The sequence below is a fragment of the Sebastes umbrosus genome, chromosome 12 (genome assembly GCF_015220745.1).
Source record: "Sebastes umbrosus isolate fSebUmb1 chromosome 12, fSebUmb1.pri, whole genome shotgun sequence".
Lineage (NCBI taxonomy): Eukaryota > Metazoa > Chordata > Actinopteri > Perciformes > Sebastidae > Sebastes > Sebastes umbrosus.
This window is the reverse complement of record NC_051280.1, coordinates 18,304,379-18,559,924: the sequence shown is the minus strand read 5'-3', so window position 1 is coordinate 18,559,924 and position 255,546 is coordinate 18,304,379. Positions and strand designations below refer to the sequence as shown.

Genomic DNA, 255,546 nt, shown 5'->3' with positions numbered 1-255,546 from the left:
TTGGTCAGCCCGTTCTCACTCCCAGGGCGTCACAGCCATCTGCGTTTGATTGCGTCGCACAAGGCACCCTTTAACCCTGGTAAACGCACTAGGCGTTCCATTAACTGCAATGTAAACCCTCCGTGGCAACAGTAAGCTCTCCAAGAAAATGTGTGTGACGTAGTTTTAAGAGCAAAAGGCGCAGGTGGGCTTTCATCCACGAGACTGCTATTCAGCCATGTTCACAACGTTCAATGTCATTTTCACTTTACAAATGTAGTAGTTTTAAGCCCAACCATGTAGTTCTTTCCTAAACCTAACTAAGTGGTTTTGTTGCCTAGTTCAAGGGTAGCTATAGTGGTTTTGATGCCGAAAATAAAGTTACGCCGAGGGGCGTGACAAAGCAGCGGTATGTCTGTGACAAGATGGGATGAGAACATGTTAGCTTCGCACATGGGAGAATTTTCAGTTGGTTGCAATCTGCAACCTCACCTCTAGATGATGCCAGATCCTACACACTGCACCTTTAGCATACTAAAAAGAAAAGTCACATGAAAAGGCATGATAAACTGTGAACAGAAGAAAGGAGCCAAATCAGCAGCTGCAGCATAGAAGAAGCTGCTGGTGTGTCCGTGTCCGCAGGAGGGCAGAGCTCCAGAGAGGTGACACTCTGCACAACAGTGCAATTAAATTAAGGACGGTGTCATTATGGGGTTAAGGTTAGCAATATTGCACCTTGGCATGGTTCAAAAATGTTGCATCTACCTTAATTAATCACTGGTTTAATGCACTACAGGTGAGCATGCTAAGTGACACAGGTCAAACACACCCACAGGTGCATCATGCACCAAAATGTTAACATCACAGTGGATCCTCCAGCATCTTCTGGGTTAACTGAGGAACTTTTATTTTTTCAGTGAGGTGTGAGGCCTTCCTGCTGTTTGTGACTTTATCCCTGATGTGACTGCAGAGCCTTATTCAGCGCAGTGGGACAGAGAGGCCGGGTGGACTGGTTATATTCTGCTCTGAGAAAGAACGAGCTGAGAAGCTGAACCTGGAGCGGACTTTGGAGGACTTTGTGGTGCTCAAGACTGGTGACAGGTGAGTACAACAACAAACCCATTGACTGCGTTGCTTAGGAACATAGCATTGTGTGTGTGTGTGCTACTTTGCAGATTTAATTCTTGCTGCTAACTATTGCTTGTTGCACCCGCCGCGGTGTCCTTCGATTTTTTATTTATCGTCAGTCATTTTTGTTTAATTCTCTAAGTCCTCTTTTCTGGTTAATTCTTCAGTCGTGAGTCTATACAAAGAAAGGTGGTTGTATATTCATGACTGTTAATCAGTTGTATGCACAGACTGCAAAGTGCCATCTATAGAAATTGAATTAGCTGTTGGTTTTTTTTACTTCAGGGCTCAGTGGTGTGATGCTGTCACACCACTGAGTGTGTATATTGACATTTAATGCAATTTATTTTGTAACCTAAAGGTGTTCTTCTTTAATTTAACAGTAGACAGGCTTTTACTTGAGTATAATATTCTTTCCATCCCTGCAAGTAGCACATCTTCAGGCAGCCTATGTAATACCTAAGCAGACATATTTTAGGCATCAGATGCACTTCTTACCAAATTGTGCTCTTACAGCAAATGTCAAGAGCCACAGCTGGCTGGCCATGCTTGGTTTGTATTCTAGTCAACTGGCTGGGTGATTTGAATGTGGCTACTTACATGTACTTGTCATGCTCAGTCACAAATGTGCCAATGGGGATACTAGTCGATGTCAGCTGCACGGCGAGGGGGTGAGCACTCGACAATGGTCGAGAACCACTCAACTGAAATTGTTAAAAATGCTGTCACCACAATGATTGTTGTTTACAATTTACCACACCTTGGCTAAGCACATCAGTGATAAAAAAAAAGGATTTGTCAGGGAGTTGGATACACCTCCTGATCGAATGCGAGATGCGACGGTAAAAAGATGAAAAGTCGTGAAAGATAATTTTCACACCTTCAGGCCTTAAAGAATGTAATAAACAAACGTGTTGTTTACACTGAGATTTAAGTTATGCTAATACTTTGAAAAATATCTCACGCAGGTTAAGAATGTGGATCCGTGAGCCGCAACAAATCTCCCAAAGTACATGTCTGAGCTTTAGCATTGTGAAAGATGAATTGCTCCTCAAGCCAAACTGATTACTTGCATCAAAGATTGCTCCGTTACGGCCATCAAAGCGATGATGAAAATTACATGTTCATGAGGATCACTAGAGGCAGAAGTGCTTATTAACTGCATTGCCTGTGAAGCTTTCAGTTTTGTTTATTTACACAGTTTATACCATAAGAAACCTTCATCCACTGCTTTTATCTACTTATTTTCCATAACTCACTGCAGGAAAAGTGGATGTAGTGTAATAGGAACATTTTTAGGCAGATGTCTTGCTGTATGCGAATACACCCACCACAAACAAATGTGGCTCTTTGTTGTTGTTTTTTTTCTCATATTTCATAGTCAGTCACAGTTCCTGTGGTCTCAAAAAGCACAGTGTGTTAACAGTCTGCAAAAATGACCAGGAGCTTTATTCCCGTATGCTCAAAATAAACGCATTGGCTGTATTAATCTTCCTTTTTTGTGAGCTTAGTGTCTGAGTCTTAACAGCCACGTTGAATGAAGAGGCCTGTTCAATACAGTATATGACATGTTCACACACAAAGATAATGACTTTATGTCCAAACTCAAAGGCTCTGTTAACTTCATTTTACATCAGAAACAGAAAGATGAGATTCCACAAAGCTACAAAAATACTTTATTTTTCTTCCTGTCATCTTCCGCATTGTGCAGTCCTTTATCATTGTATCTCTATATGTCAGGATAAATTATGCATGCAGAGCTACCAACAAAGCCCAGCCAGGCACATAATAAAAAAGAAAGAATTACCATGGCATTTTTTTCAACTGTGGAACAACAGAAAACACGTCTTAAATATACAATGTCATGCTTAATTGGATGGGATCAAAAAAAAAAAAGTGGTGATATATAAAACTATCGAGGACGGCAGATTTGCTGTTCAAACAGATGACAAATCCTCTCAGTCCGTTCCCTCTGATCAAAAGCAAAACATATACAAAACATATATATTTCATATCCCCTACTTCTTGTTTCCTGCAACTGATTTACATATTTTCTATAATATGATCTGTTCAAAGTGAGAGAAGTCAAAACACAGCAGGGCGCTACATCATAAATACTGCCTAACAGGTGTTAAGAGAAAATCATGGACGGTGTCAACATGTTAACAGCAAACAAAGTCATCTTATTAATGCAACCAACACCTCAGCAGAATAAACATTTATAGAACAGGGCTGTAAGAACACCCACAATACGGTATGATGGATTGGAAAACTGATAATGAGTATCACTCGTGGTCAGTTGGTAATTGACTGCAGCAGGGGGGCAACTGAGATGTGATGAATTAAAAAAATATTAGTCCTCATGTCTGAATAAATGAATGTGTTTAGTAGAAATAGAACAACATCATTTTCTGGCACATAATCCCTGTAAAAACGGAAAATTTTAATTTTTGCTCTTGAAGGTACAGTGTGTAGGATGTGGCGGCATCTAGTGGTGTGGTTGCAGATTGCAACCAACTGAGTACCCTTCCTCTCACTCCTCCCTTATCGAGTGCAAAACCGTGGTAACACCGTTTGCCATAATAACACTACTTTAGGAGCAACGGAAGTCATACGGCGGCTGGCGGTACCACGGTTTTGCACTCTGCAGCTCACGTTATCGCAGTTTCACAAGCGTATCAGAGAACTATGGCGAAGAGTATAGTAGCAAAGAGATGAAACTCCAGTGTTTTTTTTACAACAGCCGCTGCCACCATTTTGGACTGAAAACGCTTATTATATTTATATTATTTTATTGTTCAACACAGGCTATTTTGGTAGACTATGACCCTAGAATAGAAATCATTTTGTTTTACTTTTGTACGGCACTTCCGGTAGTCGCTTTCAGTCCAAAATGGCGGTAGCCTAGCTTTGTTGCTGAGCGCTGGCATTGCAATGGAGCACTTCTTGGCCATATACGTTCTTTGATTACGGTGGCCTTCAGATAACGTAAAAACACTAAAGGCTCTCTCTAGAGCCAGTGTTTGGTTTGTCCATTCTGGGCTACTGTAGAAGCATGGCTGAGCAACATAGCAGACTCTGTGACGAGGACCTGCTCCCTACGTAGATATGAAGGGCTCATTCTAAGATAAGAAAAACAACAATTCTTCGTTTCAGGTGATTATACACTAATTGTACTTATGAATATTATATTCTATTTCTGCTAATAGATCCCCTGAAATGTTACACACTGTTCCTTTAAGTTTTTCTACAGATTAAACAAACAACATATAACATGTTAATTATTAATTATTATTTTTGCTTTGGACAGAGCAAGGCTAGCTGTTTCCCCCTGTTTCCAGTCTTTGTGCTAAGCTAAGCTAACAGCTACATATTTACCATACAGATATGAGAGGGGTATTAAGCTTCTCATCTGACACTCAGCAAGAAAGCATATATAGAGTATTTCCCAATCTTACCTTTCTTTTATCTGCTTCCTATTTCTATCATTATCTTAACGAAAGCCACAGTCTGTAACAATGACTAGAAACTCTGTAAACGGACGCATACAAACCACAGTGACACGTTCAGACAACCCCTGAACATGTCGATGAGTCATTTCTTGGCCAGTGTGGTCGATAGCACCTATTAGTGATCATGCATTGCTACAGAGGGTTTTATTTTGCAGGGCAAGCTTTCAAATTAAGCTCAACGAGTACTGTTTCTCTCTCTGAACATGAAGCAGAAGAGACAAACCCAAATTTCCACATGGGAACGAATCCGTCTGAGCAGTAATGAAATGAGTTGGGGCCTGTTTTCCCAGCAGCATTTGAGCAAGAAGATCAACTGAGTGTCTGTGTAAGCTAATGCCCGAACATGATGATACTGCTGAGATGCTGCTGCTTAAATGGGCTTTGAGATACATACACTTAAAAATAAAATAAAAAAAATTGAGCCTTCAGGCGCAATCCACTTGAAGCCCAAATCATTTGATTATTTCAGAGGGTTTCTCTTCTCTCAATAGTTTGAATATAAGTTCAGAACTTTCTTTGAATACTCTTAAAACATGTTTTTTTGGACCACATAACTTAATAGTTTGACTTAGAGATTGAGGTCATTGTGTTTGTTTCTCAAAAGACGTGATGACGTTGATGTTATTAAATGAAGCTGAATGTAATTTAAGATAAAAAAAAAAAATCAAAGACAAGGATCTGTTGCACTGCTTATTCTTTGTTTAAAAAAAGTTTTTACATTTTACTCAGTGATATGTTTTTCTACAAAAAAAAACATAATTTAAATTTTCATCTTTAATATCTCTATTAACAATTAACATGTGAAATTAACAACTCAACAGCAATCTTATGTTATGGGATGAAATAATAGGAAATGTACATCAGACAATTTAGGACCACACTGACATGCACACAATGAAGATAAAGATCTCTTAAAGGGACTATATGTAACTTTTAGAAAGTCCTTGTTATTAATGACACCGTTGGCCGTTAAGTGAACTGCAGTCAGCATCCTGTTGCTCGCTCTCGCACTCTGTAGGAGCGAGCGATCATCCTGGGCATCGGCCAAAACAGTGACGTGATATTACATTACAATACAATCATATATCACCGTTAATGTCCGATCTCCATGATACTTGACATTTGCAAATTACTTCATCAGCTAACGTTACGAAGCAAAACCGTCCTGAGTCCTTTACATAGAAATCAGTCCACAGGCAACCGAGAAAATCAGGGAAGGTCTCAGTTTTTAAGTTACTTTACAATCTGTCCACACAATTTCAATACAAAGCAATTAATACATGTAAATTGTTACATATAGTACCTTTAAATTTAAGAGGATTTGTAAGCATTTTTTAGCTTTTACTCTTAAAGGAACAGTGTGTAACATTTAGGGGGATCTATTGGCTGATATGGAATATAATAATAAAACCTGAAAATAAGAATCGTTGTGATTTTGTTACCTTAGAATGAGCCGTTTATATCTACATATGGAGCGGGTCCTCTTCACGGAGGCGGCTGCCATGTTTCTACAGTAGCCCAGAACAGACAAACCAAACACTGGCTCTAGAGAGGGTTATTCATGTTTTCACGTTGGCCACCATAGTCGTCCTACATGCTCGGCAAACTGAAAAAGGAAAATGTTTAAATTGGTTGCAATCTGCAACCTCACCGCTAGATGCTGCCAGATCCCACACACTGCACCTTTAAGTTTTCTAACAGAAGCCCAGAAAACATTACTGACTATGGTTGTTGTCTTGTGTTTAATCAGTGTAATAAAAGATCTGTCAATCATTTTGGGTAGAAAAGCAGATTACAATTTTATTTTTTTACTTTTTGGTGTTTTTCCTTACATAATGAATTGTGCCTTTAAGGCTCACTTGACCTGAATACTGCGACATTCAAATACCGAAACTAGGAGAAGTGTCTCTCCTGTGGCCTACACTGTATCATATAAGAAAATAAAGTAAGAAAGGAGGAAAGAAATCAAAGTTGTAGTTTTCTTCTAAACTTCTTGGACATCAGTGTTTTTTTTTTTTTTTAGAAAGTGAGAGTCTATCATGAGTCTAGATTGCAGCCTGAGAAGTAATAGGCAGCATTACAGCCATCTGAACGCTGGGCAGACCTTAAATTGGCTCTCTCTCCCAATACAGACGCATTGAATTTCGCATGGGAGCTCTAAGAACAAAGTGCTCTCAATAACACCGTACTTCTCTTTCTCTCTCTTTCTCTCTCACAAACACACACACATACACACACACACACACACGCACACACACGCACACACACACACACTTGCAGGTATGTATATGCCTCCGCATATTTCTTCCTTTATGTACCACACACTAAAAAGCTCATACAAAATGTTGTAAACGTTCTCCACAAGACATTATATGAATACAAAATGCTAAGAATCTATACATTGTTTACATATCTCAACCAAATCTGTGCCCATTAAAATGTGAGGTCCTTCCCATTAAGATGGACATACACTCTACGATTTTAGCCCGTTTCTGGCCTGAATTTTGAGCCGTACAACTTTGCCTTGCAGTGTACAGGGGGGGATCGAGGACTGATTAACCGGCCGTCGGACAGTCGGATGAATTTCTGACACAATTTTGGTCGGCCGTCCACAGGCTCTCGCACAGTTGAAGTAGAGCCACGAGCCGATTCCCCAACGTCAGTGCCTTTTTTCTGCATTTTTTTTTTTTACAGTAATCAGAGCGTAGCTATCAAGATAACAATGTACATTAGATATAGTAAAACGTAGCTAGCTTACCCCCAATTGTCTCTGCAAAATGGCCTGGCCATACTGTCCACATCTTCCTCGCCACCTGCGAGTCCATACTGTATATGCCGTCTTTTTTTTAGACGTTTCAGCCGACAGAATGGCACAGATGATCAGCTAATTAGCCTTATTGTGACCCGTACAGGCCTCTGCTTGCAAACAAACTTTACCTGCCTCGGAGCTTTCAAACAAATCTTTATTGACAACTGTCAACAGCCAGAACGGCCCTCAGGGACCGACTGCCGTGTTTTTTTTCTATTTCACCCGTACAGTGTGAGCTCATAAGTCGTGAGCTTTGGCTTTACTTCGCAAACAATTTACTCGTACAGCAGGAGTAAGAATTACACAACAGCATTTCTAAAACCGTACAGTGTATGCCCAGCTTTAGTTTGAACAATGTCTTTTGAAGCTGGATTGAGTTCTACACTTTTGAGACGCTCCATCAGCTCCGCTGCACCAACTGGCCCTGGATCAGAAATCTCAAAATAAAATAAAAAATGGATTCCTACACCATGGCCAGGGCGACCCTGTCAGGCGTCATCGGCCCCGTCTTGACAGAGATCCACAAGTCTTCGGTCGAATTCTTTCTCTTCTTCGTTTCTGACCTTGCGGTTGCCATGGAGCCTCTGAAGCCGCAGCAGCAACAGCAGCTGTTGGCATGGCGACAGCAGCAGCAGTGGCAGCACACCACCAACGTGGTGAGGAGCACCAGCAGGGGAAGAGTTAGGAGGACCACCAGGCAGACGGTGTTGTAGACCCCCTGGTTGTGTTTCTCTGTAGCAAAGCTCCATAGTTGGTTGAAAAAATCCTGGATGCTGTCTGTTCTCCCATCCATGGCTTCCAGATACGGAGCTGTGACTCCTTTTAATTGAGTCTGTCTGGCAGTTGTAAAGTTTTAATAAATCCTTTAGAGGGTTGTGAAGTTTGCAAGTCAGTTAATGTGCATATTAGGCAGCTGGAGACACACGGATAATTAAGATGTGGTGTTAATTTAAGATGAAGGTTCTTTCTACGTAATCTGGTTCCAGCTTTAAAGTAAGATATGAAGTTTTACTCTCAATAAAACCTCAGACATCCACCGACCCCACAGCTGTCAAGTCAGATACTTTTGATGACTTGAACTTTGCTCCTGTTTTCTACGTCTAAAGATCAGAGTTTACAGCTCTATCTGATGAGGCTTGTGTCTGCGCTCAGGCTTGTGTTGTTTACGTTAAATGGAAACACTGGAAGCATGAAGGGTGACTTCATGTATGCCTCCTTCCTTGAAGTGCCCCTGTGAGGTGGTCACAAAGCCAAAGCATTCTTTAAACAGATCCAAAAGACCAAAAGCTCATTTGTTTATAACAAGGTTTTCTTTGAAATCGCCCAGTTGAGATGATCTCGATGCAAGATGAAAAAGCCAAAATCCGCACTTAAGCCAAGTTTGTTTATGCTGCTTGGCATTCCACAAACTGTTTTCGTTCTCTTTGTCTTCTAGAGCCTCCTCTTGTCCTTTTGCCCTTTTGGCTTTCAGTTTAGTTTTGTAGAGACGTGGTTCAATTTGGGCGTGTCTGTGGAACAAAAGAAAGAGAAAGTGAACATGGACAGAAATTTGGTTTCCAGCAGACAGCTCTTCCTCCCTCTCTCTCCTTTCCCTACCTCCAATCCATCTTTCTGTCTCTGTCTTTAACGTCTCAACTCCTGCTCTCCCCCCTCTCTCTTGTCAGTGTCAGCTTCAGATTTTCAGCTTTCCCCTCATTAATAGTGCAGAGGAGTCATTCAGGATTCAGGGCATATCTCTCTAAGAGTCCCACTGAGGAAGACAGGGGCTAAGAGAGAGAGAGAGAGAGAGAGAAGATGAGGATGAGGAGGAGAGGGAGAGAAGGCCAGACAGAGATAGAGGCAACCAATCTTTCTAAGAGTCCCGCTGAGACGGAGAGTGTCAGAAAAAAAAAAAGAGAAGGGAGAGAGGTAGGCTAGAGAGAGACCTGCTGCAGGAGATTCATCTGAATATACCCGGCTAATGGCTCCCATTGGAGGAGATAGATGGGGTCTGGCTTAAGTTTTCATAATGTCTGATTGTAACATTTTCCTCTGGCCTCGGATGAAATCTCCTCTCTCCTGGAGGAGGAATCACGAGGCTAAGTGCTTCAATGGGTGAAGAGGGTCTGCAGAAGAAAAGTCAGTCTCATACAGAAACAACAGTAATATTGTTCCCTTTTTCTCTGAGACGGTTTGATTAAGTCTGAGGCCTGGAGGCGACGTCTTTATTTAAACGTTGTTAAACAACTATAGTTTTTCAAATGATTTCAAACACCACTTGACTCAAGTTTGTCCCCCAGATTCTCTATAGCTCTCGGCTAGAGAGCTTCTTTGTATTCTAGATGCAGGAGGGAGAAAAGATTTTCATCTCACATTTGGCTGCTTCTTAGGCAGAGAGAGCGAGAGAGAGAGAGAGAGAGAGAGAGAGAGAGAGACAGAGAGAGAGAGAGAGAGAGGGAGAGAGGAAGATGCACCTGCAAGTGGAGAGCAAATAGATTTGGCGTGGCTGTCGCCGTGCGTTGCGTCTCATGTGTGAAATTGGTTCACCCGCAGAGCGCCTGCCAACTTCCCTCCTGTTCATTTGCTCAACAGGAAGCTGAGCGCTTAAAGCTAAGTAGCAAGAGTCATCTGAAATGTCAAAGTGAGAGTTCAGAATGAGCACTCAGTCTCACTGATCTAAAATAAATCACCACATTTGAAGATGTGCGTGTTTCTATTTGTATGTTTGGTTACTTTTACTTATTTTTGCATTGAAGTTTGAAACAAGTACATGCACAACTGTGCCATTTGTGTTATTTTAGGCCAAGCCTGAGCTTCATGAAGTTTAAAAGTACATGTTTGTTTCTGGATTTTAGGTGCAAGCTAGTTATCTTTTTTAATTCTTACATCATGTACTCGCAAGCAGCAAGATAAACATGAGAGATCATGAGATGAGGATAGGAAAGTAGAAACACATATTTAAAAAAAACTTTAAAATAAAACATTAGCTGTGTCCCAATTCCATACTACATACTCACTGCATACAGTTTATCCTATATACTAATTTGCAAAGATTGGGTCAGGACCCGCAGGTGGGTCGCAGGAGATTTTATTAGGGTCACCTAATAATTTAGTAGAATTTCTTCCGTAGTCTTTTAACATTTATATCTGCAGTACACCTTTGAGCCACATGAGGGAGCCTGAATGTTCGTATTATTCTGATAATTGTAGCCGACGTATAACAATTAATCTAATATGAAAGGCTAGCATATATTCTGTTTGTTTTACTGATGAGAGGAAAAAAACGAGAGCTTGGTAACTCCACCTAAATGCATTTATTTGGTCTCCTAAAGTATTAACATGTATAAATGTTTTCAATAACACATGCTTAAAACAAAGTTGCGATTTATCAACGTATACCTCAACGTATATCTCTTCGAAATGGCTGGTTTACCTATTCAAGATAATATGCGGTGATGCTGAAAAGGCAGTAAAAATGATCAGAGATGTTCATTTACAAACAAATTCGCTCTTCTCGCGATTTATAGATATGAGGCCTATTGCGAATTGGGTCGCAATGGTTTGTCATTTTTAAAAAGTGAGTCCCCAGAAAAAAAGTTTGGGAAAAACTGCTTTATAGTATACTGTTTTGGCGCTTACACAAGAAACCAACATACTTCGTTGTTTTATATGGACAGGAAATTATGCAATACTTGCGCTTTGCAAAGGAAATCAAACTGCGATTTTAGAATGGCAATCAAACTTTACAAAAACACAGCAAAGATGCTAAGTTTTCTGATGTCTTCCTGGAGATGCTCCTCCATTTCCTTTGTGCATTGCATTATGGGAGAATAGTCTACATCAACAGCACACAGATTTTTTTAATAACTGCTTTGAGTATACTTTATTTTGGTATTTTTTTGAAAGGACCGGTGTGTAACAATTAGGGGGATTTATTGGCAGAAATGGAATATAATATTAATAAGTATAAGAATTATTGTGTTTTCGTTACCTTAGAATGAGCCGTTTATATCTACATAGGCAGCGGGTCCTCTTCACGGAGTACCCCATGTTGCACCACCATGTTCTACGGTAGCCCAGAACGGACAAACTAAACACTGTTAACTTTTCCTGCTTGGGCTGTAGTCTATAACATTACTCGCTCCCGTCGCCGCCGCTCTCTCTCTCTTGCTTCACCACTCACTTCCGACATACACACACACTCTACGCACTGGCTCTGCTCCAACTGGCTCTAGAGAGGGACATTTGCATTTGTGCGTCCTCCACTGTAGCTCTCCAACACACTTGGCACACGGGAGAGGCTTCAGTTGGTTGCAATCTCCTCACCTCACTGCTAGATATCGCGAGACCCTAAACACTGCTCCTTTAAGTGTGAACAAAACTAGTATGCAAGTATGGATTTGGGTTCAGAGTTACTCTTTGGTTGAACTGTTCACAACCAGTAGACAAATGTGATCAGTGGCGAAGGTTTGCAAGTAAACATATTTATTATGATCGTATTGTGAGCCATGATGTCACCGCTCCATTATTCTTGGTCATTTCCTTTGCTGTTGGGACATCTTGTTGTGATGAGCTTGGCTGAACAGCAGCACCTTTGTGTACACTCTGATCTGCCTCACATTATGAAAACACTGTCAACACGACGAGCCGGAGTCACTGAACAATAAGTCTGTAAGAGAGAGACAAAGGCCGGGGGCTGCACAGAGGTGTGATCTAGCTATATAACAGAGATGACTAACAATGCTTCAGTGGTAAAGTCATTAAATGGAATGGATAAGTCACCTCAGTGTTATGATAAGTATAGCCTCTGGCCAGGAAGAATCATCATTGTGAGTTATGACTCTTCAGTGTTCAGAGAAAATGTAAAAAAAAGGATCTTAGATCATCGATGTTGTAATTTCATTTTGCTCACATACAAAGACTAAAAAAAAAATAGTTATTTATTGTATTAAAATATGATATTTTCCAGCTTAGGTAGTTTCACACTTGAATGTTCAACCCTTTCTTGGGGTAAACACTTTGATTGCCAGTATTATTCTGCCAAGAGTCTCTTTCTCAGCAGGCCATTTACAGTACTGCGAGAGTAACAGAGGGTGTTGCTCACACTGTAAATGTTGATGGCGCATGTCTGAACTGAGGTTAGTTTGAGGTTTGGCGAAGGCACAGGACAGAAGAGGTCATTTATAAAGAGAATTTAGCCATGTTCATATAAAAAAAATACTCTAGATATGTTTGAAATGAGGCCACAGGCTTTAAATATTTCCCTAGTATCTCAATGAGATTCTGAAATTCTGACCACGTACTTCACTTTCTCATGACATTGTGCTCTCCTGGAGCCATTCATATACAGGAAAAGGCCACCTCTGGGGCACACAAAGCCAGGAAGGGGCTGAGAAAAAATGTTATGATTGCTCCCAGTTAGCCCCTGCTGCTTTTTAAGGAACATGTGCGACCTAAAAGACAAAGTTGTGACAGAAGGCAAGGCAGGAATCTTTAATGACTTGCCCCGAGCACACGGTCAGAGCAGATCCCAGTCATCAGTCAGTATTAAATTAATACGCAGCACTTGGATAGTGTGACTTGAGTCAGCCGTAAACAAACTGTTAAAGCCACACTCATTTGTTTTTTTTGCAGAAAACATGAGCTACAGTATCTTGGATCACTAAGTGCAGCTGTTTCGCTCGGGTAGCTACAGGCCTGCGGACAGTCTGGAGGAGTGCAGCAAGAGCAAGTGCACAAGCCTATTACAGTTCAGACTTGTGTCAACTCGATTCATGACCGAGGTGAGGACATTCTTTACAGTGATAGCAGGAGTAGGAAACTAAAACCAGCATCAGTGAATGTGAAAAAAAGATCCATTGAACTGAGCAACGAAAAGTTATTGATGCAGCAGATTGTAGAGATTATAACAAATGACAAACTTTTTCATTTCATAAACTGAAATTTGAAATGGTTTATTTTAAAAGTCAAGAAAATAACTAGAAGAGTATAGTGACATTCAAAGGCAGGAAGAAACTTCATCAGCTTATCTTAACTTGTCAAACATCCTGTCAAATCTAACCACTGCCAAAACAACACTTTTTTTAATTGGAGTCTGGCACAGCAGCAGCAGCAGCAAGTTCGCCTCTAATTTTCCACAACAAAAAGCATCAACAGCTTATATAAACCACTCAGAACAATTTCAAAGTATTTCAAGTTGCTGGCACTCAAGATGTCTTTGAAAGCGGCACCTTACCCCCGTAGGCACATGTGAAGTGGCAGGTCAGCTCGCCCCTCCTGTCTAATCCAGTCAGCTGCTCAAACTTCTGTTGTTTCTGTTTTTGGCATCTGGCTTCTGCTCTGTTCTGGTCCCACTCACCCAGACATCTTGACAAGTCTTCACTTTCTGTTCCTGTTTCCCTCTCTGCCCTTGTTTCCCCTCCTCCTCCTCTCTCTTTGAGTGAGTGTGTGTTTTGGTCACCACGTCACTGCACCCTGCCCACTTTGTGTAAGAATGGGCCCTCTGTCTGTGCGTATGTGTTTCCTGCATGGGAAACTGGATTCTTGTGGTTTGCCGTACTTTACTCACACTGAGTGATGTCAGACGGCGAGGGAAAGTTAGGTAAACTTCGTATGAAATGTGCCTCAAAACAAACTCCCAGTGTTAGGATATTAAAAGAAAGGCTCCTCTACATGCACTTATCTGAAAACCCTGCAACACCAGTCTCAGGCAAGATTGCAGCGTTTTACATAATAACACAAAATTACAGCAACAATCACTCCACCCATCTCAGAGTCCCGAAATGGCAATAAAATGGGGAAACGAAAGCTGTTAAAGTGTGTGTGTCGTGAGTACCACCAGGTGTCGAGAGTCAGATGCAATTGAGATATGACAGAGTGAGGTCATGTGAACTGCACAAACACACACACACATACACTGCTATGCCCGTGGCTTTGTGGTCATTCATTGCCCTTTTAGTTCAGTCAAGCAAGAGAGGATTGTTATTCAAGTAAGAGAAAAAGAAAAAAGTCTATTTATTCTCCTGTCCTGAAAGGGGAAGTTGAGAGTTAAAGTGCACTGACTCGAATAATGTACTCCCAAACAATATGATGTGTGTGCGTGTGAACATACAGTTACTCACAAAGTGGTTAATGTGTTCCTGTATAGTCAGGTCACGTAACCACTACCAATTTTAAAAATGTTTAATTATGGTGAATCTATAGTATTTCCATACTTGTAGTGTATTGTGGTTTAACGATATAGAAAGCTGTATATTTTAATTATACTGTACATGTAAAAGCCCAACTAGGGACGAGCCAGGAAAATTAGCAAAAGCTTTAAAGTGCTCCAGGGATGACGTACAGTATGGCCAACCAGGAAGTTAGCACCGACCTGGGTTCCCTCGACAAAAAAGGATTTTTCCATTGGGTTTTGGACTATTGTAGAAAATAAGATCAGTGGCAAACAAACGTTTGTGATACTTACACGTTTTGTTCAGCAAGATAATCTCCACAAATGAACACCACTTTTATGATTTTTCAAGTGTGACTGCAATTACCAGAAGTAAAAAGCTAAAGTTAGGCTATAAACAAACTACACAACGGTCTCATGAGCGCGAGTAAACACAACGAGGCTGTAACGGCGGACGAGTCAGCGTGATGACGTTTAGTAGTCTCATTTAGCCACTTGTTAGCAACCGCCTTTTTTAAGACACATCGACGCTTCAAAATTCACAAGTGGGATATTTATTGACATATTTTATACTGTAGCAAAAAATTTTAAAATCTTTTAAGCTTGTGTTAACCACAGATCTTATTTAGATTTGGACTTTGAGACGAGGGAACTACTGTATAAGTGCTAAAATGCTAACTCATTACCGGGTTTTTAGGACTCATTCCTGTAGCACTCTATAAACTCTCTTGTGCAGCACATCAGTTTCATGCCCTATATTGGAATATGTTAAATTGTATCGTCCCTATCAAATAACATCAAAATCAAATCAATAATATTGATACTTAAAAGCAAAAAATGGATGTGTCCTTCACCTGAAATATGATCAGATCACCACTTCCACTTTATATGCAGCTACGTTTTATCTGACAATCTTGAAAAAACCCCAGTACCTGTCTATCTGACTGGGCTGAACATGCGGTGTGTCTTTTCATTGCTACGGGGCATGGTTACATGAAAATTGATGAGACAAGCCTCGCCATGTCTGCAGGTGTGTCTGAGCCATCTTAGACAAATAGCAACCACCCGCCCACACACACACACACACACACACACACACACATGGCAAGCACAGAGGGTGCAGTCTGACTGGCAGGGCGTGTATTGCTACGCGGTGAAGCTATATCACAGCTGCTGTTGAGGCACTACAGTGTCCAGTCACCTCGAGCAAGTGTTGATTAATGACCTCAGTGTAGCGACACTTCCCTTGATGGAAATGCTTCTTCACAGTAGCTTATATGAAAATGATTTTACTTTATATTCCAATTGCTGCTTTTGATGCCGACATAACCGCATGTATACATGTGTAGGGATCATTTGAAATTCTTAGATTTGATCCGCTTTTCGTGATCTGAAAAAGCTGTTGGATCTTACGCAACAATTTGCCTTTTCAGGTCTGACTTTATTTCGTTCTTATATTCCCTTACGAAAAAGTAGTATACTTCAAGTTTATTTTATGAAGTATACTTAAGTAAAGTTCAAGCCTATGTTTTTCCCAAGAATACTTTATGTATTAAGTATACTAATATAGATGTAGTATACTTGTAAGAGTACTACTTTAATACTTCTTGGGAATAAATTGGCCCACTTTTTAGTTTATAAAAGTATACTTTCAAGTATGCTTTAAGTGTCCATAATCTTACTATACTGATAGTTTACTAGTTTTATACTTGTAGCCCACATTTTAGTTTATGAAAGTACACTTTAAAGTATACTCAGTAAACTAGTTCAATAGTTTTTATACTGCAAGTATACTTGTATGTACTTGTAGCCCACTTTATAGTTTATGAAAGCAGACTTTACAGTATACTCTCAGTAAACCACTAGTTTAATAGTTTTTATACTGCAAGTATATTTGTATATATTTGTAGCCCACTTTTTCGCAGAGATGGGGACTTGAGTCTGCGACCTGGACTCGAGTTGCAGACTAATTATACTTTTCTTAAGTATATTTTGATCAAAAAATTAAGTACAAGGAGGCCTATAAGCCAAATATACTTAGACCTTTCTGTATATGTCAGTATACGCCAAGTATACTAAGGTATACTTTTGTTGAGTATATCTCTGATAAGTACATAAAAGAATAAATACTCTTTATTAACTTAAAATAAGAGAGTGTACTTTCAGTTCAGTACTAAAAAAAAAGTACTGAACTGAAAGTACACTCTCTTATTTTAAGTTTTAAAGAAGTATACTAATAGCACACTTGAATAAAACTTCTTTTTGGTACGGGTTATAAGAACCCTATTATACCTTCCCTTTCCTGTAAGTATACCTTATGTTCAAATTACACTGCAGTGACCCTCGTATGCGTCCCATTTCCTCCATGGAGACCTTCCTCTCAATACATACTTCGTTGTACTATAATGGGCGTCGCTCCCTTCTGGTTCATAGGAACCTTATTCTCAGTCGAGCTCACCTATGAGGGAAAGCTCAAACAATATATCCCTTTATCCAACTGTAGCCGAACAAATTGCAGGAAAGACCAGTGAGCTCACACTGGATCACTGACCATGCAATTATGATAGCGAAAAAGTGACTGTGACATTACCAGTAGCATTAAGGAAAAGCCTTGTGGAATTACTGGGCTGTGCAAAAGGGCAGTACAAATCACTACGACCTACTGGTTCTGCCAACACACACTGAAATATGAGTGAACCTAACGCGTTGCACTCTGTGATTTCTTGAATGTGAGCGCTAATGAAAAGTGACTAAAGGGTTGCTGTAGTGCAGTCTGACAAGTGTCCAGAAATAGTCTGCTAATAAAACCAGCTCTCCTCCGGGGGCAAACCTTAGCTGTGATTCAGTACTGTAAAATGTTTGGGCCCAGTGCTGTGAAAACAGGCAGAGAGCAAAACGGGCAAAGACATGATTAGTCTATATAAGGAATTGCTCTCAAGAAAAGCCATCATTGAAGTGCTATTGGTTGGCATGTAAACTAAAGGCTTTTAAAAGGGCACCTAATTGCACATTCCAGCTGTGAGGTCAGTCTGAGCTATTTCAACATTTAATTACATAATAATCTCAGCATAGTTATCATATGACGCAGTCTGTATTCCGGGACATTATGTTAAACATTTCTTTTTAGGCTTGTGAAGAACAGATCTTTAGTCTATTCTGCTGAGTAAATAAATAAAGGGCAACATTGTAAGCTTACAGTCAAGGAGGTATTTTCCAAAGTGCTTAAATTTAACCAACAGGGACTTTCTCAGTTCCCCTTTTACTCCCAGTACTTCCTAATACAGAAGAAGCAAAATGAGACACTGTGGGAATAAAAAAGTCACTCACGCTAGCCAACATTTTTCGGTTGCCATGGTGATTTGAGTTTAAGGTAGCTAGAAAAAACACAGGACGACGGATGACTCATAAAGAAAATGCAAAAAGCAGCTGATAGATTGCTGAGTCCAAACAGGACATGGACAGTTGAGTGTTAAGGCAGATTAATGGTACATAATAACCTCTGTGTCATTATCTTTTACAGACAGACTTCAACTGGTGTTTCCAAACGACACAAATGTCATAGTCTTACGACACAGCCATGGCTATGACCTTATGTGGTCACGGGGTAACCAAGAAGTACAAAAGTGCTTTTTTGTTGTTGCGAGTGTCTGAAACGACTGGTATGAAGCGTCACAGCCGTTTAAGTAAAACATTATAACAAAAATGATTCAGTCTGAAGCAGATTCTTAATTTCAAATTTGTAGCTACAGGAACATTTTGACCCAGCGAGCAAGTTCAAATAGAAATATTCACCCTGCAGTGAGGAAAAAAAAGAAAACAACTTCAACAAAAAACTCTGCTCAACCTCAATTCATATCAACATGACAGTAATTGAATCTTTTGCTTGCAATAATCTCCTCTCTGTCACATTTTCTCATCTCGTTATTATCTCAGTATAAAGTCCCCTCACCCAGCTAATCACTGCTGATCAATGTCACCTGTTAACAAAACAGTCTGGTGCCTGACTTCACCCACAGCACCTTAAAGGGATAGTTCAGGTGTTTTTCAGTGGGGTTGTATGAGGTACTTATCCATAGTCAGTGTGTTACCTACAGTAGATGACGGTCGGCACGCCCCCAGTTTGGAGAAGCAGACAGGAGTTAATGCACGGAAGCAAAGCAATGTACTGCTGTGGACGGGGCCGGCAGCAAAACATATTTTAGCCACCTAAAAGAAAGGTTCAATATAATTTAACTGTACGCTATACTGTATTTAGAATAATTTTGCTGCTTAACCTTGCCGTCAGACAGACGATGGGGAACTGAACCCGTTCTATCCATCTATGCTCTCGCCAAAGCCACCAGACTCCATTGAAACAAGACTCGGTCAAAACCGAGTATATGGCTGGACCGTGTATGATCAGTCTGTGAATTTGTGGCTAAATTGTGATACAAATAGTAAGTAAAAAACAACATAGCGGCCTGCTCGTAAACTTTCTGTTATTCTGTTATCTAATTCTGAAAACATTTTAAGCGAGAAATAGGCGATACCACTGCTGAATCTAGTTTCATTTTAGTACTAGATCACCTATAGTTTGAGAGCTTGGTTCAAGTTTCGTGAGCCGGATGCATCGTGCTGGACGGGTTCATTTGCATTACGGACTGTTCCCCGCCTTTTCATTTTGAAAAAGCAACAACCAATGAGGAAACTCCAACACTCGGCCAATCAATCATGTAACTTCATCACTCAGTCAGTCACTCAGTGACAGACTTTTGTGTTTGTAGGGCTGGCCCTCTGCAGTCCAGACAAAAACCTGTATTTTCCCCTCGCAGAACATGGGGGTTGCTGGTCTACTGCTGGAGTCTGGTGGCTTTGGCGAGAGCACAGATAACAGCTCCAGTTCCCCGTCGGAAACATAGACTGTATAGCTGTCTCATGGCAAGGTAAACTGGCAAAAATATTCTAAATATAGCGTACACTTGAACTGATATTGATATTTTTAGGTGTACCTTTCTTTTAGGTGCTAAAATACATCTTGCTGTTGGCCCCGTCCATAGCAGTACATTGCTTTGGTTCTGTGCAGTAACTCCCGTCGGTCCTTGAGGAAGAAATTTCTCAACACAAACCATGTGACACTTTAACTTGCATAAGGCTCCCATGATTAGGCACACGTGTGTAACCACGGATTTTTTGCAGTTTGTGTAACTGAAGTTAGTGATGAAATAAACGTTTTTTTGTGAGGGACACTCCTTGTTTATTCCTGGTCTTTCATGACACATGTTGACCAAAAACAAATATGGTGACAGTCTTATTCACACGCCATTACAGCACGATTTCCATTCAGTTACCATGCCTATGTATGTGTGCATTGAATCAACGCTAAAATGCACTCTCAAATATGTGATCTTACTCTCTCACAGAGGCACACACACACACACACACACACACACTCCTGCGCTGTGCCTTCTGCAAAAATATCCTTATCCAAAGTCTTGAGGATGTAACATGTGATGTGATAAAGTACAGACGCTCTGCAGAGCTCGTCCCTCAGGTCACTGCAGCCCTGAGAGACCCTTTCATATGTGTGTCAGCTCTCATATCTGAATGGCTCCTGAGGACTTCTGTGTAGTTCAGTTGATGCAGAGGGGGGAGGGGGGGCATTAAGGAGCGCTGCTGGCACACTGCAAACATAAAACTCCATTTCCTATTTGGCCTCAAATCATGAATAGAAAATGGAAAAGCATTTCTTTGGAGCAGGAAAAACAAATTGGAAAACAACTTCCAACAAACTGACAACAAAGTCCAGAAAGTGAACACAACAAAAAGGCTATAAAAAGAGGAGATAGTTTGACATTATGTAAATCACTGAAGATGGAGGGTACTTCTGCAGTAACATGAGAATACACGGAAAGATTGTGGAGGAGCTCAGCTAACTTGAAAAAATAGAAATTTTGACTGTTAACATTTGACCACATATTTGTGTTTTGGAGGAAAGTGAAAACATAAATAGGATTACAAATGTATTCACAATAACGTTTCAACTATGGAAGTCTGACTGCACAAGACACACTTCAGTTTTCCACTAAAATGAGTCAGTGGTAAGCTGATTGAAGAAGCCTGAAGACTAGTTAGAGAAAAGACAACACAAAGTTAAAAATTGTAGATACTGTAAATTGTTGAAATGTCCAGTTTCTGCCACTCTAAATGGTAGTAGTCACAGGAGTGACATAAAAAAAGAATAAATCTGTAAAACAATGAGAAAATAAACATGAAAATATAAATTGAAATAAGTAAAATAAAAAATAAATGTGGAAATATAAAGACAAATAAAAAATATAGAAGAACAATTATAAACATTTATTCTTTCATTTGGCCTAGCTTATTTCTCTTTATATTTCCACTTTTATTTTATTATTCTTTTACAAATGTATTATTTTTTTAAGGCAGTCCTATGACTCCATAAAAGAAAAATGAGACCAAACCTCACCAACAATACCAGGATAGCTACAGTATGTTTAACCATGTGGATTCACATACAGAGCTTCCTCTGTGGGGAAATACTACAGTATAAAACTATTCTATGAAACCATCCCGTAGATCAAAGGGTAATATACTTGGGCCAATTAGAGAGGACATGGGGGTATGTTGGACAAAAAAGCTTCGGCAGCCACTGTTGTAAATTATTTATCAAATATAACAACATTACAAATGTAACAAGATGGTGTTAACAGAATGAATAAAGCCACAACTAGGCTCAGCTTCTAAAATCAGCTGAAAATAGCAGTATATTAACGGTATAACCAGTTTGCTCTCTTCATCGTTTGTTCTTGGTTCACTGTTGATTAATTCTTCCCCTGGAGCCCAGCTGTCAGTCTGGCTGATTTTCTAGTCATAACCTCACTGTCTGAACCATGTCAACTCACATCTACATTTACAGGCCGGCCCATTCAGGTAGGTAGAGGCATGAGTGTGATGCATTTAGTGGATGGGTAGCTATGTGGATGGATAAAGCCTGAGCAGCTGCAGAGAGTAAGGAGTTATTTAGAGGGAGATTAAATCTAAAATATATGTAAGTGTAGGCACTCAGGCCCATCCAATCAGAAGGCTTCATTTTTTACTGGATCTTCCAATGAATAGCAGTCAATTATCTGACTACGACCATAAAAGTCTTGTTTAGGGTTCCTGATAGGTCAGATAAATATTGAATGATTAATCCAACAGGTTGTTTTATATATTCGGTGTAGTTGGATATTACACTATGAATGTATACATAGCAGGTACCTGTAATATCACCTCTGATGTCTAAGGCTTGTATGATTAAACTGTGGTGTATTGAGGCAAGCATTGTTGTAATTAGAGGTTGACCGATGGTGGATTTTTAAAGGTCGATATGAGGATAGTTTGGAGCAGTAAATAACCGATAGATATTGTCTTTACTTCTGAAGCAGCCTGGCAGCTACTTTTGCATATGCCGTTTTTAATAAATTTGAATTTTTGTCACTCCGAATTTAATAATTCATAAGAGAATATACTAAAGTGTGATTTGGTGGATTACATCGTTGGAAAATGTTCTATTTATTTGTAATGGCCGATGCGCTGATCTGTAGTTTACAGACTGGCCAGGATTACTTCTGTTGCACTTCTTTCACATTTTAAAATGCCAGTCTCACAAACTATGAAGGTTTGTGCATATTCCCATGGTTAAGGACGATCCTTAAATGTGTGATTTCATTTAATGAATGGATGGTCACATGGCTGGATTATTTGGAAGAAAGAACACCACATTGGTACAGTAATGCAAGTTAAAGTAGCAGTGAATGTTTTCATTTCCTCCCTGTCTTCCTATCTTGTATCTGGGACAAAGAGCTGATAGTGTTGCGTTGTATAATCGAAACATAACTTTTTTCTCCCTCTCTAACTTGACTTTGTGTATGGAGCCTCCATGCAAAACGGTGATGTACATCCCCATGTGACTGGTGGAGGCTGTGCAGCCATCGGCCACTATTAGAGCCCAGTTCCGCCGATAACGATAGTTTGTAAAACGTCCTATCAGCGCCGATTAATCGGCCAAACCGATTAATTGGTATACCTCTAGTTGTAAAGGCCTATTTCTGTTAACATAAGCTTTTCAGAACCTATTAAGAAGATGTTTGGTCCTGGACAGGCTAGGCCCACCTGATTTTCTCTGTGCCCATGAACCACACTGTGATTTCTGCCTACGCCACTATGCATTCATTCATTAATTACAAGTGTTCAAAAGTCTGGAAACCTTAACGAATGGTTGGATAGATCATTACAATTATAGCCGTTGTTCTTTTTTATCACCTTCTAATTAGAACAAACATAAAAAAGAACTGCTTCACTTGTAGAATATGATGACCAGCACATCTTACCTCAAATTCGACTCCGCCGAGGTTGTGAATAGTTAAATCTTCATGCTTCTGTGATCTATGAGGCCTGCAGGCTCCCCCACTCCAACTCATGAAGCACTGAGCATCAATAAATGGCGGATGGAAATCAAGCTGCTCACCGGCCGGTGTCCCAATTAAGCCCTGGTGTTTACAACCCTATCACAGAGAAGCTCTAACTGGGAGATCTGGGTTGCACCTCCCTCGTATTCAGATGCCTGCCAGGGCCTGTTAACTTTCTGGGTTCAGTGAGATGTAAAGAGGCTCTAGGAGCGCATGGGAAGCTGGGGATGGCTCACAACGCCGCTTTTCATCAGCTTCCCCCCGTCACCAGCTCTGTGCTCAATCCTGTAGAGAGATGTGGAGGCATTACTGGATGGATGAGGTTGCTGAGAGGAGGAGAAAGAGTAGACAGACATTTATGCTGCTCAACTGTGTTTTATAGCTGCACAGAAAACACATTTTCTGACATTTGTGCAGCATTTTCGTCTTTTCATTACTGTGTGAGCAGAGGGGAAACATGAATAATGAAATTGAATTTCTATGTCTCAACTTGATTTTTTTTATTCAGCCATCAACTCACAGCTAGATTGAGCCTTAAAGTGGAAATGGATAAACTGGAGTGTGTAGTTTTGGATGTACCATGGTCACAATAAAAGATAGTCTAATAATTTGTTCCTAATTTGCTCATAAAAATGCTACAATTAGGGAATATTCAATGTTGCTGTAAGCTGTGTGCAGAATGATGATATACATATATCATCAAAACGATATAAAAATGTCTATAAACATCTATAGGCAATAGAAATTTTTATATCGTTTTGATATGTATATGCGTGTGTGTGTATATATATCTATATATGTGTGTGTGTGTGTGTATGTATAGTGTATATATAGATTATTTATTTACTGAATTACCAGAAAACATGCTAGATCGTGATATATATCGTTATCGAGATATGAAACGACCTATTTTGATAGAAGATTTTCGCCATGTCACCCATTCCTAATTCAACGTGTAGGTTTTACAGCTTTGCAGACTCATTAAAAGTCTTCACAAAAGTTCACAACAGAGCCCTCGAGCACTTTTGGAGAGGTGATTCTGTCGATTTTGCAGAGAAACCACCATAAGCCCCGACGGACTTAAATCCCTGAAGCAGAGAAAGAAGACACTGAGATTTAGCAGAGTTAGAAAGTTGACTTACTGGAGTCAACAAATCATCTTATGTTTGGGACACTGACTGGATGGATGATCAGTCAATCAGAAACTCTGGGTCCTCTGGAGTCCAGAAAGAGGCTGCAACAATGTCCTGCTACCTAACAAGTAGTTTTAAATAGAGTGACATGTAAATTGTTAATTTAAACCTGCAGTAGGCAGAATGTTTTTGGCATCATTGGGCAAAAAAATTCATAATAACCAGTCAGCATATTTTAATTCAAGTGTTCTGAGAGATGACTAGACTTCTGCAACTCCTCATGGCTTTAAAAAATCTAGACCGTGACAGAAGACTTTGGCCAATCACAGGTCAGTTCAGAGAGAGAGCATTCCCAATGGCTGTTCATTCAACGGAGGCAGCTGTCAATCACTCGCGAACTTCGATCAAACGGTCAAACTAGGGAGCGCTGATCAAATATGAATTAATGCTCTCCTACTGTAATGCATATTTGACAGCTGCTCAGAGACGGCAAGGCTCCAGCTCGGCTCTGATTGGTTGTTTTCCTCCGGTCTGTGAAATCTTGCAGATACCATTAGGAGCACCGAAGGACACAGAGGCACATGATTTTTTTTCAGATTATCTGTCTCATGCACTACTGTCAGGATATAGTGATAAAAATAACTTTGTTTAATCACATTTACTCCATTTCTACCTATGCTGCTTCTCTAAATAATATCAGATGTGAATATTTAAAATTAACAGAATGAAAACACAGTATACACTTTTAGTTTCAACTCTTCGTTTTATTGGTCAGTGAGTGACAGCTGTTGTGATTGACAGTAGGTGAGGAAGAGACACACTTGAACTTGATATGGCGTCACCGCTCAGCCTTGCTTCCCATTTTTTTCCAGTGGCCACTTGCGGCATTGCAACAAAAAAATCCGCTCAGCTCCTTCAGCTCTACTGTCACTACTGCTTGCATTTGCTAATCCTTCTTTTTCTAGCAACCATTCATCATCACTGCCACTAGCATCATCCTCACTTTACTCTGATGGTATCTGCTCCACTATCCTGTAGGTCTTTCTATCCCATACTACACTGTAGCTCTACATAATATAAAGACGCTAACTGTGACTCACATGATGGAACTAACATGCACAAAATATTGTTTTTGTGACAAAAACTGCACGTTACATTCTAATAACATAAATTAACTATTTGTTATGAATTGCTTGACCGTTCTCTCTTGATTGAAAAACTTGAATGCCATGCTATGGTTTGAATTCACCTGCTTTGAGGTGGATGCAGAGTTATCCATCCTCTAGATCACAGCAGGTGTTTCTGAATGGCAGCCTATCTAGCAGCAGGAGTCGAATGTCGAAAAATTACATGAAAAAAAAGTCATAGAATAGTATTTCGAAAAATTTCATGAAAAAAAGTAATATTTTAATATGTCAAAAAAATTCATGAAAAAAAGCCATCGTATAGTTTGTTGAAAAATTTCTTAAATAAAAAGTCATAGTTTAATATGTCAAAAAAGTTCATGAAAAAAGTCATAGTATAGTATGTTGAAATATTTCACCAAAAAAGTCACAGTATAGTATGTCAAAAAACTTCATGAAAAAAGTCATAGTATAGTATGTCTAAAATTTCATGAAAAAAAAAGTCATGGTATAGTATATCGAAATGTTTCTGGAAAAACAAGCAGTCGTAAAATTTCACAAAAAAAAGTCATAGTAAATTATGTCGAAAAATGTCATGAAAAAAAGTCAAGCATAGTATGTTGAAAAATCTTATGAAAAAAAGTCATGGTATAGCATGTCCAAAACATTTCAAGAAAAAAAGTCATAGTATGGTATGTTGTGAAATTTCATGAAAAAAAAGTCATAGTTTAATATGTCGAAAAATTTCCTGAAAAAAATCATAGCATAGTATGTTGAAAAATTTCATGAAAAAAAATCATAGTATTCTATGTCGAAAAATGTCATGAAACAAAGTCATAGTATAGTATTTTGAAAAATTTCATGAAAAAAAGTCATAGTATAGTATGTCGGAAAATTTCATGAAAACAAGTCATAGTATAGTATTTTAAAAAATTTCCTGAAAAAAATCATATCATAGTATTTTGAAAAATTTTATGAAAAAAAAATTATAGCATTCTATGTCGAAAAAGTTCATGAAAAAAAGTCATAGTATAGTATATCGAAAAATTTCATGAAAAAAATCAGTCGTAAAATTTCACCAAAAAAGTCATAGTAAATTATGTTGTAAAATTTCACCAAAAAAAGTCATAGTATATTATGTCGGAAAAATGTCATGAAAAAAAGTCATAATATAGTATGTCGAAAAAAAAATCATGGTATAGTATGTTGAAAAAATAAAAAAAGTCATAGTATGGTATGTCGGAAAAAAAAGGCATAGTATTATTTCTCGGAAAAAAAGTCCCAGTATAGTCTGTTGAAAAAAACTCCTAGTACAATATGGCAAAAAAAAAAGCTGTAGTACATTCTGTTGAAAAAAGAGTCATAAAAAAGTCAGTTTAGTTTGTCGAAAAAAAAAATCATAGTATAGTATGTTGAACAAAAGTCATAGTATAGTAAGTCAGAAAAAAAGTCATTGTTTAGTCCGTTGCAAAAGTCAGTGTAGTATGTTGAAAAAAAAACATAGTATACTATTTCCAAAAAAAGTCAGAATATTGTATGTTCTAAAAAGTTGTAGTATAATATGTCGAAAAAAATGTTAGTTTGTCGACAAAAAAGTTAATGTATACTGTAAAAAAAGTCATGGTATAGTATGTAGAAAAAAATCATAGATTAGTACGTCAAAAAAAAAGGCATAATACATTATGACAAAAAAGTCATAGTATAGTGTGGAGAAACATTTTTAAAGGACGAGTTAGGCACATTATGCACTTGTGACTAGTAGAACGTGGAATAAATGATTAAAAAGTTTTATAAAATTGCTGGGAAAGATGAAAACAAATATCACCTGATAGGGTAAAGCAGGGACAAGTTGCCGTAGTAAGACAGGCTACTGATTACTGAAGGTAATTAGTAGTTTCTGTTCAATAAAAGCTACACTCATACTTGACGGACAGAGAACCTCATCAAACTGTGAACATCGTTTTCACGATAGAACTGTTCATGGGAAGTGTTTTGTTTTGATAAAGTCTGAACATGAGCTTATCTCTCTGACCTTTACTACACTGCTAGTGCTGTGTTGCTCATTTATTTTTCTGACTTTAATATATTCACAAACTTCATACAGGCTCATTATTTACCAAGTTGTTTCTGCTGACCAAACATTTGAATGGATAATTAATAGATAATTAGAACATGCAGTAATTAAACAATGAATCTCAAAACTGCTGAACTGAGGGTTTTGTGAGTATCTGTTTTTGCCATCAATTCTGTAGCTGCCATAATACATGTGTGTGTGGTTGTTCAGTTTTCATGCATGAGTAAAGATGCTCCAACTGGCTGTGTTTGAAAATTCACACCAGCCTTCAATGCTATTTTAAGGCTAATTTTAATAATATAATATTATCATAATATTATAATTATTCAAGCTTGACTAACAGTCGGTAGTCAACTTTAAACTGGTGCACTCTCAACAGTCTCAAATTCATTAAACTTTCTACATTTACAGACCCTGTGACTGACCTGTTCATCTTTCTAGTTTATTCTGCCAAAGACAGTTGGCTTCACTTTGAAGTCACTTCTTTCTGGACATTACTAAAAAATGAATTGACAATATGCAGTGAGTGTATTATTAGTATCAAATTAATAAACTTATTTAGAGACATTTCTTCTTGCTGAAACAGACACTTGTGTTCAGACCCACGACACCCCACAGGCCGACGCTGGAGATGAAGTAAATAAAAAGCAAAGAAGATGAATCACCAACACGAGACGAGAAGTCCTGAACAGCACGAAATTAATGCCAGATTCCAACATCATTACACAAGAAAGCTGAAATAAACCACCAACTGAGATGCATTTTTATGTTCACATATCAGGGCAGTGAATGCAACACATGTAGACCATCAGAAGCAGAATCACAGTTTCACGGCAATGCCAGGAGCTTGCTAACAAAAACATACTTATCAACTTTTTCATTATATTACTATAGCAACCCCTTCTGGTACAGTTCCAAAGCAGTTACAGTTTAACTTCAATTGGGGTCGTGTTTATTATGTTCACAAGAAGAGTCCATCTGAACGCCCCCCTCTTGTGGTATTCATGACGTCGTAAGTGTAAAGTTTATGAAAGCTCGGAGTTCACGAGTTGCGACGTGTTTGTTGGCGTTGTCAGAAATGGCGGAGTTAATCAAGTAAATTTTTTGGTACATAATAAATGAATATATTGTAATTTTAGTCGTATATTGTTTTTCTTCCTAATTTTATAATATGTCTGAGGAAAATGTTGATATTCCCAAATGCCTAATATTTTTTCTCCGTCATTATGCCGTTGCATTTCCTGCATTATGTCACCCACTTGCTAGCTTGCTAAATTGTCAGCCTCTGTGGCTTCTAGACGCCGACAGTACCGTTAATATTGCGGTTGCTTAGCAGCGGTGTTCCCACGATTTAACCACATGAACGCCAAACATATTGTCTACACCACTTTCCATGCTGTAAACACGAGCTCACAAGTTTCATTTGAAGGCACCAATTGTTACGTTCATCATTTTGTCACATCTGTGACCAGGCATCTTCTCCTCAGATGCCCTTACTGGAGCCTTATCTGAATGTTTTGTAATGTTTATTTGTGATTTATTAATTTTGTTTTCCTGTTATCAGTTATGCTAACTAAGCTAGGCATTATACCAGCAGTCTGCGGTAGGGCTGTCACAATCATGAATTTTAGTTGACGATTAATTGTCAGTTGTCAGTAATCGATTGACAGCCCTACTAATTAAAAAAGCTGGATGGAAGCACCAACTCCAGCGTAACATAATATTTTTCTTTTTCTCTTTTGTTACTTCCTATGTAGGGGGATTTCAAGCAATAGTTTGATATTTTGGGAAATATACTTGTTCGCTTTCTTGGTGCGAGTTAGATGAAAAGCTCAATACCACAGTCATGTCTGTAATATAAATGTGACGCTACCGCCAGCCTCTAATTGTTGAACTATTCCTTTAAACTTAAGGTGCTTCCTTACCTGTCCTTCAGCCAATTTATGTTATTTTCATAATTTAAAATTTTGCTTTTTTTGTAATTCTGACAGTCTAATTGACTTTAAATTTGGCTCTTGCCAAGAGACCGTTCTCTACAATCGCCTCTTTGAAGATGAAAATGTAAACGTACGTAGAATTCATGCTTAGCCAATATGATGTCTTCAGAAGTGTTTCCATGTCCGTGTAGGTCTGCTATATCTCTGCATATGAGCATAAATTGCAGATCCTGGATCCACACTAGCAGACCTTTATCACTGCACTTTCACTGTTCACTTGTAACTACTGCCGGCCTGACTTCAGTTTTTAATAACCTCCAATTAGAGGTGAATATACTTTGAAAAGTTCATGGCATGGAGTCAGTTGGCTCTAGGTAGTTCATTATTTCATAGGAGTTAAAAGGGGGATTAGCTGCAGTAACCATATCGACATAAATCTGGACTCCAAAATGTATGGTGAACAAACTGAACCAAGGCTTTGTTCAAGCAAAGATGTTGTACAAGGATGTTAAAGTTCACCATACATTTTGCATATAACAACATGTAATCAACACACACAACAACAACAAAAGAAACACAATACACCAAATCAGACTATTTGAATATTTTATTAATATGTAGAAAATGTATTAAAAAAGGAACTATATAGTACATGTTTAAGTCAAACTAGAGCTAAATTTGACAGTAATATCCAAGGTTATCCAACAATAAATCCTTAGTTTCAGCATATATGAGCTTCTCAAACAGTCAAGATCAAATTTTGTCACCATTTACATTTCATGGCAAGATTTCAAATCAATGCAGTTTCAGTTTCTGGCTTATATAACAAATCACCAAACATGGTGGTTGTATCCGTTAATTCACTTGTAAACGTAAACCCATGAAATAAAGCATTTCCTTTTTTGATATCATCGAGGACCATGTGTCATTATTAACTGTAATTTTGCTTACATTTTTGCTTACATTTTTTACAATTTTACTATGTCGCATACGTCAGAGTAATTGGAAAATAAATAAAAGTGGAATAAATAAGATGTACAAGTTTCCCTGTAAGAAGCTCAGTAGAAACAAATAGTAATACAGTGTGAGTGTATTCCAGTGACAGACTGAGATTAAGTTTAAATAATGGAGGAGATTTTCTTTTCAAAACTTCCCTCCAAAAAAAGATTTAAAACAAATACTTAGTTGGCTTTCAATAAGATAAAAACAAATTACTTGATCTTACTTGTTAGATGGACTGGCATCATAATATCAAAAAATAATTCAGATGCCTGTACTACGAAGCGAGTTCAACATACCCATCATCTTCTCGTTATGTGGCTTAACTAATCCTAACGAAGGAGATCCCGCTAAACGGTCTTACGACGGTGTTTATCAACTCGGTAAATCGACCCAGGGTTTCTCTCTCTGGCTGTGAGCGTGTTCACATGAAAGGGGCGGTGTTTGGCAGATACGTTTTCCTGATAATAAGAAGTATTATATTAAGAATATTTGAGCCGAATAAAAATGATTGGACGGGCTTATTACAGTCCTGCGACAGCTACTTTTTTCTATTTTTTTGTCAGAGCATTTGATTTATTGATTGCTCTTGGGATGTAATGAGAATTTCGACAAATATAACAAAAATGTTTCTGAAGAAGATTACCAAATCTAGCTTTAAGGTTACAAAATATAGTCTTAACAAATTGAAAGCATTCTGAATAGATTTCAAAAGTGGCAGACAAAAAAATTTAGTGCCCGGTAGAAATTTTCAGTGACCTGCCACAGCGGCAGGTGAGGAGAAAACTTATAGCATATGACCAATCACAAACATCGACAAGTCTACTGTCAGCAGAACGGCATATTATACAAACAAAGAGCAAACTATAATATTAGACGAATACAAAGAAGTTAAACACATAATTAAGGCTAAAATTAACACAGTTGAAGCTGCCAAATGCAGGAAGGACAGCTGGCAAAAACAAATTACAGATGTGTGAATGCGTAAATCAACAGATTTATTAATTTCACGGAACACTCAAGTCAGATATCGTCGGCTAAATGGGACAGTGATATTATAAATAGCTTTCAGAATACGATGGATGAATAGATTACACTTCATTATGCTCTTTGACAAAGATGTGGCATGTTTGACTATTTCAGCCTTCTCTCAGCTGCGTCCCCGACTCCGGCGGTGTGAAACGGATTTGAGATCAAATAAGAAAATAAATATAAAAACGTAATTCAAAGCGGTAAGCACCCACAGCATAGAGCCAGCTGTCCTTCCTGCATTTGTCAGTTTAAACTGTGTTGTTTTAGCCTGGATTATGACTGTAACTTCTTCATATTTGTGTAATATTATTTTACGATCCGCACACCAAGCTTTAATTGGTCAGTAGGCGGTGCTTTAATACGAGTTGATCTCTTATCTGGAACATAACCTGGAGCAGGTTAGGTGTTCAGCATAGGTTACCATGGCGATCTACCCCGGTAAGAAGTGATACGACGTCGTAGGACAGAAAACCGAGGGTTAACCCTGAAGTTACCTCACTAACTCCAAAATCTGCTTCGTAGTACAGGCCTCTGGCTCCTTGTCAATGTAATTTCAGGCATGTTGTTTCCATGACAAGATAGTTACATTTGCTCAATTTCAAATTATTTGTTTTCCTGAATTTTTTTTTTGAAAACAAATGGAAAAAAAATTTAAATATATTATTAACCTGAAATGAAACCGCAGGACAGAGGCTTTTTCACAGCAAGACAACTTGACTCAGACAATTTCCTTTTGTGGTTTTCTCATTGATTGACAGAAAAAGCTTTAATTGATGAATGATGATTGGAAAAAAATATGTTAAAATAATAAATATCAGCTTTCCTCTTGAAAGATTTAAGAGCACCTTATAGTTTGCCATGAGAAAAAATCCCTCACAATACAAATAACATTCTGTTCCCTTTCCGCAAAGCTTCATGACCTTTGTTCCTTGTACAAAAATGCACCGAGGCAAACTTCATCTAAGAATTTAATGAAATAAGTACATGGAGAATTCCCTACGCTACTATAAATCACTGTGGGAGATGGATTGCATGAGAGACTCTGAAACAGTCACTTTGACACTGAAACATAAATCAGACCTGGGAAAGGTCACGTGTTGAAACAGTTTGTTATGAATTATATTTTAGGTTATGTTGGTTTTATTTTGCTCTTGTGGGCATTTTTACTGTTTCCACAACAGCTTGAAGGCCTGATAAATCTATATTATCTACATCGTCTATACAAACTATTTCAAGAGCACCTTTTACCCAGATCAACAAAGAAATATGTCACTACAAAACATATTCTTATGACATTTTGTTATTTACTATCAGACTCTTGATTGAAATTTAGTCAACATGCAGTAGGTTCCATCCACCCTTTAACACAACAATGGTTAAAAATACAGCTGTTAAAAGGGGAAATATTTCAGAGGGTTTTTCTGAATTAGTTTGCATCTAAAGGGGGAACACATCAAAAGAATCACATCATCTTCAACTCTATATCTACATGAGTATATTAGTAATTTATAGAGGGGAGAGTCACCATTGTTTTCAAGTCTAAAAGGGACAAAAATCACAAATGAAAAATATACACAGTCGTATGATACAAGCCAGAGTTTCTGGTTTGCTTCAATCAGATAACTGAAATGAAGAAACTGAGATTTCCAGCTGTTAATATTTGGATTATTGAATATATATGAGACCAAATGTTGCTTGCAGCGATGGTGAAATTGATTTCCAAGGATTGTATTGGACAACACATTGTTTTTTGTGATTGATAGTATGAAACCAGAGGGGAGATTTAGCCAGTATGTGAGTTGTCTTAAAACTCTACAGATATAATTTTCCTCAAACAGAGGAGGCAGGAAACTAAAACAAAACTGTTTCCAGAAAACTGCAGTCAACTAAATGCACTGGCACTGAACGCTTTGTGCGACAGTGTGAACACTGAATGAAACAAAATGCTTGGTGGGCATGCTGCAGATTACGCCCGCCCTACTAAAAGAATACATTCTCTGCCATGTTTGCTGATTTAGTTGTTTCACTGGGGAGCTTAAATAGCGAAGCAAGTAGAAGAATGGCACAGAAGAAAGACTTGGCCCCACTCCACGTCCTGCTTTCTTTGTTCAGTTCATTTCAGCTAGCAGTGGGGGAGAGGCCAGGCTAAAATCCGCACTATGCCCACCCTGACTTTCTTTTGCATAGAATTTAGTGTTCACATTGCATAAAATAATGCCAAGGGACATGATTACCATAAAAGTCCCTGAAAAGTGAGAATCTATTAATACAGGAAAAAGCTGCTTCAGTGACTTTGGTGACAGAACAGACTGGCATCTTTCCAAACAGCAGGCCGAATCTTTATTATGCAGATCTTTGGTTAAAGCTGCAGGTAGGCAGTTTATTTTTGGCATCTTTGGGCAAAAATTGCATAATAACCTTTCAACTTATTGTAATTCAAGCACCTTGAGTGAAAATTAGACTTCTGCACATCCTCATGGCTCTGTTTTCAGGCTTTAAAAATTCTAACCCGTCACGGGAGACTTTGGCCAATCACAGGTCATTTCAGAGGGAAAGCGTTCCTATTGGCTGTTCTACAAATGCAGGTGCATGTCCCGCCTGATTCAAAGGCAGAATATCCTTCAGAAAAAGTTGCTCTTCCAGCATTGGCAACAACTGCCTATACAGCAAAGCAACCCAAAAAAGGAATTCTGACGACTTATCAAAAAGAGAGTCTGACAATATCAGGGAAGCGTTTCAGAGGTGGAGAGAAAATGTTGCCGATAGTTTAGCCTTCTGCTCATGGCAAAAGAACGTATATTGCCAAGAAGTGAAAGTCAATTGGTCGTTCCATTGCAACATCAGCGCCCAGCAGAAAAGCTACGCTGCGCCATTTTGGACTGAAAGCAACTACCAGATGGCAGTAGTAACACGTCTGTCTAAAAAGTGTAAAAAGTGCCGCACAAAAGTAAAACAAAAGTATTTCTATTCTACCGAAAGGGCCAGTGTTGAACAATAATTTATAAATATAATAAGCGTTTTCAGTCCAAAATGGCGACAGCTACTGATGCAAAACCACGGTGCTTCAAAAAAGCACCAGAGTTCTGTCTCATTGCTTCTATACTCTATCACCACTGTGGCTACGACTATAGTTACCAGAAAGCTAAACTATTTGCAATATTTTCTCTCCATCTCTGAAACACTTCGCCAATATTTTAGCTTGCTATAGCCTCAAATCATAGTATGTGTATGTCGTGTAGTATGTCATCTCAAAGGGCTTTACAGGCCCACATGTTTGCAAAGAAAACAGGACGGTAATTCGTATAGAGTTGCCGCTATATAACGTCTTAGGGCAGAGAAGGAAGAGCTGCAGGATGAGGGCTGTATTTTTAATTTTTTGTTGCCTTTTCCATAAAACTGCCTACCCCGGGTTACCACTTGAATTGCAGTATGCTGAAAGGTTATTGTGGAATTTTTGCCCAATAATACCAAAAATAAACTGCCTCCTTCAGCTTTAAAAATTACATCTATCAGCACCATCTCTGCAAGCAATCACAGCATCCACAACAGGGGTGACACAGATATTAAGCGTTTGTAATTTGCTTGAAAATAAAGTCCAGGAAGTAATATTTAAATGCCCATGAACGACTACAGAAATAACTTAATTGAATGAACAAGAATAGCTTTGCTGTGTTCCCACTCGTAGTGCAAATACTGTCTCAGTGTGTGCTACCAATAATAATAAAGTTCAATATTGATGATTTTCATTCTGCTTTAATAATTAACACAGAGGAGACTGTAATCAACAGAAACACAGACACAGAGAGAAATAAAATAAATAACTAGATGGTAACTAGATGGTAATGAAGGTGTTGCTGGTGCACTGCTTTGTGAATGATGATTCTGGTTGTTCAGTTTTGCTTTTTGATATTAATTTTTATCTCGTGTGTCCAGTATTTGTCATCATGTTTTACGATTACATTAACTTAATATAGGCTCAAAAACCAAGGCATCAAATCATATTAAATAGATGGACTTTTGTCACAATATCAGTTATAAAAATATATATATCTTACAGTTAAGGGTTTTAAGGGCATATACAGTATATTTTTCGTTAAAAGTGTTATTGTTTCGTAACGGTTAAAATAACGTTAGCTCTCGCAGTCTTGAGGGCATTTCTGAGCACATTTCCTCGCATCCCAGGGAAAGGCAAATCACAGACTTAAAGAAAAAAAAAGCTTCTTGGTTTGCCTTTCCGTTTTTTTTTACAGCAAATAGAACCATTGTCATTCAAAGTATTTAATAAATTACATACAGTGTCCTCTATCGTCTGGGTAGAAGTACAGCAGGGAAAGACAGCTAAAGCTGGGCAGGAGCAGAGATAAACAGAGTTCGGACATTGTTTCACCCTCTCTGCTATTTAATGATGTCATAGTTATAACCGTTTCTGTGTGTTGGTAGTATGTTAATAATAATGGGTTTTATTACTTTACAACTGAATATTAATAAAATATTAGTAGCTTTTTGTCATAACCCCCCCTTTTTTTTCTTTGCGGCCACACTAAAATGCATTAAAGAGCACATCAGTGAGGCACACATATAGCAGAAACTCATCAGTAAACATCGTCCGAACTCTATTTATCCATGACTCTGGGCTGGGAGGAGGCGGTTTGTTTATACAGGGGCAGACCGCCTCCTCTTGCTGCTGATGCTACGGAAGTTGAATGGCCTCATCTTCATCTCAACGAAAGGAATAGAGAACTCGTGGCCTTTCCAGTGGTACCAGTTAATACCCTGTAAGAGTGAAAAGCTGCTTGAATCAACAGGGCTTTGTAGCAAAGGCAAGGACATTTGAGAAAAAGACAGGAAAATGTCAAATAAAAGGATAGTCTGAAGATGGAAATGTTATATATTCAGTAAAGTGTATTTTAATATCAACTGAAGGAAGCATTCAAAGCAGGAGGGCAAAAATCCTGTCTTAAGAGCTAGCAATCATGAATTTAGTGTAATTATAGTCTCACTCTATCCCCGCTAATCCCCGTCACCACAAAACCTTCCCATTTGCAGCTTTACACTGAGAGGCAATTTCTCTCTGCGTGTCTTTATGCCTGTCCATCTCTGCTCCCACCTGGTCTCATTTCATGTCGTCAAACAACAAAGACGAAGGTACAGAGCACACAGAGAAAGAAGCAGTGAGGCTCCAAAGCCTTTGTAGTTCAGCCTAATCACAGCTTCACACACAACACCTCACTCTCTTTGTCGAGCCATTACGGCATCAAGCTGAGCTACATCACACACTCAGTCAAAAGAACCGGACGAGCCTCCGACATTCTCTCCCACCTCGCATGTAGTGAGCAAAAAAAAACACCTGTCAGTGTGAGAATGGGACACCAGTATTATTTTGAATCAAACACGTGTGCATGGTTGTTTCATGTTTTTTGTCGCAAGCCTTTTCCTTCCACGTTTCTATAATTTGAATATGAACTCACTGGTATGAGTGTTTGGATAAGAGTGTCATTCCCGACTGATGTTGCAGGCACTTTTGATCAATCAAGATTAAGATGCATCATCTCTCCAAGTTTGATCGAAATTGGACAAGTGATGTAGCAGTGACTGTCCTTTTTTTTTACCTTTCTTTACAACTCCTCCATCAGGATTTTTGTAGCAAGTTTTATGTGATTTAATGTACAAATGATTAGTCTTTCAAACAAATTTCAACCTTTAATCACACTGCCATAATCAAGCCAGTTTGTGGGAATTTGGTAAATACCAAAATCTCAACTTGATCAAGCAGCATCATTGAGTTAAAGGTTACACCCAAATGATAGTTAGTTTTGGTGGTATGTGCTGAGCTTTTGAGACATCTGTGTTTCCTGCTTTTTGAAACAGACACTTTCTTTGGGACCGGACCACAAGCTCAGGTCATAAGCTCACCCACCTTAAGGCCCTTATCATGTCAGTTGATATTATGCTACATATTCCCAGACAAAATTTCAATCTAATTAGCACAAATGAGTTTACACACACTAAATCTGGAGCTTTTTGGGTCCTGGGGCAGTTGTCTACTTTACCATGTTGATAATCCATACCCCTCTTTTATCCATCCCAGATACAGTACCAGTAAGTAGGAGTGGTCTTTTGTAATTTGGATAAACAAAGCCTTAATTTTTCATGCCTGAACATTATTTTTACGGGTTGTTCGACCATCCCATTCTCGTGAACACGATATCTCAGGAACGTCTTGATTTCCTAGAATTTGGCACAAACTTCCACTTGGACTCAAGGATGAACTGATTTGATTTTGGTAATAAAAGGTCACTGTGACCTCACAAAACACGTTAACAGGATAAAATGATGAAGTGAAGACATTTTGGACAGACATGGATGTAAACTGTAACTTGACTGGTTGGCGGAGGCATACAATCGCGAGGCGGCAATTCTCGTTTCTAGTTTGGCTTTATGATCAGTAGATTAACTATTTTATTTGTCACATTCACTCTTTGATCAAGTAGTGTATTTATTGTATGACGTACCTGACTGTGTCTGGACTCGCCGTATTTGCCGTTGAGGTTTGCCCGGTGGCAGTTCTTGTACCACCATGCTCCTTTGTAAGACAAGGCACAGTTAGTGACAGCGATGTCGTTGTCTCTATCTTTTGTAGAGAAGGGCCGGCCCTGGTGGTAGCTCAGAGAGTCACCTGGGATCAGAGGAGAGAGAGAGATGCAGAACCTTAGACATCAGTGTATGCCGGGCAACATTTACATATGGCTGCGGTGAATAACGTGATGAGGGGACATTAACGACCAGGCAGGCAGGAGGGGAATGGGAAAAAGACATGAGAGGGAGGGAGAGGAAATCGGTCCTGCTACAGGCTCTCAGGAAAAAGTATAATTATAAACATGAGGGGATGATGGGTAATTCTGGCATATGGTCATGTTGACAGACTGAGAGATACATGGAGAGCGAGGACAAAAGTGGAAATGTGGAGGAGTGCTGAGGCGGGTTTTAGACATCGAGGAGAAGAAAAAATGGAGGGGAAAGATGGCAGATGGCAGATTAGAGATGGGAAAGCACACACTTTGCGATATTAAAGTATATAGTGTAGTTATTCGGCAAAAATATTCATATCGCAAAAAGTTTTCAATGTTGATGTCCTCACTGGCCATTTCAATACTATAGAAAGTTGGTTGATCACATGGCTATCATTCACAGAGCCAATAATGAAGTATGTTAACTTAAACAAAATAATATTATAATCAATGTAATGTATTCAGCACGTACCAGCGGTGCCATTGTACTCTCCTATCCTGAGCTTGTAGAGGTTTCTCGCATCTCCAATGGAGAATTTGTCATAATTGGCGTAGACCGACTCCTGTCCGTCCTTCATGTCAATTCTCAGCTCATAACGGCCCTGAGCAGCAATCCTCTGGACGTTGTCTAGACCTGCGGAGAAACAACACATTATATTGTATTATATTTAATAACCAAAGAAAGATCTAGGTTTTAATCACACTGGCGTTACAGCTTCAAAAAACAGATTTAAAAAGTTATACTGATATGGAGGTCATTACGCTCATATTGTGATTGAAGAACACTCCACTGGCCCAAGAAAGGTTACAAAAATGTATATAGGCCAAAATTACAAGTCACAAATGTTCCTCTTATGACAGATGAGGCAAAACTCCATTCAAATAGGCCCTTAATGGGGAATAAAGGAAGAGACCTCAAGAAGAGCAACAGAGGGATCCCTCTTCCAGTACGTAAAACCATTACACAAAGAATTTAATATCGATTTTTGTGACCTAGTGACATTCTACCACCCGTACGTACACATAGATAGACAGTTTGTTCTCACTGCAGCTTTGTAGGTTAAAGGTTTGAATCCCGATAAGCACTATGTCGGACGTCTTTGTCAGCTTGTTGTATGGATGTGCATGATTGACATTGTCGAGAGCGGTGGACACCATCACCACCAGCCCCCCTGCAAATGCCACATGTCGCAACTTCCTGAGATATGCGGCTTTGCTCTCTATCTCCAAGGTAGCAGATGTGGGGGCTCGTTTGAACCCTCGACAGGCGATAAGACCCCACACCAACCTGAGAGATTGGAACTGCCTTCACTATCAGATTACAGCAAGCACCCATTTGGAAAAGAGTCTCTTTCCCTGCTTAACCCTCCGACGGAAGCATCACATGTACAAAATCCGAAGAAAAAAATAAAAATCTTCAAGCCTACGCTGATAAGGAGTAGGAAGTAGAAATCGGAGAGAGCAGGGAGTCTGCTGTAATACGTCAATGGAAAGCAGATCAAATCTACGGTACAACCCAAAGGCACTTAAGGTGACAGGGGAAAAGCAATTGTTGTAATAAAATTGTGTTTAACACTCAGTCATCTCTAATTTCCATTGTATAATATCACTGTATTATCAGCAATTAATCTCGCACCCATAATATTTTACTGTTTTTTCCTCCAGCAGTTTTATGGGATCAGACTGCTCTATTCCAAACTGCAGCGATTAAAAATGCATTTTAACACACTATTGCACTCTTGTCCTATTATACTACCAATATTACCATCTCGTCACATTTTATTACCAGCCTTTCTCTCTCACTTACTCAGAAGCAAAGGGGGTAAATTAAAAAAAGAAAGAGAATGGGATAATGATCACATATTCGCGCACAGCCACCCTGGTTTCTCTCTGTTATTACTGACATTGTGTTCGGTACGAAAACTGGCCGAGGTCGGTGAGTAGGGAGAATAGATTGCCCTAGAGCAGCAATAAAAACGGCCGTTTTCAAACTGTAACACATAATAATGAAAGCTTAATTTCCATATTCTTTACTGCTGACCAGTCAAGTGCCTCTTCTTTTCAGTTTGAGTGGATTTAATATCGATGTTTATGGTTCCACACTGTCCAATATATTGCTGTTATGTGTGTAGTGGCGGTGATTAGCTAAATGTTCACTATAATAGCTCTCTAAGGGCTATGACAGCAACCTAATCTGTAGAAAGATAAGTGAAGGACGAATGGTTTCAAACTGCAGTGACCATCTGTATGATCATGCCATTTACTTTCTATAAGGATAATACATTTTAAAGGACACTTCTTACACTGCAAATGCTTAAAATGCACATATAATATGGTCAATTTCCCAAATGTAAGCAAATACAGGCTAAAAAACGGAGCTCAGAATAATAGGAGTGACAAAATCCATTATAATATTGTATTAACTTTTTTCATGGTGCACTATTTATATTTTTTTGACAGTACTAAGGCTCATAATGTCCCACAAACATGGTTCTCCCTTTATATATAAATGCATACAGAAAACGGGTTGGGTGGGCAGTCGTCTCAAATGTTTCTGAGGAAAGGCCCACAGTGTCAGATTTTGGAAACCCTTGACCTGGATTACTGGGCAGCTTTCTCTGTCCAAAAACTTGCCATTACAAGCTGTGTTGACAGTGCTGACTTTTGACGAAATGGCAAAAGAACTGAAGTGTTAAAAATGAGGGAAGTTATTGTGTTAGCTGTGTAGCACAACCTTTTCCCCATGACCTTCCTTCACCTCTTTTCGAATACAACCCGCAGGATGTCCCTACGTGAAAAACCTCTTAACACAATTAAATTTCCCTCTCTGCTATGTTCTGGTGAGATCAGGCATTTAGTAAGATAATGCTAAGGCTCTACGGTTATGGCCAAAATGATAATCACGATTATTGTGATCAATATTGAGATCATGATTACTATCAAGATTATTCATAGATTTTACGGACAAAATATTTGTATTGCAAATTCACATTTAAATAATCAGAGCGCTGCTTTTTCTACCATGTTCTGCTTCATTATAACCATCAACAATTCTGAATATTATTGTTTTACTTTGTTATCGTCATCTATTGTGGCTATTTATATAAAAACACAAAATTAAAATAATTAGGAAATGAAAGATGGTACTTTTATTTAAATATTTGCTTCGATTAAATTAATCTGGGCATTAGTAGTTCTAATTATATATTGTAAGCTGCTTATAGCTACTAGTGTTAGGAAGTTGAACAGATCATAATTCCTTCTCTAATGTCTATTTTATAATTTCTTGTGAAAACATCTCCTTCAAACAACTGAATTTATTCAAGTTTCTTGCCAAAAACTACATTTTACAAGATTACATTTGAACTCATCATGATAGCGTCATAATTTACCATTGCCTAATACTCATGTTTACTGAGCAAAGCTTGAACGCACCATGATGTGCTCCGTGCTGTCGGCAGACGAGTTGGTCACTGTGATTACTCTGAGCAGCATCACGAGAATCAATTACAATATAATAAGTGTCTGATTAAGTTAGTTGCTCGAAATGTTTTTAAGGTTGTTTCTCCACGGCTTATTTTGGACCTGCAGTTGTGACAAATTGCCGCTTTATGTCTTCTTCACTCATGCTGAAGAACTTCCACACCATCGACATGCTCTGTTTGTGTGTGACGCTACTGACTCTGCTGCTGTGTGCCAACGTAAAACCTTCATGTGCTGGCTGCACGTGTGTGTGAGACTACTGAAAACTGTCCAGCTTCAGTTGGCAGATGATTGATGCTGCATCTCTAGCTGTTAGTTTAGGAAGCGCTTCATTTATGCAGCAGAGTTTTTTATGAGCGGAGCACGCATTTTAATATCGCAGTCGATCATCTTCATTTAATTGTGGGAAGCCTAAATCGGGATTGTGATTAATATTCCATTAATTGTACAGCTATAGATAATTCCCCAATAAACCTTTTTTTCAAATAAGACATTTTGACATGTCACAGTAGAAAAAGCACTGGTGTAAATAATAAAATGAATGATGGCTGAATTCCATTTTTAGCTTAAGGGTCTATTGTGCATGCTGGGATACTTAATTATTAATGTTATTAGTAACACCTGTGCTTTTACTACTATGTGAACAAAAAGCCTGTAGTGCCATGCTCACAACCACTAGATCAACAGTCAGGTCAGCTTCATACAGCAGGCTCAACATTTTGTCCCGTACTCTGAGGCTGCCGTGTTCCCTGCTGGCATGTTATCTGTAATCTGGCATCATGGGGAGAAGCTTTCATGGGAGCAAAGAGCAGCCTGTGATGCTCCACACCCTGAGGTTACATTAAGCTGCTTTTATGCGCTGAGAGGACAGAGTACTGTAAAGGATAGAAGAAAGATGGAGAGACTAAAAAAGTAAAGCAAGACCCTAGAGATAGAAGGAGGTGCCCTCGACTAGTCCCGAAGTGGTGAGAGGGCAGATTATTGCTGATTCAGCTGAAGTGGAAACGGGTCAGATGAAATGTTGTACTCACTGAACCAGATATGCCTCGGTGTCTTTAGATTTTATTATACAGTACAGCGACCAAGCCAATATAAATCTGCTAGATATGAGGCGAATCTGTGCCAGGATGCAGCTACAGGATGCCTTCAGCTAAAACACTGCTGTCACTTTATAGCTCACAATCTATACTTTATACTGTGTAGTGTGCACGGAGGAGGGATTTCTCTCCTGTATGGTGTGTGTAGTGTTATCGTACAATAACAGATGTTTGTCCAACATTCTTTATCACGTCTCCTGTGCTTCAGCGAGTAATCCTCCACTCATACAAGAGCAAATTATTAATTTATACCAGCAGACAGCAATCCAACTTTTCCTGTTGTGATGAAATGTTAAGAGCTACCTTTGAACACCCTCCCTGTTGTGGTGTACTAAAAGTAACAGGACCAGCTGACATTCTTATTCAAGTCAACTCGACATCACCTCAAACATACAACTTTAAAAATAACCAGTAAAGCAACGAATCTGACAGACTCAACGAGAATTGCTTTTGTGCCAGATTCCATTATATTGCCAGCTCCTGTTCATGAGGGGTTGGATCTAAAATGTCTTTATGCTTTCACCTATTACAGTGTGCTTAGTCACTAATAGACTAGAGCGTGCCACCGCTATCTTGTGTTATGATCCAATGTGTGTCAGCTGCAGAGTAACAGCCTTCCCTCTGTGATAATGTGGTGATAATGCAATGCCATAAAATGTCCCCCCAGTGTTGTTATTTAATTTCTCTAATCAAAAAGTTCAAAAAACATTCTTCTCAAGGTTCCTGATTCACTTAATGAAATATGCATGTAATATTTTTCCCTTTAATCATCTGCACCAAAACAATAACACAAAGAAACTGGCCCATGAAGAAACATGACTCATTAGCACATTTTCTAATGAATATAATTATTGTTTCATAATGAGATTTTGGGGGAGGGAAAAAAAAGATTTTCAGCAGTCCATCAAAACATTGAGGATGTTCTGTTGTTTTGTCTTTGAATCAGCGACGCTAAAAACAATTACCAAGTCATTTCAGGGAGAGATGAGCTTTCAGGGAATCCAGTAATGAATCGGGTAGACTTTGTGAAGTCAAGTGCTGAAAGATGAGACGAGCAAAAAAAAAAAAAAAGGCTAGCAGCATGGTTCTCCATCTTCATACAGAGTGAAAAATCTTACAAGAAAGGCTATACTGCCTGTAAAGGATATTGGAAACATCTTTCCTCTCCATAAAATAGATGTGTCAATTGAACCCAAGTGAAAGCTAGGACCCTCTATTGATTGCACCTATTAAATCCACTTCAGTCATGGAGACAGCGTGTAGATAAAGGGGGTAATACAACCCTCACAAAATTGAACAAAATGGGTAGCAGGTTGCAGATTAATATCAGCCTGAAGCCCATACTATGCAGTTGAAAAATATATTGGGCAGGGTGACAGGAAGTTGAAATAAAACGTCAGCAAACCTGTTACCTGTGAATTTTCTAATACACCTACCTGTCAATCAGCATCATTTTAGGCTTATCAAAACATGTAGAGCAACTACTCTCCAGTTCCTAACTTCATTTGATTGGAGGACAGATGTTTATCTTATCCTGTTACACCTATAGAAGCAGACATCAAACACTGGGCATGATGGTGGACTTGGGTAAATCCCTGTATTTGAAAATACACTCTACATATTTTTACCTCTAGATTAATTATCTCAGGTTAAGAGTCTTACCGAGCCAGAATTCATCCTCCAGGTTTCCAAAGCCGACCCGATAGTCACTCCACTTCCTGGAAAAGTCTGTCAGGCCATTCTGACGACGCTGAAATACCTGAACACCAAAATATGAAAATGGGACAATATCAGAAAGATACAACTCGGTTGTCAAAAGGACATTCAGTACTGTATGTGGTCCAAAAAAAATTCCAATTCTCTCCCCTACTCTTCGTCTCTTCTCTTAACCTAACTGACAGACTTTCTTACATTTGCATATTATGACAAAAGTGCTATTAAAAGAAAGCATTATCTTCACAGTGACTTACGATCCAGCCTCCTTCATCAGTAGTCATGTCGCAGTACACCTGCACACCCTGGCTGGGGTCTCTGTTGATGTAAATGGTGTATGCGCCGCTCAGCGTCTCTCCATTCAGCAGGTGTTGGGCACAATTCTGAGGTGTTGCAAACAGACGACTCCCTGGAGAGAAGCAGAGGACGTATGAGGACAAGTTATGATTTGCTTGAGTTTGTCCATATTTTGACTTAAATAATTCAGTTTGTGGAGATTTCTGTAGACTGAATGCAATTACAAAAAACAATGTAATTGCAATTATTTCGACTGATCATTATTTTCATTTTCATTGAAAAACATTAAGATGATTATGGTGTGATTTTTGCAAGGATCTGTACTAAACAAAGATGTTTTCTTTGGTGTGAAATATGATGTGTAGGCTGGGACATCAGCAAGACAATATTTCATTTTAAATGGTGTTTTGACACACATTTCGCCAAATATTGCGCCTCCTGCGATATTGCGATTTATTTTTGGCGACATTCAGGAATCAGGAATTGATATTTTTATATTAAGATACCTTTTTATATCAAGATGCCAAGATGTGTAATGTAAAATGAGATGCCTGCAGAGATGGACCCCCAGATAATTATTTGCTTTTATAAGTCCTGCTTCAGTCACAGCAGACAGCTGTTTTAAGTGAAAAAGCTTTGATAAGCTGACTGTACACTACCTGCCAAGCACCAAATGGCAGACAGACTCAAGTTAGGTGGTAAACATAGTGTCGCATTAAAGAGCAGATATTCCCTCAGGGGTTGGTGGAGACCAAAAAAGAGCTAAAGGCAGAGTGAATATTGACCTTACAATCATCAGGTAGCCAGAAACACAACTTAAAATGAATGCTAATGTTGCTCCATGTTTAAATAGGCAACAATTTAGTATATAAACTTTAGATGATGACATTCCAACTTGTTCTGCTGCATCCAAGTGGCCAAAAATACCAATTAAAACTGATTTAGATGAAAGTAAAACTGACAACCTGCAAAGCTTTCATCACACACACATCCTACTGCTATGTCCACTGCTGGGTGGAAATGATGGATATTGATATTTACTTTTGGCATGTTCACATAAATTCCAGGTGATTAGCAACTTCATGATGCTTCCTTGTTTGAATGACATATCCATCACTTAATGACACACTGGGCACATTGAAGATTAGAGGGCCGGCCACCCTGCAGATGCACCCTAATGGGAAGTCTTCCTCACTATGCTTCAGGGAAGGAAGATAAAAACGGTGTCTGACTATGGGGACCCATTATTGTGCACCTTTGTTATAGAGACAGTAATGTGATACGCTGTGAAAAAGCAGGAAGGCCAAGAAAACTCACCCCGTTAGAATCTCTTTCCATCTTAAATCAAAGAGTACAAATACATTATGTGTATGTATGTGTGTGTACTGTACCTGTAGTGAAGGTAGTGGAGACTACAGCGCTGGTGTCAAGTCCTCTTGCAGCCTGGAGATTGACAGTGTACTCTGTGGTCTCAGCCAGTCCCTCCAGTCGAATCCATGTGTCCTCTGCATCCAGGATCAGCTCCTAGTACATACACACAAACACACAGGACCAAATTCACTCACACAGAACTTAAAAGATATTAGATAAAGAAATTAAATTAGAATCCCCACAAGTCACTGATAAAATATTGTTTTCAAAAGACCTATGACAACAAAGAAACCTTCAAGCTATTTTTGTTCAGGAAACGCACAGCAGCTTGCTTTGTATTTCAGTCACACGATGTTATATCAAACATAAATATAAATAGGTGATTATTTAGAAGGATTGAAATAAGATTATTAGGTCAATTTAAATACTGTATTGGTGAAGTAGTAAAGTACAAGTTGGCTGTTCACATATGAAACATTTAAATGAGATGAAGCACAACAATATTTAACCATTTTATCTTGTAGCAGTTCTCTTTAGTGTTTAGTTAATTTGGATTTTACCACATAAATCTGTTATTTGAAAGCATAAAGAAGAACTTTACGATTATGTTGTAACCAGTGGGAAACCTCCGGGGTCTGAAAAGTGAAGCCTTAAAAAGGAAGTGCCTTAAACTTGCATTCTTTCTAATGGCCAGCAGGGGGCGACTCCTCTGGTTGCAAAATGAAGTCAGATTGTATAGAAGTCTATGAAGAAATGGCCCTACTTCTCACTTGAGTTATTACCTCAGTAAACATTGTAAACATGAGTTTATGGTCTCAATCACTAGTTTCAAGTCTTCTTCAATACAGCATGATGTTCATTTAGTAAATTATGGTCCCATTTAAAGTCAAATAGACCATAAAGCAGGGGATGCTTTAGGGCGTGGCTACCTTGTGATTGACAGGTCGCTACCATGGCGTTGTCCGGTCTGGGAGTGTTTTCGTCTTACAACTTTAAGCCTTTCACAGTGTTTTCAGTTCATGAAAGTTAATTGTAACATTTTGGTGGCTTAAAAATACCTTATTTAGGGTTTGGTTGTACTTAGCTCCACCCTCTTGTATCACTTCTGGTGGCAAAAAACAAGATAGCAACGGCCAAAATGCCAAACAGCGGTCAACAAACTAATGTGTGACGTCACGGTGACTACATCCACCTCTTATACTGTATACAGTCTATGGTTGTAACTTTTGTTTTGTAAAACAGTGGTGTCTTGTACTCCCGTGTAAGATAGACTGGATGTTTGGCACGACATAGAAATACAAATTACCTAAGTGGTAAGAGTTACTCTTCCACTGTCTGTGCAGAACAAGTCTGGTTGCCTGTGTTTTCACATGTGATAAGTGACTGAGCTATCAAATAGAGAAAGGGAGGACAAGGGGGCAACTAGATGGAGAGAACAAGATAAAAGACTCTTATTGGACAGCCAAGCTGAGCAGCGTCTAAGCAATCAGGAAACAAACATTTCTATTTTTGGTAAAGAAGTCACGACGGTGCAGTACAGTTACTTCCCTTTGTTTTTGACAAATCTTTCATTGAGCCCGTCTTAAAGAGCCAAGGCGTTTGACCAAGTATTTTATGTGACATCGTGTTTCTTAGATCAGACAGAAAATCCACCAGCAGAACGCTCAATTGATGAACAGAAACTTGACCTTGTCTATGTATTTGTGTGCATGTGTGTTACAGTTTGCCCTGGATACACATTAAATATGAACAAGTAAAAATGAAATATTCAGCCAGTTTGGAAAATAAATCACACATTTCCAGGCAATGTGTCTATGTGAATAATGCAGGGAAGCAGCTGGTAAATGGTGTCTCTCCGTCTCCGAGGATCTGACATATTCCCACCAGGTTTTCAGGGTCAAGATTAGATTTATATTGCAAGCAAAACGGCCTCGTTTTATAATACATACCTTTATAAACTCGCTATCAAAAGTGTATGTATGTGAGGTTGAATGGTTGGATGTGTATTTATCCTTGTGGGTATTTGAATTGTGAGATCTTTATTACTCCAGGCACGAACATAACCAACAGCGATACATGCATTTACAAACCGGTAAGTAAATGTTAATCAGATAAGAAATTAATCTCTGCTACAGCTACTGTGTGTAAATTACAGAAGTCCATTATCTCTGTGAGAGGGGAAGCTGGCTGAACAGCTGTAAGGCACCAATATGTGGTTAGGTTTTCAGCCGAGGTAACGCTGCCTCATATTTTTTCAGCCAAGCCAGACCTCAAGTAGAGACAACCGCAGGAAAGTCTTACAATGAGTACTTCAATCTCCCGTCGCAGCAATCATTTTTGCTATGTGCATTAATGAGTGATGTGACTCATTTCTTGTTGAACGATATGAATTCTTAATGTGGCACTCGTTGAGGCAGCTCACTGTGATGAACGGAGATTTGAATAAAATCGAAAAGAACACCATCAAAGGTGGCGAGAAGAACGAAAAATGAAATTGCTTTTTAAATTCTAACTGGGTTTACAAGATCTTCCAGATGTTTGCCTTTCTTTCTAAGACAATCTCTATTTAATGCATGAATTTATTAGGAAACTACTGTATTAATTGACACTGAAAAAACGTCACATAAGCAGTGAACTGAAATTACGATCAGTTTTGCCATAAAAAATGTCAACGTAAAGAAAGAAATGTGCTGGGCAAGGAACCATTAACAAAAGGAGAGGGCGGTTGTAAAGAAAATGTACGATATGGAGAAACTGACCTTTTTGTCTCAGACTTTGTATCAATAAACTTTATGTGTTGGTCCAAATGATTAATACATATGGATATCACATAGAAAGAAAGGAATACAGTGGAAACTGCTTATAGTGATCAACAGCTTGTATGAATACAAAAGGTTTGGGACAGAATCATTTCTATTCAAATGCTGTTTAAATAATTTGCTTATAGTAATCAAGTAGTCCGCTTACAAAGTTCATTTTGGGTCTTTTCATACATGACAACAGATCAAAAAACATTTTAAAAGTATGTTAGACTAACATTAGTTGAATTTTTGTTTTGTTTTTTACTTTACTCTCTTGATACTAGGCCTCGCAGAACGTCTGCTTTCCGCCTGGATAGGCTGATGCTGCGTGCACTTTGATGTCATAACAGGAAAAGGAAAGTAATTTTCTCTCAATAAAAACCGAACGCGCACGAGGAAAGCACCCTCGTCAAGTGGATTGATAATGTCTGGTCATGTAATGCTCCCAAAGTGAAACTCTGGTGATCAACTCCTCAGCACTGGCAGCTCATGCAGACCGCTCTGCATGCACGCTCGCGCCGCAGAGCCGGCCAAAAAACGGTGAATCCTCACCCTAGGTGAGGGAAAAGGCAGAAGAATCGGCAGCAAGCAGGTTAATAGCGAAGCGGTCCGTTTCATTACGTTGTATTCATGTAATAAATATACAAATTAGATGGTAATCTGCATTAGAAATGATGCAAAACAACTACTATTTGGTTGTAATAATCATCCGCTTATAGTGATCAATTTGACCCGGACAGACGTGATCACGATCAGCAGTTTCCACTGTACTTGATATTGTGTTTTCCGTGGTTTACTAGTATTATCACAATAATAATTATATCACAATAATACTTATATCCTAATATAAATGTTATAAGTATTGGTCACTAGGTTTGTATGTGCATTTGCTGGATAAATGTAATAAGACAAAATCCTTCTAAATCCTATGAGGACTAGATGGTCTGAGACTGATATGGACTTGGGGTGATCCTTACTCGATGCCCTGTCGGTGTTTTCTTGTTAAAGTAATTTCAAAACGTATTAATATTTTCTTATCATAAAAAAAAGAAAAAATGATCCTTTTGGATCCTCCAAAGACATATCAAACATGTTCCTTTGCCTCTGAAGGACCGTGTCGGTGTTTGAGAGACAACTTGAACAAACTTGGACTGGAAATTGTTGCTTACTAGCTATGGGCCAACAGTGTTTTTGTTTACAGTGGTAGTGAACAGTAAGTACAACGCCAACATCTAAACAGACCATTTGCAGTTAACTTTTTAAGCTGTTTAATGTGCTGCAGCTGAGCAGCTAATTAGCTATCTACTGATGTTAGCAGTGCACATTTACATCATTCAGCAACCCAAAGTGCAACACAAGACGTGTCGTTGTTTGTTAGTTAGTTAGACTGTTAAGCTAAATTTATTTGTAAGTTGGATATGAAGGATACAAGTGTTGTGTTGTTATTCAAAGTCTGTTTCTCTTGTTTTGTGTTGCAGGCTGCTGTCTGGTTGTTAGTCAGAATGACCATCTGCTTTTGATAGAACAGTGAACTTGCTGCGTTATGCAAATATGGTTTCAAATGAAACTATTTGATTAGTTGAAAACAACAATTTTCCATTAATGCTAGAATAGGGAGCGCCATAATGAAACCAAACAGTATTGAATATCAATTTCTCCCTGTTGGGTACTGATTTGTATGCTGTATGAGTATGTATTATGTAGATATGCATGTGGCTGTAGGAGAAACATAATTGTGAAAAATGTAATTTCTGTTTGGCTTAACATGCAAATGTATGCATAGTCCTGGAAATGTCATATTAAATGTTGATTTAATATTACTCATATGTAAATGCCATAATGTTTCAAGACAAATGTTTCCTTAGAAACAAACCATAGTTTTGGAAAAAGGATGAAAAGACAGAACACGGGATCAACATCAAGAAAGTGATCATCATTTAAGAACGATGTTGATAGAAGTCTGTTTGCACCGGAAACAAGTGAAATCTAAAAAAATGGGATAATCTGAATTGTTACCGTTGCATTCTTTGTGCATGAGTGACACCCGATGGTCAACCACACAGCAGTACCACACATTCAAGGTGTGTGTGTGTGTGTGTGTGTGTGTGAGAGACTTGTGGACCATCATCACTGCATCAATATGGATGTGTCACGATCTACGCTGGGCATTGACGGGGAGAGTCTGTGTGCATCTGGTTACATGTGTGTACTTGTGTGTAATTGCCAATAAAAGGGAGTCTCTTGCAGAGCATCATGGGAAATGGTTCTAGTCAATTCGTTAACAGGCGTGGTGCGTTCCACACGGCTCCGACTAATGTTCTTTATTACCATTACTCAGCCACATCAAAAAGTTTAATCAAAATAAACAATGTCTCTACTGAGACACATTAAAGTAATATCTCTATTAGACAGGCAATTTCACTGCGCAGTGTGTGTATGTGTGTGTGTGTGTGAGAGAATCTGTGGGTTTGTGTGTCCCCAAACACTTGCGCGCTCCACATGAAGGGATTACATGACTGAAAGATAAAATTTCGATTTTTAAGTGCTTTTCATAAAGTTGTGATTCTGCATTCATTTTCTTTTCCTCAACATTGCTCTACTCTGTTATAGTAAGTTGATTAAATTGGGGACATTTTCTACTTTGCAGAAATCCAAGAAGAGTTTTTTTTCAATATGTCTTTCAATATCTGCAGAATTAAATTTCTATTTTCAGGTGTGTGGATTAACAAAAGTACAGCTTATCTCCTTGACACATGTTTGCGACTGTAGCACGAATACTCAACAGGATTTGAGTAGATGGAGAGTAGATAAGGAAACACATTTTGGATGCATATAAAATGTTACCATACAATTACAGTATATATGATATCAGCAGTATGTGTGTAAGAGACAGAGTTGAGACTCAAGAGTTCAGCTATGTGTGCTACATACTTTGCGGCTGCCGTCGGTCGACTTGTAGGTGAGCATATAGTTGTCAATTTCTGCGATTGGCGGTTGCCAGGAGATGAGAGCGCTGCGGTGATTCACCTCACTCGCTGTCAGGTTCAGGGGCGCGTCCATGGCTGCCAAAGGAGAGAGAAAAATATAATGTTTTCAGGATGTTTTCTACATCTACAGCGTACTGTAGTTCAAATAATGACTGAGGTGTTCATTCACTTTTGCACATTTATATCATATATACTCATTGCGTTTCAGCTTTTTATAGGTGCTCAGGTGTCAGGGTGGAGTGATGTGAATGCCTGGTGCTTGAAAGAAAATGTTACACTTACCATTCAGTGAGTTACAGTATAGTACATGTGAATTTGCCCTGTACCATCCCTAGTCTTGAGTAACTTGTACAAAACTGTCTGGTGCAGGTGGGCAAAGAAAGTATCTTTGGATAGAAGAATATATATTTCTCTTTACATGAGTACTATTGCTCATACAGTATTCTCATTCCTGCCCTCTGAAAAGCGATTACCAGTTTAATAATACACAGGAACACGTGCATACTGTACGCTACACCTGCATCATGTAACAACGATTTGCATGCATTATGCACAGCACAAAGAGAATCAGCTGTGTAAATAATTTATGGTATTGCTGCATTTTATTCCATTTTTAAGGTCGTTGTAGTATTTTATTGTATTATTTATCGTCTTCCAAGTTAAGAACATGCAGGGCACTAGTATTTTATTGAATAAATTATCTTTTATGTATGGCAACATTTTGAACTCAAGGTCTAGTATCCTGCAGGCGTTTTGATCATTCTGTTATTGAAGACAAGCAGTGGCTGACTCACTACCAGGAGAGAAGTACCAGGCAATGCATCAGCAGCCAGAAAAATTGGGTCTTAAAAATATAAAAATGAACAACCTAGAAATTAAACCAATAACTGACACACAGATAATCTGCAGGGTGGTAAATTGATCTGTTTTTGCAAACTCACAATGTCAATGCACACCTGTAACTGGCCAGACCATAACAGAGCAACCTAACAGCATTGGACCTTTTTCTGTTCAGGTTGACTGGTCTGCTGTGCTGCCTTGGCCAGGTTTTCTCTCTATGGACAGCAATAGATGTTACAAAGTGGCAGTGACCCAACCTCTTAACAAAGCCTCAGTAGCTGAGATTAAATAAACTAGACAAATGTTGTTATGCCAGTACTGCTGAAGGTCATCTTGAAAGGATCTCTTTTAGTTCGATTTTTCTGCCACTTGAACCACAAGTGGGATGCTGCCAGTCTGAATCAAGATTCAACTGATAAAGTCAATGTCATTATATATTTTTCTTACTGTTAATTAATAAATCTGATGAAGAGAGCATGTGAACTACTTGCAAAATTATGCGTTAGCCCGCATCTCAATATTTCTTTAATGTAATTTTTGCCTTTATTTGATAGTGTGACAACATAGAGAGTAGGATTGGACGATTATATCGGCTATCGGCTGAGTACGTTGCTGGTTGGTTTGTTTTGGGCGATTTTTTGAGGGGGGGGGTTGGAAAACTCCAACCCTGATAGAGAGCAATAGGAAATACAGGCATTCTTTCTGACTTCCCCACCACTATAGTGTATAGATGTAGATCTGTAAAAACTGTACACAAATTAATAGTTTGACATGTTAGACAGTAAATGCTCTAACAAATGGGCAATGTATTCTTTTACAGTAGCAAAGGTCGCTCAAACTGGAATAAATTGTTTATTTGTTGTGGACTATTTTACACATTGCGGCTCTAATACACATTTGGTGCAGTAGTGAGTACTTATCGCTGTGGGGTGGTGTATGTTGGATTTGACTCTAAATAAAATACATTGCCCACGTTAATAGTAATGAAGGAATATAGTTTTGAATTTTCATTTAGTTTTTATTTCATTTTAGTTTATTTTTAGTTAGTTTTCAGAGTACATTTGCTAGTTTTAGTTTAGTTTCAGTTTTTCACAAAAGGTTTAGTTTTTATATATTTAGTTTTACAGTAGTTTTAGTTGGTTTTTCTTAGGGCCAGGTATAATGTCTCACAAGTATGTAGTTACACATACATTCGAAAATCATGGTTGGAGAACTGTGTAGGAATGGCCATAATGTTTAATGTTTCATCTTTGAGCTACTTTAGTGAAGCAATTACGACAAAGCGTCATCTCCTGGAATGTCAATCCGTTAAAGTTCATGAGAGTTGACGGATATTCATGCTGTCTCCTTTTTTCCGGTAGTCATATGAAATGAATTTAGGTTCATTTTATTTTTATTAGTTTTTTTATCCTGGCAATATAGTTTCAGTTTTGTTTTAGTTTTCCTTAAAGGATGTATTTTTTTATTTAATTTCAGTTTACTAAAAATATTTGTCACTGCTTATATTCGTTTTAGTTTACTTTAATAACCCTATACAATTAGTGAACTATATTAGGTTTTGCAAAACACATGCAAAACTTATCAGTAGAATAAACAGATTTGTAGGTTTTGGTCTTTTCATATGATTTGTTGATAATGAGAAAAATATTGCCAGACTTATCCTTTAGGCCTGAAAACCAATGATGCGTGAGGTAATTTGATCCTCAATAAAGGATGACAAGTGGAAAGAAATTCTAATTCTAAATATTGCGATGAGAAGAGAGTTTATCATCTGTACTTTTTAAGCAATTAAAAGAAAAGAAAGGAAAGGGACAGCACAGGTAAATCAGAACAGATTTAGTATGGGACATTCTTGCACACATACTGTAAATGTATTTCCACGAGGTGGGTAAAAATCTCCACGTCAGTAATCCTAAATCCCCACCGGACTGAGTGAGAAGAGCAGCGAGACACTTCTCCATGTTTAGTCACAGTGTGTCACAGCCTCAAAAGCATTCAAGTCCTTGATCATCAAGCCCACCCAAGTTTTACCGCGCGTTACATCACACCAGCCAACTATATTCTTGGTTCCTGCACAGCTTTAAACAAGGCTTGATTATAGTGCCTGCCTTGATACCTTAACCACATCACAAGGAGGCTCACCTCAATTTCCCCACCTTACATCAGCCTTTTCGAGTCAATATCTGATCTTCCGACATGGCAGCAGAAGCATTGACATGCTGTAACCTCATTTTAGTGCATGATAGAAAATAGATGACCTTCTATTCGGTAAATCTGTTTCCTGGAGTTACATCATGACTCTGGGGCACATCATCAGAGAGTCACCCTCTGAGTAAGGGAGGCTGGGGCGCTCGAACAAATGAAGTGCTGCACTTTTTGTGTGCTGTGCAATCTGACGTCACCACTGTGAATATGAGATGAAGACATCTACATGGCTGTCTCTGTCTGTGATTCCCTCTGTTCTAACTCTGGCTCTTCTCTCTTGTTTTCTTTGCTCTGTAGTGAAACAAACAAGAGCTTTTGTAAACCGCCTTAACTTCTCCTGAGGACTTCTCCTTAACTTTTAGCCACATCTGACCCCAAATTGAACCCAGACCTCACACAAGTCTGCACACACAAAGCAAATCCACAAACACACACACGCTCGTCTCGTTTAAATCCTTGTCTGTGTGCACATATGGAAAGATCAATGACAGCTCGGTAATTAACAGCATGTTCCCGCCTTGATAACCTCCTGAAAGAGGCGGGGTGCCTTCTCTTGGAGACAGTGATAGGCAGATCCACATTGTGTGACAGGGGGGGATTTAGAAAGAAGGACAGATAGAGAGAGAGCAGGAGGGAAAATGAGGGAACAAAGAGTTTCTAAGAGCGAGAGGCTGAGTAGTGCGCTTTGAGGTGAACGCCACACATTGCAGATTGTGCTAAAGCTTGCGATGACGTGCCAATCTCCTCCTCTCCTGCACCTTCACGTCTTTATTGACCCCGTCTGAATCCCATTTCTGCTTTTCCTCCTCCTCCTCTTTTGTCTGTTCCCCCTTATTCCCACATCAAGCAGGGGTCTTCCTCTCATTCACTCGCCTCCTTATCTCCATTTGTGCTTGTGTTTCTCTCTCTCTCTGCTCCTCTTGCCTACCCATCCTTTGTCCACCTCCTCCTTTCCCTGCTTATCTGACAGGCTGCCATTCTAACTCAACGTGCCAGAGAGTGAACGGAGTTTATCTTTTTGTTCTTGTCCTCCCCTTGATGAACACTGTTGCTGCATTATGTGCACGGGGGGGGATGGATGAGAGAGGGAAGAGGGCGGGAGGGGCGTTTCGTAGATACGGACGGCCTGCAACCACCCTCATTTTGCCTGTCATTATTCTGTCTTTCACCAATTAAATCTGTCTCCTTGTCCTGTTCTCTCTCACGCTCTCCCTCCAATTAAACCTTTGCATGGAGTGTGCCCAAGCAGGTGAGCAGGTGTCGTCTGAGTTCCTGGCAGCTCTCAAGCTCCATCTTCAGATGCTGAGGTTTGAACAATGGGATTGAGATGAATGGGTTTGGCTTCATCTAATGTCTCGTTAACACGCAGCGTAAACAATACAAAAGGGAAAAAAAAATAATACACACAGAGAAGCAGATGGGAAGGGGCAGCATGGGCGGCAGTAATTTGTGGTAGGAAGACAAGAGAGAGGAAGTTATTCTTTTCACATCTCACATATGCCGATTTGCAAGTGAATGATTCTGCCTGAAAGACGAATCTCACAGATGGTATTATGATGTTACACCTTGTTATTATCTTTAGGAACAGTCAAGAGCCATAGTCATTAGCATCATGGACAATACCAAAGAGCCAAAAGGAGCCAGACAAACTACCATTAATGATGATTACGTAGCTTTAAAAGTTCTCTATACGATATCCAGAGCATTAATATAGCAGCAAACAACTTTTGTTATACATCAGACCGGCAATACGTCATCCAATCCAGAGTAGCTCTCATCACCACGCCCCCTTTTAGTGTGAAAACAATACTGTGGCCCACACAGCGTTAACAGAGGAAGTTGAAACATGTCTCAAAAGTTCTAACCGGTTTCAATTAATAACACTTGGGCTTGTCGCTGTAGTCTGTGTTTCCGGTGTTATACGGTGGTCAGGCACACACCGATTACATTACGTACCCACCGTCATTTTGCTTTTTTTATAGAAATAAAACCCATTTAATTCATTTTGGCGTATCAGCGGCGTGTTATCAATAGATAGTCGGACGACGGACGCTTCAAACTGAAAGTGAATGTATCTGCTCCATACTGTGTCTCAGCTAAATGAGAAAAGCAAACTTGTTATTTGGTAATATTTCCGATTTAAACCCAATGCAATAAGGGAAACATAATGTTAATGAGGCGATCACCGCGAGGAGGACGGAGCGGTCACAGCCGGTGTGCACGGCGGAGCAGCGCCAGGTAGACCCCCTGCGGCCCCGCAGCAAAAGCTGGACCGGAGAGGCCAGACACACAGCCACACACCACACTGTTAGCTCTGTCAGCACTGTTGCTGTTGTTAGCACTGTTAGCTGTGAGCCGCCGGCACAGCTGTCGCCATATAGAAAGCCGTGTTGAGACAATATACTCTGAATTTCAAATTTATCACCTTTAAACTTCTGCATACAGTTCTGCATTGGAGAGCACTTCACCTCACGAGGTTCAGACAAGAACTTTGTTGAATTTTTTTCAACTGACCTAAAGTAGTAAATTTTTTCATTCATGGTTAGACCACGCCTCAATGTCATAACATTTCCTGCGCCTATCTACAGTATGTCTAACCCCCTTCACTCCTGTGTGTCCTTTTCTGAATTCTTTCCTGCTACTCTCTCACCACATGGGGGGTTGATGAAGCGAAGATGCCTGATCCAGATGTTGCCTCCACCCCTGGCATCCCTCAGCAACATCACTACCGCTGCTAGGTAAGGATTGGTCCATTTCTTATTACCGTATTTTAGTAAAGTGACTTTTCTGAACCTGCTGTTTAAATATTATATGAAGACAGTAAGCTTCTGGCTTTCAGCACAACTCAATAATTCTTCTTTTCTTTTATACTGTTTACAACCAAAACTTCTAAATCCACTTTTAAATTACAGGTTACATTGATTGATTGACATTAATTGACAAGCTATTATTATCTGGTTAGTGTGCTACATTTTTAGACTTTTAGATTAACACACACACATCTAGAATTAGGAACATTTAGATGCTGAATTCAACGTCATCTCACAAATATTTTTGCTTGATCCATTCTCCACAAGATCAACTCTGGAATGTCTTACGATGAATGCCATATCAGATAATTCACATTTAATGCCCATGTTTGCTTGTTTTTTTGACTGACTGAGAGTTTAATCCAAAGGACGACCCTACTGTATTTAGCCAAGATACCAACAATATCTATAATAATAAATTCTTATGATTAGACTGAGAGGAAATCACACCTCTTTAACACCATGGCTCATGTCAAAATATTGTTTTACTTCTGATAAAAAAAAATGTACAGCTTTGGTAGAAAATGACACAATTCTATATACTTTATACTATAAATACTAAGTTCAATAGAGTATAGTGAACATTTTAAATATAGTAGAACAATTGCAAAGCATTTTACCGTAAAATAATTAGGCAAGTTCTTGAAAGTACATTAAACTGTCAAAAATGTCTCATTTTCCTGAAGAATCAAGATAATGTCTCTGTAACTGCAACACTCTCAGTACTTGGTGTACAACTATCAGCCAGAGCTCAGTGAAGCCGCCCGCAGCAAGGATCTCTGCTGCTTCAAAAACTTGCCAAGCACTCCTCAGCTAGTGGGCTCAGACACATCTGAGGGGAAAAAGTCCCGGTGCTGCAGCCTTCAGGCTTATTGAGACACCCGCAGCAAAATCCCTTATTTTCCAGCCTTATAGCTTAAATATCAGCCGATGGGGAGCCGAGCTGTCTTACTGTTGTTGAACTCTTGAGGCATGGAGGCCAGACAACAAAACAACTCTCAGCTGTGGTTAAGAGGCTTGGGAATCTACAAAGAAACTCCACCCTAAAAAAACAAACCTGAATGGCTGAGGCAGTCGTGGCCACATTTTGATATGAGCCAGACTCATTGCTTTTTCCTCTCTCCTCTCTCTTTGTGCAGCGCACATGTGGAGAGACCATCCTGATAGCAAGCATATGGCAAGCCCTTTTAACATTAAATCACTAGTGCTTACTACGAGTATATCATTTTTGCTAGTTACAGTTGTATTTCAAATATCTGAAGTCACACTCTTATTATTTACAATTCCAAGCCGACAAATATGAATAATTTAATTTTAACTTGTCAGAATTTAACTTTAGATATCTGGAAACCATTTATGATATCTGTAATGTACAAACAATTGTATATATCTACAATGAACATTGCCCCTAGTGAGAATTGAATTGTTGATATCAATAATTATTACACGGCTTTGTTGAATACTCGATTCTGATTGGTCAATCACGGCGTTCTACGGTCTGTTATTTCTTTATAGCAGACCGTTGCTATGTATTATTATTGATTTCTTAAGCCCACCAGCCGGAGCCAACTCATTGTACAGCTAAACAGCACACTACAAGATGTTTCTGAAAACATTTGAGGCGAGAAATAGGCATTACAGTAACAGAATATTATTTCATATTTGATAAGCGCTGCTTAGTTTGACCGTTTGATCGGAGTTTGCGAGTGATTGACAGCTGCCTCCGTTGAATGAACAGCCAATAGGAACACGCTCTCTCTCTGAAATGACCTGTGATTGGCCAAAGTCTCCCGTCATGAGCTAGATTTTTTAAAGCATTCTCTATGCAAACCACAGAACGTGTATGATCTTTGTATACGACCATGTATATTCCGCTATAAGACAAATCCTTGTGTGTCTTTTACTACTGTGTTTGAGACCCCTTTATTATTAATACGACTATATGATTGCTTTAAATCTTAATATGTAATTATATTCAAAATTTATCTGCAAAGCACTTGCTATTTTATGTGCTCTATAAATGAATAGATAGATGTTCATTTTCAGGTTCATACTTGATATTTGTTTTTCTACAAGAACATGTTTACATGCTTGAATGTTCAAAAATCACATTTCCTCATCATGTCTGTCTGAATATGACCTACGCTGATGAACTCGCTTTGCTATTTCACACTCGACAACAGATGCAGGAGAAGACAGGAGTACTGGCAGACACCTCATCACAAGTAGGCCTCAACATCCATAAAGGGAATACTAAAGTTCTCAAGGTCAACACAAGCCATGAGGACGCAGTGATCCTTGAGGGAACAGCACTTGAGGAAGTAGAAGCCTTCACTCAGTGTCATTGACTAGCAGGGCGGCACGGATGCAGACGTTAGACGCACAATCGGCAGGGAAGGGCTTCATTCATTCAGCTGAAGAACATTTGGAGCTCCAAAGAAATCAGCCAGCGCACAAAGCTCAGATGCTTCAGCTCTAACATTGTATACTATTCTATGTATACATGAAGGACAACCAAGACAACAATGACTAAAGTACAAAACATTCAGCAACAACTGCCTGAGGCAGATCTTGAGCATCCGCTGGCCAGATACCATCAGCAACAACAATCTCTTGCAGAGAACAGGCCAACAACCTGTGGAAGAGGAGGTCGAGGGCAGGTAATGAGGATGGATCGGCCTCACACTCAACCCAATGCTAGCATCACCAGGCAGGCCCTTAGATGGAACCCCCAAGGCACAAGAAAGAGAGGTCGACCCAAGAACACCTGGCGGAGGGACCTGGAGACTGACATCACGCACAGTGGACTGGAAACAGCTGGAAAGGAAAGCCCAGGACAGGAGACTCTGGCGAACTGTGGTCAACGGCCTGTGCTCCATGAAAAGGAGTAATACGCGCAATGGAAAAATATGGTCCACCTTTAGCAAAAGTAGTTCTCAAGCCAGGGATGGAGATACTCAGATGGGGGGTGATATATTCTAATGAGCCTGCTTGTGACATAGGAAAGGGAGCCAAATCTGAATGGCATGTTGAATCACATGTTTTCTCATCTACACAGCTCACGAAAAACGGGCCGGGTCGTCCTATTTCACAGTTTGTGGGTTGGTAGTCACTCCAGATATCCAAAGGTATGCGCACAAGCACTTTTTGATGATATGTCCCCTTTAACTATCAGTCAGGATGGAAACACTTTTTTCAGCCACTGTCACTGGCTGCTCTCTTTTCCCTTTAAAGGCCGTCCAAGCCAGTAATTCTTAACTCTGTGGCTCAGTAGACAATACTGAGACTCAAAGAGTGAGAGGCCGATGGAAGCAGACAAGCAGACATGGGGAGACGATGACAGAGCCGTAACTGGGCTTGTTGACCAAACCAATCAATGGTCTCATCTTCTCTCCCAGCCCGATCACAATGTGACATTTTCCACTGGAGCGGAACAGCCTGAGAAAACAAGCTGTGTGAGCGAAACCGAAAACAGGTTTTAAGATTTCAATTAGGAAGTTGAATTAACAACACTAGAAGTTCCCTGTGAAGATGGAGTTGACTAAGGCGCCCCCTGGTGAGACATGTCATCATCATTCCTACATATGGGGGACGACTCTATTGGTGTGTGTGTTAGTGTGTGCACATATAGCAGCACACAGATGTCTGTTCTCTGTTCCTTTAAACATGAATGTGAACTAGAAGGCTGATACTTTTAATACAAACAGTGTTAATATATATTTGATATTTGCCTAAGAGGAGCGCTTGATTAAGCTTGGGGATTATCCCTCATTGTTCCTTTATTGAATTTTAGGTCTTTAGTGAAATGACATAAAAGAGCAATATTGAATTGAATTATAAATTATGAATGTTATCCTTCTTGAAGGCCTTATTCGAGGACAACATCAAAATATATAGTTGAAAATAAAAATACTGTAAATACCAGTGTTGATTGAAAAATGTATTGCATGTTCTGCTATGTCAGTATGTATAAAACATTTTACATTTAACGTTCGTTCTGTGACTGCAGGATATATTGTGATAATTTTGGTTTGATTCTGAAATCAAATGTCGAGCTGAGGGTGTAAGAAAATATTGAAAATATTGAGTATCGCGATGTCATGTCTTGTGATACTGCATCGATTCTCAAAAACACTATATTGATTTTTAATTAATAGTTTACATGCAAAGATTAACTCAGTCAACACTTTATTTCATTTGCAAAGAGATGAACCCTTTCATTGTATGTGCTCTCTCAAAGTAGTGCTATGATGTTGGATGTTACAGGGACTGCAAATGCAGATCCCACTGTTCTAATTGCATTAAAAAGTCAATTTATTTACTTATATCGCCTTGCTTACCGTATCAGAATATATCACAAAATCACAAAGTATTGAATCGTAACTCCTGTATCATTATACATATCGTATAGCCAGATTCTTACTAATACACGGCCCTACATCGAGCTCCTGCAGATGTTCCTCCTCTTGTGTGGAAGAATTTGATCTACTTGTGTCTTTTCTACCTAATCACATTTCCTCCAAAATGAAGTGGCAGGAATAAATTTAGTCTATTTCACTCGGGGTTGGAGAGCAACAAAGTCAAGCACCCAACCGTTTGCCTGACTCAATAAGACGTGGTATATTCAAAACAAAACAAAATCCTTGTCCTCTGTGCTCGCTCCATGGTGCTTCCTACATCACAGCAATTTTTCGAAATTCTTTTATATGCGAGAGTCTAACCGGGGTAGAAGTGTGTGTTGTTTTTGTTCTCTGGAGAAGCTGAGGTACATGACGTACTAGGCAAAGCATCTGTTTCCAAATTAGACTCACCTTAAACTGTCAAGAACATTTGTTTATGTATGAGTTACTATATGCATGTACAGCATTGACATGGTTGTTGGTACACCCAACTTCCCTCAGTCCCATTTATGTTTTGAAGTCTCTGCAGCCCTGCTCTCATATGTTGTCTGAGTTTGTTTCTGTTTCGAGCCGTTCGTCTCTGCTGCAGTGCAGGACAGGTAGCTCTGGTACTCCTTGGGGGATATGAACTCCTCTGCTGACTGAAAAGTTTTTTTCTTTTTTTTTTCTCTGCAAAAAAACAAAGTTTACAGAGCTGCAACTCAGCTAAACTGGAACAATTCCTTCACCCCTAACTTTGCTCTCGATGGAGCAGCGGATAAAGGTGAATATAATTGGAGAGGTGGGTCACCTGGAGGTGAAGCAGGCAAAAGTCCAGACTGACTTGACCCGTGTGACATATGCGACTCTGCAATTTCTGTTACACAGAGATAAAGTACCAAAGACTTCTAAGAGCACACTGTGTACGAAAAGCTCAAATCTACTTAAGTCGTACTGTAAAACGACCCAGAATAATAAAAAATACTTTAACTCCTTTTGAATTTTGTTCTTGTATCTTTTCTGATGCAAACATCCATCTAGGGCTGGGTAATATAAACGTCATAAACACACTGATGCCGATCAATTTCCTTGATAAGAACATTACAAACTTCAATAAACTTGATGAATTACATTGTTCAACAACCAATTACACCACAGATATGACACTATTTCTAAGCCACATATCTTTTATGCCTTCTTCCCAACAAGGCTGGTTGAGTTAGCAGAATAAACCACATGTTGTGGTATCAAGTTGGATAGTTAGACGGGAGACTTTACCATGTTGGCACAGTGACAGCCCAACAGTTACAACAACCTTAAACATAAAAAGCTAATGTGGATAAACGTGGTAACAAGATATGGGTAGTGTGAATACGTGAAGCCTTGTGAAGTGGATGAAACATTCTCAAACAGGCAACAAGCTACTTACTGTAAAGTTGGACACAAAACCATGTACATGTATGTACAATATACTGTTGATTATGTCGCAAACCTGTGGTATCAAAGATGGGAAACACCCCAAACATCGCCATCCAGTAAAGCATGCAGACAACGAGTGCATATAGTCTCAAACAGTAACAATTAGACCCATCGTCTGGAATGAGCAGCGGCGCTCTCAGATAAACACCCGCACCTCTGAAGCTACTGTTAGGGAATTTCAAAATGAAGGTGATTTAATCAACAGAAATAGTAACTTAATTTCTATTGTGATATTGTCACGGCACAGGTATTGTATTACTGGAGAAATGATTTGTTGGTATGTGTAGGGGAATTAATTACCACGTCGACAACCGTGCACTGACTGTTTCAGTTAATTTAGGTTTTATTATAGCTGCAGACACAAACTAAACCAAATCACCACAGGGAAGAAGGTTATTATTAATTGTTATTCTGCAGCACATCAGTTTTAATTGCTACTTTTCTAGGGTAGTCGTGGTGGTGATTAACTGGTATAGTACATAAACACTGGTTATATTTTTTCTTTGTCTGACATAGTTCTGTTGTTTGTATTGCACTTCATTAACCCCCTGAGAGAAATGCATCTGCTGCATTTGACTGATCCTAACTACTCTAGAAGCAGTGTGTAGCCGTTGCAGGAGAATTCCTAATTAACATATTTTTTTGGCGTGAATGAAACAGAGCACCCGGAAGAAACCCACGCGAGCACAGCAAGAACATTTAAATTCCACACAAAGTCTCCAGCCGGGGCCTGGAGGAGCGTCCTGCTGGGAAGACGACAGCGCTAACCACCAGTGAATCACGCGCCGCCCACTGTGCGGAGACCAGCTGAATAAAATGAGCACATACGTGTTTGGAGGTTGGTGATGACGGTGCCGCTGGTGAGGGGTCCTTTGCTGGCGTAGAGGGCTACGGAGTAGGTGGTGCTTGGCTTAAGGTTGGACAGCTGGTGCTCCTGCTTGTTGCCATCCACAAGGAAAGTATCAGCAGTCACTGGAAAACACACAAGGTTTATATGTTTACAATACATCTTCTGTTCTCAGTTTTGTCTGAATAGACTACAATAACTTAAAACTCTTTGAAAAAAGCTCCTAAGCATGGGGGAAAAAATGTCTGGTCTGAATCTCAAAGCCAGCACTGTTTGGCCACCTTTGGGGTCCTCTTTCAATTCAAAGAATTTCTGCACTAACTAGGAAATGCATTTCCTGTAGAAAATGTGTGTGAACGCTGAGAGCTGAAATTAATTGCATCTTAAAATGCAAATGCACTGCACTCCTCAAAAACTGAATTGTGGAACTGGCAGAATTGAAAACTGCATTACTCCAAAAAAGCTAAGAGCTGAAATACATTTCTAAAAAAGCAGGAAGCTAAACTGTAATACTGTCAAAGATAGAAGTTTAAATTAATTAACTCGTTAGACAGAAAATAGTATTTGGCTGGAATAAACCTTTAAAAGTATAAGTGCTTGGACAGAAAATAGTATTTGGGTGGAATAAACCTTTAAAACTTACTCTGCCAAAATGAGGCACACTATAAATGTCTTTTGCTCTAAAATATGTCTGAATACTCTGTAATGTACTTACATGAAATGCAAGACTGAGAAAAAAATAATTCATCACTGATATTATCTTATTGCATATTCCAAGAATCAATTTAAGGTATTTTCATGACTTAATATATCCGATTAACCAAATTAAAGGGGGTGAATACGAATACATTACCATTCAGTTACCAAACTGCATCTTCAGTCTCTGAATTGACTGTGAAAAATTGCTGATTAAGAAATGAACTGTGTAACACAGGCAAGACTTTAAACTGACTAGAAATGTAATTTAATGTAGCTGCTGTGGTGTCAGTGGAGTTGTAATTTATAGATTAATGATGAGAGCTGAATCGATTGGCCAATATTCCTCTTACACAGGATTGTCTGACCTGTCAGTAAGTGACATGTGTAAACGTCACAGTGACAGTGATGCTGGTGAACAAACCATATTATGTCCGTGCAACACTATTAATCTATTTTATATGAAGTTTGACTGACTGACACAATGATAGTCTGGATTTTTTACGTGGGTGTTCCTGGTTGCCAATAAAAATCTATTTTGTAACGCAGGACTTGATGAAATATGAGATTTATTGACCTTGATTTAATACACTGACACTCAAGGGAATTTGTCCACAACTTTACTTCTCTGAACTCTGGCTGGGGCTGCTTTCCCAATATGTGTTCAGCATATAGATACCGTCTGTGTATCTGATCTGGCTGCAGTCCAGTCAGTCAGGGTGTAACGTACACATTGACTCCGAGAGCTGAGTGATACTGATTCCTCTGGATAACTCCAGGCATGGCTTAGTCAGTGGGGTCATGTGCAAATGAAAAATATGCTTCACCATAACTTTTTCTCCAGCCGGTTTATAAAAGTCAGGAGAGAAAATAATAGTTGAGTTCAAGTGTCGTTAAACATTTGACTGCTGAGTTTAAAAACGATCTTTGCAAAGGCTAATGACTAACAACGCGGGGTGATGTTAGTTTAAAAATATAATTCCTTTGAAACTTATACCCTTTCATATTTCATCGCTCTCGCTGTGTATGTGAAGTAGCCTTATCTGTGTGGCTGGCCTGCCGACTGTAACTTGGCAGTCGTCCACATGGTTCAGGGAGCAAATTATAAACTGACTCTGAGGGGCCGAGCAATATGGCTATCTGGATGTGGCTCTCAGACCGTGAATGCATGGGTTGCATCAGAAACATATGCCGTGTAAAAACTGCAATGTTTGTGTCAAGGCTTAGTAGTTCAACTGAGCATAATGAACCGCTCTGAAAGCAAGACAAACGGATCCACATTGCCTCGTAGGATCGCTGATCTCACTTGTTATTGGTGAAACCTTGATGGTACCCGACACATAACCAAACGGTGCACCTGAATGACCTACAACAAATCTGCTCATTATGCTCCGACTCTGCAGGATGATCTTACTGCAGTCAGTGCTATGACTCAATAAGAATTCAATCATCATGCGCAGAGAGCTGCACTCAAAAACAAGTCTATAAGTAAATATTTACTTTTACAGTGCCTGCCATAACCAAGGTTACAAACTGCTTCATGAAACACAAACATGACACATACAGACGGCAGCATCAATAAAAAAGGCTGACGTGTAAAAATGTGATTGACAGTCCTGTTAAATTAAGTGGTAGCCAATGTAAGCAGCACCGCTATAGTGGTGATGTGAGACGGGGAGATTATAAACAGAATTTTTCACTAGTTGTGCAGTCATTTGGCATCCCAGAAATCGAGGCATCAAAAAAAGAAAAGGGTGTTGTTGATGATTTTATCCAAATGCTTTAATTGGTCTAATTCTTGTCCGTTGGTGGTGGTTAACCAATCAAGTTCATTCATTGTCTGATAAACAGCAAATGCCTCTAAATGAATAAATGTTTGGGTAACTCACCCTTGTTGTGTGTGAGGGTCAGCACGTAGTTGTCGACAATGGAAACAGGTGGGTTCCACCTCAGCAGGGCTCCTTGTGGAGTGATGTTGAGAGCTGTCAACTCGGATGGCATGTCCATGGCTAGGATTACAAACACAGCAGAAATATGAGCACAATGTGTTGACAAAAACAGCATCAATAACAGGCTCTTTCCATCAGTTTTAAGGACATTTCTGAGAAGCGTTCAGTGACACTCGTCTAATATGACAGCGATGGATCAACTACAAAGACCCACATACTGCAGGACATACAGTGTACTAAGTCAACAGGTTGATTATACATTAGGTAAAGGTGCTTTTACAAGCCATAGTCCGTTTGACTAGTCTGAATCAAGACTGAAATTCAGACTTTTGGTTTGTTTTCTATTTAGTCTGGTTCGGTTTCACAGTGCACAAATTGAAATGGACCAAATAAAAAAAAAATAATATTAAGTTACTGAGGGTCGTGTTCGAAGGAGCAAATTCATCTTTTTCGTCTCAAGAGCTGCCACTTCTATGCAGGAAATTGCAGACTTTGATATATTGCTGTCAAAGTTTTTTCATTTCGACTTGGCACTGATCTACTGTATTATAAATGTCACTATTTTATGGACTTTATTTATCATATTCTGTATGTTCTCTTCGGCCCAGATGTCAAGCAAACATCAGACTTCTGCAGAAGTCCAGGTCAGTCTTCTCCCACTCATGTAAACCTGTCATTTACTTGTGTCCATCTCAACAAATGCTCGCGCAGGCAGCCTGCGTTTTGGTTCACTCGGAAACGGTCCCTGACCACCTCTCGCAAGCGGCCTTGAACCGGTTGTTTTGGTCCGCACCGAGTACGAGTACGATTACTGTGTTCACAACTTCCCAAACAAACCGCACCAGTGTTCCATTAAAATGGACTAAATGTTGGCTTGTGAAAGCGCCCTGAGTCAACATGTTGGCTATACATTAGTAAAAAATACTATTAATGTTTTTTTTTATAAAATGACAGAAAATTTAAAATTTAAAGTCTTAAAATTTTCAAACTTTAGAGGCTGGAACTACAGAAGGTGTGGCATTTTTGCTTGAAAATGTGTGAAACGATATATCAAATATCAAAATAGTTAATTTTGTGGTGATGGACTAATTGATTGATCAACTAATTACTTCAGGTTTACTAGTACTAATAATAAAAGTGGGTAAAGTTCACTACAGTGAACATAGTTCACTACTACTATAAGTTCATTACAGAGCTCTTAACCTGCCCTTAGCAACTTGGTGCTGCAGGATTTCTCATTCAATTAGTTCCCACAAAAGCAAACACAAAAAAAAGTTCCAGGAAAAAACACAATTTGTCTGAACTTTTTCTGTCATTTCCCAGGTATCTACCATTCATTTGTACACAAACTATGGAGCTGTGTCATAGTTGCTTTCATATGCAAAGAGGTTATCGTTTTGTACACAGTGTGGTACAATTGCACACAGACATAACATATCAATTACACCAATTTTGAATGGAGTACAATTTGAAATGGAAAACCATTCTTCAATCCACATCTTAGTTGTAATTATAGAAGCCCAGACACAGAAGAGCTTTGCATTCACACTGATTAATAATGACTCTCTTTGCCATTTTGATCACTGTTTCCTCAATTCAAACACACATCAAAGAGAAATTATGCAGTCAGAAAGGCTGTAGAAAGTTTCAGATATTCTCCTGAGCCCACTGTTTCCCCACCCTCTTCCTAATTTCATTCTCAGACTGCTGGACATGCCAAAATTGAGTTTGAATTTAATTATACCTTTAACCTCAGTGTTTCAACCCCAATTTCTCCTCAGGCGTGTTATTTCAGCGCGGTAGAGAGCGTGGCGGGAGAACACAGAACACCGCATGTGCTCCAAAGCTCTGCCCAGATGAGGTAATTAATATTGCCCTGCCCTCATCCGCATAAAAAAAGAACCGTGCTCATTAGCACAACGAAGTCTTTCTTATCTCCACGATAGATGGACAAACCTGATTAAAATCATTACTTTAATTGCAAGAAGGTTTAAGTGAATTTAATGGAGGCTTGCCAAGTCAATTAGATTGGTGATGAAGATGAAGTAGAGATGGCCAATTAAGAAAAAAATAAACAGGTCATCCACCTTCATCAGTCCCAGTGATAATCCAATCATCGCTCTCCATCTCCTGATTGCACCGGTGACTCGCACATTGAGCCAACTACATTACGCCCGCACTCGTATCTGTAGCTGAAAGTCAAGCCCCGGTGCTTAAGATTCAGGACAAGAGAAAAGGTTTGGAAAAGAAACAAAACACTGCTCTGGGACTATAGGATGGGGCTGTGGTGCAGTCACAAGCTGATGGGAAGCTCAATTAAACCCTGAGTGCCAGTTGCCACTTACTGTACATGCTATATTGCCAAAACCTATCCAGGAATACAGGAAAGTCAGGACATTGAGATAATGATCATGTGAATTTGGAAGGTCTCTTCCAGTAAAAACAATATAGTAACACACAAACCAGACGTCAATAACACAATAAAAAACGTACAAACAGTGGTATGATCCTTCATTGTTATAAAAGCTGTAACGATCAACATGAGGAAACAATGAATTCATTGTTCTATTGTGCTTCTAAGCTAATTGCAGTGTACTGTACACCAGGTGAATGCTATTAATTCATATTTAAGTGGCATGAGACTGGATATTAGACACAATATTTTAGGTTTAGGGATTAGGGACATATATATTTACACATATAACTTTGTTTTGTGTTTGATTGCTCTCAATAAAAGAGACTTTTTGAGTAATCATTAAATCATATGGATCAAAAATAGAGTGATCAAGTACACCCCTTTGCTACACCAGTATTTAACTGTACCACTGTTAATCAGAATTTGTTTTGAAGTCACTTTGATCTCACATAGGTTTCCACAGTCATGTGACACGGGCCAGCTACAGTCGGTTTTGGCACAGACATTAGGCTATATTGCAAATGTTTGGAAGTGATGCAGCCACGTTTTGTTCATTTTATTATTTATATTATTTAAAAGGAATCGATACCAAATGAGTAGCTTGTGAGTATCGATGTATGGATACCACAGTATCGATCCGCCCATCCCTAGTTGATTCTGACCTTGATTTTGTGGGAGAAAATTGGAGAAGATTGTACTTTATGTATTAAGTTCGACATAAAATAACAGTCAATTGGTGTACAATTAAATGTCTGAATCAAACGTCAGAAAAACTTCAGGAAAATGTTTCAAACTGAGTTATTTGTACAAGGAACACCTCAGCTGTGACGCTTGACCATGAGGTCAGTCTGCTGTGTGCTGTGTCCATTATGTAGACCACACTGCAGCGGACAGTACAGTTAGTGAGACACATTGGGCCATTTTACTCCCCAGTCTATCTCTGCATCCCCTCTCATTACTGGGGAAGCTGCGCTGCATCACTGTACAAAAAAAAAAGCAGGTTATCAGTGTGAGTGCATTCTCCCCATTTGCCCCATAGCTACACTGGATGTGTCTGTGGCACAATACTAATACTCATACGGGGCAGCCACAGCCATGCAAACAGTATACCTGCTGCTTTTATGCTGTGTGGGAACTGTCCTGAACTTTCCCATGCTGATTTTAGATTGTGACTGTACTGAATGTGTAGGCAAAACACGTTTACTTGAAAAATGAGACATGACCAATCATTGCACCCAATCAGTAGGTAATGATTATTGGTGTTATTGGTGGTCATTAGCACCTGAACCTGAAAAGATTCATTAAGTAAATGGTCATTAGGTAGAAAGAATGAGACAAGCAGGGACTTTAATGGTCTGTCTCCGAACTTAAGTTTTGGGACAAGTAATAATTTACTAGGGGTCCTGACACTTTGCTAATGAGCAGCGTTATTAGCCCTCCATCTTCACATAGTCCATTTAGTGTCAACCCTCCAAAATTCATCTTAGATTAGAGGTACCTGCTTTCTTAGCCAGGTGAAATATGGCCCCATGCTTTTTCATCCCCTCTGACAATAATTGATTATGGGAGTGAAGTAAGTAGCAGTAGCAGCGTTATTCAAGTCATTACATACTTGGCCAGGCAATGCAGGATTACTCTTCCAAATCCCCTGTTTATGTATTGTTGTTGAAAGCGGCATTAAAAAGTCCCTGGTTGGGCATTGTGCGATGTGAGGAAAATGTTATTTACCATTTCTAACAAGCTTGACTTTGGAGTTATGTTCTTTTCAGGCTATTACAGCCCCAACGGCTCTGCTCATTGTGAGTACACTGGGATTGTTAAAAAGGAGGCTGGCGATAAAGAATTGGAGGGGAAGAGCAAGACACATGAGAAAGGGAGAGAAAGAGACTCTTTTGCTTCTTTTTTTTTCTCACTGGATTCCCAGTGAATCAGGTCTCATTGGCATGCAAACACACCTCCTGCTCTCCTCTTCCCTCTATCCTGGGCTCTCCTTAGCTTTCTCTCTCGCACACTGAAGATTATGCACACAGCACCGGGAGAGTGTGTTAATCTTAGGTTCGTGGAAGAATGCTGTCCCATATGTACAAGCATGCGCTGTGCAAGTGAGGTTAGCTGCTAAGTTAAGAGTCTGAAAGCGAGAGAGCTTTAGAGTTCTTACCTATAAGGACGCATTTGGAAGAAATAGCAGGAGGGAGACACCGAAAGAGAAGATTAAAGAAGGGAAGGGATGAAGCAGAGAGGAAATGGAAAGAGGAGACAGAAAGATGGAGGACAGAGGAAAGAAAGAGAGAGGCGTAATAACACAGAAGGATAGAGGTGAGGAAAAAGTATAAAGAGATAGGAAAGGGAGGGAAGCAGAGAGAGAGATGGAGTTGGGAGTAGGTTACCAATTACTGGGTCATGGAGTGGACAGTTTCATCTATTGCAGCAGCAAAGACTGCACCTCCTGCAATGTCAGCTGTACCCTTAGATTTCCTCTGACGTCTGTATCTGTGTGAGTTGCTCTTTTTAGCACATACAGTAACTCCCAACGCGCAGCTGTTATTGTTGTGGGAAGAACAATTGGTTTGAGAGTTTAGCAGAGAAAAAGAGGAATTCTTCATTCAGTTTACACGGCAAATATTACATCCCTGTGGCGCTCCCTCTCACAGCGTGACGTTTATCAAACAGCTGTAGACGAAGGGATTGAGGAATGAGGTTTTAATGCAAATGGATTTCCTACTGTACGAGAGCAGAACATTACGAAAGCACATCGAAAGAAGATCACAGCGTTTAGCCGGGAAATATACACACCAGTTGCCGGTTCATTAGGTACACCTTGCCAAAACTAAAGCAGTCTAATGCAACAGTCCTGCAATAAGTTGGACCTTTGCGAAGGTTATATTGGTCAGTTTTCTTTTCTAAAACTGTTGCTGGGCACCTCACGTTTTTCCGCTCTACGCGTCTTGTGTTTTTTACAGGAGAGCCCTGAATGCCTCGAGGTGAAAAACATTCAAACTCAGAGCGGAAAAGCACCCGATGTAATTAGCGTTCTTTCTTTTGTTGGATGATCTGAACAGAAAACTAGTGCGGTACCTGAGATTTCGGGTAAGTACAGTTCATGGTTTGTGTTAAGCTAACATTAGAACTCATTTGGTGGCTGCTTAGCAACAATTAAAAAACAAACTGCAAAACGCACTCTGTCTGATCAGGGCCTTAGTGATGTGTCGATTCAACTTTATGGCCCTTATGGAGGATGTAGTTTATGATGATGTTGTATTGTCTTATTATCTTATTTTGTCCATCCCATTTATATCAACAAGGGTCAGCTAAGTAACAGAAACACCTCTCTGTCTACAGTGGACATGATTTTAACAAGCAATTAAACCAAGAAACCCCGAGAAGTAGGCAGCCTCCCCAAACAACCTGCTGCAAAATACAACATTTCTAATCAAAGCATGTTCTCCTCTAACCGGCTACCTCCTCCATCGCTGTGTTACTGACAAAGGGCCCAAGGAGAGAGCCGAGACAGGATCTTGTTTTTCTGTCCCAGCACTGAGGTGGCCTGGTCCTGACCTCAAAAATTGCCAACCACATCTCTGATTTGTTCAGCAATTCATTCATTCATGGCCAAAAGTGTGAGTGACATGAACACAGCTGCATGGGTTGTTGTTAGTCGACATACAGATATATTAACCATTAACTTTGGTATTTTTCAACCTGGACCCTATTTTCCCATGTGTTTGTGTTTAAGTGACTAATGGGGACTATTTTTTAAATTGGTCCAGTATTGAGGAAGAACGCTGTAACCAGCAGCTATGAAACGAGCTTCAAGGGCAAGTGAGCAACATCAATATAACCTAACGTCCACTGAAAGTGCTTATATTCGCCACTGACAGGCTCAAATTGTTATTATAAGTGTCTGACAACATTGTGAAGGACTCTACAGAGATATAAAATGTTTTTCTTACCTTTCGCTTGATCCAGTCCGTTTGTTATTGTGTCCAAGTCTCACTCAAGGAGAAGTCTTGTTGTGATATCTGAATATCCGTATATTCTGGCTTTAACAAATACGTGTAGCCATCGAATTCAAAGACCTCATCCACATTGTGGAAATCATCAAAATATTCAGCCGTGACATTGAAAATCTTTTAGATAACACTAAACTACGCTTTCTGTACTCCAACACAACAAACTCTGTGGTTCCCACCACAGATGTATTTCACTATTCCACCGTTGTCTTCCGGCAACACGTCATCTCGCCAGATGTCACAACGAGACTTCTCCTTGAGCGAGACTCTTTCCATAATGTCAGACACTTATAATAATGATCAGAGTCCGTCATGCCAAAAACACTTTTAGTGGACGTAAATGACGGTGCCTTCTTGCCCCAATGGCACTATATTGCAGCCTCTGAGCGGCTGCTGTCTACAGCGCTCTCCCTCAATACTGGAACAAATTCAGAAATTGTTGTCGCTGAGACACAAACAAACATATGGGAAAATAGGTGCCAGCTTGAAAAATACCAGAGTTACTCTTTTATTTAAATTAGCACCTCTTCCATCTTTGTGAAAATCAAAAAGTTAAGTGCATCTGAAGCTTTCATGTTGACTGAAAATGATGTCAGCAGAATGGGACAAAAAAAAATAACCTCCCCACCTTTCCATCGAGAAATCAAAATAGCAATTACGTCTCATTATCAGGCTAAAGCAGGCAGGTTTGTCAGGTTTCATGGCTGTTCTATTCTCTTCTGTTCTAACTCCTACCTGTGAAGACAGAGGTGCTGACCACTTTGCTCTCCTGACTCCCTCTGACAGCGTTGATGCTGATCTCGTATTCTGTAGCAGGAAACAGGCTGGACAAGGTGTAGTTGGTAACATCGCTGTCAATCACCACGCTGTCCACTCGACCTGCAGGAGACATCACAACTGCTGCCGTCACTCTGATCTTTCTTCAGGTACAGGGTTTACAGTGCTGCTTAGCCAACTGGTGTGCGTTTTGCATCACGGAGTAAATATTTAAACAATACAGAATTTTAATTAAAAATTCAATTAAAATTTCACTGATAAAATGTTATCAATTAATTAGGTACAGCAGTGTGTGTAACAGGGTTCCTCGCTACAAGATATCTTACATCAGAGAGACCTGCTACAACAAATGCCGTGTTCATTTAACTGTAACATGAAAACGCAGCGTGCCGGCGCGCATGCTGATATATAGAAAACCATGTTATTATAAAGCGATGAAGACAGGCGTTACAGGATGTAAGGAATATGCTACCTCTGGCTGATTGGTAGGACAGCTTATAGTATTCAAATGGAGCCAGTGGTTTGATCCAAGAGATAGTCACTGAGTCTTCAGTAACATCTGACACCATCACCTCTTTTGGTGGGTCCATGCCTGGAAGGGAGATGATGTGTGTTAGCAATGAATCAAAATGGTCCACAATGGATAACATGGGAGAATTTATTCTGATCCCAGAGGTACGATAGGAGCGCATTACGAAGCAAGTTCAGGAATTTACAAAAAAAAATCCAAAAGATGCAGTGCCCTTGAAAACCCAAGTATTTCCGTAATCCTTGCTTTGTGCATTTTTAATCTCCTCTTCATTACATTTACATAAATAGACCTGTCCTTGGCCTGTTGAAGCATAAGCATTTGTAAAAAAAAAAAGAAATAAATAACCAAATCAAAAGATATTCCAGGAGAAATCTAGCTGGTAAGAGAACACAATGGACGGCATTAGCATTGAGACTGAGCAGGGCTTACTCAGAGGAGATTTACCCCCCTGCTGACAATTTGTTTTATGTGTCTCCTGAGACTATCGAGCTGCCGCGGAAAAGGTTATGGCGAAAACAATGTGAGCAAACAATTAAAGTGACGACAGGTCCTTAGCTGCTAGAGAAAAAAAATAGAGGGATAAAGAAAGTTAGAGAGAGGGGGGGGGGAGATTAAGAGATCACTTCCATCTCTCGGGCAGCGCTTGTAAACCAACTGCTCCACTCCTTTGAAAAGAATAATGGCTATTATCACAAGCAGAGGGGGCGATTTATAACCCCTGGCCCTGATCTCATTTAAATCCAACTTGTGTGACATACAGTAGAAGCATTTATACATGTTGTGATTATTCATGCATGCATATCTTACTAATTGCGTTCGCTTTGGCAAGAAGAGCGGCTGAAAAATTGTATTTTCTCATGAAGCTTCCTGAGAGGGTCTGAATGGGATCAGTTGCAGAATGGTTCTGTGTCAGAGATATTTACTGCTATTGACCTGATCCTCCTGCTAGATCACAATTCAATTTGCACCGTGTAAGCTAATAAATGAATGTGGCCCTCAGGCTGAGTAACATTAAAGCACCGTTTGAACCGATCGTAGTGGCAGAGTGACTATCAAAGTCGGGTAAATAACAAACCACTTACTGTATCTGGTTAAAATATGGAAGAGCAGAACATTTCAAATGCTGGAAATGTAACGCTAAAAGCTAATTATACAAGGAAAGCCAGAGTGCAGTCTCTCATTCGAACATGCGAGATCAAAGCACAGTCCACAGTCTAAAGACAGGTGCAAGAAATACTGTACATCTGTCTCAAAATCCCCATCCAATTTCATCCTCGAAATCTGCTTATCATCATCATGTGTGGGTGAATGTGAAGAGAGAGAGTGAGCTTGAAGCTGCCAGGGTATTATGTTGAAACTGGCACAGTAATCAGATGACAGCATGCAGGTGTCTCTGGCACTGATGCAAAGTTAATATCTCTATTGTTCAATGCTGACTTTTTGTCTTTCCTCTATTTGTCTTCTTTCTCTTTTGATGATTTTCCTTTTGTCCTAATTTCGCCCATTGTCTCTTTCTCAGGCAGGTTATTCCACTGACCCTCTTCTCATTCATTCCCTTCCGAGATGTGAATAGCACACTCATAATCAAAAGAAATGTTTCTGAGAGCTCCTTGTGACAAAAAGCCAATTAGCAAAAATGACACGGTAATACCGTATAATATCTTAACAAAGAGAGAGAGAGGTGTGAAGGATCACTGCGGCGCAGTCGGATAAAAAACACTTTAATCAAAAGACATAGAGAGAAATGATAGGGAAACTGTGAATAAGAGAGAGGGCATAACATAAAGGGAAAAAAATCTATTTGAATGGATAGACAGAAAACAGTACAAAGCATGAGCAGACTATATTTTACAGTAACAATGTGAGCTCAGCCCACACATTGCACCTTTCCTCCCCCTCTCTCATTCTTCTTCTCTCTGTCCTGCATTAGAGAAATTCTAAAATACTACCCAATGTCATGTTTCCAAAAGAGTTTATGGAATAACACTGGATCATTATACACACTGGCTATTGACTCATTTTTTGTTCTATGTGGAAAACCTCAGCCATCTGATATCACAGGGGAATAAAACAAGCTTGTATTTTTGGTGCTGTGTCTGTAAGCCTGGCAAAGAAATAGAAAGGAAAACCCTCCGAGGCAAATCTCTAATTACAAAACTCATTCTGCTGTGGTTCTGTGCAAATGCAATGCTTAAAACAGCAATTTTGCAAATACATATTTAATTTAAAATCACTTTGTATTGCCATTTCTTGCACAGATTTTTCCTCTTACTTTACCTCACACAACATGCTTCAGTGTTTATCCACTTTTCTTCGCTTTCTTTCCTGTTCCCAAACTCTGTTTTTTTTCTGTTTTCCTTAATCCTAAATGGGATTCAAGGACACTCCAGTTCCTCCTATCTCACCAAACACTTAAAAACAGAAGTGCAACTGATTCATAAATGTGAACAACATGATTACAACTAGGGGTGTAAGAAAATATAGAAAATATCAAGTATCGCTATATTATGTTTTGTGATACTGTAGTGATTCTCAAAAACACTGTATTGATTTTTAATTTAATATTTGACATACAAAGATTAACTCAGTCAATATTCTTTTTCATTGGGAAAGAGATGCGTCCTCTCAAAGTAGTGTTATGATGTTTAATGTTACAGGGACTGTGTTAAATACAGATCCCACTGTTCTGATTGCATAAAAAAGTAACTTTTTTACTCAGATTTTATGCATACAGCGGTGTTCTTTATACGACAGTAAAATTAGATTTAAAAAATTGCAATATATTCGCCTTGCTTTCAGTATGGCAATATATCGCAATATATTGTATCGTAACCGGTGTATCATGAAACGTTTGACATTTTATAGACCAAGCAATTAATCCATCTGCAGAATAATTGATGTAATAATCATTAGTTGCAGCCTTAAAGAGGACCTATTATGCTTTTCCCTTTCTTTTAGTGTGTAATATAGCTTTTTGTGCATGTAAAAGGTCTGCAAAGTTACAAAGCCTATAGTCCACACCAAAGGGAGTTACTCTCCCCCACAGAAACACTGCTCCTGAACTGCCTGAAGCACCTCGCTGTCCCGCCTTTTCTTCTGTAACATGATGATGTCACCAAGTAACACATTTTGCCCAGCGGCTAGTTTGGCACATCCTCAAACAAAGCTAGTCAGAGCAAAGCTGGAGCGAAATGTGAAGAGTTTGGTTCGGTTGATCAAACACAACAGAGTGGTCCAGCTGACCAGTCATAGCAGACGGAGCTCAAACAGAGCGTTTCAAACAGTGGGTGAAAAGAGGTGCTGCAGCACAGCCGGTATGAGAAAAATAAAGCATTTTTTGAACATTAAAGCATGTAGACATGTTCTAGTAGAAACCCAAAATACAAGTATGCACCTGAAAATGAACATAATAGGTCCTCTTTAAAAGTGATCTCATGTTAAGTTCATGGGTACAGAAAAATCCATGCATGCATTGACAAACATTATGTTGCAAGGCTGCATAACTACTTATACAGATCTCCTATAGAAAGCCATAAACCTTTGCTATGCTGCTCATGTTTATCTATCCTCATGTGTGTCATCCCTGAGTTCCTTTGATAGCACTTTTCCATGACATCAAGCAGCTCACCTGTAGTGAGTGATGCTGTAATGGGCTCAGAGGTAACGTCCCCCTGTATTGTGATTAGACTGACGGTGTACGGAGTGGAAGGCAGCAGCCCCTGGACCAGTGACCTCGTCTTGGAGCCGTCCAGCGTCACCTTAGAGGTGTCGGTCCCATCTGCAGAGCTGTAGCTCAGGATGAAGAGGTCAGCAGGCGGTGCTGGGGCGCTCCACGCCACCGACACCGAGTCTGAAGTCACCTCTGACAAGTAGAGGTGGGTTACGGGCCTGATTCCTGGTGGAATGGAGGGTTTAAATGTCACCGGAGAGTTTTCAAGGACAGGTACAAAGCCGACCACAAGCAGGAAAGCGATGAAAAAAAGAAAAACAGCTGTCATCGTTATGGAGATGGCAGGGAAGAAATTCAGTGATGGATGGAAGCAGTCCTGGATGGTGTAATGGATGGTTTTTAATACAGTTGAGAAAATTAGCCTTGGGTGTAGTCTTGATGGGGCAGGTGAGAGTCAGAGAAGACCACAAGGAAGTGATGATTTAATTGGTCTTAAAAAAGAAAAGCTAATGAGGTTATCCGCCGTAAAGATGAAGATGTGATGGGATTGTTCGTAACAAGAAGATGGAGAAATGATGATGATGATAGCAGATGCTGTTGTCAAAATGTATGACCTGGACAGGAGATGATGTAATGAATACGAGGCGGCGTAGCAGCTGACACAGCAACAAATGCAACAGGATTTGAATTTAATTAGCCATGTGTGGATGTATAAATAGCAGGGAAGATGCAGTAACATTGACTTCTCCTTTTCTGATTCATCCAGATTAAACTGTTTTCTTTGTAATCAATCATCATTTGAAGCCTGCGTTGTTTACATTATTGGTGAATTGCTTACTTTTATGGCACATTTCCTTCACCAACTGTCGACACGCATTACCGCCCTGTGCAGTCAGCAGAAAATTTGTATCATATAAACCCGCATAGTGGCGTTGTGCATGTGTGTCCTTGTGTGGAAGCCAGGAGACGACGTGATACCAATAACACAAGGACACACTCATCCAAACATGGTTCAAAATCTCCTCGTGGCTTTGCTTTAATCCTGGATTAAACATTGCAGAAGAAGAGTGTCAGTATAATGTGATGGCCATGCTGGTGGTGGCTATGATGAAGATGCCGTTGATCAAGATGACAGGGACAAGTCTTTTGTAGAGTTAGTAATGATGAAAAAGCCAGTAAAATGCAGCGACAATGACCATACGGAAGAAATGTACGTGATGTGTGATGAGTCACTTTCTGTAGGTCTTAATGATACTTTTGGATTTCACATCACAGACACAGACAAATCACAGAAGATGTTAAAGCACTTGTACAGATAAAGGTCATAATACTAATGATGAGAAGTGTGACTCTGCCTGTGAAAAAAAGTTCTATAATGTCTTCTGCAGCTCTGTAGGAATTTCTAAAAAAAAACCTGATGGTGTAATTGTGGTTTTCTCGAGTTGGGCTTCAAACTTATATTATAACAGAAAACTGCATTACAAATTGGGTTCACAGAGTTTAAAAAGGGCATTTACTAGGCAAGAACAAGCCCCCAGGAAGAGTGCCGTTCTTTGAAGACAATGTTTGTAGTGGCTAAACTCTGGAATTACAACTTCCGTGTCCGTCACGTGATCCCAAAAAATACTTTTTCCCATAGACTTACATTGGGAAAGAGACGTCTGTTAATCAGTGGATATTTTTTTTTTTTAGGTAAATAAACCTCCCAGTACGAACACTTGAAAAGCCCATATTTAAATCATTAGGTCCTTAAAGTTGTAAAATGCACTAATAGCCGAATCCAGTTTATAATGAACTGCCGTTCATGTGAGCGAGCCGAGGCAGAGAGCTGGGAGGCGGGGTTAAAGGAAACGCTACTGCGCTTGCTCTATGGGCCCAATGGCCGCGGAAGATGGCCAGAAGATCCGGGTGTGTTTAGACCCAGCAGTCAAATTCGTTTGGCTTCGAGTGCCACTGAGGAACTTTCATAGGAATGAACGAGGCCCCGCCTCCAACTCGGTATCCAGTTCAAATTAATTAAAATATCAAAATTAGATGTAAATAAAGTAGGGCTGTCAAAGTTAACATGTTAACGCAAATTTGTTTTAATGCCACTAATTTCTTTAATGCATTAACGCAACTTGCAATTTTGAGGTTGTAGCAGGCTCAGCTTTTAAACTAAAGCTTTATGGTAAAGATCCTGGCATCATATGAAACTAGAAAAACTAGGGAATCTATTGATACCAACCAGTGACCTTTGACCTCAAGATATGTGAATGAAAATATGTTCTATGGGTACCCACGAGTCTCCCCTTTACAGACATGCCCACTTTATGATAATCACATGCAGTTTTGGGCAAGTCATAGTCAAGTCAGCACACTGACACACTGATAGCTGTTGTTGCCTGTTGGGATTTAGTTTGTCATGTTATGATTAGAGCATATTTTTTATGCTAAATGCAGTACTTAATTGCAATTAAATATTTTAATCGATTGACAGCCCTAAAATTAATACATACTGTTAGAAAGTAATCCTCTCTTGCTTTCTGAGTGATAGAGTGTAAAAACATGGCTGCAATGAGAAATAAATAACGAGAAGTTTGCAGATAACTACTTACAGGAAGTAGTAGAGTTCCTATTCAGAGACAAAGAGACAAACTGAAGGACAAATAGCGCTCCAAATGCAGTCTGGGATATATATTGATTTAAGTTCAAGATCAACCTTTACCATATTTTTTTTCCCTTTGTGATGAGTTCACCTAAGCGCAGGCAGACAGATGTTGCCAATATGGTGAACAGTGAACAGTGGATGAGTAGATGACAGGTAATTAATTACTTTTCCTCTGATTCTCTTCATCTGTCTCTTTATCATCCTCTCATCTCAACTCTCCAGATGGTTGGAGTGGCGTTACTTAAAAAAGCCACAGATAACAAAAAGATGAGGAAGGCGATGATGACAACGATGATGGTGACAACTGCCACGGCGGTCACGGTGAAGACGCGAAGAGATGATGATGATGATGACGAGAGAGGTGAAGAGGAGAATGACAAATCTGACAGCAGGTAAGCGCATGCCCATCAATCTGACACCATCCTTTGTGCAACTGGAAATCACATCAAGCTTTCTGTAAAAATAACAACGGCGGCGTGTGGATGGGCAAACAATTCCACATATAGTTGGACAGAAACACGCGAGGTTGTTGTGATTGAAGAAGCATCGAGCTGACAATGAGGAAGAGCAGTAACGAGCACGGGGGCAAAAAACTGAGAGAATGTGGTGTTGAAAAAGAAATCAGAACAAACAGAGACACAAATACATTCGGATGCAAAACAGGGGTGCAATTAGGGAACACTTGTAACACGCTCATTAGCTAACGTGAATAATTTACTTCCGCTAATTGCTTCTTCAAAGTCTTTTTAAGGTCCTCCATTTTCTTTTAGTGTGACTCACCTTACCTGCTGCCACACTTTGGTTCATTATATTCACTGTTCTACTTCATTAAGCGCCGCTGTTGTTAAAACTGTTGTCTAGCTTTGTGCAGTAATAGGCTGATCTTTCATGTCTTTATCTGAGCCGAGAAAACACTCCAGAGTGGATTTATCTTAGCTCCGTCTGATAATTGAATGGATTTAACTGATGCAACCTTGATAAAAGTTTATATTAAACTCTAGCAAAAAACAAGGGAGGCAATAAAGCTGTACAAAAAATAACACTTGTTCACCTGTTTAAGTATATAACACCATATATTCTCTCTACCTGTGAATGCGTCTATGGTAGCTGCAGTGCTCTGCTGTCTTCCTCTTCTTGCAGCCACAGTGATAGTGTACTCAGTCCCAGGCTCAAGGTCGACCAGAGTGGTGCTGGTTACTTCTTTAGGCACCGTCAGCTGGAAAAGGACACAGTTAAGCATAAATTCGACGGGATTTCTTTGAGACTCCTTCATAATAAAAGGTCACAACCTTGTTGGTTCTTATACGGATGCGTGTAGGCGCGTCTGTGTACAGTATAAACAGTTTATATGTGCTAAATTGTATCTATTGTTTATTCAATGTCAAGCTGTCCAGTTCTTTACCTCTGTACTGACGCCAGAGGAGGAGGTGTAGGTGACCTTGTAATGGTCGATGGGGCCCTGGACCACGCCCCACACCAGAGTAATGGTGTTGTCCGTAGAAGCCGTCACAGTCAGATCCATGGGCACATCCAGACCTAATAGAGAGGAAACAAGATTTTAGTAAAGCACACAGCCTCTTCAATGTTTCCAGCATTAATATGCATGAGCACATTAACACTGTTACTTACCCACCTGAGTGGGTGTACGCCAACTGGGTGAGTTACTGGTGACAATTTAAGATATTATAAGATATTTCAGGGACTTACCTACTCTTCCATGACAAATGTCCTGTGACTGAGCGTAGACAGTGCACGGGACATTACCTTTTGATACTGTATTTACCTTTATGGTTCTTTTTTTCCTACGTGCACATGTCACTCAAGACACTTTTGCATCTGTGAAAATAATTTATTCTTCATCTGATCACAGTTAAGTACTTTTCCATCCAAGTTTCTTTTAATAAATTTAACAAAAACACCTGAGCCGAAAAGCAAGACATTTGTAGAAAAGCTGATTTCGATTTCTTTTCAAATGATGCCTTTATTCATTACTTAATTTTTAAATGTATTTTGCCGTTCCTTTGTTTGGGCTACCCTAAAAAGCTATCACCATGGAAAGTACACAAAGCTTGATGTAATTAATACGCAATTTCTCTGTTGACTACTAGAGTTATAATCTCATGTTATGTTCTGGGATGTTTTTTCTGTTTGTTGCTAAATTGTCTCATCCTCTTATGTTTCATATTGTTGTATTCTGCATAAAAAAGACAAAATAAAAATAAATTAAAAAAAAGATGAAGATAAAATGTTTTTATTTAATGCTAATTATTTTAAGACACCATCATGTTACAGTCCCTTCTTGTACTGTAGACAAAGCATTCATGTCATGCAGCCACTCACCATTGCATGCATCCCCTTGGCCAGAACGCTCAAAAAATATACATATTAAAAAGCGTCCAGACAGGGGCAGTTGTTGCATTTCACATCTTTAAATTTTTCTATATAAATTGAGCTGATGGAAACATTTTATTTTGGTGACATTTCAGGGATCTGCTCCAACATTGTGCAACATTTTAGCTGAAAAATAACTTGTATTTTCTCTCTTCTTCTTCTTCTTTGATGCAGCACTGACATCAAAAGCAGGACCCTTACTGATCAAACTAACAGTCAGCTTCATCGTCTGTATGAACATAATGATCCCACATTCTGTATTTAATCTTGTTGTATTAGTTTTGTTTTTATGATTTTCCTTTTCTTTCCTGCAGCAATGACCAAACCTGCCCTCTGGATAAACATTCTCATTTAATCCTCTACTGCAACCCTCAAAGTTTTTGGAGCTTCTTGTCAAGATATATATTTTTTGGGGGAAAAGTAAGACTGTTAATGGAAATGATGCTTTCAGCAACTCACACTTATAGTCACATGAGCTCTGCTGTGTGCCGGGCAGACAGGGGGGGGTGTTGTCATATTATTTAAAGCTATTTTAGAAAGATGTGATTGCTGTAGCGCATTTCCAAAGTTCAAAGAGAGTGCACAAAATAGTGGGGTGGATGTAGAAAGTGCTTGTTCGTAAAGCAAATGGAGGCATAATTTTGCAAAGTGCAAAATACCGTCAGCCATTAATATGATTGCAACTGGAGGAAAGACGTGCTCGACAGTCGACGTGACGGGAAAGATTAGAGAAGCACATCTGTGCACTAACATTTCAAGCAGAAGGTTAAACGGGGTCTTTTTTGTCTTTCCGCCAAAACACCTCAAAACACAATAAAAATTCAAATCGCAGAGCAAGTGCTGAGGTAAAGAGAGGGCCATTAACAATTAATGGTATGCATTATTACAGTTTTAAAATGCTGTAATGGGAACTCTGACCCCAGCTGGTAATATAAAACATCACCCTAAAATAGCACAAGTCTTGCCAAAATCTGATTTGCTTAATTTCACTAAAATGGAGGAGCACTGACCCCACGGCATAAACTGAGAATTACATGTATAATAACAAACCCGCCTGCTGTGAAGCTGGTATTTCACAGCTGGTATAGTACAATGCGTAGTCATACTTGCATCACTGGAGGTATAAACAGTAATCCACTCACCCGTCCTGGCGTTCATTGTTGCCGGCGTACTCTGGTTGCTGCCTTTCATGGCAGAAATGCCGATGCCGTACTCGGTGCCTGGCAGCAGGTCTGAGGCACAAAGACGAAGAGGGAACCGGTTACTAATTCAACACACAATATAGCAAGAAGAAACATCACAAAGACTTGTTTCACACTCTCCATCTCAAGCAGAGTGCATTTCATAACAGCCCAATTAGCTCTACATCGGTGATGAGGTCTAAACAAATTCACATGCGCATCAGTATGATTTGTTTTTTTTTATTGCCAACAGCATAATTGATCAGTTTCAAATCAATTCGGTACATCCACAGCGAGTTTCTCAAGCTACAGAAATGAGATAATGAGGAATGGAAATGAGCGAGAGAGTGACAGAGATTATTAGTAGAGAGAAAGTGAGAGTGACAGAGGAGGAATGAGGGTGGAGGCAGCATCGATTGCAATGGCCCAACAGAATAACACAAGGACCTTTCGCTTCTATTCTTATGCTGGCCGTGCCCTTTCCAGCGCTGTGGCCTTTCAGAAAAAAACATCCCATCTGACCCCTCCTCTCTGACAGCCTTTCAATACGCCCGCAGGACAACAAGCCGTTCTACAGATACAATCAGTAGCCCCGTCAGCCAATTGTGAGCTCAAGAGATAATCCTGCCATGTAAAACACACACAAGCACTTCCCCGCTTCTTCAGTACACATTAGATGCACTGCGATAACACTGGCGGCATATGGAATAAACACTGCCCCAAAAGACCCCTATTCAATAGAAATTGACTGCGCAACAAAATGAATAAATGAAAGATCACTCCTCCTCACTTACCTGTGAGGGTGGTCTTAGTGGTGGCTCCCTCATTGCGTGGTACGATGACTTTATCATACTGGTCTCCTGCTAAAGTGCTGTACACCACCTGGTAGCCCTCCGCCTGCATTTAAACATATACACTTGAATATTAACACCAAATTGAAGGAAGCGTTTGTATTTTTTTTTACAAAATGAAGGAAATGCAAGGCTATCACGAACAGCCAAAGCAGCTTTAAATTGCTTCACAGAATAAGTGGTTTATTTTGCATTAGCCCAGCATGATATTTGTCTCTCTGCCAACGCTCTGCAGAAGCATGAGGATGAATACATTTGTAGAGCTAACAGGCATTAAGACAGACTGGCTTCAAAAGTCTGGTCGTGTAGTTAGTGAGCCCTGGAAATATCATTGTGACTACATCTTGATTTACTACATTTTCATTCGGAATAAAACATTCAGTGACCACTTGAACTCCGTAAATTTGTTCGCTACATTCTCGGTAGTAGCTGACAAAATGCAGACCGACCTGTGTGTGAGATGATAAAGTGCTCAATGCCATAAGACAAGAGTTTAGAAAAATAGCGGGATTAAAAACCTGCTTTATATGCAGGAAGGGTCAAGGGAGGGTGGAGAGGGTCCAGGGATAGAAGGACAAATTAGTTATTTTTACAAAAAGAGCATAAATATCATATTCTCAGTGATATAAGGGGCACCTAAGGTTGTGCTGAGATCCTGTACTGTAGAGCTATGAAGTATTTCAGAATAGTCAACTATATTTATTTGAAAAATAAACGATTGAGACAAAAGGGACTCAGGATGAATAGCTTCCCGTGGTGGAAGAAGTATCTTTACTTAAGTAAAAGAACCTACTGTATGTCAGACTATAACAATGCTCCATTACAAGTACAAGTAATAATAGAATAAAAATATACTTAAAGAAGGTACAGAGGTATATTCAGCAAACTGTACTTAACAAATCCAAAGTACATATTTTGAGCCCTTTCAGAGTATTTTTTTCTATATAATCCAATATATATTATTGGATTATTATTACTGATTCATTTTAGCTAGTTTATATTCTCTTGGGTGGTTTAATCTATTACACTGCAGAATATTTTTTCTGCAAAGTTGCTAAAACTGTTACTGGATTAAAGATCTATGAAGTATTTCAGAATATTCCACTACATTTATTTAAAAAATAAACAATTGAGACAAAATTAAATTTTGAAAGTACCAAAAAAGTTTACGCAGATACTAAATGTAAATGTATATAGTTACTTTTCACCACTGATAGCTTCATAATACTTCCTATCATTTTACCAAAAAGAACAATTCAAAAGACAGACACAACAACCTTTGTTGTATTGGGCTGAAACACTGAATCGATTAAATCGATTAAAATTGATTATAGAAATATAAAAGTTGAATTTGGTCATTGATTAGTTAGGTCTATGTCATGATGTGGCAACGTCTCCGTGGGGGCAGTAAAACAGACAATGCCGCGGCTTTTCTAGCTCACATGATGAATTACAGGAAATGACACCCTTCGTCTCTGGAGTAAGCATTTGAAATGTCGGAGGCGGAGACAGCGGAGAAAAGTATAGAGGCAAATGCACAATTCCAGGTTATAATTTAAAAACTATATATGTATTTCCCTTTTATTCTCAGTGCAAGGCTGCATCCCCAATGTGTAGTAAAAGTGCATTGTACAAGAACACAAGGAATATGTTTTCTTCAGAATAAGACGCTGAAAAAAAAAGATCCTTTTATCCGATTAAAAATCAATCAATCAAAGTAGTCTTTAGTTGCAGCTCTATTGTCCTAAGATTTGTACCCCACCTATTAATCATTTAAATTGGCTGGTGCTAATGCTAATCGGTCCGTGTCTAATTACCTCGGCCTCGCTGTTGTCCCATTCGAGCTCCAGGGTGGTGGAGGTCTTGGACACGAGCCGCAGGTTCTTGGGGGCATCGATCTCTGAGAAGAACGATAAAGCTGACAATGTTGGGGACACTGAGACCAATTCTCACGGATTGTGAACAAGCAAACATCAGCGCTTTAAACATCATCAGACACAGATACAGCTAGTGTCCAACTGTTAATTACTACAGTTGATCTGTATGTACACTATGATGATATAATTTACCGTACATCAACATCAGACATGTTCATTAGTAATAATGTATACCCTGTTGGCAATTCTATGCAGATTTTACTTCATTTGAATAACCTTGAATCAGACATCATATGCATACATTTTACTTTACATGTACTGTAGCTGACTGTGATAAAGTTCATTTGTTGTTTGCACTCAAAAATAAATTAGCATTAATGTTTCCAAAAATAATGCACTTTTTTCTGCACAAACAAGAACAATAAATTACCTTGAACAGATGTTCGCTACCATATTTCAATATAGATAAACAGTATGTTTTACAATAGGCCATATGTCATCAGCTGTTTTGTTTTCATACACAGGCACAGCACCACACACACCACACTATCTGCTTGCTGTCAGACCTCACCGGTAGTAAATTCAGTGGAAATAGATCCGCTCTCATTTCCTTTTCTCACTCCGCTCACAGACACCTCGTAACGCGAGCCAGGACGTAGAACCTGTGGAACAAATAGAACAACACAGGGACAGTTTAGCCTGTTTAATCTCTCTGCATGGATTTTTTGTTTGTTTTTGTCTAATCTCCAGACGGCAGGCAGACTCTGCGATTAGATAATATAACAAGCATGACAAGTGTACACACACACACACACATTAGCAACACTATACTTGTGTTTACAATGTAATAACCCCAAAGCCAACTCTTAAGCCAAAGATAAACGGTTTAAGTTGTGGGGACTGGCTTTTTTGTCTCCAGATGGCAGGTGAGTCCACATAATGTGTCTGTATGATCCGATCTGTGACACCACAATGTGATGAATTGCACACGTATCCCACTGCTCACCTGCAGGGAGTACTGGCTGAGTGTGGGCTGGAGGCGGAAGGTGGTCCGCGGACCCTCTCCTCCCACCAGGCCGTAACGTAACACGATTTGATCAATCTTTGCTTTTGGTGGCGTCCACTCCACAAACGCTACGGTGTCGGACACGTCCCGCACGATCAGCTGAGTGGGGCCATCAATCACTGCAAAACAAAGAAAGAAAGAAGAAGAATTATTGAGTGTCCCGTTGCTATGTGTGGTCACTTTGTCAACCTTGCCATCTATTGCTGCACTTTTTTACTTCTCGTCTCGGTATTGTTTGACGCGTTTATACTGAATTTAACAGCTGATTTTTGGTTAGATAACAAAAAATAACTTGTTTGCTTGCTCTCAGGTAGGGATGCAAACTCACAGTTATTGTCATTATCAGAATATTTATTTGGTCAATAAAACTTAAAGGTTCCATGTTATGCTCATTTTCAGGATCATACTTGTTTACACAGCTTTGCACAGTTTCTAAATACGGGCTGTGTGCATTTCTTTGTGGACTGAGCATTTCAATACTTTCACAGTATTTATATAGCACCTGTTTGATAATAAAAAAGATGTGAAAATCTCACTTTTTACAATATGGGACCTTTAAGAAAATAGTGAAAAATACGTGTGATAATTTCCTGAAGCCCAAGGTGATTACATTAAATTGCTTGTTTTGTCCAACTCTTGCTCCAAATCCACAACATATTCAGGTTACTATCACATAAGACAGTGTTTCCCATCTTTTTGGCTTGTGACCCCTTAAAATAAAGCAGTGCGTACAATAGTCTACAAATTACAAGTTTTGACATCTAATCTTCTGAGATTGTCTCATTTGATTTATAACCCACATGAGGGGTCCCTTGTTTGGGAATCACTGACAGTAGATAAAAAAGCAGCAAATCTTTCCATTTGAGAGGCTGGGACAAGAGAATGCGGGAAAAAAATGACTTAATAGATTAATTAATTATCAAAACCAATTGTTTTATGTAGATCAACTAATCCATTAATCAAATACTGATTCAAACTTTGTCTACAAAACCCCATTTTCTTTCAACAAAAGAAGCTAAACTTCTCCAATGTTAAATGTTGTCTAACCACAACCATCTGTAAAAGAGCTTGGCCTGGATAAAATACAGTCTGGGCCAATTCATGATTAAATTGAACAAAATCAAAAGAGAAGTAAACAAGATTCCTAATCTGACCAAACATTTGGTGCCAACTTTTGGTTTGGACGCATTTCAGTCAGTATGAACAGGGAAGCTAAAATTAAATGAAAGGATGAAAGTTCACGATAATCATGCTTCAAGCTTATGCAGCGATAGATCTGGATTCGTTATCAGAAAAAGCTGTCCTCTGACAGCCAAGCAAGTAAAGCTTATCAGACCTGACACACGCTGAGACAATAGGCTTTATCTGTGCAAGGTGTAAAACATAAGCCGTGATTAGAGTCTCTCCATGCGGGTTGCTGGAAAACAACATTTATTAGGTGTGAAGAAAAAATAAGAGAAGTCAACTCCAGATGCACCAAACGTTCTTAACCATCCCAATCTGCTCTTACCAGGTGTGCTGAATGATGAGGGAGGCGTGTGCCGGATTGTTTATTATTAGCATAGGTAACACCCTTTAAATATTTTATAAGGGCAGTTATTAGCATAGGTAAGGCCCCCTAAACACTATAGAACAGGTGTTGTGCCGTGTGTAAAGAAAGTAAACACATGATTTTCCAGAGTGTAGGTACTGGTGTTTACAGGAAATTCGAAAAGCATCTAAGAGCAGTATGTACAGTAAGCTCCGCAATATCATCCAAGGGGTTTTATAGTCTTAATTGGGATCATAGGCCAACCGTATTTATTTAGCCCACATTTAATAATCAAATCATTATAATTACTCTACAACATATAATAATCCAAATTTGATTATGTGATATTCATGCATTTATTTATGTTCCTCAAATTTAAAACTTTTGCTTCCTTGCGTTGGACAAACAATTTGTGGATCATAAAAGCGATGGTTGCGTCCGAAATTCTATACTAACATGCTATTTAGTACCATAAAACAGTATGTGAAATATTTTAGTGTGTCCGAAACGTTAGTATGAAACCAATAGTATGAAATAATAGTATGCAAATTGCAAATATTACAGTATGCAATGCTGGACACTATGGCAGCATAAATATCCTAAAATGCAATGCGGTAGTAGCGACAACGTTCCTAACAGACATTGGCGGACAGCTCTGTAACATCAGTAACGCTCAATTTAACTCTTAGTATAAGATTTCACTTTGCTAGGTGTAATATATATTTTAAATTAATTCAGACTTTGATTCGTCGTTTTGGTCACATGAGGTTGGCACGGGTTACCATGGTTACACGTCTCCAAACAGCAAAGGAGGCTCTCAGGAAGTGACGACGTATACTACTGCTCAGTGCATCCAAAAAGACACATACTACTATTTATCCATAAAAAAGTATGTTAAACGATAGTTGAGCGGTATATTGAGTATGTAGTGCATAGTCTTTGATTTCAGAGGAAGCCAATGTGTTTTTTTTCTTATCTTGGTAAGAGTGCTCTTGACCATTCGTAAAATGTTATCTTACCTGAGAGAAGAGCAAAAACAAAAAAACATCGGTGAATGCCAGAAATCAAGGGGTACTAACAAAATAAGATCGCGGATAAGAACAAAAATAAGAGAAAATTTGTGTCTGCGTCGCTTCCTGCATGAGGTCCGTTGCGTATAATGAGGAAAACCCAATTTTAGAACAACACAGCTCCCAGGGTCAAGTGACACACAAACACCTCCACCACGCTACAACTTAAATGCACAGTTTATGACGATAAATTGAATTATCCAAATAAGTTTAAAAAAGGTGACGATCATCATTTAATGTTGAGGAATCAACCAAAATAGCACATGACACAATGTTTAAATCAACACACGTTTTAAATTGAAAGCACCATATTATGCTGCGATAGCATAGTTATTCTCTTTTGAAGGCCCGAGAGGGAACTTATGTAAATTACATATTTCACACACAGGACCATAAAGTCTATCTAAAAGCTTTTGAGATCTAAATAAGTCTCAGGCTAGACATATTGCCGGTCCACCCCGATCCTTGATGTATTAGAAATTGGCCCCTTGGGTCTCGTCCTAGAAAACATCCTGAGGAAGTCAGTTGCGGAGAACCTGTTCCCTCATCAGCTGTCCTCTCCCTCTGGTTTCCCTCCGACTCCTCATCACGCTCACTCCGTCTCCAAGGAAGGCTAAATCTTTGTTATAAATAATTGAGTGACTTCAAATTTGTCTTTTCCTCTTTCTTTATCCAATAAGGTGTCCTACAGTGGGCCGCCGTGAAAAATTAATGACAGACTGCTATGAATTATTAATCGATACTTAATTACAACCCAAGAAATGAACAAAGACTTGACAGGAAATTGATGGTGTTTTGACTGCAGACATCAGAGTTTGAATTGTTATGGACGTCGGTTTGTATTGGATCTATTACAGCTGTCTAGTATTGTGTCAGCTGGGTGAGGAGTGGCGGTAATACCTCAGTGAGGTTTACATCAGGGACATAAACAGTGGCAGACCAACAAATACGTCAAGGTGATACTCACTGTTTATGCCAGCGTATTAAACTGTGTGTGTGTGTGAGTGGAATACTACGCTACATTTGGTACTGAAACAAGATGATTTATTGACTGATTGACAGAAAATTAATTGCTCACAGTTATAATAAGCGTTTAATAAATTGAGCCTTTTATCAAGGAAAATGCCAAACGTTTGCTTCTTTCAGCCTGTCAAATATGAGGATTGCTGTTTTTCTCTGTTATTTAATCATTGTAAAGTTTGGGATTTTTGGTTTTGGATTGTTGTTTGGAGAAAACAAGGTACTTGTTGGGTTTAATCAACACATTTATTATTAATAATACAAAAAAACGTTAGTTGCAGTGCTGCTCACATTCATTATAAATATGAAATTATCTTTTTTGGTTATTATAGTATATGTATATGTTTAAAAATGGCAGTTTCTAATTGGCTGTATGCTCCTTATTATATTTTCTTGTTTATTAAGAGTTTAAAACTTTTCAAACCTGAGCTAATCTGTTTCATCAGGACTGTGTTGGTGTGGTTTGATCAGGTTTGATTGACAGTGACTTGACAACACAAGCAAACAACTGTAATCCTATTTTGATTCTAATATTGTAAATACATGATTAGTACATCACTGTTCTCCAACTGAACAACACCCACTTCAAACCAAAGAGAAGAGAACAGACGAAAACACAAATACAGAAATTTGTCATGTGAACCCATAGACTGTATATAAGAAGTGGACGACGTCACCCATTGGTTTGTAGATGGCTATTTTGAAGTCTTTAGTCTGTCATTTTGGCCGTCACCATCTTGTTTTTTTGCAACCAGAAGTGACACTTCTTTTATGAACTGAAAACACACTGTGAAAGTGTTAAAGTTCTAAGACGAAAACACAGACAAAACCCAGACCTCAGTGGTAGCGACCCGTCAATACCAAGGTAGCCTCGCCCTAAAGTATCCCCGGCTTTATGGTCTATTTGACTCTAAATGGGACCATAATTTACTAAATGAACATCATGCTGTATTGAAGAAGACTTGAAACTAGCGATTGAGACTATAAACTTATGTTTACAATGTTTACTGAGGTAATAAATCAAGTGAGAAGTAGGCTCATTTTCTCATAGACTTCTATACAATCAGACTTCTTTTTGCAACCAGAGGAGTCGCCCCCTGCTGGCTATTAGAAAGAATGCATCTTTAAGGCACTTCCGCATTGGCTTCACTTCTCCGACCCTGGAGTTCTGTGTTTTGGGGCACCAAATAATTCGAATTCAAGAGCTTCCTTTAATCTGACTGCAATTGGACAGGGAGGGGACATCATATCCTAATGTCAAGGTTTATCTTTACAGTTTCCATTAATACGTACGTGTTATGACAGTAGCAGTGACTGGCTGGCTTCGACCCTGGTCTCGGAGCGCCACCAGGTTAACAGTGTACTCCTCCCCTGGTCTCAAACCAGTCTGCACAAAGGACGTGATGGTGCTGGGCAGCTGTGCGGTCATCCCTCCATCATTGTCCTGGGAACAAAAAACAGAGATAGAAGTGATGAGATGAAAAGCAAAAACTGTTTGCATATTTTTGAGTAAGTGCCAGCTACTCGGTGGCTTAAACTTCGTCTCTCAGTGGAGATAAGGGATCTGGCAGATAAAAACTACCCCTACCAGTTAGACATAAACAGTGACTCATGCAGTTAAATTCTCTGCAGTAGCTTTTCTGAACTGTACATTTCCTTTGACTGATTTGTACATTTTTTGGTTGGTTTAGCACATTAAATTCCCAAACCGTGTAAGTGTATGTATGCCACAGTGATATTTCTCAGGCCATATTCTGCAGAGGCAGCACTCTGCACATTTCCAAAGGCCTGTCACTCATCCATATGGAGCCCCTGCTATTCCCAGCTGTTCTCAGAGAGCCAGTGTTGCACATGCACTTCCTGCCGACAGACAGATGTTACACCTACTGCTGCTCCAAGATCCCCAAAAGCCTGCGCTACGAAGGCTCGTATTAAAACAGAACATAGAACAGCTTGCTACTTTCCTGAATCAAAACTGTAATTAGAGATGTAATCCATTTAATCACCTCAGCTAAATTACCAGGGTGGGCAGTAACACACAGCGGTAATGTTCCAATAACAATTGGTCCTCAATCTCAATAATAATACAGTTAAATGCTAAATTATACAACATGAATCACCATAACAGTATATCCACTCCCATCTCGTGTGTCAGCTGGCTCGTAATTAGTCATCGTTCTCTCTGACGACAAGGTCGCTTAGATGAGGAATGAGAAAAAGAGATTTTTGGAGGTATTTTTATTACTTTAATTTAATACTAATGATTTTTATCTGTTTGATTGCCCATTCATGCTTCTTAGTTACTTATTAGGGTGATTTAGATTTTCAGGTAGACAGCATATAATTATATGCCTGTCAAAAAAAAGTGGTTCTAATAATCCTGACTATTCAGAAAAAGCAATATAATAATATTATATTTGAAATGTATTTCAGCAATGATTAATATCTTAATAACTTCACTGCAAAAAAGAATCAAGCTTCATATTTTTTTAAGTAATTTGTGTCCAAAATAATAACTGTAAAGACTAAAATATTGTTAAGTAAGAAAGCAGCTTGCTGAATGTAAATTGCATACAGCTGACAGATATACCGGGATAAAAATGTACCCATCCTTTGCAAACATTATGATAAGCACATTGCCAAAAAAAGGAAAGGATACTTAGTGATATATAATCATTGTGTGTGACAATTTGTGAAATTAGATTTTCCTCATGCAAACGCCTTCTCTTGCCATCCTTCATAAGGCATTTAAACAGACAATACTGGGATGTCATACAGATTATTTCTTCAATAGAAAGTAGTTCCAATGAAAACTGATAGTAAGGTCTGTGGAGTAACACGGACAATGCGCCTCATGCAGGAACCACTCTTATGAACAGATTTATTCTTAAGTGGCTTGCACGAATGATTCAGGAGAACTTGTCGCATATACCAATTTCCTCTTATTTTGAATTTTCTCTTAGGTACGAACACAATTTACGAGGGGTCCAGACCTGTCGTAGAAGTCATGGGAAAATAGTGTTTCACTATAGGACTGTATATTTCATTACTTTGAAGCAATTTTGAGTTTCAAAATCCTAAATAAATTATAATCATGTTGACATTATATTGTTTGACACTACAAGATGTTTCTGAAAACATTTTATCCAAGAAATAGGCATTACAGTAACAGAATATTGATTAATATTTGATCAGCGCTGCCTAGTTTGACCGTTTGATCAGAGTTTGTGAGTGATTGACAGCTGCTCAGAGACGGCAGGCTCCAGCTCGGCTCTTATTGGTTGTTTTCCTCCGGTCTGTGAAATCTTGCAGATGCCGTTAGGAGCACCGGAGGACACCGGAGGACATTACCTCTCTCATGCACTACTGTCAGGATATACAGTAGTGACCGTTTTATAAAAGTAACTTTTTTTTAAATCATATTTGCAGCTTTAAGACAAGAATACAAAAATATTCTTCCATGAAGCCCATTGTTTCTGGAAAAATGTACTGTTGAATATTTGAAATGTAATTTTTCAATTCACTTCCTTTGTACTGGAGTGGCAGCCGAAATCTCAAGAGGCGGACATCTCAAAACCAGTGCAAATGACACATGGCTGGATACTACTATAGGTTAGTGGGAAAATCTATTTTTTAATTTGGGTACATCGATGAATAAATTATACATTTGATACATTTTTAAACCTATATATAACGTATTACAAGCTGTTTGGAATGCAGGGAGGTTTCCTCTCACATAATCACCTGCTTCCCTCAACAAGATGCAGCGTCAGAGGCTCAAATGAGCAATAAAGATTGATTTGTGGTTATTGCCTGGCACTGTCTCTTCTTCCCAGGAGTGTTGATTCAACATAATTTCAAGTTTATGTAAAGAGAATACTGCAGATTTGCACAACCTCATCATGTGTGCTGCAGACGTGTAAGCTTTGACCATTTGCTTGACTATTGAACATGAGTCACAATACAGAGTAACTTCAGGGAAACCCCAATCGTCATGTGTTTTTCTGTGTGTGTGAATTTCATTTCAATAGAAAGATACAGCGACTTCTCCAATAAATTTAAGAGAGAGCTTCTCGGAAACTGAAATAGCGCTTGTGTCCTTGAAAAAGTCACATAAATTACATAAAACCAATACTGAGAATATTTCTTATGGTCATATGTGACTAATACAGTACAGTACATGTCTGATTGACTGATTGCTTTACAGCTTTATCGATTTATTAAGAAAATCCTAACATATACGCTATTAGATGTTGTGGTAGGTATGTGCTGGCGGTATGATGTTTTATTGGAGCGTCAGATATATATACTGTAGCTGTTTCTAACTGTGTTAACGGCAGGTCACGAATCTCACCCTGCTTCTCTCTCTCTCTGTTTCCTTTTTTACAAAATACTGAGTTCTGTGTTTATTCGCAGAGGCCAATGCTTTCATGCCTACTTCCATTACAAGATTGTCAAAATTCACAATCCCCATTGCTGGATTAAATCCACAGAGGGGTGTGGGGGGGCGAAACTGCAAACTCATAATATGATTTCCCCCGTGGCGGGAGCGAGGGAGGGAAAGCGAGGAAAGATACAGGGAGGAACATTTACAGAAAGGGATGGAGAGGAGGAGAGAGGTGAAGGAGAAAGAAAGGGATGGAGGGTACCTCTGGGGGCAGAGTGGAAAAGGGTTGGAGATTTCGACCAAGAGGTGGAGGATGGAGAGCAGAAACAAGAGATTAAGATGAAAGGGTGGAGGGATGGAAAGCACTAGAAGAAGAGAGACATGGAGGATTGGGTAGAAAGAGAGAAGAAAGGCTAAAAGCAATGAAATGAAATTAGGAAGCCAGCTGCTTTTTCCATTCAGACATTTTCTATCCTTAAAAGGGCTTGACATAAACACAAGAAAGCATCTTAACATCAGATTTGAGGCCGGACCAAAGGATATCTCCCCCTGAGAACACCTTAAAGGAGAAAACCAATTATTGTGAGAGGGCATGAGATTAGAGTGTACAGCGTACCTGAGTTTACGGCGGGAATTAGAGAGAGAAAGGTTTTTTTGCTCTCTGGCTTTGAACCTGGCCCTGCTATGGTTTTACGAACGGGTTATTCTGGAAAAGGGTTTAATGGCTCATCCACCTAATAGCCAATAAGCTTAAGACAATCCGCTTGTCTAATTTGGTATGGGCTTCAAGTAAACCTAAATCCATCCAGTTATTTTTCTTCCCGTTTCTACACAGAAAGTGAAAGTCGTTTAGAGATTGGAATTAATGAGATTTGAAAATAATTATTTTCAATCAAGAATAATGTGTTCGGTCAACAAGCAAAATAAAAAAAACTAGTGTGTGTGTGTCTGTGTGCTGATGACTCATTGAAAGCCTAAAAAGTCTGTCTTTTTTCCTTCTGTTCGTCTCACACACAAGGACAGTGCACTTGTCTTTCAGCATGCTACAGTGCTGTCATCTTGCATTGGGACTGACAGCGAACATGAGTGAATTCACAAAGACTGGATTGCGGCCGCTGCTATCAGGACCGCCATGTGTCTTTTGTGAATTCGCCCCTGAACTTTCCTCTACCTTTGGGATGAAGCTGATCTCCCATCCATCGAAGGAATAGTAGAAGGGTAACCACTGGACCTCCACTGATGTCTCTGTGATGTATTTGAAGACTAAACCATCCGGATTGGAGAGATCTGGAAAGGTAGCAGAGACGTATTATTGTTCTTCAGTGACCCACACAGCCCATAAATCACTACTGCTGAACATTTCTCTTTTACATTTATTTTTCTGTTCTGTTCCCTCTGTCTTCATTCATTTTCTTTGTTTCGATCTCCCTTGATGCTGCACTAAATGTTTGGCTTGTTAATTAGTTGGTGCATTTTCAGTGTCAAACTAATTTTAGTTCTTGCCCAATTTGATCTGAAGTGGGTAAGACCATTGCATGATCTATAATTAACAACACCTCCTATTTTTAACTATTTAATGAACAATCCGTTTACAAAACACATGATGAACAGCCTGAGACGTCTCGCTGATCTCTCGGCTACGACTAAAAACAGATTCAATAGAACAATTCATTTACAGTATCTTCTCCGTTCTCAGTTGTCCTTGCAAGTTCTTTTATTTTCCGCCATGATGAGTCTGATAGTGGTGCAGAATATTATAATCCTTGAGCACTGAACAGTGAACACACCAAGCACACTGGCTTCCCAGTTACCTCTGTGAAATAGGAACTGGCCCATTTTTTACAGTGTTGTGTCACGTAGCCTGTACGTAAGCATGTGGGATCTATAATCACGTATCCAGCATAGCGCCTGCTACTCTTATTAGGACAGCATGAACTATAGTGGAGAAATAGGAATAGCTGGGCATTTTATTGAAAAATTGTAAGTAATTACTTCTCTGCAATTTTTCGACTTGCAAAAGTCATCCAGAGGGCCAGTTCTGGCCCTCGGGCCGTATGTTTGACACCCCTGGTTTAACACGATGACCCTCTGTCTCATGAAACATACCTAATAAATTAATTTTTCAGCAACAAACCATTTCTTTCTGCTCATATACTGCACAATACGTTAGATAGTACTGATGATAGTTATATATAAAACCCCCTGCAACATTAGTCCCTTAGTTTAAAACAAATGACTCATACATTGATTTAGCAACATGTTACAATTACTTTTTTCACAGGCACTCGTGTCCTCGTAAATCTTTCCAGATAATCAAATACCACATTTCATAATTAAGTTTCGCAAAGACAACCCAACAAATCATATCATATGTGAAAAATGGCGGCATCCAACTTAATTGCACTAAATTGACTTTATAACTCCAAACTCTGCTATCACAGAAATTAAAGCCACTTATCTGTGAAATGGATAATAATACCAGTCAAGACTGAACTAATGGCAACGCACTGTATGTGGCCAGCTGATGTAGTAGAGTTGATACAGTATTCTGTCTGCTATTGAAAACAGGCCATTACTTATTCAGGGGTTCAGCGAGTTCGCATGCCTCTGATAAGCATGGAATAGTATGTTTCTCTGTGCCATCCGATGACCTGGCATTAACACCGACCAGGAGGTACACATTCAGAAGGTGTTCATATGTGTGTGTGTGCGTGATTTAGTGTGAGTGACACCAAGCAGGTGTTACAGGTAGGCATCATAACCAGTTAGCACAGAGGAGCAGGTGGTATTCTCACTCTATTGACACTGAGAAACATCTTGGGAAGGATTTAACAAAAAAAAAAGAAAGGTGAGAGACGGGGTGTGTGTGCATCCGCATGAACGGCCGTGTCCATGTGAGAATGCACAGCACCGAATGAGACAGGAAACTGAACTGAGGTATTGCATCTATATACTGATGGTCATGAACCAAACATGGCCTCAGTGGAATAGCCTTCAGGGCGCCCATGAGAACATTTTGTCAAAACAACCCACGGGGCTGCACTTACAGGTCGAGACGGTGATGCTGGCAGGGACGCTGATAGTGTTGTTAATGACAGCGAACACGTTGATGTTGTACTCCATGCCTGCCTCCAGGCCTGAGATAGAGCAGGTGGTGGTATTGCCTGGAATCCTTATCTCCAGTTGCACACCTGACAGACAGACAGGCAAAAAGATACAAGCTGTGTATGCTTTCAAGACATTTGGAATCAACTGAAACTTAAATTACAAACTCCCTTGCTTCGAAAAGGCCAGCATAGCTCTGTACTTACCTCCAAGGCTGCTTGGTGTGTAGGTCACCAAGAAATCCGTCAGCACAACTGAACCCTCCCACTCCACGTCGACAGTGCGATCAGTCACGCCTCGAATCTTCACGTTCATGGCCGGTGCCACTGTTGAGACAAAAAAACAAATGTCACTTGCTAGTATATTGTCGCAAGATTGCAGTTAGCCATTGCATACCCTAGTGGGAAAACTGCAAAGATGTACTTGTACATCTTCACCAGGAAGTAGATCTAACATATAGGATCTTTCAGAAATCTAATTGATATGACTTGTATACTGTATCTATGTGTTAGCTGGCAAATGCTGAATTTGAAGTGAGGTGTATCAACTCACTGCAAATACTGCAAAAGCTTAAATATGACTGCATACTTTGTGCTACAACTCCTCTGAATCACAGGTTTGGTTTGTGTTTTAATCACCCCAAAAGCCAGAATAAGTCCAAATCACACCGAGAGAGAGGCTCCCCGGTCAAACATATCTGCATATCAATGTCAAGCATTTTAATATGTAATGGTAATCAGTTACAATTTCTTGCTCCACAGAAGCTAAATGAACAAATACCCATGTTGGTGTTGAACCTCAGCAAGCACAAGTCAGCAACACTAGCTGTCGTCTGATGGGCATGAGTTCCCACAACCCTACGAAACTTGTCTCTGAGATACACTTTCAAAACTTATTTGAATTATTCTATTATTTTTGTTTCTGCAGGCAGGCAGCCCTCTCCTACTTCGGCACCTGGTAGTCAGCCACTAGGTGAAACCATGCTTTCCATTCCTCCCATCAAGATCAGTAGGGCCTTGACAAAGAGTAATTGTGGAGAGTCCACCTTTATCTGCATTATCAGTGTGGATGGAAAATGAACGGGGACACTGATGGATGTACCCGGACATTAAGAGGCAAATTTCAGTTATGAGTGTGCCCTATTGGGTCAATGAAGGTAAGTAAATGGTACCATAACCAAACTACTTACAACTATTGCCAATGCGCACAACATCGCTACTTTTGTCATTATCTCGCTCGCTAAAACCAGTCTCCGCATCCGTTATCTGTAAAACAAGACAACAGGCTAGACTGCTTTGCATATGTGCGTTCCAGACAGTAAAGAGAAGCCAGTGCTTGTGGCAACAAGAGGCTGAGTGTTTACATGAGAGAGAGAGAAGCACTGTCATTCACTCGGCCTGAAGTGGAGATCGTCAAGCCATAAGCCTGAGCGCTGGTGCTGAATGTAAATGAGGAGGCATAAACAAGAGTGTTTACAGCTCCCACTGCCAAAAACAACGAGGAGGAGGAGGAGGGGAGACAGGTGAAGGGCATAAAGGAGGAGAAGACAAGACAGGAGGTGCAAACAGTTTGAGGTGGAGAAACGGCGAGACGGATTCACAGATAGAGGACAGAAGAGAAAAAGACAAGTTGAGCCTCAGGAGAGTAGACGACTAACATAAAAAGACGATTAAATGAGAGAGAATATGGATGAAACGGAAAAGGAGAGACAGAGAGAGGAGCAAAGCGAGTGTGATAGCGTGATAAACAACCTCTCACCCCTTCATCATCGCTACATCCTGTGATACAGGACTCTACAGCACAACACCGACTCCTCCTCCGGGAGAACTTTTAGACAGTCTAGTAGCCGTTTCAGCTACTTCCTCACACACTCGACAGATGGGCGCATGCCGAACAGTAGTTTGTTCATTTCGAAACAGTGAAACTGCACTGGGAACAAATCCTGCAGCATTCAATTAGCGAGATTTATTTCATCAATTAGAGGCAGCTCTGTCACGTATATGAAATCGAAATGAGGGAACAATAATACACGGGATAGAAGAAGAGTGAGTGAATGGGGTCATGTAAGGAGGCTGAACAGATGAGCTGCTTGAAAGACATTAACTTCCATAGAAAGTGAAAGGGCTAACTCTCCACTGTGGCCACTTCCTCTTCCAGGTTCCTCTGAAAAGTTCATCAGAGGAACTTATTACTGAGCATACAGCAAAGATAGAGAAGCACTGAGCATCTCACCTTGTTGTTGCAACGTGAAAGGTCATCAACAAGCAGTTAATTTGAATGCAAATACATTGTTTACTCTATTGTCAACCAGAACTGGCGTCCTATCAACATTTCTCAATTGCAGAGTATCTAGAGAGTTTCTGACCTTTGTGTTTGGGCCAGTGTCCAACTTCAGCAGCAGTTTTCAGATCCTAACTTGATCTCTTGTTTTCTTTCTTTCACAGGCTGCCTACAAGGTCTTATAGGATGCCAAAGAGTTTTAGGAATTTGCCCCACGTAGAATATAAAAACAAATATTATATCAGAAACATTATCTTACAACTACTTTTGTTTGGCATGCTTATGTACATACAGTACATTTGATGTTACAAATACACTGGTTATATCACTTGCAACCTAATCAAAATGCTGAAGATGCTGATGGAAAATTGTGTAACCATTTCTCAGGCATATTTCTTTCCTAAGGTGTGTTTCAAAAGGGCAACTTGCTGAAGGTTATTCAGGAATCACGCCTGGAGTCTTTAAGTTTCATTAGGTCTAATCAGTATGCCATCATAGGCAGATACAGCAGAACAGTTTGTACTGAACTAAAACCTTAAAGGTAAAACTCCAGCTGACAGCGGAGGTCAGTGCATCATCAGAGGACTTACCTTACCTTCAGGCTACTTTATGTCATGATATTTCTCTTATTAATTTGCTTGTGACTAAACTGAAACGTGTAGTGTTACGTATGATTTTTTTGCCATTTGTGAGTAATAGAAAACATCTGAATAATACAGATTTTTAATGCTCATCTATTTTCAGTTTCCTGCCTTTAAATGGGAGTCAAAGATTCACCTTACTGTTGCTGAACTAAATCCCATGACCATAGTAAAGATTCCTACTCTGTTGTATTTTGTTTGGGTTTAAATCATAGACACCCATATGTTTTTTGAGGAGCCGTTGTGATGCTCAAAGTGGGTGGTTGTCGCCATCTTGGTAGTGACGACACAGCCTAACGCCCAGCTAAACCAAAATTGGGTAAAGAGGTGGATCATAGGTGGGGCTGAGGCGGGCCCGGTCGATGCAGCAGAGGAGACAGTTAGCAGCTAGCGACCTGGTACTACACCCACCTGTCACTCAAAGCGACCACGCCCTAGATTATGCCTGACTATAAGTCTTAATATAATTAAGACTTATTGCATTTTAGCAAGGGGGTCTGACTCGCTTTTGGAGAAAGCCTCAGGTGGCCATTCGCAGAGTTGCTGGCACATCCACGTTGGCTTAATTGCTCTATACCGGAGGTTGCTGCTTAGTTTACACAACCTAGTTACAAACCACACCATGGGCCTTTATCACAAAGCAAGTTCAAGTTAGTCAGGCTGGGTTACCTGCCTTTACAAAGCCTAATATTGGTGATCCTGAATAACAGGCATCACAAAGATGGCTGCCAGCTGTCTCTGATAACTCTGCATTTACAAATCCAGCTACAAGCTTGGTCATGTGAAGGCAGTGGAGTCAAGAACCATGCATTTAATATTACATGAGAAGAAAAAATCTGATAATTGCAGTGACCTAAAGTAATATTCAACATGATAGAATAAGAAGCAATACAAATAATAAAGAAGAAATAAGACAATGACCAAATACAATAAGAAGTCTATAAATAAGTATGGGAATTATTATGTGTGCCTAAATATACAACTGGCATATTAAGTAGTCTTGAATGACAGGATAGAGTTTATTATTGTCATTTGTAATACTCATTGTAATAATACTTATTAGTACAGGCAAGAAACTCTTTCAACTGTAAGAAATCAAAGTGATGTTAAGTATTGACAAATACTAAAATAGGTGTTGAGATCTCCCATTGCCACCCATGTTAAAAAAATGAATTCTTCTTGTCTAATGTCCACACAAAGGGTTCAGTACTGTCCACAATCAACCAGAAAGTGTGTTTTACATGAGACATGGAGTTGGATGCAGTATAGTGTACGTGCAAAAGGAAGTTCATATGTGTTAAGAACTAAAAACTTGTTGGGGTGTCATATAGTTACATTTTCACTTGAAACAAACCCCTCCATGTTACAGAATGCCATTTTTACCTACCTAACTATTCATGTAAAGACTCCTCTGGTTCGAATAAACAACTCCTGGGTGCATGCTGGGTATGGTTGTACCCTTAGTGCACAGCCACTATAAAGTATATCCAAAAAGACACGCCACCTGTTATAGCTATTACATTTTATTATTGGTGAAATGTAAATTAACTGAAGTTATGCTAAACCTCTGGGGTTTCCTATGCTGAAATGCAAATTTGGTTTCTTATCCTACGTACTCTCTGCTAAAGCAACCAAAAACAGGAGGAGCACACTAGACTTTTACTAAAAGTTCAAGTCTCTTTTTTTTGCAGCTCCAAAATACATACCGTCAAAGATCCTTTGTCATGCAGAAAAAAAAGAGAATCACTCTCTATTCAGTGCAGGAGAATGGTCCTGGACAATCTACAACACAATTTCAGCCTAAACCGTGATAACAGTATGTGTCCTCAAGCTGGAGAAGCAGACAGCGAAAGACACAAAGAAACACTGTGTCCTTTCTCCTGCTGCTTGAGTTCAGGTGTTTGTGTCTAAAAGGAGCATGTTATGAGGTGTACTGTCACATGTCTGTCAAAGCCCTTTAATATCACACTTAATAATCTGTCTAATAAGATAACTGATAGAAACAAAGCTGCTTTATAAAAAAAAAAGACATGCTGTTCAAGCAAAATAGATTGATGATAATAAAATAGACTATTAAGAGTCGATATGAAACTTCTTTGTAGTTTTGATATGCCGTACGCTGCAGAACTTTAAAGTTGTATCGCAGCGCTGAGAGGCACAGCTATGTGAGAAATAAATGTCAGTTGTCATCACTGCCGCACTCAGAGGATGTCAACTACGTGAGAATGTCACCGCTGCTTTCCCACTGTAGCATCAGGACTCAACGAAATGATTGTGGAATTCCTCTGCCGTCAAGATTAAATGCCACTTTTCAGCACAAGTTGATCTCATCTTTGTGGGTGGATATGTTTTCATGTAAAGATTTACAGCATCCTACCCTCGCGCCTGAAACATCCCATTTAAATTCAACAGCCTCCATTATTTCTCATAGTGGGAGAATATAAGCCACCGTAATTGAAGAAAAAATACATCCCGCTTTCTTCAGCTTTTGATAACATGAAACACTTAAGCCTGTCGCCCCTACAGGTCTCTGGTAATTGAACTGCTTCGTTTTGTATTCAGCAAACTATCCCCTACCAGCGTTGGCTATTTTAGCCTCTAATTGCAAAGAAATAAGCAATTCGGACTCCCTCACTTGGTCCAGATATTAAATGGGAGGGCAGCTCTTCTGTCGGTCCTCATCCTTCACTTTGTTGACAGCTGCATCAAATGGCAGAGCAGCGTCTGATATTTAAGCGTGAGGAGCTCGGCGTGAACAAAAGGCGAGCACGGCTCAGAAACTGTCTCAGCTGCAGCTAATGTGACAGCCCTCTCCCCGGATGAATGTGACTTTTGACAAATGAATGCTGTTACACCTTCAGCTGTCCAGCAAGTCATGTGGCCCCGCTACCTACATTTGAAGCACAGAGGGGTTTGTTTTTCAGGGCTGCACGTAGGATAAAAATGATAGGGCAGAGTTTTCAGACCTGCTGCAGCGGAGAGAGAGAGAAAGCTTTGCATTTATAAATCTAAGCAATAAATCTATCTACCTGCTCTGTAGGGGTCAGATAGGCAACCAAATGTCATGGAGCACCATGGGTAACAAGGTTTACTTTCTATCTAAACGCTAGACGGCTGAATTAATTGCTTCCTTTATTCTTGTTAATTGTGTGCCGATAAATTAAATCCCCTGCTGTAGCTGTTCTCTGTCTGCAAACTCTCAGCACTCCATGGCACGTGAATGCCAACACCTACTGTACTGTATTTCAAGTTTCTGTTATATATTGTATTTAGTGATGTGGCTGATTAGCTGCTTAATCAATTAGTCAATCTTCAGAAATTGAATCCACAACAAACTGGATTATTGTTTCAGTTATATATCATGCAAAAAGGCCACACATTTCTGCTTTCTTTGTTTTATATCACTGAAAATCTATACATTTAGTTTTTAAACTGTTGGACAAATAATAAGTAGTCACTTTGGGCTCTGGGAAATTGTGATGGCCATTTATTTCGGACATTTTAAAGACTAAGGGACCCTTTTTCTTTCATAGAGTAAACTGACGACCCTGGACTAAGACATATTTTATGGATATTTCATATCATATTCAATGCATAACAATAACAGTACAGAACAACTGATGAACTGTACAATTAACCCAAATAGTGAACACAATAACTGCAGGGAGTTTGTGTAAAACGAGTAATTTGGATGAATTTTGAGCGGATTTAATTTAATACAATTCTCTATTTTGTGTATTTATTTTATATTTTTAACAATCATTCATACAAATTCAGCGTTTTCTTCTACCTGACACTTGACCATTACTCTATTAGCTCTTTAGTTGTTTTAACTGCTTACTATTCTATGCTGTCCTACACTCCTTAAAATCAAGAAGGCCTTGCGACCCCCCGTGAAGATTTGGCGACCCCTAATGGGGTCAGGACCCCCAGGTTAGGAACCAGTGGACTAAATAACTTAATTATTAATTATGTATTTCATTGCAGCCCTAAGTGTATATGTTTGACAGATGTTGTTCACACAATATAAAGGACTTTTACATTCCATCTCCATAAAAATCCACTCCAAACATCGCTGTACTGAATGTCACATACTGATGACATCTAACCGTGTAAGAGCATCCAAAACTAGATTTTCTAAGTTTAATAACAGCTTAAGGGAAAATACCTCGCCGTTTGCTAGTGTTATTTATCAAGCGGCACAAATCCTTTTCTTCAATTTTTATGTAAGTAAACCAGATAAATACAAATCAAGATGCCTTTTCTAAAGATACCAGACTGTAATCTGAAGCATGCATTCAATTTCACCACCCAAATAAACCTTTAGCGATAGTGCCAGCAAGTCATGAACAGAAAATGTGCCCACATTACAGTAAATTGCTCTCGGCATTGCAGGCACTCCATCTAATGTAGCAGCTCTAATTTTAAAAGAAGCCAGTGAATTCAGGCTGAACTGTCTGAAGGTCACAGAGTGTCGTTGAAATCTGTCTGGGCTGAATTTCTGCTCTGAGTTACTTGATCCTGGTCACATTGACAGCAAGTGTTAAGGGAGTTTCTGCTTTGGGGAATTGCACCACAAATGTCTAACTAACTACTTTTTGTACTTGACAACAGTCGAGGGGATCAAACGGACCTAAAGGATAAAAAGTAATAGCCTACCGGAGTTGCAGTCATCTCCTGCAAAGCCATCCTGGCACACACAGAATCCCTCTTTGCAGACTCCCTTTTTGCTGCAGTTGTTGGCGCAGTAGACCAGCGAGCAGTCCTCTCCCACGTACCCGGGCCTGCACTGGCACGTCCCGTTGACGCACATCCCTTGGTCCGAGCAGTCGTTGAGACACCTCCCGACCATGCAGTCATCGCCGGTGAAGGACTCTTCGCACACGCACTCCCCGTCGATACACAGCCCGCGACCCGAGCAGTCCGAAGGGCACCGCGGCTCCGAGCAGTTGTCGCCTCCAAAGTCACGGTCGCAGACGCACTCCCCTTCCAAGCACACGCCCTGGCCAGAGCAGTCGTCCGGGCAGCGAGGCTCGGAGCAGTTTTTGCCGGCCCAACCTTCCTCACAGATGCAGCCGCACATGTCAAAGCTGAAGCTGCCATGGCCACTGCAGCCTGGGATGAAGTCCAAATGACCTGAGAAATAAAAGTATAAACATTATTATTATGTGACAAAATGATGCTTGATTCAAAGATGAAAATACAATCAAACCTAAAGGGATAGCTCAGTTTTGGAGGAATATTACTTGTACTTATTTAAATATAAACTTCAACACATCCAATCCTCTTCATGTTCACATTAGGACTGAATACCAGACAATTTAGATCCCAGTGTGATGGGAGAAACAGCAGTCAAGACATCAGTGAAAACCTGTCTCATTCCATCTCGCCGCAATCCTCTCCAGCTGATCATTTCATCCTCATTCTGATTCACATCGTGGCTGCTGCAGATAATCATATTCCCACTGAAGAGATGGAACGTTTTCAGAAAATATTTGAATGGGGTGATGGTGTCAATAGAGCAGATCCTTTAACCATAATATATCCTATAACTCTTTCCATTCTAGTCATATTATAATGGCAGCATCTCCTGAATAGCGGACCAAATTTTTACCAGTCGCAAAGGTTTCTCCACACCTTTTAGACCGAGACTGTGCGTGGAAAAAAAGTCGCCCTCAAGCATCAATATTCTGCTGCCGTCTGTCTACTCTTCTTCCATGGTATAAACAGTTTTTTTTTTTACATCTTTTACTTAAAGCATCTGTTTTTTTTCTTTTTCAGACAGCCTGTTTTGAATGAATTTCTTGCAGCTTTTTGTATCTTTGCTTTCAAAAAGCCTAATCTTGATACCAGAGGGTTTGTTTTGTGCAAATGTTGCAGGTAAAAAGGCTTATATAAACAAAACACAACATCCTCCAGCTTTATCCATATGCTTTTTTGCCCTTGTTTAACAGTACTCACCCATGGCGGAGCTCTCCCCGCAGCATCCGGACCCACACTGAGCCCTGAGCAGGGAAACTTCTCTCTCCAGCATTTCCACCCGGGTGGCAAGTTGTTGGATGGTGGTTGTTGTCGTACAGCCACATGCAGCCTTTGGGATGTTGATGCGGTGAGTGAATGTCACCTGGGGAAGAAGAACAGTTTCAGTTAAGAAGTGCATATTCGCACCTAAGGGCATTAATCAAGCTTATAGGGCAATTTATTCCTCAGTTACAGGAGAATGCAGATTTTAAAGTGATACTTCACCCAAAATCTATTTTTTAAGTATCAATCACTCACCTGGAGCCTCGTAGGTTTGGAAAGTGGCAGAAACAAGTTTATAGTTTTGTCTGTCAGGGAGAACTGAGGCCATTGTCAGTTTTCATGATGTGATAAAAAGTATCCAAACTTCCATAAAAACTTCTTAAATTATCCACCGCTCCCCAACATTGACCCCCTTTACACCTGGCATTAAAATGTCCCATAACCAGATTTTATTGAGATATGATTTAACCTGATTTCATTTACACCTAGTATTAACATGCGTCTCCAGTGTCCACGTTGAGATCCGATGGTAATGATCTCTCTGACGGTCCAGTGACCGGAGGAGCGCGGAGAGCGTGCTGCAAGTTAAGCTGTGCCTCCACACACACACACACACACACACACACGGCCGAAGCTTTGAATATTCGCAGTAAATTACTATCAAAGCTCCAGAGCCTATAAAGTGGTCTAGCGGACTATTACGTATTTCCGCCCACGTAGTTGTTGTATGTGGATTGAAAACGCAATTGCATTTACACTTGTGTGTAATGACCACATCCCTGGCTTGGCCGATTTGATCACAATCTGTCCTCGATGCGTTTTGGGAGCATTTACCCCTGTACATTCGACAATACGATCACCCAAAATGCATTTTAATGCCAGGTGTAAAGGGGGTCATCAAGAGCAAAAGGTGGCAGCTCTAATGTGTGCAAACCAATGCAGGCACCTACAAACCAGCTCAACAGGGTCATGTGTCAGAATTCAGAGGGAAGTGGTATACTTAGCCAAATTGTGGCTGAATAAAAATATGACTGGAACATTAGCATATAGCAGATAGTTTGTGATGTATGATTTGTTACGTATGCAAAACAGTGTTCGCCTTGTGATGCAACACACATTTTGGAGAAATCTGACATCTAATCTAATTATGCTGCAGTGGTGGTTTGACAATATTCCATCAATGTTTTAATACTGTTTTCCATCTTAAAAACTGGTCACTATCAGAATCAATTGTTATGGACTTGAATACACGATGACCAGAGCCTTTAAATTTTAGTGTTTGGCACTTTTATTTTGGTTTTAGGTGATGTATCACTTTAATTATTTCTGAGCAAAACAACAAATCACCATAAACATCAGGATGCAAATGACTATGTGTGATGAAACAGATGTTGTCCTTCAGAATCATTTATGCCACATGAGACACAAATCACTCACAAAAAGTCTGTTCACACCTCTCTCTTGTGTCATCCTAAATTCTGCTCTCTAATGCTTTACTACTAGTTAAGCAAAATAATATACTGCTTAAAAACACCTACCTGGCTGTCAGCATCCAGTGTCTGCTCACTGTATTCTGCTGGTCCATTGGGATCCATTGGACCCTCCACAGAAGGTCTGGACCCCAACTCAGCACGAGAACCTTTGAATTAAAAAGAATAAGTCTTAAAAGTGTCTAAATACAGCATGTTTGTTTGTCTCTGTGTGAACAAAAGGTGCCTCCAGGACAGCAGATAAAATGACTGGAGTGAGTTTAAACCCAAATACTCGATCAATCAGAGGACCTCACCATCACCTGGGGCAGGTGGTGCGGAGGCGTCCAGGTCGACAGAGCACAGAGACTCCAAGGGCACGTTGATGTTGTAGACGTGGTTAAAGACCACTGGTTGATCCCGCAGGGTCTCGTTGGCTGAGGAAGCGAAGGGGGGCTGATCCCCCCCTGGGGTCTGTCTCCTCACTCTGGTGGTACGAACCAGCTTGTTGTCTCCTGATGGAGCGGCATGAGCGGCACCCTGGAGAGAAAGACAATATGAAACAAAAACCACTGCACGTGGATGGACTCAGGGGGTTGTTTTTGTCCTTCATATCTTGTGTTTACAGAATATGATGGAGTGAAGACTAAGAAAACAACCCAGGGGGGACACAAAGCAAGATGACACTAATACCCAGTATATGAAGGATTTTCTCACTGGTTGCTACACTGACAAAACCATTTTTACATTAAAAGGGGGTGTCATTTCCCAAAAAAAATATTTTTGTCTGGCATAAAAGCACATATACTTTCTAACATTAGCTAAAGCAAGTAACATTGCAAGGGAAAAGAATGATAAGCAGAAAATAAAGCCACGTGGAGACACATTGGGATCAACTTTGTATGACATCTTGATGAATATCATGACCTTTTTAGATTTGTCAAAAATGTTAAAGAATGTTATTAGAGTTAGTTATGATTACTAGCACTACCTGTGTGCAACTGACAATCACAAAGCCCATTCACTGAACAGCGATTGTCCTATAGCTTAGCAACCGTATCTAGGCACAGCAGGTCTGTCTCCACATGTTGAAGAGATGTGCATGGGGCTGTAGTAAGAACAATACTCTGCTTTTAAAGAGTTTGGAGTTTGTTTTTTTTTAGCCTTTCCAAAGCCAAAACACAGAGTAAAAGTGTAAGGAATGGATTAAACAGTGTGTTTATCTTCTTAAATGTAAGCTGCAAATGTTAGCACGTCCGCTAAAGTAGCTTCCAAGCATTACTTCCAAGTCCAAGAAGCACTTCATTAACAAACTACATTAGTGGTTACAGATGTAGTATTTCCTCACTGTGTGTCTTGGATGCTGTTAGAGTTTAGGCTAACGTTAGCAGCTCTTTCTTGCTATTTGGGGAGCCAATGTTGCAAAATCTAGGGTTCGGCGACATTGGACACATTGGTTAAGTCCTCATCCTAAAGGTACTTTTCTCTTGTAACGTTTAGAGAGAAACATACTGTTTGAAAATAAGAACAAGTATGTGAGAGGCCAAAAAATGTTGTCAGAGTAAAGCAACTACTATTACTAACAATAGAAGAACAATGCTGTTTCTTTATTTCCATGTCTTCATGGCTCATTAGCTGGTGAGGATGGTGACTTTTGCCTGGGACATGCAGCTTTAGCCACAATCTTTGTATGTATATAGCATTGACTGTATATAAAGATGGACGACATGACAACTCCCCAAAAAGTGAAGCCAAAACTTCTTGATCGCCCCCCGGTGGCTGGCTGCAGTATAGGTCATAAAGCCAAACTAAAAAGTCAAAGTAGACATCAAATCATTTCTTTCCAAGGATGGTTTCTGTCATTTTAGTTAGTTCTTATCATGCTGATGTATGTTCAAGTGTTCATTTTTCTGATACGTTTGGATTTAATTAATTATTTGATGCTATAAAAAGGGTGAGAGACGTCATGATTGGCAGCTGTGAGTCTCTCTTGCTGACAAGCTGCGGCCGTGTTCGGCTCGCAATTGGTTCGGACGTGTGACCTCGATACCGCGGCTCCAACGCCTGATCACTACCGCGCAGACTTTGCCTCCAAATGACGTAAACATCTGAAGATGGCAGCTCCTGTATCTGGGAAATTTTGGCTTCAATTCTGTACAGTGGGAGGAAGTGGAGATACGTCGTCCATCTTTATATACAGTCTATGGTATATAGCCACCATGTGCAGATTTAACACCTTTCATTTTTTACAAGATTCTCTTTTAAAACGAGTCAGCTGGAAACAAAAAAAGTCTGCTAGAGACAGCCATGGAGCTAATGTTGCTTAATTAGGTAGGTAGCTACACCGGATTAAATCTACCCTTCATCATTTTAGCTGACAACATTGAAGGTCGCTGGCTAGAAATGAGAAAGCGGCTTTTGTGTAGCTCTGTCAGGCATCAGGACCTATTTTCTACTGAGAGTTTCGAGTGTAAATCTGCCACCATTATCACTGTCGATTGCATTATGTGCATTTGCAAGAATGGAAAGCTTTACACACGTAACAAAGGTGATTAGGGGGGGGTGGGACTTAGTGAACGATCAATTGTAACACGTTGTGCTTGGTCCCTTCTAACTAAAAAGGTCTACTTTGTAGGAGAAATGTACAGGAAAACAACACTTAACTCCAAATCCCCACTTCTCTTTGATACTCAAACTGGAGTGTGTGGATTTGTGCCTAGAGTCAAGTGATTAACATGGCTGCCAAAAATAGTAGATTGGATATAAATAATAAAATGAGAAAAAAATAAGCCCTGGGCAGCTCAGGAAAAAATGGACAGGGCAATTTTGTACCTAACAAATTTTACCTGAAGAGCAAGAAACAGAGTAAAAGCCAGGATCCAGCCTGCTGTGGGCACAGTGGCCCTGTGATGTTGCCGTGCCAGTGGCATGCTGGGAAGAAACCTCACCACTCCTGTCCACTCACACCTGTGGAGGAGAGAGAAAAAGCAGAAAGGTGGGAGAAGGGAAAGAGAGAAAAAAGCAGTCAGTGATGGTGTTGCATTAAAACTACATACTGTAGCTGTTCCAGTGTAGTTGTTAAGTGTGCCAACATGGAAACATATCTGTTCATGTGTGTCTATTGTGTGTGCGAGTGTGGGGAGTCCCACTGCCATCAGCTTATCCTCTGTAAATGGTAAATAAATGCCTTTGATCTGATGTAATATAATTGGCTTTAGAAGAAAAAAAGAAACTCCTCCAGGGATTGTGGAACTGGCTAAGAAGCTTTGAATGTATTTCACTGTGCAATCCCAAATATTTGATATTTTCATTTGGGAGGAATACAGAAATATTGCTCAGGGAGAGAGTTGATAGATAGATTTCAGTAGAGAAATGGTTTGCCGCTGTAATCCCTCCATTGATGCGGAGAAGTGAGAGCAGGGGCACACTGAAATAAAAGCCGCACAGAGGAAAAACGGATGTGGATCCTTCAAGCCGACTGACACACATCAGCACAGATAAAACGGAGTAGAGCTGAAGTTTGCCCTTTAATGTGGCTATTGGAATTTATTGTCACTATCAGCAGCTGAATAAAATATCTTACTTAAACTGCAGAGATGTTCTATCCTGCAAGCGTGGGGACAGCTGGTATCTTGAAAGCATGTGGACAAGACCGAAAAGCAATTATATCAGCGGTTGGTTTGTGTGTGTGTTCATGTGTTCTAGCAGTAATTTAAAGCTCAATTCCCATGAGTTTTAGCATGTCTATGTATGTGTGGGCAGAAGACTGTTCAGCAGGGAGAGAGAGAAAAAAGCATCTCACAGATGAGCCTGTGTAGTCTGTATTCAAGAGCCTCTTTTATCACAACAATGCATCTCATGGTAGTGAAACTCTCAGCTGGCGTCTTTTGTGAGAGCCAGATGGAAGTCTTCTTATCACGCCTAACCGGCTCTGTCTTTTTTTGATCATTTAAGGTGGGAATGTTAAAACATCAGTGCATTTGCACATAAATGAGAAACAGAGAGAATCCCAGTGTGTGTGTGAGCAATGTGTTCTTTTAAGTATGTCTCATTGAGGGAACATAAAATCTATTTTTTTTAAATTGATGCATACTCACACAGTCACACTTCACTTTCAAGATCTTTTGCACCCACCTGAGCACATCTGTCATTTCAAGGCAAAGTGGAACAACCTCCGTGTGCATGTGTGCGAGGTTTTGTATGTGTGTGTGTTGAACAGAATCACTCATGTAAAAAAATGTTGACACGTACAGTACATCATAAAAGACCCATAAGGGAAAGATAACTGGTCATACGTTACAATCGACGGCGTGCCTCGCTTCAGACGGTGCCGCTAATGCTTTTAACAATGACTTTGGCCTTGATAGAATAGACTCCCAACTCCCAACCAACGCCGCCTGCTCTACACGGAAGAAATGGAAAATGTTCTACTTTGAAACCCTCCCCTCAAGCATGCTGCTGCTGCTGTCGTATGACACGACACGAGCCGTTTAACTGGCGAATTCACCAAACAAATGAGAAGCGTGCTGGTGATGAAGGAGTGAGATGGACAAAGCCAACTGGAACCATCTCGTTCACAACCGTTAGCTAAAGAAGCGTCCCTTCGGCCAGCTTCAGTAGAGGGCTCGCATGCATGCTTAAAACACGTGATGATGATAAATGGCACTACATGGATGTTTCACTCGCTTCCTGTAACAAGCATGATGGAAAACAGCTCTCCGATCAACCGTTGACATTAGGGATGCACCGATTCTGGGCTGATACCGATGTTTAAAATAACAATTTTGCCGATAGCGATGATGTTTTTTTTTTTTATTATTATTATTTTGTTATTGTTGTTACTTCTGTGCCAGTTTAACAAAGAAGAGTTCATTATAAAAAAATAACTGACCCATTTTAAAGTCATTTAGCCTTTAATTACACTGTCTTTGAATGAGCACAAATCCATTCCAATTCATGAAACAACCTTTAATATAACATTTCTCATGAAAAAGATTATTATTTTTAATAACTGCTTCAAAGGCCTTTTTAGCTGCTATACAACAACCTACTCAATGAGAAGATTTTTTTCAATACTTATACAGCCCAACAAAAAACACCCTTTTGGTGAAACATAAATTAAATGTAAAAGTGATTTAGAAAAGTAAAAAATAAATAATTAATAATTACAAACATACATAGGGCTATTTTTCGCCTCTTTTGTTTTTCAAACAGAATACAGTGTTCTTGTATTTCCATTAAGCACAAACTTTCAGTAGGCTGGAACACTCTAGGTTACACTAGCAATTAATTGGACTTGAAATATACCAAGTGAACGTCTTCAGTGTCTTTATTTTCATAATAATGCATTTTTTTTTATTTTTATTTTGTATTGTTTCTATTATGTTCTTTACAGAAGACATCTTGGTAAATATTCTAAAATTATTCACACACATCAGACTTTTAAATCTGACCAACTTGATAACTAAAGTACTGTGTGCTGATCAGGAAAATATACAATTGAAAGCTACAGAACAGCTACTAAAAGGATCTTGTTGTGTGATTATTTCATCAACTATAATTAACATATCGTTGGCATTTCTGTACTTCAATTTCTTGTTACTTCTCTTTCTTATGTTCTGATTTGAAATATGTGTTTTATTGTTGTTTTAATGGATAATCTAACATAAGACCAAGGTACAAGGGATGTTGATTAATCTGCATTGTTCCTATAAACATTTTAAAAAATGCAAACATTTACATTAATAAATACATAAATGCTAAGACTTAAAAGGGTTACCAATATACCAGACAGGCTCTACTTTATACCAGTTTCTTAAACCTTTTCTTTGACAAAGAAAGAGGTAAAAATAGATGAATCATGAGATACATGCAACCTTTTTATCTCACTATACACAAAAGAGATGTTGCTTTAAGGCATACTGCTTTTAAAACGCCTACCAAATACAGACCCATACAGTATGTTAACACAACCCTATACAGAGTTTCACACTGGCAGTGATAAAAGTTTGAAAGAGTTTCAAAGTCACAGGGTTATACTTCAGTCATTGGGTCATGGTGCAGGCTGATGCCCACAAGCATTTCATCGCACAACGAGAAGAGGTTTTTCATGGAGGCTCAATTAAGGACGGACCCACTCGCTCAGACTGAAGAGAATCAACATGCTCCAGGCACTAAAAAACTGGCTTCATTTACTCACTTCTTTTCCAGGAGAGGGAACGCACGCAGACGTGCACATTAGCCAACACAAAACCGAGTGCGCTGATACATACGCCTTCAAATCTACAGTACTGTTGCATTTACAGTCATATCCACAAATACACATGGGGAAATGGACAAAGAAGCACAAAATCCCACTGTATCAAGTGTTTTTAGCTGTTCATTTTAATAACAGTCCACCTGCCTTGATGGTAATTAGATCTGACAGCAGGCAGCCTCTCAATCTAGAGATGCTTTAAAAAAAAAAAAAACTTGAAGTAATTTAGCTGCATGGGAAACTGAGCATGTTGGTGTATGTGTGTTCCCGCGTATTCACATCTAAATATTCTGTACATGTAGAAAAACAATTCAATGACTCTGTCTGAGAATGCTCTGAAACAATGCTGTCACTTTATGTATTACCTGGTGATTCTCTTGAGACAAATTGGATGAGTTCACCCCGTGGGGCTGAAATGAAACTGCCTGTTCCAATTATAATAAAAACCATCAGGACACTTTGTGCAGCGTCACAGAGGAAAAAGGTAAAATATTCAGCTCATACAAAAGAAGCCACTCTGCAAAATATCCCACTGAAAAATGAAGCTTAAAAACCCGCATGCTTAAAAGTTTGATGTGAGAAAAAAAAAATCACTTTGATCTCGTCTGTCTAACTTTTTTCATCTTTGTTAGATTACATTTCTCTCTGAGGTGAGCTCTTTTTTTGTCTTGAATCTTTGACAATATCTTTCTCTTTCATCCACAATGTGGTTTACGGGCAGGAGAGTCGATATCAAAAGAGAATTGAATTTAAAAATGCAGAGTGTAATCACACCGATATACTAATCCAATCATTGTCATGTGGACTGGGAGCTTCAAAAAGAGTCTTTTTATCACATACTGTGGATACAGATGTGCTGCTGGATAGTGCTAAATGAAAAATAAGGGTGCTTGGTGTTATAGTTAAGATGAATAATAATGAAGGTAAAAATATAGAAAATATTTAATTTTAATGACTTGATGTAGATAATGTCTAAATAATGAATTAATAAAAAAAAATAGTGTAAAGATATTTAATACACAATTCTTAAAGCTTTATTTAAATGCAGTTATTGAGGAGCATGCTCCTCAAATTAGCAGCCCTATGTACCGATTACATTTTTAATCAAATCTTGACCACACGAATCGAAAAAATGGAATCGAATCACGAGATACCGAAAGATTCACCCCTAGAGAAACATCATGTTGGGAACATTAGCTGTTTGAAAGATAATAGTAAACTACTAAACCTGCTTCCTTTTCCCCAATGGCCATACAGTGAGAATTTTTTTTACAGATCAATACCATTACATTAGTGTCTCATCTTTTACAAATAGCTCCCAAAGGTACTGTATATGAATAGTCATAAGTGCATACACAGTTCAACACACAGCGTGTGATGTATGATACGTGTGCTGTATCTATACAGAATGAGAAAATGGAAACATATTGTAGATAAAGTCACAAATATCCGGTTTGAGTTGAATGTGAGTGGAGGAAAAACATCTTGCATGTTTTTAATTTCTGCCTTTGATTTTGACATTTATATGGATGATATTAATGTATTTCATAGTCTACTCATCTTTAGAAAACAACAACAAAAGGGAGAACAATGCCTCGTACTACAGACTATTATTGTTGGATTTATGAAGCGAGTCTTCTGTCACTCACTTGTGGCTATCGTACAACAAACTGCCCTCTTCTGGCCTTGCTCCTGATCCCTTATTCCTGGACTTACCGCCAACTGAATCTGCAGTTAACTAATGTTGTTTTTAACCAAAATAGTGAGCTAGCGCTCCAAAGGCGTTTTCAGGCCGGAGGATCTTTTTCATAGTTCTAAGAACCCCCATTTTTATTGTGTCCACACCACAAGAACTAGGAACAGGGTATTTTATCACTCTGTAGTCGAGCCATTTTGGCTTCATGCGCCACTGAGCAACTCTCATAGGAATGAACGGGAGACCGCCTCCAGCGCTGTATCTAGTTCTCTTTATACATCCATGGTTTAACCCCCCAATGTAGCACAAGTAGACTTTATTTTTCACAATTATTGTTTTCCGTCAGAGCGTTTATATGATCTTCATATTTCCAAACGGACTTGAAGGCAGTTTCATTCATTGCACAGCAGCGAGATATGAAAAGATTGGGGGCTTTGTCTTGTGCTGGAACTTGGTGCAGGAAACACACTATCAAATTCCCCAAAGAATTGCTCCAACGAGCATCCGTGTAGTCAGCTGTTACATGAACTCCTGGGCAGTTGAGGTAAGTGCTTGTGTTTTGTTCAGGGAGTCTCCAGAACAGTTTGGTCCTAAAAACGCCTAAAGATAGATTTTCTCCGGGGTTGAATCCCTCCAAGACTGTGTTATATTACCAACTTACAACTTTAGATGGAGTATGATGCCCTGTGAAGACTGCACGCTGCTCCAGAAAGATAACAAAATCATAACTAACCTCAAGGATCAGAAAAAAATATATTCTTTTGCCCAGCTCCATCGACATGCCCTCTGCCCAGGCTAAACAGACATTAGCGATGAATTATGCAGTGTACAGTGTGCAATGTACAAACTTCAACGACCCATAGAGGTGTTTCTATGCTCCACCAGTGAAGCACTGTTGTTTTAAATGGAACTGTTTGGCTTATTGGTAACTCACTATGAACTTTTACTGCACTGATATGTTAGGAGAGGCAGAAAGGAAGGGTGTCCGTAACAATCAGGCAACGTGATGCAAATTTCACTTCAGGGATTACTGGGCTTTGTGGTTGCAGGTCAAAAGCTCACACTGCAAAGAGTTTTATGCAGCTTTGTGGCTTTATCAAGCAATGCTCATGCTTATAAACAGACTGATTTAAAGGCTTACTTATACTTTTTTGTGGATTATATGTTGGCCAATTTGACCTTTATATGCACACAGTAAACACTTTATTAGGTATACCTACATAGTAGTGGACAGGACCCTAATTTTTCCCCCGAAAATAAGACATTCTTTGAGGCATATATTTAACATGTAATGGGGATGCTCATTGGTTATTCTGGTCCATGCTGAATCTATAATCTATCAGGTTTCTATACGATGTTATTCTGTTTTTTCAGCCACACATTCACTCTCCTGTTTCACCACGTTAAATCTGAGCGGACGACAGATGTCACTGTCATGTTTCTTGAATCATCCAGAGATGACTCACGGAGCTCTCATATCCTCATTTGTGTGTCTCCTTCCTTGTGATTTCCTTTGACCTCTCACAGTGACAGCGCTGCCACTAACAAATTGATTATTGTTTATCACTTTGTCCACTGTACAGTCTATATGTATATATATATAGACTGTACTGTGGCAGTAACAGCAACTCTGCTTACATCACACATCTAGCAACAACTGAACCTCTTGACCCAGTCTGCATACTTAACATATTCAGCTGCAGTCACATTATTCAGTGTTTAGAGGAGCTGGCAGTTTGAATTAACGAGGGAGTTTACATTAAGTAGCCACTGACCGTACGTCCCCAAAGCAGGAGAAAACTGTTGATTTGTTTTTGTTATTCTAACTTTTTACCAATGTGACTGTGTTGTGACTGTCAATCAATGAACTGTCGGGCGCAGAAGTGACTGCAGGTTTTACAGGATCAAGGCTGGTTTCGATCTGCCTTTGAAACAGGTGAATTTATTTCACCTAAGAGGAAGCTTTTTCACTCGATTATAAGAGATGTTAAGACTAAAGCTCTATTACATCATCATGGTTTAATTCCATCCAAGATTATATTTGCTATTGAATGTTTGATGAAATGAAAAGTCTGGCAACAACAACAATTAGTCCGAGGGCTGTCGTGGTGAAGGAATTTCCCCTGCGGTGATAATGGTTGGCTCAACAGTGCGATATGCGGAATTTTTTGCAAATTACTTCATTATATATATAAATAAGCTTTATTTTTAGGCTATTAATATGTTTATTGCTAATTTTTAAATGAAAAAGATGACTGGTTTAAAACTAATTAAATACTTGTATATTGTTAAATGCAGACCACAGAAGGGCAATGAGAGGCAGCATTTTTTTTTTCAGTTGAGACACCTTGCGTCTGGGTGTTATGATATGGAATATTCGCAGAAGTAAAAACATTTGCACAAGGTGGAGTACTTGCTCTGGATATATGCAAAATATGCAGCGCTCCCATTGCAAAGAATTAAAAAAAGAAAAAAATGTGAACATAGAGGTTGTGGCGGTTGCTTGCCATCCCCTGCAGTTGTCTTGTCAGTAGCGCGGTACTGCAATATTGCGGTTACTCCAACAGCCCTACTTAGTCCGTCTTTCACTACTTTTTCATTTCCATAACTTGTCTGTGGTTCTACGCCTCAAATGAATCTTAACAATTGGTCAAAAATACATACTTTCATTTTCATTTTACAGCTGGTTGCTGTAATTTTTAGCAAATGCTACTTTTGTAAATAGTAAGTGTAAATATATATTTCAGCCATGGATTAATATGCATTTAGTATTTACAGTATGTGGGATCAACTCAAAATAAACTACAGTTTCCATGTTCATCATAATGAAAGAGCCTGCCGTCTCTGAGCAGCTGTCAATCACTCGCAAACTCCGATCAAACGGTCAAACTAGGCAGCGCTGATCAAATATGAATCAATATTCTGTTACTGTAATACCTAGTTCTCGCATAAAATGTTTTCAGAAACATCTTGTAGTGTACTGTTTAGCTGTAAAATGAGAAAGTTTGTGACCCGGCAGCCATGTTGAGATCAGTTGAGGAAATACCAAGCATGACCGTTTGATCGGAGAAGGCAAGTAATTGACAGCTGCCTCTGATGAATGAACAGCCAATAGGAACGCTCTCTCTCTCTGAAATGACCTGTAATTGGTCAAAGTCTCCCGTCACGGGAGATTTTTTTAAATCCTGAAAACAGAGCCATGAGGAGGTGCAGAAGTCTAGTTATCTCTCAGAACACTTGAATCACAATATGCTGAAAGGTTATTATGGATTTTTTGCCCAAAGATACCAAAAACAGTCTGCCTACTGCAGGTTTAAGCTAAATATAAAGATATTCTGTGGTTTTGGAGTGCAAAAAAAGGCCACTCTACTATAGTGTCACCAGAATTACACAAGGCTTCAAGGTGCAGTACAGCTTCTTCTTATTTTTTTGCTGGAGGTGTGAAAAGTTGTCTTTCACGACTCCTTCGTAGGAAGCAACAAAAAGATGACAGCTTGTTATTATCACAACAGTATTAACAGCTGCTGTGAGCGCTACTCCCTCCCTCATCCATAATGATTCTCTCACCACAGATGAGTGAAAGGAGCCATGACTTGTGGGAGTGCATTGTGCTCGCAGCTCTTCAGCGAGGCCAAACGGATGACAAAAGTCACAATGGGTCATGACTTTTCCGTACCCGGGGGCTTTCTCTCAAAACACGTTGTACAGATTGCATTTACACCTAACAGAGCATGTTTGGAGGGGCTGCATGAATATGTTGTTTTGCATATATGTATATATTCAGTTATTCATACACAGACCATATCTGATGCAAAGTGTAAATTCCTTAGGGAAGTTTAGCCTTTAGAAGATGGACAAGATAAAGTATTAGAGAAAAAAGGAGGGAGCGTAAAATGATTAGAGGGATTTAATGATATAATTGTTGAACAAAACAGGACAACTGATAAGAGGATTCAAAGAGACACACAAAAGAAAGCTGAAGAAACAGAGCAAACAGCTAAACATGCCTCTCTCATCCAACCAGCTGCATCATGAAACGAGGAGCAGCCACTGAATGCCTCCCCTCCCACACACCGCTCACTGATCACAGTCTCTCTCTGAATAAATGGCTGTGTAGGTGTGTGTATCTGTGTGTTTTAGCAGTTAGGGACCCACACGAGATTAACATCCCCGTTGGATTATGGAAGGGATATGCACTGGGAAGCTTCATTAACTCTCACTGTGTGTGTGTGTGTGTGGCTCTCTTTCCATGGCCACAGGGCTTTTTTAAGGCTGTTGCCTCCCGACTAAGTGCTTCCTGTCTGCCCTGCAGACATATGTCTCAATCTGTGCATGTGGTCTTGTTCCTCTCTGTGGCCCTCGGGGGGGCTCAGTGAGAACAGATAAGTCAGCCTTGGGAGCAGCTCATTGTAACTATCCCTTTACGAGTCGAGAGGAGGACAGTGAAAACGTTTAATGAAGCAATCGCCGTCTGTAATCCAGCTGCGATGGTAATCTCCAGTGCCTCCCCAGCTGCCGATACATGCAGTCGCTCAGAGAGACACTGTGATCATGAGCAGTCAGTGCAAAGTGCTGCTTCTCGTTTTAAGATGCTGCAGGCTGGATGTCGGTCTCAGGCTTGAACTGGTACCAGAGGGACACGAAGCATCCATCTGCTCAAGTCTTGTCACTGCTCTGCGGCGTCACACTGCTGTGTCAGAACGTGGAGTCATGAGAGAGGAGAGTGGCCAAGTGGCCGTACTCACACTTTCTCTCATCCACGATTTTATTCACCTCTTTCAGAAAATGACCTTCGCTCTCAGCTGGTCCGTCTTCTCATATTTGCCACACTCATTTTTCATTATCTCTAGTTGTCATTTTGGCCATCTCCTTTTATCTCTCTGACAGGCTTTTCATTTTCTCTCTCTTTCTCTGAGGATTTTCTTTATCCCTAAAAGTCATTTTTTTCACTGTGCACAGTAAATCTGTTCTTCCAGAGATGTGCTGTATAATGTTCTGATGAACCGTTAAATCAGTCACACACTGTCAATAACCCTGTAACACCAAAACATCCACTGGTCCCATTATAGATTTGAATTTTGTATTTTTAAATGCACCGATTTTTTAATATACATATACACTGTCAATATGAATCCTGCACGTTGTATATACAGTTTATAAACATCTATACATGCACATACTGTACATAATCATCCAGTCCATGTATATCCATTCAGTTTTTATTTCGTTGCACTAATTGTATAGTTTACAACTTACAGAACACTATATATAATGTAACTTATTTACACAACAGTCCTGTCTATTATTTACCTTTATTTGTCTAGCTTTGTTATCTTTGTTCCTAGCTGTTATTTCTGTTTCTGTGTAAGTACATCGACCAAAATGCAAAAAACGGAGTCAAATTCCTTGCATGTGTACACTGGGGCTGTATCAAATATTTAGATGCTTCGAAACTTCATTCATAATGTTGACATTCAAACTCTAAATCAACATTTGAATGCTGCAGCTTTTTCTTTGCATTCCTATTCAATCTGTTTAAACACGGTATTTCTGCACAGTTGCAGATAAAGATTAGGCTACACTAATATTATTAGTATTATACTATTTGTATAATCAGACTCCAGCAGCGGCTGCGTATGATTGTTTCTGACTCGTGTGATCCAAACATTTCAAATAACTCCAGAGCGTTGAAAAAAAAATAGATAAAAACATATTGTGGATTTTTGGAATTGAAAACATCTAACAAAATAGTCTCCTTCAATCCATTTATGTTTGCGTTTAGCCTTTCAAAAACAACGATTTCACTGCTGTCAAAAACCTGTTTGCTCTCCCACTTACCGCAAACAAAAGGAGGCACGCACTGAGGAGTTATATTCATTAAAGAAAGTTGAGTTAGTAAAAAAAAAAGACTAACTCACTAAATCACTTCAATCTAATTGAGGATTTTGTTCGAGGATTGATGATGACATCATAAAATATAATGCCAGACATTTGAAGCTTCATTTAAGAACCTCAGTAGAGGCTTGTACACATACTTGGCCAATAAAGGTGATACAGTATGGCTGATTTCCCACTACCTACTGTAGAGATGGAAAGACTGAATTTTCTCTCTGCTATGTCCATCCTTTTCTCTGTCTTTTTCTGGCAGCAGCCCTTGTTGTCCCCTTCTTACTCGCCCTATGGAAGTAAAGCCACAACCTCCATTTGCACAGGTTAATGTGCAGCCACCTCAACATGAACACAAAACCAATACCAGACCTTCTTGCATGGGTGATCGCTCACTCTCTCGCTCTCTCCCGTTCTTTTATTCCTTCTCCATCCCTGCTTCCCTTTTAGCTCTCCCTGTCTCTCGTTCTTTCTCCACCTTGTAAATTGGACTCTGGCACCATTACGATGCTTTTCTCATTATTCCCATCACTCTGACCAAATTGCCTTGTCTTTCAGGACCATTGGCCTCTGTTCATTGGCTGCTCCCGCAAACCAGAGGGCTGCACGAGTCTTTTCCTCTTTCTCAGGGCTGTTTCAGAGCAAAGATGGGACCATGAAATGGATTCCAGTCTACAGCAAATGATACAACCTCAGGCCACTGATGACTGCCTGCTCCATGCTGCACACTGAGACCGATTTATCAAGCAAGATGTAAACAAATGTTCACAGGAACCTCTGAGATAACATGCACTGAAGAAATGCTCGACAGTAGTCAATCTTCTGAAAGCATTTCTCTAATCTGTTACTCATAGAAAATCCTGGATTTCTCTTTTTTTGTAATTACTTCTACTACTTTTTTCTGCTAATTAATAATTCCCAGTTAGAGACGGTATTGGATTAAAAGTAAAGTAAAACACTCTGATTAATACATTCTCTACTGGGGGGATTTTAATGTTAAAGTACTCTGTATGTAGCCTCATATATGTACAGTAGTTATAGTATCACCAATACATTTTCTGAGGCTGTTTAGTTGACAACTTTTTTTTTTGATTAGCTAATTTTTGATGAGCTTCATTAAATAATCTATTCCATGTAATTGTTCACAGTAAACATAAATAATAAAATCCTGTTTACAAGTTATTGTATCTTTAATTGTAGGTAATCATACATTAAGTGTTGGCGCCAACATTACTTTAACTGCTAAAAAGGTTCTGCTGATTGCTGTAAATTGTTTGTTTTTTCAAAGAAATACATGTAATTTGTACTTTTTAAAATACAAAAGTTGATGAAGCCTGTTAATTGATACATTGATGCATTGCATTATTTGATTATTTATCATTACAGGTAACGCTGGCATTTTTTATCCTTTTACGTTCATTAGCAGATGCCCTCAAGAGACCAAAAACAACAACGAATTTACTCTACTAACAAGTATTGTCTGTGAAGCCACAGGAGGATATAGTAGCTATGTGCCAAAGAACTCTATTGTCCTGCTAAAACTTTCAAAAACACACATAAGAAACATGACTGTGTTTTTCTAGCAAATTCCCTCATTATATTAACATGGCCAGCTCACTCGAGCTGAAGTTCTGTACCCTGAGCTTTGACTAACTCGTTTGTTAGTTAAAGGGATAGTTTGGGTGTTTTGAAGTGGGGTTGTATGAGGTACTCATCCATAGTAGGAGTATTACGTACAGTAGATGACGGTCGGCATGTGCCCAGCCTGGAGAAACAGACAGTAGCACCGGCGCCAGAGCAAAGCAGAGGGGGACGACAGAAAAACATATTTTACCCACCTAAAAGAAAGGCTCATCTAAAAAAATTATATCCGTTTAAGTGTACTCTATATTTAGCATATTTTCCGACGGCGAACTGAACTGAAAGTGAAACATAATTTACTGTTTTTGTCATCTGAGCCTGCTGGCTTTTGAGAGAGCATAGATAAGTTTCACTTTCAGTTCAGTTCCCCGTCGGAAAGGAGACGAAAAAGGCTATCCGACTACAAAATAAAGAAGTGAAAATATTCTAAATATAGCGTACACTCAAATGGATAGTAATTGTTTCTAGGTTGGCCTTTCTTGTAGTTGGCTAAGATACATGTTACTGACATCCCCGTCCACAGCACTGTATTGCTTTGCTCCGGTGTCGGTGTTTACTGTCTGTTTCTCCCTACTGGTTGCACGCCGACCGTCATCTACTGTAAGTAATACACTTACTATGGAGAAGTACCTCATACAACCCCACTTCAAAACACCCAAACTATCCCTTTAAGGCGGTGGCCCATATAGCAGAGGTGGGCCACGTGTCTAGGGGAAACTTTTATTTTGAAAGACAGAAGTGTGAGATGAGCAAAACACATTTATCCTCAGCTGCCCTAGTCTATGAAAAATATGCAAGATGGCAAGTGCAACCAATTATAGTAAGTTTGTCATTTACTGTAATTTTCAATTGTACTGTATAGTTGGTGTCACCAGCAATTGTGTGCGAGCATATGTACAGTACCAGATTGTAATTTACTGTCTGTGCATTGCTGCGTAGAAGAGTACACTACTGTCGATTTCCTGATCCTGCATGATTAAATCCAACTGACTTGACTAATAAAGTTTATGTCGTAAATAACACTCAAAACTAACAAGAAAAAATGATTGAGTCCCAGCTCAAGTTTGGTCTCAGGAGAAGACAAATTTTCGGCCTTGACTCAGACTTGTCTTGGACTCGACTTGTGTGGTCTTTCTTTTATCTTTGGTTTGGCCTCAGGTGAAAGATGCTGTAACTGGTCTCATTACACATTTAATACAAAAGAGATTAAAAGAGACAGAACAAAGGAAGCCGTCAGACAGACAGACGAAAAGCACCAGAAAGTGGATGAAGGAGATCTAGAAAAAGGGCACAGGAGACAGAGAGAGCGAGAGAGACAGAATGGACAGATGAAAGAGCGTGGGAGGACATTTAAAAATTTAGAGAGTGAAGGTAAATGCTTACATCCTTTTGAGTTCAGCCAGCTATGAGTTAGGAGGAATTGAATTTTCTCTCTCTCATGTCTGCTGCAGCTGAATACCCACTGCTCTTCTATTCTGCCCTGACACAATACATGGCTTTTAGCAGACTCATTTTCCATTTCAGAGCTGCCCGCTGGGTATTTTAGAATGGACAGAAAGAATAAAATAAAAATAAAAGACAAGGTAGAAAGTGCTTGCAAAAAAAATCAAAAGTTGCTTTGCATTTCAGGCATGACATTCATGTAATAACTAGGGCTGTCAAAGTTAACGTGATAATAATGCGTTAATGCAAATTCGTTTTAATGCAATTAATTTCTTTAACGCATTAATGCATTCAATATTCTGGAGGTTGCAGCAGGCTCAGTGTTAAAGCTAGAGTGAAGATAATGTCTTCATATGAAACTAGGTTAAATAACGCTCCAAACTTACGCTAAAATTTGGCAAGGAAAAACTGTCATTGCCATTTTCAAAAGACCTCATGACCTCTGACCTCAAGATATGTGAATGAAAATGGGTTCTATGGTTACCCACGAGTCTCCCCTTTACAGACATGCCCACTTTATGATAATCACATGCAGTTTCAGGCAAGTTCTTGTTGCCGGTTGGACATTATTTTTTCTAAATGCAGGGTTTCTGGACAATATCTGTCATTGTTTTTTGTTGTTAATTGATTTCTAATAATGAATATATACATACGTATAAAGCAGCATATTTGCTAACTCCCATGTTGATGAGAGTATAAAATACTTGAAAAATCTGCCTTTAAGGTACATTTTGAACGGATGAAAAATGTGTGATTAATCATAATTAATCATGATTAATCATGGACAATCATGAGGTTAATTGCGATCAAATATTTGAATCGATTGACAGCCCTAATAATAATGTCAAACGCAGAATGCACAAAACCAAAAAAAACTTCTTTGGCATTTTTGTCTAAATTCTACTCACTACTGTATACTTTTTAATCTTATTCTTTAGTATTTTTGCTATCTTAAGTATATTAGGCACAAAACACATGTTTTTAGAAGGCAGTACTATTTTCCAATTGGTCTCTCTTCTATATGGTTCCTGCATAACACACGTCAGAGTTTGACATGAACTTGTGAGTCCTCCACCTCCTTTCCCTTCCTTTCTCTTAATTATCTCCCCCTATCTTTTTGCTCAGGCATGACCTAAAACAAAAAAATGGACTAAAAACTTCAAAAACCTGCCTGTCACCTCATCAGCTGTTGTTGTCTGCTGGTCTCCTTCCCTTTCTAGCCAGACATTTCTCTCCTTTCATCTTCTCCTTTCAAAGGCTTCTGTTCCTTGTGGGACAGCAATGACAGCGCGTTCTCTTGTACCTTTCATATACAGTAAATAGGTCTGAAAAAAAAGTCAGCCTCCTCCCACCTGTGCTATCTGTTTTTCCCTCTCTTCTACGATTTGAAGGTGGGTTGAAATGACACACAAAACGCAGCAACAATCCAATACCATAAGCTGTGCGGAGACGATAAAGCAACTACGGAGGATCAAAAGGATTGACACGTTCTTCTGTTGCTGCTGTCTGTTCAATGCCATGACAGCGAGGGAAGTGCTCCCGGCGCTCAGTCGGGATTGTATTCAATTACCAAATAAACAGCTTAATGGAAGAGAACCACAAAAGGTGGTTATTTTGAAGCGTGCGCGGCATTATGTCTTATTGACAGGCATTATTACGGCTATCGGCTTGTGTTTGTGGTGACATTGTTCCTGCTTCTTAATGTTGTCTTCTCTTTGGATTGGAGAAACATGAATAACCTACTGAAATGATAAGTAGTAGTCATGTTTTACACATGCTGAAACAGGCTTGTCAATGACTTCTGTGATTTTTTTCCCCAGTACATTTCCAAAGAACATATGTTGTTGGGAAATGTGCACCTTTAGTTGAAAGTGAAGGGTTAAAAATGGCTTAAATCAAGATCTTGTTGACCATTATCTGTAAAAACTTAAAAATCTACTTTATACCAAACAAAACCAAATTACTATACCAACGGATGACAAATTTAAGATGGACTGCCATTACATGTATAAATCAGGTAAATGTCCACAAAGAGTAGCTACGCATTAGTACATTTCTTTGTTAGAATATGTGTTATTTGTCATAAAAAATCAACCTGTCTTTCCCCGAAACTACAAATATATTGTAACTATTTTAGAACAGTTTGTCCCAGAAGTGTTAGATTGGTTGGACCTCCATTATTGACTGAGGTCGGGTTGAGTCACACTGGTAAAACATAAATTATTGGTCAAGCTAGAACTGGACTCATAAGGCCTTTATTATTGATTAAGCTACAAACTGTTGGGACACATTGGTGAGCCTTTCACTGCTGATCAAGCTGAAGAGAGATTGGGCAGACTTTAATCATTGAAGGGATATGAAGAGTTTCAGCCATGCAATGTAACACTAACAATCTGATAGGTCCAGTCCCTTGACAATCACTTTATGAGGATAGGCGTCTTGAGGCACAATCTGTGGGTATGACTTCGTTCTTGTTTAAAGAAGCTGTAGGATTTACTCCACTTACTAGGTACACGACGGTACGTGTATTCATATTGAACCGTTCGGTACAGGACGTTCGTTTCGGTATTCGGAGTTGATTTGCGGAGCGAAACAAAAACAGACTGGATGGCGAGTCCTTTCCTCCACAGCGCTCAGGCAGCCTTCCACTGCAGATTCAAACCGTGCCAAAGTACCTAATGAGATAGCGTTTAAGGCTGTGTATGAGACCACACTCAATCATAGACAATACAGAATTAAAGAGCATGGTCAAAGTGTTTTGAGCCCCTCTACAATGTGCCTTCACGTGTCTATTTCAGTCAGTCCGGAGTGCCTACCCTGTATGAACAAGCACAAGTTGATGGTGTTATGGTGGAGCATTACGGAATCGGAATCAGAAATATATCCCGGGAGGAATTGGGTTACATTTACGTTACATTACATTTACATTGCAGACATTTGTGTTATTTATTTTTGTCATTTATTTATTTTTTATTGACAACAACCAGTATTTGAGTGTCTTAACTGTTAAAGTAAGATGTATGCCCAATGAACAACTGTTGAATGTTTATAATTTTCAAAATAAAGGAAAAAAGTTATTTTCTGCATTTTATTAGTTTTCCCTATAATGCTGAAAAAGTACCAAACCGTGACCCCAAAACCGAGGTACATACCAAACCGTTATTTTGTGCACTTACCATACAAAATATGAAGAATGTATCAATCTTTAAAGGTGGATTAAACCCAATTTTGTCAAAAAGCTTTCTCTTATACAACCAGTGCAAAGAAGGACTCATCAAAGGTAATGTAATTCATTACCTTTAAGACACGTCTTGGACTAGAGCCTAGCTGTATCTGAGTTTCTAAGTCCTTATGATCCCAAGCACAGCTTGAGGTCCTCAGGTAGTGCTGCTCTGGTCATTTCACAGTCTAGACAGACGACTACGGATTATCAAGCTTTCTCCATCAGAGCCCCGGCAGTCTCTTTGAACCAGCTTTACCAGTGAGATCAAGCCAAATTACTTTGAGGACTGTGTTTTCTTCAACTGCAGTATGCTGGTCTGCATCTGTGTTTTTGTTGTTCTGACTGCCCTGTGCTTTACAGTATATACTTTATAAATTCTAATTCAAAACAGAGAGGAAAAGATGAACAAATAAAGAAAGAAACAAAGCAGAGCTTGTCAATCTTTGTGGTTATTAAGCTGCTTCTTGTAGTATTGAGGGACCCTTTATGTAGGAACTTAGAAAAGACACATGTATCAGTAAGTTGTTTATTTAAAAACTATAATACTATTAAAAACACTATTTATTGCACCTGAACATAATCACAGTAAAGAAAAGCACTCACACATCACTATCATAATTTAAAGGACAGTTCACGTATTAAAGAGTTGGGGTCAGCCTGTTAGGACATCCGGTATTGATTGTGCTAACACAGGGTCAAATTGGCAAAGCTTCCAGTACGGAGGGAGGTTCGGTCAGATTGAGTGGGTTATCTCTGTACCAGGACATCAGATTGTGGTGCTATCAGTTCCAGGAATAGCCTGGTGAGGAGGAGATACAAAGGTCCAGTTCATTAGCAGAGAGCCTGTCAAAGTAACAGACTGCTCTGACTGGTTTCAGCAGCATGCTCTTAACCGAGCAAAAGTAGAAATAGAATAAAATCTCAACAGTAAGGGAAAAGCTATAAATAAAGAAAAGTATCATGTCAAGGACAGTTCTTGTTTCCAAGTGTTAATTAGACATTTATTTGGCATGAAACTAGTTCAGAGAAATCTGTGAAAAGGTGGATGGCATGGTTTGGTTGTCAGGTAATACATTCTTCTTAAGTTTCACCAAATTTGTTAAATTGTTAAATTTGTTTGGCTTAAGATTTCCTAGGAACCCTAAAGCCTACAGTACCCTACAGTAATACTACAGTATACTCTGTCATTACTATTTTCTAAAGTGTTTATGGTATTTAGGATCTATTTTTGATATTTGTTCAAAGTTTTGATTTTCTATATTGTAGATGCACACATGTATATAGTAAACTAGATTTTTCAGGTTACATATAGAGTACGCATCTGTTCTTTAATACCTTTAGCTGCTGTGCCACTTTCTCTGCATGGGATCAATAAAGGTTATCTTGATTCAAAGCAATATGCAACATTGTGCGCATGATGTCAAAGTTAAGCATATTTAAACTAGGGCTGTAAATCAATTAAAATATTTAATCATGATTAATCGCATGATTGTCCATAGTTAATCGTAAAATAATCACACTTTTTATCAGGGAGATTTATCAAGTATTAATTACTCTTATCAACATTGGAGTGGACAAATATGCTTGTTTTATGCAAATGTATGTATATATGTATTATTGGAAATCAATTAACAACACAAAACAATGTAAAATATTGTTTAGCATAAAAAATATGCTCAAATTATAACATGAAGCCCAACAGGCAACAACAGCTGTCAGTGTGTCAGTGTGCTGACTTGACTATGAGTTGCCTCAAACTGCATGTGATTATCATAAAGTGGGCATGTCTGTAAAGGGGAGACTCGTGGGTACCCATAGAACCCATTTTCATTCACATATCTTGAGGTCAGAGGTCAAGGGACCCCTTTGAAAATGGCCATGACAGTTTTTCCTCGCCAAAATTTAGCGCAAGTTTTGAGACGTTATTTAATCTCTTTCACGTCAAGCTAGTATGACATGGTTGCTACCAATGAATTCTTTAGGTTTTCTTAGGTTTCAAACGATGCCTGTATCTTCACTTTAGCTGTTAAACTGAGCCCACCACAACCTAAAAATCGCAAGTTGCGTTAATATGTTAAAGAAATAGCGGCATTAAAACAAATTTGCGTTAAAGCGGTATTATCACATTAACTTTGACAGCCCTAATATGAACACATGATCTTTGAGCATATTATATAAGACAGATTTGTAATTGCCAGAGAACCCCAATGATTATTAAGAAATAAAACATTTAACCTTTTTATATATTGTAAGATTAATTTTATTGAAGTAAATCCATGTAGAGCTGCAAAGATTAATCGATTAATTGTCAACTATTAAATTAATCACCAGCTATTTTGATGATCGATTATTCGGTTTGATTAATTTTTTAAGAAAAAAAATGTATTTAAATTCTCTGATTCCAGCTTCGTAAATGTGAATAATTTCTGGTTTCTTTCCTCCTCTATGACAATAAACTAAATATCTTTGAATTGTGGACAAAACAAGACATTTGAGGACGTCATCTTGGGCTTTGGGAAACACTGATGGACATTTTTCACCATTTTCTGACATTTTATAGACCAAACAACTAATCAATTAATCAAGAAAATAATCATTAGATTAATCAACAATGAAAATAATCGTTAGTTACGGCCCTTATTCCACTATAATTACTGTGATATCGACTTGTCTTAATTTGGAAATATTGCCTAGTCCCACCATAAAAATGCTAAAACTAAAAGATTGAAAACAGTGTGTTGTGTGCTTCACAATGTTGTGTTGTAATGACAAGAGGGAAAAAACTGAGGACAAGATGCATAATCCGTCATATGCCAAAAGCTGTCATGGAAAACGGTGAAATCCTGCCATCTTAACTCCCTCGACGTTTGCGCTGAAATCCTGTCAGTGGAAGTTGAAAGAATTCACATTCAAAGATTTGAAATGAGTTCTCCAGGGTCTGTCTGTCCTTGCGTCGCAGTTTATACTCTTCTGTAACATTGTGTTTCATATGATTTCTGTGTTGCGTATCCACAATGTGTTTACTCCCCACACTGCCGACACATTACAGTCACAATGTAGCACTTTGTTTGACTGCGTGTGACAGTTCAGTCTCTGCCGACTATATTTGGGTGTGACGAAGATTTACATGCTGGGGTTTCACTCACACTGTTTTCTAAATGATAAATCTATCTGCACACGTTGAATTTCTGAATCCTGTCAGACAGTTCGGGCGTCTGATCAGATGCATCCAGACAGGGTTGTGCAGAACGCCTCTCTTTAGAATAAGGAGCTGTTTGTACTCTTCAGGATGCAACGCTGTCTCCTGGTGCTGCAGCCATAATCAGGACTGACACAGGCACACGGACCATAATCCCCATTGATTAGAAACCTGAGATCAAAGGCTTCCACTGCTGTCACTCTCACCTCCCGTCTTCACTCTGCTTCTTTCTTTGCCTCTCTTGGTCCTCGCTCACTTCTGAATGTATCTGTGTTTGCATGTTTCTCTTGTGTTCTGAAGTTCACCTTTTAATGCTTCTATTTCGGTCTTCCACTCATTTGTCATCTCATCCTTCGCGACCTGTTTTAACAGCTACTGTATGTTGACATAGAGGCTTTCATTCTGCTAATAAGCAGAAGTTAAGCTCCATCACAACACCTCAGTCAATATAATAACCAGAAACTAAGCTCAATCATAACACCTCAGTCAAAATAAACTGGCTCGCTCAGAGACAAATTTCCATCTGCATGCTTGACCACATGATGTTTAGTAGCTTAGTAGATTCCAGATCACGGCTGGTGCTGCGGGCGGCTCGTCTTCTCATGTTTAATGCTGGAGTAATAAAAACTGTTTAATCAGTGGAAAGGTTGGCATTAAAAAAACAACAAAAGTCACCGTCTCACTTTCTATGTTTTGCTTCCTGTCATTCTCCATCTTCCTCTGACCGGCAATTCCCTTCTCTCTCTCTCGCTCTCTGCTACAATCGACGCTCTCGAAGTTTTCCATTAAGACGATGAAGATGTTATATCCCCAAACAGCTTCCCTCGTTCATTCAAATCTAAATTCTCTTCTCTTATTCTAAATCTATGAATATATTTGCAGACACACTGCTTCACACTTTGGTGTTAACCTCATATATTTAAGATCAAACCACTGACAAAAGAAATCTCCGAGCCTCCAGCTAAACCGAGCCGTGCGCACACACGGCATTACAAACAGTCAAACCAGCTCAAACATCCAAGTAAAGGACTCATATCTGATGGTCCAAAACGTACAGTAGTTGTTGTGTTGGTTGCAATGGAACATTTTTATTTAAAAGTTAATAAAGTAAAGCAATCAGATCACAGCTATACAGAAAAAAGAGTTCCACAAGCTTCAAAGCAAACCACTGTGAGACGGCAAAAGTAGAGCGTTTCATGATGACCCTGGTGAAGAGCACCAGCCGAAACGCATTGGTCTTACGATAAAGTTGTTCCATATAGACCCCTTTTCTGTTAGTAAACGTGATGACGTATTTTGTGGGCGGAGCGTTAAGTGGAGGCAGAATAATTCTCCGAACACGTTAGTTAACACTGGCTATCAAGTTTTGTTGGCTTGTTTTTTTAACAATGACTGAAGAAAATACGAGTTTCTCTCAGATGGAGAGAAAATGTTGCCTTCTGCTAACCTGCTGCTAGCAGAAGGCTAGACTATTAGCAAAATGTTATCTCCATCTCTGAAACCATTCGTCGATATTGAAGCTCGCTAGATCTCAAATGTATGCGATATCGATTTTGGCAACCGACCACACAGCAAGTTGACATTTTAGATGTGTAACTTTAGCCCACTACTCTGAGGTGCTTCGTGTTTGCCTCCGGTCTTTCCTTTGTTTTGCCTCCAGCTAACACCGTGACATAATCATGACATTGGGTGTTAAAGGGTCTATACTACAAGTGTTGCTGGAGTGTTGACCTCTTCAAACATTTCCCCTTCTCCAAGCACCTTGATAGTAGGTGAAGTTGTGCCAGAAACCCTCACTCTGCTTAGACAGAAAAAGTCAACCTTTTTCTTTTAAATTGCAAATATTTATGATTCTATACTTTTTTTTATTTACATTAAATTATTACTAGGTAATTAATATGCACACAATAATAACACTACTGCAAATACTGTGTGAAAAGCAATGGCCATGAAGCATAATGTTAACTGAGAGCTCCTCATCATAATCATGTTCATAATCATACACCTAAAAGCCTTATTTTGATCATCCAGTTTTGAAGGAGTTTTGGAGCTTAGGACGTATCCTGAAGACACTCCTGATAATCGCTGTTTCAAAACTGAAATCTGTGTGGAATATCTTACCAGTCCGGTGTGTAAATAAGCAGAGTAGGTCATGGACCTATTTTGTCAAATCCCAGAGCTGAAAATTTAATTAAGTGATGAAGATACCCTAGCTGTTTAACCCATGCGTAATTAGGCAGAGGAGTGTAGCGTATTCCCAAATCAGAGAGTGCAGAAGAGATGCACGTATCATTGCTAAGGCTGTAGTGCATTTTACATGAAGCATCCAACATTAATCTAACCGAGTACAGACGTTGCCTTAAAGGTATACTACGCAGGATTTTCAAGAAAAACAGTGTATGGACTCATGCAAAAGTAATCCCTCTCAATCATCATTTATGACCCACAAGAAATGTGTGGCGTTGTCTGTATCTGCAGAGACTCTGCCCTTCGCCTGTATTTTGTTATTTTCTTCTTATTTTGCTGTGTTCAGGACGTTTCTGGGCGTCAGCCTTTGGGCACTGTGTATATAGCCCCCACGCATGAGCAAGCACACAGGAAGCTACAAAAATGGCAGAAACAGTGGTGAAAAAAACGTGAATATAGCGAGACAAAACGCCAAGCGGACAAAGCTCGTTCAAAAAATGAGAGTTAGTCTGCCGCATGTTATGCTGCACGTTGTACACTGGGCTGTGTTCTGACCATAGAGTGTATATAAGAAGTGGACGTAGTCACCCTGACGTCACATTGGTTGGTGGGCTGCTGTTTTGAAGCCTCGAGTTTGGCATTTTGGCCATTGCCATCTTGGTTATTTGCAACCAGAAGTGACACGAAAGGGTGGAGCTAAGTACAACCGAATGCTGAATAAGACATTTTTAGGCGACCAAAAAGGATAACACACTGTGAAAGGGTTAAAGTTGTAAGACGAAAACACGGACAACTCCCAGACCGGACAACGCCGTGGTAGCGACCGGACAATCACAAGGTAGCCATGCCCTAAAGCATACCCTGCTTTATGGTCTATTTGACTCTAAATGGGACCATAATCTACTAAATGAACATCATGCTGTTTTGAAGAAGACTTGAAACTAGCGATTGAGACCATAAACTCATGTTTACAATGTTTACTGAGGTAATAAATCAAGTGAGAAGTAGGCTCATTTTCTCATAGACTTCTATACAATCAGACTTCTTTTGCAACCAAAATGTATTTTAAAAGGGAAATAAGCCAGTGGTTTAGTCAACGTTTGATAGCTCTGCAGCTCAAACCAGTAAATTGGTCTTTGCACGATTGTGACAAGAGGTGGTCTGAGCAGGTGGAAATTGTATCTTAATTTGATGCAAAAGTAACTGCCTAAAACTTAAACCCAATCTCAGCAACAAACGCTATTGAGAACACTGCCATCTTTGTGCCAGCACAAACTTAAGAGGCCGTTGGTCTGGCTTGATTGCTCATGGACATTTCTTATAATTTGGGGTATTAGCCTTTTGATCTTGAGGTTTGATCTATGGCATAAGTGCACAAAAAATTACAGCTTGCGAGTAATAATCATTAATCTCTTAGTGGACAAGAAGATGTAGTCGAAGCAGAAATTGAAGGGAAACAGAACTGTACAAATCAGAGATGAGATCTAACTGATCTCCAGGGAGAAAACAGTAAACAGCTGATTACTTTCTAATGCATGTTTGCACTGGGTGACTTTGTTGTCAGTTTGCTGAAAGAAGCCTTTTCAAGCCTGCATGTAAACAGTCCGTGACTCAAGTCTGCATTTCTGTGTTGAACTGTACAGCATCAGTTGGTCTAAAGTCAGTTGTATTTGTTTTTGGTTTGATGCTAAGCTTTAATCTCTTTGTCCAGATGGACACATAGACAGATAGATAGATAGAGGTGTGTGATTGAGTGTGTGTGTGCAACCGTGTGATAGAGAAGTGACAATCCATTTGTGTTCCTATTAGACCAGCGGTAGTGGTGATGAATACATACATGGAAATTAGCCCAAGATGAGGGCTAATTGTCTGATTAGATGTGCTTCAGGTTGATAGATGCACAATAAGCCCGTGCACATAAAGCAGTCATTAAGGGACATTAGACCATTAAATTGAACATTACACTATAGCTAGAGGGAAAAATATGGATGTTCATTAATGCGTCTCTACACGTAGGAGTGTGTCTTTGTGTCGTGTGTTTGTGTGCGGTACCTTTTCTCTCTTGTTGTCAGTCTCTCTCTGACTCTGCACCTGTCCTGGAGAGGGGAGAGATTAAATTAGTATTACACCAATTACACATTTGAACTGCTTTCTCACTGACTCAAAAATACAGCGTTCCCTGGAAAGAATTAGGAATGCAAATTACTCTGTGGTGAAGATGCACATTTGTAGAGCGTCTATGGCAGAAGTGTTCATTACACCCACACACGAGGCTACATAAGATGTCTACAAACCGCCGGTGGAAACATACATATAAGCCTTTTTAAGTCTTCTATATCTATTACAGCTTGGCGGTGTGTATATAGGCTAAAGCAGCAAAATGTTTTTGATAATTAGCTATGTAAGTCAGCATTTATATTCAAAGAGCAAACCACCATAGAGGAACAATGAGGCACTGCAGGAAACTGACAGCACACACACACACACACACACAGTTATATACACACAAACAAAAGCTCAGAGAGGTATAAGTACGTAAACTTTCTCCTGCTGAGAAAGAACAAGAACATATCGAGGCTTTTTTATCAACATCGAAAGAAGAAAAAGTACTCATTTGCTTTCCCCGTCTGGTGTGCTGCTGAGGTTTTTTTTTTTGTTGCAGCACACCTCCTGAGGCACGCTCACTAAAACACACACACGCACGCACGCCAACGCAAACACAAACCCAAGCCCTGTTTGCTCTAGAGGGTGTCTCGCTCACCCCCCCGAGACTTAAAATGACATGCTTTGCTGGCCAGGGTTGTTTTTTCAGCTCAGAGGAATTGCAAATTCTCTGAAAATGGTGTCAATTTCACTTGAGTTTCCTCCAGCGAAGAAGGTTGATTAAATAAACAGAAGGAACGAGGCTCCACTGTTAGTTCTTCAAACATAGTAAGAGGGAAAGATGTTCATCACTGTGTGTCCTCTTCATAAGGGAAATCAACATGCAAATTCAGAGGGTTTACACATTTGAGTGTCATTTTATGATATGAACAGAATAGTTTGCTCTGCCTCAAAAAATCATCAGCTGCAAACTCAGCCCCATCTCTGACATCTATGAGACCCGCATCCAGCGCAAAGGTCTAAAAATACTACAGGACTCCACACATGCTGCCAACCCCCGTCTTAATAACTCTCCCCTCTGGAAGAAGACTCAGGGCCATCAAAACTAAGACATCCCCGTTTCCTCAGCAGCATTTACTGCAGAACCATCCAATTACTAAATGGATCCCCAATTCTGCACCAGCACTTTACGAAAGTAAAGCACTAATACTTTATTTTAAAGCACCTGACACTTTAGTTTTTACTTTACACTAGTCTTTCCTCTTGGATCTTACACCCACGGATGTATGCAATGTTTTATGGAGAGGAAGTTATGTATTGTTAAGGCCTTTACACACTAGGGGTGTGACAAATAAACAACACGAAAATGCAAAATACTCGCCTGCAAATACTATATATCTAGGGCTTTTATTGTGAAAGGTAAGGACTGAAGGAGTGGATCTGGTCTGTGCTGCCTTTGTCAAGGTTGAAAGAAGTAATAAAGTTTGCCATCCTGGTTTGGACTATGGAGCCTCTGTGTTGTTCTTTTATAAATATAAGCGCAACTCAACCCGTTCTGTACAACGTGATTGGTTGATGCCTTTATTTGTCGTGCGAAACTCCCCCAAAAAAACAGTTTGAAAAAATATATTGACTTACAAATTAATCTCGTGAAAAAAAAGCGCCCCGATATGTAAAGGCCTTTATGCCTTAGTGCTCTTTTACATATATTTATATAATATTTATATATACATCTATTTTATCACCACTTGTGTACTACTCCTTGCCTTTATTTGTCCAGCTTCGTTGTCCTTGTCCCTAGCTGTTATTGTTTCTATTTCTGTATACGTACGCTTAGACAGATGCAAATGATTCTGTTTGTTGTTCTGTCATGGGCACACTGAGGAATATTCCTAAAAACTAAGTTGTATGGCAATAAAGTATTGGATCTTGACACTTAGGATACATACTGTACGAATGTTTCCTGATCTGCCACCACAACAATTATAGATTGGTTAGGTTTAGGCATAAAAAAAAGACTCTGCTAAGGTATGAAAAATATAATGGATTTGGTTAAACAGAACTTCTCGGTTAAACCTGTGGTAACTGATTTTTTTGGCTACATGGGGGCAGCAAAACGAGGAAATTAACATCAGCCTCCAAGTCCCAGTCACAGGCTGTGTTGACCCAATCGTTGAACCGACCTCAGCGCTAATAACGTTGACATTTGTCCGTGACAAACAACACTCATAATTCACTCATAATATTAAGCATTTAAACAAGTAACAAATGCAAACAATGATTTTTCTTTGTGAGGACGGTCTTGTATTAGACCATGTTGCAGTCAATTTTTGACCATGATATGTGCTTCAACATGAAATATTCAACAATAAATAAAAGATTGTTTTAAGCCTTAAATCAATAACATCAACTTTCAGTATTTTAGAGGTTTCAAGAAATCTTCACCTGTAGTGTTTCCTCTGCAAACAAAAACTTTTGCGAGCCTTACGGGTACAAGCATTCAAAAATACTTAGACACCCCAATATGGAGATGCAGAGACCCTTATTCTAAAATAATTCACTCACAAACATCACAACAGACATCTCAGAATAGTTTGCATTACCACGCACGCACACAAATATACACAGGTTTTTATCTGTTGCTTCTGAATGCTGTCCCACTGAGAGAGGAAAAAAGTTACAGACGATCCTGTTTCCTTCCTCAGACGGCTTTGTAGTTGTGAGAGCAACACAGATATTTTGCTCCCGCAGTTTATACGCCAGCCCAGCAGCAACTGAAAAATGCTGCTATCGTAAAAAGAAAAACTGAGCATACATAAAAAAGACAACAGAAATGAATGCGTAAAATAAATAATTTGCATTCCTCCATGTTGGTTTGAGCCTAACCGAACAATAGCAGTAAGTTTTATAAAGAAAGTTGGGGAGAATAAATTACTGGTGGAATGTATTGTTCTTATAAAACAGAATGGGAATCATATTTTTGGCTTATGGATCTCGTGAAGTCTTTGAATTCTTACGATCCACACAGTATGGTGTGAAGGAGGAGGAGGCGAGAGGGATTTAGTGTCCTCAGCTCGCTGACTTGTTTCACAGCTCTCATATGCCGTTGTTTTTTGTCCATTCTGGTATGCAACGGTTTTAATACAATTACATATTTAAAAAAAAGTTGACAATCAAAGCACTAAGTAGAGAGTAACTTATTTTAATACAGTGTGGCAAGACAGTATTGTAATTAATTTGAATAGCAGTAGCATGGAACTGAATGTGATCATTATGGACTTTAACCTAATCATTATAAAAAAAATTGTGTAAATGTGTATATGACTTCTGTTATTTAGTTTAGATCTTTATTTGTGCATATAATAAAAAAAACAAAAAAACAGAGAAGAGATATTACATGGGGTTTTATTTTCCCTGAGTGTAGGCTAGAATGCAGCAGCATCCTCCAAAGATGTCAACAGTAATCTCGCACAAACAATGTGGTACAGGAAAGGGCCACAAATTCCAGGTTCCCCAGACACATTTTATGGCATAGAAATATACTAAATGTTAAACTATAAATATAATTAGCAGATATATTTTGAAGGAAACGTAATGCAGACTGGATTATGTTTTCTTGGAACATGAAATTGTTGTTAATAACTGTATCTGGCAAATTACAAAAATGTTCTAATATATCAAATCTTATGAAACAACATCCTGTTGTAGTGACTACAGCCGCGTTAAACTATTGTGTTTAGGCACTGGCAGCACTTGGTTAAGGTCAAGGGAAGATCATGCTCTGGTTTGACACAGAAAAGGTCAGCAGTGACTAAAGATACAACGTGTTTAAGACATAGGTTAATGATCCCAGAGGGGAGATTACATTTTTTCACTGTTATTTTCACACATTACACACACAGAGGCCCAAAATACACACACATGCACAAACAGAGCCTATACACATGGACTAATAGAGAGATGTCAGCGCAATGGGGCACCCAGAGCAGTTGGGGGTCCGGTGCATTGCTCAAGGGCACCTCAGCAGTGCCCAGGAGGCGAACGAGCAGCTCTCCAGCTACAGTACATCCACACTCCGTACTTGGTCCACACAGGGACTTGAACCGTGACTCTCCGGTTCCCAAGCCAAGTCCCCATCGACTGAGTTACTGCCACCCCTAAACATTAACATTTAACCGAAAACACGATCATTGTACGCTTTTGACCACCTCCCTGCGACTCTGATGCAGTTCATAAATGTAGCGCTACATTCACTCAAAAACACTTTGCCTCTGAACTTGCCTTGCTTCCTCATTGAGGAAGGACACAGAGGCACATGATTTCTTTCAGATTACCTGTCTCGTGCACTACTGTCAAGATATAGTGACCGTTTTACAAAAATAACTTTTTTTTAAATCATATTTGCTGCATTTCCACCCACTGCTGCTTTCATATTCACATCACACTTGTATGAGTTGCAAACTGGACCACGACTGGCTTCCGAAGTAGTTGTGATGTTGTGAAAATCAAGCTTGTACGTCATCGTACTCAGAAACTCAGATTTAGGGTGAGCGCAGAGAAACGGCCTTCTAGTGTCAAAACTCTGCACATTCATCATTCCGCACAGTGGAGCTCAAACACCCAAAGTAACAATAAGCAGGTAACTTAAATAATGTGATTGAATCTCCAAAACTTCAAGCAGATTCAGTGAAAACATTGAGTGGTGTCAAACTGTCTGGAGAATAGTATTTTTTTTTCGTATTTTCTAGTGCACTTAAATCTAAAAACACAAAGACCTTAATGTATATTATTGTCTATATCCCTTAACCTCAACATTATTCTATACCAAGGCTGCCCGAGCCACTACATAAATCATACTGGCTTATTGAATTGAGAAAGTATGAAATATATCAGATGATAGATAGTTGGTATTTAGTCCAGATGGCCCACAGCCACGAGTGAATTTTAGTGTGTGAGAGAGAGAGAGAGAGAGAGAGAGAGAGAGAAAGAAAGAGAGGAAAAAACAAATTGAGAGACAGAGACACAGATTGAAAGACATCCTCTCTTTCTCTCTCTCTCTTTCTCACACACACATACTCTATTGTACTCCACAGTGAGTTTGGGTCTTGTGTGTGAATTAGGCTGGTCCCTAAGTGTGCAATTTTTTATCAGTGGACCATCCCATTTCCGTTGTGTTGATGCAGCAGATGGATTCCCTCCCACTAACCATTCATCACCTGCCACACCAAGACCTGCCTTTGCCCCCTTTACACCAGTGAAAAATGGGTTTTGGACCATCTTTTTCCTCAAGAAAAATAAAAGTCGTTTACTGTGTCATCAAACAGGGCTTGTCCCATGGCGGCTGCTGGAGCTTTTGAGAGGAAAATGTTTTTTATATTATTTTGCGTTTCACAGCACAGGATGCTAAAGGGCAACGGGGAAACTTGAAAAAAAAGAGAGTGGAGACAAAACTTCTTCAATCCATTTTGATCCAGATTACCGTTATAAGGAATATTTGCAAAAAAAATTATAACCTTGAAGAAAGATTATCCATGATCAAGTAGTTATCTTAAATGTAAATATTCATTTATCCGCATTTACAATAGCAGTCTTAAAAAAAGACATATTTGGTTTAATATTAAATATTTTGCTCAATAAAAGCATTATTTTTCCTTAAAGAATCATTAAAAAAAAAAAAAAATCCATAAGATTTTTTTACATACAATGACCCAAAATAACCTGAAACCTACTTATGGACATTAAAGGTGAAGAAGCTCTAAGAAGTTTTTTTTAATCATCATGCACTAATTAAAAACTTTCGCTGACCTTTTCATTTTGATGACAACAGAAACCGACGTGATAAAAGCAAAGTCATTTGTTGATTTGTGTACAAATGTGATGTCCTTTCACTGAACTAACTTCACTACTGAGAATGTGTCACGCTTTAAATTATTCCATGCATAATTATTTGCAAGATTAAGACGGGTTCAATTTAGGAAAACAATACTCATAACTCGTGCCAACACTGACGAGGGCAAAGGGACAAACAAATTATTATTATTTTTCTTTGTCTTTCGAGGTAATTAGTCAATAGTTGAATTTACGTAGATGTGTTTCAAATGCCGGGGTTAATTTAGAAATCGCTCCAGTGTGTCAGTAAAAATAATGAAGACGACGCTGTTAGTGACACTGTTAGTGCAATGAGCTCATTTATGGGAACGAGGACGGCCGAAAATGAGACATCTGTTATCTTTGCAGAGCAGGAAATGGAATTCGGAGTTAACTAAACTTACAAAAGGGTTACTGCTGTAGCTTAACGTGTGAATTAAAACTTTTGGGGTCTAAGGAAAAACTTGTAGTTTTAAGTTGACCATGTTGAGTAAAAAGGAGTGGCAGGACTATTTAAACTACAGTATGACTCATTCGTTTTCTGTTTTGTGCAGGTTCAAGGTTTCCTGCAATCTTTAACAGACATCTCGTTTGAAACATGTTAATCAAATATTTACATTAAGCTTCAGGGACAGGGAGCAGAGGTGCTACATCACACAGCGAGGGCCCCATATTTAATGAGTGAGGTGAGTGTTTACACCGTCATCTAATGATTAAATTGATCAAGATCTATGTGATTCAGCTCAGGAGGTGACAGTGATTGATAGTTTCTTAATTAACAGAGTAAGTTATATAATTAAATAGTAATATTCTGTATTTCTAAAATCTTCAAAATGACAATTATGTCTGCAATAATTGTAATACAATAACTGGCTGTTAAATAATAAATATAAACTATGAGGTTGTGCAGGTTTGGGCTCTTAGGATTTGAATGGGAGAATAAGTGAATACGTTAATGTTGTGCAATCAACATGATTACATGAAATTGTTTGATGCTCTGTGTCTAATTTATTCTCACACAAATCGTACTTGAATGTGATCCAATCAAATGTGTGTGTGTGTGTGTGTGTGTGTGTGCAAATCTGTGTATGCAAATGCTTTCTAGAGTTTACCTTATATATGTTCCTGAAGTTTGATTAGGTCAGTATGCTAAATGTTGCTGTAGGAATGTTTACGTATTAGGGCTGTGTATTTGCAAGAATCTGGCGATACGATACGTATCATGATACAGGGGTAACGATTCAATATATTGTGATATAGTATATTGCAATATTGTAAGCTAAGCAAAATATTGCTCTTTTTAAATTTAATTTCAGGAAAACAGTCATTGTATAAAGAACACTTCAAAAACACACTTTAAAAAGTAATTTTTTTTAAATTTTTTTTTATTGGTGCCCTTTGTGTTCAGTTCAATGTTCAATTTGTTCAATAAATGAATGTCTGAAATAATTTCCTTCCACTTTTTTTATTCAACAAGCAAGTTGTTGTTTCTTAGCAGTACACTGAAAAAGGCAGAACTGAGTACACTTTAATATCTGTTTATTTATCGCAAGTAATATTGTTATCGTGATTTTGAACATTGTTATCGCATATCACATATTTTCCTTATATCGTGCAGCCCTAGTTTTTGCCCAATACCGCATGTGATTATCATAAAGTATTAAAGTAGTAGCATGTCTGTAAAGGGGAGACTCGAGGATACCCATAGAACCCATTTGCATTCACTTCTCTTGAGGTCAGAGGTCAAGGGACCCCTTTGAAAATGGCCATGCAAGTTTTTCCTTGCCAAATTTGAGCCCAAGTTTGGAGCGTTACTTAGCCTCCTTCCCGACGAGCTGGCATGACGTGGTGGGTACCAATGGATTCCTTACATTTTTTAGTTTCATATGATGCCAGTATCTTCACTAACTTTAAAACTGAGCCCACTCCATCCTCCGAAAGATCGAATAGCGGCCAGACCCGACTTTGGGCCGTCGGATTTTTAAGAGGTTAATTAAAAGTCGATACAGTGTTTTGGAGAATCGATACAGTATCACAATACATAATATTGCGATACTCATGTGTATAGATATTTTCTTACTCCCCTTTTACATATTGGGTATTGTTTAACTAAATTTATATAATAAGGATGCTACTGTACATTTGCACACACACAGTAGACACAGAAAAGCACATAAAACCACAGGCGGACACACGGCAGACCGCAGGTCTCCTGAATCACTTGGCCTTCATGTCCGACTGGTAATTATGACAGTCATCGATCCCACAGAGACAGACAGGAGGAGAGACAGGCAGAGAGACAGAGACAAGGTGGCAGGCAGCCTGATAGGAAGTCAACTAGAGAATAGAACAAGTAAATGAGTGGTTGATAGTGGATCCATAGGCTATGTGATGAATCAGCATGTCAAATAAAAGAACAACTTAAAAGCCCATATATCACTCTTTTAGCATCGCAGGTTACTAAGTAAAAGCCTTGGATCGGAGATCAATAAAATAAAGCAGGCAGGCACTGAGGTAATGACATATCCATATTAATCCAACTTCCATAATTTAAATGGAATAGTTTAACAATAAACAAATTGAGATTTCATTTAATTAGTGTATCATATTAAATAAGTCATTACACAAGGTAATAAATTAATGTCACTCTTCCTAAATTATGTAATACATTCTTCATATGAATCCCTCAGTGTGAGTTGTGTTTAAAATGTCAATACTGCAACAATACTCAAGCCAACATACGTCATGCTTACGGGTATGCGGATACATTATAGGAACCATTAGTTACTCGTACTGAGGCTCGTCAGCACTGTAGGAAAAATATCTTTGACCAATCAGACTGTTGGAGAGTGCCAGCAAAATAAAAATCCAAAGTCTGTGCAGTAGTGATCAGGGGGGTCCGGAGCCGCAGTATAAAGGTCCCGCCCACACCGCGCCAATCACGAGCCGAGCATGGCCTCAGCGAGAGAGACTCACAGCTGCCAATCATGACGTCTCAACCCCTTTCTATTGCATCAAATAACTAATTAAAACCAATCTTATCAGAAAAATAAACACTTGAACTTACATCAGCGTGACGAGAACTACCTAAAATGACAGAAACCATCTTTGGGAAAAATGTATTTGACGTGTACTTTGACTTTTTAGTTCGGCCCATTTCCATCCGTTAACATGGAGGAGGCGGGACTTTATGACCTATACTGCAGCCAGCCACCAGGGGGACATCAAGATGTTTTGGCTTCACTCTTGGGGAGCTGTCATACAATCCATCTATATATAGAGTCTATGGTTGCAAGCAGGTTGTGAGGTGTGTTCAACTCTCAGTACTTTTGTAGCTTCTAACTGAATCTCTGTGGTTTGAAGTTTAGATTCTCTCCTGCATCCTTTTTTGTACTTTCAGATATCTGCTTTATTTTACTGTTTTGATTTCACTTATAAAGGAGTTGTGTTAAATTTCTGCTGATGAAAACCCAACATTTCCTGATTTTGTTGCTTCATAATAAAAAAAATTAAATAACAAAACAAACGGCGGGACATTTATCTTGAAGAATTTATAGGACATGAAATGTTTATTTCTGAATTAGTGATGCTTTGTTAACGGCTATTCTTAATAAAAACAAGTCTTCTAATACTGCAGAGAGGAAGAGAACAAGCAGCACAAATAACAGGGGACTTTTAATGTGAAGTTTATAGGAAATTAAATGTGTTTATCCACCGTTTTACAGCCGCTCCTTTGACCATTACACACACACACCGTCAAGCGGGTAGCCCTGTTGGTTTGGGAGATGCAAATCCCTGCCGTGCTGGGCTGACGTGCCGAGTCAAACCAAGTCAAGCCAAGCCAAGCCAGCATGTGTATGGAAAAACCCTTGTACACGTATAGTCACTTAATGCTGAATATTCACACTGACCTCCACCACAAATAGGAACAAAACCTTCCATTAAAGATGAAGATTATCTCAGTGTCCTGTTCAAGAGACCAAGACATTTAGCAGCAGGGAAAAGACTGACCACAGTGAGAACACTGACTTTTCTTTTTTGTCTCTCTTTTCGTTTCTTCCCAGGCTCGTAAGTCCCTGCTGCTCTTTAAAGTGCTTTTATATCACTGAGAGACAGACAGAGGTCAATACACCAGTTATTTAAACTGCCACACCAACTCGGGTACCTTTTGTGCAGGTATATACTTTGGATGAAAAGCCACATTTACCATTTCACTGCCACAACGTCAAAAAAAATGTAGGACTTGACATGAAGTATGTGACATTTAATAGTTCTTGAATTCTCAGCCCTAATAGGTTTAGAAAGAAAACTCTAAATTAAAGCTGCTTGCTGTGTTTCTCCTGCTGCTTTGAATGATCAATCAATCAACGGGGTGTACAGAAGAATTAACAGATGAAATAATGTGCTACATATCAAAGCTTCACCCCTCGCCGAAGTAAAAGAGGTTGTAAAAAATACATTGTTATAATCTCCCTTTAATTAATCAACAATGTTGTTTTCTTGTTGGTATGACCATCAGCAAACTATTGAGTGTTGCATGTTGGGTAATGGTTACCCTGTGAAATGTGATAACTTACATGTGACGATGCCTTTCATTGAGAAGAGTTCTTCTTCTCACTTGACATTTCCTGCATCTAATAAATATGCTTTGTCATTTTGATTATCAGTGGAACACATTAACGTAATAAAATGTTAAAATCAAAATTTGTGTTGAATAGAATATCTCATTATTAACAGCGCCAATCAAATTTAGAACAAATGCTCTAGATGAGCTCCACAGGAGCACTTTCGAAAGCTTGATCACTTCTGTCAACCAAATAAATGACTGTGGTTGCCGAGGATACAGAAATATCATCATGACTACATGTAGACTGTAGCCTGACAGTGTTACATTGTGTCAATCAATCACTTTCTCCCCAATTGTCGCAACATACAGTGAGTGGTTAAGTAGTAATGAAACATTACTTGTGTGATTACACTGTGGTGACATGATGTTGTCAAAAAAAGCTCATTATAATAGGCTAGTGTAAGTGTGTTTCCATTAGGAACTGCAGCAGCTACAACCCATACAGCCAGAATTGCCTGCCTGCAAACAGAGATGTCTGAGCCGGCAGCTAGCAGCTAACGGTACGAACAGTGGGAATTGTGCCAACACCGACAAAAGTGCTGACGGAGCTAACGGTTTTAACCTGGGGGGGAACCAGAGGGTGGGTATTACGCTTCCGCGACAACGTGGTCCCACCACCGTGGGTCGGCGTTATCAGCGGTAACCGTTGTATGAGCGCTGTATGAGCGCTATATGAGTGCTGTACGAGCGCTGTACGAGCGCGGCAGCAATTAGCTAGCCAGTGGGACACACACAGTTTCCATTCACATGCAGCATCACTTTAAGGCTACTGGCATCATCATTTTTTAAACAATACTCAGCCCTAGTTTCCATCCGCCTTTTTTATATGCATTTTCAATTTGCACATTACAAAATCTGAGTAGAAATACAAAAAATTTGAAAACGTTTTTGCGCTTGACTGCAGTGGAAAACTTGGTTTATTGGGGCGACCTCTAGCTCAGCCGGCCCATGTAGGATGAGTCCTTGGCACCGGCCCAGGTTCAATCCCGACCCGCGGCCCTTTGCTGTGTGTCATCCTGTCTCTCTCTCCTCTTACCTGTCACTTTCCAGCTTCACTAATAAAGGCAATAAAAGCCCTAAAAAAATAACCTTAAAAAACAAAAAACAAAGTTGGTTTATCAATAAAAACAAAATGTGACTGGGTGCAATGGAAACAGGCTTAAGGAATAAATCATGACGTGGATGACACAAGGGACTTAAACGTCTCTCAAGCTTCAAGCTACACTGGATAGATGAAAAATGGCGGCAGACAAAAATCAGATCTGTGTGGAGCTATGAAGACACTATAAGATTCCTCAAATTAAATCAAATCACGTTTTCCATTGTTTGAGATTTGACTGGCACTCTTAATTACATCATCTTGTTCCGCCATGTTCTTCTGCAATAGTTTAATGGCACCCGACTGGAGAAATAGCGCCACCGGCTGTTTATCTCGATGCGTCAAGCTCCTAATATTCACATAATAGTAGTGGATGGAAACACGCATTAATTCACATTTTCTTTATGGAAATTTTGTTCAAACTTGCGCTACATATGGTTGGAAACTTAACTAACTGACCGACAAACTACCACAGAAATAATGACAACAGAACAAACAAAGAATTTCTTAAAAAGCATGTCTTATATTAAAATGTATGTCATGTACATATACACACTCCCACCTTTTTAAAATAGTATAAAAAGCATGGTACAAAGGGTTTTGTGTCTTTTTGGTTGGAACCGTTCCCACTGTTTGCAGCAAAAGAAACAAGGAGTGTTCCTTTGCTCTCTTTTGGCTGCACTAGCAGAGTAACACACACTGTCTTGTCCAGTCACCCTCATATACTGCACATTACACACAAAATCCTCACTGCCCTCCACCACTCCTTCAGACTCTCTCTCTACATCTATCTCTCTTGTGCACACACACTCTCTCATCAGCCTGGTCAAAGCAGCACAGAGAGGTTAGGGCTGCAGGTCTGGCCGCGGATATCCTAGAGGATGACTGAGATTGTGAAGGGAGCGTGAGAGAGATGCGGAGAGCACCACTCAATCAATTTCTATTGAATCTCACTCCAGTGGGAACATGATAAGCGTTACAGACCTGAGGGATAAAACAAGCCTGTGCATTTCTTTAGATCTGAGGGGAAAAAAAGCCAACTGGGCTTACACTAAATAGCTTCAGAGAACTCTTCAATCTGACAGTTGGAGCCTTTGTTAAATAAAGATATTATGAAGCAATGTGATTTAAGAATGTCCATAATTAACCGTTTAACCGTTAACCAACATTAAGCATTTTAACCTATTAACGCTATCGGTTAAAACGGTTAAAAGAAATGTTAATAATTAACTAAAAAGCTAGGCGGCTAAGAGGAGCGGCTCGTCACTATAAGGAGAAAAGCTGGTCCACCTTAACAGCCCACCTTTAGAGGCAGGGCCGGAGTTGCAGGATACAGGAAGTCGGCTCCGGTTTCTAGCTCGCTTGAGCGGAGCGTAGTTGTAGTTTTGTAGCATTTATTCAGCGACAAATAAACTGTACACACTGTCTGCTACACCTACGTTCACAGCTATAACGCCATCAACAACCTCACATTCACCGTCAACACACACACGGTCTGTTGGAAACTCGCTAAAGTTACGCAGACTACGTGTGTGGCGGCGAGCACGAAGCCTCCGGCAATGCTAGAGCTGCTAACGTAGCACAAATACACACTGTTTGTTGGCCACTCGTTAAAGTTATGCCGGGCAGACAAAGTATCGTTACACCGGGCCGACACACAGCTGATAACCTGCTAAACTAAACTAAATGTGCGGTGGAGACTTTTAGCCACCTTGGCTGCCAAGTTAACGGTGAACTGGGGACTCCCATTAACGAATATCTGTTGTGCTCCTGCAGCTGGTACGAGGCACAAATCTTGTAGGTTAACGGTTAATAATCGGTTAACGGGGGTCGGTTATCGGTTAAGACATTTTTTCAAAATGAGCATCCCTAATGTGATTTTATTATCAGCCAATAATAATAATTTGATTAATTTCAAACCCTAAAAAAAAATCGAATTGTGATTATTTTAACTGATATTGCAATTGTGATGTGATCTGAGGGAATTATTATTTGCCTAATGGCTAGTTTGGCACGCCCTCAAACACAGCTAGTTAGAGCGGAGCTGGAGCAGAGTCCAAAGAGTTTGGTTCAGTTGACCAATCAGAGCAGACTGGGCTTTTCGGGAAGGGGGGTGCAGTAGCTCAAACGGAACGTTTTTGACAGAAGATGAAATGAGATGCTGCAGTACAGTCGGTATAAGAAAAGTAAAGCATTTTTTGAACATTAAAGCATGTAAACATGTTACAAACCTAAAATACAAGTATACAAGTATGCACCTAAAAATAAGCACAATAGGTCCTCTTTAAATCAGTCAGAAAGAAGGAAAAAACACAGAATTAGAGGCTCCTTGTAACAAATTGCAGAGAAAAGATTCCTTTTGGTGCAAAGAAAAGAAGAAAACAAAAAAAGGCTAGGGAAGGCATTTAAACCTTTTCAAATGTGCTATGTAAATGCAGGCTTAACCACGGATGCACCCTGCATGTTGAGCAGGTACAAATGTAAAACCCACAACAATACTGGCATGAAATTAGAGAATTAGGTCCCAGGAAGGTTAATCATATTCCAAATGCAGCAAAATTAGAAAATGCAAGTGTGGCTCTAATAGCAGTGCAGTGTTGTAATATTGAGAAAATCATTTTGCAATAATGTTTAAGTGGTAATCATTCTTAGTTTAATGATCACATTTAAATAGACTAGATTTTTAAAATGGAAATTAAGGCTGAAATGAATGACTGCTACCGCTGTGACTGGTTTAAAAATGCCACATTTACTCTGGATGATGTGGAGGAAGTGTAAAATACTAGATTGGAAGCCTGTAACAGATTTTTTTGGGGTTGTCCACATTGATATCAGATTTGATCAAATCTTCACTGCAGAACAACAAAACCAGATTATGTAAATCCAATTTACCCCACATTTATATGGGGGCTGAAATTCAATTTGTGGTCAGTCAGGTGTGACTCAATCATGAAACAAGGCTGCATTTATCAGTCTCCAGCGCTGATGTTGCCTGATTTGACAGACAGACAAATGGATACAACATTTTCCATCTTGTTTTGGTTTGGAAGGAGATCAGATAAGTACATATGCATGCCTATCTAATTATCACAGTGGGACTGAAAGAAAGGATGTCAAATCACATTAGCCTGTAGTCTGAACATAGACAAAGAAGGCTGGAATTACATTTTTGTTTTTTTTAGTTTCTGTAGTTATTAGACTCGTGCATCCAGAAATACACATTTGTAAAATAGAAATTTAACGTATAAACCCAAGAAATTACTAAATCTTTTGACAATGCTAGAAACCATTCACATGCCAAACAATGTATGTATGAAGATGGAATTTAAATCAACCCAGCAAACACATTATAGCATCACGTTGGGATGCCTGTTTGGAAAGGAGAGTGGATTGAATGAGTAATCAATTGGTTCTAAGGCTTGAGCCTATACGCCTAATGACAAAAAAAATAATTGGCAACAATTTTGATAATCGTTTGTGTCATTCTTTAAGCAGAAATGCCAAAATGTTTGCTGGTTGCAGCTTCTCAAATGTGATAATTTGATGCTTTTCTTTGATAGTTGATAGTTGATGATAGTTAACTAGTTTGGGTTTTGGACTGGGTCAGACAAAAGAACGCATCTGAAGACGTCACCTTAGACATTTTTCATTATTTTCTGACATTTTATAGACAAAATGATTAATTGATCAAGAAAATAGTCACCAGATTAATCAATAATGAAAATAATTGTTAGATGCAGTAGTCTTGGGCCCTAAAATCCTTCAAATACATTAAATCTCATTGATTGCATTTCAGGCTCAGAATACACAGTGAAGAATTTGATGGTAAAGTCCTTGTAAAAAGTCCTTCATGTTGAATTCCTCATTCATTTTTGGAAATAATTTTGGCTTTAAGTTCAGAGCCGTTTATGTTCAACTTGACTGAAGAGGTCAAAAGCAGCACTTGTAGCACAAAGCACAACTCTATTGCCAGAGCGTGTTGCAGCTTGTTTTGACTGTGGAATAGGTCCTGCAACATGGCTTAAAACTATTATAACGCCAATCCCTAAATAGATTGTAAGGCAGAAAGATGTGTGTTCAACAGTGTGAGTGCTGCATATGAACTACATCATTTTTCTTTTGAATAACAGACTTTCCAGTAATCTCAGGAGATGGCTCTGCTTGCCGATGAGCAAAACTACCTTTCGAAAGTAAGAGGGGGGCTTTGATAAAAGTTTTTCTATTACCTCAGTTATTCAAGCAAAACCGGCGAATCAACTTTGCATGTTTCATTGATTCCCGGAAACCTTTTCAGTCGTTTAAAAATCATCTGCTGGAATATAAATTAATATTTTCAGTCAGAAAAGGGTGTGTGCTCTCTCCAGTCTCCAGTATGTATAGGTTATGGTACTATTACAGTATATGCTTTGTATATATAGGGAATGTAGTGGTGTTGGTGCATATTTTGTTGTGCACAAATAGCATCTTCTTAAAAATGTTAACATTTTACTTTGGCAAAATGTTTTGTCATATAGTAGCAGCAACATATGTGTAAGTACAATTAAAGGAACAGTGTGTTACATTTCAGGGATCTATTGGCAGAAATGGAATATAATATTAATAACTATGTTTTCATTGGATATGATCACCTGAAATTAAGAATAGTTTTATTAGCTTAGAATGAGCCCTTCATATCGACATAGGGAGAGGGTCCTCTTCACAGAGTCCGCAATGTTGCTCCGACATGTTTCTACAGTAGCCCAGAACGGACAAACCAAACACTGGCTCTAGAGAGAGACTTTCATATTTTTACGTAACCTGAAGGCCACTGTCGTTCTCCTACATGCTTGTGAAACTGCGATAACTCGAGCCGCAGAAGGCAAAAGCGTTGTACCGCCAGCCGCCATCTGACTTCTGTTGCTCATAAAGTAGTGTCCTCTGAGCGAGGCCAACGGCGTTACATAGTTTTACACTTGGCGGCTCACGTTACTGCGGTCTTGGAAAGGGAGGAGTGAGCAATCTGCAACCACACCACTAGATGTCGTCAAATCTTACACACTGCTCCTTTAATAATAAGATTTCACAGACCAATGTCGATGTGTAAACTAGTCTTGAACTAATACACTTAATGACACAACCCATGAAGTGTGACTCATTTAACTATCATGAGATGTTTCTCTCCTCAGGATGTGATGTCATGTAGGCTGGCCCACTTAGAAGGACATCTCATGCAGGAAATTGACCTAATGATTTAGCAATGAACTCAGATTCAAAATACCAAAATAATATCCTCTAACAAAAAAAGATGAAAAATGTGGACTTGTTTCTCTTTTGTCTTTTGTTATTTTTTATCTCTCGTTCCTCGCTCATCCTCCCGAGTTGCCTATTTCTGTGCTGTCATCTTGCTTCAGTGATGTTTGTTATACAGAGAACAGAGATCAAGAGTGCTTCTGCATTGATTCTTTTGCTTTGTTATGACACTAAATTCTGCCTCAGTGCTCTCTGCTAAATGAACAAGCACACATATACTCATGTGCACACACACATACACACACGCACATTGAGACGCCATGACAGATAGCCATGAGCACATAACTTGATGCAAGATAATTTGTTATTGTGAGACTATTGATTTGTGAGTTACGCAATGAAACAAGTCTCTTTCAGAAGCGTCCACACAGCAATCAATTTTAACATGCTCTCCCATTCATTGCATTCTAATGATATGATCGATATATCTTCCAAGATGCTGACTGCACAGAAATACACTAAGAATACAAAAATACACACCAAAAAAAAGGACAAATATGACAAGAGCACCACTGTGAGTTGACATTGTTTTACATGTGAGGTTCCTGAGACGGAGGCTGTGGTAGCACACGGCTTCCCCGAATATCATCCATCATCTAGGGAAAAAAGACGAATACATTATTCTATTTTTAGGGAGGTATTTCTACACTATACGCTTCCATTATATTGCAACAAAAAATGGTCCGGTTGGTATGTAAGGCAGCGAGTTATCCTATCAGCAGGGAACGTCATTTACAGATGGGGTCACAAGTAATGGAAAGTCATTTTCACCAGGGGCTGTTTTCCATGTAGGATAGCTACCGCACTGCCAGCTCAACTAGGACAAATGGCTGCCTCTTGCCCAAATCATTACGGTAACCTAGACTAAGTAGCTAAGTAGCCCCAGCTGAGGGCTTTGGATGCCTGAATGTTTCCCTTGACCATAGCCACAGTACTGTCTGAACAACCTGGTTTCATTAAGCCCCATTATTTATGGAAATACGTCTTGAATTTGGGTGCATTTTTCAAACAGGAGGTTCAGAATACAAGGTTTTATTGACTAAACATTCATCAGACCATGGTGTGGATAAAATTCAGGGTTAATGTCCCATAAAGGAAGCACTCCTTAGTCAGAAAAAATAATAACCCACAGATTCTTGATGCTGGTAATGATGGCAAAAGTACAGTAGTGGGGGTGGACATTCACACAGTGTCAGGGGCTGGAAGACAGTAAGTGGAGGCTCAGATTGAAAACAGCAAGGCGGCTGTGTTGGTGGGAGCATGTTATTTCGGGTACCGGTGAGACATGAAATAAAATCCAGGAAGTCCAGTTTGAGTGACAGATCCATGAGTTAAAAAACGCCAAAACACTAGACAGCGGTTTATAATCGTCCGAGACAGAAATTTACAACTCTACAAAGTAACCATGGCAGCAATTATTTTATCTTTCATCATGACAATTGCAAGGTGAACAGCTCATGTTGTGTTCTCGTTACAATACAATCTACTGGTAATGTGCATTTGCTTTTATTTGATTTGCCACTACAGCGCCTTGGAGGATGACATCACTTTGCCTTGTTGAAATGAATGAGGAGGCCGTGTTTTTCATGCAGGGTTAAATCTTATACTATATATAAGAAGTGGACTATGTCAACTTCTTATATATAGTATAAGTTCGGCATTTTGGCCGTCGCCATCTTGGTTATTTGCAACCAGAAGTGACACAAGAGGGTGGAGCTAAGTACAACCAAACGCTGAATAAGACATTTTTTGGGCAACCAAAAAGGTTATAATTAACTTTCATGAACTGAAAAAAACACTGTGAAAGGGTTAAAGTTGTAAGATGAAAACACGTAGAACTCCCAGACCGGACAACGCCGTGGTAGCGCCTTGTCAATCACAAGGTGCCACACCTTATAGCATACCCTGCTTTATGGTCTATTTGACTCTAAATGGGACCATAATTTACTAAATGAACATCATGCTGTATTGAAGAAGACTTGAAACTAGTGATTGAATAAATAAACTCATGTTTACAATGTTTACTGAGGTAATAAATCAAGTGAGAAGTGGGATAATTTTCTCATAGACTTCTATACAATCAGACTTATTTTTGCAACCAGAGGAGTCGCCCCCTGCTGGATATTAGAGAGAATGCAAGTTTAAGGCACTTCTGCATTGGCTTCACTTTTCAGACCATGGAGACCACTGTGCTAAAGTCAGTCCGAATGCAGCATAGCTGTAAGCTGAAAGCCGACTTAAGTGAATGAAATGAAACAAAAGAAAGTTGTCTCTTGCATTGAAAACTGAGTAAATAACAAGAAATGTGTGGATGAAGCACAGCCAAAGAGTTCACAGTTAACATTTAAGTCAGGAGTATTGAATGAAACAATTGAAACATTCAGTAACAGGGTCATCTTTCTGATTAACCAGGTTTTGTTCTAGTTGTCCTGAAGCGGCTGTTAATAATGTACACTGCTCAACCCGTTCTTAAAATCCGAAACCACCTCGACTTGCTCCCTGGATGTTGGAATATATATTACTGTAGTCATTCACTGTAGCGTGCTATTTATGTAAAGCCAATCTGGGTTTGGCTGTAATAAGCTAAGCAAGAGTGATGCATACAGATTAAACTACAGTATTTATGTTATTACTGTGATTCATTTAATTTAATTCCTTACGCCTGCAGTAAAGTCTCAAATTTAAGTAGTGTTATAATATAAAATAAAGACAAAATCTGTCAATATCCACAAAACAGCGGGTGTAACATAATTACACAAACCAATAACATGGCCTTTAAAGTAAACCTCTCTAAAATGATCACCAGTCACTTAGAGTTTACTTTAAGTAAAGTAATTAACTTGGCTCTGTGAACTTTAAAAGTAAAACTCGAGCTCCGTCATCAGTAAACAATGAGACTTTGATTGAGGATGGATTAACAATAGCTTTGGTTAAAGAGAAAGTTTGAAAACTTGTGAAGTGTAATGAGTTGTCTTGTACCTAACAAATGATGATGACAGCGGTGACTGGTGATGCATTGATGTCCTACTGGGCATCTTAATTAGAGACAATAATTAAATGGCTAACCTTAATTCTTTAGACCTCAACAGTCAGGGTGTGGATGTTACCGACAAAAAGTTAATTTTGTGTTTGGGATAACTTCCTTGTACATGCCACCAAACTTCACATTTTGCATAACAAACATTGACTATGTATAAGGAGCTGTCACAGTTAACAGTTTCAAGTAGTTATTAATTAAGTGGTCTCATCAAACTTTCAAATATCATATTATCTGAGCAGCTGCAAATAGAAAATGGGGACAAACAGAACCAGAAATGTTGACACAGACTATTTGAGTATTGCATTTTTGTCACAAATGTCAAAAGGGTCGAGCCTGTCTCCCAGTGCCTCTTACCCATAGAGGAGGAATAAACTGCACACAGTGGCAGTAAATAAAGCAAATTAAAGCGTCCTTTGAATTAAAATTGTGAATGGTTTTAACTAGATAATGAGAGCCTCTTAACAGTTAAGCAGTAAAGCAAGTAATTGCTTTTTCATGGACTTAAGATTTTGAATTTCTATCATGTGGTGAGACTAACAAAATCCAATCGCATGGATAGCAATTAAACTCTTCAGTGAACTTCTGACATGGTTCAGTTCCAAGGTAATCACATAACTTACTGTGATCCATACTTAATTTCCAGCCAGGATGTGGATGATGTTTTCTGTATGTAGTGCAGCTAAAGTTGTGTTAAAGTCATGTGCTGCTGGCCTGCACAGCACCTGCAAATAGGGATGCACAGATTGCTATATTCTGGGCCGTTACCAATGTTTTGGTATATTTAGTTTTTGCTGTTATTTATTCCCCTTTTGTGCCGGGTAAACAAAGACATCTTCATTAAAAAAGAATAACTGAGCTGTCATTCAGGATTTCATTACACTCTCTTTAAATGTGCACAAATTCAGTCATATAATTTATGAACTTTAATATAACCTTCTTTCACTTTTTTTTATATATATAACTGCTTCAAAAGCCTTTTCAGCTGCTAAACAACTACCTCCTCAATGAAAAGTAATTTTCAGTACATAGCCCAACAAAAATATTCATTTTGTGTAACATTAATTAAGTGTAAATGTAAGAAACACCGCTGATGAAAGTTTTGCAATATTTATAGATTTGCATTATTACAAACTGTGGCGACATTCCCGGAAAGAAATGCAGTATTAGGTTACTGTTAATGCAAACCAAACATTTCCTACTGCTGCTGCTTCACTTTAAAAGCATTTAACTGGAAAAAAAATAACAGTAGTTAATTTTTATTATGAAGTAGTTACAGGAAATGCAGCTTGAACTTGACTCTGATCACTATTGTTCATCAAAAATGAGTCTACAATACAAAACAACGGTCATTTTCGTCATTTTTTTTGACAGCGGATCAGTTTGAAATATTGCAGGGAGTAATGTAACAAGAAGGAGAAGACACATGGAGCTGTTAGATGAAGAGCTGCAGGCGACAGGCTGCACATCTCCAACTTCTCAGCGAGGTTACCAACTACTTTCACTTTCGCTCTTCGCAGACTCATGCCGTGAGCAGCATTACATCAGATCACAGTTGCTCACAGAATGATGGAAAAAGGCCAATTATTTCCTGACTTCTTTATTAAAACGACAATAGTGTATTTTGCTACCCCCCAGTATTCTGAGACCTGTAGTATTAAACCACATTTGCTGTTAGCACCAATAAACAGGTTGTCGCCAAATCGACCACGACTCAAATCTAATGGATTGCCACTTTAAGAATTGTGTTGTATTGTTGTAAAGCCTGACCCCGGAGGCACTGCAGAGAAGGACATGTTATTTTAATGTGGCCTAAGAAATAATAGGTTTGTCTCCAATCTGTGACACCAGAGCTGGGCCAAATACAGGAGGGATCCAAGCAATGCTTTTGGTTTCCTGCTGTTTCCATTTTTGATCCGGTCTGAGTCACCCCGTGACCGCTTCCATATGGCGGTATGTCCAGCAGCAAGAACAGATTGCATTACTGGACTGGTCACAGCGAATGGTTGCTGCTAACAAGTTGCTCTCCTCTCTGACCCCTGTTTGTGAGTGTGTTGCTGTGTTTGCCCATGCGGCTACATCGATGTGTATTTGTGTGTGTGTGTGTGTGTGTGTGTGTGTGACCCTATGTGACTTGTTTCCAATAAGGAAATGAAATCCATTGTGGGATTTTTTTTTCCCCCCACAGCGAACCATTTTCTTTTATTACTTCACCTGCACTTCCTTGAGCCACTGGGTGTGCTCCCACGCCGCAACCAACTCCCAGACAAGCATCGGCAGCATCTATCTTGTAGACAGAAGTGCTGAGTGGCTATTACTTCTCAGCAGACCACATAAAAACCACAGCAATTAAACGCTATTGGGCCATTCGACTTTGTCCTCTTAGAGGAAAAAAAGTGAGCGAGAGAGAAGAAAGGCAGAGAAGAAAGTGAGGATGAAAGCCAGAAAAAGAAAGACTTCAACGGATCTAACAGAGAGAAAGATTTTTATGTCGGTAGTTTGAAACGGAGAAGGAGGAATTAAAGAGTGTGAAAGTAGCTGTGAAATTAGAGCGGATGAAATACAGTACCTGTTCTCAAAGGGACATGAGCGAGCTCTTTAACTGAGGTACAATGGAAAGTAAAAGTAGAGCGCGGCATGGGAGTTACCGTAAGGTCTCCACTTTTAACTAGATTTATAGTTTAAGTGATTCTGCTGGAGCTGCATTGTTGTTCCGCCCTCCAGAAGGAAGCTTAAATCATATTCTGTGCTCCTCAGACTGCTCAACTGAGAAACACTTTTTGAGTTATGTCTTTATCTATTTTTCAAAACTGAGGGAAACGGCTAAGACAGGCGAGTGCCAATGCTGCTGTACATCCTGTACAGTATAATTCTAGCCATCTGTGTATGATGTGCGTTTACTTTTGGTGACACATTTATAATCTCCAGAGACAACACGGGATCTGAGAGAATTTTTAACCAACCAAAAGTGGATACAAAGATAAAATTATATGGGATGTCGACATGGATTAAAACGGATGTTGGCCAGCTACTCGTGAGGAATTTCACATTTCCTTTACCAGTAAACTAAGGGCAGAAAAGCCAGCAGCACAATATGGTTTGAAATGTGCTCTATTGAATTGTCAATTATGATATATAATAATAGTAATAATAACAATATAGGTAATAACTGGTTAGTAAAGTATAAACCTAACCCTTTCTCCTGGAAATCAACAACAATTTGCATTGTTTTTGCGTTTTTCACCCAATCTTTTTGCCGACAGAGTTCATCACGAGCAAACTCAGCAAATATAAACTAAACTTTGAGCAAACAACGCTCTGTTTTTCTCAGTGTGATGTAGTGACAGCATTATTGCGAACGCTACAGTCAATCCCGCGACTGTTGTCGCTGCCACAATGGAGGACCGTCCCCATTCATCACCGCCTGTCTACGTACGTTCCAGGCAACTAAAAATAAACGTCTCCAATCTCTCGGTAATCAGGGCGGGGATGTAGGTACACGGTGCATAAAAAGCATGACGAGAAGTGAACTAACGCTGAAAATTACAAATGGCTGCCTGTCTCATTACCCAAGCAAATCACATTAGGTATCCTTGGAAAGCCTAATATAGATGCTGCACTGTGTGGCCCTCTCTCTCTCAATCAGTCTTTCTATCCATCCTTCTCTTGATATGTCCCTCTTTCTCTTTGCTGGCCCTTTTCTCACTAACCTTCTTTCTCTCTTCTTGCCTCCCTTTCACTTTTTGTCCCTTTGCCTTTCTGTACTTCGGTCTCTGTCTCTGACTGAGCCGCTCTGTCTTTGTCACTTTCTCTCTCTGCTGACCAGACAGATATATTCAAATGGAAGCTAAGGACAGAGTGTTGCATTATTCAAACTCCTCACAGGAACGAGTGTTTGGGAACAATGACAGGGAAATTCCCATTAAAGCAAGCCATTTGCTGAGACAACAAATCCTAAGGCCACAGTAAAGCCAACAAGTTAACACATTCACATGTGGGACACAATCGTTTTTGTCACAGAAGCATCTGTTTCTAACTACCAATCATATATATATTTTTACTAGAAGACTTAGGAGTAGGGAATAATGGATACAGCATAGTATCACGATATTTTGAGAGTGGCAATATTGTAGTGATACACAGAGGTCAAGTATCGATCTTCTATTATATACACTATTAACCTCTTAACAATCAGACGGCTGCTAATCTGTCTTTCAGAGGTTGTAGCGGGCTCAGTCTTAAAGCTAGAGTAAAGATTCAGGTATCATATTAAACTAAACCTAAGGAATCCATTGCAACCATGTCATGTTAGCTTGTCGGGAAGAACGCTTCATAACGGTCCAAAGTTACGCAAAATTTTGGCGAGGAAAAACTGGCATGCCCATTTTCAAAGGGGTCCCTTGACCTCTGACCTTAAGATATGTGAATGAAAACTCTGAGGTGAACAGAGTGAAAACTGTATCTTATTAGATAAAACAGATGTTAAAAAAGCATAATTGGCAGTTAAAAAGGTAATGAATTGCAATATATCGCAATATTATCGCAATATTATCGCAATAGTCAGCATATTGCAAAATGTTTAAAATCGCAATAAGATCTTATTGTGACTTAAATATCGTGATAATATCGTATCATGATTCCCATCCCTATTATGCGTATACGTAACCAGCAAAGAACCAGTTTGTCCTCTGGGAATTGGTACATTTTTAGCACCAATACAACTGGCTGGGTGTATCAAATGACCAAGATTGACACCTTTGAGTTGTAACCACACAGTTTTAGTGTTGGCTAACATGTGCTGTGAGATCAGGGGGCAAAAACTGAGTAGCCAGTTACAGTAGTTGGTGAGCGTTAAGCCTGCGGTGAACCTCAGTGGAAATACCTGTCACATCACAAACTTAATGTGGAAAATCAAGGGACTGGAACCAATATCCTGGATATAGCCAGGCTGGCTTACAGTACAACACACTCAGATGGAGCCCTCAGAGGGACCGACACGGGATCAAAGCAATGTACTGCTGTGGTTGGGCACAGCAGCAAAACATATTTTAGCTCCTAAAAAAAAGGCCCACCTAAAAAAAAAAATGTATATCCGTGTATGATCACTATAATTTGAATATTTTGAAACTTATCTATGCAGCCAGACTCAGTTGACAGTTGACACACACAAGTGCGCATGGGACACCGACCTGCAACGATTTATACGTGTTACAAACAGTACCTTTAAACTGATATTGATTTTTTTAGGTGGGCATCTCTTTTAGGTGGCTAAAATATGTTTTGCTGCCGGCCCCGTCCACAGCACTGTATTGCTTTGCTCCTGTGTCGGTAATCCTGTCTGCTTCTCCAAACTGGGGGCATACCGACCGTCATCTACTGTAGATAATACACTGACTATGGATAAGAACCTCATACAACCCCACTTCAAAACACCCAAACCATCCCTTTAAAGTTAAGTAATATAGGGTGTGGCTGAACGATCTGCTTTAGAGAAGTGCTGCACTTTTTTTCACAGTAACATTTGTGTTAAGACTAGGAAAGCACTTTGTGATTATACTTTCAATTTTACTCCTTTTTTTCAGAAAATTTATTCCACTGGGTCTTTATGTTGAGCCAAATAAGCAAATTGTACTTTGCATACTTTTGCATTTGAAATATCCTCATCTCAACATATGCAATGTAAGCATAATTAATTCACGAATAAATCAGCTCTGTATTGAACTGTGGCATCACCTAACATTTTGTTACCAAAAATATTGAAGGACACAAGCTGATTAATTGTGGCACTCTTTCTGACCTTCTGACATAGTGATCTGTTTAGACCACAGGGAGGGAAGTCTTGTGATTTTATCCAATGAGAACAAACATTTTGCCAATAGCCTTCGGCTATCTCGATGTGCAAGTAAGCACACTGTTTCCCCCGGCCAGATCGATGTTTCTCGATTAGGCTGCGCGGGCCAAAACGAATGCAGCAACTTTCCTATTCGTCAGCTACACGGACCCATTTTCATTTAACACATGCACACATAAATATGCAGAAACGCACTACCATGGGCACACACACACACACACACATTAAACACAAAAAGACAAACTGATGTCACAGACATCAGCGACACACAGACATCATTCGTCTTGTGGCATTTAGCACAACCGTCAAATAGTGTAGAGCCCTGCTAAAAATCAATGTGCATTTGCAACAATCAATGGCCGGGTTCCTCTGAGAACTAATTAGAGAGGCAAACATGCAGCGCCGCCTCCTTCCTCCCTTCTGCCTATCACTGCGAGTTCCAAACTAAGTGCTTCTCCACCGTCAGGGTCAAAGCAGAGTTTAATACAACAGTGATATTTGCATGCAAGGCTCAAATAAATGAATAAATGTATTTATAACACATGGAAATTAATTGAAAAATGTATATCAATGATGGAGAAAGGTCATGTTGTGCCTCTCGTGAAGAAAACAAAGGGCTTTTTATTACTTTTAGTGTGCGGTCTTTTATGTGCGCCTATACTTATTTATTATGTGAAATAAAAACACGATGAGACGCAGGCTTGAACATGCTGGCGTCTTCACTTATTCCCATCTCCAGACTCCATGCTGCTAGTCACAGTAGCATCACATATACACATTACACTTCCGCTTTCCCTTCACAATAAAAGCTCAGTACTGCATTGTAGTCTCTAACAGGAAGCAAGTCAGACTTGAAGTGTTTCACTAACAATCCACTCAATAATAAAGGTTACATTACTTTAACTATTATCTACAGTTAAAGTGTAGATAATAGTTAAACTCCAAGTCTTGCTCCAAGTGACACTTTGTCCATACGTAGCACAAGAGAAGTGATCGCACAATTACTTGGTCTGGCTCCTGGCATACCATTCGGTCCACTATTATTAAAAGGCCTATGAGCATTGAGTGCAGCCTGAAATCCTCTACAGCAGTGGTTCCCAAACTTTTTCATGTCAAGGACTCCTCAACTGACATAAATTAGACCACGGACCACGGATTCTGTCATTGTGGTACTTATGGATGGAATTATAGTGCAAATAAATGAATCCCCTTTTTGCTGGGTACCCCCTGAAGGATCCTCTAAAAGGACCCCACTTTTAAAACCACTGCTCTACAGATCTTCTTTAAAAAGGATCAGTGTGTAGAATCTGCCGCTTCCTAACGGTGAGGTTGCAGATGGCAACCAACTAAAACTTCTCGCATCTCCCATGTATAGGCCTGACCCGAATTCTACGAAGCTTCGACCGTTGCCATGGTATTTGACTTCCGATCACTATGCAAATGCTTCGTTTTTTGTTTTTTTTTACTTTTTAAATATCACAATGATTCCTATTATCAGGTGATTATACACTAAAGAAAACAGTTATTAATATTATATTCCATTTATATTATATTCCAGTATCCCCCTAAATGTTACACACTGGTCCTTTAAACTAATTTAGTTTTAAACATTAAAGCAAATTACGTTTAGAAGATGATCAATAATAAACCCAGTGAATTTGTTTCCATGCACTCTGTCACTTTTAAAACTTTACTCTGACAAGTCTCAGTTAAGCCACCATCAATGGAGACGGATGGATTACAGACTTGCTCGTCTCCTCTTCTGAGCAATTAGTCTGAATTAATGTAGATCACTGAGTAACACTAATAATGAGTAACCTCCCTTTCCTTGTTAGACCCTGCAAGTGTGAATCAGGCGCTTGTTTTCATCATTATTAATATGAAGTGGGTTCATTGGATTGTTTGATGTGTTGGATAATTACTCATTTTGACGACGCTGAGAGGAAATGTCGAATAAGACAAAACTGGTGAGGTTTTATTAAGATAGAGATGAATTTTCTCTGTCTATTTATCTCCTTTACCTATATATCCTATATCTTCTGATCTATCTACCTAACTCCCTTTTAAATCCCTATCCAGCTGCAAACAATCATACCTTCCCATCTACAGTAGTATCAACCTATCCCTCTCGGTGTATTGCTCTACATTAGACGGCGCAGTGACACAAACAGACACACTTGAATCAAATGAGCCAGAGACTATGCTGCAAGGCAAATCATGCGGTGTGGAGTCATCACGTTATACTTTGTTAATTCCTGACAACTCTGAGAGGGCTCGTCTGCCCAGGGCCGTCTCTGCAGCTAAAGAAAGGGCTGTAAATGCAGTTTCTGTTTGAGGGGGCAGACAAAGAGGTGTGTGTCAGGTATTATCCTTGGGTTTAATCATGACTATTGGGTCTGAAAAACATCAGCCTGATAAAAACTGACAGGCGGTTGGCAAGCAGGTCAGGATATTGAACATACTGTACCGAAATCATTGGCTGAAAAGAACTGAACCTTGCGACCTGCTCAATGCTGAATGGGAAGGTGACACACAAACTAAGTACAGATGATATACTGCTGCGGAAGTGGGAAGTTAATACATTACCTCATTGGAGTCAGCTACACAGTAAACCTATTGTAAGAAGAGTAATAGTGTCTCTAGATCATTGAGATATGTGGCGCACAGTGATTGGCAGAGCCCCCTAAGGTATGAGCTCCAATGCTAATGTGGCTAAAGTGGGGTATCCAGGGAAACAGACAGACAGCAAATGGGCCTTGGCTTATCTGGAAAAATGTCTAGCCGAGCTTCACACAGAAAACCCAAGCTGTGATGATGTAGAGGGGGTTCAGAAGACCAAGAGAAAGATGTATGCAGCAGCCTCAATCAAAGGATCATTACTATGTGCATTGAAAAGCAAAGAGAATGATTTTCTTTTCATGTCCTTTAGTATTTACAGGTGTCATGCTGAGTTGCCTTTCGTTGCCGTGTGTGAATACATTTTTGCACACTTTGACTTGCAAACGCGCTCATACATAAAGAGAGGGAGAGTGCATTTTATATTTAGGACAGGACTGAACATTATGCACAAACACACACACACACACACATACGTACATGCACAAAGATATGCTGCAGCATGCATCTGAAAATGCAACTCACCTTGAGAGCTCCAAGCGGGGTTGATCCTTTCAGTGTTGGTCTTCTGGGCTGCAGCTGTCAACATAAAGGAGAGATGTTGTGGATGTTTTAAACGCTGTTTTGTTGTTGTTGTTTTAAGATAACCTGGAGAGAACAGGGATACTAAATAATCAAATCACACTTCATTTTCCAAAAAATGTCATTTGGTTTGGAGAGACAAAAATACACAAAGACAAGACATTACATATTAAAAAAAAAAAAAAAAAACACCAGATACAAAAACTGCGTATCATCTCTCTGTGCTACAATTTATCCTATAATTGCTCTGACTAAACCCCATCCGCACAATCCAAACAAATATACACAATAACATATTAAGCAGTATCTCATGGCAAAGATGATGGAAGCTACAGTATTCAATAAGGATGCTAATTTGGATTTTTTTTTTTCCTGACCGATAACCGACCCTCATTAACCGATTATTAACCGTCAACCGACAAGATTAGTGTTTTGCATGCAGCGGTGCTGTTGTTTTAGTGCCTAACAAGCCACCCAGCTGCAACGATAAGCCGATGCACAAACAGGTTAAATCCATCATTTGTGCATGCACAAAATAAACAAGCTTTTTATTTAATTTTGAATATTTCTTTTAACCGTTTAACTTATTTTAAAATTCTTATTGCCGGTTAATGGTTAATTATTAACATCCCTAGAATTCAACATATAGCAGCAGGAACAATTAATTAATTGTAGGGCTGCAACTAACGATTATTTTCATTGTCGATTAATAGGTTGATTATTTTCTGGATTAATCGATTAGTTGTTTGGTCTATTAAATGTCAGAAAATGGTGAAAAATATCAATCAGTGTTTCCTAAAGCCCAAGATGACGTCCTCAAATGTCTTGTTTTGTCCACAACTCAAAGATATTCAGTTTACTGTCATAGAGGAGTAAAGAAACCAGAAAATAATCACATTTAAGAAGCTGGAATCAGAATTTTTAATTTTCTTTCTTAAAAAAACGATTAATCAAAATAGTTAGCAATCAATTCAATAGTTGACAATCATAGATAGTAGATACTTGTGACTCAAATCCATCTTCTAATGAAGCGTTATGAAGCTGTGTATTTAAATTGAAGTCATTGTAAAGCTGTGGTCCTGACGTCTGTTCAATTCCAATAATCATACTCACTGCGACTGATCATAAAATGTTGACCGACATAATGATCCATTTTAAATGTATTAAAGTGTCAAAAACAAAAGGATTTGTTGCCGCACTATCAGTCTGAAGCAATACTGTTCTGTTCCCTGCAAGCACGTTCTGTACACAAACATGCGGTCATTAGCATTTATAATGGTTTTGAAGGACACTAGAAATGACTCTCATTTTACACTTGAGACATGAGCCAGCGCTTGATGAAGAGCCTTGATAGAGTCAGTGGATGCAGGTGTGTGTGTGTGTGTGTGTGTGTGTGTGTGTCTGAGCTTTACAGGATATGACCTTTCCTGTTGCATAAGGCACTCGTTTTATGAGCTCCTTTCATCATCCTAATTAGGCAGCCATATTGTTCCAGCACTCAGACTTACAATCAGTGTTTGGTCAAGTTCAAGTGTTTATTAACCATAGGTTTAAAACGCCTGTGTAACATACTGCATGGAGGCATGTGCATTACGCACACACACATGCTCAGTTGCAGCTGTTATCCATCCCTCTGAGTGGTTTCAACTGAACCTGAGGTCCTACTGTAAAAATCCATACTCCGATTCACTCTGTGTCCCCATGTTACAAAACCCATCACATCCAGGTTATAATCAGCATTTCACGAAAAGTGTGATGGTTTGCTTTGTTCATAAATGTATGTCATTACCTCAGGGTCTTTAAAAGGTCAGACACAAGCCTGTTTATCTCTTATCGTCCGTAAAGCACAGCTACAAATAAACATATATATATAAAAAACAAGCTGCAACTGAAGTATTCACAAGGACTGAGACGGAGAGGAGTAGTGCTAAGAGGAAGTGTGGTTTTGCATTAAAGCAAGAACAAACAAATACTTCACATCTAGGTCAGCAAGATGGGATGTGATTTAGCTTAATGGTGTGTCAACATTCAGGGGGTTGTTTAAGAAACGAATACAGGTAGTTTACAATTGCAAAGAACAGGCTCCAAATTAGAAAACAAAGAAAATCAAAGCAGCACGGACGGAGTGCAATATTGAGCGCATCTGATTTCCCCAACTGTAGAATCTCACCAGAAGATGTCCAAGAAAGAAATTGAAAAATGCTGAAAAGAAGCCAAAGTTGAAGAGACATGCTCTGATTATTTTGGAAAAACAATACAGTTTTTTGAGAGTCTAGGTGTCCTGTGGAGCAACAGCTCACATTTTAAGAGTTGACAAAGCAAACCACTTTACTCTGCTGAAATTGAGGACTTGGAAAACAACACCGTCTAACTCAATCAGAGGGACGAAACCACAGAATCAGGCTGAAGCAAGGAAGATCAATTGTGAGATCTAGTTTCTCTTTAATGGCATAAGAGACTATACGGCAGAACTTCTCCTCTTTCGGTCTGCCGCTGTTCAGCCTTTTATACAGTATATACCATACATTTTATGGTACCTCTTTGTATCTGCTCTTGCTCTTGCATGTGTGTATACAGTATATTAGGGCTGTCAACCGATTCAAATATTTGATCGCGGTTATTCGCAAATTTATCATATTTTTTATCTGTTCAAAATGTACCTTAAAGGGAGATTTGCCAAGTATTTAATACTCTTATCGACACGGTATATTTATTATTGTAAATCAATCAAGAACACAAAACAATGACAAATATTGTCCAGAAACCCTCACAGGTACTGCATTTAGCATAAAAAATATGCTCAAATCATAACATGGCAAACACAACAGCTGTCAGTGTGTCAGTGTGCTGACTAAGACTTGCCCAAAACTAGATGTGATTATCATAAAGTGGGCATGTCTGTAAAGGGGAGACTCGTGGGTACCCATAGAACCCATTTTCATTCACATATCTTGAGGTCAGAGGTCAAGGGACCCCTTTGAAAATATCCATGCCAGTTTTTCATCGCCAAAATTTAGCGAAAGTTAAATTCAAAGTAGTCTTACGCTACAGTTTGGAGCATCAGCCTCCTTTGTGACAAGCTAGTATGACATGGTTGGTACCAGTGTGTTCTTTAGGTTTTTCTAGTTTCATATGATGCCAGTATCTTCACTCTAGCTTTAAAGCTGAGCCCGCTACAACCTAAAGATCGCAAGTTGCGTTAATGCATTAAAGAAATTAGTGGTGTTAAAACCAATTTGCGTTGACATGTTATTATCACGTTAACTTTGACAGCCCTAATATACTGTATATCCTTTTCATATAGTCTTTTGTTTGTTTGTTTATCAGACTAAATGCCATCTATTGTTCTGCTGCATTCAATATGGCACTGTGTGCCCAGCAAATCTGTCCCCATCTCTTTGTTTTGTTTAGTTAAAAAATATAAAGAAGAGCCTCTAAAATGACTAAAGGCATCAACAAGATAAATAAGGGAATTTACAGATGGTGATTATGAATTATAAATTCCATTGCAAATACAGAGAGAGAGGGAATAAGTGACAGTGCTGACATACATCCAGTCACATCTGCTGCTGTCCCAGCAGACAGCGCCTTCGGTGAGAGCGAGCGAGTGAGGTGGTGTGTGTGTCTGTGTGTGTGTGTGTGCGTGTGTTTGTGGTGGGGGGATTATTATTTTCACAGCTTTCAACCCATCACTCATTCATTCCTGGGGACATCCAACAGTTTGGAGGAGAGAGTGACAGAACAAGAGACGGAGATGAGAGACGCACAAGAGAGTGGGAGGTGAGACAACGTCAAAAATCAAAGCTCAAAAGAAGAGAAGATGGCTGGGTGATTTTCACACCATCCAAATCCCTGAAAATAGAAAAACACAGTGACACGTCTGCACCCACGATCGTACGACGGCCCACCATTTGGGCTCCTCACCACCATTAAAATCTGACACAGGAAGTAGACAGCAGCTGCTGCATGTGCAACACTTTACACATGTACTCCATGTGTCTGATAGCTGCCAAAAGTGCTGCAAAACACGGCGGCCGTGCTCGCCCACACAAACAGACAGTTCAAGTCATCGCCTATGCTTGTAACTAACAGGATGTGCACAGAGGAAGAGACAGGAAGAGAGTGATTAAATGATCAAAGACACACACAGAAATTATTAATTACTATGATCATTGAATTGGAAGTCTGCAGCAAAATATAAATACAGCTAAGTTGTGGTCCATCACTTCCTTAAACATTTGGGTCTTTACAAAATAGCAAAATATATTATGCAATTGTGAGAAAATGAAAGAGCTAATTTAATGCATATAGAGGGAAGACATTTATTTTTACAGTTAATGTAAGAGCTCAAAAAATTACTGTAAAATATGCACAAAAATCTGCATTTGAACTTTTTCGAGATAGAAACATTTTAAATCATCTAAAATGTCCAATTTGCATTAAATTATGTAAAATTCATTTTATCATAATTAGTCATCATCCTCTCAGGGAAGACACACTGTACTAGTTTAAAAGAGAAATGTTACAAAAGTTTACTTTCTCTGGTGGATGGATTCATTACCATCGTTGCCCTGATCATTCACACACAAGTGTACCAGCAAAGAGATGTAATTGACACTTTTGAAAGGGAGCTGATTGTAAATAATGCAACTTTTGAATCAAATGGCGAGTAATGAGTACCATATTGTTTTTTTATCAGAAAAAATTCTGACACTGATTGTGTGAGGTTAAGAAGTGCACCCCATAAGGTGTTACAGCGTATTGTCTAATACAGAAGGACGTATTACAGTAGCTGCTGATTATGCTGCAGATCATCCGCTTAAAAAGAAAAAACAGAAGTTTGAACTTTAAGGTTTGCACTGGATTTTTTTAAATTAATAATTTTCACCTGTTTTAGCATTTAAAATACTAATCAATGCAAGCGCTGACCAGAATGCTTTGACCAGTGCCGTGGCAATCGGCCTCCAAATCAGTATTCGTATGCTTTGTTTTTGTTTTGTTTTTATATAAGTATGTAATAATAAAGTATAAATCCCCAAATAGCCCATGAAATAAGGAATAATCCAACAACATTATTCATATTCAACATTAATTATTATTAGTTATTCTCAGACAGATATCATCGTTTGTTGTGTGTAGAGGTGTGTATGTACAGTCGTTGAATACCTTCGAATATTTCTCACTGAAGCTTCGAAGCCCAAAAAATAATTGTCCAAGTGGATGTTTGAGCCAGATTTAATACAATTCCCTCCAGGCGTTCTTAGATATCGCTTTCACAAGAATGGGACGGACGTAAGGTTACAGTGACCTTGACCTTTGACCTCCAATATGTGATCAGTTCATCTTAAAGTCCAAGTGGATGTTTCTGCCAAATCTGAAGAAATTTGCTCAACCCATTACCGAGACATCACGAGAATAGGACAGACGTGAGGTGACCTCTGACCACCAAAATCTAATCAGCTCATCATTGATACCAAGTGGATGTTTGTGTCAAATTTGAAGGAATTCCCTCCAGGCGTTCCTGAGATATCATGTTCACGAGAATGGTACGGAAGGACGGACAGCCCGAAAACATAACGCCTCCGGCCACGGCTGTCGCCAGCACGGTGACATGAAAACCAAATAGCAAGACTGATAGCATGCCATAACTCTGTATTTCTGTTGCTTTTATTTATTTATTTTTTATTATTTTTCTTGTCGTTACCTCATCCCCTCTCCTTCCCCCGCTAACTAAGGTGGCATGGTGAAGCTGAAATGTCACCGGAGCTGAAAGTATTGCACTATGCATATTTCCCTGGCCAGCTCCAGACCCTCTGTCAGGCGACAAACTTCTCAGCTATTTGTCCTCATTACAGAACAGCCTCCGACTGCCCACCTTAATTCCCCCTCCCGTCCCTCAGGGGGCTCTTTTCCACCCCTGCCTGGCATGAGTCATTTTTACGACCGCCACTTTGGCCCCCGTCGGCCCGGGCCGCCTATGCTTTAAACCCAGCTAGGCGAGTAAATCTGCCAGCTTTAATTAAAATAGCTTCTTTTGCAGCGCTTTCTCTCCCTCCGTCCTCTTGTCCCTGATGACATAATGGTGCTGGGAACTTCCCTCTGCAGAGCTGACTCAAAAGGACTGACCCTTGGAAAAATGTGTGTTGCACTATTTTATGATGAGTTGGCAAGAAATGAGCCAAATCTCATCCTATCTGCTCATCGTCCTGCTTTGACCCCGTTTCCTGAGTGAAAAGATAATTATGAAGGTCGCGCCTAAAGTGATAAGGAAGTCTACATGAAATCATTTTTAAAATATGCAACCAAAATCAATGAGCAGAAAACTTCTATGATGGTTTAATTGTGTGTGGAGTGACAAATAACAACCTTGCTGTCTTTCAAGGTCAGCCTTTCTTGGAGAAATAACGATTAGTGCGGCTGAATCAATGAAGCTCATTCAAGCCGTTTTCCTACAATATTGTTCAGGGACCAACTTTGGTGCCATTGATTAGCTGATTTATAGCTTGCATCTGTTCTCGGCTCGCGGTGAAAGTAGAGTCTCTCATTACAGGAGAACGATGGTGAAGAGAAAAGGAAGTGAAGAAGAGAAGAAGAGTACATTCAGCGTCTTAAAACAGATTTTTAAAAAGTTTTTGATGCTTTTTTTAATGTATCTACTGCATCAAATATGCTGGAAAAGCTCAGAACATCAATTTCAGCTTTTCCTTTATGCAGAAACATCAGTGAAACAACGGGAAGAATGCCATTTAAAGTCTTAAACAGTGTTGGGTTGTGAGGTCATTTTGTGGTAGTGGCCACAGTTAGAATTGCAGGTCACTTGTGATGTCAGGAGAACCGATACTTCAGTACCAAGTCGATGCCAAAAACCTGAAAATGTAACAGTACTCATTTTTCCTCAGGGTTCGAGACTAACAGCGTTCAGTCGTCCCGGGGACGATAGAAAATGTGTTTGGGACGCAGTAATTCACTATTGACGCATCCAGGGGACACACCCTATTTTTTACCTGATAATGCTACATTGCAGAAAACAAATCTGTGTTGAAATCGGCAGGATGAGAGCTAGTTAACGTTAGCTGTTAGCTCCGTGCAGGACTGTGCTGCTTACCGGCTGCCAACAGCTAACGTTAACTATCCCTCGTCTTGCTGAAATCAACAGGGAAGGTGCCATTGATTTACATTATGTGTTCAGGCTCTATTCAGTAAAAATGAGTGAATACTGGGCAAAGGTAAATTCTAACGTTATCATGATAATTATAGAGAGGTAATTATGACCTGTTTAACTTCCTAATAAAAACCAGTACGCAAACAGTAACATGTAAGTACATGGGATTTATTGTTTCACTTTTGTTTTTTAATGTGGTATCGAATTGGAATCGAGAATCGTGGAATTTCACTGGTATCGGTATCAACTACTAAATTTTCTGGTATCGAGACATCGCTACAGGTCACTTGAGACACGAAATCACTCTTTGTATTATCAGAATTTGATCCATTAGTTTGAATAGTCTCGAAGAGCTGTGTCAGTAAATTATTTTCATGCCATCCATGCGTACAGAGAGTCGTTGTACGTTTGCTCTACTGGCCCAAAAACAGAGGAAGCCTGAAAAACTTTTTTTGTCATATGCACCCAACAAGCAACCTACACTGGAACAAATGAGGCGCCATCACAGCACACAGTTCTTTTCATACATCCATGTCTTAGTGGCAATGACGTAGAGCTATTACCATTTTTTACATTTACACGAGTCATGTCATCTCTCAATCACTGATTGCACAACCCCATCTACCATCCTCCATCCTCTTCATCTCTCCTCTCCTTCTTTCCTATTTCCCCTCCTCTTCTTTCTTCCTCTCATAAAACAGTCACTAGCCGCACTGATACACCACCCTGCCTATTCCGTCTTTCTTTTCTTCTCCTCTCTTATTTCCTCTCCTTTCTTATCTGCCCCCCTGAAGGGGTTGTCTGTCTCCTAACCAGCTGAAGCCGGGCTTCCGCTGGTCTGCGCCTGGCCCCTATTATCAGAGCATGACAAGGAGCTGCAGTGTCAACTTGTCAGCCTAATAAACATCCTTTATGGCACCCGCCTGGGTGTGTTTTGAGGGGAGTCAGCCAGCCACCACGCAGTGGACCATTGATTTCATGGACGGCGCACAGTGCTTACACTTCCACCCGTCTATTATGCAGCAGACAGGCTGCAATTGTTTTGCCATGCACGGCCATACTTACGACACTCATACTCCTCGAGGCTTTCCGTTTAGTTTGAGACGTGGTTGTAGAGAGAAAGGCAGAAAGAGAGAGAGAGAATTAAAGGAGTCTCCAACGAAGGGTAAGTATGGCAGCACTCAGAGCAGCGGTGCATTTAATCATAGACTGCTTTTTCAGACCATTACATAAGACTTTTTGTAACCTTATTTGTGCAGGTCAAGGTCAATAAGGCTTTCATATTTTCTTTTTCTCCCCAATCTAATTCCTTCTTTGTTTCAGTGCTGGAAAGTTGAGGGGTCACGCAGATGTTGAACAAGCCATTCAATCACTTACAAAAGTAATCACTCTTTTTTTTTTTCTCCTGCGGCACTTCAGCTATGCTGAGTAGCTGGAATCATCAACTGTTCCCGGATTCAACTGAGAGGACGAGAGAAAGAAGAGAGAGACATGGAGGAAGAGTGAGACAGTCCACCACAGTTGAGCATGACTGTATCACTAGTTCAGCACCGAGGACAGCAACATTTCTGGACTACCAATCAAAGAGCTGAGTCTGAGCCAGCGAGCCAAAATCCAAATTTGCCTCTTTAACCTTTGTCCACTAGCATGTTATAAATATTCATAACAGGTGGGCAGGCAGATATGTCATCTTAGCAAGCAGGCAGCGTAGGCTCACACTGGAAGTTCATTAATATCAAACACAGGTGTGAAAAATGATGAAATATTCATCTATACTTCATAAAGCATGGACCAGACATGTGCTGTTTTGTTTTTCGAGCTATGATTCAGCCACTGGATGTTTCCAACATTAATAACAGATGTGAAACCTTTTGCAAAGCCTTTGGTCTTTTCTACTGTTATTGCTTCTGACAGTAAAAAAAAATCTGTCGGCTAAAAGCATAATGTACCGCAAAGCCAGTGCCTGAATCCAGTGAATGTTCACAGGGCTTGTTTATTGATCGATAATCAGTGGCAAACAGGTCACCTTGGTTACATCAGTTATAGCAACCTAAATGATCATTTTATATCATGTTGATCTCCAAGTCGGTTTGATAAATACACGGGTTGTATTTGAGAGGCTGTTAGGAGCAGGGTAGCTACTTTGTATTATCAACAACCTATCGGGAACAAGCGAGCGGAGGTCACATTCAGTCTAATGCAGCTTTGATTGTATTTGCTATCTTTTGAACTGGCCGTCTGTCACGATACAATGCGATCAGCAATGCTGGAGAAACAGCATTACAGAGCTTTGTGAAGCCACGGCAGTATAAGGCAGGCAAACCTGCCAACCCATAAAACTGTCAGAGCGACCTTCACTTACCCTCAGTATTGATGGTCCAATCATATAGAGAATATGAATTAGTACCTTCGGGGATTTCTTAAAATGGGGCATAATTCTTGGGTATGTCTAAAGAAAGAGGAATAAATCATATTGTGACTTTATGGCATCGCCCACAGAGGCGAAGAAGATGAATTCCAAAAACATGTTTCTCTCACTCCTCCCAACTGTATGAGACGTCGTGGTCAGAATAGTGATTCGACTAGACCGACTACATACACTCAACACATAAAAAACAAATATGTCTTGTCTGTATGGGGATGGGGCATTTCAGAATATAAATTTTGATGTTGAATTGCTGGTGAGCATCTCAAGCATTCATCTTAAATATCCATGGCTGGGCTCAAAAGTTCGGGCTCCCCTGAGAAAAGCACAACAACAGCTTTACACAATGTTTCCCAGCTCCTGTTCGGCTCAAATGAAATGATTGGACAGGCCTATTAAAGTCCTACAGATATCGGATTTTTACTTTCTTTTGTCAGAGCATTTGATTTATTGATTGCTGTCGGGATATAAAGAGAATTTCAACAAATATAACTAAAATGTTTTTGAAGAAGATTAACAACTCCAGCTTTAATTAAATGACGGACCACATTTTAAAACATTTGGCAAACTTCTTTAAAAGCAGTGAATTGAGAAAAAAACAACTCACAAAATTAGTTTCCATCCGGCTATTTAAACTGAATTTTCAATTTGTGCATAAAAATACCGGAGTTGAAACGACAGAAATTTGAAGAAATATCACAAAACAGTTTTTCTCCACTTGGCTGAGGTGGATGTATGAAGTTGGTGTATCAATAAACAAAATGCAAATAAGTGCAATGAAAACAGACAAAGCAAATCAATCATGACAAACATTAAGTATGTGACTTCATCGCTCCCAACTGAGAAGCAAAAATGGCTGCAGACGAAAACATCAGATTAGTGCGGCGCGATGAAGAGACCATAACCTTCCTCAAATTAATACATACAACAAACAGAAATGCCATATTTCCTGGCTTTCCCTTGATTCACATTTGACTACTTGCCACAGTTTGGTAGATTTTCTCAGGTTAAACAAATAAGGAATCCACGAATATAAATCTAAAAATCACAAAGTAACAAAAGTAAAAATCAAAACACTTTTTCACTAGAAAGTTGTTTTGCATTATATCATCTGTGCTACGCTGTATGAAAGCTTTATGAAAACACTGCCAGTGGCTCTTCTCTCTCTCCCACTTTGTTCAGCTTTCTATTCACCGTCTTTAGCTGTTCCCACTATAAATAGATGTCAGTGTCCATTACTGTTTCTGGACTTCTAAAAGACCCTGTTGTACTTTCCAAGCTCTCGGTATCTCTGCTTTCAGACACTGGATGTACCCTACAAACTATAATATTTTATTAGTATATTATTTAGAGTTTCCTTTGCAGAGTCACCGTCACAAATTAGTTGGAGAAATGTACTTTCTTTTGGAAAATGGTGCGCTATAATGTACAGTAAGCAATTTGTATTTAATGGGGTAAAACATGCAAACAAACGTTCTTTTTAGACTTCTGTATAAATCGATGAGCATGAAAAATAAATGTCTCTGTCTTTGTTGGTAGAAATTACTGCAGGGCTGCTACATCTATTATTTGTATTATCAGTTCATCAAAAAATACCAGAATCAAGGTTTTATCTCAAGATTTCCTTCTAACAAAATGGAACAAGGTATTTATTCTGCTACAACAATGAAGTTGTTAATTATGAATTTAAAAAAAAGAGATCCTAGTCTCCAAAAAAAATTGAATCTGGCCTCAGCCTATTCTTTAGATTAGACCATTGTTTCACCAATGTATCTTTTATTTTTTTATATGCACCAATCCAATACTGTTATCGGGCCGATACTGACTCAAATAGCTGGATCGGGTATAAAATGGGGCCGATCTATTAAATGAAATTCTGTGTTTACGTCTGATTACACGTGCATGTACGTGCATGTACGTGCATGTAGACCACATAGCTGAGGGAGCAAACAACACACGTCTGTTTGGAGGTATTTCACGCTTGCTTTTAATAATAAAAAATAAAAATTAAGTAAATTTATCTGTCTATTTATTTGTTACATTTTGCTTTACAAAGTTAGGAAATCAATATTTAAGTCAAGCTTGTTGTTGCCTTACACATAAAAGAATGATCCCAGTCATTTCCACACAGTGAGGCATACAGCTTATTGATTTAACACTGGTATCGGATCGGTACTCAGTATTGGCTGATACCCAAAGCCCAGGTATTGGAGCTTTTATCTGTTTTAATGTTGTGTATTTATTTTTGGGGGGTGGAAGGATGACTGACTTTTCTGCTATTTATCACAGCATTAAAGAGAAGGCAAGCAATGAGTCTGCATGGCACATTACGAGTCAAAACATTTAGTTTCATCCCCTGCACAAAGGGGATCTCTTATGACTCATATAATACGCTTTGAATATTGATATAAAAGAAAATCTCAGGCCACCACAATGGACTTACATTATAGTGTTTGGAAGAAAAAGGGGAAAGGGAGGATGGCTGAACTAGAAAATCTGAAAGGCTTTTTGTAGGCTGCAGTGCCTGTTCCTCCTGTAATTGAATGATTCTGAATGTGGTGATGCATTATCTATGATTATCAGGCACACGGACTGAATGTAAATAGGTAAATAAAACACGGACGTCAGAAACCAGGTACATGCAGTACTTGTCACGACACAAATGTGAGAGCAGTGAGTAAAACAGCACACACACACACAAATAATCCTCACGTAAATGTTTTGTGTACAGTAAATTTGTATTTTGACAGTGTTGTCAGAGTGAGACAGTTTGGTAATCGCAGTGACGGGACGGATATTGGATTTAACTGAAATGCATAACAGATGACATACTCATTTATCCAGAGTGCTAGAAGCCCCACTCATGCCTTAAATGAAACATAGAAACACACACACACTTACATGCACACACATACATGCACACTCAGCCTGCCATGAGTGCAGAGGTGTTTGCTCGCACATCACCTGAATACTGACAGATAGCAGCAAGGCAGCAACAAAAGAGATCATTTATGTTTAATCCGAAAAACATCATGCTTTTCCATTTATTTCACATCTTTCTCCAAAAATCCAGATGTGCGCTACTTCCATTTTATTTGGCCATGAAGAGGTTCTGCTCTGACTGCACTGATCCTCCCCATCGATCTCTGCCAGCTCTTCTGTCAGACAGAGCCTTCAGGTTTTTGGTCTCATTCCTGATCAAGGTCTTTTCTCGCCTGGTTGCCCTCTTTGGTCAAATGACTGAATAATACGGCTTTTTTTTCTTTTGATTGAAGCTCCTTGTGAAATACTTTAGCTTTGCAAACTATTTACACCGTGCAGCGAAGCTACCACCACACTGTCAAAAAATCCACAAGCTTTTTTCTTTTCTTTTTGGCTCCTTGGTAAAGGTTAAGCTCTGAAATAAACAGATCTTGTATAGACAGACAGATCTGTGTTTTCCTCTACGTATCATCCTGACTTGAACTGGCCTCAGGTAGACTCAAACCAAAATGATGCAACTGAAAAGAGACCAATTGATTTTAAAAAATACCCACTTTCAAGGTCAAGGTAATAATGTGTCGACACAGTAATGAAAATAAATGCTCATTTAGAGTTGACCCTTCGCTAAGTCCCGCCCCTCAAACGCAGAATGGCCAATCATCTGACCAGGGTCTGACAGCTACCTGGCTCTGCTCCATAGACTCTCATGATATCGTTACAGATTTTCTTCATTTTCAGGCTGGTTTTATGGGTTTCGAGCAAGTCGCGGTTACACGTTGTGCCTGGTGCACGTGTGATAGTGATAGTGATATACTGAATGTACACTAGGGATGTCACAGTGAGGACATTTTCCCACCGGTTAATAAACTTGTGACAACAACGGTGTCACCGATTACACCGGACATTTTACAAGAAAAGATGCTGGTCAATATATGTAGAGCGCTTACTTTGATCTTTACCGTCTAATGGCTGTGTGTCTGGCCTCTCCGGTCGAGCTTTCGCTGCGAGGCTGCAGGTTTCCATCCGGTATCAGTGCGCCACGCACGCCGGCTGTAACCACTCTGCACGTTGATCGCCTCATTAACATTATGGTTCCCTTATAGCATTGGGTTTAAATCCCAAATATTGCCAAATAGGTGCTTTTGCCTTTTGCTCTGAAACCAAATCCTCCGCCATCGTCTTGTCTGTCAACTCTCTCTCGTCTCGTGTGTGAAATACGACTCCTACTACTCTGTGCCGAGAATTTCACTGTCAGTTTGTAGTGTCCATTGTCCGACTATGTATTGATAACAAAGTGCTGATACACTAAAATGAACTAAATGGGTTTTATTTCGATAAAAAAAAAAAAAAAGCAAAACAATGGTGGGCAAGTAATGTAATTGGGGTATGCCCGAACACCGCGTAACACCAGTAATACAGACAACCGCGGTACGCCAAATGTATCTCATGCTGCTTTTTGCTTTGTAATGATTGGAACAGTGAATAAAGACCTACCCGGTTTTACAGGAACAGCGTTGTTCCTTCATGTCATTGTCTTCTGTCTCGATCGCCAGCTGATGTGGTGGTTCACTTTTACACATTGATCTGTAGGCTTTAGCTTCTACTTTTATCTTTTTAACCTGTTTTCGCTGCTGAATCAGTTTTACATCCTGATATATCCTTCAAACACATATTGTAGACAGTTCTGTCTGCTTCTCTCTGAAATCGCTTGAAATTTTGTATTTAGTAATAATATTTATGTACAGCTTGACGGAGTAGCAGCGGGGGGCGGGGCTTAGCGAAGGGTCAATTGAGAATTACAACTATAAAAGACAGGAAAAGTCAAAAGGATGCACACAGAGTTACTGTGATTTCATAAGTTAGAAGTTATAACTAAAACACAACCATATTTTTATCGAAACACAAAAGTGAGTTTTCATTGGGTTACATATTTTCAGGCAGGCAATTTGGCAGAAATTTGTCAGGCATATGTTTAGAGGTTCCCTTCTATAAAGGTTGAGTCATCACTGACCAACAATCTGTCATCCAGTCAGCCCTTTAAAAAAGGGTCCCAGATGTATATCCGTTTTAATTTAACAAAAGCTTGATGAATGGCTCTTTTGACATTGTTAAACTAGAGTTTCATTGATCTGAACTGTTGATTTATTGATTGACAGGATGATTAATGAGCCCCAGGGGGTTTAATCAGGTTACAATTAATCTTGGCCCGTGTTGACGACAGATGTTATGAATATTGTGAAATATTGCCTCATATCTTACAACTTTTTGTCATTTATGAGCAGAAATTTGCTTATGTGTGCTTACAATATTACAACCATGCTAAACAATCCCTGAGTTATTGAAAACAGAACTAGAGAGGTGCTGTCGCTTGTTCTGAGTTTGTGCAATCAATCACTTTGTGGCAAGATGCCACTTTAATCAAAGGCTGGATATTTCATTTAGAGCCATACGCTTCATATCCGGTACCCTCCGAAGGCCAAAAATGAGATGACTTAATCCTGAAGCTGTTACATTGACAGTGATTAAGGGGCCATCACTGTTGAAATGCCCACAGCAGGTCAGTTTTATGGCCGATGTGGGCCTGATGCAGAGTGTTTATTTTCAATTAACCGACAAAGAGTAGCTCCTGAGTTTTATTTGTTTTAGAATATCTGGCTGGTTCAAGGACGTACCGGTCACAACATTGGACCCAATTCATCCGTTATGATGCTCTCATATTATTCACACAATAGCATTTCAAAAGCCAGCCACATGTATTTGGCTCCAACCTCCAACCAAAAAGACAAAAGGAAACACCACCGCAGAGCAACACAGGCTCTGGCCACACGTTGATCCTCTGAGAGCAACACAAGATCAATGGGAGTGCTTTTTTTAAAACAGCAGGGTTGTCCTCCAGCCAGAGGAAGAAATGATCTATGTAGATCTCATTAGCCCCCTATGATGACAGACGTACGACCAAATGATTAATGGCCAGCTGGAGAAACAGGAGAATTATTGACGTGACCTTTAGGGATGCCTCTGTTCAGGAGCAAACGCACCGACATGTCTTCCGCAGAAATGATCGACTTTGACATTTCCATCTTTTTCTCTTTTGCCTCCCTCCCTCCACCTCTCTCTCTCTCGTTCTGTCTAGAAAGCAGTGCAGGAAACCCATAACACAATATTGTCTGCCCCGGTCGGTTTTCGTATTTTCGAATATCAAGAATATGCAGTGAAAGTGCACACGGGGTTCCTGACATTCTGCGCAGGAATTGATATTATTCTGTCCGTGTTACAATAGTCTGTCTGTATTACTCTGTATTCATAATGTCCATAAAAGTGTTAAATTCACCTTTAATGAAACTGCGGTTGGATGGTCATCTGCCAATTGGATTTTATGGACACAGCCTTTGTGGGGGGAAAAAAAAAGCTGTGAAAGTCAATAACGGTAGACGGTGTCATCTCAGATGATGAGGTTTTAATGATGGGGAGCCATCCAGTCACCTTTCCACAACCCCCAGAGATAAAGGACCACCGGCGGCGAGCAGGAACGTTGAAGGAATTAATTCAACATTTTGTGTGCATGTGTGAGTGTGGTGGAGGCAGTGATCTGCAGACAAGCGATGTAGATAAGAAGCCAAAAAGAAAGGAGAGGAGGAAAGGTGTGGGAGGAAGACGCAAAGGAGAAAGAGATGACACAAGAGGATGATCTGTGATGTATCTTTTCTGTATACTTCCATTATTTACATGAAAAATGGCCTAAAAATGAAAGGAGAGGGGGGGAGGTGGAGGAGAATAGAAAGATGCAGAGGAAAACGGCATGCAAGGACGGGAGGAAAGAGACAGATGGCAGATAGAAGGGCCAAAGACCAGCAAAGATGAAGATGAGGAAAATGGCAAGCAGCATTAATGAAGGAGGAGTGGAGGGTGGGAAACCCTCGCAATTAATTGGTTCGAACGAACACAGATGTTTGCATTTTGCCTTCGGTTCATGTTACCTCCCCACTTTCTTTGCCTCCTCCGGCGGGCCAGATCATAATCGATCGGGGGAGCTGCTGCCCGATTAATCCAGCTCACTTTGAACAACCTGGTGTGCCAGCCTGAAGTGGAGGGACTCCAGAGCACCAGGGCCATTGATCTGACTTGCTCCGTAGGAGGTGTATAAAATATTTTTAACGAGTCAATGCGCAAAATGCACATATACACAAAAATGAATCAGCAAAAAACAACATTTTCTAGTTTTTATCAATGCAAAAATATGCCTCTTCTGTTGAATTTGTTAATATTTGTTCCACGTTCTATAAACTGAGAGTAGACTGTGCATAATATTAAGATGCGGCTGTTATTGCATCTTACTTTCGACCTTTGTCTTCATTAGTATTTGACCAAATCTGCTTACTACAGCTCTCATGCAATGCCTGTGATCATGTAGCACCACTTAACAAGTGAGGAAATGTCAAGGTTGCAGGGAAAAGGTCTTGGACAAGCAGATTACTGGAGGAGCATATCAAGAGTTTGGATCACATTTTGCTCCACCTCTCGGCTCAACCAGTTTTTAAAAAATGAATAATACAGTAAAAGAAAGGATAGCATTAAATAAAGAACAGTGTACCCACCTCAACAGGACGAGACCATTGTCCAGAATCTAAACCAGCTTTAGAGAATAACTGAAACTAAATATTGAAACTGTGAAAAATTGTTAACTATGCTGCATATGAAGAGCAGATCATTGCTCAGACCAGCTCAGAATATGCAGCTGTGGATTCACCGATTCTGCGATTATAGAACGTATGATTTCACCAACAACACTTTGATTATACAGCCAGATTAGTCGCAGTGACCGACTCTTCTGCCAACAGTGTCTCAGTCTCGTCTTGCGCCGTGCACAGTCAGTAGGAGTGTGGCAGGCAGGAGGATGCTTCTCGCCGCAGGAGTGGGAGTTAATATAAAGTAATACACTAAGGCTGACCCCAATGCTTCAAAGCTTCAACCGTTGCCATGGTAATCAACGTCCAAATAGTTTTTATTTATTTATTTTCATACTTCCAAAATCCCAAATTGAACATTAAATAAGGAATAGTAATCCCACATTATTCATTACGCATCAAAATTAGGCTAATTATTATTAGTTATTCTTAGACGGATAGCGCTGTTTGTTGCGTGTGCGTGTGCGTGTGCATGTGTGTGCGTGTGTGTGTGTGTGTGTGTGTGCGTGTATGAACGCCACTGTCCCGGGTGCTGAAACGCAGGAGTGCAGGAGATTGATAGACAAACAGTCTCAACAAAGCCATATCTTTATGTTGGCATAAGCTACAGTCTAATTATTTATTTTTTGTTTATAAACGTACATATGAGCAAATTTGTTCTTGTGGGCTATCGCTGTAATTTATTTGATGTGATAATTGCACATTTTGTAGCTGTTTTCGTTTAAAGGCAAATCCTTGAAGCTCGATTTTATTTACTCATCTCTCATTAGACTATAATAGCAGAGTAAAGTACAATATAAGTAAATAATGGCCGCAAGTTTGAGGAAGGTTTGACAGCTTGTGTTGCCATGATAGGAAAATCATTTTCTAGCAGTTGTATATCTGACTGAGAACTGTTCCTGACGCTTGTAAAGAAGAGGTTCTCTCCATCTTTCTCAGTTTTCCTCTCTTTGTTTCTCTCTCTATGCATGCATTATGTGTGAGAGATTGATATAGTTGACCTACAGTGAGCCGCCTGTACCTTTTGGTGACGCAATCTCTGTAACATATAGACTCTAGTGCTGTCATTTATAGTTCTTAAAAAGAAAATTGGTAATTGAAATCGGCCAAGACAATAACAATAATTGCATCTTTAATATTTTTCCCGTAATTCTGCTGAAAAAACAGGCAGACCAACAAACCGAACTGAAAACATATAATCTACTTGGCGGAGGTAATGAGCAAACAAATTCATCAATCTATCCCTTAAAGGAACCAAACTGGAGGAATGTTTTGGACCATTAACTGCAAATCGAATATGTTCTGTAAAACATCTTGCAAAGACTGGTTTGAGAAGCCTAAATCCATCACAGCACATATTATTCTGTGTTTATTTTTGGTTCAAAGTTTTGTTACCAGACTTTTGTTAGCAGCAAGCAAGGACAAACTTATTATTTCTCTTTGTTGATGCATTCAGGGACATGTGAACAAATGGACAGCTTTTAGAAACATCTGTTATCAGTCCAACATCTGTTTGTTCCAAACTCAAATCCATGGAATTTGTCAAAAGGATACTGTGAATTGGTTTGTTTTTGCTTTAAAAATGAGCTGTTGAGCAGATGACTCTCAGTTAATTGGCTTAATAAGCTTAAATATATGAAAAACCATGGGAATAGTTAAATTAAATACTGGAAAACTGAAGTTCAAGTGATCCATTTGAATAAATAAAGCTTAATCAGCTATATATATATCTATATCTATATAGATATAGATATAGATATATATAGGATGCTTTCCTGTGAATAATGCATAACAAATTCTCAAGGCAGTCTTTAAGAATAGCCAATATTAAAGCTTACAAAGATAAGCATTTATCATATTGTTTTTGCCAGGAGTGATTTATTAGAAGGCTGTAAACTTTATTTGAAGTGTATTTTTATTAAGCTATTCTCATGTCCAGTTTCCCAGCGGCCATTGTCTTTATTGACAAGCGATTCGGGAGTGATATGTCTTTCCCTTCAATATAATGGGAGGCCTGGGGCTCACTGGTGTGCTCCGTCGGCTCGGACACGCACCATAATATTTCTGGTGTCGTGAAATTGAGTGCAGGTCCCAGCTGTGTCGTATCAACATCTCTGTCTTTCCATCCATCTTTTCACTCTCTTTCAGTCACAGTTAAAAAGAGATGCCACTGAAGCAATACTACAACAAAGCATGGAGTGCTTGGTTTCATCTGCTCAGGCCTGCAGAGTGCAGTTTGATGCAGCAAGGGCTTTCATTTTCCAAATGGCTCTAAGAACAACTGTAGATACGCTGTCAGTCCTTTGAAAAGAGCCAAGAGAAAAAACAGTCTAGTTCTAGTTAGCTGTGTGTTCCCAGTAGTCTTTAATCAAAGCCGCGCAGTATGTCAATACTTCTTTGAGATGGTTTTTTTAGTAAATTTCTTTTATCTTTTTTGTTTACATTTGTTATGACTCACTAACAGAGCAGTGTCTCTGGAGGTTAAGGGCTTTATAAGAGAAAATTACGATCTTTTGCCAACGACAGGAACCCAACCAGAAAAAAAGCGAAAAAGTGCAACAGAAAGATCCCTCCTCCAGAAAATCAAATAACCAGGGCAAGAAAATGCAAGACAAACAACAAAAACAAGCCAGCTCGATCAATGCCTACACCCACTTTTAAAGAGAATTACTCAACTACACAAATGATTTTATCACTTTCCAGATATTGCTTTAATTCACCAAAAAAACGTATGTGTCAATGCCAGAAACCGTGGGTTGAGAGGATTCGTGGAGAGTCATACGACTGGGATATAAAGACAAACCATACAATGAGCACCCACGATCAAATATCATGAAATATTTGAACTCATCCACTGAAAAAAACGAGTAAAAAATGTTGATATCTTTTGTTGAGACCAGTTTTAAGTGAACACTACCACTACTAACAATGTACGATTAACCTCTGTGACAAATACATTGCATTTCCTGTGGCTGCTTCACAATAAAAGCTTCCCACTTGGTTAAACGCCGTTAAAGGGAAGCAACAGCATCACAAAATGTCCGGTTATTACTTATACATTTAATGGCAGTTGCTAAAAAAAATTAAATAGTATAATAAATAAATACATTTAATAATAAATATAATCAAAATATGGTTTGATATCTAAAAGAATTCTCGATAATCCATATCACAACTGACCAAAATCTTCTTGCTATGACAAACACCAGATAGAGAAATTGGACATTGGGTCGACGGAGCTGATGAATGGCTCATCTTGCTCCCCTGAAAGGTCAAAGCTCTTATTATTTACAACATCCAGTCTTTGTCATGGCTCAGTGACAGTGACCTTGCACAGGCCCCATGTCCCTCAGTCTGTATATAACCGTGAGTGTATAGGTCTTCATTGTCTCGACCTATACGCTTGTACAGTACACTACAGCTTCACAATACACACATACATGTCGTCATCTACGCTTGCACACATGTACAAACACACACACTAAAAACACAGTAGTTCGCAGGCCACTGGAGTGACCTTGGTCCAGATTAACAATGGTCCTGGAGGAACAGACCCCATTTATAAATCCTTGGAGAGATCCAGGGTGTATTTTTGTTATTCTTCCTGAGCATATACTAGTATACTACATTGACATTTAACAATGGGCAAAACACACAAAAGAAGGAGAGATTGTTAAATAATAGCAAATAAATTGAAAAATTTAATTGAATTCAAGAGGCAATAGACATGTTTTTTGCTTTAACTTAATATTATGAAGTAAATGGTGATTGCACAATGTAATTTACCTTGCACGGCAGCTGGATTCTCACAACGTCACAAGATCGTGGGATCACATATCACATGAAAATCTATCTTGTCAGGCTTCAAGTAATGCGTTTGTGTCCAGCGAGCCAGACCAATCAGCGTCCTGTGAGGAGCTGCTGGCAGTGACAGGCGTGGTTTGGGTGTGTGAGACGACATGGCGGAGAGGCCGCTGAGTTGTTCAAAACAACAGTGACGAAGAGGTCAGCGTAGATGCTGCAATAGCATCAGTTATATCAGAACTTGAGAGCAAAGAACAGCACTGAAGGCTTTTCTCGATGGAAAAGATGTTTTCGCTCTTCTCCCGACTGGCTTCAGCAAGAGTTTGATTGACAGATGGTTCATCCAATCAACTGGCAAGTATTTCTTTGAAAGTGCCTGCCCTTTTCCAAACAGTTTCCAATAGAGAGGCGAAGTCCCACCCCTTCCAGTGGATCAACATGGGACCTTATTTTGGAAAAAATGTGAACGGTAGTCAACAGAGAGAGACAAATATTTTTTTGATCCCATTTGAATTGCGCCATGAATCAACATATGATGTTTGTCAATTTGCAAGGCAAGAAAGTTGCAGTCTGCGTAACAAACCATCTGGCCGGTCAGGTTACAATGTAATGGCTATAGAATAATAGCACCATCTGCGTTTAGATTGGTTCCCTAAAAGCCTCGCTTTGACACCGCAATTCTGTCTGCCACCGGGTACGATCTCCCAGCAAAATGAAGGCTCAATTTAGGGCACAAAGGAAGTGTGTGAACCATTGCTCAACCAAAACAGGAACGGGATAGTGCTATCGTTTTCGCCTGTAGCTATCGGCAGCTCTCCCCAGTTATCAAAGAGTACTAAAGTTCTTTACAGTGACTATCACCAGTAGCGGAAATGGGAGACGGTGGAACAACCCAAGTAAATGTGGAAAATAAAACGCAGTGTCTTTGGTAGTTGCTATAGGCTATGAGGAAAACTGTCTTTGAGACAGCACCACCAACAATAATACCTCTTGGAAACGCTAGGGGGTTGGGTGGGGAAGCGGGGGAGTTGAAAAGTTTCCACTTTAATTAGTTTTAGGGGTCAAAAAGGGGTCAGAATGGCAGCTAGAGTTGCAATGCATTACAAGCTCTTCCGCCAATGTTGCCTGAGGATAAGTGAATGTTAATAGTTATTGAGCTGCATGTCAGTTTAATGGGACAAATTCTGACATTTTAAATAACTCTGAAAAAAAATATATGTTTCAGGTGATATTATCTGCGAGGGAAATGTATCCCTTCATGGTGTACAAAGGAGTGTGTGCTCGCTGTGCAGTTATTAGACTGGGATCAACGGTTTCTCTCAAGTATAATATGTAATTACTGTTTTCGAGAGAATGTTCCCACAAGGACTCATTGTTAGCATTTGTTTATTTGAAAAGAAAACACTTATTTTTGGATATACTTCCCCTGTGCTGTATTATTGTGCACATTGCAAAGTGTAAGAGATTCTTAACAGTAAAACACACTTTTCTTTCTAAAACAACTTGTATTGGGATAAAGGTTTGATATTTATTCTGCGGTGTGAGTTGGAAGTCAAATGGAGGATAAAGAACACAGTTTTTAAACTTAGTATTCCCGGGATGTCAGCAACCTCTCATAAACAAGAATGTGGCAGATGTTATATTTCTGTGCATCAACGTCTCATAAAGAACAGAGAGACTTGTAGGTACTTTCAATAAAGTCACCAAATGGCATCGAAGGACAGGCTTACTGCAAAGATGAAAATATGCATCAATCCTTGTAGGATAAAAAACATAGCTCAAAGAACATATTTACAGTGAAGTTGCCTTTCGATCCCTTCACACTTACACTTTTCCGATTAAGTTGGATTCAGGAATGGCAGTAATATGGAGGACCTTGGCTAGATGACTTTGGCTAGTTTATGAACACAAGGTATCAATCATCCACGCTGTCCTCATTTTATCTACTACCGCTGACTACTGCTGATGATTCATGATAATTTTGGGATTCGTCTAATGATACTGCTGAGACAAGCAATCTCGGCAGACTGATGCTGCACCCTGTCATTACGCACAAGGCCGCCACAGTTCAGATCGGCTGAATCTTCAATGTCAAAACCCTGGGTGTTGTTTTGATTTGGGACAAAACATGTCGTTGATGAGTTACTGTAAGCCCCGCAGAGGCACCCTCTGGATTTATGGGTCGTGTCCAGCTGCCTGCAACACTGAAAAATGGCAAATCAGCATATAAATGACTGCGTTATTGAGAGCGCTAAGAAAAACATCAACCCACAAGTCCATTATATTAATTGGAATCGCCCTCGCCATGGCAGGCAATGGCTCCGCTCGGACTAGGGTCGAGTGGTGATAAATGAAAGGTCGGAGTATGAATATAGCCTTGGCCAATGATATAGCAGAACATGTGAACAACTGCTCCCTTTTGTTTATACTGACCTTGTAATTAATCAGAGGGAGGCAGGGATGGAGGAAAATGTATGGGAGTCAGGAGGGAGGAGGAGGAGGAGGAGGGTGAAGAGGAGGAGAGGGATTTAAGCCCCATAAGAAAAGACTACACCGGGAAATCCTGAGTAAACACCGACGTAGGCCTCAGTGCTTCCGAAATGATCTTGATAAAGAGATGAAATATCACAGGGATCAAGGGTTTATCACTTTAATGCTAACAGGGATGCTAACAGACAAGGGAATTTAGTTTGTGTTTGTTTGTTCTCACAGATGGGTAACTGTTTCTCAAGCTTAGTACTAAAGACTGTGGTGTCAGGCTACAGGATGTTGCTGAGCAATAGCTGAAACGTTAAACTTAAAAAGAAATGTCATCTTACCTATTTTAAGTGTTAATTTCAGGCAAAGTTGATCAACAGAAAATTAATTGGCAACTATTTTGATAATTACTTTATCGTTTGATAATTTTCAAGCTTCTCAAAAGACAAAATTGCAACTATTCCTCGTCTTACATTATAGTAAACTGAATATAATATATAAATACTGGGTTGTGGCACCCGATCTGACTGTTATAAGGCTATTGAATTGCCATTATCAACACACATCTGTCCCAAGTGGTTCAGCTGGTAGGGGCCTACTAAACTTATAGTGAGTTCACAAGGCTTTTATCACCCATTTATTTCAGAGAGCCAATGTTCACCATAGATATGGGTCATTAGGGTCCTACCATGTTGTAAAAGTGAAAACAAAACTTAGAAGCAACACGTTATAACACGTCGTAAAACTGAATGAAATGTTACGTTTTCAACACAAACAAATCAACTTCTAAACTACAACTACTTTAGGTTTAGGCAACAAAAACCCTCGGTTAAATTTAGGGGGAAAACTTCATGTTTTGGCCGAAAATAACGTTGTTGGTTTCACACGGTATGTGAACCCCAGTCCCGGATGAAAGTGCTGTTTGTTTGACCCATCCATCAAACATCCCACCCACCCTATGTGCGTCTCCTCCTGTACTGTGTACTCCTTTACTAATTACTACGGTACTACTAACTAGTGGGTGTAGGGCCCTACTGACCCACATCTATGGGGCTTATAGTGACTGATAATGCCTATTTAACAGCCTGATAACTAATCAGTTCGGCTGGTTTTGGACTGTTGCTGAGACAATAGAAGACACTCGATGACATCGCCTTGAGCTTAAGAATTTGTGATGGCCAATTTTCACAGTTTTCCTAACTTTTAATAGACGCATCATTAAAATAATTGTTCTTCGAGGGTATCACTTCCATTTTCATCAGTTTGTACTTCTCAGGGTGAGACCTCTGCGCCTGCTGCTAAAATGTATAAAGAAAACGTCTTCTGTTCTGTAATTGAATCCTCTTCAGTCTGCCCACTATCTCAATGAAGGGAAAATATTATGAGAAAGCTCCAATACAATGCCGCCTTGAGGAAATCCAGCTCATAGCAAGACTCCAAATAAGAAATATTGATGTGACTCAGAAACATATACATACTGTATATAGCTCTGTGTATTGTAGGACTAAATATTCAGGATGGTGAATAAAATAAACTGAAAACTAAACTCATGATATATGCAACACAAACCCTAAGGCTTGTTTATTTTGAATCTCCCATCCCAAAATTCAATAACTAACAAGGTTAAACATTAAAACGTAGCTGCTGATCATTTGCATATAAAAGAAAATTTTGATTTACTTTTACAATTATACAAATTAATGGGATGTTACTGTGTGACCTGCAGAATCATGATCGGCCTTAGAAAACAAACAAATGAAAAATAAACAAGAAAAGAATTAAAAATACAAAGTGACTTCTGCTTTTTTTATGCTTACGAGTTTTATAGCCGCTCTTAGCCGATGGCACCCATTATTCAGGAGGGCAGGGTACAGAGGGAGAGATACAGGTTTATTTAGCAAACACGGGAGATTTATTTCAGCTCCACAAAAAAAAACAGAAGTATGGCACAGCTTTATAGCGGGGCAATAATTCAGCCATGAGAAAACACATTCATGCACAATCTGATGCATTACAGGAATTTATAATCAGTTGTGCAGCTGTGGCCATTGATAAATATGCAGCTCTCTGGGCGCCGCAGTGTGTATTTCAACACAGAGATTTGATACACAATATAATGTTCATGACGATGAGTTATTGTGCTCGGCAGTTAAGCAAAATGCCATCGGCTGATTAAATTTACAGTGCGTTTGAAAACTCACATCTATGTGACATATGTAGCATTTCCTCTCTTTTCCTGCATTCTTCAATGCATTTATAAAATACACTCATCTCCGTCAATTCAGACAGTTCTCAAAGGAATCACAACATTAAGCAGGTGTTGAGATCTGATACTTATGACCGCATATCTATGGAGACTACTTTCATCCTGTTGTACAGTATGTAAAATTCTTGCATGACAATTAAGAAACTACTTTAAATATATTAATCTCTTCCACTCCTTGCGGACGCGGCGTCCTCGGCCGACTTAACTGTCTTCCAGAGACTGTAGCAGGCTCAGTTTTAGGGCTAGAAGGTCCTTGTATCATATTAAACTAAAAAACCTAAGGAATCCATTGGTACCAACCATGTCATGCTTGTTTGTTGGGAAGGAGGCTAAATAATGCTCCAAATTTAGGCAAAATTTTGGCAAGGGAAAAACTCTGACGTCAAGATACAGTATGTATTTGAATGAAAATGTGTTCTATGGGTACCCACGAGTCGTCCCTTTACAGTAGGGCTGCAACTAGAGATTTATTGTTTGCATGTTTATTAATCTGTCGATTATTTTCTCGATTAATCGATTAGTTGTTTGGTCTATTAAATGTCAGAAAATTGTGAAAAATGTCGATCAGTGTTTCCCAAAGTCCAAGATGACATGCTCAAATGTCTTGTTTAGTCCAGAACTCAAAGATAATCAGTTTACTGTCATAGAGGAGTAAAGAAACAGAAAATATTCACATTTTAGGAGCTAGAATCAGAGAATTTAGACTTTTTTTTTTCTTAAAATATTCCTCAAACCAAAATAGTAGGCGATTACCTTGATAGTTGACAACTAATCGATTAATTGTTGCAGCTCTACTTTACAGACATGCCCACTTTATGCTAATCACATGGGCAAACACCATGCAGTAATATAAATGTGTTATTTTTGCTTGTTCTAAAAATGGTTTCAGCAAACTAGTGTCCCTAAACAGACTTGGAATTGCATAGTCAGTCTACGGTTCAGAGGGGTGGAGTGGAAGAGGTTAAGACTAAAAGTACTATTATAAATCAGTCTATTTTTTTTTATCTAGTCTTAATCCAAAACTACTAATCCTTAAATCCTAATAATATGACCAAATATAACTTGAAAAACGCATTTAATAACGGTTATTTGTAGAGCATAGCACCTCTCAAACTGACATCACAAAGGGCTTTACGACCTTACAGTAGAAAAGCAGGGGTTTATTTTCTAGACTTTTTTATGAAACAAACCACCATAATAACAAAACTCTTGTCCTGAGGTTCAAAAGTTTTCTAATAAGGTGAACTGTTTACGATAAAAACTTCACATATTGACAAACTGTCAAGCTCCTCGCTGCGATCAGGGCAATTTACAATTCACTGGCTCAGTGAGTTGTAGTCTTATATCTACAAGAGTGAAGCCGTGTATGGATCACAGTCTACGGCTTTCACTCTGCGGCTGAGTTTGTTTCAGTTACTTTTACAGCTTTGTCTACCAAAGAACAAAATCTGAATAATATTGTTCCAATTTAATGAGCGCACACTTTTATTTAGCATTTGTGGCTCCTCATGAAACCCCAAACCACCTGAATATGCTGTTGCAAGTTATTCACATTAATTAAACTACTGCAGCGCTTGCCTTGAATAAGCAGAGTCTATCCTGAGATAGATATCCTGAGAGATTCACACGAGTTTACGCATCCACATGTGCCTATTTCTTGTGTGTGTGTCTATGTCCATGCACCTATGTTAGTCTATAAGTGTGTGTGTGTGTGTGCGTGTGTGTATGTGTGTGTGTGTGTGTGTATGTGTGTGACGTCCACTACAGCCAGCCAGAGTAATGGGGCAGTCCCATCTGGACCAAGCACATGGGCCAGACTGTTCGACCTGTCAGGGGATGAATGTGCTCCTGAGACGGTGTCCGTGTGTGTGTGTGTGTGTGTGTGTGTGTGTGTGTGTGTGTGTGTGTGTGTGTGTGTGTGTGTGTGTGTGTGTGTGTTTGAAATACACACAGAGGCTCTGAGTGGTCAGCCAGGAAGAGAGGCTGAAAACCTGCACCTGTTACTGCGTCCAAGATAGTCCAGAGAGAGATTGCAGAAAAAGAGGAGAGATACAGTAGAGAGCAAAGAGGTGGTGGGAGAGATAAACAGAGGAGAAAGGTGGAGACGACAACAGCAAAATGAAGAGATGGAGAGAGCAAGAGGAAGAGGAGGAAGAGGAGGAGGAGGAGGAGGAGGAGGAGGGGTGTGTGTGCAGGGTTTGTTTGCCGGTCTGTGTACTTGCCTCTATCTCTCTGTTGTGTGCTTTGTGGATCACAACAACATGATCAAGGCCTAACTTTATTATGGTGGCAGCTTTTGGCCACTGCTGAAAAGACCGATCAATTTGGCTTCTCCCTTCGACGTTAGCCCTGCCATGCGGCCCATGACTCCGCAAAACATTCAGCTGCTTGGCAGCACGGAAGGGGCTGGCGGGCACCGAAAGAAATGAACTGTAGCTTTGCAAATTGAGGACTCTACTCTAGCCCAATGAATGAGCTCATTTTTCTGCCCTCCTCGCACCGTCTCATCTGCATTGGCAAAACGCAGCACTGTGATGTATACTCCAACACAGACATATCCAACTTTTCATCAAAAATTATTACCAAGATCTCTTTGTAATAGTCATAAATTCACAGAATAGAGCCTATAAAACAGGAGGAGGACTAAATAATCACGACTTTTTCTCCGATCATGATTTAAATGTCTCCACAGAATAAGTTCTCTCCGCATTTTTTTGGGGGGAGTGTGGACTCATTTGAGGATGCAGAGCTCATAAAACTTGGATGGATAGAGAATATCCAGCTCATTTCTCATATCAGGAGTGCAGCAGCTGACAAAAAAATAGCCATGTGGCACCACCAGTTTAATAAGACTTTACAGCCATTAAAATAGAGCCCCTTGTTAAATGTTGCTTGCACATGAGAGTGATTCAATCTGCCAATCCAAAGCCAAATATACACTACATCAACTCAGTGTCACAAAGCTCCAGGCTCAAAGATTTGCTCTTCTTTCCCTATGCTAAAAGATCATGAAACTTACACAATCGCCTCCTCACAAACAGTGACGGCTGCTCACTCACAGACACACACATACTTAAACTTATACAGCTACACACACACACACACACACACTCTTTCCCTCCCTCACATCAAACACCCCCCTCGGGCAGACTGACAAAATGGAGCTGCTCAGGTGGAATGATTTACCTGTTCAACAGGAGGATACGGTTTTGAGAGCCACTATTTTTCACTGGGGACTGACACCGTCTCCCAAAAAGTCATACAGAGATAGCACCATCCAGATAGCAAGCATAGCTCATGTCTATGACTGCGTCCAGCTGTACTTCACGATGTTTTTTTCTAACATTGTTGGAACAAAGTGTCTGTCATAAATACATGTGTAATAGAGTGGTAAAGGAATGAGTCCCAAAACCCAAAAATGAGTTAGCAATGTAGCACTTCTGGTTCCCTCATGTGTTTTTAAATTAGATGCCTAAAATAAGGTCTGTGGTTAACACAAGCGTAAGAGATTTTAACATTTTATTCTACGATATGAAATACATCAGTAAATATTCCCACGAATTTCAAAGCTTTTACCGGTCTTAAAAAAGGCGGCTGCTAACAAGTGGCTAAATGAGACTACAAAACGTCATCACGCCGACTCGTCCGCCTTCACATCCTCGTTGTGTGTACCGCATTCATGCGACCGTGGTGTATTTCATTTATAACTTTAGCTTTTTACTTCTGGCGATTGCATTCACACTTCAAAAATCACAAAATTGTGTCATCATTTGTGGAGATTATCCTACAGAACAAAACGTGCAAGTATCATAAATGTTTGTTTGGGGGCGCCACTGTAGCTCACCTCGTAGAGCAGGTGACCAATGTATCAAGGCTGAGTCCTTACCGCAGCGGCCCGGGGTTCAAATCCGACCTGTGGCTCTTTGCTGCATGTCATACCCTCTCTCTCTCCCCCTTTCAATACTACTCTGTCTCTACCAATAAAAGCTAAAAAAAAATAATCTTTAAAAAAAAAAAAAAAAATCTTTAAAAAAAAAAAAATGTTTGTTTGCCACAGGGCTTATTTTCTGCAATAATCCAAAACCCAATGGAACATCCCATTGGCTTTTTGTCAAGGGAACCCGTGCAATTCAAACTTCGAGGTTGGCCTACAAAAATATGTAATCCCTGCACCACTCTATGCAGGCTGAACACTATCAATAACCAGGTTGGAATACAAACTAGTTACACTTATGTTATATACCATATTTAATTAGAGATGCGCCGATCGATCGGCAGCCCATCGAACCCGGCCGATTGTCAGCTTTTTCTGGTCACATTTTCACAGGTCACACAGCAGCACAGTCAGTAACGTCACAACTACACACACACACAGAGATAGACACAACACGTCGTCGGTGTGGAAGAACATTTGGAACAACTAACTTAATCAGACAGGTTCATTCTCATGCATGCTGCTAAGAGACATCACAGTGATCGGCTCGTCTGCCGACACCATGGAGTCTCTCCCTAGCACAATCCTGCTTATAACAGAGCTAACAGCTAACATTAACAGAGGTTGCATTGACTTGCATTATGATGCGTTCGAAGCCTATTCAGTAAAATGTATTATTGGGCGAAGGTAAATCATAACGCTATCATGATGTGTTCAAATGAAATCTTGTAAAATGTAGTTTTTGGCGAGGAACTTGAATAAATACAGTATGTTAATATAGATATTAGAGAGGGAATTATGACCCGTTTAACTCCCTAACACTAAAGTTAGTTTCAAGTACCTTATAATATATAATTAAAGCTACTAATGCCAAGATTTTTTTAAATCAAAGTAAATATTTAAATAAAATAATTTATTTCCTTATCATTTGAATTGTGTTTTATGGCAATAACTATATTGCATTGACTTCGGGATGGTTGAAATTATTTTTCTGGGTGGTTCCAGGACGGTGGTGAAAAAGGTTAATCTGGAGCATTGTTGTCAATTAAAGCTCTTAGAAAGAAAATCAGTAAAAAAATTCAGAATCGGCAGGTCAGACTTGCCTTACACGTTTACAGACCTGAGGCCCATTTCATCATATTTAAACATGCAAGCTGCAATTTGTTACATGGATCATTTCCTTTTGCTCATTTTGACACGATTCACTAATGAAAACAAACATCATACTTGCTACAAATGCATAAACTTGCAAGAGCCCTGTAGGACTCGCAAATATATCTGCAATTTGCAACCAACAATCATTTGTAAAATGTGACGCTGCTCTTTTTGCAATCTGCAGGGCTCACAAAACACGGCAACACCGTCCCTAATATGGCAATAACCTCTCCTGAAAAGAATTATGCAATTTGGCATTAATTAGAGTCAAAACAGAAACAGTGTTTGATTGGTACATTTTCAATCAACGGATTTCAATTGCTTGCATAACCTAGAGTGCTTTTCTCAGTGCATCTGAATGTAAAATGTATATTTTGTCTGCAGGCAAGCATACAATTCAATAATATATTAACATTTACCTGGGTTAATGAGAAAACTCAACTAACTAAACTTAAATAAGTGCCTCAGAAATTCATGTCTACTTTATATTATAGGATTATTATTGGATTACATTATTATTATTATTATTATTATTATTATTATTATTATTATTATTATTTATACGTAATTTATAGATCATCAGACATTATTATTACATACTTGTATTTAAAAAAAAAAAAAAAAAAAAAAAGCATTTGAATATTGATTTGCAGGTTGATTACCATGGCAACGATCGAAGCTACGAAGCTTTCGGGTCAGCCCTGCAACGCACGACAACGTTCGCTATGAAAATAAAAGCTTGCCTTAAGTTTTGATAGACACATTCGGCAAGGAGTCATTCTCTCGTCACTCACTCAACAACACCCGCCCTCTCATTGTAAAAAAAACTTTTGGGTCTACATGATTCAAGTGAATGACACATTTTGCATTCAGAATGGCAATTAGTTTGCAGGTATGCATTTATATTGCGGTATTAACACTAAACGGTAGCTAATTGACTTAATTCATGCCGTACAAATTAAGGCATTCAAACATTTACATATGGTTAGTATTTAATATCAAAGACAACAAAAGGCAATAAGTCACGCTCTGATTAAATTACAAAACCACACACACAAGAAGGATTTACAGAGAGCCTCAAGCACTTTGAGTATATTATGCCTAAATCCTGTATTCTTTGCAACTGATTATGTAGATGAGTATCTCCAGCGAAACAGGGTTATTGAACTCTATCCAGCACTAACACCGAAGCTAATGTACAAATGTTGCTAATAGTCACTCGCTGAGTTTCTATCCAAAACCTGAAGTGTAGTTTTATCTCTAAAGTGTAGCTTCACTTGACTTTGTGCATCAGCATCAGGAGGATTCCTAACCGCGGACTCGGCCACTGAACTGTATTCAACTCTCCTGTCTCTCACTGGGCCTCAACCTCTCCACTTAAACCTCCTCTTGTGCTCTGGTTCACGACCACTGGGCATCCTAAATTGTCTCTCCTTCGACCCTGCAGTAACAGCACCAGCAGGTGGTGGAGTCCTTTCCCAGCTCCAGTCTCGGCCTGAGAAAAGACAGGAAGACGAAGCGAGAGAAAGAGAGATCTGGGCACACTGTTGGTGTCACAGAGCTGAGCTTTAGGAAAGGGCCAGTTGGACTTGCCGTGATGACTTGGCAGTGTCTGATTTGTTACATGAATTGGCCGCCATGGCTGCAACAGAGCCTCATTGAAATTCATGTGTTTTTTTTGTTTTTTTAAATCCTCATCCTCCGCCTGAAGTCAAGTTCAGAGAGTGGCTTTTAGTTAGTTCATGGATGCTTTTAGGGATGAGCAGACTTTTCTCAAAACAACTGCTGTCAGTGACTACAGACACATGTTGGTTGGTGAAGAAATGAATAAAATTTTCAGAGGTAAATATGGTGTTAAGTTTGTTTTGGCTCATTACTATTCTATTCATTACCACCCGATACCTCTGACATATGATTAATTTGCTCAACAGCTGACTTTTTAACGGAAGAAGCAACTAAATTCACACTCTACTTTCCAGGGAACCATATAATTTGCTCTTTGACAAGCTGGTGAACATAATGTTGTTCAGCAGATGATCTCTAATGTTAGTGCTTTCCATTAGCACATAAATGTTACACAAAGTGTCTGCCACAAAGACGCAGACCAGACTGCATTCTTTTTTATTTCCCTTCCCCTGACCTTGATACTGTGAACCAGATCCACAAAATACAAAAATAAACAAATTGATTCCTTTAAATATGTATATAAGTTGCGTTCAAATTGAACTCTTAAGCTTGTGTTTCCAACATGGGTAGTCGTCTACACAATATGCTTGGCGTTCAAGTGGTTAAGTCGTGAGGAGACCGCTGCTAAGCAACGGCAATATTAACGTTATTGTCGGCGTCTAGAAGCCACAGTCGCTAACAATTTAGCAAGATAGCAAGCGGGCAACATAATGCAGTGAATGCAAAATTAATTAATCTTCTAACTCTGGAAGAGCTACCATGATATTAGTTAGAGCTCTACTGGTGTGTTCAGACAAAACGTGAGGCAAAGACGCGGCACGACTGAAGTCAATAGAAAGACACAGGTCGGTGCAAATAGACACAAACTCACCCAGGGCAGAGATACATTCACACAAGTTGAAAATGCTTGAGCGAAAGATTTGCGCTTCTCCTGAGGCTTTGTGAATCTACATAAACAGACAGACACGAGAGGAGAAAAAGGCTCTGCACACACACTTTGTGTACATTGCAAGCGAGCTTACAGCTGGCGTCTGCACAGTCAGCACATTGACTGTTTGCGTTGAATTGACACAAACTACACAAACAGTCCAGTAGGTCAAATTTGCGCGAATAATACGAGCCAAAAATCATTTCACACACTTCAAAGTATCTCACGTTTAACTTTGCAGTGATGCCTTGCTTGAAGGCACAAAGGCAGATAGGAACAAATCCCCTCTAGTCTCTCTAAAGCCGCTTGTGTGTGCACATTTGCATGCATGTTTCACTTTTGAGCACAACAACACCGGCGTTCACATCAGTGATGATGACAAATGACCTGACTGGTCGTTGCAGGCACTCACACTCTGTCTCTCTCTCTCACACACCAACACACACACACACACACACACACACACAATTTTCAACCTCCGGTGCCCTTCATCTAGGCTCTGACACCTGTTCCCATGGCAACACTATCAACAGGGGACCGACCAGGGTCAGAAAGTCATCTCTCTCCTCTGTGCACGGGTCTTGACATTTGGAGCGCTTGTCTCGGTGTAACCGTTCATCCCTGAACAATTTTTCCTGGTTTTACATTTCCTCATTCTATTGATTTCTTTTCATGTCTCACACTCACAAAAGTACATGTGCATATTAACTTGGCTTTCTATTGACCCCCAGTTCTCTGTGAAAGGTAAGGAGTTTACCATAAAAGAAGTTGAAAAATACACTTTAACGTACAAAACTAGAAAATAAAATAAGAATTCTCATCTCAAGCAGGCGCTGTACATTTTCTTTGCACTTTGCAGAAAAGCTCAACCTTGTTCAATCCCACTTTTTATCACCATAAATTAGTATCAGCAATTTCATAATAGCATTAATTTACACTCATATACCATGCATTCAGTAAATGTCAGCGAAGCCATGAGTAATGAATTAAGAGTTACATTCAGGGATTTTATTCAACTGGAGCTCCAGTTAGTGGATTAGCAGAGATGGGCATAATTATGAAATGAATGCAACCGCATAATGGGCTTTGGCATTTTGGACAATACGTGGCTCCTCGACTATAGTGCTTTAATTAAAAAAAAAAAAAGTATGAGACAATAATTGGATGCTCTTTCCATATCATTGTGTTGTTACTTTTCCATTGAAATTTTTCAATTAATATTATAATTATAAGATACATATTTTTAGAGCACATTCGGTTCTCTAAATAGCTGCTACGAACTGATGAGGAGCCGCAACCGTTTTGGTGTTTGGAGGAAAGGATTAAATGAACTTTAATTTCATGGAAAAATGCACATGGATAAAACTGTCATTAGGGCCATTTGCCACAACAACCGCTGAGTAAATCAATCCCCATGCACCAATGACAATCAGGACGAGCAGAGCCAGCTTCATCTCAGGCGATATGCAAAGTGTGTGCTATTAAATCTGGAGAAGGTTAGGGATGTGTCAATAATAGTGTCACTCTTTCCACCGCAAGGAACTGGTGTTCTGGCCTCAGCTAACCCAGTTTAATACCAGTCCCAGTGGTATACTGAAGAGTTGATCTGAGTCGCAGACTTCGTTGGAGAGAATGCCAATGGCTGTCAGACAGCCACCTGCCCATGTGTCTCTCTGCCTGGGGAAGGGCTGCCAGGCCAAAACCCACTGATTAGGTTATTTCTGAATCTGATTTTCTCTCCACTTCCACATGGATTTACTTTATAAGGAACAAGAAGAGGAAGGAGGTTTTGTTACAAGGGGGGAAGCAAAGGAGAAAATCTCCAATTTCCGATTTTCTTTCCCTGATTAAATGTGTTCCTTCACATAAACTAGGCCTACTAAAAAGCTCAGTATGAAAAGAGGTCTGAATTTGCTGTTTCAGAGACAACATGCAGAGACAGAGACACAGCTGTTTGAAATGTTGCTACTGGAAATTATTTTTCTCAATGTCACAACAAATAACTTTCCTGACAGTGGTGAGAAATTGCTCTCTGTAAATAATCCCCAGGATAAGCCGTTGTTTTAATTGATTATAATTTAATGACAATTAAATTATAAAAATGTCCACGGATCTGGTTGCTGAATAATTGTTGTGGAATAATCTCATTTATTCTAATAAAGTAAACAGGGAAGTCTGCATGTGTTTGTTTTTTGTGTTGCAGACCTGATGTATAAAATATCATAGTTACATTTAGACCAAATGCATGTTTAGTGCTAAACAATAAATCGATTAATTAATTAGTCAATCCACATCAAATGTAATTAATGTATATACATTTTGATCAACAATAAATCATGAAGATTATTAATTAAAAAAACAAAGGTCTGCTACACAAATTTGTATTTATTTGCTGGACTTTTCTAGTCTTTGTGTTTTTATAAAATGTTGGATAATCTGACCTCTTTGGCCTTTGAACATTTATCTAAATGAAACCATTGGAGAAGTCCGGAGGGGGAACGTCACATATAATACTCATTGACATCTGAAACATGGAAAAATACAACGTCCACTCCTTGAGGGCGCCGGCACCCTCGGCCGACTTTACTATTATAAATGTATTATTTTTGCCTATTCTAAAATTGGTTTCTGCACACCTGGGTCTCTAAACAGTCTTGGAATTGCATAAATTGGGCGTGACTGTAAAGCTGAGACGCTTGTGGATCCAATGAGCCAAATTGTATTCATGTGTGGTGACCTCTAGGATAATCACAGCCTCATGAAACTTTAATGCCACAAACTAGAGACCTAGAGCATTCAGAGGATGGATGGCTTTCCTAGGTAGATCGACAATAAGTTGCTTTCTGAGCAGTTTCTTTTACAGAAATGCTCGCCATCTTAATCGCCAAAAAATGCAATTCTTGTAGAAATCTCCAAATGTCAAAAGTTTTTAATACCAAATCACAGCATGGCTTTTTCTATGATGTTCATCAAGGTCTTGGTGTCTTAATGTAGTATTTTGGAAGGATTATATATCGTTTTTATCAATTCTCGAGTGGTTAAAAAATGGTTAAATGTAGAACAATTTGACACATTGCTGATCTGAACATATCTTTCAGTTGATGTACATCACTTTTATGATACTGTTGACCTGCTATCTCCCCCAGAAGACACCCTGTACCCCCCTAAAAAATACATAACTGGGTCTATGGTAAAGAGGGTTGGAGTGGAAAAGGTTAAATGAAGCTTGTATCTTATAAGCTTATCAAATATCTATGTAAAATGTGAATCTGAAAAGTAACTTGACATCTGTCAAATAAATCTAGTGGAGTAAAACATGCAATATTTTCCCCTGAAATGTTGTAGAAGTAGAAAAATCAAGAAAAAAATCAAGAGATTAATCACTTGTTAACAAATCGTCGTTAGCTGCTGCCCTAAAATATTTAGAGAAATCTGACAGGACCTGAAGGAGGGACGCCTCGGCTCTAAAAACATGACTGAAAAATACTCAAATTAAGAAGTGAACATCAGAGCAGACGAGCGGAGGCATTACAGGGGCCTTGAATAAAACTCTTAATAATAGAGGTGTGCTGATTAATGATGCATTGTGCCTTGAAGGCTCTCGCTGATAACAGCTAAGAAACCTGTCAACTCACTTCAGAAGGCTGCCATGTAATGTCATGCTATCTATCCGGCTCTGCAGTACATTTTGATTATCTATCAGTGTGAAGACTCAGTTGTTTCAATGACATAGCTGCCCCGCTGCCTGATGTCTGCCAAATGAAAGCAGAGCAGTGCCATCCCCAGAGGAGCTTAATGATCCACAACACACACACACACACACGCAAACACAGCAGGACACACACACACACGCACACAAACCCACACAGAGACAGCAGCTTATTGATCACTGTCAGATCTGTCTATAGACTGGAAACAAGCCTCTAAGCAACACAAAAATTAGGACACTGATGATTTGTTAGTTAACACAGTCGGGGCTGACACCCACCCACACACACATTCACCACACTGTCCCTCATTTTGGCACACTTACACACATTCAGAGAGAATCGCCAATACCCCCGAACACTCACACACACACACCGATGTAGACACAGTAATTGACTGATATGGAACAGTGAACAAGGCGTTTTTGTCTCTTTTTTGAATTATGTCTGGCACTGGACAATTCTGGATGAGTCTCTGATAGAAAAAACAGTGTGGGTGTCTGAGAGCGAAAGACAGAGAACAAGGGAAAGAGAGAATCAAGCATGGCAACTAGAAAACATTCAGGCGGAGAGGAGTGGACCGTGTGAACCTTACAACTCCCGCCCCAGGTCGCCATTGTGCTGCACAAGAGCCGCACTGGTCAGACAAAGCCATAAAATATGGACACATAGGCAGTAAATGAAGCGATCCGTCTCAGCCAAAGTGGACCCAAACAACCTCAGTTGTCTGGACGAGGCATCTCAAGTTTTTGGATGGTAGTTGGATGAGCCCGCCTGCCTGTCTGGGCAAAGAACTAACTGTGACACTCAGTGTGAAAGAAAGGCGCCACAGAAGTGGAGAGAGAGAGACGGGGATGCGAGGAGTTAAAGATTCAAAGAGAAAACGAGGGTGTGAGAGAGAGAGAAAGAGGACAGATGCTGTCTATGTGACTAACACCGGTTGTAACTAACAGCCAAGTGGCACAAAAGAACAAGGGAATTAGTGTCCACAGTCACCAGTATTAACAGGTTCTTTCAGGTATGTGAATCAGCAGAGAGTGCGATTAAAACAAGACATGAAGCAATTATCTAAATTGGTCCGACAGGACCGAGCTGCAATTTTTTTTTTTTCTTAAAGGTGTTGGCAGTATCTTCATTTTGGCTCTTTGTGCGCTTTGTTATCTGTGAAGTGTTTTCAGTTCCTTGCTTTTGCAGTTTACAGTCATTTTTTCCACTGTGTTTTTTAATTGCTTGAAAGATAAGGTGGTTTATTCTCTACTCTGTAACAATAATTTAACAGTTTAAACTGTAAAAAATGTTTAGGTGCAGGTGTCAGCATTTATACAAGTAATAACTATATTCTAGTGCACTGTAGGTTACACAATCAATACAATATAAATCAAATGCTTCCCACCTGTGCCCTACAGCCGTTTCAGATGAGTTCAAGTACTATTTTTTTTTTTTTTACGATTTGAAATTGAATTTTTAATGCCAGATTTGGATGTATTTGCTTCATTTGAGTCTATGCAGAGGTAGAAGGAAGTTACCGCTTTTATTGTTGTAGTCTGAGTAACGTGACGTTATATCCGTTCCGTATCCGTCAACCAAAACAAACCGCAGCTTTTGATTTTTTGGTTGCTGGTAAAAATTTAATAAATAATTTCAGTCAATGACTAATATATTTGACTTCTAGGACATCTACTACATATATGCAGAAAATACATACATGCAGAAAATCAAGCAATTTAATGTATTAATTTAAATATTTTTTAAAGTAAATGTCCCTAAAAGTGTATGATTCATGGTCCATGGTCTAGTGTTAAAAATTCACAAAATAAGCAATAAATTGTAATATCGAATCGTCAACCAAGTATCGTGATAGTATCGAATCTGGAGATAGGTGTATTGTCCCAGCCTTATCAAGTACCCCTGCATGGACACCTAGCATGTGTTCTGCTGAATATATTTTAAACTGGATGTTATTTAACACTATTAATTGTATAAAAGTAAATAAAAGGTAAATTTACTACTATAGTACCACTTGGAGTGGCAGAAGCTGGACATTTAAACCATTTATCCATAACTTTGAGCTAAGTATATTTTGGATTTCATGGCCTGCCTGCAAGCAAGTTTTCACACCGTCTCAATCACAGCATGTGGCGTTCAGGTGTTAAAACTGATTTAGGTTGGTGGGAGGTGTGTCCCGTGCAGTCGCCCTATCATAGCTGGTTATTATGACAATAAATGTCAATGTAATTGACACATATATACACATCACAGTTATCCATCACAAAAGTTAGAAGTCTTTAAATTCCCAAATCATTTTTGGTGGTGGAATTTCAAGGTGAAGATTTGAAGACTACATTTTCCCCGTATGTGCAACATCACCTTGGAAGATTTCAAAGGTGATCCCCGGGGGGAAGAAAAGGGAGACGTGTAGGGATTGCGGGGAGTGAAATATATCAAAATAAAAAGATGGCCCTGGAGCTGTGAATCATAGTTACAGAGAGGATGGGGAGGGAGCGCAAACATGCAAGTTAAAAAAAGATAGAAAATCACCTCTTTACCCAAGGCTGTCTTACTGTGAGTCGAGATACAGGAACTGGAAAAAAGAGAAGAAGAGTTCATCTCTCCAAAAGGAGACGGTGACAAAAATAAACCACGAAAATATTTGCACCCATGCTTTTAATTGCCGATGTATTATGCAAATAAAATACACGATAAGTAATTTATTCTTCATTTAATGCCTTTTTATTCAACAACTTCCCATCCAATATTTAAGAAATGTTGAAGCCTCCTATCATAACCTCTTATTTAAATGTGAAACTAACTGTTGTCTAAATCCCCATTACAAACACTGGAGGTTACTCTCAAGATCATGAGGAACATTTAAAATGGATGATCTCTTTTCGAGTGCTCCACTTGACTCTGTTGCATCAGCCAGAACAAATCAAATGCACCTGAAGTGTCCCTAAAGAGGAAGTCAAACACAATATTCCCTGACAGGTGATTTGCAGCGGGAGAGAGGTTGTGCAACCTGAAAAACACACAGGGTGCACATAAACACTCCCTCGCACACGCTTGCCTCCCAGATTTCATTTCATTGTCTCCTTACAGCCATGGCCTCTACACCCCAGTAGGTTTCACTACTCCCTGATTGCACCTTTGTGTGGTTATATTGAAAATTACAGTCAGTTTGGGCAAAGTCGATGACCTTTCCATTAGTTTGGAGTGCAGTAGAGCTGTGGAAGGTGAAATATGGAGAGGAAAAAAACTGCCTGTGCATATACTTGCACGGTTCACACTTACTGCATTGGTCTGTAAACAACCTGTGCGTATTATGCATGATCCAAAGCCCACTAAAAATAAGTCTTACTGTATATGCAAAGAACTGCATGGGAGACAATGGCAGGAGCGCCAGAGTTAACAAAAGGTGAATGCAAAATCTCCCATGTTCTGTTAATGTGTGATTTCACCCAATTTCAAGCATGGCTGCCTCAATAAGATTCCTGCATCCCATTTAAACGTTCCTCCAGAAATAACATTTATCCAATTTGTTTCATGGCTTCCCGCTTCCATGCTCTCGTCTCACACATGCCTGTGGCAGCCAACTGGAGTAGTCCGGATGGTCGAAAGTAAAGCCAGGCTCTGAAGAAAGGGAATATTTGGTCCTCTTTGGGAAACGTATTTGAGGGGTAATCCAGCATGAAGTGGCTGGATAATATAGGAAATGTGATATTTGTGGAATGTATAGACTTGAAATTAAATGTTCTACTAACAATAATACTCGGTCGTATGTTGTGTATCGCTTACGCCAGTTTGAGTTATAGCAGGGAAGGTCTGTTTGGATGATACTCTCAGTGAGCAGGTAATGACCATGCTCACGTTTTTAGTCCCCTTTGGCCTGCTGTTCATCCCTCCCTAAGAACAGCACTTCACTGTGCCAAATACCAATTTATTCAGCATTTTTTTCTGGCATTGCTTCCCTCCGAGTGACCACGGATGGTGCTGCTGGATGCACAACCACCACTGTTTCCAGGCATGGGGCCTATCTCAGCAGCAACACACGGCAAAACACAGAATCCATCCAGCTAACAACGCAGACTCTCCCCATTCTGCTGCATCCCCTGCACCGCTCACGTCGCTAATTAGAAATGAACTGGGTAATTAACCACCTTGTCTCATTGTTCGAGATGGAATATTTCTCTCTGCCGCCATGCAATGCTTTTGTTGTGAACTTACAATGACAGAATTTTTTTTTGTTTCTGTGCGGATCCCTCACTCCAATTCAAATTACCCACAACTCAAAAGAGTCTACATTCAAACCCGTCTCAAAGTTGGGATGGATGGAGATGAAGCAGAAACGGGGGGAAAAATGGCATAGCTCGTTGTCTGTGATGGTTCTCTGCCTTATCGCAAAACGCAGCTCTCTCTTTTGACAAGACGACTTATCTTTGGTTACTGCAGCATTTTCACTTACTGTAAGGCAAGAAAACAACCAGAAAATTTGGTGTATTGTTGTGCAGGCAAGACGAATCTGGTGTTCTCCATTATTGAGTGCATTTGCTATTTGTGGGATAAGTACGGACAATTATTTAGTGACACCCGTAGCCATTACCTCACAAACTGTTTAAAGGCATCAGGTTCAATTTAATGTTAAAAGAACAGTGTGTAGGATTTGGCAACATCTAGTGGTGTGGTTGCAGATTGCAACCAACTGAGTACCCCACCACTCACTCCTCCCTTTCCAAGACTGCAGTAATGTGAGCCGCCAAGTGCAAAACCGTGGTAACGCCAATCACCTCACTCAGAGGCCATCCTTACTATAATAACACTGCTTTAGGAGCAACGGAAGTCAGACGGCGGCTGGCGGTACCACGGTTTTGCACTCTGAGGCTAACGTTACCGCAGTTTCACAAGCGTATCGGAGAACTACGTCGGCCTTCAGGTAACGTACAGACAGGAAAAGCTCTCACTAGAGCCAGTGTTTGGTTTGTCCGTTCTGGGCTACTGTAGAAACACAACGGAGCAACATGGTGGACTCCGTGAAGAGGACCCACTTCCTATGTAGATATGAAGGGCTCATTCTAAGCTAAAAACACAACGATTCTTAATTTCAGGCGATTATACACAAATGAAAATGTAGTTATGAATATTATATTCCATGTCTGCTAATAGATCCCCCAAAATGTTACACACTGCTCCTTTAAGAAAGTGGAAACAAATGTTCTCAGTTGATAAACACCAATGCAGGTCCTTCAATGCGTTTTAGAAGACTGTACTCTGCAGCAAGGTTTATCGGCACAAGTGGAATGTGGGCTGGTGAAATTATGATTGTACAATCAGATTGTTGTATCAGTAAAGTATCGGCGCTCATACTTTAGAGCTACAGAAAATATCAGAAATCAAAATTACCTTGTGGTTCACAGGAAAAAGAGAAAATAACAGTGATGTCCTTTATGAAAGATGACAGACATCTTCTAACATTAACTGTAAAAATGTCCTATGCTGTATAAAGTATTTTTTGGCATCGCTCACTACTTTTTATTTCACCTTCAAGAGATGAAGGTCAAATATTTTTTACTGAAAAACTGGCAAAGCAGTAGAGAAAATAAGTTTTATCCTGTGTAAAGTAACAATCATATTATTTTGCCTGGATTTCAGGTTAGAGATAAAGCCTGCAGTCATAATAAAGGATAGTTTGAGTAATGTCTCTGAATTTCAGTTATGAAAAATCAGCTTTGAATTACTGTCGTTTTTAAGCCCAAGGATAGTTTGGTCTCACTTCAAACTTTAAAAGGCTTTGACACAATCTGAGACTGGTGATGGGGGAAACATGACTGTAACAGCACAAAGAATGATTTTGCAGTTTTTAAATGTGCTATCACCAAGAAATATTGTTTAGGCTTAACATTTAAAATTAATTATACAATACATCCAGAGAGCCAGTCACCATTACAGTGTCAATAGGGCAGTGCTATGTTATACATTGAACAAACTCGCATTACATTCCTAGTAGGGATGCACCGATTCACGAAATTCTGATGTTTAAAATAACAATTTGTCCAATACCCAATACAGATACTGATGTTTTTGTATATTTTGTGTTAGCTGTTATTTATTCCCCTTTTGTGCCTGGAAAACATAGACCTCTTCATTATAAAAAACTGAGCTGTTTTAAAGTCATTCAGAATTTCATTACACTGTCTTTGAATGAGCACAAATTCAATCATACACATTTATGAAACAACCTATAACAATATAACCTTCTTTCACATGAAACATATTTTTTATTTTAAATAACTGCTTCAAAAGCCTTTTCAGCTGCTATACGACTACCTACTCAATGACAAGAATGTTCCAATACTTACATAGTGAAAAATAAATTAAATGTAAATGTAACAGTTCAGCAGCGTTTCTCACACATAAACTTTACTTGTGCGGGCCACCAATATATTAACGGCCACCCAAGTATATTTGGCAACCCATTTTAGCATTTCTTTTATTAAAATTGTTTTATCCGTCCGAGAGAATGACGCCATCCGTGATCGATTAACTTGAGGACTAGTAGTGTGCCGGGGAGTGGATGTACAGCGCCGCTCTGATGGCCCAGACTCGGGCCTGCTCAGCTGTCCGGGGTTCGACAGACCCACAGCGAAGCCGCAGGACTATGACGCAGGACTATGACGCAGCAGCCCCGACGTGCTGCTGCACTTTGCTCACCCGGGACTGGATGCCTGTATGGGGGACGGACTGCTGCACGGAGGATGTTCCCACTTCTAACGTGCTAGGTGTTACATCACCCCTCGTTTGACTGACAAGCTTCTAGTGACACATTCCGGACATACGAGGTTCGTTCCCATCCAGACCGCAGTGATGTTTTTAATATACTGTATCTTGCCGTTGTTTTACTGCTTAAATTTTTCGTTGAACATAACATTCCTGTCGCTGATCTTTCTCCGAGACACTGTAATACTTCCACACGGCCGACTTTTTCTTTCACTTTTATTTGTAAACAAACCAACCACGGCGTGCACATGTGTCCAGCCAGTGGCTTCTTCAATCAGCAGCTGGTTACTGTTGTCCAACACCGACCGCAAATAACTAACACAACATTTAGCCGGCACAAAATTGATGCAACACAAAAGATAAATATCAGCCACTGCCATCGGTGAATGTCATCTTAGTTGCCGATTGTCCGATTGCAGTCAACAAGGCAAATATCGGCTGATACCAATGTCTAGCCGATAAATCGCTGCATCCCTAATTCGTAGCTAGAAAAATGACAACATTGGTTGTTGGATTTAAACACTGAAAACAATTAAAACCAATCTCTGACAATCATGTAGACAGTGATTATTGTCTCTCGGAGGTAAAGTAGTAGGGCTGCTAACTAACGATTATTTTCATTGGTGATTAATTAACTAACAGGTGGCTGTATCACGCCAAAATATGCTGTTATGAATGGCTCGTAAACATGGATAGAACCCAGGCTGGATTTTAAATACTTACAAAATCAGCTTTGCAAATGTGTTATGTGGAAGGAAATGCATTCGACGGGTTTGTTAGACCTCAAGGTTACACACAGTGCGTTTTGGTGAGGAACACAGAATACAAACAACTCTTGTTTGTTTACAGGAGAAATCCGTGGGGCCCCTTTAAGGTTGGAGAACTTGTTGGTTTGTGGGGTCATTCTGAATTCATATTAGAGAACTTGGTTGAACCGTCTCAAAGGAGAAATAATAAATAATAAATTCTTGAACTGTAATTGATGAAATTACCCAGAAACAATAAGGGTTATCAAGTTTATAATAAGATATAAAAAAAACATTTCAGCTTTGCTTTTCATTAAGATTGTAACAAGCCAGTGGAAGATCTTTCAATGAGCTGTTCTGATCTGTGTCCAACAAGCCTGATTGCAACAATGTTCTTTGCCAATTTTGGGCCACAGAATAAAAGCCTTGAAAACTGACTGTAAAGTGTGACAAAGAGGGGGAAAATGGGAGGAAATGTGCAGGACAGACAGACGGACAGAGAGAAAAAGAAAAGAATAGTTCATTGTGTGTGCTCTCTCTGGGTGGACAATCTTGTGTAATGAGAAATATTAACATTGCCAGACTCTTTTGGTCTTATTTAAAAAAAAAAAAAACTCATGCTCACACAAAAGAGTGCCCCTAAAAGCCGTCCAACCAATGAATGCCCTTTACAAGGAAGGCAGTGCATGGGGAGAATTTGCTCACATACACTTCGTTGATCCTATTGAAAGCATAATGAATCATTTCATCTGAAACATACATTAGTACAACAAAGCATCATCTCATAAGAGGTGGCTGTGAAGTTTCAAAACAAGAAAACGAATGGCACAGTAAAGGCCCATCTGTTCGTCTTCCATTTCTCTGTTTTATGGGTTACTATGCGTACGGGAGTTTTCGAATTACAATAAAGATTTTCAGTGGTGGAGGAAGTATTCAGGTCCTTTAACTTAAGGTTGCGTTGTAAAGGATCTGGCGGCATATCGCGGTGAGGTTGCAGATTGCAACCAACTGACAATTCTCCCATGTACCAAGCAGGGTAAAAAAAAAGGTGACCTACGCGAAAACATGAAAATGCAAAGCACTATCTAGAGCCAGTGTTTCAGGTGATTATACACTAAAGAAAACATAACTTAATAATATCATATTCTATTTCTGCCAATAGATCCCCCTAAATATTACACACTGTTCCTTTAAATAAAAGTAGAAACACCTCAATATCGAAAGACTATTACAATTAAAAGTCCTGCAAAGGAAAAAAAAAAAAAAAGGAAAAATGTATTAATTGTTTTAGAACTGAAAGTGTAAGTGTTATTTTATTACATATTCTTATCAAGAACGTGCCCCTAGTATAATATTTCTTTAATCTCTTTGGAGTTGTATCCTTGTATTCTTAACTATCAGCAACAATTCCAGCAAGTGTAAACTGTGTGTTCATTTTGTTTGCTAATAAAATGATGATTATAAATATTATTAATTATTGCAACATTTATCTTCCACATGGCAGGCGTATAACTGGCATTTGATTTTACTGTTTGTGAATAGTAAACAGAAACCACACCAACAGTTGACATTTTCGCACCAAAACTCAAACACAGAAACATTTCTGTATCCCAAATTGCATTTAAATGTATATTAGTGTCTGTTGCATCACGTCGCTCAGTTGCTGGAAACCTCACCCTCCTGAGGACTGGAACCATTTCAGGATCATTGCGTAGTGCTACAGCCTCAGAGTTGTTGTATTTGTACCGATAATTTTCCATTTCAATGCAGCAGTAACTCTCTCGTTCTAATTACTAATTTTGTTTTTTAAGGAAATACATGTATTATAACTGCAACGTTTAAATGTTATCCTCACAGTGAAAGGAACAGGAGGTAAATATCTCAAAATGTTGAAAAGTTGAGCATGGATGGATAAAGGTCAAGACAAGTGTTTCAATCCTGTCTGACAGTTGTTTGCTATCACAACAGATACAGATACAGACGGTTGTGTGTTATACTCAATATCTTTTAGTTCTTGCCAAGATTGTAAGCCTTCCTGACATGCTTGGGAAGGTCTTTTTTTATTTGATGGGTATCTATATGGATTTGACGCCCAACAGAAGGAGTATGACAGCTGTAAGCCTCGAGGTTGAAACTCTGGCAGCACTACGAAGACTTTGTGCAGCGATGAGCCGAAGAATTTCTACAAAAATCGAACACGAGCTCTGTGTGTGAAAGCAGTGATATAGCGTTATCACTCGCAGGCACCAGGAATGAGAACAAAACATTTTCCAACCCAAGGAAACTCATTTGCACCCGGCTTTAGCTTCCCTTTCAAGCAAAGACAGTCTAATTAGTGATTACCAAAAAACCCTTGTATGTACAGCATTTCCATGTTCCAAGTGACCTGTTATCTTTATGAGTTAAGATGTATTCACAAGAACGTGTGGCCTCAGAAGAGCACATCATCTACAAGAATGGATATTTTCAGCATAAAAACCAAAGTAGTACAAAAATTAGAACTGTCAGTCGATTTAAATATTTAATGGCGATTAATCAAAATGTTCAAAATGTACCTTAATGGGAGATTTGTCAAGTATTTAATACTCTAATCAACATGGGAGTGAGCAAATATGTTTGCTTTATGCAAATATATGTATATATTTATTATTGTAAATCAATTAACAACGCAAAACTGTCCAGAAACCTTCACAGGTACTGCGTTTAGCATCAAAAATATGCTCAAATCATAACATGGTAAACCAAAGCCCAACAGACAACAACAGCTGTCAGTGTGTGAGTGTGCTGACTTGACTTTTCCCAAACTGCATGTGATTATCATAAAGTGGGCATGTCTGTAAAGGGGAGACTCGAGGGTACCCAAAGAACCCATTTTCATTCACACATCTTGAGGCCAGAGGTCAAGGGACCCCTTTGAAAATGGCCATGCTAGTTTTTCCTCGTCACAATTTAGCGAAAGTTTGGATTGCCATTTAACCTCTTTCACGACAAGCTAGTATGGCATTGGTTGGTGCCAATTGATTCCTTAGGTTTTCAAGTTTCATATGGTATCAATATCTTCACTCTAGCTTTAAAACTGAGCCCGCTACAACCTCCGAAAGGTCGATTGCGTTAATGCATTAAAGAAATTAGTGGCATTAACGCAATATTATCGCGTTAACTTTGACAGCCGGAATAAAAACATAACTTCTCCCCATTGAGTACAATGACCTTGTTTTGAATTTAATGTTTTCCACACAACGGGGACACAAGAGACTAGAAAACGAATCTCAGCAAGATGATTAAATCCTTCATGACATGATGGCATGACCCTTTCTTCAATAATGAAGAAGTCAATTCGATAAGCTAACCACAGCTATAAAGCTGCTGGGGAGAACACCATCATAAAAACGTAATACAAATAAAAAAATAATAATAAGAGCTTTAAAAGCCCTCTGAGGAAAACTGTCTGGCTATTCGTCACATGTGGTTGCTTCATAAGGACGTCTGCTGTCAGTGAGTGTTTATTAACCTTGAATGTCTCTACAGTCTGAAAGATGCAATTTACCATTTTTAAACCACAAAAGCTTTAACAGCCTTCTGTCACTCTGACTGACTCTCTAACATTCAATCTCCTGATAATTAATCATTCCACCAGGCACTTTACAGGGCTTCACTTACTTAACAGAAGTTCCGCTGGAAGCGTTCGTAATGAATCGATGATCTGTGGACGGTGGACATAAGTTTAATGACAACTTTCATAGAAACACTGCTGTTAAATTGCTCGAGTTTAGATGATGGTTCTCTGCAGGAATATTGTGCTGTGGCAGCCTGATGGGACATTTCACCTACAATTTTATTAGCGTTCACAGAGGCCAAGAGTCTACTTCAGGGTATTGTGGGTAATACAATGATCTTTAAAAAATAATTCTCTTAACTGGAACATTGGCAATAGAGCCATTAGCTCCTGAAGGATTTCCCCTCTCTGTAAATTCCATTTCCACATTTTCATTTAATGATATCCTTCATGAAGCATGGGAGTCTCCTAGATAATTTACAGTACTATAGGTTTATGTTATCGCCATCAGTTTTAATTATTTCAAACTTAGCTCTGAAGAAATAATGTTTTTTACTGTCAATTTGGTATGGTGGATGATTGTAAATACTACCATGGGCCTCATCTGCTACCGCTATAAAGAAGAAGCCAATCAAGGGAGCAAATTAGAGCTGTAGAAAAATTCAAAATGCAATGCAACTGGGAACAAAACACATTTGCCAAATGTATCCAAAGTTAACCCAGTAATTGGACCGATTTAAACTGCTGAATGTTTTAGCAGGTTTCTAGTGTAAATCTTTAACTTTCGCTCACCATTAGTGGAGCACAAATTCAATCATTAATGTATTAAACAACCTTTTCTTACACATGAAAAATATATATTTTTTTTCTTTTTTAAACAACTGCTTCAAAGACTTTTTAGATGCTACAACTACCTATTCATTGAGAAGAATGTTTCAGTACTTACATAGCCCAACAACAATATTCGTTTTATGAAACATAAGATAAATGGAAATGGAAAAGCAATTGGAAACATATACAGTGTTTCTCACACATACTTTACTTGTCCGAGACCGACCGCAAATAACCAACACAACATTTAGCCGGCACAAAATTGATGCAACACGACAGATAAATCGTCTACTGTCATCGGCGAATGACATTTTATTTCCCGATAGGCCGATGGCAGTCAACAAAGTCAATATATGCCGATACTGACGTTCCTCCGATAAAATGGTGCGTTCCTAATCACACTACATGCCTATTACTTGTAAACTGCAATGACATGAAGTCTAAACAAAGCAGGTCTAAAACTAATACAAAAATCTACTCTCTACAGCTAGGCTGACCTCGGTTATTATAACCAATGATATTACAATCTGTGAGGTTATGTAGGCTTTATACACCGTACGTGGAGTTGATCAATTCAGACCATGTATGTGTAAATTATTATGGGCCTTAATGTCTGCCACCTGTCCTGTAAAATGCATTCATCAGCTGTTTTTCATTCATATTACATTTGCTGCCACCTTTATCTAAGATATAGGCTAGGCATATGTTTTTTTTCTCTATAATTTCACTTGAAACTGATAGGTTCATTTTGCACTTAAATTCATAATAAAACGAGAAAATACGCGGTACTTTGTCAAGTATTTAATTCACACAGAAGTATACAAAAATAGGCTTTACCATGTGGTTATTTCATATAGACTATTTATTTATTGAGTTACCTGAAAACATGCTATATCGTGATATATATCGTTATCGAGATATGAAATGACCTACAGTATATATCGGGATAGAAGATTTTGGCAGTATAGCCCCGCTCTGTTCATCACTACATTTATTGACTATTACTGATTTACCGGATGTAGACTGTGGGTGTAAAGCCTGCCATTGGCCGCCTATTTCAGCCGGCATTCTCCTCCCCTTCCGCTATCTGCTCTATCTATTTTGCAAGGGCATTGTCGCTGCATCCTGTGCTTAGCACCGCCCAAGACAATAGTGATTGAATAAAAGAAATACAAACAAGCCAGAGTGTTTTCTTTCCCGTAGAGCCGAATGATAATGTGTGGAGCCGGACCTTTCTTTAGCGCTGACACAGTGCTGTGGAGATATGCATGACTAACTAACCCTTAACATTTCACTTATTTGGGTGTACTTGTAATTGATTCTTACTGATACCGTGAAATAAAGCTTATTTTACGCTTTACTTTTAAAGCTGCTGATTCATTTTAAAATACACAGACACTCACACACACATAGAGATAAGTGTCCTAAATTGTTCAAGCAGTACATGATTATTTAGTTTTAAACTCTTACACACCACATTACACTCACACACTCACGGTCATAATCTAGGACACACATTCTCATTCTCTTCGATCGCCATGCCAATTACACAGAGGAAGTCGGGGAGGAAGAAAATGAAGGGAGTCAACAATGCATGGAACATCGATGTGTCCAACCACCACTGTCTGTTTAAGTGGAATTGACTTCTGCTCATTTCCCAAATTACGCATATCTGACTGGCCCACCGCTGCAGGGGCTACAGGAAGCACAGGGACAGACAGGGAGTCTCTCTCTCACACACACTCTCTCCATTTCTCCATTTCTCTGCAGGGAATCAATGATGTCTGCTTAATTATTGGGTGAATTTAATCAGTGGCACAGCAGTACTTACTGCCTTGTGACCCAGTAGCTGCTGTCAGGAAGTCATTCGGTTAGTGTTCGAATAGTACCGCAATAATTAAGAGTACAACTATTTAATTGTTCCAGAGGTGTCGAGGTACCAGAAAAACTACCTCTGCATTGTGGTGCCTCTGTGCTCAGCTATTCACCTACAGGTATTTGACAGCTGCTGTAGATATTAATTGTTTTTGTGCTACAAATCCCTCTGACCTAGACAGCAGTGTACTGATTAATGATACACAATGTCTGGATCAGTGTCTCAAAAAACAGTTAATTAGTCTAGCCTGCTGAACTCTGGTCTAATATGTCTAAAGTGTATTATTATCAAGATGAACTGTTGAGATTATTGGTCAGCTCTTGCTTTGTTTCCTGCATTTTATCCTTCCTTGGTTGCTTTTTTTACACTTCTGAATTTATTTACCTTCACTTCTGCAATATCTCTGTACCAATAAGTCTGTGTTTGCATGCAAAGATAAGACTGAGAATGTTGTTTGTACATAGTTGTAAAGGTCATGCAGCTAATGGTGAATAGTAGTTTTTTTATTGTATATTAAAAACTGTTGTCATGAAAACTCCACAATTGTTATTAAAAGCCCCAGTATTCTTATATGAAAATAGGTCACACCTTAAGCAGTTTTCTATTTGTCTACACTGTAACTGCATTTACCTCTAACCTGCGTATTCATTTTAAGCTACATGCAGAAATCTGTAGCTAAAACACATCGCAGATGGCATGTCAAAAGCAACTGAACAAGAGTGCTTCAACAAGCTACAGTAGTCTCCTCACCCCAAAACACTCAACTCACTCCAGCTGGGAGCGTTGAGAATCTTGGCTCCGTTTTCAATGATGATTTCATTTCTACAATATTCTTTGGGCAGAACGAAATGCTCAGTCCGACCTGAAGAAACATCAATCCATGGAGGACTTGCTCTGAACTGAGAACCTAAGACCTTCCCTACTTCAAGCCATGCTTTCTATCAGTACTTTTTTTATGCCTAAAGGAATACTTCTACATTTTGGGAAATACAAGAACATGTCTGTGTGATAAATATGTAGCTATGGCTTGGCGGCGTCTAGCTTAGCTTAGCATAAAGCCTGGAGGCAGGGTAACGCAGCTAGCCCGGCTCTCTCCAAAGTTCAATCCAAAAATCGACCTACCAGAACCTCTAAAGCTTACAAATTACCACATTGCATGAAGTATATTTGATCCGTATACATAGTAAAACTTTTCAAAACTACAGCACAAAACAACACGATTCTCCAAATCCATGATTTGACTTTTGATTTTAAAATTTTTTTCCTCAGCAGTGGCAAATATGGCATTGTTAGACTATCGAGTCTTGACTGGTAAAGACAGACAGATGATTGGTTTTATGCCCGGTCATTTACATTTTCAAATATGTCTTAGAAGAAAAGGCTACAGGGTATTAAATGTGATATAACGGCCATATTTTGGGGGTAATGTACCACACAAGTTTTTTTTTTTTTACTTCGGACACATGCAAGTAGGCGGGGATGGAGAGAAAAAAAAATAATTGGAGAATGGTCAATCCTGCTTTTGATTTCATAGGTCAAAAGCTCATTTCGATTGATATTCGATTTAGAATCGAAGGCTCGTTACACCCCTACGACCACAAAACGAGAAAGTGCTGGATGTCAAAATGTGTTTAATGCTAACAAACGAATCATCATCATGGAATAGTGATTTTTGATCCCAGCCCACAGATTCAGATATTTTATAGCCCCTCGTTCAAAATCGCATCATTTAAACAGTCAGGAGAAAAAATACAACAATTCCTTTATAGCCTGCAAGCATTGATGCAACAGAAGCACCAGAGCTTTGCAAAGCTACTCAATGTTTCAGCTTTCTGCATGTAGCTTCAGTCTCACAGATCTGATGACAAAACATAGTTAAATAGCGTACAAAGGATATAATACTGCATCCAAATCATGTATCATGCTGTAACTGTTCCAGAGCCCCCAGGGCACCTTATTGGATTTCAGACGGTAGCGCTGTCCTATGAAAGTAGGTTGAAAAATGTCTCATCACTCTCTAAAGGGATAGATATTGATTGGGAGAGATCAATGGAAAGTTTGCAGAGTATGTGTAATATCATCTAGGTTTTGGACTGCAACAAAACAACAAACAAAATACAGAGCCTGTTTCTGTTGAAGAGCAGAGATACTGCATTGATAAATGTCATGGCGTTGTAGATTCCACATTGTAGAACATGAAATTATCCGATCTAAAAATACAGTACAGTAGTTGTAGAAGCCTCCACTGCAGAATCAGCAAATGTAGATTCAGAGACAGGGGTCAATCTTCTTTTATTGTTTAAAATCCATTAGAAACCACTGGCCATGGCAGCACCTCATGTATACAAAAACATGTTATCATCAAACTCTACTCAGTTGACAGAGCGCATAACAAAAAGACAAAATAGATTTAAAAGAGAAAAAAGAAATATCATTAGCTATCAAATAGATGGCTAATGACTGTATTTCTATCTTTTTCAATTCCCAGCAAAGCGATTACATGTAGGGCTGCAACTAACGATTATTTTCATTGTCAATTAATCTGTTGATTATTTTCTCGATTAATTGATTAGTTGTTTGGTCTATAAAATGTCAGAAAATGGTGAAAAATGTCAATCTGTGTTTCCCAAAGCCCAAGATGACGTCTTAAAATGTCTTGTTTTGTTCACAACTCAAAAATGTTCAGTTTGTTGTCATAGAGGCGTAAAGAAACCAGAAAATATTCACATTTTAGAAGCTGGAGTCAGAGAATTTGGACTCTATTTTTCTTTAAAAATTACTCAAACCGATTAATTAATTTTAGTAACTGTGTGACAGTAATCACTACCTGTATTATTACTATTACCGGCACACAACACATGGCTTCAAAGTCAACCTCAAACCAATCCTGCCTAATCTGACTGTTCTTTCCTTCATGTGGCCTTTACATGGCATGACTATGAGATCCTTTTAGAAATGCTTGCTTGGTTGTTGGTTGGTTTTAAGGTCATTTCTGATGTTAACAGTGCAGATCCCCTTGGCGTATTACCTAACCTAATGATGACAGAGGTTGGCATGTGACCAGAGGACATTGCTACAACCTTTTGGAAAAGGTGAAATTTGCACGCATCGAGTTCAGATTGGTTTATTGTAACAACGCAGAAATACTGATTGAAATATATTGGTATCCATGCCTCTGGCAGTGAGCAAAAATCATTATTCAATTATTGGGTATATCTTGTGCAAACCAACCTATAACAGCTGAGAGTTGCATATTAAGTGGAAAATCTAATCTATCAGAATGCATATTCTATGGAAATATGCAAATGAGACAACTGGAGCAGTAATAATTGCTCAGTGTGTGCTACGAATGAGAATGGCTTTTTGTATGAGGTAAGGACAAATTAAGTTAATGACACCATTCCGGTAAATGGCAGACAGATGGAAAGTTCACGGAGACGAAACGCTTTCTTAGTTCTTAATCACATGTGCAATTAACTGGTGTATGAAAGTGCTGGTTTGATTGGTTTGTTGCAGCCATGTTTCATTTAAAAGGTGTTTTTGTTAGAGTCAAATTAGTCCGTATCCTGGAGCGAGAGAGAGGTACCCTCTTTTATCACCGAAACTGGAAACCATTGGCAGGCAGCAGGGGGTCAAACTGGCCGACATGCACTGTGACACTCATGGGAGTAAAAGTTGGAAGAGGACGGCATACCAGCTGGGATAATGAAAATCTACAGAATGGATTTATTGGGCAAAGCTTCCCGTGTGCTGTAGTTTTTAATATTCATTGTATGACATGTGCATGACACAATGCCCATAGTGGGATGACTGCACAATCTGTCCGCATCCGCATACCATTCATCAGAGTCAGGTAAGCTGGCAGTTATCAAAAACTCAACCATTCATCATTTAAGTGTAATATAGTTTGCTTTCAAATTTCCTCAAGCCACGTCTCATCCAGCCGATGCACAGATGTAATCATTCAAGAACAAGGCTTAAAGTTTGACTTCATTCTGGGCTGTCAGAATCAGCAGACAGCATCAACTTCAATCTCAACAAACTACTGTAGCAAACACACAGTGCAGTGGTCGAACTCTAGTTAATGTTATTTACCTGCTACATCGAGCTCAGCCACAGCAGCATCTACTGTACATTTCAGACTTGGACTTTAAGGCAAAGATATTCAAGTCTCGACCCAAGTCTCTCTGGTAAAAAAAACAGAAATGAAACAAGAAAGCCTTCCATAAGCCTTGACCTATTAAACCTTGAATGTTTAATTAATAGGCCCATGCATTGAAAAGGTAGCTGTTGTCTATGTAAAAGAAAAAATAATTAACACAGTTTGACAAAAAAGATCTTGATTCAAGGTCCTGGCTTTTACAAGGGCTCAGAGAATTGTGTTGTCAAACTTCTTTTTCCAATATCAGTAATTAAATTTGTCTGCTTAACTATTAAGAGCTTTGAAGAGCTTTATTCAGTTTATAACCGCTGTAGTTTAATGATCAACATTCAAAGACCCAAAAGTCTTGCAGTTGGTTTGCAATTTGTTTATGAAGACCTGAAAGGATTTGGGACTTTTCTCAAATTACTTTAGACCTTAAGTTGAACTTGCCCTTAAAGATAAAATCAGCTTTGGCCGCACGGCTTTCTGCGCTGCAATGTTCTCGTCTTCTTTCCCCATGCCGACTTGGATGATGTGCTTGGAACATTAACAAGACGTCTTTGTTCACTCCAGTGTTCGCCTCCCCAACGGCAATGAAAATGCCAGGTTGTCTTCCAAACTTAAACTTTAGGAGACGTTTTTATTTTCTTCTGTTCGCTTTACTAAAAATATGTATAGACTGAGTTGACAGTGTATTAGAACAGTTAGTCTGTTTTTAGGTTGCTAGTTTGATGGGTTAATTAGAAGAAGAGGAGCAGACAGCATGCAGTGTGAACCCTCTCAATTAATATATATATATATATATATAGTATGACATGTTTGATACCAATGGATTCCTTAGGTTTAGGTATAGTTTCATATGATGCTAGTATCTTCACTCTAGCTTTAAGACTGAGCCTGCTACAACCGCCGAAAGATGGAGTGCGTTAATGCATTAAAGAAATTAGTGGCGTTAAAACAAATTTAACTTTGACAGCCGTAATATATATATTTATTTCATATTAATATCAGTCCTCCTATACTGACAGATCATTTGTTTGCTGAAGTAATAGACAATTGTTTTTACCCTCGTCTGTCATTTGTCTTTTACTGAGAGGAAGTTAGATGAAAGGAATTGATCATCTTAGTGTTTTATTGTCCATACTACTTCATCAGTTGAGTATCTTCAGTAAAAGTTTAAAATTAGATTTGTTCCAAAAAGCCCAAATGTCAAGAGCTTCACAAGCTACGCAATTCGGGCAACATCCCCCACGACACAAATAACCTCCTGCAGAATTATAATTCTTGAGCCTTTTCCACCATCAGTGAGACTTTGCAATTAGAAACTTCTCCAAAAATGCAAATTAGACACATTTTAACTGAACACAGCGAACCTGTACTTCAGGATAATTCATGTATTCAGGCCACATTTTGGGGGACATTTTTTCCCCTCAGCATGACTTCCCCTCCGAAATAAAGGTTACATAAAGGGAACATTTAGATATGATGCAGTGTAGCGGCCTGGACTGTACAGCTTCAGATAATCCCCAGTCAGCCAGCTATCAAACAACGACTGCCTCTAACTGCTGCACAGTTGTTGCATAAACAGAGCCCGAGCATATTTACCCTTCACCTAAAAGGTGTCTCTTGAGTCGACATGTTTGTATATCTGAACATCCTTCACAGGCAGCCTGGAGGCGGCTCACGCTTGAACTTTAAGCTTTTTACTTCACAGTTGGGGCGAAAAAAACAACTAGTATCAGAGGTCACCTGGAACACTTCCTTTTCTCGCAGGACACACACAGCAATGTGCACATACATGATCACACAAACATCAAAACACACAGGTACACACAGGTATCCAGGGACTTGCACTGTGCAGTAAATACCTTGAAAAAAATCCATCTGAAGAAGAGGTTGAAAGAGATGGAAGACCTTTACAGACTATTTCCCAGTGCGGAGACTCAGGTGGGAGAAGGAAAGAGAGAAAGACGGAGATGGAAAAAGATGTTGTAGGGTTGCAGATGGAGGGAGAGACAGCAAGAAAGACGGACAGGAGAGGAAGGGAGAAGAACACCAAATGTTAAGTAGCAGTTGAAGTGGAAGAATTCCAGTTTGGATTCAAGCTCCTCGGCTAATGAGGATCATTAACATGGCCTGCCCATTTCTCTAAACGCTGGGGAGGCCTGGAAGATTGGGGATAAAAATAAAACCTCTCAAGCACATCCCCACAAGATTCATAAGGCGGCCACTTGTAAAAAAAAGATATAGCACACGCTGGCTACGGAAGGTACTTCTTAATGCAACACCACACGCCATTGGATCCTGGAAACGGGGATACTACTTACCCAACAAGAACCCTCACCTGAACTCTGAACTCTTTGGATTGGCAAAAGAACCAATCTAGATGTCTGCGCTTTCATGGATTGAAATAAAGACCAAGGTTAATATGTCTCTACAGTGCTCTATGATGTGATATAAATCAGAGATTTAGATCATTTCAACTGTGTCGTCCCATTTGGGAAATTTGTCTTATAGGTAGGGGATGGAAAGGAGAAGAAAATGACTGTAAAGCTCTCCAATCTCTGATAAATTTCCTCCATTATTTCAAGTAGGCAGTTTACATTTCTCCCAACAGTTTATGATCCTATGAGCTTTATCATTTTCCCTCTCTCCGCTCGCTGTTTAACACACAGTAAAACAAAGCTCCAAGAGGCTTGAAAAACCAATCCAAGCTCCTGTCCTGCTTCTATAAATCATTTGTGATATACAGTACACATCTTTTTTGAGCCACTTCGGACCACTTTTTCAACACGATCAATTGAGTAGTTAAATCAGACAGTATCAAAACAGTTTGGAAATACAAATGTCCTTCGTCAGTGGTCCACAATATAGCAGAGACCGGCTTTCTTGGACATCCTGCCATCGATTCTTGTTTTTCCCGCTCTCAGCACTGTCACTCTACACCGTTGTGGGGGCTGCGTATGTGAAATTTACAACATCTTGCCAGATCAGGCATTCCCAACCAGCAAATGCTGCAACTTGCTGTTACATCAGCCCTTCTGTCACTGTGCAAATGCTTTTCTTCATTTATTATTTTTTATTAGAGAGGAGAGAGAGAGACGCTCCCACACTGCGCTGTGAGACCCAAGGCTGCCAGACAGACAAGTGTCTTGATAAGATCAGCATAATTGGCACATTCATCAGTCTTCTGTTAATAAAGTACCTTGTGGTGGAGAGATCAACAGTGAACCAACAGCTGTGATGTTCGCTGTTGGTTTCGTCTCCAGGGTTGGGTTAACTAAAAGATTCTCAATTTAGTTAGTGTACAATACAAATACCTTTAACCTAGAAAATAATCCCAATTAGGACTCAGTTGCCTTAAGCAAATCTATTAAATATCAAATTCTAAACCCAACAAAAAAATGTAAGTCAGAATGAAAATGCTGTTTGGAAACCAAACCAGTTTTCAGTTTTTTTGCATTCAGTTTTTCTACACCATGGTGAAACATACTGATGATAACAACTAGGGATGTCCCGAACTGATCGGTATCAGGGCTGATCCGGGCCTATTTTAATGCATCAGTATGGGCAAAATACACAGATTTGCAAGGCTATAACTGCAATGAAGCAGTTATCTCTCCTCTTTTAAACTTCTAAACCCATTTCATATCAATAATTTAAGCTTTATAGTTTTAAATCAGAACTTTCAATATTTGGTAGGAGGTGGATAATGCAAATTTAGAAGGAAAAGAATCTAAATAAATATAAGTATCGGATCGGACTATATACTGTATATTGGTATCGGCAGATACCCATTATTAAAAAGGACTCAGATCATGATCAGAGCAAAAAAAACTTGATCGGGACATCCCTAGTAACAACACAGCCAAACATTTCTATCACCGTCGTTATGGTAACTAACCTTGTTTTCAGAGAACAACCAGAGCAGACAGGCAAACCAGGCTCCTCGTCTGTCTACAGATGTGGCCATGACTTGCTAAGGTAACATTAGCTAGTCGACCTACTGGTGTACGACCAGTTTCGCCCCTGTTTAGTGTGTTTTTTTAGTATATTCTATCTAGGGCTATTGTAATTATCACAATAATGCAATGCTATGTTCATGTTTTTTCTTTATTGAATTCTTTGTAATGGGAGCATATTTACACTATGCTACAAACGCCAGCAGCACTTTGGGTAAAAAGCTGTGCTTGTCACTTGTCCCTTTTCAGCCAGCCATCCAATCACAATGGAGGAGGGGTGAGACAAACTTCACAAAGACCAACCGTCACATCTTGCATGTAGACTACAAATGCTGAACAACAATGGAGAAGAAAATACTAAACATAGACCGGCGGGTCCGTCCGTCCTCTCTCCCTACGTGCTTCAGCCTTCCCTTCATCCAGACCAAGTACTATAACTTGTGCCAACATTTTTACTCCTGCGGATATTCCGTATAATAGCAACCAGACGCTACAAAGGCGTCTCAGCTGCGCCTCATTTCCCTTCTGTGTTCTGCATTTAACATCTCATCTTTGTCATTTAAAAAGCAATAATAGCCGAACAATAAAGCTTATCTATATAACACTGAAATCAGGATAAATGAAGTAAAAAAAAAAATGAAGTGAAATGAAAATGAAGTTTAAAAAAATGTCAATAATACCACGTAACGTGCTGTTGAGCCAATCGTTATTAGCAAAGGGGAAATTCCTTCACCGCGACACTTTCGTTTAGACTTTTGCAGAGTCTAACAAAGTTGTAGTATCTCCTTGCGGTGATGCTACCATGACATTTTTGGCCGCACTAATTTTGGCATGAACATTTGGTACACATCCCTACACTATATGTCTGAACATTTGTGTATGATTCATCAAAAGAGTCATCCCATGGGGAAAACGGTAAGAGATGGAGGGAGGACAGCAGGAATACAAAAAGGGAGGACAGCATAACATATAGCAGGAAAGGAAAAAAAGGTAACAGTTCACACATTTGTTCAGACAAATGCCCATGTCTGGCTCCTCCACCTTCAAAACATAAATCAGAGCAGTCTACTTGGGATTTATCACACAGACGGAGGTGATAGCACAGGAGGCAGCTGAGCTGCTTCTTGAAAAGATGAACCATGGGTGAAGGGACCGGAAAATGCTCTGTTCACTGATCTATCTAAAGCTTTTAAATACCGCACTGAGCAACTGCAATATATTATATTATAAAAGACAAATGAACAATCTATACACAAAACAATTATGAGAATTGTTTTCACGTTAATGTAAGTGTACAAATCCCACGTACCTGCATCTCAGTCATAACAGCGCTAATCTAATTAGCAAACAAGGAAAGCAACGGTGCTCGTGTGATGAATGTTTGAATTACAACTGAAAGAAAAACAAACAGTTAGAGGTTTCCGTCCTTTTACTGCAGTTTCTTATCTGCTACTGTGTTTAAATCTGATGGACGATGCAGTCGCTAATGAGAGCTGGATATGTCCACATTTAACTGTCGTGCTAACGATAAGTAATGACGGTAGCTTAGCTAACACAATTAACACTGGCGGCACGGAGAAAAATAAAATTCCCCCAGAATGAGGTATTATGTAAATTATTAATTACCACATAGATGATTGCAATCTTGTTCAGCTGCCCATTGGCGCGGAAATAAATGTGAATGATTTGGAAACAGAGAAAGGAAAATAATGGAGAATCCTGACACAGCGGGAATGTGAGAAAGATTTAACAAATACCACCTGCTCTTTAAGCAATTTATAGAAAAACATTTGCATTTGCAATTCAACCACTAAACGCAGACTGACTCGCAATAAATGCAAACAGGAAACCACAAACAATGAGAGTAAACATTTGAATAATTTTTGCATTTTGTTCTAGTCAGTAAGACGTCACCACTGTTACATTTCCATAAGTCCGCCGTAAGCAGTTTAATCGTAATGCGTGTTCCAGAGAAATCTTTCAAATTCAGACACAATTTTATAAAAAGGACTCTTCACCATAACATACGATAAATATATAATATTAGAGCCACAGTATAGCAATCAGTATTTAATTTGAATTTCGATCACAAGCTCTGAACACTCTCATTCTACATTCAATTGGGGGGATGCATGTTTTATGAGCAGCAGTTTCCACAAATGCAGTTACACTTGTGTGTGTGTGTGTGTGTGTGTGTGTGTCTGCATGTACTGTATACTGTATGTGTGTGTGAGAAAGAGAGGCAGAGGGTGACTAATGAACAGATAAAGAGCAGGCAAGAGGTAAAGACAAAGACAGAGAGACAGAGAGAGTCTGATGTGTCCATGAAGAGAAAGAGAGTCGGAGAGAGAAAGCGATCTCTCAGATTCGGTGTCTCGGCTTAATGACACAGAATCCACATGGGAGAGAGGGTAAAGCCAAGCTCTGTGCGAGATATGATGAATCCAAAGACCGATAACCTAAAGCCTCCCCACTCTCACACACACACACACACACACACACAGTCATGAAAAAACTTAGAAATTAACTGCTCAGCTCCTCGGTGTACAAGGAAAATGAATTGGTGGTTTTCTCTCCGTTTGTGTTTCACTACTTCAGCCGTTTTCTGTCACTCTGTCATTTTCCTTCTCTTCTCAGGATATAATCACCACAGCTTCCAACATGGTGTCAATACTAGGGCTGGGATGACACACCTATCTCCCGATTCGATACTATCCCGATACATGGGTGCCGATTCGATATGTTCTGCGATTTTTAAGTATTGCAATTCTACAAGATTTGCGATTCGATATTGCGATTTATTGCAATTTTTGTTTTTAATGTTTTTAACATTAGACCATGGGAAAAAGTTGAATCATACACTTCTAGGGACTTTTACTTTGGAAAATATCTAAATGAATACAGTAAGAATGTTTGATTTTCAGCATGTATGTAGTCAGAGATGTCCTGAAGTCAACTATATCACTCATTGTTAGGCATTAATTTTTTTTCCAGCAACCCAAAAGATAAAAAAATGAAGACATTTCCTTCGGAAATTATTGGTATTTTCTTTTTAATTTATAAGGGACATGTAATGTTTTATACTTCTGGTGATTATAATCCAATCAATCTTATTTCCATATATGTATTTTGTATATACAGTTCCCTTTGTTAACACCTTATTTTGAAAACCAGATGTTGTCACAGATGTAGTACTTCCACTAAGTTCGCCAAGTCCGTCGCTAGCTCCGCTGTCGGCTTCGTTCTCTTTATCCATCCATGGTCAGCTCCATCGGGGCCGTTTGAATGCATTTAACATAAATGTCAGTATATGGGTGCTCTACGGTTGTAGTGTCGGCCGATTTAACCACAGAGATGCGAGTGACAGCTGGCTTGACCGCACGTTACTGCATAACGATAACGTTTCCTGTTTCCTGTCCTGTGTACCACATTGGATTTAACATGTGAGAGTGCAGGTCTTATCCAGGTGGACCCTCCCCCATTTTCTGCTTTGTTGTTTCGGCTCACTGCAGCTTGTTTTGGTTGAAAGGTACGGAATTGATATGAAATTACGTTTCTCAGACTACAACAATAAAAGTAACTTCCTTTTACCTCCATATAGACTCAAATAAGGCAAATATATCGATTCTGGCATTAAAAAATCAATTTCAAAATCGTAAAAAAAATCGCGATACATGGGTGAATCAATTTTTTTCCCACCCATAGTCAATATGTAACACTGAATCCCCCCGACCTGGTCCTGCTCCCCTGCTGTGACCATGAACAATATGTCTGGCTGACTTTGACAAATTAAACCAACTCGATATATGGAAATAACCTTCACAGGATGACATGGAGGGAGAGAGCGAAGCGCTGGGGGGTGGGGGGACTTAAAGAGAGACGGAGACACATACAGATGGATGACGGGATATATCGAGCATGACATGGTATTTCCAAACCGGGTACAACATGAGGATACATGGAGAGATGGTGCACACAAAGACCGACTTTTCTAAATGTCACCATAGATAATAATAAGTCACTACAGCTGAAACACACTGAATTATCTGTGTAGGAAAGGCGGTTTATGGGACTTGAAAAACAACAAGCTTCTTAATAACTCTTCAACAACTGCAACAAAAGGTAGAGTAATGTAAGCATTTGGCAGATGTTTTAGATGGAAAAGCACAATTTTTCCACGCATATGCTGATCCATTAGATGGGGACAACTTTGAAAACTATTACAACCAAGTCTGAAAGTACCACAGTCTCATCATACTTCAGTTAGAAATTCAATATATTTCTTATCAAGTTAAGTGTACAAAATGACACTGGTCAGAATTTTATTTTCCTTTAACAACCAGAGTCCATTCCTGTTAAATGAGTTGTTGTTTCAAACCAATTCCCTACATGTTCGTCCAAACCCAACAGCAACATGCCAAGAAGAAGAAAATCCTTTTAACTGGCACAATAAGTTGTCTATCTAAAGAATATACAAGATGCTGTAGACAAATGTCCTTCCCGTGACAGTTGTGGCAAATTGCCATGCGATGGCATCAACTACTCCCAATTAATTTTGCCAAAGCAAGCTTTTATAATGACTCTATTAAATTACCCAGGAGGCTGCAATTCAGACACATTTCACCTGTTACAACAAAACACCTTCTACCAACACACGCATTATGCACTTTAACTGCAAAAGCACCCCCACACACACACATAAAACACACAAACCGGCAAGAAGGGGTCGTTAAGCAGCTATTGTTTTGTTCCTCTCTGCTCAGCGTGATAACGGCTTGATTGATACTGAGGTTCCCCAGTTAATCACCTGGCTATGACTATAAATGCACACTGCCTTGCAAGTGATGCACAAACTAAAAGCAGGAGAGACACACAGCACCAACGCAAAGGCAAATAAATATACAAGTGTGCATGAGTGAAGATGCAGGACTCACACACATACAAGCAGAATGCACCTGCCGAACATCCCCACACAGGCACAAGTTAACTCACCTGCTCCGAGTGACCAGCTGAAAGCTTTCAAATTGGCCTTGGGTGATCTTCTTCCCTCTCTCTGTCCCTTTGGCTCCCCTCTCTCTCTCTCTCTCTCTCTGTGTATGTGGCAGTACACGGACGTCCTATGGGCCGCTCACCCTTCCTTCGTGGCTTGGCGTAAGTGCATCGATCTCTCGGGCAAGTGGTACGTGGTCCTGCTGTTTCCACGAGACTCAGATGTGCTCTCTCCTCTCCGCTGCTTACTCTGCCTCGCACAGCTGCAGAGGGAAATATGAGGACGGGCAACGTGGTTGTGTGCTGCTCTACTCTCCCTCCCTCTCTCTCTCTTTCTCTCCCTCTCTCTCTATGGGGCTCAGATGCTCTCTCTCTCTCTCTCAGGTTGTCAGCTGGTACGATGCTCACTCCTACTATCTCTTCACTCTGCCACTCTGTCTTGCTGTACTGAACTGCGTGCTATCTCTCCATCTCTTTTTTGCTGTTTTCTCCATTGATTCCTCTGTCTCTCTCTCTCTCTTTCTTTATTGATCTATGTATCTGTGTCTTTGCTAGTGCAGCCTCTAGTGGCTGCTTTCTCTCCATGCCGCTCATATAAAGCCTGAATCCAATTTTACTCACAGAAAACATGAAACTGTGATGTGAATCTTCGCCAGGATTTGAGTCATCATCGTCAGCTAAAAGAAAACAAAAACAGAAAGAAATAAGTCATTAAAATATAAAACTATGACTGCATCTAATGATTATTTTTCAGCATCAATTAGCCCCCCAGTCATTTTCTGATGAATCAATTAGGTCAAGGTGACATCTAAAAATAGCTTCTTTTGTCCAACCAACAGTGGAAAAAACAAAAGATATTCAATGTGTAATGATATAAAACAGAAAAATCAATCTGTATCGATATATTGATTCAATGATCAATGATCAAAAATCATTGAAAGCGAAAATAACGATACATATCTTCATCTTCATCATTTTCATTCATAAGATTCACCTTTATTTTGAAATTCCCACTTTATATTTATTCTTTTTATTCAAAAGAATAGATTGAGGGTTGTTTGTAAGAGCTCAGTAATAAAATTACCAACTCCTATTTTAGTTGCTTTTTGTGAGTTGATTCTGTAATAACTGTAACTGTGATATCAGCACGTATCATATCGTTGTCCAAAAAAATCGATATAATATAGTATCGCGATGAAACTTGTGATTTACACCCCTACACATTGCAGAAGCTTGAACCACCAAATTGTTTGGCATTTTTGACGGATGAGATGAGTTACGATTTTTGCTAATCGTTTCAGATCAGAGCTGCAATGACTGGTTGATTAATCAATTAGTCAATCAACAGAAAATTAATCTGCAACTAATTTGATAAATGTTTAACAATTTTAGTCATTTTACAAGCAAAAAGGCCAAATATTTGCTTGTTCCAGCATCTCAAATGTGAGAATTTTATGCTTTTCTTTGTTGTATTTGATAGTAATCTGAATATCTTTGGGTTTTGGACTGATGGTTTGACAAAAGAAGACATTTGAAGGTGTCAACTTGGACTATCTGAAATTATAGTGGGCATTTTCAAAAGAAATTCTGACAATTTATAGACAAAATGATGAATCAATTAATCGAGAAAATAGTCTGCAGCCCTATAAATTAGAAAAAAGACAAATTTTGACTTAAATTGTCTGGGTGCTATTGAGCAACGGGAATATCAATTGTTGTGAGAAACTTCACTCTATCTGTACTATGTTGTTTTTATTTACTGGTGAGCCACATCAAAGTCATATTTCCACTGCCTTGTGACAGACAATAAAGTTTTTTCTGATTCTGAACCATTTTTTTTTTCATTCTCAGTTCAGCTCAGTTGGTATTTTTAATAATACAGTAACTTTATTTATATGGTAATTTTATAAACAAAGTTACAAAGTGCTTACAGAGTAAAATAATGATCAGTGACTGTACAGTGCACCACTCTGTATATAAAGTTGGAAACAAAAGATGAATTTGTAATGATGGTAGCTCATCTAAACCGATGATGACAGATAATGGTCATATTAAAGTTTACTGGTGAGAAACATTTTAGGTTTATCAATGTAAATTACAGAAATTTAAACGTGACGGAAGCCTGTCAATAGAAAGGTATCTCATCTACCACTGAAAACTAATGATGAAATCAACCTTTTGAGCAGAATTATGTACTTATTGATCAGCCAATACTGAAGTTTTAAATTTGAAGTGGACACATATTTAACGTATTTATCTCTATGGCGCATGTTATTGAAAACTTTTTTAAGAAGGAGGTGCAAATAGTATTTGAAAAGTAAGCATGTATACCTGATAACCAAAAGGGTGGTCATATTAAGCTGACTATGATGAACATTAAATAAACACAACCCATTTTGTGTAACAGTTAACGTTACATATGATGTGCCGAATTGAAGTTGAAGTGTCAAACAAGCATTAGTCACAGACTGCTATAGCTATTTGCTCATTTGCCACCTTTTGCTAATGTTGACTGCAAAGATGCTAAAACAACAGAACCCAGGGTTAACCTAAACCCTGGTCCAACCCTCCTTTTGTCAATTCAAACCAAGCCAGTCAACCCAGGTTGAACCCTGGTCAGGACAATTCAGATACTACCTGGGTCACAACCTGGAAGCAATGCATACCAATGAGCTCAGGTGTTAGAAATGGGCAGAGGGGGTTTACACCTCTGGAGGATTACAGAGAGAGGAGATGATAGTAACATCATCAATTTGTGCAAAAACATAAAATGTCACATGATGCATGTTTTTGGGATACAGTGTAAATATAGTACACATTACAGCATTTTTAGCTTTATAAAATGTTAAACTATGTTGTATGTATGGAGCTGTAATGTATGCAAACAACATACAGATTTACAGTTTCTATTCATCTACATGAACCTTTTTTCCTCTGTCTATCTGCAGTACCCATTTATCATATATTAGACTACATTGTGTTATCTAATATGATAATATAGGCTACATTTACAAAAGGATTAGATACTTCTGAAGAATGAAATGTATATTCCACTCACTCTGCCATCCCAACAAAGATTTACTACATATACAGAAGTAGCTGGGCATGTGGCAACTTGTCCAAACAATAAAATGAGATTATATTTCATTTAGTTTGCTAATTACTTGATAATGTAATGAAGTAGGACTGGGTTTGTTACCTTATAACAGATGGATCTTTTAGCAGGTTTATTTAGAAAGATAAAATACAGACAGTACTATCAAAATATCAATTCAAGTAGGAATAATAGGCTCCTATGGTGAAATTAGAAACACAAGTTGTGCAAGTTAACTACCGTTGGCGTTTGGTTGGTAAGATACAGCTGACGTTAATTTAAGGTGGAAGTAGCAAACGTTACCTGGGTTATCCACCCATTTCATACCTTCACGCTGACGTTAATTAAAGTTAATTAACTTTAATACTTAACGGAAGTATTTTAAGGAAACTCACCACAGATACTGTAGACATCTCAGCAATCTTTCAGGAGAGAAACAAAAAAGACAAAAACACAGTTTATTCCATTAAAGTGCGAGTGATGATTAAAGTCAATCAATCACCAGGTGAAGGATGTTACCTGGGTTGGTGCTAAGCTTCCTGGTGCTCAGTGCTGCCGCCGGTGGCTGGAAGCTGTATTGCAACAATATGGATACCTGGATCAGGTAGAGCAGGGGTCAGCAACCTTTACTATCAAAAGAGACATTTTAGGCAAAAAAAAAAAAAAAGAAATCTGTCTGGAGCCGCAATTTTATTATTGTGATGAAGGTAACACAGCTTATAGTCTAAGTATATAGTATATAACTCTAATGCAGTGAGGGCCAAAGTGCAAATGTACTACGGAGTATTAGAGACACATTGAGGGAAAAATAATCTGAGATTTACAGAATAAAATCATAATATTACGAGAAAAAAGTCGTAATATTAAGAGAATAAAGTCATAACATTACGAGAAAAAAAGTCATAATATTACTAGAATAAAGTCATAACTTTACGAGAAAAAAGTCGTAATATTAAGAGAATAAAGTCATAACTTTACGAGAAAAAAAGAAAATAACACGTAAAATTACTACTTAATAATATTATGACTTTATTCTCGAAATCTCAGATTAATTTTTTTCCTCAATGTGGCCCTAATACTCCGTCGTACCATAGACCTACAACAATGATAAATACAAATTAAAATGTAAACAAAAAACAGTTATTAATTTCCATTTTTAAAAATCCACAGGGAGCCAGTGGAGAGGGGCTAAAGAGCCTTTTAGTGTTCTGATTTGTATTATTCATAATATTTTCCTGTTTATGTATAGACACAATCATCAATCCCTGAATCCCTGATGCCATCCATACTACTAAAGCAATATTAGCAGGCATGTCTTTTGGATCAATGTGTTTAAATGCACACCACACACCAGATGTTTTATGAACCAAGACCTTTTTTGGGGGCATTTTGCTGTTATTGGAAAGCTGACAATATTGAGGCAGACAGGAAATGAGGAGGGAGATAGAGCGAGGGGGTATGACATGCAACACAGGTCCCAGAGTGTTTTTCAACACATGCTTATGTTAATATACTAAACTACTATAGGTCTTGTGTCCCTTTAGTCTTACAACATGAAATGTGAGGATTGCTGTGCAACTGGAAAAAAACAAACCTTTTTTTTTCCTTAACCGAACCTTTCCTCACCTGTCTTGCTGTGATAAAGCCTTTTGTGCGCAACCCTGACCGAGGAGGAGTGCATCTCCTCATGGGTGAAGTGTTTTTTGATGTTGTCTGAATCTCAGGGAGCATCTTCACTAACACAGCAGCAGCAGCAGTGAAGCTGCAGCAGGTGAATCTAGCAGGAGCTCATCAACCGCTGATCAACTGCTGGACTGCAAAAGAAAACTGTTTTTTGCCTGGGGTGTGAAGAGTAAAAAGGCCATGTGCTACTTTGCATTAGTGAAGGAAAATATTTGCAGGAAATTGTAGTGCGGAAAAATGTGTTTTTTTTCTAATGTCGCTGATTTGTTTGTTGATGCGTTTGTCAGGTTATGATAAAGAAAGGACCCAGGAGGCATACTGATGTTTTATTCTTAGTAAGTCACACAGGTGTGTACGCATGCACACACACCTCAACTCGTGTGCTTTACAATCATCAAAACAACACAGGAGTCAAAGCGTATTCACACCACAGGAGATGAACCAAAAATACCTTGGGCTCTCCAACAAACAGGATGGATAATAACTGTGAGTTTGTGTGGGAAAGAATAATGTGTGGGCAGAATGGTAAGACGCTGGCCTAGATAGAGATCCATAGGGTGCCATTAGCCAGGTATAGAAGGATAACCTGATGCTGGCTGTCACGGCTGATGAACAGAATTTGGAAGAGATCACTCGCCAGCTTACAGGGATCATCATGTTGAGTTAATTAGAGCTAATTAGAAATCTTCGGCAGGGAAACCCCGGGAAAAGATAAACACAGTTATAAAATCACACCTCCATACATTCATTTTTGACTCTGATCAGGACACATACTGCTTGCACCTGGCTATGTGCTTTTCTCCTGGTGTCAGATACTCACAGACTGAGATCTACTGCCCACATATTTATATAGAGGCATCCTAATTTACATTGAATTATATTCATTTTGCCTTTGCCCAAGGTGACATTTGTTTTTCAGGGTTTAGTGACATGCTCAGATACACTTTGGCATGTTTATTGGATCAAACCACCAATTCTGCCACAACTGCACTTCATGACAAACATTACAGAATATGATTCACATGCAGAATTCAGTTCATTTATTCAGCTTTTCCAGAAATACTTCAGTCACACCGTTTAATCAGAGAGATGTTGAACTTGCAAACCTGCAGGGAATCTCTGTCTGCATTGTAAGCGGTGAGCTAGAGGTAGATTTTTTAGAGTGAATATACGAGACAAAGAGTTTAGCAACATAACTCAATAACACTCCACGCCGTCCTCTGCTCATATTCACATTATGATGTCATGAAACAGCAAAAAAACAGACATTTCACATAAAAAAATGCACCTACAGTGTAAAGCCTTTTGCATTAGCACCTAGCATATCACAAGAAAAAGTGTGGAATAAACTTTATCTGTGATACAAAAACATTTAAAGGTCTTATTAATAACATTTTTATGTAGACAATTTTTTTTTTAAATAATACATCTACAGAGCCATTAGAAAGGTGCTGAATAAAAGTATGGCTTTTCCTGGAAAAAATATTATGATTGCAAATTAATCATTTAAAAAATTTAAAAATGAATGTTATATCTGTGGAAGTTATCTAACATTTAGTTCCCACTTCTAACAGACTTGTGAGCCAACACTAAAAGAACATTGGTGTCACGTGGTATATCTGTGTCGTCAGTTAGTGTGGAAAAAATGGATAAATGGCTGAGATTGACGGTAAATGACTGGCAACAACTTGTTGTGAAGTAAATGCAGTAGAACGGGGGAAGGAGAATGTGACATCTAGTGGCTGAATGTTATCAATGTTATCAGTAGCACCTTTAACAAGAAGGTAATCCCACCACTTGAATTCAAAACAGAATTGAAACCTCCTATCACTCCCAAATTGATTGTCTTAACATCTAAACATTGTGGCCCTCTATATTCAGTAATGGTAGTTTAGTATCAGACAAAATTGATGATGCTGATATTCTCGATAACACACAAAAGTATTTAATTGTGTATGTGACTATACCTCAAATATATATCGTGGGAAAAACTGTGCGTTACATTTCACTTTCACTTTACAATCAGCTGTTCGTTTCGTGTCCCGTGTTCATATCGTCAAGTCACATTTGCACTGTAAAAGCATAGGTATCATAAGCCCAACCGTGTAGTTTGTTCCTTAAACTGTAGCGGTTTTGTTGCCTAAATCTTAGCAAGTGTTTTTGTTTAATTCACAACATCAAGCACGTGTTTACTGCGACCAAAAAATGACTCAGAGGGGACTGATAAAGTGTCAGTATGTGACGAGTTGGCATGAGAACGTGTTGGAGTGCATGTACACAGACACTCATACTGCAAACTCAAAGATTCACACGATCTGAGAAACGTGATCAGCAGAAAAGACTTGCTGTAGCAGCCTACTGTAAAATAAATTAACATTATACATAATACATTGTTTCTTCTTCCCGGGCTGCAAATAGCGGTCATGATTTCCAAACAGCAACAGCAATGTTGATTATCTTAAACAGCCATTTCCATGCAAAATGCAATAAAACAAGCTGTACTGTGCAGAGCTCAGCACTCGCTGCTGCTGCTTCAGCGAGTTCCCGATTTATTTACCTCTTGCAGAAGAAACATTCATGAAGGAATAAATGCAATGACATTCCCCATATTCTACGGCCATTCATCGCATCATTGTCACTTACAGGCCTGAGAAAGTGGGCTATTTTCATGAAAATTTGATGGTGAAAAATGATTTCAATCACATGAAGATAACCTCCGCCTGTTTTTCTGCCGTGGCCTCGGCTGCTCCCAATATTCTTCTTCCTACTATGTTGTCAAACAAGGCTAAACAGGTCTTATTCTTTATTTATGCCGATGCATTATCTTCAAGAAGAAAAGCCCTGGGCAACACCGTCTGTATTTACTTGAGATTGGATGTGATGCTGAACTAAATAAGGCTGTTAATCCCTTTTTTATCAACAATGGTTATCCCTAGCACTGTAAGTCCTGTTCTGCTTTGCTGTGGAAAAGCGGCTGTTGAGTAAAAAGTCAGCATGCAGCCTATATGGTGAATGAATAATAACACAAAGCTATAGGAAGCCAATTCCATTTCAGAGCCACAATGGGATTCAAGACAAAGCAAAAGCAGTAAGCCTGTACTGAATGGAGACCTTGGTTTATCATAAGGTCTACTGTCCCTCTGAGATTAGAAACTTAGTGTGTTTGTTTGTGTCAGCCAGATGATCAGGGTCCTGGGTGGCCATAAAAGCCTTCCACACTTTAATCAATAAGGATTTCCCTTTGTTTAACATTAGCATTTGAATGTGCCAATAATCCAATTAAAGTATGTCTGGTTTGCACAGATCCTAGCAGTGAAAAGGGGGGATTTCAACATGTGAACAAACTAGCTAGCAAGTAGAGAGTTTGGCTGGTAGGCTATAATGTAAATTACATGGATGGAAGGTTTTGATTTTGTTTTACTCATAAAAAAATCCAACATGGACATGCAACTATAAATAGCATATAAACACAAACAAGGCCTTATGCCTGTAATTGGATAACAAGATAAAAGTCTTCAGCCTTTCTGCACTGTGAGGCACGACAGTGCTTACTCCACTACATTTTAGAGGCGAATATTGTGCTTTTTACTCCATTACATTTATTTGATACGTAGTTAGGCCTACTAGTTACTCTTCAGATAGGTTTAGATTATTAATACAAAATATAAATCAACCAATAAACTATAATTATTATAGGTTACACCACCCAGTAGTATATAAAGTAATCAAACTCCATATTTACCAGCTTTAAACTTATGTGATGTACATATCAATACATCAACAATTCTAATTCAATAAGTTAATATATCTGAATCTGCATAATGACTACTTTTACTTTTGGTACTTTAAGTACATTTGATACTAATACTTAAAACTTTGAATGTATGACTTTTACCTGTAACAGAGTATATGTATTCATTATTTATATTTATGTATTTGTATTGGACAAATTTGACCTGATGATAGCGCTACATGAAAAGTTATTTCAATTCATCCTGAGGAGGGACATGAATGTCTGTACCAAATTTCATGCCAATCAATCCAATAGTTAGAGTTATGACATTTCACTCAAAACTACAAATGTCAACCTCATGGTGGTGTTAGAGTAAAAGTCAGAGGATCACCAAACTCAGTAAGGTTCTTCCTCTGAGGACCCTTTATGTCTGTACAAAATTTCATCTGAATACCTTAGTTATTGAGATATGTCAGTGAAAATGGTGGACTGACAAACATTGCCATCCTTAGATAGCACATTCAAACATCTGTAAAATGTCTGGTTCTAAGCCAGTTAGTCACATGGATTGCTGCTAAATACTGAACCCCATTAGCAATGTTTAACTGATGATTTGAAATGCTTCAATAGGTTATTTTATTGTAATCAAAGGTGTAACGTATGGTCTGGGTGGATGCAGGGTCACTGTGGTGATGATTTGATTGAAGTTAAAGGGACTGTTTGTAACTTTTTAAGCGTATAAATGTACCGGGTCGGGACACATGAGTGCTCGCATATGCGCGCTCGCGTGTTGCCGGCGTCCCCGCTTCTCTGCCTGCTTGCCTTCACTCAGACAGCGCGCGCGTTCTCGCGTACTCGCTCCACCTCTAGACGTGAATGCGCGCTCACTACACACTGCAGAAGAGTTAGTAGCTCTGAGAATATCTAGTGAATGTACAGTGGACGTTTGTGCAGAAATAAATGCTGCAGCTTCACTAGACAAACAGAGGTTTTCCGTGTCTTGTGAAGTGACGGGACTCTGCAGAGAGAAACCTTGTCGTCTCGTTACCGACCGGGTGCTGGTGTCTCCCTGTTCACTCCGGCTGCAGGCGGAGGGAGACGAGTTTCTCGCTGCGGAGCCCCGCTGCTGAAGCAGGAAAAGCCAACACTAGGATCAGCAGTGATTCATGGAGAGACCTTCGTCTGGTCAGCTAACATTACTGCCAAGCAGCTGAAATATAGAGTGATATTGTGGTTTTAGCTGACGTGTGTCGCCTCACTTTTTGGAGCAATGCTCGTTCAGGTATATTGAGAGCAAGCAAGCGTGAGCCCGACGCTGACTTTCGTTGATTTAACGGCCACAGGTGTCGCTGTTAACAAACATTTCTGAAAGTTACAAATAGTCCCTTTAAGAAATCATCTTTCAGGAAATGACCCACAAAGTTTGTACAACCTCCAACTGCAAGACAGACAGATGGGTGGGCATCAGTTTATGTTAAAAACATACACAACACATTCAGTGCTGAGGATTAGAGCACTTTCAGGAGAAATTTTTAGAAATGGGAACAGTGTTAGAACATCTGTCATAGGAGTGTAATTGCCGAGGGAAAACATCCAGCCTTTTCTAAATGACAGAGGATACATTCATTTCTCTACTTAATTAAACATGAAAATGTTCTTTCTTCTAATTAAAGATCCACTGAGCTGGCCAACTGAAGTAGTCTCAGGTGTCTCCACACTTCATTTCACTTCTTTTTAGCGCCACGCCATGCAGCACCAGGAGAGGGGTCTGTCACTGACTATTTGTCAGCGCTAAACAAAGGGGGGGAACAACTTAACCGAGGCTCTCTGATGTTCGGGCTGTATATTTTTAGTCCAGAAAACTCACACAGAAGGGTACAAAAACTGTGCAGATGGGCAGGTGTGGAAAGATAACAGTAATGTTATTCACTAATTGGAGAAAGCAATTTGGAAGCAAGACCAAGTGACACATGAGAGTAAAGTGGATATAAAAACAACATCAAGCAGGCTACATTGAAGTCTAAAAAAAGCCAATGACTAATGTAGTTGGTTGACATCTATTTTCAGTCATTAATTATAACTTCCTATAAGCATGTTTAAATACAAACAATTTATGCAGTTACACAGTGAAATCATATTTAATGTCATGAGATTACACATGAACAAACCTTTACATTGTGTATGCACATATAAAGTATTTATTAACACGGCTTTGTTGAATACTCAATTCTGATTGGTCAATAACATCATTCTACGGTCTGTTATTTCTTTATAACAGGCCGTTGCTATGGACGCAGTTCTGATGTCAGACTCAGGAGGACCTTTTTTTTGTCAGATTATTGATTTCTTAGGTAAGTAGCCGTGTAATAAGCAGGATAATGTCTAGCGAGCAGGTCATTGTTATTTTTTTATTTCTTATTTTTCTGTACATTATCCCTTACATACATGTGCTAATTATTCTCAGATTAATTCTTTTTTTTTTTTAAATCCTAACAAGGTCCACTCACTAGATTTCTGCTGGACCTTTCAGCCACATGTTATGGTCTTCATCAACAGATGGCGTTTGCCCAGTTGTCATGGAGAGTAAAGATCTGTAAATAAACAAATAAATAATAATTATCTTTTTAATAAATTCAATTTATTTCTAAATATGATCTGTAAGTCATCATTAATATAATCATGAACTGTTTCCATGTAAAACATGAAGACATATTCAACACTCATTAACTGTTTATATACACCATTTACGAATACTTCACAATTGTTAACAAATACATTAATAAACACTTAAAAAAATGTCCTTCCATCTGCTCACGTCTACATTATAGTGTGTTATAAACATTCAGTGTTTATGCTTATAAATGCTATATGGGGGGTTAAGTGGGGGTAAAGAACATATTTTCTTAACGCCATGGATGTTACGCACTAGGTGTGATCAGAATACGAGTTAACACTGATGAAGCAGATCATGGGAGACGAAGATTTAAATGTAATGACACTAATCATGTGAACGCTATTTAAATTCCACGGTGGCATGATGATGGGACTAATTTGCATGTGAAATGAATAAATTGAATGCAACTGCAGGAACGGTGATGCTACATTAAAAACACATCCTGTTTCTCCTGCTCGCGTTCTCGCTTCCTGTCACACACATAAATACACACATCCACATTCACACATATGATCCCATAAATATAAACAATAATAACCAATTTAAAACATGTAATCAGCAGGCTGAACCTGGGTGCGAAGGAGCGTTGTTAGCAAGAAATAACTATGTTTACTGTATTTTCTTGCTTGTTATAGCGTTGAATGATGAATCCAGTGAAAACACAAGAGGGTTAAGCTGGCTTGCTTCAGCTACACTTATTTTATGCATATTTGATAGACAAGTAATTATTCAGCTGGTATCACTGCACTGCTGCATCAGTAAATTTAAACCTGTTATATTCAAACATATGTTGTTCCTTTTTTGTGAATAAAAGACACAGACCTATAGATGTATAGACAAAAGGACAGACAGATGTAAGTGGAAAGAGATCAAAATGAATCTCGGCTCATTTGTACCATAAAGATCTTTTTTTTTTGGTTGAGGATGCCAACAGCAATTTTATATTTCAACCAAAATGAAAAAGTTATGTGTTCCTTGGAGTCACATTTATTGAAGAGAAATGAGAGCGTCAGATTGACACTGAAAGTATGAATGCTATGCCAGATGAGTGAGAGCTGGCAGCCCTGCGCTTGTTAAATAGTCTTGGCTCAAAAACAGCCTCCTCGTCAGCTCTTCAAGCGGTGGCCTTCGTGGCAACTCCACACATCTATTTTTAACTAACAACTATACTGTTCTGTTCACTGCAACAGAAAGAAAGTAAGTACAATTTTTGTAGTTTATTGGTGGATATAATATGATGATGTTATCCTAAAATGATGAATACGTAAAGGGCTGCCTTTACATTTAAGCTGCAATTGACAATATTCCAATTAAGGCATTATTGGGTTGATCTGGTCTCACACTTTATTGTATTTCTGTCAACTTATAATTTTAACTAACAACTAGTAACTATAGTTACCACCAAGTTCTTCTTTGTATACATATTGAACCATATTGATTAAATTTGCATCAAAACTCACAGCCCCTTTGCCTCAGAGTGATAATTCAGTCAAACAGACGACACATATTAACTCACTCTTTCCAGTGATAGTCGTATCTCCTACAACATCTGACAAGATATTCCAATAACCATTTCCATTTCTTTGGTCAGTGCTGAGAATATTCCACTAATGAAGACTGAGTGAACCTTTAGCTCAGATTATTTCATCAAACTACTATTTGTATGATGAAGAATGTAGTTTCACCCACAATATACAGCATGCTTAGATAATACATGTACAGCAGTGACCATGCAAAAACCCTGTAAAAGAAATCAAGCAAAAAAGCCAAAGGGTTCAAAGGGATAGAAAATGTGAAATGTGAAAAAGCATCTCTTTCTATGCACTAGTAGCATTTCCTGGATAATACCTGCTGTATTTCACATCAGGTAGTTAAAACATTAAATTAACGTATTAGGTATAGGCTTTTGCTGCCTTCAAATGAAATTCATGAGCTCATGTTTACAACATGGGAAGTCGTGTACACAAGATGCTTGGCGTTCAAGTGGTTAAGTCATGAGAACATCGCTGCTAAGCAATGGCAATATTAACATTACCGTCATCGTCCAGAGGCCACAGAGGCCAACAAAGAAAGCTAGGAAGTGGGTAACATAATGCAGGAAATGCAAAGGCATAATGACAGAGGAAGAAAGATGAGGCCGTTGGGTATATCAACATTTTCCTCAGACATATTATAAAATTACAAAGAAAAAATATATACAACTAAAATTACAATATATTAACCGAAAATGAACTTCCATGACCTCCGCCATTCCTGACGTCAACAAACACGTCACAACTCGTGAACTCTGAGATTTCAGAAACTTTACACTTAAGAGGTTGTGAATACCACAAGAGGGGGGTGTTTATGTGGACTCTTCCGGTGAACCCGGTAAACAGGACCCCATTTGAAGGCACCATGTGTCCCAATTGTTAAAATAACTACTATTGTTTTGAGTAGTAAAAGTATGCTTAAATGAAGTATATACAAAAACAAACAAAAACTACCAGCATGCAGATAAAACATATGATGTAATAACGTTCAAACAGTTTATGCTTGTGACATCATCAGCCTAATTAATGCAACTGAGCAACCAGCTAACTTTTATTATATAACATTTGTTTATTTACATTATGAAATATGTTATATTATAACAACCACGCTCCTGATGGTTGTTTAAAGTCAAGTCAAGAAAAAGAAAAAAATGTGTGTGGGTGTTATTGTACAATACTGCAAACTAAGACACAACGAGGACTAAAAGCATAAATCCTTAATGGAAATACATTTCTTACCTGCTATTTGTGATGTTTCCAGATTTGAAATGATTGGCATTGGTGTTTAAAATCCTCGTGTGAATGGTGTGGTTGATCTTTACCTCCTGTGTGAATGTGTTGTCTATCTTTGTGTTAGAAAGGAGGTCATGGTATCCAGGTCCCACCTGTTTTGGCAGAGCCAGGGAGTAACTCAAAGTCTACCTGTATTTATTGTAATTTCACTATTGTTGTTTTTGTCTGCTCTGTCCTGACCGCATTAACATCAGTAAAAGAAAATGAAAATGAAATGACACTTTATAGACTATAATATAGAATACAAACACGCCAACAGAGCCTAATTAATAATATGGTTCAGCTGGTGAAGCAGGGAGCAGTAATGACGGCTGACGAGACAAAGAGCACACAGAGGACCCCTAGTGGACAGGTGAGGAACATCTGGGTCAGAGGGGAGACTTTGTATTGTACCAATCAGCATGTAGCTTAATGACTTTTTTTGTCATGGGTCTGTTTCTCTTCCAAAGGTCACCTGCTTTTGTAAGTGTTCACAGCAGGGATGTTTATAGCTTTTCTCCCAGTTCTTTTATTCTGGTTTGTCAATTTAATTCATTTATGAGAAAAGGCCAAAGGGGTCATGTTCAAACAGAGAAGAAAATATTACTAATAATTGTGCCTTAACATTTCCCTCAATTTCATCACTTTTTTTTCTTCACACCACCAACACAATACGGTCAAGGTATTTTTCCATGGTGTACTCTGTTTAATTAAACTCATATTTATTTAAGAAAACCTTGAATAAGTAAGTTAGTGCAGCCAAAAGCAGCATCAGTCAGCATCTGTTTGTGTCGGAGTGTGCGTTCATGCACTCATATTCTTTTCCTTATCTATTTGTAGGATCCCGGCTTTTACGGAGGATAGTCAAGGGTTAGGACTCGGATTAGGGATTATCCTCAGGTTTAGAAGAAGTTTATAGCCCCTTTTGAGATTATAGCATCTTTGAAATGGTCCTTGAGGCAAAGTGTTTCATTTGCAGGAAAACGATCTTAGTAATTATTAATTCAATGTCACCTGGTCAGATTTATTGTCTTTTTTTAAAAACTACCATTAGGTGTCACCCACATTAAAAATGTTCAAGTCATTCTTATAGGAGCTTTAAAGGGGTCATATCATGCTCATTTCCAGGTTCATACTTGTATTTTGGGTTTCTACTAGAACATGTTTACATGCTTTAATGTAAAAAAAACACATTATTTTTCTCATACCGTCTGTCTGAATATACCTGTTTTCACCCTCTGTCTGAAACGCTCCATTTTAGCGCCTGTCTCTTTAAGAAAAAGCCTCTCAAAAAGTCTGGTCTGATTGGCTTGTGAGGAAAAATCTGGGCTATGTTCAAATTCACATTCTTTTTACTTTTAGTACATACTGCAACTGCCCTTACAAAGTATGTACAGTTGCATGTAGCATGTTTGTATGCATACATTTGGGACATACTACTTAGTCAAAACATTGTTCCTTGAACTTTGACCCTTTTCCACAGATATCCGCTGAGCAGAGGATTGTGGATCAGAATAGCCAGAAAAGCATGAGGCTTGCATACTTCAAAATGCAACCTGTAGTAGGACATCCTGGTATTTTTGGCATACTGCATTTGACAAACTATGTATTGGGACATGCTAAATCTTTTCTGGCATACTAAATAGTACGGTATTATTGGGATTGGAAAGCACAGATGGTGCACCTTTGCAAAGGTAGTTCTCAGGCTGTGGGCGATATATTATAATGAGCCTGCATGTGACATAGGAAGGGGAGCCAAATCTGAATGTCTTGTTTAATCACTTTTTCTGATCTAGGCAGCCCACAAAAAACTGACTGGGTTGTCTTATTTCACAGTAACACAGGACTGGTAGGCACACCAGATACCCAAATGTGTTTACACAAGCACTGAAAAATTGTTTTTTTCCATGAATTGCTCCCTTTAAGATCAGGCTTTTTAATGAAAGTTAAGGTCAAGATTAGCAGCGTCAGCAACAACATCATTAAGGGAGAGTCCTCACAAGCACATGAGTGCAAATAAAAGTGTGTGTGTCAGGAAAAACAATTATTAGCAATATTAAAATCTCAGGAGAAACACCTCCAGGAGATGGGCTGTGTGGGGGCGTTTACAATTCATTTTTCTTATGTGAATTAGTTTACACCGTTAAAGCTGATAGAGCCCTGCATGTAGAGTTTCCATTTGTAGGAGAATGATAGAAGATAAACCTGGTGGTAAACTGACTGTGCATCCAGTTAGTTTTGGACATCACAGCATAATATCACAATACACACATATCACATAACTTAAACCTGATCATAACAAAGTTAAAGTAACATAACAAAGACTCCATTGTCTGCCTATAAACAGTGACTTAAAGGAACAGTGTGAAACATTTCGGGGGATCTATTGGCAGAAATGTAATATAATATTCATAACTATGTCTTCATCCGTGTATAATCACCTGAAACTAAGAATCCTTGTGTTTTTGTTAGCTTAGAATGAGCCCTTCATATCTACATCGGGAGCGGATCCTCTTCAGGGACTCAGCCATGTTTCTACAGTAGCCCAGAATGGACAAACCAACCTTTTCACATTTTTTCATTACATGCAGGCCACCATAGTTCTCCGACACGTTTGTGAAACTGCGGTAATGTGAGCCGCAGAGTGCAAAACTGTGGTACCGCCAGCCACTGTCTGACTTCCGTTGCTCCTAAAGTAGTGTTATTATGGTAAGGATGGCCTCTGAGTGAGGCGAACGGCGTTACCACGGTTTTACACTCGGCAGCTCACGTTACCGCAGTCTCGGAAAGACTGAGTGACTGAGCGGAGGGGTACTCAGTTGGTTGCAATCTGCAACCACACCACTAGATGTCGCCAAGTCCTTCACACTGTACCTTTAAGATCCCCTGAGTTATGCTCAAATGTTACCCAAATCTCTTGAGTCAAGCGTGGTACAGGTGGTGTACAATGCAATCTAACTAGTTCAGTACACAACCTTTGTAAAGTATAAACATCTATAAAGAGCTTCAATAAAGGGTTGACATTTAGCGGATGGAAGATAACTCATGTTTTGTATTGCATTATCATCTCTGTAACCTCCATTGCTTTTTAATCAAGTGTGAGTCCTTCACATTTGTCTTCTATCTAGTCACTGAGATACAGACTCACGTCTGAATTTGATCACATTATAAGCAACACTTGTCTGCACTCGTTTTCATCCTTTACATCCATGGAGAATCAAGTGACATGACACATTACAGTATAACACAGTGTGTTACATCACATACACACTCACTGTACATGTTCAAAAGACTAGATCTGCCTGAGGAGCTTAAGCTGCTAAATCAGCATCATGGATTGAATATATTGTTCGAGCTCTCTTTATAGAGTTGCTCTTATGTAATGAGCTTTTATTCATTTTTCCTGATCTCTCGTGGTTTTCTTTCAACGTTCTTTGCTATGCTTACACAGCTTTTTATTACTATTATTATTTATTGTATTCATTTCCTCCTTGGTAAAGCACTTCATAACTGTCCTTTGAGAAGTGCTCGCTAAATAAAAAACAGATAAATATGCTCAATAGTGAAGAAGTCTTGGAGCGGAGGGAATGAAATTGAATCAGACTGCGCTCAGCCCTTTACTTCAAGTGAAGGACAGTACACCAGTTTTCAGCCCTTCTGAGCTGGCAGCGACTGTCACCGGCTGTCAGACAGCACAGCCCACCCCTGAATGTTTTATCTGCCTGCTTGTGGCTCTGTGTGTCATATTTGGAGGGATGTCATTTCTTTTTCTGGCCTGCAGATTTAATCCCCCTCTTGCTCTGTCTCTTTTCTCATGCCCTCAAACTAAACCCTCACCTCTTCAGTTTAACCCCCAAACCATCACATCCGAGTTTGCAATTAAACCGCGGTTATATGCCACATTAAAAAAATGTTGCTGCCATTTCCAAATTCTCACACTGTGCATCTCTGACACTATTTATAACACTGTTCCCTTAAGTGAAAAAAGATGTTTTTGACAACTTTTGAGTTTGTGCAACTGGAATAGTAATTGGCTCAAGAAAGTTAAACTTGTTATTTATTGTGCGCATTCAGTGTCTGACAAGAGAAAATCAAAAATGCACTACTTCAAATCCGAGACAAGAGAAACCTTTGTAAAAGTTTGTAACCACGAAAAAAAGCGCTGAAATGAATATTTTGATCCGCAGCTCTGCTATAATCAGAAAACATGAGGATTAATCAGCTCCATTGAAGTGACAGCATTCAGCCTGTATGTCGGGGTGTGTTTGCTTGAATGCATGTGTGTAACAGTGTGTGCGTGTACCTGCCTGCACAGGTTTCTATGCAAATTGAAAGTCTCAGACTGTGTCCAATTAAAGTGCTTCCTCTGCGCCCCTGCTGCGCTTCCCTTGAAGTCCACAATGTTGACAGCAGCAGCAGAGGAAGAGTTTTTTCTCTCACACAATGACTTTCACAGTTGTTGACTTTTCTGGAGGATGCTTTTTGAAGTTCCCTTTTCTGTCGAGTTGGCAACTTCCCAGCACAGACGTACGTGTACACACAAGCAACCGCAGGTACACTACCGCAATTATTCGAGCAAACACACAAAACACAAATAGATGCGTGCTCGAAGACACTTTTTTCAGGTTGTATTTGTGTGGAGAAGAAAGAGATCGACACAAATAGAGAAATGGAGAGAGTAAGACAAACCGCTGTGGACAGGAGGAAAGAGGGTTGAAATTACAGCGGTGCCGTCTCCTCTTCCCTGTCGTCCCTCAGTCTGAGGCCACACAGGATTCAGTTTCACCAGGCGGCTGTATGAGGAGCAGTGACCTAAACTGAGCATGACCGGATTGCTGATGGCAAACAGTAAGCAGGCGGCTCAGAGGGAGAAGATGAAATCATTGAACTTTGACCCTGAGGCTGAAAATCACTGCACCAATAACATGAGATCTACCGCGTAATATTTCACAGCTTGCAGGAGAAGGCCATATAAGTATTGATCACTGAAAGCAATCCAAAATAATGACAGTGTTCTAGTTTCGCAGCTTGTCATGTTTAGTTTCTAAAACCTTAAAATCTACCTCATCTATTTCATTGTACTCCTTTTATAGCCTGCATGTTCCAACAAGATGTATGAGATTCGCCTGTTATGGAAACTAAAAGTAGGACAAAGATAATGCCTCACCTCTCTCAGGTAGCCTATATAACAAGGGCAACGCATGTGTGACAAGTTTTTTATTTATTTATTTTTAGCTAATTAAAGTCTCGCTATACTTCATATTGTCAATTATTCAGCTTATATACAAGTTTGAGGTGCTTCTTACTTTTATTTCATTACATGTCAGAGGGAAATTATACACCTTTTACCCCACTATATTTATCTTTTTTGGCATTTAGGGCATCAACAACGTAGGCCAAACAACACAGGGCTTTTTCATCTAGGTGTTCGTGTCCCGTGTTCACAACGTCAACGTCACATTTTATCTTTACAAATGTAGTAATTTTAAGCCTGACCATGTTGTTTTTTCCTAAAACTAAGTAGTTTTGTTGCCTAATCCTAAACAAGTGTTTTTGTTTAATTCTCAACATTAATCACATGTTTAATGTGACCAAAACGTGACGCCGAGGGGTCTGACAAAGCTTCGGTATGTGACACTGGACAGTGTACATAGATTAGGTTGACACCTACAAGGTTAAAATACTGAACCTCTCATGCATCACTAATTTCACATACTTTTGTTCTTAAAGGGGATGTATCGTGTGCTTGTGCACATACATTTGGGTATCTGGAGCGCTTACCAACCCACAAACTGTGAAATAAGACAACCCTGTCAGTTTTTTGTGGGCTGCCTGGATCAGAAAACGTGATTCAACGAGCCATTCAGATTTGGCTCCCCTTCCTATGTCACATGCAGGCTCCTTAGAATACTGTATATCACCCCCCATCTGAGTATCTCCACCCACAGCTTGAGAACGGTTATGTCTAGAAGGTAACCCGCAATTGCGAAAACTTGCAAAAACTCTTGCGAGACTCGCTGCCTGACGACTTATCCTAACCATAACCATTTGAGGTCAATGCCTAACCTTAACCATCTCACGAGAGTTTCGTAATTTCTAGTTACCTTCTAGACACGACCCTTGAGAAACACAGGGGCTCCTTTACATGACAAGAGGTAACAAGTAATAATGCAGATTCTGCCTTTAGGCTCTTGTGGTGCGTAAACAAATTGCAATTAAATCAATTTGCCCAAAAATCAACTGATACATAAATACAGAGCCTCCAGGGCAGTTGCCTGGCTTTGCACAATTGACAACCGAAATGTGAATATCGGCATGAGCCCAAAAAACATTGATCAATATCAGCCTTTACATTTCAGAAGCAGGGCAGGTGTGAAATCCTATGACCTGCTGACATTCAGCTGTTCAGCAGGAATTGTTGAAAATGTGGATTTCAGATGGGACTGTTGGTGCATGTTAGTAGAATAAATATGAGAAATAGCTCTGCTGACAAAATGACTCCTAGTGCATTATGAAACAAAAAAAGAGAAAGGAAAACCATCATTAGAGCTATAATGTAGTTATGTTAGATTATGCAAGAGCATGTTATGCAAACTGTCCTGTGTAGGCAGCGTGGTTAGTTCTGTTGTTTCCTTTCAGTGTGAAACCAGCTGTCTTTAAACAGCGACCAGTGAGCAGTGATTGTGTGTATGAAAAGGAAAACCTATAGTTCTTAAATCAAAGGGTGGTTATTGTCTCTTAATGCATGTGTATGAATGGTTTCTTTCAGTTTATCCAGATGTTTGGCTGTTGTCTTGGGTGCTTGCTGCAGCGACAGACAACACAAGAGACAAATTGGATCTATCAAGTATTCTGCACGACAAGAGTCCCTGCAACTTAATAACCCCGGCACTAGTCAGGAGCTAAACCAATGATTTATAATACAAATATTTGCATACATCCCCTATCTTTATAATGTTATGCATTTAATCTGTGTTTACCTTATTTAAAGTAGCTATTTTATTTTATTTGCTCACGGCCAACACAGCTTTAAATATATGCCTCTAAAATGAGTTTAACCTGTACGTCATTCTGGCAAAATGAGCTAAATTGATTGAAGTGCAAAATGATGAACACAACAAATACTAGAGGATGAGAAGGAATTAAAGTACAACTCAATAAACGGAGAGAGTGGAGAGGAGAGGAGGAAACAAGAAGAAAGAGAAAAGGGGAATAATGGAAAAGGAGCGAGGAGAAGAAGATAAGAGGTAGCAGGAAAGGAGTGAAAGATGAGAGGAGAAATTAAAGGAGAAGATGGAAGAAAAAGAGATACAACCTACTGAAAAAAAGGGAGGAAGATTATAAAGGAGCAGATTTGGGAAAGAGGAGATAAGACACGAAGATGAGGGATAATATGAATGAGAGGGCTCAGAAGTCGGTGAGTTGATGCGGTAAATGAAAAAACAATAATAACTAAAAACACACTGACACAACTGCAGGAAAATCAAGTCATCATTTTCAACATTTCCTCTCCTTTCCCACTGAAACCGATCACATCCTCCGTTGATGAGCAGTGATTTGATCAGCCAAGTGTATTGGACAAGCGGGGCTGTAGAAGAGCGAAAGGGAAAGAGAGAATATCAGAAAACATATTGGAGAGCAACATGAATGCCTTTCTGAGCAGCTTATAGTGATGTGCCAGAGGAAAGGGCTCACAAAAAATAATTGGATTTCATTTTGGTCCGCAGGAGAAAAAAAAATCCCCCAAAACAGATGCATGCCGTCTCCTTGTAGCTCCTGCTACAGGTATCATAAAGGCCAAGGAGTCCCTTGAGGAATTCGTACACAAAGCCCAGCCAGAGGAACAGAAACCTCTTCCTTTTGATAAGACAGGAAATCCTTTAGTGCTTCAAAAAATGCCCTTTACCTCTCTACACATAGAAGCAATGCTACAGATGAGTTTTTGGATGATTCAGTGATCAAATGGGCACTGGCTATATGAATGCTGAAGTTTTATCACTAAAAATGAGTAAAAGTGAAGTAAAAACTCCAATTTCTTTATGGTCAAATCAACAGGTCCTCCGATCTGGTAACTAATTCATCACAATAAGCTGTTATTTGTTCGCCAACACCTGTTGTTTACTTTGAGAGCAGGCTGTGTGCTGATGTAGTGGATTAATATGCATTGAGGATTTCAGCATTAGCTGGCGCGACATAATGAGGCCCACAGTGATGACAAGATAAGTCAGAACATCTGCATCAGGAAACATCTGCATCTCTATTCAAAGCATATTGAATGGCAATTTATTTTACCCAACATACCACTCATATAATGGTTTTAAATATCTCCTGTGGAGATGAACATTGGTTTGTAACAAAGATGGTAAAACTAAGTGGGATATAACTGCAGATGTGTTCAATTAAACATCCAACAGTCTTTTCTCGCAAGACAACCATTGATTGCTGAATCGACCTACGTTTATGTTAGTCTATGACTATTTTTAGCCATCAAGTTATGACTCAGAATAAACATGGCAACAGTATGACGTTGGCAGATAGTGGCAAAGCGTGTTGAGGAGATTTTTAGGTGTACAAAGGGTGTGACTTTGACAGTGGAGACCATTTTTCGCATCCCTTCTCATTTTTGCTTTCTTTCAAAAGACTTATAGATTACTATAAAGACGGCACTCAATCTATGATAGTACTCCTATAACAATAGAGATATTGTATTTTTTTTATTTCAGGCATTCTTCTTACACCTACATTACTCACAATACAACTCGACAGGTACACCTCATACACCTTTTGTAGCTATACCAACGAAAAGTGATGTACTGTAATTCGTTTACATCCCACAAAATCAATTTGTATGTACAGAGAGGAGGGTGGATGGGACCTTTTGCCCAGGAGACTGGTGTTTGTGTCAACGTTGATTTATTTGTCACATAACTTACGTACTTTAGTGACGCCACATCCGGAGTTATTTTAACCGAAACCGCGATTTTTTCCTAAACCTAACTAAGTGGTTTTGTTGCCTAAACCTAATCAAGTTGTGTCCTGTGAAGACAGAAGTTTATTTAGAAAAGACTGTATGCATGTAATGAGCGAAAATTGACTGAAAATTGATTGTTGTTGAACATTCGTAGGAAATGCATGAAAAATGAGGAATACGTTTTTGTGAGATATAGGAACTGTTGTATGAGGATATGCTGAACTCAAATTGCCACAGTTGAGTCAGAGATTCGGTTGTTTTATGCCAGTAATGCAGACAGATTTTGTTACCTTTGGACAACGCCACACTAGCTGTTTGCCCCTGTTTCTAGTCTTTGTGCTAAACCAAGCCAACCAGCTGCTAGCTTTAGTTTCATTTTGACTATGCAAACATGAGACTGGTATCAATCTTCTCATCTCACTTTTCGCAAGAAAGAGAAAAAGCGTATTTCCAAAGATATCGAACTATCCCTTTAACCAAACTGGTTTTACCTTAACTATTGTGGTGGCGAATCAAAAAACAGTCACATGAATCATTCATGTACCTGCCATACATGGAATATTTCTTTTTACTATGAGAGCATTGTTCAAATGCATTAATAACTACCTAAATAGATTTCAGAGTCCTGTGCTCAGGAGTTGTTTCAGGTCTTCATCTTCAGACAAGTCCACTTCTACTGCAGCTATAAATGGCGCATCATAAATATTAATGTAAATGTTCAATAAACATTAATGGCAGAGAGAATAAATCCCGCTGATGAAAATGCCTGCTCTCTTAAAGAGACTATTTTCCAGTGCACGGCTGAAGAAAAATAGCTAGTTAGAGTTATAGGACATAAAGTGGCCATCTAGGGACACACACATTTTTTACAGTCTATTAATCTATGAATAATTAAAGGCTCTCGGTATCCCCACAGGAGATTACAGCACTTTGTCTCTCAATACAGCAACTTGTTTAGTGGTGTCCATGTGCAGCACACACAGTCTCTATTGTCAGGAGGCTCTGAGCGCAAAAAATGAACACCTGCACTAAATGTTACAAACAGCAGAACAAAATAGGTCAAAAGAAGAGGCTGCAAAACTCCTAACATTGGTATTGTTTAATTGGAAGCGACAAAAATATGCGACGTCCAAATTACTCTCACTTGTTATTTTTATTCCAAAGTGACAAGAGATCACTTTCCTTTTACTGCAAGAAAAGATTTTTCAACACTTTTACACAGGAAAATATTAAAATCACTTGTCATTATTCTGTCACCATCATAATGCGGCAGGATTGATGATGCACAGGGTTTTTTTTCCAGTTCTGTGAGCAGTGAAGAGATGTCCAAACAACAGCTGTTATGGCTGCTTTGCTTGCTTTGAGATTTCAAATGCTCTCTCGCTGCGCTGGTGACAGCAAACAAGTGCTTCTGTATGCAGATGATGAAAACAAATAGTTTCCAATCTCATCAAAGGCCAGGCAAACTGAGATGGATTCAGAGCCAAGCCACTGGCAGCGTCAAGTGTCTCGCAAATAAAAACATTTTCTCCACATTAATGGTTGTCGTCGGAGAGAGAGAAACTCCTCCGCTGTGACAACCCGACTTATATTTAAATCTGCTGGTTCAAATATGGGTTATGGATGCTGGCGTGGGCGGTAATGATTGAGATGATGATTATGCTTGTGAAAACAAAACACATTACGCTAAATAACAAAGTAGCATAATAATACAGGAAGCAATTGAAATAAAATAAAAACAGATCTGATAAAACAAAAACAAAGCCTTACAATAACAGTGGATTGATGCACCAGATTTGACTGTTATCAGGCCATTAAATAGGCGTTATCAGTCACTATAAGCACCATGGATGAGGGTCCTTAGGGGCCTACTACGCCTACTA

General features: G+C 39.3%; 2 protein-coding genes and 1 long non-coding RNA gene across 4 annotated transcripts; 1 reads left to right on the top strand and 2 right to left on the bottom strand.

The window, feature by feature from the left end:
* Window positions 1–6,422: 6,422 nt before the first annotated feature.
* Window positions 6,423–13,840, bottom strand: LOC119499035 (uncharacterized protein KIAA0040). The gene is made up of 2 exons (XM_037788223.1): window positions 13,643–13,840; window positions 6,423–8,936 (listed from the first exon to the last, which is right to left on the bottom strand). The coding sequence occupies exon 2, from the start codon at window positions 8,219–8,221 to the stop codon at window positions 7,892–7,894; it is 330 nt and encodes a 109-aa protein (XP_037644151.1). The 5' UTR covers window positions 8,222–8,936; window positions 13,643–13,840; the 3' UTR covers window positions 6,423–7,891.
* A 20,453-nt stretch (window positions 13,841–34,293) lies between these two features.
* tnr (tenascin R (restrictin, janusin)) lies at window positions 34,294–234,478 on the bottom strand. Of its 2 annotated transcripts, XM_037788155.1 has the most exons (34): window positions 234,194–234,478; window positions 231,326–231,381; window positions 230,708–230,967; window positions 166,564–166,617; window positions 137,601–137,644; window positions 134,628–134,641; window positions 112,864–112,984; window positions 110,335–110,557; window positions 110,087–110,187; window positions 108,486–108,648; window positions 107,184–107,660; window positions 99,810–99,929; window positions 99,546–99,689; window positions 97,670–97,785; window positions 93,405–93,555; window positions 88,431–88,609; window positions 87,996–88,086; window positions 87,365–87,447; window positions 85,491–85,593; window positions 84,658–84,747; window positions 82,527–82,660; window positions 82,211–82,340; window positions 78,433–78,699; window positions 74,745–74,864; window positions 74,231–74,374; window positions 67,010–67,129; window positions 64,406–64,549; window positions 51,809–51,939; window positions 46,097–46,229; window positions 44,666–44,817; window positions 44,358–44,454; window positions 38,588–38,749; window positions 37,840–38,003; window positions 34,294–36,100 (listed from the first exon to the last, which is right to left on the bottom strand). In XM_037788155.1, the coding sequence occupies exons 7-34, from the start codon at window positions 112,945–112,947 to the stop codon at window positions 35,981–35,983; spliced, it is 4,143 nt and encodes a 1,380-aa protein (XP_037644083.1). In that variant the 5' UTR covers window positions 112,948–112,984; window positions 134,628–134,641; window positions 137,601–137,644; window positions 166,564–166,617; window positions 230,708–230,967; window positions 231,326–231,381; window positions 234,194–234,478; the 3' UTR covers window positions 34,294–35,980. The 2 variants fall into 2 exon arrangements, with proteins under 2 accessions (XP_037644083.1, XP_037644082.1); XM_037788154.1 differs by lacking the exons at window positions 231,326–231,381; window positions 234,194–234,478 and having other exon boundaries at window positions 87,365–87,465; window positions 230,708–231,315.
* Window positions 72,738–74,737, top strand: LOC119499042. The gene is made up of 3 exons (XR_005209236.1): window positions 72,738–73,102; window positions 74,239–74,421; window positions 74,553–74,737. It is a non-coding gene; the product is annotated as an uncharacterized LOC119499042 (long non-coding RNA).
* Window positions 234,479–255,546: the final 21,068 nt, after the last annotated feature.

Coding starts and splice junctions, on each gene's coding strand:
- tnr (XM_037788154.1), bottom strand. CDS start 112,947: ATGCCACTGGCACGGCAACATCACAGGGCCACTGTGCCCACAGCAGGC. Junction 78,700..82,210: donor TACCATAGACGCATTCACAG/GTAGAGAGAATA, acceptor CCATTCCACCAG/GAATCAGGCCCGTAACCCAC. Junction 51,940..64,405: donor CATCACCAACCTCCAAACAC/GTATGTGCTCAT, acceptor CTCCTTTGGCAG/CCATGGACGCGCCCCTGAAC.
- LOC119499035 (XM_037788223.1), bottom strand. CDS start 8,221: ATGGATGGGAGAACAGACAGCATCCAGGATTTTTTCAACCAACTATGG.